The sequence below is a fragment of the Thamnophis elegans genome, chromosome Z (assembly GCF_009769535.1).
Source record: "Thamnophis elegans isolate rThaEle1 chromosome Z, rThaEle1.pri, whole genome shotgun sequence".
In the NCBI taxonomy this organism is placed as follows: domain Eukaryota; kingdom Metazoa; phylum Chordata; class Lepidosauria; order Squamata; family Colubridae; genus Thamnophis; species Thamnophis elegans.
In genome coordinates this window covers 102,724,815-103,013,172 of record NC_045558.1, presented here as the reverse complement: position 1 = coordinate 103,013,172, position 288,358 = coordinate 102,724,815, and the positions used below count along the sequence as shown (strand labels likewise).

Sequence of the window (288,358 nt, the reverse complement as noted above, 5' to 3'; positions counted from 1 at the left end):
TTGTTCCTGACATATCCAAATTTGTCTTCCATATAACAGGTGGACAGAAACACATTCTAATACAAAGCCATTTTTACTTCTTTCAACATATTCTTCATCTCAGCAAATCATATACTACCCACTTTAATAGATGTTCAACCTATAATTTTACTTCGATTTTGTAAAGATGAACTACATATGGGATTATAATTCCTAAAGTACTCTTTTTTATAGTTCTTCCTGTTTTGCAAAAGTTTTCAGGAAAAACAAATGTGCATGTTACAAAATTTTACCGCAAAGATGACAGAGGCATTGGATAAATCCGAGTTAAATGAATCTACCGTATTTTTTGGAGGAGAAGACGCACTGGAGTATAAGACATACTAGAGTATAAGACACACCTTAGTTTTGGGGGAGGAAAATAGGAAAAAGAAATTTTGCCTACCAGGTATTAATCTGGCTTGGGTCCTTAATCTGGTCAGCTTCAGCATATAAATTTACTGGTTTTGAGTGCACTACACATGCTTTTTATCCCCTAGTTGGGGATAAAAAACAGCTTCTAAAACACAGCTGATCTTCGAAGGGAGCAGCAATGAGAAAAGCAGGCAAAGGGAAGATCGCAGGGGGAAGATCGCTTCACTCGTTAGCACCTCATTAGGGCTGAAAAAAAGCTTCAAAAAAGCTACATTCAGAGCATAAGAAGCACCCAAATTTGCAGCCTCTTTTAGAGTGGGAAGTGTGTCTTATACTTTGTAAAATACAGTATATTGATTCATTCCAGGAGTCAGAGTTGCTTTCCTTTATAGCTGACACAATGACAAATATTTTTACCTTTTGCAAGAACCCATGGTTTCATTATATGTAAATGGTGAATTGTTTGGAAACTGGTTTTTTTTCCTGTTTTTTTGTAGATCCAAATATTTATATGCAGTAATAGTTTGTGTGATTCTTGTCACGTATGCCTTCATACTGACAAAAAATGATATCAAAGCCAACATGATGTGGAAATTTCAAGAGGAAGCATCTCTTTTTAAACTTCTTCCAGAAGAAGAATACAAAACCATATTTCTATTTGATGGAATGTGGTAAGTTTTCTAAGTACAATGCTGCTTCTTTAGGAACATGTAAAATTGCAAGGGGGTGTAACAGAGGTAATTTTAACACATTTCTCTTTGAACCTTTCTATTAAAATATTGATTATAGATGCAAGAACAAGCTAGACAATTAAAGAAGACCAGTGTAAAGACATAACTTTGGGATACGAATGTTAATTATGATTGGTGATCCTAAGTATGCCTACTCTCATAAGTGCTTAGAAATATTTTTAAAAAAAAGTTTGAAAGTGGAAATAAAAATATTTTTCAGTAGAAATAAAGCAACGCAATCTAATTAGGAAGTTTGGCCTGGATGCTGGATGCATGTAGATATGTAAGAGCACATATAACAGTTTTCATTCTGCCAATAGTAGTAAAGTCGTGAAAATCTCAGCTACTTGCCAAAGAAGTAAACTATCATATGATAGTTTAACCAAAAGTGTGGCTAGAGAAGACTACACAAGCTTTTCTGGTGTAAGTTTCACTTAGAACAAGGCATAAAAGGCCATTGGACATTCATCCAATTAGTAGGAAATGGCTGAGCATTTTCTTCAAATTTCTTCAGAAGAAGTAGAAATTCTACCATAATTTATCAAGGTCAGGTCTTCTCCTTAGCAATGACTGCTAGCGAACTCCTAGATAGTTATTTCCTTTACTAAAGCTAATTCTGGTTCATCAAAATGAATGAAACTTTGTGGGGAGGGAGCAAGAAAATTTCTCTTTCAGGTGCTGTGCAAATTTTGCTGACCTTTATTATGCCTTACTTAAATAATGATATATTTAAGGAAGTGATATTACTTTATATGACATTTGTTATCATGTGATAAGTAACTGTTTCCTCTTTGCGGATGACATAAAACTATTTAACACCACCAATAATACTTCTGACCTACAAAACGTCCTTAATTATGTATCAGAATGGTTGAACAATTGGCAACTCCAAATCTCAACCAACAAATGCTCTGTTTTATAAATTTTGGGCCTGGACAACCTAGAACTATACCAACTAAAGTCTGACCTAAGTGTAGTACACAAAATTGTCTGCTATAACGTCCTACCTGTCAATGACTACTTCAGCTTTAACCACAATAATACACGGGAAAACAATAGATACAAATTCAAGGTAAATCGCTCCAAACCCAATTGCAGAAAATATGACTTCAGCAACAGAGTGCAATGCCTGGAATGTATTCGTATTCGTATTCGTATTTTATTATTTGTATGCCGCCCTTCTCCGGGAGGACTCAGGGCGGCGAACAATTCAAGGGGAAGAAAAGGGGGAACATAAAAGACAAAATACAAATAATAAAAGTGGACAACAGTCGCACAATCATACATGTCGAGAGGGGAGGGAACTCATCACCTCCAGGCCTGCCAGCAAAGCCAGGTTTTGACGGCTTTTCGGAAGGCCTGGAGAGAGGTGAGGGTCCGAATCCCTGCGGGGAGTTCATTCCAGAGGGCCGGAGCTGCCACAGAGAAGGCCCTCCCCCTGGTAATAGCCAGGTGGCATTGGCTGGTAGATGGCACCCGGAGGAGGCCAACCCTGTGAGATCTAATGGGTCTGTGGGAGGTAATTGGCAGTAGGCGGTCTCTCAAGTACCCAGAATGCACAACCCGACTCTGTTGTTACATCCTCAAACCCCTGTAACTTTAACTTTAAACTGTCTACTGTGGACCTCCTAAGAGGTCTGTAAGGGGGTGTGCATAAGTGCATCAGGCATGCCTACTATCCCTGTCCTACTGTTCCCACTTATTTATACCCATTTCCTGTGTTCATTTCCATGTTTATGCTTATACCTATTATCTTGTACATGTTTGACAAACCAAATAAATAAATAAATAAAATACTTTGTTGATCAACTTTTATTTATTTTCAAAAAAATACAAAGTTCAAAGATAAACAGAAATAAAAAAATTGAAAACAAAAAAAGAAAAAAGAAAATCAGGGAAGAATAAAAATAAAAGTGCAGAGAAGGAAAAAGAAGGAAAAAGTAAGAGAAATAGAAAAATAAATACTTCACACCATCTTTGGTACAGAAATAAACATGAGAACATTCAAACTCCTACTCTAAAGCTAACTTTTTGATAATCCAATACAATTCCAATCATCCAACCCCCAATCAGCTTTTAATTTCTTTCTAGAAAAAAGACCAAGTAGAAGAAGAAAAAAAAGTAGAAATAGGAAAAAAAAAAAAAAAGAGAACCTTTTGAACAGGTTCTCCAGCTGTGCATGTAGAGAGAAATTTGTCTTTGGTGCATATGCTTTCAATGTACATAAAAAGATACATTTGTGAAGAATCATAAGGTACAACACTTAATTATAGTTAAGGGAACTATCCCTTAAGGAACTATCCCTAGGGAACAAATAAGCAATTAGGAAACAATCAATATCAATATAAATCATAAGGATACAAGCGAAAAAAGTTACAGACCTGCAGTCATAAGTGGGAGGAGATGGCTGATAGGAACGATGAGAAGACTAATAGTAAAACAGCCTTAGTGAATAGTTTGACAGTGGGGAGGGAATTATTGGTTTAGCAGAGTGATGGTGTTGGGGCGGGGGTGAACTGTTCTTGTGCCTAGGTGTCTTGGTATGCAGTAATCTATAGTGTTGTTTTGAGGGTAGGAGTTAAAACAATTTATGTCCAGGATGCAAGGGGTCTATAAATATTTTCACAGCCCTCTTTTTGACTCGTGCAGTGTACAGGTCCTCAATGGAAGGCAGGTTGGCAGTAATCATTTTTTCTGCAGTTCTAATTATCCTCTGAAGTCTGTGTCTGTCTTGTTGGGTTGCATAACTAAACCAGACAGTTATAGATAAATTTTGGGAATCAAACATTTATTTGGATGCAAAGAAATTGATTCTGGTTTGTAGCATAATCAGACTGCAGTTCCTTTGTTTTCCTGATGACCTTGAGAAAATACTAGTATTAAGAAAAATTTCTTTATATAGACTGAACTATTTTTCTTCAATATTGACTCCATAGTTCTTTTTACTGTTAACAGAACATAATTGTTAAATGAATTATATACAGATCTGAGTGTTCTTTTCCCTCTTCCTCTAATGAAGTGCAGATCTGTTTACAAGGGTTTTTTTCTTTCTTTTTTTCTCTGCATATTTGTAAGGATTTATAAAGACTCCAGTCTTTATTTACTAAATAATCATAAATGAATTGAATACAATTTTTAAAATATATTGAATGATCCTGAGACAACTGAGTGAATATTTTAAAAAGTTGCTTTCAACTATTGCAATATTTTACAGCCGAACTGTAAATTTTTATTACCTAGATGATAACTTGCCCTGAACTGCTTTTATTGTCCTGAACTGGAATTATCATTCTACCTTCTTTTGTGGATTATAAATAGTCAGAGGCTCCAATTTTTTTACAACATTTTTAAATTTCTAATACTTTTAAATATTTTGTGGATTTTTGTTTTTGTTATATATTTGTACAATCTTTTTTACACAAACAACCTGACATTTCTTTTTTTACTCTCAGTTGAAATACTCCCCCACCTTTTAAGTTGTTTTACTTTGCAAATTTTATTTATCTGTCATTTTCAATACATGTGTTGATTACAAATTATATAAAGAGGGCAACATCAAGATTAGCTATAGGAGGGATTAAAAAGAAAATTTGAACTCCCTGAATAAAGAAGTAAGAGGTAGCCCAGCTGAGGGGTGACACAGTTGAGAGTACAAATAAATGAGGACAGTAGGACAGGGATGGTAGGCACTCTGTGGCACAAACAAATCAGGAAAGGTTAATCGGTGCCTCTATAGCAAACCTACTATGCCAGGCAAACATTCCACTGCCAAATCCCCACCCAAAAAGAAGGAGATCTCTACTCATAAGCCACATGACTCCTGCATATGCTTCATCTGTAAAGAAGCTTTCGAGGAGAACAAGGGTACCATGAAGTGCTCTCTATGTGACATGTATGCTTGCCATAAGTGCTTGGGGTTAACCAAAAGCATAGCCCAGTTCCTACAATCAGCATCACTTAAAACCTCCCAGTTTGTGTTTCCACTTTTCTGCCCATCATGCAGACCCAGAGAAGACAAATTTATTGCCCTACTTGAAAGGGTCGTTTTTTTCCCTTGGGGGAAAAAAAGATATAACATAGAAAAGAGAAGCTCCAACATCCTGAAATCCTATCCTATCCCAATCCAACAACCACTACCACAGGAAACCACCAACCCTGCAAGTAACATCTCCATCCTCATCAAAGACGCGATTGAATGCAAAAAGAAGCGTCCCAATGCTATCTTATCTGGACTTGAGGACACCAATGAATCCGATGACATCAGAAAGTTCATAACATCATCAGCAACTTTCAGGCATCAACCATCTCTCTTGATGAAATCATCGATGTTTCCTGCAGTGGCCCTGAGTCAGGGGTGGGTTTCAACCGGTTCGCGGCGGTCCCCGGAACCGGTTGGTCGGTGAACCCGGAAGTAACTTCCGGGAACGCTGAAGGGCCCACCCGCTTGCCCACGCTCGTTACCGGTCTTTGAAGGCTTCTGCGCTTCCACGCAGGTGCATGGCACATACAGCGCCTGCGGAATTCTCCGTGAGCAGCTGGAGCATCGCGCAGGCGCTACAACGCATGCGTGAACTGCGCGCGTGCACGAGGGTGCTGCCGGCCCCGTTCCAACCGAACCGGTTGGAACGGGATAAGCAACCCACCACTGCCCTGAGTTCAAGAACAGTGACGGCTCGGTGGCCCCATGCTTCTGCAGAATTGTTTGCAAGATTGAGACCAGCAAACGCAAATTCAACTCCACAATAAACTCACTAGAAATTTTAGGTTTGACAACCTGGAACTATGTCGCCTATGGTCTGACCTAAGCATAGTACACAAAACTATCTGCTACCTGTCAACAACTACTTCAGCTTCAACCTCAATAATACAAGGGGAAACAACGGATACAAACTCAAGGTTAACCACTCCAAACTCAATTGCAGAAAATACTTCAGCAACAGAGAGGTCAACATCTGGAATGCTCTACCTCACTCCATTGTTACATCCTCAAACCCCCACAGCTTCAACGTTAAACTGTCTCCCATTCCTAAGAGGTCCGTAAAGGGGGCATGCATAAGTGCACCAGTGTGTTTACCATCCCTGATCTACTGTCCCCATTTAATTGTACTCATTTCCTTTGTTCATGTCCATCTTTATACTTATGCCTGTTATCTTGTACATGTTTGACAAACTAAATAAATAAAAAAGCAAAATTTTCCAAAATCTTTCTTTTATTAAATTTGTCAATTTTTCTATCTCTGTAGGTTCACCATACATTTTTTCACTGTAGGTATTTCTAAATCATTCTATCTTTGAGCATATTTGTTGTATGTAAAGTCAAGGCAAATATGGACTTTTAAAATAATTGTATTAGATGTATTAGATTTATTGGAGTAAGTATAAAGCAAAATTATCCCCTAAAATCTCTATATGTTGTCATCTCAAAAAGACTTTTTTCAAAAAGAAAATATAATTAAACAAAAATTATTAACCTTTTCTGATTTATTGAATTTTTCTCAAGGAAATTTTAACTTAAAAAGCAAGAGAAAACTTTTAGGACTTATATGTCATTGGTTTTCCTATTCTCAGCTAAATGGAACAATTTTTTGGAAAAGAACAATTTTAAATTAAAATGGTTAAATAAATTTGATGTAGAGTTCTGTAGAATTATTGATTTGAAAAGAGTAAAAATAAATTTGATGTACATATTATTGCTAAGATATATAAACCTCTATTGACAAAGTAAATAGAGCATGAACAAATTTAAAATTATATGATAAAATAGACAAAATTTTGATATAATATAAAAATAGGACCAGTGGAGGAACATGTAGAAAAATGGGTTGAAATTTACACTGAATTATATTCTTAAAGAGCACTTTGATAAAATGAGGTATTGCTGATGGATACCACCAATGAAATTCTCAAAATAGTGTAAAACAATTTCAAATATTTGTTGGGAATGTAATGAAACTGGGAGAATATTTTTCATATTTGGTGGATATATAACAAAGCTAGAAAATATGGGATTCAGGCATGTATTTTGATGAAAATTAAATAAGTGAATGAAAGCATAAACTTTTCCTTTGGGCTTAATGGATACACAAATGGAAAAATCATATGAAATTATTTTATATAGAAAGGTAACATTACTAATCTCTGTGATTTTTCAGTTTATTTTAATCCAAAAAGATTTACGGTAATCTTGATTGTTATTCTCCTGGAATTTTCTAAATACATAGATGGGGGTTAATGTAAAGAAGTTTCAGTTTGGTTTTATTGGTTATGACGCAGTTGGTCATGATAGCTCAGCAAACAAAGAAATTGGGTTTATAACATTTTTTAATGTTATAAATTTAATGTTTGCTAAAGGTTTATGAAGCAGTAAATGACTTTTTCTCACTGAATGCTTCTTTTAATCTCAAGGCTGTTTACTGAAGATACATTTCTATATAAGTTTTCCATATATGTTCCATTGAGTATATGGACAAATACTGTTTCCCACACATAGAATCTCTTTTAGTTGCATTGGGTTACAACTAGATATGCATTCATATGTTTCTGAAAACCAGAGACTAAGTAAAGACCTAGATAAGGGCAGTGGTGGGCTTCTGCCTGGTCAGACCGGTTCAATTGAACCAGTAGTTGTGATCAGTCGCCCCTGCACTATCCTTTCCATATATAACTAACTTTCTAGCTCGTCTCCCCCCTCCCTCGCTGACAAACACTGCCCAGCTGAGTTCCATGTAGCGCCTGCTATACTCACTGGAGCTGCCTGAGTAGATTAGCTGCATGTTTGAAACTGCGTTTCAGCCCTAAAGAGGTGCGTGCACGCTCACAACCAGTGAATCGGTTGTTAAGTGAAGCACACCTCTGGATAATAGCATTTGCCAGGAGAAAGTTATCAAAAACTGATGTTGTAATTGAAGTTCTGCTTCCTTTAACTTATATGTCACATAAATATTAGTACAGCTTTGACATATTATATAATGAAGATTATATTATTGTTTTTCAGGGCTGTATTACTGAGAGATGAAACTAATATATAAGTGCATTGAAGTATAAAGATTTCTATATCTAACAACTGTCTAGAGAGGAAAAAAATAAAAAGCCGTATACTAATATCTAGAATACTATATTACATGCAATCCACACAGGTGTGGTTTAGGATGTCCATATGACATCATTATATGGTAGATATATATATTGACCTATAATCCAAATAAACATAATATGAACACTAGTGTAAAAACTTCTGACAGTGGGAAGAAGGAGAAATTAACACAGATTAACTTGTCTGAGTCTAAAAGAAAAAAATGTGGATGAAAAGTGAAAAAAAAGTTTGTCAAAGAAAAGTGTAGATTGAATGAAAAATGATTCACACAAAAAATGGATTTTGAGTCTTGTTCTAATGTAAACAATCCTGTAGAAATATTCATATTCTGATAGGATTAATGGAGACTAATTCTGCACACTGCAAGAAGTTCAATCATTAGAAAGTCATTTTCTTGGTCTTCCACAATTTAACAATAACTCTATCAGCATAACACTATAATCACTATCAACCTTCGTCAGATTACAAATTACATTTAAAACATCTCTATTTAATTTAATCAGTTTAAATAAATAAACAAATAATTAAAATCAGTACTATGTCTCAATAAAAATCACCTTCTGCAACAAAGAGGATTTTCTCTTGTTTCGTAAAGAATAAAAACTAGTCAAACCCAATTTTTTAATTAATGAAGCAACAAACAACAAGAAAAAAATCTCCATAATTTTTTATTGTATTTTGAAAAAACAATCATTAAAATAAACTGAACATAAAGGGGGGAAAATGAAGGCAGGAATCCACATAATATTAATATAATATTAATTCAATTAAATACATCATATGGGAAAGTAATTTCTAGACTATATAGAAAAATAGCTCCATTCACTTATTTGTAGTAGTAAACCACCTAATGGCTTAGAATATAAACATATTTCAAAACTTGATAGCAAAACCCTGAATTATTTGTTCGTAACATAGAAAATGAGTTTACTACTATCTACGTAAATATTATTTTCTTTGCTCAGACCACAAATAAATCCCATGTTTTAATAATATAAGTCAACATAATCTATGTGGATGTTTGCAGGATATAGTTATCTTAATAGAACCCTCTACCTAACCTGTCTGGTAGATAAATTCAAAAAACGATTTGAATCACAAATAACCAACAACCTTTGGACCATTTTTTTACTGACACCTATTCCTTATGGATCTTTGGAGAAGTGTTTTTATGAGTGCAATGTTATTCGGGTTTTTTTATTATTATTATAGGTACTTTAGTATAGGCACTTAATTTATTGATTTATATAATATCATCCAACTTATCCCAGCTTGCTCAACCTGCAGTCTAGATGTTAAACATTAACAGGCATCTTTAAAAGCCCGCTTCTCCATTATCTTGGCACTCTATTCCCTAATCATACTAAGAACATTTGAAATGGAGAGCAATATTACATAATTACACAATAATTCGAACATTCATTATTTTTCTATTCCCTCAATCTCACTTTTAAGTAACTTTATTTTTGCAATTAATATCCTGGAGTATTGAGTTTGATTCTCAGGACTTGCACCTCTATCTCTCTACCGGCCCCAGTCGTGCAAAATGCACTCTGCCCCGAGAAAGCGGAAGCCTCTGCCGAGAGTCGCGCAGTGTTCCTAGTGTTTTCTATGCCCTTCCCACGACTGGCTGCTTTTTGTGATTCCGTGTCCTTTGTGGGCAGCTCAGCGCCAGCCGCAGTCCCCTTCACGTCGGCTCGGAAAGGAAGGGAACGGGAAGGAGTAGCCGCCGTCGGATGCAGGGAGGGAAGAGGTCCGGCTCCCCTGCGCAGCAGGGCGGGCTCCCGATGTTTTGTTTTCTGAAATGGCTCTATGAGTGTTTAAGGTTGCAGACCCCTGATATAGACAAAAAGTTTAGCTTGAAGATTTTATGTAACAGGGGTTTACCCAAGGAAACCATGGAAGCTGGAGAGGAGGGAGAGGTGATAGAAATATTTCAATAATTCAATGTGAACAAAATCACTTTAGATATCATTAGGTAATTTTAGGGAAAGCATTAAATGAATCTTTGGTAAATGTTTTAGACTATTTTTTTCCCTCTATTCCCCAAGGTTAGGTCCAAAGAATCACTGTGAGTGTTCCCAAACTGATAAAATGGAGGTCTTTCAAATGGAAAACTATATAGATAAAGATAAAATTGAATCGGTAAGGCAAAGACGTGAGAAGGAATTCAAACATCATCAGAGCAGGTAACCATAAAGTGTTGTAAATGAGACTCATATAATGGATCAGGCATTCATGGATCAGAATTTTCTTGATGAATTTTCTTCCTAACATACAAAGGGTTTGTACAAGTTAATGATTGGGACGCAGAATATATAGCTATATTTCTGAAGATAGCAAGCCCATTGGATCTGTGTTTTCATCTGAAACAATCTGACCTGTGTAGCCATAACTTTGATTTGCAGTGTTTCCAGAATAACTGTACATATATTGCACTACAAAAAATAGGAAAGTTTTAAATATTTTTTAAAATAAAAAATTATATTTTTTAAAAAATTAATTAAAAAAAAATATTTTTAATGATACTCGAATGTTATCTCAGCATTTGTAATTAAATTTAACAATGCTTTCATACTGAATCTTTAAAAAAGATTCTGGCCTAAATATCTTTGGCATTTTGATTGTCAATTAAATAATACAAGTATGCATGTTGAACTGGTCTGTTGTATGTGCATGCTTTGTATGTTAGGAGGACAGAATCTGGTGTTAGGAAAACCTGATCCACAAATTGTGGAATTTTGGACCAACCACTACCTCTCAGTCTAACCTAGATCAAGACAAAATCCAAAACATCTAAAACATTTAAAACACCTGGCTTTTCATAAAACAATAATAGATACGAGTTCTAGTACAACTTCTTTTCTTTTTATTTACTTTATCTTAGGCATCCATCCAAGAAAAAAGATATCCTTATTGCTCCACCAAATATTCCATTGAGTTATCCCATTCAAGGGGCTGAGGTGATGCCCTTGCACACCATTGTTCTTCCAGGTAGGTCAAGAGCAAGATCTAAAGGAGAAACTTCAACCCTGGTCTAAGTTTACTGCCCAAAGGTTTTCACTGGCTGAAAGGCAAACATTTCTACTTTGCTGGCTGGGCTTACTTTTCCCTCCAGAGATAAAGGACTTTAAAAGATTGGATGATCTGTATTTACCATCTACCATTTGACTTTATAAGAAAGTAGATATGGTGGTGTGTAAAAATGAGACTGAATAATTAACTGAAAACTAGAAAATGTGATCTTCTGTGACTGAAATCTCAAAGGCTGCATTGACCTCCCAATCTCTAGCTTGCAGTTTATATTTCTCAGCAGAAATGCATCCTGTAAAACATGGGCCCTTGGTTGTTTCATAGTTGTTTGATTGTGATCATAAGTTGCGCCAGGATTTGCTTCCCAATGCAGCAATCTTAAAAGTAGGTAGCAATCAGGACAATCTGGAATGCATTATGGTGTAACTTACCAGCTCTTTCCACTGATGGGACTCCCAAAAGTTCCAGTGGTGAAAAGATTCTTATTTCCAACGGTATCAAACTGTACTAAACTTTTAAAAAGCAAAACACATTAGTTGGCTCTCTATTTATCATTCACTGAATAAAAGGGTTTATTTATTTATTTTTCTTTTTTTAAGGGCTAGGTTTCCATGGAACAAGTAGAGAAAATCTAAAGGTAATGTGGCTTTCTCAGGTTTTGGAACATGCAGTATCATTCTAGACTTCCAGAAAAGAGAAGTAGGGAGCGTTTTGCTGGGTGTGTGCATGTGAGTTAGTGTTGCCATGTAGCTAGTGATTGGTTAAGTCCCTGGAGTTTTCTTGGCAAGATTTTAGAAATTTGCCATTTCCTTCTTCCTGGGGCTGAAAGAGAGAGAGACTGCTGAAGATCACCAACTGTCTTTGTGCCTAAGATACTTCCTGTCATATTTGAAAACACATCTAACTTTAAATGCATTTTATCTTCTTCATTTCAATGGTACTTCCTCAGTAGAACATCCCAGATATGTACCAAAGGTTTTGCTGGGCCCTCTGATAGGACTGTTTTTTACTTGATGCAAACTGGTTGTCTAATGGCCCAGAGCAGCTGGTTTGATCGTTCCTCCATGGCAGCTAATGAGTAAGAAATATTTTGAGAATGATAGTATGTTTGTAAAATAAAGAGCTTTGAAAAAGTACATCACTTCTATTCCTCCCAGCTAAGGTTAGTTATAAAAACCACCTTCCAACACCTAAGCATCCAGTAGATAGGGGTGTCAAACTTCCAGTCCTCATGCCAGATGTGTCACACACTGGCCATGCCCACCCCTGGTTTAGCGAAGGGGGAGGAAGTTGCGATTAGTCATGTGACTACTTGTTGTCGTGTGTTTGACACCCCTGCAATAGATGTAGATTTCAATTCTTAGAATTCCCCAGCTAGCACAGCAATTGCTGAGGATTGTTAGAGTTCATCTAAACAGCTGGAGGGCTCAGGGTAGAAAAAGCTGGTGCAAGTGCTCTCCTTTTGTAAAAAAAAAAAAAAAGATTTCCAGGGGCAGGAAAAGACAGCTATGTCTCTGGAAGCATAGATGCACAAGGACCAGGTCCCTTTGTGAGGTTTGTGAAACAATGGCCAATGTCAGGCTCCCCTATTAGGACTGGGCAGTAAATCATAGATATCTGAACCCTTAATGGTTTCACTCAATATCGTGACTAGACTCAGCATAAAACTTGTAAATACTAGCTATAGCTAGTAAAAATAGAAAATAATTTTCATTGCAGACAAGAATGCAGTCACACAAAACAAAGGTCCACTGAGAGGATGCAAATTACTTGTAATACAGATACTGTCATTCTCTGTTAACTTCAGTAATGAGGTCTGGAACATCTATCATTAAGTGATGTGATTGTTACAAATGATACAAATGTGATTATGACACCTGGTGGTAGCAGTTCTGGCAATTCCTGGTTACTATCATTAAGCAAGTACCACATGGGTTTTTAAACAAAGACTTCATGTTAAGCAGAGAACTTCCAACTTCCTGCTGGCTTCCCCATTGACTTTGCTAGTGTCATAAATATCCCTGGAGAGGTCCACTGTAACTTTGAATGGTAACTAATGGACTACCTGAGAGGTATTTCTGAAATTAATTATCACTTGAAAAAAGGGTTTGTGTATAAACACATTCTTATGATGTCCAAGTCTTGACCCACAAAAGAAATATTTCTACAAGCATTTATGTTTAGATGTGAAATGTTTAATAAGTATTCCACCCATCTAATTCACACAAAGCAACATTCTAACCAAATCATTTTCGTAAGCCTTTGCAGACATTGTAGGAGGGAAGCTATGGTGGCAATAAATCAGTGGGAATCTGTAGCTTTTTCCCCAACTTACAAATTTTATTGAAAAGTATAAGCATTTGTGAGTGGCCACTCAGTTTATCTGATGCACTCTATGCATCCGATCAGCTTAAGAAAGCTTATAATAAATTTTGTTAGTCAGAAAAAGCACTGTCAAACTCCTGATTTAAAGTCCTATATATATATCCCACCCTCATAAAAATAATAACTAAAGGAAATTAGCTGTCATGGATAACTTTTCATTTTCTCATGGTCCTGGTTTAAGGCTCACAAATATTGACAAATGCTTTGGTTTGATGTGATGTAACTGGAAAATGAAAATTTCTGATTTTTTTTCTTTAAAAAAATTATTACAGGTAGTTCTACAAGCATCCTTTGGTAATCTGAATACCCTTGCTGATGTTCCTGAAGAAGTGGTCCAAGGACGTGGGACAAAATTACTAACCATTACTACTTCCTATGTGAAGCTTTTGAATCACATCCTCGAACATGTTACATATACTAGTACAAAATATCTACTAGATGCAGTGGATATGAGTAAGTTTGCATGTGTCCTACTAGACAAGCCCTTCATTGGGAGTTCACCTTGACTTGACTTGACTTGCTCTAGACTTGAAGAAGGAACATCATCTTTTAGTTAACAGTGACCTTTTGTCTCTTCAAAATTTGTTCTCCCTTGAAAAAAAAAATTACAAAGCCACATTATTTTGAAATTTTCAAAAAATGATTGTTTGACCTTCCCAATTTGAAGCTTTGAGAGAAAAAACTATTTTAAAAACTGAGAAGGCAAACAGCATTCTTTTTCAGAAAGGACATTTGCAACCGAGGAGTACACCATGAGGCTGTATTGCACTGAAATCAGGACAATGTTGATTGCTTTTGATTAAACCCATGTTCTAATTTGATTATGCCCATGCTTTAATTTCAAAAGGTTCCGGGTTCTGTTCCAGGCATTTCTTAAATGAACTGATATAAGTCTATTTTTAGTCAGAATGGATGTTCCTCTGGTTTTATTTAAAAGTACATACAATTGCAGAGTCACACATCTGTACATATACTCCATTCAGATTTATAGACTTACTCATTGTTTGGCATCTAGGTAAGGGTTGGGCAAGTCCCTACCAAATGCAAATAACTATTTTTCGTTTGAGCAGCCCTTTTTATTCAAAGACATCATTTCCTCTTTTATATGTTTATTCTCATATTTCTGATCCGGTTTTGACTATTTTGAGACCTATGATATAAATGTGTTAACTTAAGGGCAAGATGAATGCCTACAATAAATAAAACGTTTAAGTCACATAAAGGAGATTGAATAATCTACTCTACAATTGAGTGGAAAGCACAAAGAATAAAAGTAGAAAATTGGTCTAAATTGCTTGGGTGAAATATAAAGTACTGCCCTCTATTGCATCTTTAATTGTTTATTGGAGAGCTTTCATCATGTATCCTTCCTCTAATGAAATCTAATTAAAGCAGGAGGTATCACTGATCATTCTCTATATCATCCACAAGGAATTGGACAGTATGGCTTGTGCCATTTCTGTTTTTTAAGCACCAAAGGAAGCCTATTTTGTTTGTTTGTATGTGTGTACGTGCATATGAGTGAGAAAGATTAATGATGCATTTCTTTTATTGGTTATGGTGAAAAAGAATATAAAGTTAGACAGGGAGTTTTGTTGCTTCAGATATTGAATAACTCCTATCAACTCTGATGACGACTGTCAATATTGGAAGTTAAGGGAGTGGTTCTCCTTCTCAGTTTTAACATATGGTGTGCGAGCGAGAGATGACAAATATTGCCAAGCATAGCCATAAAATTGATAACCAGCTACCTTTCTTTTGTTTCCTAGTGAATTTTACAGAAGGAACTTACCTTGTTAAATTTCCTGTTACCATTCGACAACTGCACCTTCCTAAGCTATTTGACCCAGGGCCAGGTGAGTTACATACATGCAACTAGCAAACCTTACGGACCATCTTTCCTCCAGAGTTTCTGCCCGTCCAACTAGATCAAATAAGATGGGCATGCTGCAGATCTCATCAGCCAAAGAATGTCAGCTGACAGGGACTAGAAGACAAGCTTTTTCTGCAGCAGCCCTCTGCTCTCTTCCCTTATGAGATGAGAATGACCCTGACATTCTTATCTTTCCATAAAAGTTTAAAAACCTGGCTATGTTCCCAAGTCTAGGGCACTACATGCACCAAGGGCTCCGCCTCCTGGCTACACGGTTAACAGGCCAAATGTCTTTGTATGTACTCTAATTAGACGTTTTAATGTTTTTAAAATTATTTTAATGGTTTTTACTGTTTTTATTGTTTTATAATGTAATATAAAAAGCTGCCCAGAGACATTTGCTGAGATTGGCAATAAAATAAAATAATAAATCAAATAAATGGATTGATTTAATTAAAGAGCTTGTGGTGGTACAGTGGTTAGAATGCAGAACTGCAGGCTATTTTCGCTGACTGCCTGCAATTTGGCAGTTCGAATCTCACCAGGCTCAAGGTTGATTCAGCCTTCCATCCTTCCGAGGTCGGTAAAATGAGGACCCAGATTTTTTGGGGCAATATGCCGACTCTCTAAACCACTTAGAGAGGGCTGTAAAAGCACTGTGAAGGGGCATAAAAGTCTAAGTTCTATTGCTAAATAAATAACTAGATTCATAATTTGCTTTCTTGTGAAAATCTTAATCAAGCAGATAAAATAAATAAATAATAGATGAACTTTTATCTCCATTTATTGCAGGATATAAAAATAAGGATATATTTTACTCACAAATTATGGCTTTTAATTCCTAACTCTATAACAGATCTCATTTCTTATCCCTTTGTACCTCACAGTTTATTTCTCTACCATATGCCTTATCCTTTATCGCTCTGGTTTTATTCTTGTATACTTTTACATTTTACTCCTTTGCTCTTTTTTTTGCCGCAGAGAGCTTTTGATGTCCATGCTTGCTGGCAATTTATGAACTTTAGTCATCCTTGGTCACTTTTTAGCTGTAGAAAGACCATAGTTCTGGCTGCTGGCCTCATTCCCAAACCCATCTAGCTATTCCTGTTTCTACTGATATGGCTGATGGGACTATGTTTTCCAATCGGGAACTATTGGGTCTCTATTTCTTTCAGCGCCCCCCCCCAAAAAAAAAGTTGAAAGAGGAGAAGTGATGCACTGGTCAAATTAGGTTATCCTTCCATAGTCTTTTTGTGCAAGTTGGGGATTTCTCACTTGATAGCAGCTAACAGTTTAGAAAAATAAAACAAGCTGTATATACTGGTCAATATTAAGCCAAGGTTTTTGGTTCAAAAGAGGAATTCTAGCTTTACAAAAAAAAGTCTTGAATTGTGTCATGAAGCTATCCATAGACTTGGCTAGATGTCTCCTCTTTTACTTTCTCTACTTTGTGTCTCAGATAACAGCCTTAGAAACATGGTAACCATCACAATAAAATCATTTTTACGCTACCACAAGCTGCGGATCCTCCTGAAAAGCATAAAACAATACTATCCGGATATAACAATAATTGTGGCAGATGACAGTGAACACCCAGAGAAGATTGAAGAAGCAAATGTTCAGCATTTCATTATGCCTTTTGGAAAGGTACCACATGTCTATGTGGGGCTTCTTCTTTTAGGACTTCCATAAAGGGTTTTTACATACGATAACAACTGGGTCTTCTTGTAATTAAGTTGCAGAAAGAATCTTGATGGCCCATTGTACAAGCTTAACTTTATTCCCATCGATTATAAATTAAATAAATAGTATTTAGTCAACTAAACAAAGCAAGGCAAAAGTTCAAGAGACGGAAGCAGAAACTGAATTTAATAAATTGGGAAGTTAATCTATTGCTTCCTTATTATTAGGTATCTCCTAATTTTGTTTCATACTTTTAACTTTTTTCTTTTGTTTTCTCTTATATTTTCAACTGACTTTCCATTATCCAGAGCTTCTCAGCATTTGAATTAATTCCTAATCTACACATTCTCACCCTCTTTTTTGGATTTTTAATCAGGGCTGGTTTGCAGGGAGGAACCTTGCAATCTCACAGGTCACAACCAAATATTATCTTTGGTTAGATGACGACTACATCTTCACTGAAAAAACGAAGATTGAGAAACTTGTGGATGTATTGGAGAACAGCAACTTGGATGTGGTAGGACATTTGTCACTTGCTCCTCTTCTCTTATAGTTCAGTCTGTTGGTGTAATACAGGGAGATTTTCATACTTTGTCTATTCCAGAGAATGCTAAGATGCGGTAGACAAGATTAAAGAATTTTTCAATTTCACTGAAATGCCCCCTGCTGAACTTGCAAGGGTCCCTAGAGTTTGCCTAGAAAAGCACTTCTATTCTTTGCATCTTTAAAAATGTATACACCAACAAGCAATGGGAACAAGACTGAATAGTATAAAACATTTTTTTTTGTTTACAGGTTGGAGGCAGTGTAGAAGGAAATGAATATAAATTTAAGATGTTCTATGAGGAAGGAGAAGATAGCAGCTGTTTGCACATCAGAAGTGGCTTCTACCATCGCTTGGAAGGCTTTCCCAACTGTGTAGTGACTAGTTGTGTTGTCAATTTCTTCCTGGCTCATACAGAGGAAAGCAGGCATGTTGGATTTGATCCTAAGCTACAGAAGGTGGCTCATTTAGGTAAGCACCTAAATTCTTCTCCTCCCTTTAATTATGTTTGGGGCTAAAATCCTTTTCAGAAGCAGATAAATCATACTGCATTCTGGGTTTGTTTGCATACCTTGCTCACAGAAAGTTCAAACTACAATATTTCAGGGCTACACACCCTTCAAAACTGATTGAGGAGGAATACTTCAGAGTTCACACAAGCATAAAATCTTTCAGCTGTTCATTAAGGTAGCTTATTTGTTCCAGGCTTCTCCTCCTGAGAAAGAGATGCCGCTGATTTAGAGAATTTCATTAATTTTAATGAATTGACTTTTTATAATGTAATGGCTTTTTAAAATCACAGAAAGGTGATTGGTTCATGTGAGATTCATTCATAGCATTATTTCCAAATAATTTCCTAAGTCTGTACCATCCTCCAAATTTCATTCCTGTATTATTCAAGTCAGGAAGAAAACACTAATTTAGCTTTTATATCTTTTAAATTATAATCTTGTTTTGAAAATACTTGTGAGTAGGCTAATTGATGTTTAAAAATTATTGATAAATATTATCAGAAGAAATGCTAAATTTTTATGATATATGTTACCTAGAATCACTTGTTGAGATGAGTTGCTATTGAAATCAACTAGAGATGGAGGGAGAGGGGGAGGGAGGGAGGGAGAGAGAGAGATGCAAATATTTACTACTTGTGCTCAGGATTTTTCAAATTTTATTCTGAATTTTTGACTTTTTTTTGTTATGAGCAGATTCTGATCCTCCACAATTCTATAAAATGACTTTCTGATGAAAAGTAAAGTTTATGGTATCAATAGTTCATTAATCCTTGTCTTTACTTTTAAAACAACTGTGTGGTCAGGCTGCCACACAGAATTTACACGGAGATCATGGTAGCCCTGCTCTTATACTACTGAGAAGGCATTTCTGTAGCACAATCAATTCTGGAGTAGTGGACAATCTATTCCTTGTAGTGGACAATCCCTGTGCAATTGTGTTGGAAATAAGTATTCATGAAAAAATAGCTTTCCCCTTTCTAGCATTTGAGTTTATCCCATAAGTCTTCTGGGTGGATTCCACTGTCTTCTAAATACCTCCCCTGTGTAAGGAAGATAAGTATAAATACAATTCTTGCATGCCCTTTTTTTCTTAAATGCTTTATATAATTAACATATGGGTGCCCCTCTCTGTTTCTCTTTCCAGAATATTTCGTGGATGGGCTTGGAATCTTGAGGGTTGGCTCCTGCAATGATGTTATCATTGGTCACCAGCCACGCCACAGGCCCACCAACACACAAGAAGCCAATTCTGAAAAGTTGTATGCTAAATTTCGGAATGCCTTTGCTAGTGAAATTAACTTTAAAATGCCCTTACATTACTTTAAAAACAGAATGAAATGCTATACAAAGAAGTGATTGATTTTTCCAAGTCTGAATAGTTTTGGAATGAATTCAGCAACTTTTAATTATTTTGTTTTAGGAATTGTACTTTTTTCTCTTGACAACTCAATGTTTTACAGATTTCATCAAAAAATGATGGTTTTTAATGTACTTTGTGAATCTTCTCTATTATGGAAGTTCTAATAGAAGAGTTCTCCTTCCTTCCAGATCTTTATATATAACAATAAATTCTTGTGACAACCTTATAGCCTGTACCCATTATTTCTGTTCAATCCCATTCTCTTTAAATAATTTTTTTAACTATTTACTTTTTAAATAATTCTTCAAATTATGCCTCCAAATCTGCAGGTGTCCCATTTGTACAGGGAGAATTAAAATGGCCTTTGTCCTTTTAAGATGAACACATCACTATCTAGGAATTTCTTAGGCCTCTACTGTTTACTTGTGAATACTCACTGTATTCACAGTGACTCTAATTGGAGATGTATATTCCATCCTTAAACTTTGTCCAATGTTGCTTGCAATTTCTAGCTAGGAGGCTATTAGAGATGCCTTGTACAATGTATTAAATGTCTTTTTGGAAATGGCAAAGGCTAATTTCTAATCTTCGATGACCAAATAAAAGAGAAAGTTTTTTGTTCCATTTCAAAGTGATTTTACAGTGGATTATGGAGTTGAAACTGTCTTACTCAATCTTAACGGCTAATCTTTTGGGGAGGAAATGGAAGGCCAACCTCTTGCTTGACAAACCAGGCTTCTTACTCCTGATATTAACTATATATATTAACTATTTTATTTCTAATATTTTGGGCATTAAGGATTCAGCAATATTTAACAGTTTACAATGCAGTTTTTAAAAAATGACAAAAATATTACTAATCTGGTGCAGTGATTAAAACATTGAATTAGGATATAAGATGGAATCCAGAGCTGAGTTGAGGGGAGGAGTCAAGAGGTTAGCCATCTTGAGTTGTTGATGAGAAGGAAGTGGCTGAAAGATCTTCCTAAAAACTTTGGTGTAGTTAATTCTTGACTTACATAACTGAAGCTGAGATTTCTATTTCTATTGCTAAGTAAGACAATTGCTGAGTTTTGCCCCATTTTAGGTGTAAGTCAAAGCACTGTAAACTGATATTACCTGGCTATTACTGAAACAACAAACCATGGTTAGAAGTGATCATCTCATGCAAATTCCGTCTTGGAAATTGAGAAGAAAGGGGGACTGAGTTTGTTGCCAGTGTGTGTGTAATATGAAGCTCAGCACTTGATTTAAGTTCCATCTGGTTTGCTGCTCTTGTACCTGTACAATTTTTTTTTAAAGGAAAGTTGATCAAAACAAATAGCCTAAAAGCAACGGGTGAAAACTATTTCCCCTTCCTTCCCTTCATGAGGTCAAGCTTTTTGCCCATAAGAGAACATCAAGTTAAGATATGCTTTCTATTCCTAGGTAGGTTATACAACTAATGAGAATATTTGTTTGCCAACTTTTGCTCTCTGGTTTTTCCTTCATTTGATTTTTCTTTTGTTTAATTTTTGTAAATACTCCTACGATTTATCACATGCATTCTGCAAAAAGTATCATGTTCTTATCCTAAACTAACAAAAGTCTTGTTGGAGCCTAAAAGATATTTACATCGAGTGTGGCAAAAGCCTATCAATGTGCCAAATTCAATAATCTGAATTACTAATGATAACTAGTGATTCCCTTAACTAACTTAACTATGGCAAGAAAGGTTGTAAAACAGGACAAAACTCACTTAACAAAACACTGTCTTGTTTAGCAATGCAAATTTGGAGCTCAATTGTGGGAGGACTACCTGTACTGTTCTCATTGCTATGCGCTATGTTGCTCCACTGTAAACAATACAAATCTACAATCATTATATCTGTATGTTCTTTGTATTCTTTCATGATTTCCGAGACCAATTACACTGGGGAAGAGGTGTGTGTGTGTGTATACGTACTATAATTTTTACACAAATTGTGGAAATTGGGTATGAAACTTGGATTTTGTTTTTGTTGTTAAAGAGAAGGTTCTTACTCAACTATCTACCTCGAAATTATAGGATGGATATGGATCCTGGAAATTTTGCAGCTTTTAAAAAACAAAGAAGACCCAAACAGTGCAAATCAAGAGATCTCTTATCTCAATTTCCTTTTCAATCATCTTCATGGTGTCTTCGACTTTTACTTTCAGTTTCGCTACACCACCCATTCGCAACATGGATTTTAATAACATTTAATTACCTAAATAAAATGTGGAAATAATTACTCATGGAAAACAGACGGCAAATGGATTTTTTCCTCCTTTTTATTTAAAAAAATGAAACAGTGGAGTAAAGCAGTTTGTGGCAGTAAACAAGCTGGAAGAAAAATGGAGCCAGTGTCCATCCATAATCACAACTTTGGATCTGAGCCAACTTAACCTGCCTCATGCAAAAGACAAGGGGTCAAAGAACAGAGATTTTTTTTAAAAAAGAAAAGAAAATTAAGCGGAGAAAGTTTTTTTAAAAAATACAGCGGACCAAAGAGAGGAAAACAATTACTCAAGAGTACAATTTTCAAGGGCTGAATTCATAACAGTTTCAAAGGCTTAGAACATAAGGTCTGACACATTTCACAAAATCAATACATGGAGCGAAATTTCCTTTCCAAATTCACACAAGTTATTTGTTTTTACATAAAAGTGATTTGTCTAATACATTTGTAGCAATTGATTATTCTAACAGAAGTTAAGGTCCAAAAGCATTGTTTCTCAATCTCAGCCACTTTAAGAAGCCACAGGGCTGGGGAATTCTGGGAGTTAAAAGTTCATGCTTCTTAAACTGACTGAACCTGAGAAACATTGACATAGAGTAACAAAATAGTTTTACACCAATGGAGGATGTGAGATTTTTTTTCCTCATTAGCCACAAATATGTTTTAAAATATTACAGAAATTCATGGGAACAACCATCCATCAAGGAAACTCTATTGAACCTCCATCTTCTGAGGCAGTGAATCAGATGATGACAACGAGCAATAAGGATTGGCAAACTACCGAAACAATTTGCTATGAGCTACCAGTTTCTCTTTTCACTTGAAACAAAATGCTAGTTTAGATTAATAGTAGCCTCGGTTGCTCATTCAATAAAACAGCCCTTATGATTCCTTCTACTGTGTTCATTAATTTGATAAACTGCCAATAAAACAACTTAAAAAAAAATGCAACAAGGTTGTCCAGCATTATTGAAGGAGGGTATAAAAGAGTTACAAAAGACCACGCACTTGTGTGTCTAAGGCACAATTTCAATTAAACACTGATAGTTGTGTAAGCTGGTCAGCACTTATGCTAAAAACGTTGAAAGAAAATGGTACACACGAGTTCTGATATGAATTATTAGGAAAAAGAAGGAAGAAATATGTGTGTGTGTGTGTGTATATATTTAAAAAATCATTAAAGGAGGGAAAGAATGACTGAGGTGTTGGGGTTCTTACAAACTAACAAACACTTCAAAAATCAAGGTTGATCATCTGTAATGTCGTAATGCAGCCTCAGTGGAACCCAAGCAATTCTTCCTAGCTTTATGTCACTAGCTTGTAGGCATAAGTTGTTTTTGGCAGTGCTCACAGTAAGCAAACTGCTTTCCAGTATCTGTTTTTGTCTTCAAATCAATACAACAAGGTAAAGAGAGACCCATTTTACAGACTGGAAACGCTAAGGCTTGGGAAAATCAGGATTCCAGATCCAACAAACACAAAATCTATCTGTAGACCGGGTTTCCACATATCAACAATCCACAATACCAGGCATGTACCTAGCAGTCCTGCTTGATTGTAAGAGAACTGTGTTTTGTTGCAAGCTCCACATGCATCAGCCATGCTTGGGCAGCTTTTGACTGCCTCCATTGCTCACTGGATTAGGGCAAATAGCTCCTCCATTGATTCCAGGGCAGTAACCCCAATGCGGATACCTACTGAGCTGACTAAGCTGCTCTGGAGTGTGTTGGCTTTGTTAGGTGTATGGCCAGAACACTATCTCCGTACCAGCAATGCAGAAACCAAACCTCTTGCCCATAATTCCATGGCCCTCTGTATCTTACCTGCTTTAGAGTGCAGAGAGAGCCTTTAGTTCTATTTCTTTTTTTAAAAAAACTTTTTTTTAAGCAGTACGATTATTGGGGGGGGGGGATTTTTTTTCTCCCTAGACTACATAGTATGTTGTATTATCACTACCTAATTATTTATTTAAATCTATAGGTGCTAAGAGGTAGATAAAACAAACATGAATTGGTTATATTCATATCATATCATATGTATGTATATATGGTCATCATGCCCTTAGACTGACATGAAGTGCAGCTCAACAGGCACTTAACAGGGTACCAATGAGAGGTTGGGGAGAACTGACTTATGATTTAGTGGCACCCAACCTGAACTAAACCAGGAGATACTATCTCTGGCTCATGATTAACATGTAATGAATGGAATGGCTGTGATTAATAAAGAGAGTGAAGGACATGGCTTGAATTCCTATTGCTGACAAATATCTGTTAACAGGCAGTGTGTCAAAAAACAGAAGTGAGCTTCTACGTTTGGTAGAACTCTTCTTTAAGCTCACCTTTTCAAGTAAAAATTAGAATCTGAGTTGATTCCAAGCTGGGTCCAAACAGCTTGAGCTGCTATGCATAAAGCAGAAACATTAAATCAGTGGTAGTTACACTGAATCTTAAATCCCATCAATTTCAGTGGACTTACTAAATCTGGATCTAACTCCCTCGTTCATGCTGCAAGGATTAAATTTGTACAGATGTTAGGAGATTTTAATTATACTTCCTTTAGGAAATTAATATCCAAAGCACACAGCTTGCAGCATTAGTCCATTACCCTTGGAAAGCAAATAACAGCTAAAGAAAAACATATTTTTCATTAATAAATGCCTATAGTCTTTTGAGGTTTATGTAGAGACATGTTTTCCCTTCTTCTTAGAAGGAAATCTAATGTTTGCTGATGCTATCAATCAGAAATTTCATTAAATATAGTTAATTAAAAGCTCAAAATAAATTGAGCTGAAAGTTGTTTAATTTCATGGGAAGAATGTCCTTTTCATTTTTCTTTTCCTTTTAAATTGAACAAATCAGAAAAGCCTGCTTCAGTTAGGGAGTCAGGACCGTCTCCATCCAACACACTCCCTTTAGCAACTTCTTGACTGAACAATCACAGCCACTCCATATTATAAATGTCATCACAGAAACAGGGAAAATTGCTAAACGTATAAACTTTTGCAGGAAAGCCAACCCCACTGTCAGAAGGACAAGGTTTTAAAAGTACAAAAACAAAAATACAATGCCTAAAGCGGTTGCCCTGTTGTGCCTGTACACCAACAACCAAGTTGGAGAGGTATTTTATTTTTGAAAAAGTCAAAGTTTAAAAATAAGATCCTGTAATAAAGTACCAGGATTTGAATCGATGTTAAATCAAGTGTGGGAATAGGGTGCTTTTAAAGAGTGGGTTGATTTTTAGAAAGCTGTGCAAAAAGACAGCAATTTATAGCCTGCAAATATAACCACTTCATAAGCCAGGCATTATAAATTACTAGCTTTGTATAACACTTACTTTGGCTGTGTCTGCACATTGCACTAAGACGTGTTACTTTTTTCAATTTGATATATTATGATGTGTGAAACCAGGCATTATAGTTGTAATCTGATTTATGGCTTAGTATTATCTAAGAAATAAAATAGCATAGCTTGTACAACAAGCCAGCATGAAGCATAACATGAATTTCAGATAAACTATTGCTGAGTAAAAATGATAGGTAGCCGTCCCTTGGCTACACACAGCATGACTTCTCCTTCTACTTACCTCACAGCCATGCTAATTCAAAAGTGCAGCAGCCATGAAACAATTCCTGGATTCACCAGCTGTATAGATGGAAATGTTTTGCTTTTATGGATCATCTTGTTTGGAAACTGTCTTAGTAAACTCCAATATGCCTTCACATACAAATCTTTTGGTGTCTACAGAATTTGTGCTTTGTTGGAAAAGATGCACCAGCACTGGTTCCCAGTCTTTTTCAAATGTCATTTTCCTCAAAATGTAAATCTAATGTTTTTGACTGCTCTTGGAGAGCTGCAAATCAGCCGTATTTGCCTGTTATCTCCAGGCTGGGGCAGCAAAACTCTATTGAGGATGTCCCTAAATAAGACCGGCAGGAAGATATAAAAGGTTCAGAATTACTAATGAGACCCCAGCCAGCACAAGCACTACTGAATTAGATCTTTTTGTAGCTCTCATAAATTACAACGAGGCTTTGCAAAGAAATGCATTCCTCTGAAAATAATACTTTGTGTCACATGCAATGGTCACAGAACATGGCAAGAAATTTTGAGAATTTCTTTAGAAAACGTATATATCCATCCATTTGTAAATCCAATTCTCTCTGTTTTACAGTTTTCTGCCCATTTCTATGACTGTTGCATTCAAATAAAACTTTTTATCCTCCTTCTGTTTATTACTATTATGTCAGTCAGCAATTGATCAATTTCATCTGAAATTCTTATTGAAGTATGTTGATATTGGGGGAATGGCTACCTCTGAGCATATAGGCATAAAGAGCTCCGGTTTTCTGGCACTGTTTATTAAGGAAATTGGAGAGAATTTTAAAATTTAAACCTGAGCATTAACTTATCTGTAGACCTTAAAATTTCAGATGATATTTCATTTCAAGGGGAAAAAAACCTAAGCAACATTGGAATCTTGCTAAATAAGAGACAGTGCTTCTGCTAACTGCATATAACAATATGAATATTCTACTAAGTCCAACAAATTGGAGGAAATGTGTAAAATTAATATTTTAAGAAACTGGATACATAGAGTATTACTGTAGTACTGTATTACAGTACAGTAATACAGTACAGTATTACTGTACTGGAATGGGAATGAGAAAGATAGAATCTCTATGGTCAAGTATAAAAAAATGCTTCATTCAATTTAGGCATCTCTAAATAGGGTTGGACAAGAACCTTGTCCAAAACCATGGAGCTACTGTCAACAATTCAAAAGATAGCAAGAGCATCCCTAAAGGCAGAACTAAAATGGCCAGACCATGCAGCAAAGTGAAGCCCTTACCTACTACACAAACTATCATTATATTCTTCCTTGTACATCACTGAAGAACTAAAATTGTAATGGAGTCTTTTACATTTCATTATTATTATTATTATTTTGGAAATACGAGACATACATCTCTTTTTTTAAAAAAAAATCTTATGTCATTTCCTACATCAGTTTAGAGATGTCTTCTTCCAAACGGATTGATCCAGTTCCTTCTTTGTTGCTTTGGATATAGTTCCTAAGATTTTAGTTTTAATTGTAAAGCAACTAATGTGAAGATTTTTGTGCATGTTAATCTCTTTGGAAAGTCTAACTCTGGAAAAACTTGAAAATTTTTCAGAAGGCGTAATTTAACATTCATTCACATACGTTGAATCTTGGATTCCAAAAACACTGCACCTATTTAAATATATTCTGGATTTGGTTCCAAGTCAACTGAAGTGAAGTGCAATCAAAACACGGTTCCAAATAAGATTATTCTTGTTATGTATAACATTCCAAGTTTAGAAATTTTAAAAATTTCTAAGCCTCCTGAGACAGCCTATGTAACACACGTTCTTAAAACATGCATACATCAGCATGGAAGGTCCAATAATATTAGGTCATTTGTGTCACACAGCTCTCTTACCTGCCCTCACAACCCCTTGAAGCTTATCCTCCCGAGACTTTCTGCCTTTCCACTGTCTTGCTCCTCCTTTCTCCTTCAATTATAGTAAGCCTTTTGAGGAAAGAAAATCAATTACGTGAAATCCTGGGGAGAGTGTCCTTATTAGTTCGTTGTAACTCAAAAGTGATTTTTGAAAGGCCTTTTCCACATCGCCATATGCTAACTTCTTAATGGCTAAAGTGATTTAATGCTTCCAGACAGGAGGTTACGATGGAGTAGACCTAGATCAAAACACAAACCATCAACATCATCTATAATGGGACATTAAGTACACAGCAATGCCTTGAAGTAATTTTCTTAATCTGTTACTCCCCAGATGTGTAGAATTCCAATCTCTACAATCCCCAGCCAGCAGACAGGTTGCTTGAGGGATTATGGGCATTAGTCCAACACATCTGGAGAAAACAGAAGGCTGCTACAGATGATCAGAGCAGTTAAGTTCAATCAAACCCAACTCACAATGTTCTCTTTCTAGACTTTTCTGATGAACAAGATGAAACTCATCCAACTATCCAGATTAAGATAACAGAGATAGCTGAGGTATTGTGGAATTAAGATTTGTTTTCTGTTTATAAGGATTCAATTTTATTGGCTTGGCAAATAATCTTTTACAAAAAGATTTTCTCTGAGCCACTTTCAGATTACATTAGAGGAAAAGGCAGTCTTTCAAATCATCAGATTCTTTAACACTAAAATTTTAAAACAAATCCTTGTTTTTTAATATATTCTCTGATAAGTCTTTTTTTTGCTTATCATTGATATAAAGCTGCAAAAGTATGTATGTCCATCTACATACTTCTTGATGAGTATATTCCCACCATCCCTCACCAACATGGACATATACACATTGTAAACTGAAATAAAGTGGTGGAATTTAAGGCCAACATTTGTCTCAGTTACTATATACCTGATCTTTTTTGGACACTAGAAATGTGGAAGCAATGGCAGAAAATAGCAGCAAATTGAGGTGCTGAGGGAGAAGCTATAAGTGCTGATAATAAGAGCCAAACCCTGAGTTCCTAATCTCATCTGAAGCCTTGGGAGCAGAACACGAGAGGACTTCTGCTTCCAGTAGAATTTGATAGTTACATTGGCATTAACACAAGTGTTCAAAGATCCAATTCAAAATGAGAAATTTCTGCAAAACTCATAATTCAATGGCAAAAGAGGCCACTATCATGGTGTGGCAGGATCAAACGTTAATGACTGCACATTTTAAAAAAATAATCATCATAACCCCCTCCAACCTTTGTATCATACTCAACCACTGCATCATCATTTCCACTTAATAGATGAATAAGAACAGATGCACCCTCAGTAGGACAAAGGCCTCCTATTCAAGGCAACTGAAATCCTCTTGAATGTTAATAGGATTCATGTAAAGCCTACAGCTTGAACCCTAAAGCCAGGCTGTTAAAACTGCCTACCCTTTGAATAACGTTATGCTCATTTGGATAATGCAAGATGTCTTCACTCCAAACACTTCATATAGCTGGAATTTTGAAAAAGAAAACACAGCAACATTTAGATGCTAAGAGCACTAGAGGAGAGAGGGGAGAATGTTTTCCCACCCACCCCATTCCTTTCAAAGAATACCAAAAATTGCTTGCTGCTGAGGAAAAAAGCCAACTTATTTGCTATGGCTGATGTCTGAATTATAATAATTTTAAAAATCTTGATCTATGCAAGTCTGTATTAAAAGCAAGAGAAGTCAGAGATCTTCAAGAAAGGAAACCTACATTTTGCCCTACATCTTTTCCTGTGGGGACAAGAGCATTAGAGGTAGCATTCTTTTTATCCCACTCTTCTTAACTTATAATTCATTACAGTATAGTCCATACTGTCTTAAATAGACTGTATTTTGCAACTATCTTTATTTATGAAGGGTGAGAAACGTGTTGATAGGAACATCAATGTTTTCCAACTAGGAAAGCAGGGGGAGAGGCATTGGGGCTTTCAACTCATCCCAAACTCCAATCTCTACAGGAAAATGATAGTGACTTTTTAAGAACAATAGATCTGATCTCTCAAAAACCCAGTTTGCATTTGGCTGGAGAGCTTCCGGGTCAGAATCATTTTAAGACAATCATTTGTGAATCCATTTACAACCACTGCTTTTTAAAATTACACGTAGAGAGGGTTATCTGTTCCAAGTGCAATGGAATATAAAACAAATTCAATGTTTAAACTTGCCCAGCTCCATACTTTTCAAAGCATGGCTATTAGAGTTGCAGTTTCTCCTCAAGAAGAATGTACAAAAAGTCACAAGAAAGTTTGGCTCCCATTTCTTTTTTCTAAAAAAAATAACGGTCTGCTTCTCCTCAGTAAAACTGAGGTAATCTTTGTAGAATATTTCACAGTAATATAGCGGAAAAGACGGTCAAGTAAATGCAAACACAAAAATGTATGTCAACTGAGTAATTCCTAATTGGAATATTTTTGTAACTTTTCATTAAAAAACCTCATCTGTGGCTTTCCAATCCTAAGCACACTTCATTTAGTTTCAACACGCAAAAGATATGCAAAAATCATTCTTATGTTTCTAGTGATCTATCACAAATTTCTTTGTATAAATGTACTGTAGTTCAATATTTGAGATGCTAATATCTCTCTGCATGGAGATCCAATGGACAAACCACTTTCATGAGATTTGTCTCCTTTTTGCTCTCATTATGCCATTTTCTGCACAAACAGCATTTGAGCAACCCCAAATGTTGAAAAATATGTGAAAGAAACCCCAGCTTTAATAAACCAGATAATCAGCCAAAAAAAAATCACAAATCTGAATTCCAACTGCCACAGAATGATATCAACTATGCTAATCAAAGAAACTCACCCTAATTTCCAAATTAAATATATTTAAGTAGAATTAGCCAATTTAAACCCTCAAGATTGCCATATTACTTTGTCTTTTAGACAACTGCTTCTTTTCACACAAATGCTAACAACCTGGACACTGACATTGAAATACACAGGTTTTAATTTTGCCAATTTTTTGAGCGGACAGAATTTATAATTTGAATTTTAGATCTAAGTAAAATTAAGCTGCAAATTTGAGAATGGGAAAAATCTGCCGTCTTTTCCGCTACATCTGAAGTCTCTGCAGTTCTCCATAAAGAGCTTGTAACATTTCCAACCTGCATAATAACTTCTGGCTCATTAGAAATTAGGAAACGTAACTTCTCTTTTCATTAAAAAAATAAAATATTCAAGACTATCAGCTTTTATATAAAATATCAGCAAGCCCAAAAAACAAAACAATTGTTGAGGTAACTTCATACCTTGAGGTAGCTTTTCCCCTCCATTATTCTCTCATTTCTTTTTTCTTCTTCTTTTTCCTCCTTTCCCTTAAAACACAAAGCAATGCCTGACATTTCTGTACATGCCCGTTCTTGCAAGGTTTCAGAAAAAAAGGAAAGCAGCCGCTTCAGTGTAAACAGCAAGATCCATGCAGCCACTTTAGCTTCAATTCAAAGATGTCATTCGGGTAACAGGCATATGGAAATACACTGGACCTGGATTTGCTAGTTGTCACAAACAGCCCAGTCCCAAAAACATTGTTAAACCTGGACAATCGATGAGTCAATATATAACAAAAGTCTTGTCTCTGCTAAGATATAAATATATCAAGACAAAGAGGGATAATTTGCCCCATATTGTTACTTATTTCCTTTTTAAAGAAATTACAAAATTAGAATGCAACATGATTTGCACTCTGTGTTAATACATCTGTAATCAAATGAATTAATGTTTACAATTTCCATGCCTTGAATCGCTGCCAAGTGTCAAGTTATTTCATTAGCATTTTTAAGAAGCCTAACACTCAAGAATCCACGTAAAACACAATGTCCATATTGAAATTAACAGGGCTTTTGCAGCCACTGAATGAAATTCAAACCATTGACTTGATTTTTCCATTAATTTGGCAAAAGTATACAATTTGTTGCTTTCCAGGGTATGTAATGACCACTCTGGGGCAAACAGCTTTCCATGTCCACCAATCAAATTGCCTTGAGGTAGATAAGGATGCAAGAGTTTTTTTTCGCTGGGTGGACCTTTTCAAATCAATTCCGTTACATTCGTGCTGGTTGTAAGGATTCAAGGCTCTTTTGGGGAAAATAACTTATCCTCAGAGGAACAGTTTAATTGATGCCCAAGTCAATGCAGAGACAAAACTTTGTTCTGGGCTCAGGATGCCAGGTGAGCAGTTCCTGCTCTTCATAAATTCTAAAAACCCATTGTAAATATTTTAAACATTTTTTTTTCTTTTTAAAGTTTGCATAAGAGTGACTGGGATTAGTAACCATATTACATTCTTCTGATGTCTATATTTGGTATCGCCTCCTAAAGAAAATCAATAACTTTGTGGCAGAAAAAATATATATAAGCATTTCAAAATTAGGGGGTTGTTTGCTATTATTTTAATCACACCAATTCTTTCATTAAAAATCGCTTTTGGTTTCATTTTTAGGCCCCATTGTTTTTCTTCCTCCAAGCCAAAAAAGAAACAGCAATTTCTCTATGCATACTTGCTATTTCTTTCATTCCTTCTGGAGGTAATTGGTTCCTTTTCTGGGGATTATCTGACACATTGGTTTGTCTTCTACAGAGATAAACTGGCACTAATTTTAATCTGGAGATTAAGTCCTTTACTGTGCAATCCAGTACATACCTGGAATTCAATGCCCAAGGTGTAAGGTTGTGCTGGTAAGTCAACCATTTTAATCTCATAGTTAAGATCAATGAAGTAATCATTTGTTTGAACTCAGATAAGATGTTCTGTGTATCTTCACTCATTCAAGTATGGGGAAGACTGCTCCCTAGAGAAAAATCTCCCAGTAACAACTCCAAGAGTGCCTACATTAAAGGCACTTTTCGTAAATGATCCACAGATTTTAGTGCACCAATTTGTAAGTGTTTTGTTATTCTCTGTATCAAGACAGGAACTAGTACTTCTCCTTTTTGGTATGACTAAGCACTGAGGTTCTTCTAAAGATAGGATAACATATGAAAAGAGATAATTTCTGATGTTATTAAAACTCTGGAGGAAGTATAGCAAGTGATGTCCCCTGTCTTGAACCTTTCCCAGCAGCATAACACTGTCTCATGATAGAAACGTCTGAAGTGGACAGGAGCCCTGACCATTCTTGGGGGGGGAAAAGGACCTAGGTTGCTACATTCTAAGGTCCTTTGATTGTGAAATCTATATGGCAAGTAGCCTTGAGGTATATCTTTCTTTTGCAACCAATGCACTATCCCACACTTCCCCTAAAATGTGTTTAAAAGTCAGGTACATGTAATGTACCCCAAACACTTATGCATATATTGAGTTTTTACTCTCCACTGATTTTGGGAGGAGGAGGAAGCAATAATTACATGGACAGAGGAAGCCATGGAAACTGGCAATCAGGAAGAGAATGAGGCATTTTCAAATGACACCTCAATAGACAACACTTTTGAGGCTGAGATTCTCCAAGATTGGCAGACCTCTTGCTACTTTATCTAAAGTTGCCATTCAACAATTAAAGTAGGATGGCTGCAACCTCTCCAAATATAGTAACTACAGGTCATTTGCTAGCGATCATACAGCAGTAATTGCAATTTCTCTTCAGTAGCAGTCAAGGGCAAGTTGATTTACCATTGGGGAAAGGCTGAACTGAAGGAGATCTAAATGCTATTTATCTTTAGACTGCAGTTCACAATTCATTGCTTCATAATATCGACTTTAAAATTCGTGTAAAGCAGTTTTCTCCAATCTTGCGCCTTCCAAATATGTTTGGCTTCAACCCTCAGAATTTCCCAACCAATAAAATGTTAGGAAGTACTGGAACTGAAATCGAACGCATCAGGAGGAGAACAACAGATTGGGGAAAACTATACATCTTCCAGAATCTATAATAAATCCTAAGTCACACTTATTTTTACAGAGCGTGTAACTTCATCTGAAAACATTCAGTGTACTAACCACAGGAAGAAGCAAAAGTCCTGAAATGTTAAAACGTTAAACACTAGTGAAATAGGAATAGGATATGCATTTGTGTTTGCCTGGAATAGGGATTTTACTGTGGCTTGGACTTATATGTCAAAACGTGTAAATACCAAATTAGAGGAGAGGATACTAGACATTAAGCCACTTTTCACAAAATGAAAAGTAAAGCCATTTTATCCATTGAACTGGAAATAATTTGAATCTGACGACTTAATAGTTCAAGAGAATTAAAACTCTATGGCCACTTGCGACAATTTTTGTCTTCCATTAACCATCTCATTAAGAATATACATCTTAGGTGGAATTAAAGCATATTCTTCACTGATTGATTTTCTAATTATTTCAATACTTTTTCTAGCTTAACAAAAGGAATAGGGGAAGGGGAGAGGAAGAGAGACGGATAGACAGATGTGCTATTTATTTCCTCAATTATGGATCAACCATGGCTCAATTCAGATATCATACAAAACTCCTTTGTAATAAAATCATGTTTTGTTATTTGCCAAGCATACAAAAATCAGAAACCCAGGCTAAAAATCAATTTCAAAGGTCAATTTTGAGGTGGTTTATCATGTAAAGAGAGCCATTTTAAGACCATGCCGTATTATAAAAAATATAGTATTAACAATGGAAAGCAGATAAATAAATAAATAGTTAGGTGTGGACAACACAAAGAGCCACGGTAATTTAAGAAGGATTTACTGAATAATCAAATTTTCTTGTTTGGACAAAGCTCTTAAATCTATTAATCACAATTTGGATAAATTTGCAGAGTACACCAAGTTAGTGTTTTAACTTAGCTTAGCCTGTTGTATGAATCTTGACCATGAATTACCTACATATTAAGAATATCAAATCATGGCGTAGGTTTTAAATTAAAAAACAGCTTGAATTCTAAATTTTGGAGTCCCACAATTCATGATTTGGTATAAATTTCTGAATTGAGCCAGTGCACCATTCCAAGAGAGAGTACCAAAAAGTCAAATTTGTTTATTTTTTCTCCCCATTTTTATAAACTTTTAGGACAACTGAAACACGCAGCCAATTTGAAGAATGTAATCTTTCCTCATATTTTGACAACTTCCAAGGAAGTTGGGGAAAAGATATCGTATTAATATGTAGAATGAACTCTAGACATTCAAAACATTTTTAAAGTGACAAGATGCCTCTCAGGGACATATGGATGTTAAGAGAGAAATTGCATTGGATTCTAAATGTAAAGTTGAATGACCTTCCTGTAAAGCAGAGATGGTCCACTGAGGATATGCAGGTCTAGAGTCAGTCTTTAGGCTCCAGTGTTTTCTCCCAGACACTGGATGGAACATGAAAATCACCCAATCAGATTGTTGAGCTCATTCTCCCATAGTGGCAATGTAGCCAAAGTGTTCAGATGGGGAAGCCTAGATTAGAACAATGGACAGCTCCACTGTATGCCAATAGAATTATTTGGGGGGGGAGGGATTTTTTGACACCTGACTTTCATAATCGTAAGGACATAATACTGTATCTGTCTGTGAAGATTCTCTATTATCCAGGTCATACTTGTCTCAAAAGTGCTTTTTTTCTCTCCAAAATGCAACTGGACTGTTATTTCCTCAAGGAAAAAGAAAGTGTTTCACTTTTCATCCAAGAAGCTTCCTCAGTTCTGATGGTGGGGAGATGGATAGGTACTGTCAATTGAGACTAGATGCTGGGGCAGTGTGAAGTGGAAGAATAGGTTCTGATTGGATGTGAAGGGGAAATGGAAGGATTGTACTTCTTAGCACTCTCTTAGAGGTATTGAGGCCACTACCTTAGGGCACAGATAAACTCCCAAATGGCAATAGCTCTAAGATAAAGCCACTAGATTAGAGCACAGATAGATTGGGGCACTAGATTAGGGCACAGATAAACCCTCAAAAGACCTCAATAGCTCTCAGAGTGCTAATGACCAGATGATTGCAAAGGATTACAAAGTTTCCATCACCACTCCCATCCTATCAGAACCTATCCTTCCATTCCCCTCTCCCCCACCATCCAGTCTCAATTTTCATCCCCCACCATCAACTGATGAAGCTTCCTGGATGAAAAGCGAAACATTTTCTTGTGCCTCTTCAAGGGGAAAAAAAAGGAGTCTAATTGCCTTTTAAAGAAAAAAGCACCTTTGAAATAATACTGTATCACATAGAAGCCAATTATCTGGAAAATATCAGATAAGAAAGCCTATTGAGGAGGCTGGTTCCATCCTCTGCCCTTCTCTTGCCAAGTGCAAATATTAATTGCAATTCGTGTTAGGGACAGGGTTGCCCAAGTAAATCCTGAAACTATTGGGGGTGGGGAAGGAAGTATTAAGTTTTTTTTTTAAAAAAAAATGGCCTTCATCTGGTAAAGCATGAATACTTCCATGTGTAAGCTTCTTGCTTTCCTAGATAAAATCATGATCCTATGTAGTTTGATATTCTGATAGGAGTAATTTGATTAGGAACATTTTGTTTATTGCTAAAACAAGTATACCCCCCCCCCAAAAAAGGAATACCGTGTGAAAATACCTTTGTGTGAGAGGCCACATCTGTACGGAAACAGACATGTATATGCTCATGATAAGAGTAAAACACCCATCTCCAAAAAATTACTAAGACCTGCCTACGGTAAACTGAATCCCAGCCACTCTTAGGGTTCTGAAATAGATCATCATTCTTTTCTGCTTGGCTTTGTTTCATCCATTGTCATTGTTGTTCATCCATTTGTCCATCTCTCTCTCTCTTCTTTCACACACCCGGGTACAAGTCATTTCCTATTTCCTTCGTGCTTGTGTCTGGTTGTTCTGTCCCTTTTGATGCTGTTGTTTCACCTGAGCAAGGATATCACGTATTTTGCGTTGAGCCATCTGGTAAAAAAGAGTGAAGGGAGATTGAGCAGGGAAAGGAAGATAAAGACAGACAAGACAAATAACTCTCTTTCCTAACTCTAGGAATTATGGTAATTACTTTTCAACAATTCTAGAGGAGGATACTAGCTAGGTTTCAAATGGGTGGCTTATTGAATCAACTAAGATTAAAAAAACACCATGATTTGACATTATTATAAATAAAGTAAGAATTCAGGTAATTACAAGTTTCTCTTTGTTTCTTACCATAAATTATAAGCAGTTATAAACACAATGCTTCCCAATTAGTGTTTTTCCAACTTTGCAACTTTGTTGCTGATTTGAAACCCCTTATGCAACCCTTTTTTGCATAAAACAGAAAAAATGAATTTAGGATTTATAGTTTTGATGATTAGAAACAATATATTGTAGAAACAAGATAGTTATGTAGTAACCCTAGTATAAAAGGTAAATTAATGACTGCTTGAAACTGTTGTAAGGTAAGGAGCTATTTCTTTGTAACGTTTTTCTTTTCTATATTTCTTTTAGTTTTTCCTTTCTTGCATTTTTAGTTTTCTTTTAGTTTTTTCCATTTCTTTTCTTTTGCTTACTTTAGTTTAGTTTGTGTTCTTTTTTATCTTTCTTTTTCAAAATTTTAAATATGTATGTGTTTTTGTATGTTTGTGTGCGAGGGAGAAAGAAAGAGAGAGAATATTTACTACTATCATATTTTTGCTTAGAATAAACTGTTACTGGATGTTCCTTCTTTAACCTGAATATAAGAATATGCATAATCTTATGCATAAGGTTGTGAAGAAACTGGGAGTGGGGTTGAGATGGGGGGGTAGGGAGCATGTCATTAGAAAAATATACATAGAAATAGTGCTCTGCCTTGCTACCCATCATTCTATCTTGGATTACTATGTAGGCCTTCTCTCTTAACTTGAGACACTGTTGGTCAATGTCAAATCGGGTTGGAAGAAGGGGAGACTAGCCTCATTTACACCTGTGAGATCCAACCCAGTCTGCGTAACCAGGTATTTGGCACAGCAGCAGCTCAGTTCAGAGAGACAAAAAGGAGAGGGGGACTCATCTATCAGAATTTCATCTCATCCAGGAATCTCAAAACTGATTTTGGGCTGATTTTTGATCACAGACAAAAAACAAGGATTTTACTGATGAATCACCTGCTCTGCTGTTCAATGTTCTCCTTGGCTCAGCTAGTGAAGAAAATCTCTTTAAGGTCATCATAGAGAATCCCAGGAAACATCAATATCCCTGCAGTGGCTATTCACTCAAGTGCATCTCAGCTATTGGATACTCTCAGAACATAATAGGTCCAAAACATAGTACAGAACTGAATCCCAATCCAGTTTGGGGGAGAAACCAGAATGGAAGTGATCCAGTCATTAATGTTTTAAGAATCCACCTTTCTTGTGGATGGGCCTTAAGGCAGGTGGATTCTCTTAAGAAAATCCACCTCTGTCATGTAATTTAACTATCTAAGATTATGAGATTTAATTATCTATGGCCAAGCCCCTTCAAGTCCCCTTGAAAAGGAAGGCAAGGAAGTTCTATTTCTAATTCCTACTAATGTGCCAACTGCAGCTCTATTTGAGTTAAGGTAGCCTAGTTGCAGTGTTCCATGTCTTACTAGTCTCATAACCAGATTACTATATGGCATGCTATGTGAAATTACTTTTAAAGATGGTCCACAACTTGCAAACAATCAAGAGTTAACCAGACTGGTTAAGTGGGACTATGTAATACACATCAAAAAATCTTCACCCAGAAGCCATCAATACTAATATAAAGTGTCTATATTTATTTACAAAACTCGAAATGGTTTGAGGCCGAAAAACGTGCAAGTGTGACCACCCCAATCCCATGTAATTTAAGCACTGAAATTATTCAGTAGTTCCTACTAGGATCACTTGATGAAACAGTAGTTGGGAATTGGATTTTCTCAATAATTATATTGGCAAGTTTTCCTATCCTTTAATCTGTAAATCCTTACAGCTTTAATGCCTCAATTAGTTATTGAACTTTTTCTTATGGGAATACAGCTGCCCCCACAAACTCCTTCTTTTAAATAGTAACCGAAGATCTGCATATTTGTCTGGGCATTTGAAAAAAACCAACACTTTTAATGACTGGAGTTTCTGATATATTGCCTATTTTATTGTTTTTTTCAAAGCTAACTTTGTTTTCATTTGTGTATTTATAGTTTTTAAGAATTGTTGGTTTATTTAACTTTATTTGATATAGATTTTATTGCTCTTTTCTCAACCAAGCTGGGCTCATCCAAATTAATATTAATCCGCAGCTTAGCAAAAAGGCAGCTGGGGGCTCTGCTTTTTAAAACCACTTGGGGGGCACCACAAGTGGTGTTGCAATAACATCACCAAAGACATGGGGTGAGATCTGGGGCCATTTTTGATATTATCTGCCCAGTAAAATTGATACAATAAACCTAGCTGAGGCTTAAGAGACCTAATCACTATTTATCTTTGAAAGGCAATGTAATGTTGAAGGAGCAAGCAATGCTGATCTCCTGCCAAGAAGGAACTGAGAAAATGAATGCCACAACAAGCTGCCTGCTCCTTGTCTAGCATCAACTCTGAACCAAGTCCATATTAGCATAGTACACAGTGATCTGTAGTAGCTGCTACCTGGCTAGCATAGAAATGTCCGATGATTTTGACAATGACTTGCTCATTCTCATCAGGGGTTTGATCCCGGGGAACAACTACCTCAGCTGCTGTCAGGTTCTGAAGTTCGTTGACCTAGAGACAAAACGTAAAATAATTTTACCGCATTTAAAATAGCAATAGCAATAGCACTTAGATTTATATAGTGCTTCACAGCCCTCTCTCAGCAGTTTACAGTCAGCCTACGGCCCCCCAAAAACTGGGTCCTCATTTGACTGATCTTGGAAGGCTGATTCCAACCTTCAGCCTGGTGAGATTCGAACCGCCAAATTGCAGGCAGCCGGCAGTCAGCAGAAGTAGCCTGCAGTACTGCACTCTAACCACTGTGCCACGATGGCTCAAAATGCTAATTACTCTATACTGAAAAGAACCAACAGATTTGTAAATACTCTATTTTGTGGTCATTTCCCACTCTATTAGGACACACAATTCCAGCTTGCTCATAAATCACTATGCAGAAATTTAAAAAGAATTATTCAGCATTTTGAAATTGTGCCATTACCTTCAGTGTTCTTACTTTCATATACATTAAAACTTGGGCCCACACTTTGTTTTGCTTTTAAAGAAGTAAAGCCCAATAAATAAGGCACAATTGGCTAAGCTAGCGCAATGCTTCAAGTTAAAATCAGTGAAATATGTGACGGTTTAATGCCAACCATGAAGTCAGTCTTAAAAGTTTATATTGTAAATTTAGAAGACGGGCCTATACATTTGAACATTAGTTTAGGTATAATCAGGATTTATAATAATCATAATTTCAAACTATGAGTTGTCTTTCCCATGACCATAGAGCAACACCACAAACAGTACAGTGGGACCTCGGGTCCCAAACGGCTCAGAAAACAAACAATTTGGGTGCCGACAGAAAAATCTGCTAAATGCTTCACTCACATCATGAATACATCCTCTGGTGCTGAATAAACACAGTCACGGTGATTTTCCCTGCCACAGCAATTTCCCCTTACATGCCTTTTTTTTTGTGTGCGCATATCTTGCTTTTGATCATGACCAAATTGGGTGCCTACCGAAGTCCTGGAACCTATTACAGTCAGCACCCAAGGTCCCACTACATTTTGCTTGCTAAAAACTACAAACAGTAAGCAAACTAGAACCATATTAGAGCCTGGAATTTCTATCCTAAATCCTGATGGTCATACATTGAGACACCCATGTGACCAGACCCAACTTTACAACTTTTGCAGTGGTGATTAAGCAAATGCTATAGTTATAAAGTGAATGTGGTGGTTGTTAAACAAATCAATGTATATCTATGACTATTTCTTACAAGAAACCAGCCAAAAAAACAAACAAACCCTGGAGACCAGTGAAGTCATAAATTATGGCCACATGACTATGGAATGCTGCAGCTGGTCATAAAGATGAGCTGCTTGCCAAGTGCCTGAAATGTGGCTATGTGACCACAGGGAGTGAGCACAACCAATGAAACTCTGAAACTGAGTCATAAGTATCTTTGGGATAGTCCCATCATAACTTTAAATGGTGGACCGTTGATCTCCCTCCAATCTGATTTCAGATCTTGGTTTCTGACTGCTTTCACATTGCTAATTTAAACAATATAGGTAATCACAATATAGCCTGATGTTAATGTTTAAATCTCCTCAGAACCTTCTGTAGATACCAATTTGAAGCGTGCCTTAAATTTTAACTGTGCTTTAGTTGTCAGGCATTTGGGAGAAAGATCTGCATCATGCTGACCGTCCATTACTTAATACCCCACCTTGGGCCACAGGCGAAGCAACCCATTCTCAAGGCTTCCCCCCACCCCCAAGATGACTCTTTCCACAGCCCAATCCTGCACTCACTGTTTTGCCTCCTTTGCCAATGACTCTTCCTGCTGCTGAGGCAGGGACTCGGATGTGCGTCTCAAGTTTCACTTCTTCTTTGGGCCCAAAAAAGTTCTCCTCTTTCAGCTTTCCATAAATTCGTCCTTGAGCCTGAAAGAAATCAAACCACCAAATAGCAATTAAATAGGTGGTCCATTTCCTCTGAAATTACAACACGTTTTAGCTTTATCTAATATCGGAAGAGCGGTATTAATTATTCCTTGACATAAATACATAACAAAATAGCTCATCCTTATTGTTTGTTCTCTAAACCTAGATTGTAAGCCAATATCTATGGGTGCCTTCAAGTCATTGCTGACTCTTAGCAACTAATCCCTGCGGTTTTCTAGGCAAGAATTTTGGAAGTGATATGCCTTTGCTTCCTTCTTCCTAGGGATTAGAAAGACTGGTCCAAAGTCACCCAGCTGGTATCACGTAGTCCTGTACAGCAAGACCACAGTTAACAATCTAGACTGATACATTAACCACTAAACCAGACTTCATCTCTAGGAATGGTAATAGTGATACTTAAATAATAAACATAATTAAATATGGTAGCAGAACACAAAATTAACAGCTGGGCACAAACTCAATTTACTTAAAACTAGTTTTTTTTGGCTTTCTGTCATGTTAAAGATTAACATCTGGCAGTAACTTCTAAAAGGATTCTGAGGACTGCATAGAGTCCTGGAGTAGCAGGCTATCAGTCTGGTTTCTGTACATGTACTCCTTGTTTAGTGACCACCACTAGCACTAGCAACTTCATCGTTCAGCAAAGTGATTACTAAGCCTTTGTTTGCTTTAGCGAACTGCAAAGGTTATAAATGCAAAGAATGGTCACAAAGTTAACTCTCTCATCACGGTCATAATTGCAAACAGCTACTAAATGAGGCAGTTGCTAAACAAGGACCACCTGCAGAACTTTGGGTATGGCTTTGTTTTTGTTACTATTTCTTTCTATGATGCTTTCATTCTGGGAGCCATGCTAAAGAATTACATTTTAGTAATTTCAGTAATTGTAACTTCCTCTATATATAATTGTAACTTCCTCTATATATAATTCACAGAAAAAAGAAACCTTAAACTGGGCTTCTGGTGGTCCAGTGATTATCACCATTCGCACTTTGGAATCTGGAGTCTCAGGAGGAGCAATCTAGATAAGACAAAAAGAGGCAATGAAATGAAATACTAATCTGTCTAACAACAATGTCCAAGCTGAGCAGGGAAGATTGATCTAGTCGTGAAAATAAGAATTATGATTAATTTTTTTAAAAAAACAATGGTGATGGTGATGTCCTTCCAAAAATATTTCCCAGATTTACTTACAAACAAGTTAAAAATGCATTATTAATTTCACCAATGCAGTCAAGAGACATTATTAGGAAGTTTCTGCCTTGCTTTTAAAAACCAATACAGTTGTAGCTATTGCATAAAAAGTTTAACAGCAATCACTAACTAGCAAAGATTAAAGTATTGAAGCAACAGAAAGTTATGGACACCTTGATTGAGGCACTTGCGAATCTGGAGAGTTGTTTGATGTGCTGACCCTTCTTGCCAATGATTGCGCCTACAGCCTGGGCAGGGATGAAAACATGTACGGTCTCTTGCTCAGGAGGCTGCCAAGAGAGTAGTTTTATGAATACCAATCAATGTCAGAGAAACTGGACATTCTCAATTGACACTCTGAATGGCTAAAAACAAATTTCTACTACTATCCATTATGGGCTGAAGTGCAATGATGCCATTACATGTTTAGTGAACTCAGCATGAAAGGAAGCGATGATGATAAATGCAGATGGGAGAAATGATAGGTGAATTTGGCTAGAGATAAAATAGAATTGAAGTATTTATAATAACAGGAAGCAACAAATTAGGAAGGATAGTTATGAAAGCTCAATCAAACCATCTCTTTACTGTGTTCATGCTCAGAAGCAAATATATAAACCTCATTGAAAAGAATGTATTGTACTGAGGAGCCCTTGTGTCACAATGATTAAAGTGCAGTATTGTAAGCAAACTCTGCATACAGCCTTAGGTTCGGTCCTGAAGAGGCTAAAGGCTGCCTACCATCCTTCTAAGATTGGTAAAATGAGGACCCAGATCTGGGGTCAAAATGCAAATAGTGCCTACACTATAAACTGCCCAGAGAATGCTGAAAAGTGCTATGAGGCAGTATAAATATCTAAATACTATTGCTATTTTACATACTTTTCTGATACACTTCTGACATTACAAGAATCAGTGAAACACTCAGATGGAACACCTGGCCCCCTTTTAAAATCTTGTCCATTTTGCAACTGTCCAATCTTGTATCCAGACATTCTGTGAAATAAAATACAAACCTCAAAAAAAAAAAAGATTCTCAGCATCTAGAAACACTTGATGCATTATATGCATTTTGCTGGATGTAACTAAATTTAGTGGCAATCAAATGTGCAGCTTAGAGAAAGTTGTACAAACATTCCACCGAGATAAATTGCCTCTTTTTTGTTAAGTGACTGACAATTCTATACTATGAGTTGCTTATATAGAAACAGAGCTCAACATTACCAAAAAAGAATTATATGGAGCTGCTCCAGAAACACTACTTGGAGGCGGCGGCACTGCATTGGAAGAGGCAGGAAAGAGACCAACAGCAGCTAGGTTGAGACCAGGTATCAAGTGTGACTGTAGCTAAAATAAAAACAGAGAAAACAAGACGAAGAAAAGGAGAATGGGATGTTATTTTTCATTAAAACAGTTACCTGGGACTCAACTAACAACTCTGAAATGCTTACAGCAAAGATCACTTCATTTTTCTTTAAACAAGCATACTTAATATTATGCATGAAAGCTCTTGCTTTGAAGTGATGTTTCTATTTTTATATGCCATTCTCAAGATGGTCCATAACTCCTTTAGACATTTGAGTCTGCTTTATTATTATTTTAATTAATTTATTAAACTGTTACGGCCACCCAAAAGATGGCTTAACAAAAATGGAATCCCTATAAATAGGCAGCCTAGACTAAAACAAGTAGAATAAACAAAAATTATGACAGCCCACCACCCCCAAAATGCAGAGCAAACACATTCAAGAAAAACCCTAGGCCTGGGAACAGAGTCAGGTCTTAAGGAGGGGAATGCTCTTCTGGAGGGTGACACAGGTACACACCTCCTTGCTCCCACATGATGGCATCATTTAAATAAAGAGATCTGCAGCATTCTTCCTGCTCAAATTTACAGATGGACAGAAAAAACTGAAGGGAGGTGGTTTCTCATATAACCAGGCCTTGAGCCAAGAAAGACTAGGTTGTTATTCTCTGCTAAATATCTTCCCATTACTTTATACAGGCAATCTCAATTTACAACCAATTTGTTTACCAATCTTTCAAAGCTACCACAGCCCTGAAAAACGTTACATACAACCAGTCCTCGTTAATACAACCATTGGAGCATCCCCATGGCCATATGATCCAAATTCAGGAGGTTGGCAATTGGCATATATTTACAATGGCTCAGAGTCCTGTGATCTATTATTTAATAGGGGAAATCAGATTTATTGAAGGACCATATGATTCACTGAGTGATTTACCCAACTGTGGCAAAAAAAGAGATAAAAGTAGGCCCAACTTATTCAACAATCACCTTGCTTAGCAACAGAAATTCGGGTGGTTGTAAGCTGAAGGCTACTCTGTAGCCTCTTTCGCCTGTGAACCTTTCCAGTTGGAAAATGTTCTATATTTGTTCATGATTTATTCTCGGAAATTTAAGATTGGGAAGCCAGGGAGTCTACAGAGCCAGATGGAGCGAATGTACAATGAAAGGGGTAGAATTTGCACACTTTGCCAGTTATGTGCATCTTCCCCCAATAATTTCACCAATAATTTCCTCCTACTCAGATTAGATTCAGTTCCACTACATTCTTTATTCCTGACTTCAATGAAGGAGATCGTCTCAGTGCAAATGATGTTAATGATGGTAGAGTCTTTTGATGCTACATATTTCCCCATTACTTTATACAGTACAGACAGCCTGACTTGTGGCAAATATGGTACAACAAACACTTTCGAATCTTAAAGAATGAACCAAAATAGGTACAAATACACTTACACTCATGGCTGCTACATCATTCTCATATGCCTCCCTCACTTTCTTCATAATTTCTTGCTCTGCTCTGCAGCAATTCTCGATGGAGCCTTTTACAGTGATAGTCCTTTCAGGGTTGTATAATGTCAAATCCTGAAGGCTGAGTGGGAATATCAAAACAAAAAAGTGGTTCTGTCAAAAACCCTTGCCTGACTAATCTTTCAGACTCCATTCCTGCATTCAGTTCAGCCAGTTTATCAAAGAAAGCGACCCAAGAATCTTCTTTGTCATATAATTCTAGCAATATTCATTTAAAAGTAGGTAGCACTATTACATGCTCTGGCATTATTTTTCTTCCCCCCTCCTGCCCAGTTTTTATTTTTTTACAAACATATCAATGCATGAACAGTGTTTCTATCCCTATTCTAACTTTTAATTATGCCACTATTATATTTATAAATATTCCCTTTCTATCCATTGTCTTGCCCTGTTTAAAGCTTTAATTGTTTGTTTATTAGCTTGCCTCTCATATTCCTCTCATTGCCTCTCTTGGATCTTTATCTCTATCTGCTTCCACAGCTTGACCAATCATTTAAACGTTTCTCCCTTCTCTGCCCTATACCATTGTCTAATTTTCAAAATATCTACTCTTGCAACATCTCTCTTCTAAAAGTCTTCCTGAAACTTCAGTTCCTTTCTTAATTCTCTTAAAATACTCTCCCCCTTGGTTTGTTTCATCAGTCATTATTATTTTTATTGTTATCTCCTTCTTGTCATCTTGTTTTATTTGTTGGTTTATCAGTTGTTTTTTCACCTCCTTTTTCAATTGGCTCCTCCTCTTCCTGGAAATCTTGATCACTCCTTGTCCTTTGTATCATGTTTCCTAGCTCTCCATTTATGTTCTGCATTTTATTCATAATCTCCTTGTAGCTTTTTGTCAAAATATCCTTAATACTTTGAGTTATCGACGCTGTTTCTCCCCAAATTCCACTCATTTCTTGCTGGTGGAACATCTTGTTTAGTTTTATTTTGTCCCTCTTTTGTCCAATAGTCCAAAAACCATATATTCAAACCTAAAGTTACTTCTCAAAAAGTTCAATATTCATGAGTCTTTATATCCCACAGCTAATAAACCTGTTCCTTTGGATAGTTCAAAATTTTTCCAGAACCTTTTAAGTCCCTCTATAAATTCTGTCTTGTGTTGTAGCTTTCAGGAGTCACTATAGTAATAATGTCTTTCTTATTCTTACGTTTAAATCTCCAACAGCAAAGTATTTCTAGGACTTTGGGAATGGGTTATGCCTTCCTTTTGTCAGCAGGTGACACTCATAAGTCAAATTTCAATATTAACCAGTTTTATCCCATTTAGGTAAATAGTTCCAGAATTTTGAAATGCCTAGCCAAAACAATGCCTGTCCAATCTAGAAATCCAATTTTCTCTATTTTACAAAGTTTTTTCCTTTTCCCTTTCTTTTTCCTTCAATTTTGAAATTCTTATCATAGCTTTTAAATCGCTGTTTTTTCCTGGATATTCTTTGTAGGTTGAGTTTTAAATAAAAAGGATTCTTCTCACCCAGTTCCAGACACTGTTCACCGACTCCGCTCCAGTACAGTTCTTAGGTGTTTCTCGGCTGTCTCAGCTTCTGGCAGCCATCTTTAGGATGCCTCTTCTCCTTGCCACGGCATAGAGGGAAAAAAGCCTGGGATTCAGCAGGAGAGTTGCAATCTCTCCCGCGACCTCCCTGGGCACCCCTCCTTAGCTTTGCCACTCTACTAGGTGGCTTTGGCTTCTCTTGGGAGCCCACAAACAGGGAAAACTCAGCACAGGGAAAATAGAAATCCGTTCCCTGTATCTGATATCGCTGTGACGTCAGCTGGAAGTCTTCTGGCATTATTTTCTAAGGCAAAGAAAGGCATGGCTCACAGGAACTCCTACGTGTTATGCAATCTTTTTGATCTATAATGGCTACAGGCTGGGAGACAAAATTCCACAATTTGTTCCTCTGAAATGCTTAGATTGTAAAGAAGCTTTCTCTGCTCCCATAATCCTACCCAATTATTTTCCAGCCTTTTGCCTTCTACATCAATCAGTAATGGATTCCGGGGCCAAGGCACCCATTCAGAAGTTTATTTGTACGTTAGACCCTTATTTTTGCAGAAGTAGACGATTACTTGTGAAAAAAACCCTGGCAAATGGGGCTGAGGGATGAATAGGATTGTTATTATATGCACACAAGCACAGTTTGTATATTCTCCATCAGAACAGTAAAGTTCAAAACGTTCATAACTGCATTTAAAAGGAGGACTTACGAGGAGATGGTAATCTTTGTCTCTGTGTCCTGTTCCACTTTCTTTAGGTTGCGGCCCTCCTTTCCAATCAGTCGTCCCACAAAGTTGTTGTGGGCTAGGATTTTCAGAGGTACTTCATCAGCACTGGTATATGAAAAATAAATTAAGTGAATTAAAACTCAAGTGTCAAATTCTTTGCTAGGCATGCAGAAAAGTTCCCCCACTTCAATCACCTGCCTTTCAATAAAGATTGAATAAAGATTATCTAAAACAATAACGATTATCTAAAACAGTGGAGAATCATAGCCAGGCAGTTGGTATCAATAAAAATGGACCAGATGGACCTATATTGTACAGCAACTGTTTGCAGTTATGACAGTGATGAAAAAGCAACCAATGCCTGTATTTATGATCTTCACAAATCTATAAAATAAAATTGAAGTAATATCATAAGCACAGTGATGGATTTATTTAGTGACTGTTTCACATAACAACCAAGTTGCTAGTCCCAACTATTGTTGCTAAGTGAGGACCACCTGTATCTTCTAAGAAACCTGTTTTGGCCTCCAATCTTATTCCTCAGTTTATTGCATTGAGAGCAATATGACGTTCCAGCTATTGTAAGGTCAGAACGCAGTTGGACTCATGTCTTTGGAGCAGTTACTGCTTGATCACAAGAAGAAAGAGTTATACAAGGCAAAAGGAACTTCCATTTCTCAAAGCAGTTCACCAATATACTCTCATTGCTCTATTTACAATTAAGTAATTTTTTGTATCATTCTTAATTTGCATAGTTTCTTCCGAGTTTCAAAGTTAGGGAACAAAAACTGCGAGATGTATGCAGGTATTTATCTTAAAGGAGCCACTATATCTACTGAGTTCCTCCTCATAGACAGTATCCATGAAATCCGACTGACTTGTGAAAGAAAAGAACATGGTAACAAGTAATCAGAAGCAAAACAAAACTGGCTACAGAATCTTCCATTTTCTTGGCCTTTCATTGGAAAAGATCTCATGCAATAATGCTAGGAAAAAAATAATAATTCTGGCTAGCCTTTCCAAAAAGCCCTGCTGATCTTGGCACTGACAATGGCCTATCTTACGTCTTGGTATCTTTTGCCTCTTTCTGCATGATTTCCAAGATCATCTTGCAAGCAGCAGAACAGCCTTCTGGAGTTGAATGGATGCTTATTGCTTTCTCAGCTGCTCCCGCATTTTCCTTCCGATGCACATCAATTCTACAGTGAATTCAAAGAAAAGCAAGAAATCACTCAATTTGAACAGTTGAATATTGGTATATATATCCAAGGAATCATAAACCAATTAAAAGGTCATAAGATGCTTCAAAAGCTTGGATTCCTTATCTTTACAAAACACCTCAAATGCCTCATTTCTCATCTGTTCCCAGTTGCCAATTTTAAGCAATGAAACAGATTAGAAAACCCATTTCAATCCAAATTTCAAACTGATTCTGGACTGATTATGATGAATTATAGATGCCAAGTGTAGATGGAATATAAGCCAAAATGTAATTTTCTGGGTTGGATTTGCTTTGTGCCCTGTATGGAATTTAGCAACACGTGAAAAAGCAGCAGCTAAAATGCTTGCTAACAAAACAATGTCTTACTTGGACTGTGTCTGTTTGGTTATGTTGCGGATGGTGGCACCTTCTTTGCCAATAATGGCTCCCACATACTGGGTAGGAACAAGAAGCCGAAGGGGGATATCTACTGGTTGCTGTTTCACTGGAGCTCCTGAAGCCACAGGAGAACCTTGCCGTGGAGCACCCCGTGTTCCAAAACCACCTCGACGTCCGTTCTCTGCACCCTGTACAATCTGTTCATCAGGTATGTACGAGACCTTCAACGCATGGTTTTCCAGTTGATGTCCATTAAGTTTCATGATAGCTCTGGAGAAGAAAAAGAGAGATAAAATGGATGGAGAACTAATCTGTGAGAGGTTATGCTATGATAGCTAGGAAGGAATTTTAAAGGGATAAGGCACCATCAGCCTGGGTTAGCAATTTTATTATTAAATATCTTAGTTGTATCTTATATATCAGTCCTGAAGCCTTTAGGAATCCAACACTCATGTAGAATAAACAGTCTATCCCAAAATGGTCTCAGCAATCTAGAAGCCATGTCAAAACTTGCAAAAGGAGTCAAAGAATATCCTAAAAGGATTTTTTTCACCATTCTTACTGAATAACACATGAATTCATATATGAAAAACCAGAAGCTTGAAAATTTAGCGATTTGTCTCAATTTGAACAGCTATGGGTGTTTTGCTGCCAACCTTAGATATACATTATGGGGAAAATAATTGTAAAATTACATTAAAATCAATCATACACAAAAAAGGATAAAGAAAAGGAAACAAAGATATTTTAAAATCATAGTATAGTAAGTGAATTAAGCCTTTCCTAAACTGATAAACTGAAAACCATCTCCCCATCTCAATGCTGCTTCATCTTTTCCAATGCAATCTTTTTTTCCTTGTCTGCTCTTTTATTTTGTCAAAGAAAAATGTAACAAATGGAAAATTCTTTTAATTGACTATTAATTCAAAGTAGGGAATTATATTATTATTACCATATTTTTCGGAGTATAAGATGCACCAGAGTATAAGACACACCAAGGTTTTGAAGAGGCAATTTTTTTTAAAAGTAGGTAGGTAGATAGAGGGAGAGAGAGAGAAATCCAATAGGTAGGGAGAGAGAGAGTAGGTAGATAGGTAGAGGGAGGGAGGGAGAGAGAGAGAGAGAGAGAGAGAGAAATACAATAGGTAAGGAGAGAGAGAGAGAGAGAGAAATACAGTAGGTAGGTAGGGAGAGAGAGGAATAGAGAGAGAGAAGTACAGTAGGTAGTAGGGAGAGAGAGAGTAGGGAGGTAGGTAGATAGAGGGATAGAGAAATACAGTAGATAGGTAGGGAGAGAGAGTAGATAGGTAGATAGAGGGATAGAGAGAGAGAGAAATACAGTATGAAGGGAGAGAGTAGGTAGGTAGGTAGATAGATAGAGGGATAGAGAGAGAGAAATACAGTAGATAGGTAGAGAGTGTAGAGTGTAGGCAGGTAGGTAGATGTTTCCAGGTGTATTTATCCATGTGCTGGAGAAGGAAATCGCTGACAACCTGCAACACCTAAGACTTGCCTTAGTCTGAATTCTGAAATCCCACAAGATCTTGACTTTTTCATTCTGTAGAACCTTCTCAACCTGATGTTCCCAGTGGTTTTTGCTGTACTCAAATCCAAATTTCTGGCATAGTTCCCAGCGTCCTAGGTATCAGCCAAGTATCTTCTTAAAATATATGATGTTCCTAGTAGCGCTATTTTCTGCAGTTCCGCGGTTTTATTGCAGGAAGCTATAATTTCTTGATGTGTTTTGTAAAATTCTTGGACATGGTACCAAATGTCCTGATGACAATGGGTATCACATTTGATGATTTCTCGATTTTCTTTGGTTGTCCAGGTTTTGCGCTTTGGTTCCAGTAGCTTTGTAGTTGCATGCCCTGGTTCCCTGACAGTAAAAACTGAGCCCTGTAGCCCCTTTTTCATCAGATGTCCAGGAGCCATAGCATCTGATGTGGTCCTTGTTGACCCGGGCGATGACTGACCCTATGAATTTTGTTGCTGTTGTTATTATTATATTTCATCACACAATCAATCAAATGCTTTGGCTGGATGATGATGATTATATTTCATTACACAATCAATTAAATGCTGTGGCTGGATTGGGCATTTTTATCTCTCCATTGAATCTTCTTCACGGATCTGGGATAGGACATTGTTTGATGGTGATAAAGATATTGTCACAAGATATAAGCTGTTCTAAGTAAAGCTGCCTTTTGCAATTGACTGATAGCGTTTTTGTCAATGCCAATGGTGTTCAAGTGGTGCTTTAGATATTTTGGAGTGCACCCAGGCACCTATCACTACTGGCACTATCTTTGCTTCCTTTTGTCATCATGCTATTCCTAATTGCAGGTCTTGGATATTTTTTTATTTTCTCCAATTCTGCCTTTTCTATTCTGCTGATCCACATATTACATTTTATTTCTACATCATCTATGTCTGGGTGATTAAATGACTTCTATATAACAGCATTTTTAATGTTTCATCACACACTTTTTCTGTTAATTCTACTCTTAATAGGTCACATTCCTTTAAATTTATATGACTAACACATTTTGAAAACTAAAAATTGTGCAGGGGACCAAAGGGGGAAAAATGCCCTTTTCCAGATGGACCTAAACTAGGCAGGCATACTCTGGAAACCTTTTTCTCTGCCTTGTCCACAAATCATTACCTTCATATTGAATCCAGCCATAACTGAGGCAGCCAGACCATCCTTAGCTGTTTTGTAGTATATTCTGCCTTAAGCGAGCAACATAGCCAATCTTACCTTGACTATAACCTTACATGTTTTACCAGTAGTCACAGTCAGGGCACCTTAGAAGTTGGAATAGTCCAAATTATTCACCACTTTATACTGGCACAGACATGCTCCATATTTCCTGTGACTCTAGTCATTTTGATTATGGACAGGGCTAACTTATCACTTTCTGAAATATTGTTTTAAACATCTCTTTGAAATATTCCTTCTGATTTCCTCTGTTAACCTGCTAGGTCTCTATGTGAATCTCCAAACAGAAACGAACCAACAGGACTGATAGGAGAGAGGCTATGTATGAGACATGAGAGAGAAAAGAAAGCTGGCTTATCTTCTGCTACTTCATGGCATATCCATCAATGGGACCCATTTCTTGTTATTCAAATAACACAGACTTTCCAGAAAAGTAAGTACTCAAAAGGAGCCTTATTAATAGTTGACAAACACTGAGTGTGGTTGGCAGGAGGGGAGGGCTTTCTACCCTTCACAAGGAGCACTGAGTAATGACAGATGGCTAAGCTTATGCTGGCTGGGGCATAGGGAAGCATATGTCTAATTCTCTAAACTCCCCTCCCTTTGCAACAGATTGTGTGGAAAGAAGGAAATTATGATGCAATTTTAGAGAGAGGGGCAAAGTATTTATAACTTTATAAGATCAGAAGCTGCCTCTTTTCTATTTCATTATTTTCTCTCTGATCTCTTCACTATTTTTTCCATAATATGCATTATTTTTATCCTACTAAGATTTCTTTAGTTAGAAAGTGTAAATAAATATAAAATAAACTTGTCTTCTTTTGTCTGAACATATCTAGAAGGAATGTGTACAGGGAAGCCTTTCCTTCAGAGAAAATAAGGATAATGATCCACACTCCCCCCGCCCCCCAAGCTGCAAGCTAGAACAGAAGAAATTGGGATTGGGAAGTGGGGCAGCAAAAACGATGCAGGGTTAATTTTCTGGTAGCTCCCAAACAGCAGGGAAAGCCCCTTAAACGGAGATTAGCCCAAAGACATCAAGAATTGTATATGGCTTTGATAATGGGCTGCAATTCATAAAGCTAACGATAGATGGGGTGTTAACATTAACTATAACCTAGCATGAGACAATCTATATGCAACCAAGCATCCCATGTACATTTGCCACTCGGTTAAAATCTGTTATCTGAAACCTAGGTTTAAAATTCTCCTGCCAAGTTCCATGAATTCTACACATTGTCTCCACATAGTGGAGCAGTGAGAAAGGAGAGCAAATAATTCTGTATAGGAAACATTTGCTTTTAGATGGCTAAGTAATAATTAATATGTCACGGAATTTGCCAGAGATCATATCCGAACTGGTTTGCAATATTTAACTAAAGCAGCATTCCTACATGCACTTACAGTTTTCCCTAATTATTTGGAGTACCCTTTTCTGCAAGAACTCCTGGACTGCTCCACAAAGAAGGATGACAGTGGTGATGATGACGATATGTGACAATCTAGGATTTTAAGAACTTCCTTCTCTTCCAGTAGAGAATGGAATAATATATCCAGACAAAAATAAGCAGTACCTAACAATATATCTTGATTGTGAGCATCTATTTATTCTCCTTTAAAAAAATATTCTCCTAGAGGCCCCAGAAAGAGACATGTGTAATTCAGAGAATCTTTCCCCGATCGTGTCCAAGATTTCAGAGAAGCAATGAACATACAAGTGATGGACTATAATTAGATGAGACACAGATTCTTAGATAAATAAATCATAAATATGTTGCAGATCTAACAATCTGTCAGAACCAGCTAATATAAATATATTTCTGCTAGCTTTGATTTCAGTATTCTTTGCAGGATTATATGCACACAAAAATACTGAACCAGAAACACCTATAACCAATAAATCACTTTAAACTTACTGTCTGGTCTGTTCCCTGTTAGAGTAGGTGACATTAACAACTGCTGTCTCGCTGTCTGTGTTCACTTGCAAATAAAAAAGGAAGAAAAATACATGTAGTTTAGTTAAGATTCCCTTTATGGTTAAAATAGCTTAGAATTAGTAGCTAAATCTCCACTTTTCCAAGAATAACAAATACATGTAAAATGATTTGTTTATTTTTGGTTCAGTAGGATGTGTGAACCTCACTTATTATAGCTTGAATATATGAGAAAAATAGGCTATTACATTATTTATCACATCATTATAGGAGCTGTGGTGGCACAGTGGTTAGAAGGCAGTACTGGAGGCTATTTCTGCTGACTGTCGGCTGTCAGCAGCTTGGCAGCTTGAGTCCGGCTCAAGGTTGACTCAGCCTTCGATCCTTCTGTAAAATGAGGACTCAGATTGTTGGGGGAAATATGCTGATTCTGTAAACCACTTAGAAGGTGCTATAAAAGCACTGTGAAACGGTGTAAAAGTCTAAGTGCTATTGCTATTATTTAGAAATCCTTATTTTAGCTTTACAATTTAATCCAGGTATTGATTAAGAATCATTGTTCAAGATTTAAACACAACTAGACTACAACTAATTACAGTTCTCAAGAGTGCTTCCTTCATATGTGGCTGTAAAGAGTTCGACTTCCACATTATTGCTTGAGTTGTTGAGTAGGGGAAAACAATGAACGGTGAGGAAAGCAGGGGTATGGCAATACTCTTAATCCCACATAGAGATACTTCACAATTTAATTATGAGAACTCCAATTCAAGCTGACTGCATTCTTGCCTTCCATGCTAATGTGCAATTTGGAACTAACTTTACCCAATATTTTTTGTATTTTCAGAATGTCCAAGCATTGTTCTTGATTCCAAAACTATATTAAATGCATCTTAAGGTATATCAAATGCATGTAAGGAGTACATTTGCTTAAAGAAAAATAAACACATTAAAAAAAACACTAAAAGCAACTGAAGGAATGAGGTTGGAATACATTGTTAAGCAAACATTCAGGATCAGATGAATCAGAATCTAAAAATAGCACAAAGATATTTCCTCAAAAGTATGTCTTTATGAGTCCAGTGAAACTACCTTGCAGGAAACAAATTTAGGATTAGGCTAGAAATTCCTCCTTTCAATCTGTGTCACTAAGATACAGACAGATATACAGGTTTTCCTCCATTTACAACTGCAACGGAGTTTGCCAATAATGATCGTGAGTCACGACAGGCATAAAGTGGGTCATCACTGTAACTTATCTAATTTTACAACCTTTTTTTGCAGTTGTAATTAAACAAATCCATTGTTTGCAATGAGATGTTTCTGCCAAAAACTAGATGTAAATGCCTGCTTTCAGCAAAAACACAATAAATTGAGACCATGTGAACGAGGTATGCTGCAAACAGCCATAAATGTGGGCTGGGTGCTGAGTGCCCAAAATGTTGTCATGTTTCTGTTAAAAGGGGAGGGGTCCCCGCCATTCAGATTTGGGTCATAAGTAGCTTGGGGCGGGGGTGTTCCATCATAAGTCAAGTACTACCTCTATTTCCCAAATCTTCTCATGAAAACTTACCTTGTTCACAGTTTTCCACAGTACCATATTGAGCTAGCAAACCATCCAAGACCTATTCAGATTTAAAAAAAAACTACTCAGTTAAAAACATACACATATATGACACGCAAACACAGACATAGAAAAGAGGGAAAGATTAAGTCATGCTTAAAATTATAAAAAGCAACACAAAACTGAAAAGGTATTTTCTACCCTTTTCTACCCCAAAAGTCTATAAAATCTAGAACAAAAACTAGAGACAGCCAAGGCTTTCAACTGGCAATTCAAATCCAAATAATATCATTATACATTATTACAAGCCTTTCCGCATTTGCCTTTACTTGAGCCAATGAACAAACCCAAAATGTCTCGTTCTATAACATTTGGACAGGTGAACACACTATAAATGTTGAAACAGATTGATTTATAAATGATAAACATGATGAATACATTGTAGCAACTGATTCCCACTTGAGATTCTATTTCAAGTTTGTTGTAATGAAGAAAAAAGGCAAAGTTCGCACAGAAATTACTGATATGTTTCTGCAATTAGCTATTCTTAGTGGGAGCCTGAAAAGGGAGTCTAGATTGATTCCTATCACAGTAAACAAATTTCAGATTATGAGGTACTAATCATTTCTTGTTGTAGGCAACTGTTTCAAGTCCACTCTGAGATATTCCATGCTCTGCTCCGTCCCTTGGGCTCCCCAAAGTTTCTTCTGTGACGCAGCCTGTCACTATAGTACTGAAGTATTGTGTATTGTGTGTGTTGTACTATCTCTGGAATTGGTACCCATGGGGTACTGCAGGAATTGTAACTTTGAAACTGGTCCATATGTAGCTTTGGAGTGTGCGTTGCACCTTCAAATATTCATAAAAATGACCTGTCATATCTCAAGGACTACCCATATCCTGTCTTAGTTTTTACAAGGCTAAACAAAGATAAATAACTTCGTGATTTCAAATACTGGTCACTATAGGGCAATGATGGCTAGTCTTTTTGACAAGGTGTGCCAAAAGCAGGGGGAGTGGAGGGTGCCACGCATGTGCGTGCCCACAACCATAACGCAATGCCCTCCCCCGGCGCATGCGCACAGAACCACCCCATGCATGTGCACACAAACACACACACCATTTATCCGCACAGACCTCACTGAAGCCTCTGGACTTCCGGGAGGTGCGTTGGGCTGTTTTTTTGCCCTCTGCAGGCTTCAGGAAAGCCTCCTAAAGCCTCCAGAGGGTGAAAAACAGCCCAATACACAAACTGGGAGTTCAGGAATTGACTTCCAGGTTGCCCATTGGGCCATTTTTTGCCCTCCGGAGGCTTCAGGCGGCTTCCCTAAAGCCTCCGGATGGGGAAAAGCAGCCCAATGCGCAAACCGGAATTCCATCCCTATTGGGCAAAAAATGGTTGAAAATCAAACCCAAAAATCAGCTTTCCAGAGCGCACATGCATGCTGGAGCTGACAGGGCAATGCCTTGTGTTGGTTCTGCGTGCCATCTGTGACACATGTGCCATAGGTTCACCAACAGGGCTATAGGGGAACTCAGTTTTTAGGAAACATTTATTTTAACCATTCGGTCATGTCCAACTCTTGTTAACTTTATAGGCAAGTGTTCTCCATGCTAACCTATCAAGTACAACTTCTTTTAGTTGTTGGATGTTCATCAGGTTTGATGTTATCAAGCCAGCATGTTCTTTGCTTGCCTCTTCTTATTTCACTAAGAGCTCCTAGCATTATTAGCTTCTCAAGTGAATTTGCACACATGACGTGGCCAAGGTAAATAAGATGTCATCTTGTTATTTTGGCTTCTGAGGATGTGTTTATTTTTATACGCTTCAGTTCCTCTCTGTTGGATGCTCTGGCTAAGTCCATGGTATACACAATACTTTACATCAGCACCATAGTTCAAAGGTGTTAATTCTTCCTGATCAGACATTCTTAGTGTTCAACTCTCACATCTATACATCATTATAGGGAAGACTATAATATAGGCTAAATAGGCTGTTTTTAATATTTATATCAAGAGCCAAGGTGGCGCAGTGGTTAAATGCAGCACTGCAGGCTACTGCTAGATCAGCAGGTCAGCGGTTCAAATCTCACCGGCTCAGGGTTGACTCAGCCTTCCATCCTTCCGAGGTGGGTAAAATGAGGACCCAGATTGTTGGGGGCAATATGCTGACTCTCTGTAAACCGCTTAGAGAGGCCTGAAAGGCCTATGAAGCGGTATATAAGTCTACTGCTATTGCTATTGCTATCTCTGATATTCCAGATATAATTCATGCTAACTATTACAGGGCAGCCTAAGTTAGTGTTCTCCTATTGTTTCTTGATCAGTGTACAACAATATGATAGGTTGGGACACCAATATCACGCAAGGCCAGTCATAGCTAATTGGGTTCTACTCAGTCAAAAGCTTTTCTGTAATTGATATATATCCTTTTGATATTCACGTGCCTTTTCTAGGATCCATCTAATATTGACAATGTGATCTTGAGTGACACACCCTTTTCTAAAGTCAATTAATACATCAGATAACTCTTGATCAATGACATTCTGTAGCCCTGTTTAATGATCTTGGGATAGGGGACAATATTCGATCCTTATACAATAGAAAAGAAGAAATAGCTATCAACTAGGTATTATTATTAGATTTATATTCCGCCTTTATTTGTATAACTCAACATAACTGGAAAATCTGGTTTAAAATAGTAGTTTTTCTTGTTCTGCTCTAATAGATGTCACAGCAGGAAGACAGATGAGAAACAAAGGAAGGAGATTTTCTTATATTTTGTCAGAAACACAAATCTCAAAAGATACCAAAGCTCTTTGATTTAAAAATAAAAACAATTCCTGGCTGTGTGCTAACCCCACATCTTTTTCATATTGTCAGACTTACCTCCCATCGAAGCTGAGGGGGGATATTTCTTATCTGAATTTTACGGCTCCTAATTGAAAGAAGAAAAGAGGAAGAACATTATTTAAATTAGCAGCATGCTCTACCTTGAAACTATTGTTTATGTGCAATACTATAGTTTCAGTATACTAGATCTTATAAAAGTCCAGATGATCATGAGATTTTATTTATAAGCTTGTTTTGTTTAATAACCATGTGATTCACTTAAAAACTGCAGTGATTCATTTAACATTTGTGGCAAAAAGCTCATAAAATCAGGGGCCACTTGCTTAACAATCACCTTGCTTGACAAAGGAAATTCTGGTCCCAGTTGTGATCATATATCAAGACCTCTAGATGTCAGCAAAGAATACAAAAATTCTAACAATCTGCTGCCTTCTAACAGTTGTCTGGATATTTGCAATCCAACTATGGTAGCTCAGTAAAAGAAATGAACTTACAAGTAACACAAATGTTTCATATTGAAGATAGTTCATAACTTTATATAGAAATGGAGAATACATTGCAACTTCTCACAAGATATTATATCAGAGTTATAACTGTACTGACAAAATGTTTGGGAAAGTAGCTTTCTCTACACTGCAAGTTCTTCTACAGAAAAATCAACAAATCATTTGGTGACCATTTAAAGGGCAAACAGTTTATACTGATATAAAAGAGGAAGAATTTTATGATAGTTTATAATTTGACTTCATTGAATTAAATGAAACATTTAATATTTTGGTAAGAAAAATATTTATTGAGCTCTTTCCTATAAAACTTAGTAAAAGTTCCCTTTTGCCACATCCAACAAACTAAGTCTCACTGTTCTTCTCTGTTGATACAGATGGATTTCACTTAATAGCGAATCGAATCTACTTTTATTTTATTTATTTATTTAGCCAATTTATATATCTTCCCATTTCACAAACATGACTCTGGAAGGCATGCCAGAGCAAAAACAGTTAAAAACAAATTATCTACTATTAAAAAACTATTAATCAAAATTAAACCAACATTGTGGGAAAATGGCCAAACATAAACACAATCCCTAAGTTTTCTTTTTCTACAATACATCTTTCTCCCATGTCCATCAGCAACCCTGATTTGACCATCATATTTTGCTTAAAAATAGGGTTTCTCAAGTAATTGCAGAACCAAGACATAAAATGGTAGAAAGTAATAAAATGAAAAGTTTTGCATCTCTACTTCCTTTCTATTATTTCCTACTTATCATACCCTACTTTCTATCATTTATTTTATTCATCTCCTTGGCAAGATGATAACACCTTTTTATTCGTACCAAGACTGAACACATAAGAAAAGCTGGAATGGAGGGTGAGTTAAGTGGCAAGAAGGATTACTACATTCACAAACTGAAGATAATCTATAAGAGATTGGTCTCCAATTTTCTAAGAAGAACCAGTGTGGTCTAGTGGTTAAAATGCTGGCTAGAAACCAGGAGACTCTGAGGTCTAGTTCTGCCTGAGGTCTGAAAACATGGTTGATTCGGTCTCGGTCTCGGTCTCTCTCTCTCTCAGGCTAAACAACTTTACAAAATTGTTGTTATGGAGGAAATAGGAGGAGGAATGAGTACTGTGTGTATTCACTGCCCCAAGTTATTTGTAAAAATAATGAAGACAGGAAATCAATCCACCAACCAATCAAACAACTTTCCACATCATTTGAAAAAATACTCAAGACAAGTGGTAACTTTGAGAAAGGAAGCAGAAATCCTTCCCATTCTATTTCTGTATCCTAAAAGCTGTCTGATTGTTAAAACAAAGACCTCTCCAGGTTTGATATTTTCAGTGTCTATTTGCATGATAGGATCCAAGTACATGCTATACCTAGTTGAGAGCAAAAATATTATGTCCCTCTATTTTTTAATTCATTATAGATGTTCATAGGTGGTGGGGGAATGACCATTGGCTTATCTGAAGGGTCCTTTTCTGTGCACTGCGGGAGAGTCTAAGCATGGGTTAAATTCTATCCTTCTGCCCAATGGACTGGATTGAAATTTCTGGTCACGCCTCCTTGTCTCCTCTAATATCCAGTTTTCAATGAAGGCATGGTCCCGAAGACAACTATGTAGTAAATCCATTGAGTATAATCCATAGAATCCAACTGACTAGAAGCAACCCAGTTCAATGGAAGTCTCACCCCAGGGCGGGGTTGGACTCTCCCGCAGAGCACATAAAAGGACTCTTCAGTTAAGCCAATGGTCATTTTCCTGTGCGCTGCTTGGAGAGTTCAAGCGGGGAACATACCCAAGTAAACCTATGTCCACAGATGGGAGAAAAAATAACCCAACCCTATCAAGGGGTAGCTACAATCGTCTGCAGAACTCTTCTGCCAAAAGCAGCATCCGCAAAGACAAATTTGTCCAACAAATAATGACAAATAATGAAGGGGACACCCAAGTCTCCGCCTTGCAGATCTCCTCAACCGACGCTTGGGTGGCCCAGGCAGCTGTCGGGGTTGCACTCCGTGTTGAGTGCGCTGTGACCTGTGAGGAACTGGTTTACCCTGTTGCTCGTAGGCAAAAGAAATGCAAACCTTGATCCATCTTCCCACAATGGACGAGGTGACCTTGCGCCCTATGGATGCCGGCTGAAACGAAACAAATAGGGCTTCAGACCGACGAAAAGAGGATGTACACTTGAGGTACTGCTTTAAAGTTCTCTGGGATCCTTTGATCTTGGACAAAAATCGGAAGGACAACTTCCTGGGCATGATGAAAATATGAATTGACCTTCGGCAGAAAGGTGGGATCGAGACAGAGAACGACCCTGTTCAGATGGACGATGCACAGATTACTGTGGATAGACAGGACCGCTAGCTCTGAGATCCTGCGTGCCGACAAGATTGTGACAAGAAAGGCAGTTTTGAGAGTCAGGTGTCGCAAGGAAGCGTTGCAGAGGGGTTCAAAGGTGAAGTGGAGAGTACCCTTAAAACCGTGGCAAGATCCCAGGATGAGTAGCAGTGGACGATTGGAGGACTAAGATTGGAAACCCCGCGCAGGAAGCTATGCACTTCCATTTTTTTTGCTGAGAGGCTGAAGAGTAGGAGATGGAATCAGGGTGGACAAGGTGGCCACCTGGTGTCTCAGGTTATTAGGGGCCAACCCTTTTTCAAGGCCCTCCTGGAGGAAGTCCAGGATCCATGGGATGGAAGCTGTGGTAGGTTGAATTTGCCGACCCGCACACCAGCAAAAGAACCCCAGGTGATGTCATATATTTTGTTAGTAGACGGACATCTGGATGCCTGTATGATTCTGATAACCTTGCTGGTAAACTCGGCCCTTTTCAAAAGGTCTCTCTCAAGTGCCAGACGGTTAAGTTGAGGAACTAAAGTTCTGGGTGAAGAACCACCCCCTGGCTGAGAGAGACTGACTCCTGTGAAATTCTTCAGGGGTGTGCGATGGGAGAGGCAGGTCAGATCGGTGAACCAAGTCTGTCTGCGCCGGTAAGGAGCCACCAGTAGAACTTCCGCTCCCTCTTCTAGAATTTTCCTGATTACTCTGGATCTGGTCCCCCCCCCCCCTTGGTGGTTTTTGTGCGCCTTTGCTGCTATGTTGTCGGTGAGGACGATAATATGATGACCTTGTATGTCTGGTCAAAATCAACGCAGAACGAGCCTCACTGCCCTCAACTCCAACAAATTTATGTTGTGAGAAGGATCATGAGGTGACCACTGACCTTGTGCAACCAGGGTACGAAAATGGATCAGCCAGCCGAAAAGGCTGGCATCCGTCATGATGGTCTGACGGACAGATTTCTTGAAGAAGGTTCCCTTTGTTACGGATGGGAATTGCCACCATCTGAAGGAGTGAAGAACCTTGGGAGGAAGTATCACCTTGGTCAGGGAGTTGTTGCCATTGGCTCTCTGCATCGGGAGCAGAAACCACTGCAGATGTTGTGTGTGGAATCGTGTCCAAGGGACTATCGAGGGGCTAGGAATAAGATGAAATAAAAACACCTGCATTCCTGACCTGGGGGAACCAGTTCGATTGCCCTGATTTCCCTGAGATGACTGATCTCGGCCTCCATGAGACATCTTTTGATAGGACACTTTGGAGTGGGGCAACGAATAAAGTGGCACTAGGATGGGAACAGAAATTCCAATGTCAGGCCTAATAGAAGTGTTTGGAGGACCCATGCATCTGAGGTGATCGCCTCCCAACGGGTGGCAAATAGATGTAGCCACCTCCCTATGGGAGGGTTGGGATGCTGGTCACTTATTTCGTCTGACGTGTTTGTTTCCAGACTGTCCTTGAAATGGCTGTTGGGAGAAGGACTGGTAACTCTTATCCCAAAAGGACTGCCTATCCTGGTTCTGTTGGTACGATCACTGAAAAGAGGAAGTATTGGGCCGCGGATCAGCCTAGCGGGGAACCTGGTGACGAAAATAGGACGAAGACCTGCGGTCCAGTTTGCACGACACGAAAGGCATGACCTTCAGCTTGTCCTTATTCTCAACTAATACTGAGTCCAGGGCTTCCCCAAACAGCTTGCCCCCCTTGAATATAACTGAGGCCATTTTCCATTTTGATCTCTGGCGAAGAGTTGACATTAGAAGTCACGGCATGTGAAGTGATTACTTCGTGTATTTCCGCGAAGAGTGCCACCGGGCAGGTTCCCGCTACGGCGGGCCTGTGAAGTGAACCTCTGTCCAGGGGGGATAATAGGGCTCTCCCCATCCGACTCCAATTCACAATCAAACAGTTCCGCATCTCCCCGAGGGAAGGAGAGGGGAATCTGGATCCTGCAAAAGCCACATATGGGGACAGAGCACTAAAGGCCCCCTCGCTACCTGAAATGCACATAGCAGATTGGGCTGTCTCCTGTCCAACAGGGGAATCTGGCAGGGCTGACTGATGAACCTGGGCAACTACTTGCTTTTGGGCCTTGGCAATCTGTTTTCAATTGCTTTCTGGCACCTAAGGGCATCCTTATCCTGGCCCTTGCCTTTTCGGCATAGGGTTTGCCGGGTCTGGTCCTTCTAATGGTCTCCCTCACAGCCCTGCTCACCTTTCTGCTAAAGCATCTGACCTGGTGGATGGTTGACAGGCCTGTCGCTTCCAGTGCTTCCATGAGGTCATCAGCCATGGTAACGATGGCTCCGCGACCTCTAGACTCTGATGCTGTGGGAGAGATGGTCGCTGGGGAGGTCCTCACTGAAGTCTGGGAAAGCGCGCACCAAAAAAATGGTCATGACACTGCCAGGATGGAAGGTGGTCAACAATTCCAATGGCCAGCAGATAACGGAGCTCCGTGGAGGATGGCTGCAGCCAAAAACCTCCGAAATGCTGCCTCACTGCTTCCAACACATGAGCAAACCTCTGCTGCCACAAGAACCCTGCTGGAAGTGGCAACAATACGAGTATGGGAAAGATTCACACCCAAAATGGCCACCGGAAGATCAAAATCCAAAATGGCCACCCCCAGTGAGGAACATGCTGATCGGCTCCGGCAAGGAAACGCTGCTCCGGACTTCACAATGCTGCAAGTGGCAAGCCGCACAATGAAAACAAGTAGAGTGGCAAGCCACGCGGGTTGCCAACAAATGAAGGTCCGCTTAAATGCAAAAGCCGTTCCTTGCGCCCGGGTGGAAGCCCAGCACGTGCAATATTATTTATTATTATTGTTGTGGATGGGTTTGAAGGGATCACAGGAGCCATGGATAGCCAGTAAGATGGTCTTTATTAAACATATAAGTAAGGTGACAGCGATTCAAATTCTAACAGATCGCGCCCCAGTATTTATAAGACATGTAACAACCCAAATAACCAATCAGGGGCCAGGTACTGCACAGCAACTGCTGCTGCAGTACCTTGGCCAATCAGAGGAGACTAGCTGCTTCTTGGAGGCTAGCAACAGCCTCTAATGCCTCTAAGCCAATTAGGGCTCAGCAGGAAGGTTGCTGGCCCTTTCATGTAACTGAATACACAACACCCCTTTCCCCCAGATTAGTTGCTGGGGGGGGGGGGTGGACCCAAAATTCCCAACTAGCAACTTTGAAAGTCCAAAACCTTGTAAACTGTACATATGCATATTCCCCAGGTTATGTGCATCTTTTATTAACATTTCAAACAGCTCCCCCATGTCATTCACTCATGTGTGTGTGGTTCACATATGAGCCATTCTGCTCTGACATTAGAAGAAACCTGGGAGCATCCTGGGATTTACTTTATTCATGTTACTATTTCTCCTTCCCTCCAATTAATGTATTCGCATTAGCATTTCTCTCCAGTTAATTTATTCACATAGGAGCATCCTGGGATTTGTAGTTCAGAGCAATACCATTTTAATCACTTCTCCTTCCCTCCAGTTAATTTATTCACATTTCTCCTTTTCCCCCCACAATGCATTTTTCACAATACATGTCTCCTTCCCTCCAGTTAATTTAGTAACTTCTCATTTACATTTCTCAATAACTCCTTTTTACAAGACTATCACATTCCTCTTTCCTCCTTTCCCCCCCCCATGCAACTTCACATTTCCATTTTCTCAATTCACATTTCCACTCCTCCATTTTCTCAATTCACATTTCCACTCCTCCCCTTTCCCTCCAGCTAAGTACACTTTATTCTTTGTTAGCTCAATTTTTTCAAGTCTCTCACATTTCACGTTTCTTCCTTTCCCTCCAGTTGCTTTACTCACATTTTTATTTATTTAAAATTCCCCCCTCCTTTACCGCGCATGCCCAACAAACCCCAATGAGTTTTTTTTCAGTCCCGGCTTGCAGATCGGCCCTGGAGGCGGCTCGCGGCTCGCAGATGGCTTGGACAGCAAAGGCACAGCCTTGCACGGAGATGGGGACTGGCAGGCAGCACGGAGGTCTAGGAGGAGCGTTGAGAGAGGCTCCTCGGCTTCCCGCTGGGAAGCAGGCTCGCGGGGAGGCAGGGAGGGGCGGCTTTCCCTCAAGGCAGAGAACGGAGCTAGCAGGCAGGACAGGAGGGAATGACAGCTTCCCCTCAAGGCAGAGAACGGAGCTAGCAGGCAGCAGGACAGGAGGGAATGACAGCTTCCCTCCCAGCATCGGGAGGCTTTTGGCCGGAGGAGAGGCACAGCGGCAAGGCTCGGGGAGGCCGTGGAGGCCGGCGCGGAGGCATTGGGGACCTTCTGGCCCTGGGAGGGCGTGGAGGCCGTGGGAGGCCGTGGAAGCGACGGAAGGCCGAGGAGGCTGGAGTGGAGACCGCGGAGGCATCGGGGCCCTTCTGGGAGGGCGCGGAGGCCGTGGGAGGCCGTGGAGGCGACGGAAGGCCGAGGAGGCTGGAGCGGAGACCGCGGAGACGTCGGGGCCCTTCTGGGAGGACGCGGAGGCCGTGGAGGCGGCGCGCGGAGGCCACGGAGGCTTGAGGCTGGCGCGGAGGCCACGGAGGCTTGGGCCCTTCTGGGAGGCCGTGGAGGCCGTGGAGGCGACGGGAGGCTGACAAGGCAGGCGCGGAGGCCGTGGAGGCGACGGGCCCTCCTGGGACGAACGGTGAGGCGCGGAGGGAGGCATCGGGAGACCGAGGAGGCAAGCTCCTCCTTTCCCTTCAGTGAGGCGCGGAGCAGAGGCCAGGAGGCCGAGGAAGCAAGGCAGGAGACGGATGGCGGGGACACGCTTCTGTCCTCCTCCTTCTTCCTCTCTCTCTCTCCTGGTCAGGCAGGCATCGCGGGGAGGAATTCGTGCCCTGGAGGCATCGGGGAGACTGGGAAAGCGACCTCAATTCGGCGCGTGTCAGCAGTTTGAGGGACATCGATCTATTGGCGCGCCAGGAGTTTGAGAGTCGCAGACAGCGTTTTGCAGGCAGTCTTCGTGCGAAGGCAGGCAGTTCTTTTGAAGGCAACGAGGCTTTAATGGTTGGCTGGCAGGCAGCTTCCGCAGGCAGGCTAAGTTTCTGGATCGCGACGCAGTTTGGGCGATCGGAACAGCTGGCTTGCTCCGTGAGGTGCACGGGCAGCCCAACGACCTCGGGCCCAGACAGTTCCAGCTGGCTTTCGCAGATTGAAGCCTCTCGAGTGCTGGCAACTGCTTCAGCTGGGCGCATGCTGGCCTTGGGTTCCGGCGGGTCCTTCACGAGCCCTTCAAGCTGTAGTTTAATCAGGTAGCCTCTGGTGTTGCGCTGCGACTGGCTATTTCTTCTCGTTGCAGGCCCTGCGGGAATCGCGGATCCCATCCTCGTCGCCAGTGTTGTGGATGGGTTTGAAGGGATCACAGGAGCCATGGATAGCCAGTAAGATGGTCTTTATTAAACATATAAGTAAGGTGACAGCGATTCAAATTCTAACAGATCGCGCCCCAGTATTTATAAGACATGTAACAACCCAAATAACCAATCAGGGGCCAGGTACTGCACAGCAACTGCTGCTGCAGTACCTTGGCCAATCAGAGGAGACTAGCTGCTTCTTGGAGGCTAGCAACAGCCTCTAATGCCTCTAAGCCAATTAGGGCTCAGCAGGAAGGTTGCTGGCCCTTTCATGTAACTGAATACACAACAATTATTATTTATTAGTTTTGTATGCCGCCCACTCTCGGAAGACTCAGGGCGGTACAGCTGTGCTTGCCTCAACTGAAGCCAGCTCACTGACAGAGGAAAGAGATAACTCACTACATTCACTCAAACAAGGAAGAAATCAAACCAAAAACTCTCACACCAAAGTAAAACTAACTAATTTGCAATAAATTAGGAGACACTGTAAGATATGTTCGAATGGGTTGGACTGAATTGAAAACTGGATATTAGAGGAGACAAGGAGGCATGGCCAGAAATTTCAATCCAGTCCATTGGGCAGAAGGATAGAATTTAACCCATGCTTCGACTCCAAGCAGCGCACAGGAAAATCCCTATTCAGCTCGCATTTTGTGGGATAGAAAAACTGCAACAATCCAGGCATCATAGGGATAAACTGCAAATTAAGCATCGTGTACTGCAGAGTATGATTAAGTATGCCTATGTATTCAGCATGTATAAGTTATTCTAAGTCACTATAACTAGAGATAGCCATGTGACCTGGAGAGCTAGACAGTGCTTGGATTTAGCTGTTTTCATTCAGGCCATTTATATTTTGTTTTTGCCTATTCTCAATTGCAATGCGGTGCATTGTGCCAGAAAGCACATGAGTCAGGACAGAAAAGTGCAAGAGAAACAGCAGCAGTAACTGACTGGAAGAGTAGACATATGAACAAGTGAGCAGATGCTTCCCTGATGTTTCAGGAGGAGAAATTCACTTACAAGCAAACAATAAGCATTCAAGGCTTCAAAGCACATGAGTGCTAGCAATCAATCACCAAAGATCATCTTCAATTAATTATCATTTATAGAGCAAGACACACAAAAGTGGTGAAATAATTAGTTGGTATGCTACTACAGTATTTTTATTTGGAAACTCTCAGTTTCATATAAACAAATAAATAATCTGATAAAGATACATTGAAATATGTTCCAAATTGGAAGATGACAGATATTCTATTGCCCAAACCAAATGACAGATATTCTATTGCCCAAACCAGAGCTTTTTATCAGAGATATTTGCTTCTATTATTGATTTTCTGTTTGACTGTGATTTTATTATTCTCCTCAAAATGACCTGAAAAATTTTTAAACAGAGAATAGGCAGATTATTCAATTTTCATAATATGTAAAATAGGACAGCCAAATTTGGGGATGTGAACAATGGCAGTTCTGTCTTTGACCGTCATATTAAGATTCATGATTTCAACATTTGAGGTCTTTTTTAAGTTCCTAGAAATTCTTCATAGATAAAAATGGTTCATAGTTAGTCCAACTGAGAATAATTGTGGCAGGGTCTAAGCCAGACATACATAATAAACTAAGTAAATGGCTCTCTGGGATCCAGGCAACCTGTATCCAGGCAACCTTTATCAATCTATGTTTGTTATATACCATAAAGATAGATAGATAGATGGATGGATGAATACATGGCATATAACAGAGTGTTTTATATCCCTAAATGTTGTTATTACAGACATACATACATACGTAATAACAACAAGTAGGGGTATAAAACACTCTTCATTTTTTAACAATTTCCAACACAAAACTTCACAAAGCTCCCCATTTTAAATACAAAAATGTCATTCAAAACACAAAACTGGCATTTCACGTCATCCTATATGAAATTCCAGCTTTTGAAATCCTCTATTGAACTTATGCCTACAACAGCTTTGATTGGCAAGATATGCTAACAATAATCAACCAACTAGTTCTGGAAACCCAGCAGGGGGAAACTGTAACTTGGTGGGTCTGTGAGTTGCATCTCATATCCTAGATCAGTGATGGCTAACCTTTTCAGCCCTGAGTGCCAAAACTGGAGTGCGCATTTGAATTTTGAATTGAATTGAATTAATTTATAGGCCGCCCAATCCCGAAGGACTCCAGGCGGCTTACAACAATACATTGTAAAAAGTAAAAAAGTTAAAAAACGAGGAAACACAGATTAAAAAAACCACATCATACACCCAGTCTAATCGAGGCTGGACCTCAGTCATGAGGTCAACAGCCCGAGGCCTGCCGGAATAGCCAGGTTTTAATAGCCTTTAGGAAGGCCATGAGAATGGGTAGAGTCCAGATCTCTGGGGGTAGTTCGTTCCATAGGGTCGGAGTGGCTACAGAGAAGGCCCTCCCCCGGGTAGTTGCCAGCCGACATTGTCTGGCTGATGGCACCTGGAGAAGGCTACCCTGTGCGATCTTATCGGTCGTTGGAAGGTATGTGGCAGAAGACAGTCTCGCAGATATCCGAGTCCTAGGCCATATAGGGCTTTAAAGGTAATAACCAGCACCTTGAATCGTGCTCGGAGACCAATAGGGAGCCAGAGCAGCTCGCGGAGGATAGGTGTAATGTGGGTGTATCTTGGTACACCCAATATCGCTCGCGCGGCTGCGTTCTGGACTAGTTGTAGTCTCCAAACACTTTTCAGGGGCAGCCCCATGTAGAGCGCATTACAGTAGTCAAGTCTTGAGGTGACGAGGGCGTGAGTGACCATGTAAAGTGCCTCCCGATCCAAATAGGGCCGCAACTGGTGCACCAGGCGAACCTGGGCAAAGGCCCCCCTGGTCACAGCCGACAGATGATGTTTTAACGTCAGCTGCGGATCCAGGAGGACCCCCAAGTTGTGGACCCTCTCTGAGGGATATAAATTTCCTCCCCCCAGGCTTAGGGATGGACTATCTGGGCTGTCCTTGGGGGGCAACATCCACAGCCACTCGGTCTTGTCAGGATTGAGTGCGAGTTTGTTCACTCCCATCCAGACCCTGACAGCTTCCAGGCACTGGCCCATCACTTCCACCGCCATGCTGAGCTGGGGCGGAGAGATACAATTGGGTATCATCCGCATATTGATGGTATTTAATCCCGTGCTGACGAATGATCTCACCCAGTGGCTTTATGTAGATGTTAAATAGGAGGGGGGATAAGACTGAGCCCTGTGGCACCCCACATTTAAGGGGCCTAGGGGTTGACCTTTGCCCCCCGGCCAACACCGACTGCGACCTGTCAGAGAGGTAAGAGGAGAACCACCATAGAACGGTGCCTCCCACTCCCACCTCTTCCAGCCATCGCAGAAGGATACCATGGTCGATGGTATCGAAGGACGCTGAGAGGTCAAGGAGCACAAGGATAGAGGAATGTCCTCTATCCCTGGCCCGCCAGAGATCATCGGTCAGTGCGACCAAGGCGGTTTCGGTGGAGTATCCAGGCCTGAATCCAGACTGAAAGGGATCTAGATAATCTGCTTCATCCAAGATCCGTCAGAGTTGTAGGGCCACCACCTTCTCAACAACCTTCCCTAAGAAAGGGAGGTTGGAGACCGGATGATAGTTTTTAAGAATAGCTGGGTCCAGAGAAGGCTTCTTAAGGAGGAGTCTTACCACCGCTTCCTTCAAGGGTTGCGGGAAAGATCCCTCCTGCAAAGACGAGTTCGTAATCCTCTGGAGCCAGACTCGTGTTACCTCCCTGCTAGTCGAGACCAGCCAGGAGGGACACGGATCCAGCAAACAGGTGGAGGCACTCATCGCTCCCATGGCCTTGTCCACTTCCTCAGAACCGGAACCGGGAAGATCGCAGCGGCCAGCTACTATTCTGAATTCCATCATGGACATGCGCGTCGGCTAGCTGGTCTTCGCGCAAAGACCTTCTGACCAGTGCACATGCGTGCAATGAAACCCAGAAAAGCAGCTACTGATGGCATGCGTGCCCACAGAGAGGACTCTGTGTGCCACCTCTGGCATGTGTGTCATAGGTTTGCCTTGGTCCTAGACCAAGAAGGCCTACTGGATGCTTTTCAATATTTAATGGAGATCCAAAGACTTGCTTGCAAGAGTACTATCTCTTTGCCTCACATGTATATACAATACAACACAATACCAGAGTTGGAAGGGACTTTGGAGGTCTTATAATCCAACCCCATGCCTAGGTAGGAAATTCTATACCATTTCAGACAAATGGTTATCCAACATCTTCTTAAAGACTTCCAGTGTTGGGGCATTCACAACTTCTGGAAGCAAGCTGATTAATTGTTCTAACTGTCAGGAAATTTCTCCTCAGTTCTAAGTTGCTTCTCTCCTTGATTAGTTTCTACCCCGAGCTTCATGTTCTACCCTCAGGTGCCTTGGAGAATAGTTTGACTCCCTCTTCTTTGTTGCAACCGGAGATATTGGAACACTGCTATCATGTATCCCCTAGTCGTTCTTCTCATTAAACTAGACATGCCCAGTTCCTGCAACCATTCCTCATGTTTTAGTCTCCAGTCCCCTAAATCAGTGTTTCTCAACCTTGGCTACTTGAAGATGTCTGGACTTCAACTCCCAGAATTCCCCAGCCAGCATTTGCTGGCTGGGGAATTCTGGGAGTTGAAGTCCAGACATCTTCAAGTTGCCAAGGTTGAGAAACACTGCCCTAAATCATCTTTGTTGCTCTTCTCTGCACACTTCTGCACACTTTCTAGAGTCTCCACATCTTTTCTACATCGTGGCGACCAAAACTGAATGCCTTACCAAGGCATTATAAAGTGGTATTAACACTTCACGTGATCTTGATTCTATCCCTGTTTATGTAGCCTAGAACTGTGTTGCCTTTTTTGGCAGCTGCTGCACACTGCTGGCTCATATTTAAATGGTTGTCCACTAGGACTCCAAGATCCCTCTCACAGTTACTACTATTGAGCAAGGTACCACCTATACCAGTGATGGGCAACCTTTTTGGCGTGGTGTGTCAAAAATCGGCAAAAAATCGAGCATAACTCGCGTAGTGTGTCACTTCGACAAAAACATAATTTTGCGCAATTTATAGTTTAAACTACAAAAATGTATAATTGCAATATATAATTGTATTTAATAAACCAAAAACAAATTATTTAACATACCTGCTTAGTAACTTCTTTGTTCATCAGTCGATTTCGTATGTTGCCCTTGATATTATTGAACTTGTTTGGGGTGCCGTGAACCAGGGCTGTGGAGTCGGCTGCTTCCAGCTCCACGTCCTCATCAACATGCCGCTCCAGCCCGCCCCTGCTATGAATATTCCTAGTGATGCGAGGGCGAAGAATATGAATATTCATAGCGGGGGCGGGCCGGAGCGGCATGTTGATGAGGACGTGGAGCTGGAAGCAGCAGACTCCACAGCCCTGCCGTGAACTGAGATAAGTGTGGTGCGGTCGTAACCGACAGTCCCAGGAGTAGACTCTCTGTGCCGGCCTGACTGGAGAGAGGCGCGCACTGTTCCCACGCTCCTCTCCTGCGGGTCCTCCCTCGCCGCGCTGATGACGTGTGTGCGCACGGCATGCACGCCTTACCAGCAGCCCCTGCGCTCAGAAAGGGGCGGCAGCGATACAATAAGTGAGTGTGGGCGGGGGAGATCACACAGATTCTTTCATCCTCGGCGGCCATGCAGGAGCCGAGGATGAATCTCATGAAATCCTGTGCGTGTCACCCCAAATGGCTACGCGTGTCAGCACTGACACGCGTGTCATAGGTTCGCCATCACTGACCTATACTGTACCTGTACATTTCGTTTTTCTTGCCTAAATGTAGAACCTTACTCTTTTCACCATTGAATTTCATTTTATTAGATAGTGCCCAATGTTCAAGTTGGTCAAGATCCTTCTGTATCTTAAGCCTGTCTTCTGGAGTGTTGGTTATTCCTGCCAGCTTGGTGTCATCTGCAAATCTGATGAGTTCCCCATTTATTCCCTCATCCAAACCATTGATGAAGATGTTGAAGAATACTGGGCCTAAAACTGAGCCTTGGGGTACTCCATTGCATACTTCCCTTCATGTAGATGCAGTTCCATTGAGAACTACACATTGAGTGCAGTTGGTCAGCCAGTTATGAATCCACCTGGTGGTGATGCTGTCCAACCCACATTCTTCTACTTTATCTAGTAGTAGGTTATGATCTACCTTATCAAATGCCTTACTGAAGTCCAAGTAAACTATATTGACGGCATTCCTCTGGTCCACTAATTCTGTCACTTTGTCAAAGAATGCAATAAGATTAGTCTGGCATGATCTGTTTTTGACAAACCCATGTTGGCTTTTGGCTATTACTTTGTTTACTTCTAGGTGTTCGCTAATTCGTTGCTTGATTATCTTTTCCAGAATCTTTCCTGGTATTGAGGTCAGGCTGATAGGTCTATTGTACCCTGGATCTGTTTGTTTTTTTCCTTTTTTGAAGATGGGAACCACATCAGCTCTTTTCCGGTCCTCTGGCAGTTCCCTGGTGCTCCAGGATCTCTGAAAGATATAGTTTAGTGGTTCTGAGATCTCGTCTGCCAGTTCCTTCAGAACCCTGGGGTGTAATCCGTACAGTCCTGGTGAATTGAACTCGTCTAGGGTAGACAGGTGCTCACTTACCATTTTCTTCCCTGTTTCAATTTGTGTTCCTAATCTGATTTTTGCGGTGCTGTTTTTGATAGGTTGGACTGTTTTATCCCTTTGTGTAAAGACAGTTGCAAAAAATGAGTTAAATAGTTCTGCTTTCTCTCTGTTGCTTGTCACCTTCTTGCCACTTTCTCCCAGCAATGGACCAATTGTTTCCTTAAATTTTTTCTTGTTTTTAACATGTTGGAAGAAGCTTTTTTGTTATTTTTTACTTTTGTGGCAAGCCTTTCTTCATTGTGAGCCTTACTTTTCCTTATTTCATCTTTACAGGCTCGGGCTATTTGCTAATATTCTGCCTTAGTTGTATCCCTCTTTCCATTTTTTATGCTTATCTTTTTTGTCTTCCAATTTGTCAGAGAGTTCTTTATGCAGCCATGCTGGTTTCTTTTGGGAGCTGTTATTTTTCTTCTTCATTGGTATTGTACTAGCCTGAGCCTCATTTTTCAAAATTTTCCAAGCTTCTTGAGTTGTTTTCCCCTTAAGGATTCTCATCCATGGAATTCTTCCCAAGCTCTCTCTAAGTTCATTGAAATTAGCTCTCTTAAAGTCCAAGACTCTAGTTTGACTTTGTTCTACTACTTGTGTTTGCATAATGTTGAATTCCAATATTGCATGGTCACTTGCCCCCAGGGTCCCTGTGGCTTCCACACCTTTTTTCATTTCCTCTCTGTTAGTGAGAATTAAGTCCAATATGGCTGATCCCCATTTTATTCATATACTTGAATTTCTAATTCATCCTGTTTATTCCTCATACTCTATACATTGGTGTATAGACATTTGAGTCCATTTTGTTTGATCCTGTGTTTTCTGTCTACATAACTTGTGTTATGCCTGACTGCCCCTATTTTCTTGCCACTTGTATGATTCATGCACATGGTATGATACTCACTATTAAATGCTTGGTTTTGCTTGACAGCAGGAGTGATAATCTTACCCACACAAACATCTATTTTAAATGTACTGATAACCCTATGAGTTTTAGATTGCTGGGGACAGAAATGTTCTGTATCAATTAATTCTCCATCCCTGCTGTTCAGTTTAAATGTTTATCCAGAAAATCTCTGAATTTAATGCCAAGTAACTCAGTCCCTTTCTTGGATGAGTGCAAACCATCTCTTTTGTACAGTTTTTCATTGGACCAGTGCAGGCATCATAATAAAACCAAAACCTTCCCTTTTACACCACTCCTTTAGTCACACATTAAAGAGTTTAGAGTTTTATTTCATTTGTATGCCGCCCTTTTCCCTAAGGGGACTCAGGGCGGCTCACAACTCAAAAAGGGAAGGGGGGGATACAAACAGTTTAACAAGAACACAAAACTATACATAGTTAAAAAGCACAACAATCATACCATTCGAGATAGGGGCAGCAAATCTTTAGCCCCAGGCCTGTCGGAATAGCCAGGTTTTAAGGGCTATGCGGAAGGCCTGGAGGGTGGTGAGGGTACGAATCTCCACGGGGAGTTCGTTCCAGAGGGTCGGAGCAGCCACAGAGAAGGCTCTCCTCCGGGTAGTCGCCTGTCAACACTGGCCGGCGGATGGAATTCGGAGGAGGCCTAGTCTGTGGGATCTAATTGGTCTAGTGGAGGTAACTAATGGTGGTAATTAAACTCTGCTACACGCTGGCCCTTCCCTTTTTGTTCCTTATATACTGGTAAAACCTCTGAAAAGATAAGCCTACAACCTACACTACTAAGTTCATACCTCAAGATCTGGAAATCATTCTTCACAGAAGGTACATCTTTTTGGGACAGATCATATATGGTATAGTGTTTTTGAGAAATGTCTGTCCATAACTTAACAATGTCAATATGGACATGCAAAGACAGGAAGTTTCAAGAGTTCCAACCCGAGATCAATAGTTCAAAATGCAGACTGGGCACAAAAATTATACTGATGGATGGGGAAAAAAAACAAAAAAACAATCCCCAACCAGGGGTCCTGGTGTTAACACTAACATTCCAAGGATATTACCTGCAAAAAGTCACAGAAACAAGGTAAGGAAAGCATGCAGAGTATAACTCTCGATATTCTTTCCTCTTTACGTTTTAAATCATAAGATAGAAAGGAATAAGATATGGGCATGGAATTGAGCAGAGGTGTCAAACTACAGGCCCGGGTGCTGGATCTACCTTTGGGATGCTTAGATCTAACCCTAACCCTAGAAATAGCGAAGGTGCTTCTGCCAGCAAAAATAGGTTCCAGAGCTCCATTTTCGGCTGTCAGAGACTCCTGCAACCCTCTGCCAGTAAAAATGGACCTCAGTCTTTACTGACAGAAAGATGCAGGAGGCTGTGGTAGCTGAAAACAGAGCTCAGAAGCCCATTTTCGCTGGCAGAACACTTGGGCCACCAGAGGTGACTTTGACACGAGTGATGTTGAGTTGGCCAAACCTACCCTGGCCACACCCACACCCCAAGGTCAAACACAACCCTGATTTGCCCCTCAATGAAAATGCAATTGACACCCCTGGAATAAAAGAATCAACAACAAACCACTGTTCAATTGCCTCTTCCAAAAAGATACACCGGGGATTGCTTTCTGGAGTTTCTGGATTTTCCTCTGGATTTCCCTGCACTCTTCTCAGATTTGGACATTTTCAAATTCCATTTTCAGCCACATCAAATGGAATTGTCCTTTTGACAAACAGAGAATGGTATGCACGTACAGAGCCCTGACTTCCATGAATTTGGAAAGAATTCAAAGAACAATGCAATCGTGGGATAGATATTCATGAAGTGAAGTCCAGAACTGATATATAAATTATATTTCCTTCTTGAAACCATTGGGTAAACAGGATAACTTTGTTTTCAATGCAATCAAAGCCTGCCCAATTCATCCCAAACTTGCCCACCCTTCCCTTTCCACTGTGGAGCAGCAAAAACAGAGAAATTAAGTTGGCAGGGATTTCTTACAAGATGATAAAATGCAACACACCTCTTTTCTGCCTAACACCTTTTCTGCCTAACACTTCCATCTCTGGAAATTTATTTTTCTCCTATTCTGTATCTGCTATATTTATATTGTTTTAATTATAACTTCCCAATAAATACAATTCCTCACCCATCATAAAACCTTTAAAAATAGCATGTTTCTTGCCTGTTTTCATTTTTTTTTCCCATATAACTGATAAGCACAGCATGGGTCCTCAATTTTTAATGTGGCGGTTTTATTGGAGACATTTTAGTTTCAGCATCTTGATATTCTTTAAAAGCAACTAAGTTAGAAGCAGTCACCAGGTAAAAACCACAAGAAATGATCTTTGAATCTGAATAGGATGTTTACCTTATACTGCAATGTGCATTAATCTGATAGTCCCCCTCCCAAATACTGGCCAAATGCCATGTGAAAATGGCATCTAGCAACCATAAACCCACTGGCATAGCTTTCCCTGGTTCTTGTCGTTTACCACATCCTGTAGGAAAATCCAAGACATTAAATTCAGTCTCCTAATGTTTCTTGTCTTTAGGACTAGATTCCTGTCTCCTCTTGACTCTCCAGAGCATTCTGAAAATCCCATCTGTTGGAAGGAGATGTGGCGAACAAAATTACACTTGGAGAGCGTCAGCTTGAATCTCGGGGGGTTAATAAAGAAGAGAAAGAATCTCTATAAAGAGCCTAAGGGTTGTCTATAAACATATTTTAACAGCTAGGCAAGACTGAAGCAAAGATGTAGTATGAAGGGGGTGGGGGAAGAATAATGTCAACAGAGGATTTTAATAAGTCCTCAGATACAAAGGGAATAGCTACTTCTCGTTTCCCGATTTTACTCTTTGTAATGCCTACTTCTCAAAATAGAAACCGGGAGAATTTTCAGTGCCAAAATAATTCATTGCTCTGTAACAGCTGCCATATACAACTACAGGTGGAACATGTCCATTCCATCAGACTTCTAGGAGGTCCCTAAATTCACTAAACAGCTGCGATTTAGAGTGGTGAAATGCAAATACTGTAACAGATCCATGGCCATATGTATCATTATCTACCTGCTGTGACTATATTTCAAGACAAATCTATATTTTATCTATTGGCCCCTGCCAGTTTCTGTAATTTATGCAGCTAACCCACCACCCACTCACAAAATATGGGAAACCAGTTTTATTTGCATGTACAATTTATATGCAATATATAGCAATAATTCACTGTATTATTTCTCATTCTGCCTAATTCTCTTTTGAGTTCTTTGATGGTAGAGATCCTTGACATAAGGCATTATAAAACAAAAAGATAGAACAAGAGTGTTTAAGCAATTTTGGAATTCCACAATGATTGGGTATTTGGTAAATAGCTATAAAATACTGTCAAGCTAGCCATTTTACAGATGACATAAAGATTTCTTGCCACAGCCCTTAAGTATGCTTCCCAAACCTAGATGCATTACCCAAAAGTGCTCCCCCCCTCTTTGAATAATGACACAAGAAACGTATTACCCACCACAACAGAAACATTTAAACTGACATGAAGACTGCCATGTTTACTAAAATATATTTGAAAACCTCCCAAAAGTTCAGCTGTTCAAATCTCACCGGTTCAGGGTTGACTCAGCCTTCCATCCTTCCGAGGTGGGTAAAATGAGGACCCGGATTGTTGTTGGGGGCAATATGCTGACTCTGTAAACCGCTTAGAGAGGGCTGAAAGCCCTATGAAGCGGTATATAAGTCTAACTGCTATTGCTATTGCTAAATATTCCTATTAAGACGAAAACCAATGAATTACCAATGGTAATCTGTTGAAATGACAAGTATTGTTCAATTATATTGTATTTGGAATACTGGCAATCCTTGAATTACAGCCGTTTAGCCATTATTTGAAGTTACACTAGTGCTTAAGGAATGGATATGTGATCCTCAAAGTGTTACTTTGGTAACACTTTCCAATAAGCTATTTTGGGTAATTAGAGAAAATGTTAGGGAAGCAGTGCCTTTAGTATTTCCAAAAGGTTAGATATCAACTTGATGCGACACATCACAATCAAAACTGTGAGATGTTAGCAACCATATGCCATAGTGCTTTTCGTTACACAATTAATAACAATTGATGAAACAAATAATAATAAATGCATCTAAAAAGAGAAACAAGATGGACAAGATTACTCACTAGAGTCTTAAGAGTTGGAAGATTTCAAACCTAAATATTGTCCACTAGATGAAAATCATAGCATTTGTTTATACTTTTAAATGGAATTGGCAATGATGCTACAGTAGCCCATGATAACTGATGAGCTTTGTATGCCAGAATTACAGTCCAATACATTTGGAAAGTGCCAACTGATGAAAGCAGTGGAAAACAACAGCTAGGCTCTAGAGAACTCTATTGTATAACAATAGAATCTGCTTTATTCCAAATCAAACTACCAGCCTATATCTGGCAGTGTCTGTACTGTGGGGAGTATTGCTCCAAAGTCTCAGGGCAGTCTTTCCCAACTCTACATGAAATGCAAGGATGAAATAAATCTGGAATAAGCTATGGTTTCCTCCAATGCATCCAAGAATGCAGCTGGACAATATTTGTAATTAGCAGGGTTTTTCACCCAATTGTGTAAGAAAAGGAAAAATAATAATAAAAAATCTCCGCATTTATGACAGTTATTTCTTTTATTCAATGGAGAACTATCTCAACATAAAACTAGCTGAGAACTTAAATCTACATGTTGCTAAATAAATGATTACAGCCTGTTTCCAACAACAAGCTAAGCCACAATAAGGTATTTTGCTAATCCCCTAAACCAAAAGCAAAATAACCATGTAGTGGCTTGAGTTTTACACATAAATTAGATGCTGGATTTAATAGATGTTTCTACCATCAAATTTGAAAAGAATTACAGTCTTCACTGAACCAATCACAACCTTTTAAATGTTTATCTGCTATCTTGTTGGGATGGTTGACCCTGATGTTAGGCTATAATTTGTTGTGAAAAGTATCATAATGAAGGGCGAAATAAAATATTTAGATAAATAAGGACAAAACTTACACTTGGAAGTCAGAACTCTATCATACCCATGTACAAGGTTCAAGTGCTCCCCAGAACAAGGTTAAAACTCATTACTACTGCAGAAGGCACAAGATGGGTTTTTGGGGGGTGGGGTGGAAATCTGCTGTATTTTTTGTCTTTAATTTTTCTTCAGTGAGATTAAAATAGGGGGTATCAGAAGTTTCACTTGGAAATATTAAAATAAGAAATTAGGAAATAAAAGCTCGTGTTTTAGGGTTTCAGGTGGGCTATTTTTTTTGTTCTTTATGACCCAGAAAACTTGGCAAGAGAAAGTAAGCAAACATTTACCTTGAAATTGGAAGGGCATATTTTGATTATTAATGAAAGTAGTTGATTAACACCCTATATATAGGCAGTTACTTTATGTTATATGTGCAGTTTGAATTTCTCATAAAATATGAGAGAATATCCATTCTCTCTGCCCTCCATCCCCAATTCCCTCCCCCAACACACTCTTTTTCAGTAGATGTCTGGCAGAACTGGCTGGGGTAGGAATTGGTTAGACACATGTTTTCCTCTATCAACTTAAATCCCTCTGACCCTTCCTATAGTACTGCATTCCTTGAATTCCAGACTTCTTAAACAATGGCTCCTCCATTCATTTGGGGACATGGAAGGGCATTCAAGCAAGAGATTTCATTACAATTTCCATCCCCCATCAAAAAAAGGGGGGGCAGAGGGGGAGAAAATGAGGCAGAGCTTTCTTTCCAGCGAAAAATACGTTACTGTTTCCTTTTCATTTCCTATTTTTACTACAAACCGTATCAGAAATATCTAGTATAACTATAATGTATTTATTTTATTTTATTTTTTTAAAAATCTTTGTTTCCAAAGACTTTGATAAATGCAAAAACTAGCAAAGAAAAATTATCAATTCAGGACAATATTTTTAGCCTTTAAAACAAGAAATTCTTTTGGAAATTAACTACCCTTCATTTTGTTGATTAGGTATCAAAGGAATAATTTATTATTTGTAATTATCTTTATTATATCAACTTCCTAAGCAAGAAAATTCATTACTCTTGAAACAATGTTTCATCATCTCATGATTCTGGGGTTATTTTAAAGAAGGAACGTTGGTCCTTACCTAAACGTCTCTTTTCGGCAGGATGGTGGGTGGGGCTACAGCTGGGTTTATCAAAGCTTGATTGGTCCAAAGACTGAGAGAAATTTCTTAAAGTATTCTCCTTTCCCCTTTGGCTCCCAGTTTCCTCGAAGTCGAATGGAACAGCTGCAGACACAACAAGCAAAGAAACACGACCAACCACCCTTCCCTCTCCTGACTACCTATGGATAGCTAACTAGGGAGGGATGTAGCCCCTCCCACCATCCTGCCGAAAAGAGATGTTCAGGTAAGGACCAATGTTCCTTTTCCAGAAGAGATGGTGGGAAGGGCTGTAGCTGGGACATGCCCAAGCTAGGTCCCAGGGAGGGAATTAAGATCCCGGCAAGGTGCAGTTGCCACTTGTGCAGGACCCTGCGTCCAAAGAACGCCTCCGCTGATGCGAAACTATCCAGTCGATAGTGACATATAAAAGAAGTCGGGGAGGACCAGGTAGCCGCCCGACAAATATCTTCGAACGGAGACCTGGTGGCCCAGGCCACTGTAGTGGCAGTCATCTACCAATTGTGGTGGAAGAACCCCTGGCCCCTAGGGAGCCAGACTGGAAGGATATAGAAAGGATATAGAACGGCGGATCGACAACGTGCACCTGAGATAAATGTGCAATGTGCACCGGACGTCTAGCCAGTGCCAAAGGCGTTCTCTCTCATGTGAGGGAGCTGGACAAAAATTAGGGAGAATGATCTCCTGATTATGGAAGGGAGAGACGAAGTCCCAGTGACAGGGGGATTCCCCCTATGGAAGGGGGAATTGACCTATGGGAGGAAGGTCGGGTCCAGACAGAAGACCACCCTATCCTGTTGGAATTGACAGAGGTCATCTTTGGAGGACGAAGCACCCAGTTCGGATATCAACCTTGCAGTTGTCACGGCTACCAGAAATACTTCAGTGACAAAAGTCTCAAATATACCATTCTCAACAGTTCAAAAGTAGCCCTTCAAAGACCTGCGACTAGTCATGGTTGACTGTCGTGTGGCTCAGCCAATCGGCCTGATGGTTGGCCATGCTGGATATGTGCTCCGCTGTGATTGACACCAGGTGTGTCTCCGCCCAAGAGCAGAGTTTCAGAGCCTCCAGCCAGAGGCATTTGGAGTGAGTGCCCCCCTGATGGTTTATGTGGACCTTCGTGGCTACGTTGTCCATCAGAAAGAGCACGTGACTATGTACAATTGAAGTGTAGAAGAGCCAGGCGAGCTGCCTTTAGCTCTAGCCAGTTGATATTGTGGTGCAGGTCTGAGATCGTCCAACAACCCTGCGCCAGCCTGGAGTCCATCAAGTCCCTCCAGCCGTATAAACTTGCATCTGTTGTAATCGTAACACAATCCGGCTTCCAAATCTTCGACCCTCGGCTTAGGGCAGGAGACAACTACCACTGTAGGGAGAGATGAAGTCCCGGTGACGATGGTCCTCAGGGAGTTGCTCATGCGGCGACGTTAAAATGGAATAAGCACCCACTGTAGAGGTCGGGAGTGAAGGCGGGCCCAGGATACTATCCCGATGCATGAGACCATCTTGCCCAAAAGGCGAGCTAATGTCAAGATGGAAGCGGACTGACTTGCGCAAACCTGACATGCCAGAGACTGAAGGTTGGTGAGCTGTTCTGAGGAGAGACGGACCAGTCCCGTAACAAAACCTATTATTGCCCCAGGTGAAGGATCTCTGTCGTGGGCGATAGATGACTTTTTGGGAAGTTGGCAGAGAACCCCAAGGACTGTAGAGTTTGAATGGTCAGGTGTAAGTCGTGGACCGCTTGCGTGCAAGATGGGGCCTAACAAGCACATCATTGAAATAACATTGGAGTCTCACCAGAGTGGCCCGTAGGTGAGCTGCCAATGCTACCAAGACTTTTGTGAACGTGCGTGGGCCTGAGGCTAGGCCGAATGGGAGAGCCCTTTACTGCAAAGTGTTGCCCCATGTATGAGAACCGAAGGTACCTGTAATGGTCTGGCAGAATCAGGATGTGCAGATAGGTCTCCGTCAAGTCTACGGACGCCAGAAAATCCCCCCACCAGATCCCCAGGAGAATGGACATGAGGGAGGACATCTTGAAGCTTCTGTAAACTAGGTAAGAGTTGAGGTGCTTCAGGTCCAGGATTGTCCTCCAGCCCCCCGAGCTCTTCGGAACAATGAACAGGTTGGAGTAGTGACCCAACCTGTGTTCCATTACCAGGACCGGCTCTACTGCCTGAATGTCCAGCAGATGTTGAATGGCTAGGACCATCAGACAGCACCGTTCCAGATCCCGGGATGGTGGAAAGGTTCTGAAGAGCATTGGGGGAGGGGAGAGAAACTCCAGACGAAGACCATTCCTGACGGTGGACCTGACCCAGGCATCTGATGTTATCTGGTTCCATTGATCCGCAAACAATGCTAAGCGGCCACTGATGGGAAGACGCGGGTTGGAGTCATTTCCCTTTGCAGAAGGGACTGCCACCCCCCCCCCCCAGCGAAAGGGCCGTCTAGACTGCCCTTGGTATCTGCCCATCCTGATAAAAGGGATGCTGGCTCTGCCTGTCCGATCTATAGGGAAAATACCTCTGTTGGTGGTAATGTGTGTCAGGTGGTCTATAAGAAGGCCTACGATGAGGAGGCAGACAAGCATCCGGCTTCTTAGTGTTCATGGGTAAGACCTTCTTTTTCTCTTTATTCTAAATGAGAATCGGATCAAGAGATTCTCCAAAGAGATTGGAACTGGTATACGGTGCTGTTGCCAGGTTCCATTTGGACTTGTTGTCCATCCAGGCGCCTGTTATGGCTATGGAGCCAGCTTTCCTTGCTGGTGGGCTGGGTGGAAGTTTCCATAACAGGCGCCTGGATGTCACCAAGGTGGATAAGGCTGGGGACCAAAATTTAATGGAATCCAGGGTGGTGTCCGCGGAAAACTGCGTGGCAGAGATAATTTTGTGAGGTCTTGGTGAAGATGCTCATCCTGGACAGGGATACGATCCTGCAATTGACGAAGCCATATAACCGCTGTGCGATTGAAATAGGAGGCCACCACGGCAGATTTTATTGCCCATGCGAAAGCGTTAAAGCAACATGAGTTCCGTACCATTGTCCTCCGGCTTCAGCTTATCGGCCACATCTCCTGACACTACCGTGGGGGAATTGACTAATGCCGCATCTATGGTTGGTAATTGTAGAGCCTGGGAGAAGGCCTGCTCCATATTATAGAAGCGGCGGTCGTTGCTTCCGGGGTTGGGCAAGGTGGAAGGCCGAGCCCACTGATTTTTGACCACCTCCAGAAATAATGGGGGTGCAGTGACCTCTGCTTTATCCATATTGGTATTAGTAAACATGGCCAGGTTCGGGTCCTGACACCGGAATCATCCCTGTCCCTATTTTGGTGGTCCTTTTCGCCTTATGTAGGAGGGTCTTGAACATAGGTGGCGAAAAAAGGCCAGAAAAGACCAGGGGGTTAGGAGGAACTGCCTCCTTCTCCTCAGAGAACCCCATATCTTGGTGAGTATCCTCCCCCAGAATCGAACCTTCGCTAACCACCGATAGGGAAAGAGCCCTATCTTGGTTATGCCTATGGGAGGTAGAAGGTGACCTATGATGCTGGGAGTCAACTTGGGGTTAGAATCCATTGAAGTCAATATGAAAAGTTCAGCATAACATTTCAATAACCATATGAAGTTATGATGGTACTCAACAAAGAAATTTATAAAGTGACCACAGTAACAGTTGTTGTAGTACCCCTGTGAAAACATGATTGTGATCTTTGCACTTGGCCACCCATATGTAGTTATGAACAGTTGCAAAATGCTCTGCAATCACCATTTACAATATTCCCTGCCAGCTTCCCCAGAAAGTCAGTCGGGAAGCTAGCACAGAAAGTTGCAAGACTCTCCCTAGTCTATGGGGGCTGGCTGAAAAGGTCCATGCCAAAATTGAAGCAGGATTTTCAGCCATGAAGGATTTCAGTCCCAGAATGGAAGGACTTGTATCCTTGCTCTGGGGCTGAAATTCCTGTTTCAATTTCAGCACACAGGATTTTCAACCCCAGAGTACAGAGTTTGGGAGAAAGGGTCTCTTACAGGAATATAAGAATAGAGTCCGCTTGGAGAATGAAGTAGTCTCAATAAGAAGGATGGGTGCACCTCTGAACAACTGGAGAAAAACAGTGAAGTAGAGTGCTTGTGTATGGTGGTGTGCCAGGTGAGTGTTGAGTCTTTCCTGGTCTCAGCAGATTTGCATTGCCAGGGCAATGAGGTTTTCTGAGCCACAGCAGCTTTCCTTGCTGGTGGGCTGGGTGGAAGTTTCCAATGAAATTTCCAAGGAGTAACTGCAGTAGCAACCACAACTCAAGCATAGCTTACACCACACCTCCCCCATCCCTGAGGCATCCCATGGTTATCAGGGACACTGCTTAACCACTCGCCAGGTGCTTAACGAGCATTAGCATGTGAGTTTTGGGAATGTTGGTCAATGAGCAAAATGCTCCTGTGACATTTCTCATAGCAAGTATTTCACTCAATGACTGGGAATCAGGTTCCAATTGTGGTCATAAGACAAATAGTCCCTGTAGTCTAAATCTAACCTATAGGAACATGATGAATTCCAAGCAGAATTGCTTCCATCTATGAAGAAGAGTAGGGGCTGATAAGCAAATGCCCTCATCCACTCCAACCTGGTTGACCCCTATCTCCTCCCATAACAGCAAGAGAACACTTTAGTACAATTTTAAACACCATGGCAGTAAAACAAGCAATAAACGCCTGCTGTAACTTCATTGATCTGAATCAAAACCAAGAACAGATCATTATAGTTGGAGATGAATGAACAAACCATGTCAGTAATTTGGCTTCTATCCAGGTAGATATGTTTATGTAGCCAAAATGGCTCCTATACTCATAGATGGTATCAGCAGGCTTAGTTGAAACCCAAAGTTGGCAAAGGTCAAAATCATGTCTAGGAGATGTCTCCAATGATGAGAATTCCCAAAATTCATTGGCCACAGAACGCCTTGCAAACTGAAGAAAATTTGGAAATGTGCAGAGAAAAGGAAAGCCTTCACTTACTAAGTAGAATACTAGATAGAATCTCTTTGGAATGCTACATTTTGTTGCAGATTTCACTACTAAAGACATATTTAAAAACTGAATAACAGAAATATGTAGAATGGCTGAGTTAAAGAAACAAATTTCATCAGATTTTGAAAGCAAGCAGGAAACAAGCACAAAGGGGAGGCTCTGCACACTGGCATATTGAATAAAGAAAGACCAATGTTCAGCTTCCCCAAATCTCAGCTTTTATTTTTAGAAGTATGCATGATTGCTCAATATGTATTATTTTTAAAGGTTGAAGAATTCATTCTTATGTAGAAACTGAATTGGTTTGGATTATGCAACTCACCTTATATTTATTTCCTTATGTGTTCTGTGCGTTTTCCAGACTGAATTATGTAGCTGGATGCATAGGATTTTGGAATTTATCTCTCATTCCTGTAATACAAAACTGGGAGCCATTGCTCAGATGTTTAAGTACCGTATTTTTTGCACTATAAGATGCACTCCCCCCTCAAAAAAAGTGGGTGGAAATGTCTGTGTGTCTTATTGAGCAAATGTTGCCGAAGCCCTGCCCACTCCCACCCTTTGGCCTCTACACGTCCCGTTTTTGGCCTCTGCATGCCCCATTTAGCCTCCGCATACCCACTTTTGGCCTCTATGCATCCTGGTTTTGGCCTGTTCCAGGTGGTAGGGATTGCCACCACCTATCGTTGCTGCTCATCACCGGCAATAGGTGGCGATCCCTGCTGCCTGGAATGGGCCAAATATGGGATGCGTGGAGGCAGCGACAATCCCTGCAGCCTGGAACAGCTGATCGGTAGCATTCCAGGAGGCCAATCCAACCGCCAATAAGCTGTTCATGCTGAATTAGGCTGCGATAACATGCTGAAGCTCACCAGGATGTTGTTTGCTGCAAGGACATTAGCCAGATGAATACTGATGGATGCTGGGAGGCAGAGTAAAAAAAATTTTTTTTTTTGCTTTCCTCCCCAAAAGCTAGACACGTCTTATAGACCGAAAAACATAGTATATGCTTTGTATAGAAAAAGATCTTTCAGGTAGGTTTTAAGAGATTGCCATTACAAAACAACAACAACAACACTGAACTAGAGAGAAACACAATCTGGTTCAAGCAGGAGGCAGTACAGTCAGTCTTTGACAAACTAACCCTGAACAGAGTTGGGCACAAGTCATTACATGGTTCAGCCACATGATGGTAGAACTTTTGCAGTTGTCATTAAGTGAATGCAGCAGTCAAAAAGTGAATGTTGAGGTTATTAAGCAATGGCTACTAAGCAAATCAATAGCTTGCTATGAATGTAGTTTTGCCGAAAAGTGAAACTAAGAGCAGCCATGTGATCGCAGATACTATAAATGGCCATACCATGCACCAAAATTTGGTCGTATGATTGCAGAGGGGGGGGGGGGCAGGACCAGAACTAAGTCATAAATCCCATTTTTTGGAGGTGAATTGTAACTTCAAATGCTGCTTGCTAAACAACCAGTTATGAGTTTACATGTATCATGTGTTCCTAGGTTTGATCATGTTTAATAAAAAAATATGTAGAACTTTGATGACCTAAATAGCAGCTAGCTGAAGTTCTCTTTTTTCCTCTTGAACAAACATCAGCAGGAATCAGATCCTGATAGGCACTAGGTTTTATCCCCACTGTTCTTTAAAAAAAGATGCCACATCCTTAAGCATGAAGCTGGTGCCCCCCCCCCCAAAATGTCTGAATTTTAACTTTAATAAAAATAAACCTAGTGACCTAATGGCCAGGATCATAAAATATTGGACGCATATATAACAACTTTGGTGGCCAAATATTAGGTTGGCATCAGAAACTTTATGCAGGTGAGTAACCAGGATGGAAGAACAGGAAAGAACCAGATCCCTTCTTCTCTTTGCTCTGTGCCTAGAGAAGATCACTCACCACCAGGCCTAGTTCTAGCCCAGCAGGTTAGATTAGAGATCTGTCTAAAATCAGGGGAGGGCTTCAAGACTGCTGTAATCAAATGATTCATAAACTAAGTATGGGATGAAAGCAGACATAGGGTAACACACCTGGAAGACACCACAATTTGCCACCAGAATTTCCATTGCTAAGCAAGGTTAAATGAGTCACGTCTGATTTTATAACCTTCTTTTGCCATGGTTGTTAAGTGAATCATACAGTCATTAAGCAAACCCATTTTCCCCCATTAACTTTGCTTGCCAGAAGCTGCTGGAAAGGTCAGAAATGGTAATCACATGACTTTGGGATGCTGCCCAGGTTATAAATATATGTCAACTGCCAAACACCCAAATTTTCATCATGTGGGGATGTTGTGACATTTGTAAGCATCAGGACTGTCGGTAAAGCCACTCTTGTCAGAGCCACTGTTAACTTCAAACAGTCGCTAAATGAATGACTGTTAAGTCAAGGTCTACCTTTAGGCTGCAAAAAAACTATGATATGTAGCAAGCAGGCAAACCTCAAGGCGGCTTGCCAGCTACATGTGCCAAACTTGTGATGAACCTTTATCCCTCAGAATATTTTCACATACATTTGCTTGCAAGCTTCTTAAAGACTAGGTTCAAATGAGAAAAACCAATCCTCCCACCTGGTTTGTCAGATGGATGTTTTGGAACACAAAAATGAGTTGTTAAAATATATCACAAAAGGAACATAATGTGCTCCCCCCCCCTCATCATTTATAGAAGAAAAACGGAAAATCTTAAAATGAGAACAATTCACTTAGCTGATGTTGAATGCCTCCAAGAAAAATCACCAGAAACAAGTGTTTAGATTTCTCTGATACAAGGGAAGGGGGTGGAGAGCAAGGAAGAGAGAGAGATTATTTGATTGATTGATTGATTTTACTTAGTATATACAGGAGTTAGATTTCCATCTGTTACATGTAGCCAAATGATATTTGAGAAAGAAATATATTAAACAAATAAAAGCCAACACATACATATTGCATTTGAGGTTAAAGAAATGGGAAAGAATTATGTTGTTTAACAGAAAACTTAACAAAGAAACAGTGTGAAAAATGCAAGATAAAGTTGACTTTACTGTATATCTTAATTGATATGTGATTTCCTCAAAAGGATAGTGTGAATGAAAAAAAGAACAAAAGGAGAGAAAATTGTTCAGGATGAAATTTAATTTTCTGTTACTTCTGGCAAGCCTTTATGGACTTTCTGCTGACACCAGGACTTAAAATATGATATTTTATAATTTGTTTATAGATAAGAGATGGGATATGGGTGAAAATATAAATGTTGTAACCTTAGAGGGGATGAAGAGTCACTAAATACTTGTGATGTAGATTGATGCCATGTCTTCATTTTCCTCTTTATTATATTTTTAGTTTTCTCTTTTTTTGAACTTTTTACTCCTTTCTATTCTCTTTTCTGTCTTTAAGCTATTGTTCAGTAGTTTAGTATTATAATCAAACTTCTTAATAAAAATTATAAATACGAACAGGATGAAAGACAATTTGTGGCAAGAAAAGGAATTAAAAATACACTTTACAGCTTGGAGAGAAAGTTTATAAACATATAAAATCTGAAATTAGCTGTTTGAAGCCTACACACTGATCTTCTGCAGTGCACTAAGTCTTCTTCTATGCCAACTCTTGGCTCCTGATTTCACCATCCTATTCCTATTGAATGGCACAAAATTGGTTTCTTCCTCCTCCCCCCTCTGTTCCAGTGAAACTTATATTTGAATTATGCCAGCTGGACGTAGGATAGGATTACAACTGAATTCCTTATGTTGGCTTCAGTCCAGGTTATGACAGTCTTAGGCTGGTATAACTTTAGAGTATTATGCCAGTGTTTAGGGGGAAGGGATGAAAAAGAATAGGAGCTAGTGTGAGTAGAGCTGAGAAGCAGCCCTTTAGTTGAAATCCTATGTTTTGGGGCGATTTGGTCTTGCTTTCCTCTAAAAATTTGAACAGAATATTCATTGAGTTTACATTGTCCCAATATTTAGGAAGATAGTAAAAATTCATATTTCATCAAGCCTTTATTTGTTAAATAAATATCATATTTTTCAGACTGTTAAATGCACCGGTGTATAAGACGCACCAAGATTTTGAAGAGGTAAATTTAAAAAAAAAGTTTTTGCACTCTACAGGCCTCCCAAACCCTCTGCATGTCTTGTTTTTTGTGAAAAACGGGGCATGCAGAGAGTTTGAGAGGCCTGCAAAGTGCTTCTGGGGACTGCGTGGGGGAGGGGGGGCAAAAATGAGCAAAAAACAGGACATGCATAGGCTTTGGGAGGCTTGTAGAGTGCTCCTGGGGGCAAAAACGAGCAAAAAAACAGCCAGTTTTAAACTCGTTTTTTGTCTCCCCACCCTATGCATGTCCATTTTTGTGAAAGGGGTGGGGTTTGGGGAGGCCACAAATGCTGTATTCTGTGTATAAGACGCACCCAGATTTTCACCCTCTTTTTTGGGGGGGGGGGATGTATCTTATACTTCGAAAAATACAATAAATGGTTAATTTAATTGATAAACACATAGATGACTATTTTTAAAAAATTTTGGTTTACTTGTATTCTGTAATCTACTGTTTTATTATTGTAAAGTCTTAAATAGAAGGGTGAAATATACCATATTATTGGAGTATAAGATGCACTGGAATATAAGACGCACTAAGGTTTTGAAGAGGCAAATTTTTAAAAAAAGTAGGTAGGTAGATGGAGAGATAGAGAGGGAGAGAAAGAAAGAGAAATACAGTAGGTAGGTAGGAAGAGAGAGTGTATAGGTAGGTAGGTAGAGGGATAGAGAGAGAGAAATACAGTAGATAAATAGGGAGAGAGAGAGTAGGTAGGTAGAGGGATAGAGATGAGAAATACAGTAGGTAGGTAGGAAGAGAGAGAGAGTAGGTAGGTAGATGTTTCCAGATGTATTTATCCATGTGCTGGAGAAGGAAATCGCTGACAATCTGCAGCACCTGAAGACTTTGTTTCTGCTGGCACAGCACTTGATCAATGTAATTCTCATCAATCAGTTAAAGAGCTTTTCAGAATGGAAAAAAAGTTTTTTAACTCTGCAAAGCTCCCAAAATCGGCCTGTTTTTTGCGAAAATGAGCGTGGGTTTTTTTAAAATAAAAGGCATGAATAGCCTTCGGGGGTAGGGGGGCTTGCAGAGTGCTTGGGGGGGGAGCAAAGATGAGCAAAAATGTTTTTTGTCAAAAAAAATTACATGCATAGCCTTATAAAGGCTTATAGAGTGTTGCTGGGGGCTGGGAGGGGGCAACAAATGACCCGTTTTGGGCTCATTTCTGCCCTCCCCAGCCCCCAGGGGCTCTCTGAAAGCCCCCATAAGGGTATGCATGGCCATTTTGGTGAAGGGGTGGGTCTTTGGGAGGCAGAAAAATGCTGTATTCGATGTATAAAACGCACCCAGATTTTCAGCCTCTTTTTTGAAGAAAAAAGGTGTCTTATACTCCGAAAATAATAATTAAATGCTGTAGCTTCAATTGTTTGTTTGCTTTTTAAATTCAGGAATCTTTGGGTGACTCTGAGGCCACACATATTGTTTCTGGATATTTAAATGGGAATATGAAATACCTATGGCCATACTTATGTGTATTGAGATTGAAATTTCCTGAGCTTGGGGAAGGAAGGTGGATTGAAATTATACTCAAATTTTACAGGAATACTATTCAATCAAGGTTGCCAAGAGGCAATGGCTGATGAATCATTTTATTTTCTTTCTTCTTTAAGATTCATAGTTCCTTGTACAGTTCGAGAATATCTCACTAAGGACAGAGGATACACTACAACTTTTTTGCCTCTCCTATTTCTATCCTTTGATGGTCATAGCAATATATTAGACAACCGAAGACCCACATGGTCATCCTTTCAAAGATATTTCCTTACCTAAGCAGATAAGCAGAATGACCATGAGCGGGCAAAAAAGCAGTGGGAGCGGGATTGAGTTCTGAATTTTTTCTGGCTTCCCCATTGACTTCATGGGAAGTCAGGGAGGGAGCATCTGAAATCACAAATATGTTACTGTAATTGACTGCAATGATGCTGAGTGCCACAATACTATAAATGCAACTGGTGTGAATATGCTTGAAATTTCAATTAAATGGAAATAATGAGTCCGGGATTTTGTATGCATCCTTTAAGTTACCAGATATGAAATATCCTGATCCAAAAATATTTGTGATGTGGTGAACCGTTTGGGCTAACTGAAAGCTACAAACAGAAAGACAAGCGTGTTTTGCTCATATATAGATAGGCCCAAGGACCCACCGACAAATATGAGGATAGAACTTGTCCTAGATCCCACTACTTTAACCATTTCTGGCAGCAAAGCTTATTTGCCACTTTTTTTCTGTTGATTCTTACTGAAATCATAATGTTTTTATATTTGTCTGGACTAATAAAGAATAGTGAAAACATAGGTTCAATATCTACTAGATCTACACATATATATGCTTCCCAAAGCCATTGTCATATCATAAATGATACTTCCATTTGCACTGAATAAGGGCACCCAACAAGTATATGTAATGTATGCTTTTCATCAAGATTCATGTAAAACAAAATGTTGAAATCTTGAATACAGGTAATTCTTGTTTAACTACCATAATTGGGATCGGCAATTCCATTGCTAAGTACCAGGTCATCAAGCAAGTCATGACATGACTGTGACAGACTTACAGCTTCTCTTCCACTGTGATTGTTAAGCTAACAATCACTGTGGTCAGTAAGTGAGATATCATATGACCATGACGTCTGATTTGCTGCCATCTTTTCCATTCATTCTGTTTACTATAAGGCAGTTGCAAAGCACACAAACAGAGATCAAGCAACCATGAGATGCTGCTATCATATTAAATGCCTGCCAATTGAAAAGCATCTGAATGTCAATTATGTGAGCACAGAGTCACAGCACAAGCCATAAATGTGACTTGGCCATAAAGTTACTTTTTCAGTGCCATTATAACTTTAAGTAGTTGCTAAACAATGAACACGGTAAGCAAGGTCTTTGTAATATGATTGAAAATAAAACATGGTCATATGTGGACCTGCTTAATGACTCAATTAATAGACTCAATTACAGTTGTAAAAACTTTAATAAACACAGCTCTTTGACCTGCATATAACAGCAAAACTTCTGCAACTCCAAGATGTGAGTCTAATATCTTAAGAGCAACCAAACATTGGTTAACTAGAGTTTCTACTTGCTACAGCTAAAGGTATTCAGGAGTTACAACATGTGAAAGACTATGGAGTCTCTACCCATGCTTCAAAGTAATTCATCCAACATATGATCTCCACCAAGGTCCCAGGTAGTCAAACAACATTAACTTAAACAACCTTCTTGCCTGGTGTAAGATTTAGTTTGTTTAATCACATGAAATCCATTATTAATCACAGATACTGGTTCAGAATCTCTATTTCCTATCTCGCCTGGGATTAGACGGGAAGGGAAACTCTCATATTATATTGATAATATCCAAGTTGGAAGAGATTATTTAGGTCACAGAGTCCAATCCCTGCCGAGTGCAGGAAGCCAAAATAAACTACATCCCTCTCTATGGCTATCTAGCCTTTGCCTAACTTATTCAGCAAAAAGAGACAATTGCTTCCAGTATCCTATTGCTTTTACTTTTAGAAAGTGTTTTCTAAAATTCAATCTGCCTTCCCGTAACTTGAGGTCATTATTTTGTTCTTTCACTCTGGAATAGTGGAGAACAAGCTGTGATCTTGTTTCATATGACATCCTTTCATCTGTCTGAAGAGTGATATGCCCTTCTGTTTTTTCAGGACTATTTCCAGTTCCTTCCATCTCTTTTCATAGAATCTATATCCTAGACTCTATGTGATCCTTGTCAGAACCTTTTCCAATTTTTGTAATTTTTTCTTAATGTGTAGGGCTCAGAGCAGGACACAATATCAGAAATAAATCTAGCCAATGCAAAATAAAGTGGAACTATTTCCCCATGACTTGGAAACTTTATTTCTATTATACAGTTGAACATGACTTTTTTTTTTGAAGCCATATCCCATTGTTGACTGATATTTAATTTGCACTCAATTACTATTCCACAAGTGCTAATTACATTCTTTTTGTTTCCTAAATGAACACCTTTGCATTTATCTATTAAGTTTGTTATTTCCAACTCATTTTCTAACTTACCAATATTTTATTGTCTTCTATTTATGAATTACCCCAAATGTGTAACATATGCAAAGTTGATAAACATTATCTCTCCTTCTGTTTCTATTAAAGGATATTAAGTTAATTCTTGACTATGACAATTGGGAACTTGCATTGCTCAGCAAGGCAGTTGTTAAGTAGCATTCACTTAGGATAAGTATCTCTTCAAATCTCTATGCAATCTCCTATAGCAGGTTTCAGTGCATATATATGTATGTGTGAGCATATACACTTGGAATCTATGTGTGTGTTATATGACAATTGGATAAAGTGAAATTGTACAATATCTCAAAGGTGAAGGGCCATTTAATCATCTTTTCTTTTTTCCATTCTTCGTCCTCTTCTCTCAATTTCAACTCTGCAAAAATAACATCTATATTTTTTTTGTCTCAATACACGTATAAACTTTCTGTGACACCATTATTTACAACAGCTATCCCTAATGTCTTATCTTATTCTGCATTAATTTTCTTTTTCAGGAAAATATCATTCAGTTAATAGGAATTTGAAGAGGAAAGCAGCACTGAATGTAGAAAATTTGAATAAAAGCAATAAAAATGCATTTCCTTTTTAGTCCATCTAGTCCAGGATCCCTAATTGTAACATAGCTCAAGTCTAACATAAAAGGGGAATAATTAGTGACTACAAACAGTAGGCGGGCTTAATTCAGAAGCAGTGAGTCAGCTACTATCAGCATTAATAGGAAGGAACTAGAATGCACCAGCTGCCAAGTTCAGTTGACTGGAGACTCTCACACGTGGAAAAGAGCAAAAACTCCAGCAACCTGTTGCTATATTAGCCCTGCCAGGCTTGAAAGCTCCTCCGAGACATCAGGGGCAGCATTAAAAAACCAGGGTAGGAACATATAACCTTGCATGTCATGGTATCAAAGGCTGCAATCTCACCAGAAGCCATGGAGCCGACAGACTTGGCAAAGCTCTGGGAAAAGCCAGCTGCGACTGAAAAATGGGCACGTGCCAGGCTGCAAATCCAATCCAGGCACTGAACATTGTGATCCCTCTCTTTTATTATTCTTATTTCCCAGTAGATAAAGCCAAGTTTCTCAAGCGCAAAGCAAAGACCAGCAGCTGCATGGAGAGCCACTGTGGGGGCTTCCCTGGCACTTTCGGGCTAGGGGAATTTCTGCACAAGCTTTGACAGCCCCTGTGATTTCCATCCTGACTTGACAGACATATTTCATATGCATCAAGCAGTACAGGGTGAAAGACCCCCAGTCAGAACTCCAACAAGACACATACTTTTTTAGAATATTCCATTCTGTCTCCTTCCTCCAAGAGCCAACAGCATCCTGTGAGATAATTCCAGAGGGATGCTCCTTGCTTTTTCCTCCGAAGATTGGTGATCCTATCTACCATATTTTATCCACTCTATCCTATCAACCCTATAATATCACACTGGTGCTACTTAGGAGCTCTTTAGGCAATCAACAGACCCACACTCAGAAAATGAGTTAACTACAGGTAGTCCTCAAATTATGATTGGTCACTTAGCAACCGTTCAAAGATACAGCTATTTGTAGCATCTTGTGGTCACATGCCATGTTTTTGACAAAACAAGTATTTATTTATCATTTCAGGTAAAAACTGCTCCATAACAAACAATGGGTTTGCTTAACAACCACTACATTCACTGTATGACGTTATTCACTTAATGTTCACTGCAAAAAATGTCATAAAATAAGGTCCGGTCACATTACAACCAGCTTTAGGACCATCACAATTAGCACTCAATTATGACTGTAATTCGAGGACTATCTATATTAGCACAACCTAGCAGTAAACTCTCTTCTTGCTTCCTCCATTACTGACAATGCTGGCTGCAGCTGCTTAGAATGGCAGTTTAGCAACGTCTAGAACCCTTGTTTCTCAATCTTAGCAATTTCTGGATATATGGAGTTCAACTCCAGGGACCCCATCCAACAGAGCACCTCTTATGTTCTTATGTAATTTAGAGGCCATCAAATTGAATTAGACATCGATGATTTCCAATATTAAAAGCAATGAACAATCAAATTTAAACAAAAACCTCAAATGTGTATAAATTATAAATTCTATATTGGACAGAATTCTACATGTCCTGGGGGAGCAGTCAAGCTTTCAAAGATTTCTCAATCATCTTCAGGATGGGAGCTATGGAGGGTGGAAGCTGTTCCAGAGGGCAGATGCCACAACAGAGAAGGCTTGTTTGTAGAGCAAAGTGATCTAGAATATATTGAATCCGATTGTACAGAATAGCACTTAGCAATAGCACTTAGACATATACCGCTTTACAGTGCTTTATAGCCCTCTCTAAGTGATTTACAGAGTCAGCATATTGACCCCAACAATTTGGGTCCCCATTTTACCTACCTGAGAAGGATGGAAGACTGAGTCAACCTCAGGCAGAAACTACCAGAAATAGGTAACTTAGCTCATAAAAGAATAGGTAGATGTGTTATCTTATTATGTCAGGAAGTTTGTCAAACTCTGAAGGTGTTTATGCTTCAGCAGTAAGGCAAAGGCAATGCCCACCATTATATATTTCATTTTGCCAACAGCAGTGATAATGGAGCCAGCAGGAGTTCAATAACATGGCAACAATTTTCTTAAGCCTCCAAAATTAACTACACCACTGACTAGGCAGCCAGGAAGAAGGGGAAATGGTAGCTATTTCAGAAAAGGGAGAAAAAAAGGAGTTAAACTCAAAAACAGAAGCTATCTTCATACTCATGGGAGTAAATATGCCTCAGAATTGGACAGACATCTGAGAGTGTTCCTTCCTTAAAAGAAACAGAAGGATTAATAATTACAGTTGATTTCATGCAGAATGTGGTTGAAGCACCTGCAGATTTTGGTACTATATCAGAGGGGTTTTTTGGACGGGGAGGGGGGCAGTACAAAAATGTGTTTGTGTTGTACTGAAAGTTCTCAACTTACGACTAAAATTGAGCCCAAAATTTATCTTCCTATGTTAAGTGAGACATTTGTCAAGTGAGTTTTGTTCCATTTTACAACTTTTCTTGCCACAGTTGTTAAATGAAACACTGCTATTTATTAAGTTAATGACACAGTTAAGTATATCTGGCTTTTGACCGGTACCCATGGAGATTGCAGTCCGAAGCATGTAGAGGAAGGGGAGAAAGTATTGCACAAGCAGAAATAGTAATGGCAACAGAATACCTAACTGGTCTAATAATGTTTAAACATATCTGCTCCAAAAGGTAAAAAGCATAATTGAAAGATTATTGCCTCAATGATATAACTTTTTTGCAGTTCTTGATGATTTGGTAGAAAAAGTCATTAAACGTTTTTCCCAAAAAAATGGGCAGAAACTGACCGGACTGTAGCAACTTTGATTCTGAATTCCAGAGCAACAGTCATGTTAACAGATAGCAGCAAACAAGATTAGTTTCTTAATTTTTCAAAACATTAACTATTCTTTCTCAAATGATTCTAAAGTTCAGTTCAAAGGGCTCAATCACAATATACAAAAGACTGCACTGAGTCTAAGCTTCCTCCAGGAGCCCTGAACAAGAGAGTTTTAGACAAGTAGATTTCCATGAAACTGCAAGTAAAAGTCATCACAGCTCAGTGTCCCTAAAATGCTGGGCAGTTAGTTGACTGTTGTAACAGTTGTACTTTAGTTTATAGTGGGTGATGAGTTTAGATCAGGTGGATTTTTGGAGGGTTGGAAAAGGCAATAAAATCACTGTGGTGAAACTGTAAGAGTGCATTTTCGAAATCTGGTGTGTTGTCCATGAATGGGTGCCCCTTTGGACCCACTAAATTAATTCTAGTCAATGTCTGCACATTTCCTGAGTCCAGAAAAAAGAAAACATATCATCTATGAAGGAGAAAATATTTGATCTTATATTCTATTTGGGATCAAGTCAGACCTGCAGCACCGTTCTCACCAGGAAGAAAATCATTGCCATCAAGAATTTTGGGTGGCCATTAGTACTAGCCCAAAATTCACACTCAATATTACTGAATGAAATGTGACAACAATTATCATAGTCCAAATTATTATGCTACAATTCCTACTATCCCAACACACTGAACCTCATAATGGGAACTGTAGAAAAACCTTCTGGACACAGTAATCTATATAGGCAGCTCACAGCAGCCTCTCCCAACGTAACATGCTATAGTGGTGTTAAGATTACAAAATCATCTCAGGTTTTATGTATTGCTTATGTTTTGTATGAAAGTATCAGTCCAGTGAATGCAATCCATACATGAATATGTTCAAGTTTTCTGTACTGTGTGCTTACACCATATTCATTCATAATAATCTGTATGGAATACGTTTGGATCTATTTGTATCCTTGTGGAGAAGAACTGTTTAAAATATATTCTTTCTTTATATCACCTTTGCAAACAAAAAACATTATTTGTTTCTTGCTCCTACCACCAAATTGGGTTATCCAGGCCTGCTATGCCTACTCTGTTGCAAATATATGTTTGAAACCACTGGGGCAGTCAATTAAATAATTCATTTTATTCCTGATCATGTTGGGTTTTTCGTATGGCACCCATAATAAAATCAATGACCCATCTGATGAAGGAACAAAAGGAGTCTTGGGGAAACCTCCTCCCCATTCACACTTATAAGAAAAACAAACACTGGATTTTCATTGAACTTGTCCTACCCTATGAAGTAAAAGAATCTATGAATTCAAAATAAATGGAACTTGCACAAAATTCTGCAGCCAGACTCCAGTTACTCCATTCCATTCCCAACCACTGTGGTTTTCTGTTCTTCCCCACCTCCCAAGAGTCAGTACTGTATGACTCTGGAGCATGCTCAGTCCCTATGGAAAGGGAACCTCCTCCCCATGAGATGTTGTGTTCTAAAAAGTGCTACAGTTAGGCAATATTTGTGGTTGCCCCAAGCCTGTTGATACTTTTCTGTTATGCAGAAATGCCGTTTTTCTTCTGGCTATTTGAGCTAGAGTGAGCATAAAGATTGTAGATAGAACAGGGTTTATATTGGCAGTTCTCTGGGTGAGCTGCAAAATGTTGCAAAAGGATTTTAATTTCTCATATTATTTAACAATAGCAAAAGATAAAAGACTAACATGGAGTGCTAAAATAAACACGCTAGGTTATAACTAGACTTTTGTATGAAAGGATTCAGTTGAAATGATTGATTGCAAGTCAGCCAGTTCCATAGGGACTTATTATAAATTGCCTATAATTTATGTAGTGGAATGATCAAACAATGAAGTGCTATCATGAACTAATGGATACTTACTGACCAATCTAAAATATTGAGGTAATTATATGACCAGTCTAAAATTTCTCCTGACAAAATCTATTTCTTTTAATATGTCAAAAAATAAAGAGGTGTTTTATTTAGATGAAACTTTTAAATCATGTTTTGAAAGACCATTCCACAATACCTAAAATATGATAGTAACCTATTTTCGGCTCATCATTCGGATAAGCCCAGAGCTGAAATAAAATCTTCTAGGCCCAAGTCCAAGATCTCATCCGGGAGGCTGGACTGTAGAACAGCAACTGTCAAACTATTTACTAGCCTAAATCTCTTAATTGCAATAATATGAAGAAGAAAATCCACATCTGACTGATCAACTACGTTTGGGATCAGAAAATAATCCCCCCTTCTGTTTTATGGAAAACAGTTAAGATTGGCTTATGACCAACTGAGACTTCTTTATCCAGAGCTACTTCTGTTACTACACATTTGTATGTCACACCTGCTCTCATACTAGAGTACAATATAGAGACTATAAGTAGAGGAGGTGAGGGTTAGCAGTTGAAAGATTGTGACCTTTAGAACAGGTGCAAGTAGTTGGTCCATGTCAGGTTTCTTCCACATCTGAACTTTTGATTTTTGAAGACAACATCCACATGGAGATTTCTGCTTTGTACAGAAAGGTTGTAAATGGGAAATGACCCATTTGGTTATACAAAAAAGATATCCAGTTCCCTCTACAGGTAGTCTTTGACTTACAAGAGTTTGTTTAGCAACCATTTGAAGTTACAATGACATTGAAAAAAGTGACTTATGATCATTTTCACATTTATTGCAGCATTCCCATGGTCATGTGATCAAAATTATGACGTTTGGCTTCTGACTCATATTTATGATGGTTGCAGTGTCCTGGGATCATGTGATCACTATTTGTGACCTCCTGTCAGGAGGGAAAGTCAGATTCACTTAACAACTGTGTTAACTTAACAATTGTGGGAAGAAAGGTCATAAAATAGGGAAAGCTCACTTAACAAATGTTTCACTTAAAAACAGAAATGTGGGGCTCAATTGTGGTCATAAGTTGGGGACTACCTATATATGAATGACTCTATGTTACTCCCTTCTACCAGATTTGTTAATAGCGCCTCTGCCAAAGGTTCTAATTATGATCTACTATAAAATAAATAGTGGCCAAGTTCTAAAGGGTTGGAATTTCTTAGTACTTTGTAAAAAAAAAAAGAGGGAGAATTATCTTCTTTAAGGACCTGTGTTTAAATCTAATAACATGGAGAAAAAACCTTGGTCAAAATCATTTAATTGCAACAATAAGGAATTTTATTACACATTACAGAATTGTAATTTACCATTTTTGGAGTATAAGACGCACTGGAATATAAGATGCACCTAGGTTTTGAAGAGGCAAATTTTTTTAAAAAGTTTTTGCACTCTGCAGAACTCCCCCAAACAACCCTTTTTTCACAAACACGGGCCCATTTTTTTTTTAAAAGGACATGAATAGCCTTTAGGTTTGCAGATTGCTCCTAGGAGGTGAAAGGGCCAAAAACAAGCAAAAAATGGCCCATTTTTCACAAAAACAAGTCAATTTTTGTCAAAAAAAAAAAGGGGGGCATGCAGAGCCGAGGTGGCGCAGTGGTTAGGGTGCAGTACTGCAGGCCACTTCAGCTGACTGTTATCTGCAGTTCAGTGGTTCTAATCTCACCGCTCAAGGTTGACTCAGCCTTCCATCCTTCCGAGGTGGGTGAAATGAGGACCCAGACTGTGGGGGCAATATGCTGACTCTGTAAACCGATTAGAGAGGGCTGAAAGCCCTATGAAGCAGTATATAAGTCTAACTGCTATTGCTATAGTCTTTAGGAGGCTTAGAGTGTTCCTGCTAGCTGGGGGGTGGGAGGGCAAAAGTTGAGCAAAAAACGGCCCATTTCCCACTCATTTCTCCCCTCCCCAGCCCCTAGGAACACTCTGCAAGGTTCCTAAAGGCTAAGCACAGCCATTTTGGTGAAGGGGGCGGGGTTTCGAGAGACAGAAAATGCTGTATTCAGTGTATAAGACGCACCCAGATTTTCAGCCTCCTTTTTGAGGGAAAAAGATGAGTCTTATACTCCAAAAAAATACAGTAATTTTTCTATGGGGATGAGGATCACTGGTAAGATTTTAACAAGTGTTAGGAAAGCAGAAAGAGTGGATTTTATATAACAATTAAAAGTCCCAGGCTGGGAACCAGGAGACAATGAGTTCTAGTCCTACTAGTGGCCTTGGCCAATCACTCTCTTTCAGTCCTACAAAGAATCCAATGTCAAACCATTTCTGAAATTTTCCCAAGAAAACTGCAAGGACTGGTCCAGGCAGTCAACAGGAATCAAGACTGACTTGAAGGCGTCAAAAAATAAGATAAAAATAGAAGCATCAGTAGTAGAACATTTTACTCTGTCAGCCATCATTTTTGGAACAGAAAGTCCCTGGCAACTTCTCTGCTATGCTACTTTGTGGAGATCCCTTGAGTGGTACTTTTATCTTCCAAATAAACCTGATCAGACAATATAATGGCACAATCACAGTTTACTTGATCCTATAAATCTGCTGGATCTTGTGCACTGAAAGGGCATAACAGTGATAGAACATCATCAGCCCAACTTATCGAAACTCTGTGGTTCAGATCTCAGTAACCCCAGATAGCCAAAATCTGTTTGGAAATCTTGGACAGCTGTTGCCACTCAAAGTTAGCTATACTATCCTAAATGCATCAATGGTCTTACTCGGTTTAGGCAACTACTCCTATGTACTTAATCTGTCCCTGAGGCATTGCTGCAGGATCTCTTAAGACTGTCAATGCAGTACTGACTCCATAGCCATGTCCCTTTGCCAGCTGTGTCCCTTTTAGCAGACAGATATGGGATTTTTTCCTCCACTTTTGTTCTTGTCTGTTTTCTTTTGAAAGCTTTTGTCTTGCTTTCCTTTTTCTGGATTATTCTTCCTCTGTTTTGCTTCTCTAGCTAATTCTATTTCCTATCTAGCTAATTTTATTTTCTCCTCTATTTTTGTGTGTTAATAAAATAGTCTGCTTAGGAACATCCATGGAATCTTGTATATGGATAAAATAATTCAATCCTTGTTCAGCATATTCTATCTCTAGATTCAATGTCTCTAAAAGTTAAGCTAAATCTTGGGTGAAAGGAAAAATAAAACAAAAAGTATAGCAGACAATACTTGAAATAGTAAAGCTTTTATATGAAAAAAAACCCTATAAACCTGAAAAAATCACATGAGCACAAATACACAAATCCTTCTTTCTTCTTCTTTTCTTTACTTTAACATAACATTATGTAAAACATTCATATAATGAAAAAAATCACATGAGCACCCATCCTTCTTTCTTCTTTCTATACCTTAACATAATTTTTTAATTCATGCAATTCAGGCATCATAGTTTTAATATGACAGTCAATTTTATGCAAATTCTTATTTTGTTCATGTAATTAATGAGAACTTGTCTTCAACTTCCATTGCTAACACATGTAATATCCCACTGGAAATTGTAGAAACTCATATTAAATCAATTAAGTTTTTCAACTGATTGCACAGGAGAAAAATAGGACACCTAAATTTAATTCAAATTTGCAGTGTTTTATCCATGTAACACAAAGTTGTAATTTAGAAATATGTTGTGTTATTATACACACACAGACACAGACACACTTCAAGGATATATGCTTTGATATTAAAAACTTTCAAAGAGGTTCCAAGGTGTGCTACAAGAAGAACAAGGAATCTATTTTAAGTTGCTACAAAATTATTCACTATTACTATTTGAAACATGACGTTATAGCGTACCAGGCTTTGTAGATATCAGATATTTTAAGCACCTGGGTACCAATACTAAGTGTCTGCACCTTTTTATGCTGTATGCATGCATTGACTGGAAGCTATATGTTGCTGCCATCATTGTAATTAGATCAGAGTGGTAATCACTTAAAATAAATTATTCTAGTGACAAAAGCTGTGGCCTTGAATATTAGCATTTAAAAAAAATGTAAAGCAGACTACATGCTGGAAAACACATGCTGAAATCTTCCTATTTACTATGTATAAAATTTTGAAATGTGTAGTTATTTTACACGTTTAGGAAATTGATTAGTTACTATCCTATTGAAAATCATTAGGGTTTAATCCATTATTAACCCAAGTAATTCCCTTCAGTAAGTCCTACACATTTCGGTGGGGCTTATTGTAGGTTAATTGGGTATATATACTCAGTACTTTATGTTCTATATTTAGTTATAGTTGTTACAAAATTTTGTAAGCTAAAACAATATATAGTCTGATATTATAGTGAGAAAGTGGTTTGTCTAAGTCTAACATGACACTAGCAGGATTTGAGGTGAGGAATTCTTTATCAGTAGCTCATATCACATTATGCACGCCAATTCTTACTTTAGATCTTTTCTGAAGTTCAAGCTCTCATAACTCACCTCTGAGGATGAATACTATTATTATTTTGGTAATGGGGAACTGCAAATTTGAAACATATTGCAAGAATGCAATTTCACAGGATTCCAACTTGCAATTTTTCAAGGCAATTTGTATCTCAGGAATTATTTTCTTTCATTTAATTTTCCAGTCTAGGCTTGGTAATGCTTTAAATTGGTAAATGGATTTCAGCACAAGGTGGAATATAAAAAATATGCTTTATTTCTACTAGTCTTTAATACTTGAACAAGCAATTGATCACATACATATTAATATATCTGATTAGCTTAAAACAAGAACCACTGTCCCTTAGATGAAGTTACTTATTTTGTTAAATTTATATCCCACACTCCTTCAGGAATTCAGGCAGTGCATATACCATTTTTTCATTTTTTTCTCCATTAACCTTGTGATTGGACTGAGACAGAGTAAATGGCCCAAAATCATGTAACCATTACTTTTTCTCACATTGCAATCCTTTTATCAAATCTAGTACTAGCCGTAACTGGAAATTTCTTCAACTGAAAGCCATTTACACAAGATTTCCTAAAACTGGCATGTTACATATTTTCTCTTATGCCTAGATTTTCAAAACTGAATGTAGTTTTCATTATTCTGTAAACTAAGTACTGATTGCAACAACAGAAATCCAACTTCTGGGGTAAAAATTTAACTCAATTCGTTTTTTTCTTTGCAAACCTAGAGTTTTTTTACTAGTGAAAAAAATCTGTTTTAACTAGATGAAACAGGTTGCAACTTCCTACTTCCTTCCCTTGACACTTTAAAATGATAAAAACTCAGCAAATTGCAATTTAACATGCAGTTTATCTTTTGAGTAAACATCAACAAGATTACACTTCAAATGTCTATACAATATAACTCAACTTTCTGAGTTATATATAATTGTTAAAAGTAGCGTGTGTAGTATCTGAGGGCTCAGGAACTACAACACTCTAGGTGAAGTCAACTAATGATCCTGTGAAATCACCAGATAGGACACAATTGTTTCTGAACTTCTTTTGGTTTTAGGGAAACTTTAAAGTACATATGAGAGCAGATCTCTCAAAGGCAAACTTGTCTTGATTCTCTATCAACCTCTCCAAAAATTAAGCTATTTGGCCAATGAATTCCTCCAGAAGAATTTTGATAGGTGCAAGTGACCTGTAGGATGTCTATTCTTAACCTAGAGGAATAAGAAAGCAAATTTTCCCCCAAAAAAATCTGTGAAGTTTCTTTTATGAGGATTTATTATGTGTAAAGCATGGGAACATCAATATATATCTAGTAATAGCATAATATATGAAACATGCATTATCCCAAACAGAATCATGAGATTACATTTCTACACCAGGAACTTGTGTTTTTGAGGTGTCTTTCATCATATGCTCTCATACCTACATTTCCATGTTGGTTGCATAACACAGTGGGATTATTTCGAGAGTTCATCTTAATTTTATTATTGAACAGCAATGGTAAATCAGTAATCAGTTGTCCCGCAAATTCTTGGATTTGAAACCAATTCATAATACATAGATGCAAAATCAATATGTAATTTTTATCTTGCTTACTTCCTTTTATTTAAAGTTTATTACTACATGCAAACCCAGTTTATAAACTGAGATTATTTCTTATTTATACCAAAAGAAACCAATAAATCCTCCAAAGGTTTCTATGGAAAGAAAAACAAAAAATTATAGAATAATATATTTTAACTTTTTAAAATTTCTTTTAGCATCAGGAAGCAATTTCATCTTTTACTATTATAGTTGATGCAAACAAATATAATTTTAATATTTTTACTGGAAAACAATGAATATAAATTAAAATTAAGAAAATAATGTAAATTGTTCCTTTAAACTTTACATTGTAAATCTGCAGCATTTACCATGGAATTTTGATGGCATAATCTGAACAGATTAATAAAGGATATCTTTATTTTTTGTACAGAGAACCATAAATACTACCAACTTCAATTGAAGCCATACAGGATTACACAAATATCCATCAAAATATTTCATCCCCCATTTTACAGAACCTTGAATATTTATATTTATCATTAAAATGCTGAATGGTACTGGCCAGCATTGCTGGCAAGGCATAACAGTCCAGATAGGACATAGATTTTTTTTTTAAAAAAAACACACACAACATAAATGAGCAGATAACTAAGAGAACATCTTTTAATATATAAATGTAGGACAATGTAGACAAAATTGTCTTTTTAGCGCTATCATGATGGGGCGCAGACTCTCTTAAAAGAATGGAAGCCACAGTGCAACTTCATTATTCACTAACTTATATAACATTTAATCAACAGGAAATATCAGTATACATACAAACACACACATCCTGATTTTAAAAATCCTTTTGTAGGCAACAAGATTTAAAACTATACCTTTTTCTAACTTGCTAAAAATATGCTTCTGAAACATTTTTTTTATAACTTCAGTTCTGAAAGGTTTATTCTTTTTAGAATAAATCCTCTTATTTGGAATGTTTGCTTGATGGATTCACTTGATTTCCCCTCCTCTTGTTTTTTTTTACCCATTCTTATTTGTTCTTTCCCCCCCAAACCTCTCTCTAATTCTATCCACTTCAATCTTTTCAGAGGGAGACAACCCCGCCCCTAACCTCCAAACATTTCTTAACATTCTTGAGTTCTTAAAACATCTCTGAGGTTGTTTTAATTAACTCTTTCCTTCGCTAACAGAATTTTGCTGCTTTTTAGAGGCAAAATTGCAAATTTTCTCCAACTTATTTTTCTTTCAATAAATGTTCAACTGAAAACACTCCTAACACAAATAATCTTTTTTCCCTAAATCTATACATATTTAAGTGGCAAATTAAAGCACACTTTCTTGAAAGAAGTTCTTTTCAATCAATGCAACTTTTACAATTTGTAAGATTTATTACAATTATCATTACGCAAAAGTGATTTCTAAAGCAAAATATTTACCTCAAAAAGCATTTGTTAATTATGCTGGATGTATGATCTCAAACTTGTTTTTTTTTTGTATGGATGGCATACAAATTTTAAAAATAAGTAAAATCAAATTGTATTTTTCAAGTGCCAATTCAGTAAAATTAAGAAAGGTTTTTGAAACAACTTTCAATACTGGTGAAGATAAATTTTAAGATATGTATTAAATGCTTTTTTTTACACATTTTGCATTCTGATTTAATAAATATGTAAGCTAACCAAAACTATCCTCCTTAGACAACCTGAATTTCTCATTGTCTAATTCAGTCTTCTCCAACCTGCACTTTCTAGTCATAGTGAACGAAAACTCTCTGTCTGCATGAATCATACCAGAAGGGGATTCTGGGAACTACAATTCAATGCATCTGGAAACAGTTTGAACAAGGCTGAAGAATGTGGATCAGTTTCTTTTTTTTTTTTAATGAAAGAAGCAGAGTGTGATTTATTTTATTTTGATAACTTGAAACATATAGAGAGCTATAGGTATTTCTTTCTAAAGTACTGGCAATATTTATAAGTTTCGTTAAGTGGTGGAAAACATCTCACTAGCTACATTATTATTAAGACTATTCTGAATTAACTAGTTCCTCTTCTGATTATCATTCCAAACAGGAAAATCAAGTCCCAAGACAAGTTGAAAAGACACACATATTTGAAACTTAACCCAGCAATACAGAAGAATCAACTATCTATTTTTATAATAATTAAATATAAATTTTCTTGGAAAAAAATCATTACATTAACTTCATTACGATATTTGAATACAAGGTTCAAAATATATCAGGGAAATCTATCAATAAAATATTAGCATATGCTAAATGATATGATCTAAAATTTTGGGAAGATTTTAAAATCTTGAACCCAGCCAATGAGAAGAATGTGGTAAATATTAATCTGGGAAATTATTTGATTTTTTTAAAAATTATCTTTTATATCTATAAGCATTGAAGGCAATTCACTAAGTAGATAATTTTGCAATTGATTTAATTTGCATACATTGGCTGATTTCAGCATTATGTAAGAATCAATCACCTTTCAGAATCGTCTATAATCTATACAAATGATTTTTTTAAAAATCATTGAAGAATAAAAGTTCCTTTTCTTCCCACTCCTCCAGCTACCAATCCCCCCATAATATTTCTTAAGTTTTTTTCACTGTGTAATTGGCTTCCTGAATACATTTCTCTTAGGCACCCTGTAACACCATACATACTATATATTAACCTACAAAGACTGTTTACAAACATTACTGTTCATCCATTATACAAAATCCATACTATTGGTCCAATAAATTAATCAAACAGATTTTGGGACTCTTGCAATGTTTCAGAAAATCTGATATTTATTTATAGTCTTTCAGCAATACATTCTACATAAGGTTTGGAAGTCCAAGAAGTATGAGAATCAGTGTGAATACAAGAGCAGGAAATTGTGATGTCAATCATGCACAAAAATAATCTTTTGAATTATATGAACAGGCAGCTAAACTACCCTTCTCTCCCATTAGATTCTTCTAAAAAAAAGAATCACAATTTCTAATACAAATACACTTTGGACATTTTATGTTCACTTTCTGGGATTTATATGACTAAGGATTGATTGCAACTTTTTTCTGGAGGAAAAAGCTGTTTGCTATAAGATATTTAGTGAAAGCTTCCACTAATAAACCTAGATAAACCTAGATAAGCAATATAATGAACAAAAGATCAAAAATGAATAAAATGAAATAACAAAAAAACATACACAAAAATACAAAATATTTACAAAAATAAGTAGAAAGCAAGTATTTTTACATCCAGAAATTGGGCCAAAATTTTTCTAATTTCTTCAATTTTAACAAGAATTTAAAACTAAACAGCTTCATTAAAAAAACATACCATAAGGAAGTCATGTCATGCTGAAATTGATATAAATATTGCAATTTAAGCCAAAATACCATACTTTTAGTGTTGATGAAGAGTAATAATATCTATCTAAATTTAATTGTTTCTTTAATGCATCCAAAGTAATTTGGGGTGAAAAGAAATAAACAAGCAGTTTAAGAAAGGCTTTTAAAAATGTTTTTCAAGTAATTTTGTTTTGGAGTGGAAAACAAAAATGTAAATATTTTCTTGCAACGTAGCTTTGTTTATGCCATCTTAGCATTTTAAGCACATTTTATCTTCTCTGTCACATTTCAACATAGATAAATTCAAAGAAAACAAACAACTGGATTACCTTTGTTTTTTAGGGACTGAGTGTTCAATCTCGAGTTGTTTCCCATGCAACTCCACTTTGCCTAAAAACACAAGTTTGCTTTTTAAAAAAAAATGTACACTGAAAAAAAGTAAAAGGTGGATATCAATGGGTCACATATAACTCAACTTCTACTCCTCCTACTTTTCATGTTTTAATTCAACTAAGGGGGAGATTCAGGTGCATTTTACTATAAAAACTCCTGCTTGATATTCTTATCTTTCTACTCTTAATTTAAAAAAATTAAATGGATTTCAAATGGAGAATATATGATAAAAAAACCAAACACATTTTATTCCAAGGGTAACAATTTAACTCATTTTCATATACACATTACAAGATCTGCTTTACCAGAGAATGGAGAGGAAAAAACAGGAATTGTAAGGCCTATTCCAATGTCCAACTTGCTTGGCTATCAAGATAATTCATATCATCTTTTCATTTTTTTAAAAGAAGATAAATTAAAACATTCAGTTGAGAAGAAAGTGACATTAAAAAGGGCCAGAACTCTGATGTGGTATTTTAAATAGGGAACAAAACATCTGGTCTCAGCAAAAGTCAACATTAGATTTGCTCTGCTAGTTCCGTCTGCTTCTCTTGTCTCAAATCTCTAAACAGCATGGCGACCTTCAGGCTAATACACCCATCACATGCCCCAGGAAACCCCTGTTTAAATCAAAATGGCCAAAGTCCAACACCTCCCCTCTTTTTCCACACTTCCCACCCTGAAGTACCACACACGCTTAACATGCAAAAATACAACACTGGATTGCTTGATAAATCCCAAATGGCATTGAAAGAACGTGGAGTGGGGCAGCATTGATCCCAGAGAAGATATAAAAGTGATGGAGAGTTTTGTTTATTTAAGAGATGACTAATTTGTAGGGGAGAAATGGGGGGGGGGGCTTTCTGAAGAGGGAAAAAAATCACCCATTCCCCTACACAGATACATGGAATATTAATTCATGGTTTGCCAAACGAAATTTTGTTTATAGGAAAGGCCTGATTTATGTAATATCCTAGTAGTAGAAGAAGAATAAGGGTACTTTATTATGTGAGGAGGACATTTTGGCTGGATAATAAAAACAAGAGCCCTCTAGAAAGCCTATGGAAGTTGATAGGAGATTCTAGGCCCAACAAGTTAAAATACTCGCCACCTAGTTCGATACTCAAGGAGAAAAGTGGGAGGGGGGAAACGAAGGGGTGCCCCCCTCCCGTGGATGAGAGAAAAATACGAAACGAAAGTAACTTTCATTGATGACTACAGAGAGCCAAAGAAAGAAAGGGCGGAAGCGCGAGTACGAGCAAAGTGTGGCTGCCTGGTCGCATCCTTTGTACACCACGTTTTACGAGTCTTCGCACACACAAAAAGAACCGGCCCGGTAGTATTTGCGGTTCTGAGTGGCAGTATCCGTTTTATAAAATTACGCGGGTTTTCTCCTTTTTTTGAAAAACAATTGTTCATTCCAAAATCGAAAAAGGTTTCCAAAGGAAAGGGAGAAAAGAGATGAAAAAGACAGAACGAGCGAGCGATAAATCCATTGGCTTACCAGAAAAAGTTTCGATGGCTTTCATAGCCCATTGCTCATCTGGGCAGTCGACAAAGGCGTAGCCAGACTTCACCAAGAACTGGCCAGAGAAGGATATTTTGTGGTCGTTGAAGACTTTCTCCAGATCCGCCGGAGTCACGTTCTCGTTGAGGTTTCCAATATACAGCTTGTTCATGGCTGATGCCTTTTGCACAAAATGTTGGGTAGGTCCAAAACGGGAGTGAGTCACGGGAGGTGGGAGGGAAAAGAAGAAAATAACTCACATACACCGGGTGGAGAGAGAGGGGAGACGACTAGGCTTTTCGAAACTTTTAACAATTGCTTTATATTTTAAAAGTTTCTTATTCTATGTTGGGGGGCTAGCAAAGTAAGAAAAACCGGCTATTTTGGTTGTGGGAAGGAAAGGGGAAGGGGGATAATCTAAGAGGAAAGAAGGGGGAATGTTCCCTGTTTTGCAGAATCAATGGGGCCGGTTGACTTGGATGCAAGTTCGTACGGCGGGCTTGGGAAAATGGCTTTTTTTTCCAGTGGCCCCCCAACTCCTTTTGAGTCGCAACTCATGTGTGTCGCACACGCGCGCGCACACACACATACACGCACACCGAGAGAAAGGCAAAGGACGTCTCCGACTGCGAGGCAGGACTTAGCGCCGCCCCTAAATAAAATAGACCTGGAAAAATGAGTGAAAATGTTTGCAAGAGGAAGCCACGTGGTGGAGCCAAAAAGGGGCGGGGCACCCTTTTTACACACAGAATGACTCCTGTTCCGAAGCATGTTATCTTTTCTCAACATTACTGAGTTTTTTTATTTACAGTTTCCGTCGGTTTTCCTGCGAAGAGAAATTTTTCCGCTTTTTCCAATCGAGCGCAATGCTTCAGCCAAGCGCAGCTATAGGACGCCAATTCCTGATTTCCTCTCCCTGCCAGGAGGGCCATAGCCCAGCCTCCATCGCAGACCCCCTCCTCCTGTTTTCCTGGCCTGCTCTCCCACCCTCCCCCCAAGCTTCTTTGAATGAGATTTTCTGGGTGTAAACTTAATCGGAGTTCTGCTTCCCTAGAAAGGAAAGACAGCGAAGGGGGTGGAAGGTGACGCTCAGTGTGTGGGCGCACCAGACCTGGACTTTCAGATGCTGTTTTTCAGGCTTTGGATCACGTTAGTGAGATGGAATTTTAAAAAGTCGGGATTAGCCAAATACTATCGTGGGAATGGGTGACGCGGGACAAAGGGGTATGTGAGTTCGAACACAATATGAACATTCTTTATCGATGTAAATTAAATCTTCAAGAACTAAAACCAATATACTTGGAACTTGCGGTACCGGAGAAAAGAGCTTGAGTGCCCGAAAACGCATTTGCTTCCAAGTTGATCTTTATTTACGCGTGCCACCACTTTAGTGTTGATCACAAGGAAAGGTAGAAAAGCGTTTCCACTTTTGGATAGTTGCAAATGCCTATACAGTTTCTGTGCGAAAGCAAGAACAGAATGTGTCTGGAAGTTATTTCTGTACCGGCACGCCACGGTGTTCCTTTGCAACGACCAGGCGATTTCTTAAAACCGGTTCCCCCTTTATAATCAAGGGCTCGTGGGTTCCCTTTTAGACTCAAATACCGAAGCTTAAAATGGGAGAAGAGATGGATTAAAAAAAAAAACTACTCTCACCGGAATGAATGGGAAAAAAACACCTCACTAGACTCGCCCTATACCTTGTTCCTTATAAGTGTCTTGCTTTTCCGCACCTTAAATTTGTAGGGCGAGATGGCTGATTGGTTGGTTTCTTACTTCATCAACTCTTCATCCTCGACCTAACAATACAAATGCTTTAAAAGGAAGTGGAGGAATGACAAGAAAGGGGCACGGGCTTCTGAGATAGGCGCGCGAACATTCGCTTGATTTCCCCGAATGGACATTTGTAAAAAAAAAAAAAAAATCTTTAAAATAATTATATATTTCTCCACCAACCAAAAGGGCGGCGAGGGAAGCCGCTTCCGCTTAACCCTTGTGTCGCGCGAGGCAACATGTGCACCTTATCTCCCCCACCCCATGCCCTTCAAGCGGCCATCCCTATGCCTTCTTTGGGGGGGGGGGGGAGGCGAGTCCAATTATTGAAAAAGGCGCTTTGGTTGGCACAGAAAGGGGAGGGAGAGCCGTCTTATTGATCCGCGAGACGGAGAGAAGAAAATATCTCGCGCGCCTAAAACATTTTTGAATTCAGCTTTGGATCTATCCTCCAGTCGGAGCGCACGCCTGTCCCAATTTTGTGCAATGGTCCAAGAGCTTTTAAAAGACCGCTGTTTAGCATTGCGGCACAACAACTTACGAAGAAAGTCCCGTGAATTCATTAGGGCTTTCTTATCCTTACGCAGGTAGAAAAATCGCGCGGCTTTCTTCGCATCCTACTTTGGCGAGCTGAAGGAAGCCTACAAGATCCAGGCAGAACAAGGACGCTTTTCTGAATAGGGAGCCGGGGACAAAGGGGAAGATGGTGGATGCAACCCTCCTAGCCACTACCCCACCCCACCCCCCAGCCTCACTTTTAATGCTCTTCCATCTTCCCAAGGAGGAGGGGATGGAATGAAAGGATTTAGTCACGGCAATAGCTAAGTTGCCTCTGAAGAGACGCCAACTGTCCCTCAGCAACGTGGGTGCCTGCCATTATCAAGCAGAGATGGAAATCTTTAAAGCATGCCAGTCACAACCCACCAATCTAGAGACTGGCAGGGGGAGGGGCGGGAAAGGGAAATGGCAAGGGGGGGATGGGGAGCTTGCATCGTCGGAATGTGCTGGCCCTTTAAATGGCTGCTGTGCGAGCGTCAGCGTGCATGCTCTCTTCCATAAACCGGCTAGAGTAAAACTTTCATTTGGATTTTTGATTTGCACAGGGCTTATGAATGGAAGACTTGAGTCCTTGTAGTGAACTCGCAATGAGGTTGCCAAAGGTTGTTTTGTTTTGTTTAAAAGCAAAACATGACTTGAACCAAAAACCCCATTACAACTATTGAGGGTGAAAGGTGGGCAGGAGAGATCGATTTTCTAATTGAACTAGAAATTTGATCTACAGAGAACAGCAGTCTTGAAATTCCGTTCTGCTTTTAGAAATGCGAAATAAGGCTCCTAAAATGGTAGCGATCTGGGGCTTTGATCTTTTTAAGTCTTCCGGAGAGATTGGATGAATAAAATTCATAGTAATAGGGATCTAGACAGAGATAATCCTTAAACGTTTTTTTTTACGTTAAAGGTCTACAAATTAATTCGAACTTCTTTGTAAATGAGAATGCAACTTAATAATAACTTGGTTACTTAAAAAAGATCCTACAATTATTAAACTATTTTTATAGAATTCCCCCTAAAATTATATCCTAAATTTCACTTCAGAAATATCAAATCATGCAAAAACTAACAAATGTTTACATAAATATTTAAAACCTAGCAACTTCTTTAAAAAGTAGTGTGGAGATAGTTTAAAATTATTTTCATTTGTACACATATATTTGAATATCATCTTTGAATCGATTTCCCAAACCAATTTATCCTCTCAGTAAAGATATTAAAATAATTTCCCTGACACATTGTTTCTTTCCTTGAGGTATAGTTGCTTGCAATTAAAGAGAACTTTTATCTGAATGCTTTTTGGTCTTTCAGATTGAATAATCAAGGTGTCTTGAATAACTTTTGTGAACTTGAGATCTTTTAAAACACCAGATTTTAAACATATGCCTGCAAAAATAGCACATCTAACTTTTGCAATTTCAATGACTTATTTATAGATGATAATACTGAATTTAATTTTTTCCTAATATAATTGTTTTGACTTTAAAATATGTATCTACATTGTGTTTTATAAACATGACAATACTTTTATTATGAAGTTAGTAAACAGTTTTAAAGTTATTAATTTTGTTTTGTTTTCCTGTGTAGTCCTCTGTAACTAATTCCATCTCTCTCTCTCAGTCTCCCTCCTTCTCTCCCTGCCTCACCCTCTCTCTCCCTTTGTGTGAGAGAGGGGGGAGAGAGGGGGAGAAAGAGAGAAGGAGAGCAACTGGAAATGTTACCTAGGTCCCAACACATTTATTAGTCTTTAAAATGCCAAGAGGCTTTGCTCCTTTTCTGACTGAAAATGTTAGTCTTGAGTGAAAAGGATTCAGTAGATGCATACTGATATAGTATTCAGTAGATACAGCTAAATAATTAAACTACAAGAACTTGCAAAATCATTTTTAAGAATGGGGAAATCTGCCTCTACTCAGTTGTTGCAAAAAGAACTAATAATAATTTAACATTTGATGATTACATTTTATTAAGAGTTTTTTCTTTTCCCTTCTTAAAATTAGAATATTGCCTCTAACTTCAGAATATTGCAGAATTAACTTCTCTATTGTCTTCATTTCATTTTTTCTTTTTTTCTATTATATTTCCTTTAACTTATATTATTACATTCAAAGCCCCTTGGGATAATTGATACTTCATTTGAATAAGAAAGTTAAATTGAAAACATAAAATGTTTTTTCAATTGAAATTCTCATTTATCTGATTTTCCTCTAATTATTAACAGCCCAATGTAACTTATTTTTCTGGAAATTTATTATTTGTTTTATTAATAAAGCAAATCATTTTCATTTCCTTTAATCTGTATTATTAGGCTTTCTCATAAGTGATATAAATTTGATAAAAAATAATCTTTTAAAACCTTTTTAATTTTTCTTTATAATCTCAATAAGCCATTAGTTGTGTTTGGCAGATTTGCATCAAATATGTACAAAAATCAGTTATTTTTTGTATATATCAGACACATTTAATGTATTTTATTGTATATTAAAATTCATTGTATAGCATTGAAATTGACAATTATTTTTTATCAAACTTATATTTCAGTTAGTTCTTTTTTAAGCTGAAAACTCAATACCTGCTAAACTAATTAATATTTTCATAAACAGCTGAATTTAAATATAAGAGTGCAGTCCTAGGAATGTATCTGTAAATAGATTGCCCAGGAAGATATAATGTATCAAAATTATCCTGTGGTAAGATGAGCACTCAATAAAATTAATAATAAATTTTTTTAAAAAATTAAAAATATTTCCAGATAACTAAACATATGCTGAAAAATTAGGAAGAAAATGTACATTATATTGAAACATCTATAGTTTAAAACTAGTTAAGATAAGTTCTAATATTTAAAGTTTATTTGATAATGAACTGTGCATCAGAACTTCAGATATAAAACAAATAGGAATTTTAATTAGAAATTAAAAAAATCACCCTAAAGAATTGTGTATTGATTATGGAATAAAAGGAGTTAAAGTCTGGGAATTCATGAATTATCTTACTCTGTTTAGATATGAGTTTCTTATATATTTGATTCCAAAATAATTATTTCAAAATTTATTTCACTACATAAGAATGCCTGAAATTTAATGCAATCTCTTTATGATTTTTTTATTTTTGCCCCTCCCCATGGAAATTAATAAAATTTAAATCTATATTTTTCTGAAAATAGAGTATATAATTAGTAAGATCTAGAAAGGATAAAAACAGTTGTCTTTTTAAAAACTAACTTTTAAGTTGCTTCTGATTTTTAATTAATCCAAATATGTTTCCCATTTGAAGTTAACCAATAACAAGGTAAGTTTCAATAATGGACAAAGATATAAAGAGAAATCTTCCTCCCCCAGCCTTAGTCTCACCTTGTCACCTTTGATATTTACATCACTTTCCAATCTCTATTTATTGCCACTAATGACAAGTTTTTTTTCATTGAATCAGATGTTGAACATATTTTTTAGAATAACTAGTTTCTTTGCTTAAAAATATTTAAAGGGAGATTAATCAAGATGTGTCATTCCGTTAGAAAGTTGCGTATTAACTTTAGACAACATGATTTTGGACAGCAGTTTCTCCTTTTAAAACTAAGCCTTAGAAATGCTTTCTACAATCTTGATTTTCTCCAGATGTGTTAGATTGCAAATCACATCAATACTAGCCAGCAGTCTGCATATCTGCAGGTAGTAGGTTGCATTAGCAAATTAACCCATGCATTACATGTGCTTATCTACTATCAGCATTTTGTTTTTGTTGCAATGAAACTTTGGTTAAGAATGGTTTATTTAATAAGCCATAACTGGTAGGTTACATAACATGCTCAGCCAGAAACCTTAATTAAGAGATTACAGTAACTAAATTTGCAAACATGCAAGCCAAAATTAACCCAACCTCATCATATTATAATTTGGCATTCTTTTATTGTACTGTCTATATCCTACTTCAATCTGTTGAGTATTGTGAGTCAAAATAGAAAGACAATGAAGAACAGAAGTTGTACCACTGTGTAAAAAGACAACCTTCAAACAAAGATACTTATACTGAAACAGAGATACTCTAGTTCAAATACTACTAGAGGCAATTTCATTAAGTAGAGTATAGCTTTTCATTTTTCTGTCTGGTAATGTGGTATTGCTGGAAACAACTTCATTTATAATGATGTAGATCTTTAGAGGGATTACATTTCATCTAATCATTCTGGAGATAAAGTTTGACATACCTAAGAAACAATTTAAAAGGACAGTCATGCTGCATATTAGAACTGAATAATTGGGTAAAGATAATTACACAGAATTTTCTTCTTTTATTTTAGAAATGAAACTTATAATTCTATCAAGCTTTTGATCTTTATGATTGATGCCTTAAGAGAAAGAAGTTATCAATCTATATATCATTAATTTTCCAAATCCATGGTCATATATTCATCTTCCATATGTGCACAAAAAACATGGTAGCACCATCTTCCTGCTTTTATCCTACCCAATGACATCAGTATAGTTGGTCAGTGCAGGGTATTAGAGCCTCTGGTGTACCTTTCATCCTGAAAAGCAGATTACCAACATCAGTAAGCCTATGTAACTCCATAGTGTTGTTATCCAGCACAGTACAACCTATATAAAAGGGGCTCAATTTGAGGAAGCTCTGGAGTTGAAAATGAAAAGAGATTTGGGCAGGAAGGGGACTGTTTATTATCCTTAGAATCAAAAACACACACAAACAGTTTCTATTCCTTTGGGTGTTTTGGAACCTTGTCACAAGCAAAATGTAATGCAAGAATATGCTGGAGTGGGGAAAAAATCCCCTTTTCTACATTGGGGGCCTTATATCTTTTCCCTTAGAACTACTGATCTGCCTCTACTGCAGCAAAGGAGGTTACCAACTTGTTCCAACTGTTTATTGGTAGCCTGCATTTCCCATTCTATATATTGCTTGGTAAGTTTATACTCATGTTTTACAAGCGTCTTTCATTTGAGGGAAGAGGAGAGAGACCTAGCCTGACAGCTCCCCCAAAGTGTCGTCCTCTTAAACCCAGAAGCTGCTTTTTCTTTTCCTCACCCAGCACAATCAGGAATCGGTGAAAAGTCACATGGATACAATAGCAAACTAAAGTTATAAATGCTTGTGGGTTCAACAGCCCCCTTCTCCTTTTGTACTTGTCCTCATAAATGTCACTGCTCCATAGCTCCATGTCAGAGGAAGAATGGTCACAAGGCAATTTTTCTGTAGAGGCAATTATTATTTTGTATCTGCTGATTACCAAAACACAGTGCTATGTTTACAATATTTTTATTTTAAAGTTATGTTAAAACACTGAATTCTACAATTGAATGGAAAAATACCTACACAGTGAAAGTTCTATAGGAACATATAAGGGGATATAAAGACTCGCAACCTATAAATGTCGTCTGCTATCTGTAAATACATGTACAAACCTGCAAATGCATATAAAAGCATGGTGAATATATTTAAAGTGCAAGTACTTGTCAGTACATATTTGAATTATTACTTTCATCCCAATTATGTATCTTTATATGTTATGTTTTTATATAATGTACATTCTTGGGGAATGTGAAAAAAGCACAGTCTGTATACACATTAATAAATGTCACATGTATGTTTCTACAATACATAGCCTTTGCAATTTTCCATAGATATTGCCTCTCCAAAATTGCTATTTGCAGTTCAAAGAAATCTTTCCTCAGTAAAACTAAGAAGCATTACCAAAAACATTTTCAGTGACACAGGCATAGAGAAGAAGAGTTAAATCTGTGTGTTTTCAAACTTGGTGACTTAAAGATGGATGGACTTCAATTCTCAGAATTCCCCAGCCAGAATTTTAGGAGTTGAAGTCTATTCATCTTATAATTGCCAAGTTTGAAAAACTGTGAGTTAAATGATCTGCTCTCTTCATTACATTTAGCATTTTGCAAAGCTTTACACCATTAAGATAAAGGTAAAGGTTCCCCTCGCACATATGTGCTAGTCATTTCAAACATCATCTCCGTTTCAAAATGCCAAAGGCACAGGGAACGCTGTTACCTTCCCACCAAAGGTGGTTCCTATTTTTCTACTTGCATTTTTACATGCTTTCAAACTGCTAGGTTGGCAGAAGCTGGGGCAAGTAATGGGAGCTCACTCCTTTATGTGCCGCTAGGGATTCAAAACACTGAACTGCCAATCTTTCTGATCGATAAGCTCAGTGTCTTAGCCACTGAGCCACGGCATGCCTTTTACACTATTACCCACCACCAAAATTATCATCTATTAAAGTAAAATATCCCATATACTTCAGTCAGTCTTCCCAACCTGGAGCCCAAATATATTGGGACTGAAATTTTCAGGATTTTCAGCCCATTTCTTATTTGAAAGAGATTAGGGAAGAACATTTTAAGTTTTCTTCATTTAGCAGATGTTTCAAACACTTGCTATTTCTAACTATACATTTTCTGATCCTTCCCCAATACCACAAATAGAACACAACAGAGTAACAGAGTTGGAAGGAAAATCTTCTAGTCTAATTCCCTGCTGAAACAGCAGACTGGCTTATATCATTTCAGACAAATGGTTATCCAACCTCTTCTTAAAAACCTCCAGTGATGGAGCACCTATAACTTATGAAGACAAGCAGTTCCACTGGTTAATTGTTCTCACTGTTAGGAAATTTCTCCTTTGTTTCCTGTCTTGCTTTCTGGTGCTTTGGAAAATAGATTGACTCCCTTTTCTTTACCCCTTAGATACTACAACATGACTATTATGTCACCCCTAGTCCTTCTTTTCATTAAACTTTAGATATAACCAATTCCTGCAACCGTTTTTCATATGTTTTAGCATCCATTTCCCTAATCATCTTTGTTGTTTTTTTCTACACTCTTTCTAGAATCTCCACATCTTTTTTATATTATATTTAGTTGTTCAAAACAATCAGAATGTGTGTAAAAATTTAAATGTAGATGCACCAGAGACTGATGTAAAAACATTATACAACAGTACCATTCTTTACAGCAGTGTTTTTCAACTTTCGTGGCTTTAAGATATGTGGACTTCAACTCTTAAAATGCCCCAGAGAGCATTGCTGGCTGAGAAATTCTGGGAGTTGAAGTCCACACATCTTAAAGCCACAAAGATTGCTTTATAATTTCTTTCAAAACATTTTCCACAACACCCTTGAATTTATGCTTTCATTGAGTAATCCACACCACCACATTTCTTGCTCTCCAGATTTTTTTAAATTTTAGTTTTAGTTTAGGGGTACATGCATACATAAGTGCAGGTTCATATGCACACATACATATATAAAATCAGCTGAAATCTGATGGGATGGCAGATATATGTTTTCAACTGGCTAGGGATGAAAGAAAGTAACTAGTACAAAGACTCCCAACTGCCTGTTTTTATATATATACTTATACATATACATATACATACATACATACACATTTATACCCACCCATACTTGCTGAAATTTTTCTGAGACAGTACAAGACACTTGAAGATTTGAATGAGGAAAAAAAAACCTAATGAGCAAACCACTGAAAAGATGTCCAATGAAGACTGAAAATATGCAGTCAATTTTAATTAAAAGGCAAAGAAAAAAACAAGGGGGTAGGGTGGGATGAAGCAACTGCAATCTTGAAAACCAGCACCCAAAGCTACAAAAATATGTTACAGGTTCAATTTCTTTATATTAAATCTCATTTGCCATGTTATTGTCCATACTGATGTTCTTAAGCAGCCTGAGTAAATTATTCTAAGAATTTGAATCATGAAGTTGGTTACCCCTCCTTGCCCTAGCATATACCACTCCAGTGCCTATTCCAAAGTAAAGCAAAATTCTACTAATCCTTTCTGCCTGTTATTTAATCATTTTCTAATCCTAAAATCCCTCAATTTAAAGATTGTGTAGTGGTTAAGGCAGTAGGTTAGAAATTGGGAGACCATGAGCTCTAGACCTGTCTTAGGCACAAAACACAAAGCCAGCTGAATAAGGTTACCCAGGGTGGGCCAGTCACTCTCAGCCCTGGGAAAGAGGCAGTGACAAACCATTAATGAAATCTTATCAAGAAAATTGCAGGGAAAATTTGTCCAGGGAATCTCCAGAAGTCTAAAACTGACTTGAAGGGACCAAACCAAACAAACAAGCCTTTAAAGCAGACACTAACAACTCTTTCCAAGCAAATGATTTTTTGTAATAAAAAAACACCTTTGAAAATCCAGTACATTATTATTTGTTTATGGGCTTTTAAAATTATTATTATGTACACAACAATGTGAAATCACAACTGCCAGTTCTTTACTGGTGTTGACTGGCAAAAAAAGCATTTGTATCAAGTTCTTCCCAGAATCTAGAATATGGTAATGTATCAATTTAGTATATGTGCAGATTCAAGCAGTGTAGCCTTTTGTAATTGACAGATGGAAATTTTGTCAATACCTAAGATTCTATTATTATTTCATCCAGCCTTTTTTTATATAATTCAATGTAACAAACAAACAAACACACACAAACACACACACACACACACATAATCAAAGACCAAGTCAAGCCAACATATATTATCTGTATCAGTCACTCAAAACTGATGTCGTTCAGAGGTGGTGCCTAAATAATTAACATAAATGATGGACAATGTAGTCCAAGCCACATGGTGAACATTCCTAATTTATATCAGATAATTCTACAAGATTAAATACACATAATTTTATTTATACAAGTACACTTGTATATTTTTATCTGTTACTGATTGGTCTGCTAATATTTTGTAAATTGTATGGATTGCTGCCACCATTCTCAATTTCTTTTATAGAGATTTAAATTTTTATCATCAAAAGATCAGGGGGATCGATGTTAAAATTAAGTAGGTGAATATTTCAGAGGTTTTACTGTTCTAAATTCTTTGTCATTTTCATTATTTGGGAGAACTTTCAGATGAATTGTTACACTGTGATATTAATAAGTCATTCAGTTTAACTTATTCATTACAATACATTTATATGACTGCCCATTCAAATATGACTCTGGGTGGCTAACAATATTATATATATATATATATATATATATATATATATATATATATATATATATATATATATATATATATATATATATATATATATATATATATATATATATATATATATACTGTATATACTCGAGTATAAGCCTAGTTTTTCAGCCCACTTTTTGGGCTGAAAAAAGCCGCCTCGGCTTATACTCGAGTCAGTGAAAAATTTGCCCGAAATGGAGGAGAAAAAGGGGCGGGGCCATGCCGCTGGGTGACACTCGTGAATGGCCCGGCGCCCCTGTGAGTTTCCCCTCCCTCTGTGTCAGTTTGCCGCGCAGCGCGCACCGCACCATCCCCCCTCCTCACGTTCTAATGTAATGCAGGGCTGTCTTGCGATTCCCCTTCCTCCCCCTCCTGCCGCTCTGCAACGATGTCCCACCTCCTCCTTGTTATGGCAAGCAGCCACATAGCAATGTCCCACCTCCTCTGGTACAGTGATCCAATGATAGGAATCACTGTGCCGTGTGTCATAGGAGGCGGGACATTGCTCCCGCGGCTGCACGGGACATCATCATCACAGCGGGACATCAGCATCATGAGGTGAGTGAAGTATTTAATTGAATACACCGCTAGTTTACTGTTTTTCTTTGAAATAAATATTCAAAAACATTATTGGTATCTATTTTTATTTTTGAAATTTACCGGTAGCTGCTGCATTTCCCACCCTAGGCTTATACTCGAGTCAATAACTTTTCCAGTTTTTTTGTGGTAAAATTAGGTGCCTCGGCTTATATTCGGGTCGGCCTATACTCGAGTATATACGATATATATATATATATATATATATATATATATATATATATATATATATATATATATATATACACACACACACACACACATACATATACATATATTACATGCATATATATACCATACATACATACATACATACATATCCACATATGCATACACCAACAAGTACAAGAAATAAGGATAAATCACTAAAACATAGTTAATGCCATAGGTTCCCCAAGTTTTTCTCTCCTTTTTTTCCTCTACAAATCATTAATTCTCTCTCTGAAATCCTTCTGTCCTTCTTCATATTAATGGGTTTAAACTAAGGTTTGCTAGTTATACCCGCTACTTTGGGTATACATCACAGGATATCTTTTATGGGAATCTGCCAGTGGAAACATTCTAGAGACTAGCAAAAGCCAAGACCTCTAATAACAATTGTAAGGATGATTTAATATTATTTCATAATTATCCCTAGTTCCAAGGTTCAGAGTACCTTTTCTAAAATAGCCAAAAAGACATCCTCAACAGACAAGAAAGGGATGTCAGCTATCTCTGTGAAGGACTGAATCTAGATATATGCTTTTTAAAAGGAGGTTCAATAAACTGCTTTTGATTTTTAATGGATCTACTGTCCATTAATACATCTGGAAAAACCCACATTTTTGAGGGGAAGAAGCAAGAAAAAGTAGTCCAATGAGGAAAAATTAAGTTCGGTGACCACAGAATGCTGACACAGTTCAAAACAAAAAGCAAAAATGAATACCTGGTTGGATAAGCTGAGCTAAGGAACATACTACAATATTGTGTTTCAGCACATTATTACTTTTGTTAACAATAAATTATTTTTATGGTAATTGTTTTAAAATGTTTTAAGTAAACATTTAAGTTAGTTACACTTTGATGTGGATGAGGATGTGTGTCGTAAAAATCAGGTTTTAAGCTCAGATATTTTTTAAAAATTCCATTTTCTATTATTCTTTTATGAAGTGAAGCTTTATATTTTGCATTTCTTCTTTCTGTCATACATAATTTACCCCACTGGAATTGTTAAGGAGTAATTCCTCCTCCTAACATGCTTTTTTTCCTAAATGCTGCTTTTGAGAGGAGAATAATGCAGCTGGTTGAAAGCAAAAACAAATTTCTCATTTTTTTTCCTGTAGTTTTTCTGTCTCTAAAGTATATAAACGAATAAATACATTATTTTCTGATACAAAAGAGCTGAGCAGACCATTCATCACACTCCTAAGTCCTGGACTAAAATATAATGTAATGGCTACTTTAGGTTAAAAACAACCAAACAGCTCTCAATATGTGTGAGTGAGCAAAAAACAAAAGAAACTGATTTATACTTACGCCACTTAACATGTTGTGTTTATAATAATAAAATTTCTTACTCCCACTAGACAGTACTACAACCAATAACCCTATATGCTTGGATGTCTGTCCATCTTCGACTTCAGAAAGATATTGTTTCTCACATTGGAACAGAAAGAAGAATCCTGCAAGATGTGCAAAGCATTAGAACAAATACAATGAGGGGATTCTAAGTGTCTTTTTCTACTGTACAATAAAGTGTATCATGTCATATTCTTCAAAATACAAGGCAAGTTTATGGTGTTTTCCTTGCGGTAGTTCATTGTGCAGAGTGTGATCTTTCTACTTCAGCATGCTGTCTCTTTGGTACTTCTAGTTATACAAAAGGTGAAGAATGGAGTCAGGAACTTGAGGAGAATGGCTGAGAGCAGAAAATACTCCATAGGCTTAATGAACCCAGAGAAGCAGAAACACTACCTGCCCATCTCACTCAGAAATAGGAATATTAGATTGAAAATGGCCAACTGGCCCCCTCTGGTGGCATTGGAAGGTTAACAGTCTGCCCATTGCAATTTTAGGAGAAAAGGAAGGGGGGAGGGAGAAAGGGGGGAGGGAGGGAGAGGGGAAAGAGAGAGAGAGGGAGGGGGGAGAACAATCCCACTATTTGGCAGATGAAAACTTAATACTGAATCTGATTGCCTATTGTCTGCGAGAAGAATAATCAATTAAATGAACCAGAGAAAGATTTAATATCAGAGGGGAATAGTACTCAACAGGTATTTTAGGAAAAAGGATCTCGAGTTGCAATAGCAATAGCAGTTAGATTTATATACCGCTTCATAGGGCTTTCAGCCCTCTCTAAGCGGTTTACAGAGTCAGCATATTGCCCCCAACAAAAATCCGGGTCCTCATTTTACCCACTTCAGAAGGACGGAAGGCTGAGTCAACCCTGAGCCGTTGAGATTTGAACAGCCGAACTGCAGAACTGCAGTCAGCTGCAGTGCTGCATTTAACCACTGCGCCACCTCGGCAATGTTGAACACATTTTAATGTGCAAATATTAATTTTGTGAAACAGGCCATTTGTTATCCATGATGTAGCTACATGTCCCCCTTCAGCAATTACCTGATTACTAGATTATAAATTGAATTAATGTAAGAGTAGCCATAATTTGTTTCTACTTTGTATAACAACCCATGCAGTCATACAATTTCATTCTATATTTTTAATCAAAAATGGGATGGAGCAAGATTTTGCACATTCTATTTCAACATTTAAGTGGGGGGAAAAACATGCAGCCTGACAACTAAAATGAGGCTTTTTTTATCTTGATGTGTTGGTTTTCTATTTGCAAAGTCAGCTTTCTAACCTTAGCTTTTATTTACAATTATTCTAGCTTTAATGGAAAAACTAGTTCAAAAAGTATTGTATTTGTGGAAATATATGAACAGATCTCTAAGAATGTATCCATATGTATATATTGTCCCATGATATTGTCACTGATTGTGGAATCAACCCAAAGTATTGCCATGAAAGTCTGCAATAGCAGGGTTCAAACTATCCTTGACTCAGTAAAAGCAGGGATAGTTCTCACTTAATGACCATGACCGGAACTGGCAACTTTGTTATTAAGCAAAGTAGTCATTAAAAGAAACATCACCACACTGCATCATACTTATGACATCAATTTCACTGCACTCATTAAGTGAATCACCTGTCATTAAGCATGACATAACCACTGTTCCCTCTAAGGTGCACGGCTGCGCAGCCACGGACCTTGCAAGAGAACCCCGCGCAGCAGTTTCTATCTGCCACGCAGAGATTTCTATAAAGGAAACGTGTGGAAGTCCTTTGCAGGCGGCTACAACTGGATCCGGCAGTGCTGTTGCCTGTTGAAGGAGGAGGAGGAGAACCAGCCTGCCACCACCGGCCACTGCCAGCCCCGCCACTCTTCCCGCCCCCTTCCCAACCCCACAGTCCAGCGGTCGCAGCAGAAACAGCCCCGGGTCTCCGCTGCCGCTCTCCGCATTTTCTGGATGGGGATCCCTTGGAGAGGGGATTCCTTCCTGCGAGACCCCGTCCAGAAAATGCGGGGAGTGGCAGCGGAGACCCGGGGCTGTTTCTGCTGCGACCGCTGGACTGTGGGGCTGAGAAGGGGGCGGGAAGAGCGGCGGGGCTGGCGGTAGCCCACGGTGGCAGGCTGGTTCGCCTCCTCCTGCTCCAACAGCACTGCCGGATTTCCGCCCAACGCTGCGGGGGCACCAGCAGGAGCTTTGGCGGCTTCACCTCAGCTGCAGCGCTGGGCAGCAAATGTGTTGGTGCTGTTGGAGGAGGAGGAGGAGGCGGAGGAGGAGGCAGCAATAGCACCTGAGGACAGGACAAGAAGCAATGGAAACTTGTCAGGAGACTCAAGCTGGAAATAAGGAGAAATCTGACAGTAAGAACTATTAAAATCAATGGAATCTTAATTCATTTGCTACAGGTTTTCAAAAGACTGGACGGCCATTTGTCTCAGATGATATAAAGACTCCTGCCTTGGACAAGGGGCTGGACTAGAAGACCTCAAGTATCCCTTCTGATTCTATGATTTTAAAAACCACAAGCTTTTTACAGCTCGCTTGCAACTTTACCAAATTTAATTCAGCCATTTCCTTTTGTTATTAAATGGGTATTGCTAGTTCAATGCACATGCACTCCACTTTTAAGATGCTGAAAAAATCCCCATGACCTGCAACAAAATTCATTCTTCCACTCTTATCTTGCCCTAACTTCTGATAGGTTCCTGAAAAAGAGATCTATAAAATTTAGTGAAAATATTTCTATCTATTTTAATACAGACTCGTAAAACAGATTGGGACAAATGACATTAGTGCTCTGGGATAATAGCAGGTTTACTCTATTTGGATTTTCAGATAAAAGGTATCTTTTGGGCTAAGTTCTAACAATGTAGTTCTCTAATGTAACTATGAAACAGTCCAAATATATATTTCCCCTCAGGGAGGAATTCTGGCAGTTGAAGTCCACAAGTCTTAAAGCTGTCACGTTTGAAGACCCCTGGGGTTTTTTTTTCCTAAAGGGTTAGGGGTGCAAGGGTCTTGTAACAACAGCTTTAAGACTTGCGTGCTTCAAATGCCAGACTTTCTGAGCCAACATTTTGGTTGCTAAGCAAGAGCGTTGTTAAGTGATACTGATATTATATAACATTTTTAATTAAGCGGGTACCTTGAATAAACATAACTTTGAGTTTCAAATAATACTGATTTTGTTGTTGTCTTAACTGACATCTGTGAAAAAAATTCAGGTGCTCAGGCATGAAAATATGCCGCTCAAACACTATACTTTTCTGCTCACACTGAAAAAAAATTAGAGGGAACATTGGACATAACATGACCATAACTTACAACTTATTGCCAGTTTTCCTAAGACTTTGTTCTTATTTGTATGAAGGTCACAAATTTGTACAAAGGTCACTATCTGACCTTAGGACACCGAAACCATCATAAATGTATGGTTCCAAGTGCCTGAATTGTGATGAAATGATTATACTGGGATGACTGAGAACCAGACCTAAATGTACTCTTTTGTAAGTTTGAACCATTGTTGAATGACGCACTTGGAAAGTAAAGATTATGGGTATAGCTTTTTCCCCTGTTCCCCCCAAAATAAAGCATTTTTAGAGTAATCAACTTGTTCAACATTTTGCTCCACCAGAGGCCCAATTAGAAGGAAACAGCAATGGCTATAAAATGATGCGAAAACCAAACATTTCACAGTTGCCAGCCTGGTGGTTCTTCTTCCAAGTACTATATATAAAATATGTGATATGATGTTTTCATAGTAGTGTTGCCTTTTCCAAAGTAAATTCCTCCTGCTGTTCTAACAGGCTGATAGGAAGTAAGGGGAAGCAATTGCTTCTAACAGCAGGCCTGTGATATTACAAGATATTTATTTCATGCTATTTACTCTCCATTTCATAGAAGCACTTAATGAAGGAGAAACAAATGTGCAAGTAGTACTTTGTGGAAACGTGATATGATATCTAGTTTGCCTTGGAGCACAAGGCCTGGAACGTGCAGGCTATAAAACCATTCAGCTAAATAGTTCTCACTAATTGATTACCAATTCTGCTTATAATGTTTAGATTGGCTATTTGGACTGTTTTATATGTGGCATCATTCCAGTATTATTCCAGATTCACACTTTTTGCTGCACTAGGTGACAATCTATCTTTTACAGCTTTCTGTAGAGAGTAACAAGGACCATTACAGAGAATGGCTCTCTTTTTAAAATCATCATTTAAAGTTTCAGGGAGGGTAACCTTTTTTTGTCAGATGCTACTGTCAGACATCTCTTGGTAAATGTCCCAGAATCCTAAAGCTACACTAAAGCCATTACAAAATATTTTCAGCAATTGCCATGTATTAAATGCAAGCCCTATTTATACTAAAATCTAGATTCACAAGAAATCTTCAGTTTCTTGTGCTGTCCTTCTGCTGTCTCTGTGGTGGAAGATAGAAACCAATCTTTTTTGTGAGGTTTCCATTTATGTGACAAAGATTTGGATACTACAGAGCAAACAGTCAGACAAGAAATAGCAGAGCACATAATTAGACAGTGGATGGAACAAGAGGCCAAAAAAGCCACTCCCCAATTTCTCAAGCTACAAAAGAGACAGATGAAAATTGTATTTTGATACTATATTTGCAAAATTGATGTTGGCCTCGTGGGATACACCAGATAGGAATCACAACTGGGTGAGCTAATTCTACCTTATTGTAAAGCTACATTGACAGAAACGTGCAAACATGAAAGTATAATACCTTCCCTTTTGAAATAGCATCCCTCTGCCTCTGCTTCTTCTTCTCTTTCTTCCATCTCTTTACTATGTCCATTTACATGAGGAAGCAAGGAATGTAAATGTAAAGGGAAATTTAAAAATAAGAGGGAGGGAGTCATTTGATTGATAGAAAATTAATATAAAATATACGCTTATTATTTTCTATGAAACTACTATATTTTTTCTGGATTGCACCAGTAGAGGCTAAACCAATGCCATTGTATATTGATGTACAATTGCACTAGTAGTGGACATCGTCATCGTCGTCATCATCATCATCATCATCATCATAATCATCATCATCATTCTTATTATTATTATTATTATTATTATTATTATTATTATTATATGTGGTTATCTCTTTGGTGAGATTCACAGCCTTTGGGGCTGGTTGGTAGCTCAACAGCTCGAGTCCTAACCAAGGACCTAGGAACTGTTAAGGTAACGTTGAAAGATATAAGCTGTTCCAAGTAGGCTGGTTTTTTATAGAATCAGAATGTTCAACTCTGATAAATTTAAAATTTCCAAATTGCGAGGTAGCCCTTTAGGTATTGCTCCAAGGGCTCCAATTACAATCGGGACAACACACGATTTCTTTTTCCACAGTCGCTCAACTTCAAATCCCGGTACTTTGTGATTTTTTCTTGCTGTTTATTTTCAATTCAGGTATTGCAATATCAATGAACCATACTTTTTTCTTTTCAACTATTGTTATGTCAGGTGTGTAGTGGGCCAAGTGTCTGTAAGTCTGGATTTTGAAGTCTCACAAGATTTTGACTTTCTCATTCTCTAAAACCTTCTCAACCTGATGGTCCCAGTGGTTTTTGCTGTACTCAAATCCCAATTTTTGGCACAATTTCCAGTGAATGATCTTAGGTCAATTATTATTATTATACAATTGTATCACAGCGGCCAGTTGTTTCGCGGATTTGGCATTGGTTACTAGTCGGGCCCCACCCAGGGGCCTAGGACGTCGTAACATATTTTTGTAATATGCTTGCAGATCCAAGCCGTGCGGTTTTTTGCATTTGACTGATGGTGATTATGTCAATTTTTAACTGTTTTAAATGTAATTCCAGTGCTTTTGGAATAGAACCAGTGTGCCGATTACCACTGGAATTACCACTGCTGGTTTGTGCCATAGTCGTTGAATTTCGATTTTTAAGTCCTGGTATCTTGCGATTTTTTCATGTTCCTTCTCAGCGCCCCTGCTATCACCTGGTATTGCGATGTCTATGATTGTGACCTTATTTTTCTCAACCAGTGTGATGTCTGGTGTATTATGCGCCAGTATTTTGTCGGTTTGTATACGGAAATCCCACAAGATCTTGACCATCTGATTTTTGGTGACTTTTTCAGGCTGATGTTCCCACCAGTTTGTTGCTGTTTTAATATTATAATTTTTGCACAAATTCCAATGGATCATTTGTGCTACTGAATTGTGCCGCAATTTATAATCAGTCTGCACGATTTTTTTATAGCAGCTGAGTATGTGATCAACAGTTTCATCAGCTTCTTTGCAAAGTCTGCATTTGGCATGATGATGATGATGATGATGATGATGATGATGATGATGATTATATTTTCTATAAAATAAAATGGGAAGAATTATCACAATCAGTTTTTCAATTTTATATGCATCCATAACAAATATTAAAAACATAATTCCAACAGACTACTAGATACTTTACTTGTATTCCCTGCTGCTGGGTCAATGGCTGAACTATCCGTCATTTTGTCAGCTGGAAAGATAGCCGACTAAAATCAAGGAAGAAAAGCAACCCAAATGCAGGATTGTCTCAGCCAGGACAAAGTATACTAGCATGGTCCCTTAGGTTCTGTTAATTAACCGAAGAGTGGTTCTGGGGAAATCTGGATGCTTAATGGCTTTAATTATAGAAAATGCACCGGATCTTCATTTTAGCAACACAGCACAAGTTTAATTGCCAGGAATACAAACATAATTTAAAAGGGCATTTTCATGCTCCAAAGGTCAGTGAACCTAAAAGTAGCTGGCCTAAATTGCTTTTAATCTAGTTTGATTAGGTGCAGAGCTTCCTGTGTTGTTCCTAAGGAAATGGTTTGCCTTGTCATGCCCTTGGGTATATAAGGAATCCTTTTTGCTGGATGCCAAATCCTCTCATGAAAAGCAGTTTGACCAGGTAGGTTCTCAGATTTCATTCAGCTGTCAGAGGAGCAGATTCTACTACAATAAGAAATAATGCTGTTGCTCAATGACCCTTTGGAAAATGGAAGAAAGCAATTTGAAATAGAGAAATGGCAATGATGATGAGGGTGATGGAAATGGTTTACTTAATTATTATCTAGATGGATATTGCTCCTCTTCAAATCTTCCTTCCCTTAGATGGTTTCTCCATGACATACAGTTAAAAAAAAAACTAAAGCAAATTTTCTTTCCTTAAATTGAATTAACATTTGACTAAACAAAAACTGTGAGCAGAATTTCTCAGCCTGGCAAGAGTTAAACAATCTTTCCACAGACTAAGTATATCCTAGGTAATGATGCCCTTATAAAGGAATTTGGCTTAGTGGTCCTTAGTCTCATTCATAGAATGAGCAGATGGGTTCTCAAAGCCAGAGGGCTGGCTTACTCTCATTTAAAGCAAACAAAATAATCATCCCTAATGGAATGAGAAAAGCAGCCCACAGCCATTTCATAACTAATGTACATGGAACGGCACTATATCCCACCATTTCACTACCTTTTCCTTTATTGGAAAGTATTTTCCTCCCAAATGTTTGAGAGAATGGTTTACAAAAGTGTTGAAGTTTTTGATACAATACTGATGTGAGCAGTTTTTATTTCTACAGGATTCAGTTTGAGATTCCTTCTCCCCAAACCAAATCCATACATGTATGGAGCTAAAGAGCACCACATAAGCGCTATATGATGTTGTGTTTAGGAATGTGCAGTAGCTTGCCATGTAGAAAGATGATAAACTGCTGATAAATATGATTGGCTGGAAGTACTGATGAGGACAATTCTAAGGCAACAGTCAATCTACTTCCCCATTCCACACACAGAAGACAATACTATTTGTACTAGAATCTAATTTTGAATGTGGGCAAGGGAGTAAAGTTTTATTTTATCTGAAATTCATCACTGGATGGGGTGGACTTCAGCTGCCAAATTCTCAGTTGGCTGAGATTTATAGGCATTAAAATTAGCACAGCTAGAAGGCACTAGATTACAGAAGGCTGGTTAGGAGTACAGTTAGGAATTTAGGAAAAATGGATCCTAGCATCTGTGACACCTGCCTCATTCTGTTGAATTTAGAATGTACATTCTTCCCATAAGGTTGCATTATAATTTTGTACACAACTTCTGAAAATTATATTTTGGAAAATTCATAGTAGAAGTAATTCATTTAAAACTCTGGTTCACAAGAATTTCTTTTTCTGTTTCCTATGCTTTTAAATTGCAGAGCTCCAGTTGTGAACATGGCAGCCTTCAAAATTGTCTCTCTCCTTCTGATCTCTCTCAGTTTTGTGCTGATGGAAGAAAATGGCACCAGGTAAATACACAAATAGGGATGCTTTGATATTCATTTTTTTGCCAGTTGCATTAATAAGTTACTTCTGCATCAATATTGAGCAATTAAACTGGATTTTACTTTTCTGTTACTCAAATACATTTCTATATTACATGTATGAAATATATTTTAAAATGGCTATGTTCATCCAACATATTTAACCAGGGCATTTAAAGATATAGTAGCTCCATCTTTATCTCTATATTACTAAAACTCTCAGTCTGTAATCTTCAACTGGGCAAAATGGTGCATTATAGGGCAACAATTTTTCAGCCAAAGGCGACTAATGCATAGAATGCATCCAAAATTTGTACTCATTTATCCCTGCGGGATAGAAATTTGGCAAAATGGTGGCCACTTCAGTGCTGTCACTCTACCATAGTGCTGCCTGCAGCTTCACTAGACTATCCTAGCTGTCCAGAGGCTGGGTACATTGCTCCCTTCATCGGCTGTCTGGAAGTTGGAAATTGCTCTTATACTATTTCAGACAAATGCCTCTCTAATCTCTTCTTAAAACCTTCAGTGAAGAAGCATTTTCGAAGACAAGCTCTTCCACTGATTAATTGTCATGAAATTTCTCGTTGGTTCCAGGTTGGTTCTCTCCTTGATTAATTTCCATCTGTTATTTCTTGTCCTGTCTTCAGGTGCCTTGGAACAGCGTCCCCAACCTTTTTGTTATCGGGGACCAGTTTTGTGGAAGAGAATTTTTCCACTGACCAGGGAAGATTGTCTTACATGTGACCTAGATCCCGCACATGCACAGATTAAACTTCACTAACTTGCATGGCCTTGTTCCTATCAGGCCATAAATCAGTACTGGGGGGCAGACAGGGACCCCAGCTTTGGAAAATAGGTTGACCCTCTCTTTTTTTCTGATAGCCTCTTATATATTGGAAGCCTGCTATCGGTTCACCCCAGTCCTTCTTTTCATTAGATAAAGTCAGTTCCTGAAACTATTCTTCATGTTTTAGCCTCAAATCCCCTAATCAGAGGTAGGTTACTCCTGGTTCTGCCAGGATCGGGTGAACCAGCGGCGACAGGAAGTGTTGCATGCGCACAAGCACGCATAGGAGCACACCCAAACTAGTACGTAGTAAACAAATTGGCAACCACCACTGCCCTTAATTATTATAATCTACATTCTTTCCAGTTTCTCTGCCTTTTGGAATACACAGTTTTGTTTGAGACTATTGCAAATCTGCAGATTATTTCTTGTCACATTGAAATATTGACTTAAAGTATACTTAAATTAAAAAGAAATCATCATTGTAATTATTGTTATTATTAATTAAAGTTGTATGCCAACTCTCAACATCTCTGGGCGAAGACCAAGTATAGGTCTCAGATCTTAAACCTAAATTCAAATAGTTTTCCAAATGATCATTTTAAGTTTTTCAAACGGTTTTCTCTTTTGATACTTCCCCTGCATGCATTTCTAATATGACAAACCATGTTGAATCAATACATTGTTAGAAGACTTAGCTTTCTAAATGGAAAAGAGAAACTGATTTCTCACACACATACAAATACATATTTGATTAGGGTCAGTCACTGTGCTCAGCATACAGGGTTAGCTTATCGTGGAGGGCAACCCCAATCAAATAACATTTATTCAAGAAATCATAGTTATGCAGATTATATCTTGATGCAGTATGTAAACTTGGCCCATGTTTTTTCCTCTATATTCTTATGGAAAATCTAAGAAACTCCACATTTCTGCAAAGGCGGTATTCTGAAGGAACCTTAGCAAGTGATTATAGTCGAACTTTGGACAACATGCTGAAGAAGAACTTTGTGGAGTGGCTCTTGAACCATAGGGAGAACAAGAATGAGTAAGTCAATATCACAGATTGTTGTGATTTATCCAGGAGAAGGAATATATTAGTCAATCCGTAGCTTGAAAGATTGAGTGCATGTATAAGGAAAATCATGTAAGAAGCTCATTGTTGTTTTTCTACTTCATAGCAATGTTAAAAATGAACTAGTTGAATATACTGTAAAATATTCCCAATACATTGGAGAAATGAATTTAAGGATGAAAAGATAACTTCAGCTAAAATCAGAAGGGGGTTGCTACCGGTTCGCACCAGTTCAAGCGAACTGATTGTGGAATGTTGGCCTGGATCACAGAACCGGCAGTGCCAGCAGAACTAGTTCGCTGGTCACCGCAGCATGTTTTTTTTTTTGGCATTTTTTAATGTTCTGCGCATGTGCAGACCTATTTACAGGCAACTGCAAACGCAGACAGGGTACATGTGCAAACATGCACGCACTGAACTGGCAATAACACTGACAGCAACCCACCCCTGGCTAAAATGTATGTTTAGTACCAATATTCTACAACTTTGTGCGGCAACTCATGTAATTTTCTATCCATTTTGATAATTGATGCCTTCATATGTCTAGATGGATGTTGGCGAATCTTTTGGGCACTGAGTGCCCAAACCGGAATGTTCGTGCATGCACCCCAGCCAGCTAGTCTTCATGGGTGCTGGACCACCAGAAAATGATCCAAAAAATGGCCTGTTTTTTGGCCATTTTTTGAGCCATTTATCAGGTCAAAAACAGCCTGAAAATGGTCTGGAAAACAGCCTGGTTTTTGGCCATTTTTGGGGCCATTTTCTGGCACTCTGGCACCTACAAAGACCAGCTGGTTGGTGCACATGTGCACACTAGAAACCAGAAGAGCATCTGGCAATGCAGTGTGTGCCTATAGAGAGGGCTCTGAATGCAATCTCTGGTACACATGCCATAGGTTCGCCATCACGTGTCTAGATGTTGGTATGAAATATTTTTTTAAAAAATATCTGCGATTTGTAAGCCAAAAATTAACAAAAACCTATGGTGTATTTCATGCGTACAATATGCTTTTCTTTTGTAAAAAATGTTCACTATGATTCAGCAAGGCAGAATAGGCGTGGTCATATAGGCTATATGCAATTTCTCTGGATGGTGGCTATGATACAACAAAATCAAATATCATTTCCAATTAAAATTATAAATGACTAAAGTCTTGTGCAATTTTATAAAAGAATATGTGACATCCTAGGGCTCAAATTCTAAACATTTTAGAAACTTTGACCATCTCTTTAGATTTAGATTTTTTTTTTCATTTTGTCATGAATTATGGTATCCATTGCTTTAGCCTGGAGATAAAATCACTCATGTAGCAAAGCTGTTTTAAACTCTAATTAATATAATGATTTAGACTTAATGATATTATAGTGGAGTCTCAAAAGTTACATGCCTTGCAATTATCTCTTGATAAATTCCTCAACTTTTTACCCAAGATTCTTATCAAAACAACACTACTGTCCAAGATCTATATTGTATGTGCTCATTTACATGAATTCATTTTATGAGTACACCAAAAAATAATTATTATTATGAACTGTTCCAAATTACCTCCTGATGCAATTAATTGCTAGAAATAATTCATTTATATAAAAGAAAATGAAATGAATATGTGAGAATTAACCTTGGCATTAGCTCAGATTTTCTGGAATGCTAAACTGATTTTCAGTGCTTAGGAAAATTCTTCAAGGTAAACCAACTTCTAATTATGATTAAGTGCTGTAATTTTACAAAATATCCCCACCCAATACTACACTGGACATATTTCAAAGGAAGAGAATTCACATATTTTTAGTGTGGCTTCATGGATGGAATGCCGTATTAATGGACAAAAGTATCTGCTGAGGTCATTATGACTGTTAAATGGAATAACCTCTTTAGATGCTATATGAGCTTTTCAGAAATAAAAGGGAATTTAATATGATAAAATCAGATGGATAGCTATAAAGACAGATAGGTTTTTCAGAACTGAAGTGATATAACAAGGATGGATAAAATATAACCCATGGACCAGATGTAGTCCAAAGTTTAAATGGTTCCAATCTGCTGAGCAGTATTGCTACGTTATTGATTTTAACTAAAAATAAAATAAAATAGGTATCCTAATCCACATGTATCCTTAACCCTTTCCTTAACCTTTAAAGACACTCTTGAACCTCCACAAATGATATAAAAAAATCCACTATATCCATCCTTGAAGGGATATAATATCATCACCATTCCTACTTCATCACATTCCTATTTTGTTATTTTAACCAACCCCCAAAATCTTAAACAACTATTGGCCCAGAGGGGGGGGAAAGAATCATCTATGTCTATTCTAGACTGAAAGCAAATGGTGAAAATTATAATAGAGGAGTGGATAAAATGCAGAAAAATGCAGGGCGGCATGCAGAAATTTAAAATATTCTTGTAGCCCTATTGTGGAAATAACATTAGATCGGAAAAATATAAATTCTTCATTTAACTTGTAGGTAAAATTGAATATAAATTAGAAGCTATAAATTGGAATGGCACTCCTCAGATTTCCCAAGTTAAACCTCTGGTAACTCTCTGCACCCTAGAAACAAACTTGAACCATCCAAGAGACAAGCTGATATCACAATGCCAGATGAAAGAAATCAAGGCAACGAAGCTGGAGAGACTCAGGAAGCAAAGGACTATGTTGGATGGCTTTTGCAAATCATAGGAAAGCAGAGGTGAGTAAAGATAACCACTGAAGATTTTATTTTATTTTTATCACAAGAGAAGTGTTTGCATTCCAGATTAAAAGCAAAACCAGTCTTAACCAACGATGTAACCTCCAATTATTTTGGATTACAATTGTAAACCCCAATCAAACATTAGGAAAGATAAACATTGATTGTGGGAAATCTATGGCTGCAATAATGCATTTTACCCACTTCACTACAATGTCTTTGAAAACCATGGTCTACAAACTACAATGGCTGTGATCACAAAGAAACTCCTTTAAAAAAGTACCTCTCAAGCTTTTGTTGTTTCACTCAGCTTTTGTAGAATATTTCATATTTTTAAGTTAGTTTTACTTTTTCTTCTATTTTCTAACTTTTCAGGGAATTCCAAATTTATTTGAGACCAATGGGAGATATTAATTTCAGATTAAAATTTCTCTGGCTTCTCCCATTCCACCATGAGATTTCAAACAGCTAATGTACAGAGAGAGAAAGAATGTGCCTTTAATGCCTTTGGGGACATTCAAATGGCATTTATTTCTCCAGAAGACACTCTTCTGGAGTATCTTCCTCCTCTATGGCAAGCAAAGCTGCTACAAATTCCGCAGCATCTGATGGAATAAGGTGCAGCTCGTAAAAACATGTCTTGATAAAATGCATTATCACAGTATTCAGAGAAGATGCTATAAGATTCCTCTTGATTTTTTAAGAAAATTCAGAACAGCCTCCATGAAGAATGAGCTTGGTTCCAGTTTGATATCTTTCCAATATACTTTCATTTTTTGAACAACAGTTTAGTCAAGCAAAATAAAAAAGGCAGGAAAGACTAAAAACAAAATGTCATAAAAGTGAAGAATACAACTCACATTTTGTATATTTACAGGGACAATTTAACTAGGCATAAACTCCACCTTTGATACATACAAAGGGAGTATAACAGTTTTTAATTTAGGCTCTTGAATTGGTTTTTGTTCTGTAGTACACATTAAATTAGATGATTGTAACTAATTACAAGTTGATATCAACCTCTTCTAAATGCTGTGGATAAAAATAGCTGTCAAATAAAAAAATTATTATGAAATGCCCTAATGGGCTCTGCATACTGAAAGATGCTCCACAATCCTAGATACTGACCTAATATTTTTGTTGCCTAAGCAAGTATAAATTTGGGGAAGGGGTGTCTTCTCAGCTTTATCCAGAAAATTAATAACTCTTTCTTTTGTTTGCTTGTCTTGGTCTTGATCTGAGATTCCATAGTCTTTTTCTTGTAGACCTTCCTTTCTAATGGATTCAGATGAATGGAAGAACATCCAGAGGCAAGAATTTCTGGTGTGGCTGATTTTTGCTGACCTCTGTAAGCTAGTGTGAGTAAATCACTCTTTTATTCACATCTTCCTTGTTCTGAAGACCAGGAACGTATCAACTGTACATAAAAACACATGGTCTTTCATGGGTCTTTCATTGAAACACAAAAACAGTATCCTGTCTAGTGAGAGGTCCACAGTCAAAATGTATGTGAGAGAACTTCTCTCAGATATTATTCACTGTTGCTAGTTGGTAATCATACAATTATTGCTTCAAAAGGGGGGAGATATACAGTTTACTGTAATTATTTGCAACAACTTCATTTAACCAATATATTGAAATTATTCAGTGAAAAATTTGTTTGGGGTTTGTAAGATATGGATAAAAATGTTTGTACTGATCATACACTGCCTTTTTTTCGCAAATCGTCAGGCTATTACCAAACTAGATTTTTCACCATCTTCATTTATAATTTTTCAGAATTCCATAGATTCCTAGAGGAAGAAGCTGGATCTACTTTTCCTTTTTCAATTTGAACTACTTTGTACCCTTTATTAATGAGTTTGTCAATGCTGACACTGACAATAAATGATTTATTCTCAAGCCAATAAATGATTTAGCTTGTTATTCAATAAGAATAGAAATGGGGATATGAGACTTCTGTTAAAGACCACAATACTGGCCATCAATAATTGTCATTGTTCCCAATCAGAATGCTCGTGGAGCTTGTAGTCTAACAAAAGAAAAGAGCATCTGGTTGGAAAAGGTTGTTATTTGTTAATTGGTGAGCTATTAAAGGCTGTGGATAAAACCCCGAAAAAGGTTCACATTCTATTTCTAAGTAATTCAATGATCTGAGGCTTTTAACTTTCATCTCAAACATAGCTTTAGATTTGGACAAGTGATCTGAGGTTATATACAATTAAGAGTCAGATTCTTCAATTATCCCAATAAATAAAAACAATTTGGGAGAGAAATACCGTATCTTCAAAACTAAGAATTGCAGAGAAATGTGAAAATAAGCAACAAAAATCTCTAATTCTCTGAATGCTGCAATGAGGAAAAGTTGAGCTTCTGCAACTCCAAATAAATGGAATGCATTTCAGGATATGTATTGTGTGAAACCAGATTAGTACAACCTCTTCTTCTTCAACTAAAGTTGCAGAGCTCAGCTTTTGTTTCCTGTTCTCCTTGTCTCCTTGGAAGCTTGAAGAGAATCTGGTGTCAAGGATAGGATGAGGAATATAAAAGGAACACAAAAGGCATACAGAGGGCAAATGGGGGCTGGCCTGTCACTAGAAGAAATGAAGCATGCTCCCAACAGTCTGGAGCATTCAAAGCACACTTTGAAAGTACATTCTCAATAGGACAGTGATAGTGAATCACCTTATATATAAGGAGAGACAACGTATCACAGATAGTCTTTGATTTTCAACCACAATAGAGCCTAACATTTCCATTGGCAAGCAAAGCAGTTAAGTAAGTTGTACCCCATTTTACAAATTTTTTTGCTCCAGTTGTTAAGTAAATCATGCAATTGTAAAACAAATCTGGCTTCCCCCATTCTCTCTACTTGTCAGAAGCCAGCTGAGAAAATTAAAATGGTGATCAAATGGCTCCAGGGCAGTGCAAATGTTATATATATATGCCAGTTGCCAAGCACTCAAAATTTGATCTTATGACTATGGGATATTGCAACGGTTGTGTGTGAATACTAGTCATAAGTCGCTTTTTTTAGTGCCATTGTAATTTTGAACAGTCACCAAATGGTTCTAAATCAAGAACTACTTGTACAGATTATGTATGTATGTATGTATGTATGTATGTATGTATGTATGTATGTATGTATGTTTATTGAAGATGTGGGATAGTTTACACAAGGGAAAAAATAGAATTTATTGGACATAGCTAAAAAGAGAATCAAGGCAGGAAAGTGCTGTTGTCAAGGAATAATTAAGTACAAGGGGATTATACAGTCTTATAAACTTTGTTGTAAGGTATGTTCAACAGTATCCTTCCCCAGATTGGCACTCTTCAAATGTGTTGGTTCATGACTCCCAAAATTCCCAACGCTGAGAGGTTTGGATTGCAAGATCCTAAAAACATCTGGAGAACTCTACAGCTCTAGTTCAACTCTAGTTCAAGAAGCCTCATCAGTGTCACCATAGTTGTGTCTTCCACAATGTGCTAAACTATTAGCTGGACCATATTTTATTAAATTATTCCAACTGCTGGAGTTCACAAAATACAGAATCATAAACCAGCCACATTAGGTGGATTCACATTGGGAGGGGGGGGTGAAATTCAGCAGGTTCTGACAGGTTCTGGAAAACCAGCAGCGGAAAATTTGAGTAGTTCAGAGAATCAATAAATACTACATCTGGCTGACCCCAGAGTGCGGTGGGAATGGGGATTTTGCAGTATCCTTCCCATGCCACGCCCACCAAGCCACGCCCACATAACTGATAATAAAAAAATGGAATTTCACCACTGATTCACATAATACAGTGAATTAACCAATCATATTTTAATCTCTCACGTTAGCAAAACACTTTCACAAAATTCTCAAAGGCTACCGCTGCAACCCATTTCTTGTTGAAGTTGCTTACTTTTTGAATATAAAGCCCCCAGGAACTTAGAAAAATGACTGAACTTGGGAGAGAAAAATCTCTTTCCTTCGCCAGCAAGGTGTGTAAATTTGACACCTGAGCATTCATTACACTATTATCGTGGCTACTTTCGGGTTTTCAACTGATTGATCCGAAATCGTGCCTTTTATTATCGTTCTGAACGCTCTTCTTCGGCTGACGTTCACCGGGGCTGCGATACGGAAGGTTGTGCATCATGGGAGCTGCAGTCCAATGCCTCTAGCAGGGGTCTCCAACCTTGGCAACTGTAAAACTTGTGGACTTCAACTCCCAGAGTTCCTCAGCCAGCTTTGCTACCTGAGGAACTCTGGGAGTTGAAGTCCATAAGTCTTACAGTTGCCAAGGTTGGAGACCCCTGCTCGAGGCAGCAAAAGGTTGGGAGGAAGTCGGTTAAAGATGTAGCAAGGGCTGTGCGAAGATTTCTCTCTTTTAGCCTCCGTTCCCCTTTTTAGGATTTCAGTATCAGACCAATAAAGTGGACCCCCCCCCCACCCTCGAGTCAAACGGCTCCCTTCTTTGTCAGAGCGATAGAAGGAAATTAACAACCCAGGCGCACTTCCTACTTGTCGCATGCTGATGACGCAGTGGAGACGAACGGGGTTAGTTATACGGCCAGTCGCCTTGCCTTCCTCTGCAAGCAGCTCGGATCCGAAGGCTGTTTTCCTCCTTCTCCCTTCCCCACCCCCGGGCAAGAGATGCACCGCCGGGGCGTGGGGGCCGGCGCCATCGCCAAAAAGAAATTGGCAGAGGTGAGGTCCTTCCCTTCCGAGGAGTGAAGTCCCTCTTTCCTCTCTTAGCCTTTCCAGAAGAAAAGGATTTCCTCTTCCTAGCCAAAAGTGCTGGGAGTTTTCTGCTTGGGCCTTTCCGCCTCTCGGATGTCGCGTATCCAAGTGGCGAGGAGGCCTGGGTCGGGGTTGCAAAGGGATTAGACTGATGGTGGGGAATATACTTTGCACACGCCCAGAGGTATTAGTCCTCTTCAGTAATGATTGTGCTAGAAATTAACTCGTGGAATTTCTTATTTTTTTCCCCTTATTCATTTCTTGTACTAAATCAGCTCCTGAAAGTTAGTCCACTCTGCATTCTTTATAAACTTTATCTCTGAAAATGTTTACATCCTAATTTCTTCTATTAATTCTCCATACTTTTAGGAAGGACTGATATCGAATTTATTTATCAATGTATATACTGTTCACAGGGGATGCGGTGGCTCAGTGGCTGAGCTTGTTGATCAAAAAGGTCGGCAGTTCTAATCCCTAGTGCCATGTTACTTGCCCCAGCTTCTGCCAACCTAGCAGTTTGAAAGCATGTAAAAATGCAAGTAGAAAAATAGGGACCACCTATGATGGGAAGGTAACAGCCTTCTGTGCATAGTCATGCCGGCCATATGACCACGGAGACTCTTTGCTTTAGAGTCAGGAACAACTAGCACATATGTGTGAGAGGAACCTTTATCTTTATGCTGCTCACCTCATGGTTTGAGGTGACTGAGTGTCTATCAACATTAAAAATATGGATGTAGAAACTATTACAGGTATAAAAACATTAAAATTACAAATAATTAAAACAAAACTAGAGAACCACGGGTTAAGAGCAGAAGGTGATGATGACTTTTCTGTTATTACAGTAGCTATCTCCAGGGACAGACCTCATCTCCTGCAGGAAGATGTTTCAAAGAGCCAGGAGTTGTGTCAGAAAAGGCTCTTTAGCTGTATCCCACCAGCCACAAGTCCTTGGTTGATGGGGTCCACAGTAGGCCTTTTCTGCCAGCACGAGGGGGCAGGCAATTCCATACTTAGCTTTGCCTTGCAGAAAGGAAAGAGGCGCTGAAGTGACAACTTGTTCTAACCATTCATCTGTTTTCTAACCATTATCGATATTTTGTGGTACATCCTAAAACAATGTATTATTTGGCTATATTTGCCAGAATAAAGACTATCTTGAGTAGAGGTCAATTCCTGATGCCTTAATTTTCTTCCAGGATGTTTGCAACTCTTCAAGGTAACCTATAGCTTTGACATTTCCTTGAGGTTTCCCATCTATGTTCTAACCAAGTCTATTCTTATTTAGGTTTTTGAGATCAGCCAAGGTTGGCTAGATGCTACAATTGAATCTCATACATTGGCTGGAGCCAATGGCCCTGGTGAAGGTGGATTATACATTTTATATAGGGCTATTTTTGAAAACCACTTGGAAACTGCTGTTGGGGCAAAATGCAGTGACCTGGTTGTGAGTTAAAGCTACTGTAGATGTTTTACAACTGTTTTATGGACCCTGCATTAGTTTCCAATATTCCCAGTGCAATTCATGTTGTTTTTAATGTGACTTTTAAGAGTTTGATATGGCTTGGCTCCCAGTTACCCTCAAGATCACTTCTTTCGTAAGGAATTGGCCTGTCCAGTATGGTTATTAAAGGAACAATTATTAATTTGTTCTTCAAATGAATGTGATGAGACGAGAAATTATAGTACTGATCTTATAGACTCTAGTTGCCTCTTGTGAATAATTCCTTCTCCAGACATCAGAATGAGGTTTGCTTGTCCTAGCTTAGCATATCACATGAACATAGCTGCTCTGTTTCTTAACCATGGTTATGGTTTAGTATGTTGTGCAAACATAGTTAACAAAGCCTTATATAAAATGTTTATGGAAAAGAATATTCTCATCTGATAACAAAAAATTAAGCCTTCAGTATCAAAATATTTCATGGAGAAAATTAAGTGGTCACTAAGAATCTATATGAATAGCACAATCATAATATGATTAATTTTATCAATAATAATAAAAATTGATGATTTCTTTTCTTAGGCCAAATATAAGGAACGTGGGACAGTTTTGGCTGAAGATCAATTAGCCCAGGTGAGATAAGAACATGCCTATATTTGTTTTTGAAATTGGAAGGATATATGTAGCTCTGATCCCAGGCTGTAACTCTAAACTTCTATACAAAATGTGCTTATAATTCATGGAACACAATTACATAGGTATTGAAATGATCAAGAATATCAGCAGCTTAGAGAAAAGGCTAGAAAAGTTCTATGTAAAAATGTGTGATAATAATATTTAAACACTTGCAAACTTCCTATAAATTTTGGTCATTCTCAGTAGATTGTTGCTTGGGTTAGATGAATTAAACCAATGTTTTGAACATTGACATTTGAATTGGAGAATTCACAATATTGTGCAATATATTATGTGTGGAAAGTTATTTAAAAGAATGTTGTAGTATTTCAAACCAGCTAATTTTGTTGCTCTATTGTCTTTTTCAAATACATTTACAGATGTCTAAGCAGCTGGAGACTTTTAAAAGTAACCTAGAAGAGTTTGCTAGTAAACACAAACAAGAAATCCGTAAAAATCCTGAGTTCAGAGTCCAGTTCCAAAACATGTGTGCAACAATTGGTGTTGATCCACTAGCCTGTAAGCAATGGGGAAGGAGTGGAAAACTTTAATGGGGGAATCATAGCTCTTCAGTTGAGGTTAACTATGCCTAGCATTTCTCAGTTAGCTGCAGGTATTGAGCATTAAGCAATATCTGGTCTTCTTTGTACTTTAGATATAAAAATGGTCTGTGCTGAGTGTTATTTATAGCCAACAAAAATTAGAATAAAGAGATAGTTGTAAAGCTTTTTTTAGCAAATGGGAAATCTCTAGAATAGCCTAGTAAATCAGTCCACAAGTATCACTAGTCTTCAGAGTTTTTCTCCCTAAATTGTCATGGTAAGGTTTCAAGTCCTTAAAGGAGTGGAAATGCAGGATGATATAGTAAAATAACTTCCTACCAAGGAGACTGACAAAGTATGGATGCAGCTAAACAAGATGGATGGCAGAATGAATAACCTATTGTTTATTTAAATGTTTATCAACCTCAGTAACGTTGAAATCTGTGGACTTCAACTCTGGGATGGGGAATTCTGGAAGCTGAAGTCCAATCATCTAAAGTTGGTGAAGTTGAGAAATACTGTTTTATTCCATCCTTCATCACCTTCTATTCATGTACATAGAATTCCGTGTCGTCATTGGCAGAAAGTAAACTGTTCTGGCTTGTTTCAGTAGGAAATGAAAATAAAAGAAGAAATTGATGAGATGGATAAGAGGGGAAATGGATCAGCATTAGATAGCAAAAAGTTTCTAAAGCATAAAGAGAGGCAGTCATAATTTCCCTTTAAGGGAAATTGTGAGGAGAGGAATGTCCCTCTGCGAAAATGCATAGTTCTTTTTTCCCCCGCTAAAATAACATGCATCTTTCTTTCCTTTTTTTTCTTTTGCAGCTGGTAAAGGATTTTGGTCAGAGATGTTGGGTGTCGGAGATTTCTACTATGAGCTGGGTGTCCAGATTATTGAGGTCTGCTTGGCTCTCAAGCACAGAAATGGAGGTAACTATATTCAGTAATTCAATGCAGGCCCTAAATTTCTGCTGATGAATTTCACTAGTAAAGTGTTCTACATGTAGGAGGCCTTTTGCTTCCATTCCTACCCATTAATGTTTAGGCCTTTTTTGTTTTTCTGCAATGTTAAGTGAGTGGTAGATCCACATATTCTCATTCTCTCCCCCCTTAAAATTCAAATGAAAGTTCATTTTTCCCCACCCGGTGTGGTGATGTTACTTCTGTTCCAATAATTTCACATTCAAGCCTTGGAAACTTGAGTTTCTAAATTACAATTCCTAAACCCACTTTCATTGCCCATTTCTGTAATAGATGGAGTCTTCAATTTATAACAGTTAATTTAGTGACTGTTCAAAGTCACAACAGCTTTGGAAAAAGTTATTTAGGACTTTTTCACACTTACAACCATTGCAGCTTCCCCATGGTCACATGATCAACATTCAGATGCTTGGCAACTGGTTCATATTTATGATGGTTGCAATGCCCCAGGGTTATGTGATCATCTTTTACAATCTGAGCAAAGTCAACAGGGAAGCCAGATTCATTTAACAACCATGTTACTAATTTAACAAACTAAACTATTTAACAACTGTGGCAAGAAAAGTTTTAAAATGAGGACAAACTCATTTAGCTCATTTAGCAACATAAATTTTGGACACAATTGTGGTTGTAACTTTAGGACTACCTGTAATATACTTTTGTGATTATCATATCCTTCAAACTTTCTGGATATACAAATGCTATCTTCCAGAAATATTTACAATTCAGTGTTATATATTGTAGCTAAGAAGTTAATTCCAGTAATTTAAGTATGTACAACCAAGTATAAAACCAAGTAATTAATTTTTGCTTTAGAGACACTTAATTTGAGAAAATATCCTTAAACATTTTACACATATCTGTAGCCTGTTTCACACTTTCTGCTAAATCAAGATGAGTACACTGTGCAGTCCAGCAGCTCTTTTAAAGATCCACAGAGTGGATAGGTCTTTGTTTGCAGGATTAAGAGATAAGCTCTCATTTTTCTCCCTAAAATGTTGAGAATTTTAACTGTACCAGCTTCAGTAGCATCATGACATAACATTATGATTCTAAAGCTCTTTTTTTTAAAAAATTGCATTGCAATCTTATATACATTTATTTAGAAACAAATACAACTATGTTCAGTAGAACTTATATCTTGGTAAGTGTCTATGGGATAACATACACATGCCTGTTAAGAAATGAGTCTCATTTTAGTTAATGGAATTAATCAGAGATACTGTCCACATGACCATGGAGATGTCTTCAGACACCGCTGGCTCTTTGGCTTTGAAACGGAGATGAGCAACACCCTCTAGAGTTGGAAACAACTAGCACATATGTGCGAATAGACCTGGGAAAAATTGGTTTATACAATTACAGTCTTAATTTACAAAATTTTTGGTAGGATTCAACTGTTCTTACAAACTGCCTCTTGTTTCCTTTTTCCCTCTAGGATTAATAATATTGGATGAACTCCATCAACAAGTGCTCAAAGGAAGAGGAAAATTTGCTCAAGATGTTAGCCAGTAAGTGATACATTCATAATTTATGTGGGGGAGTATAATTTTAACAATTAATGAAAAAAACATGCAGGTTATGGTAATAGTTGATAACCATAATGATTATGGTTATGGTTAACATTATTAGTCGTGACCACAGTATTTTCATTGGTGACTAAGTTTTCATGTTGAGCTATAGTTCCAACATATTGTATAAAAATGAATACTTTGTTGTACCAGATATGCCTACAGTTGCTTTTCAAACTTGGCAACTTTAAGACTGTATTTGTATCTTTAAGCTTTATTGACATAGGGAGTAAACTATATACAAGATACCTTCCAAATAGACTGACTGGGCAGATACTAGGGCTAGGCAGATTATAACAGAAGAACAGGCAGGTTTCAGAAAGGACTTATAGTACTATAGATGGTTATAACACCTGATTCACAAATCAATAAATGGGCCCTCAAAATATTTATATGCAACATTTATTGATTTACCATCTAATACAATAAATAAAGGGAAAGATTATATAATATATACATCATGTGAAGACACTTACATGCAAGTATGGGTAAATCACAATGGCTCCCTAATAAATCAGATTAAAACTACAAAGGGTATCTGCCGGGCTTTATATTGGACCTCTTCATCTTTAATTTTTAAATAAACAATATTGTAGAAGAGTTTAACAATCTTTCCTTTCATGCCCTATCAATTGAAACCAGAAAGGCCCCTATATTACTATATGCAGTGAACATTCATATCAACATCATTAATTGGAATTAAAAGAATCGTGACAAAGTTTGGCACTTACTGACAGAAAACTATTCTAAAACCAAAGTAGTCATTTTTGTCAAAATGAGATATGGTCACCAAGAGATATGGATTTACCCTAGATGGTAAGAAGATGTGAGGTCATTTAAATATTAATTATATGATTTACTGAATCTGTATAATGAAAACACAAATAGCATCAACAAGAATGACAGCTATGAGATCCATGAGAATCATTTGGTCCTTCTCCAAAAAGGAGGACAACCAGTATAGTTATGCTCAAGATCTTTCCCAGGAAAGCAATACAACAGTTAATATATGGGGAGTAAAGTCTGAAGGAATTCTCAGAAAGATATGTTGAAGTGTCCCCCTTCTCTTTTCTAGCCTATCTCTAACATTAAGAAGTTATACAAATTCAAATTTCCCTGTATCTCACTGCAAATATTATTTTGCCATGCTTGAATTTTTGAGGGTCCACGTTGGATTCCTAACATCTTTATAATTATAAAGGCTAGAAATTTGTCTTTTTGTGCTTATGCTTTGACACAAATACTGTGGTTGTTGGGGATTCCATTCTGCATTTCCCAGTGCAATTTTCTGTGTATTTTGAGTAGGTGATTTTGAGGAATTGAAACATATTGCTCTGGTATGCCTTATTTTTTCTCTCCTGATTTTCACAGAGATGACCTTATCCGAGCAATTAAGAAGCTGAAAGTTTTAGGAAATGGCTTCGGTATTCTTCCTGTTGGTGGGACATACTTGATCCAGTCTGTGCCAGCTGAACTAAATATGGATCACACTGTTGTAATACAGCTTGCTGAGGTGCCTATATTAGAAAAGAATAAATGAATGGAATCATGACTGTGGAGTTTTATTTTTATTTAGCCAGTTATGGAAACTTTTTTAAATTTAACATTTTAAGTGCTTCTGCATGTTGAATTTGAGATTTGAATAAGAACTACAACAAGGGAGATAAATTCAGGGATTGTATAATCTAGTTTTGGGAGAGAAGAATTAATCCTACCTTTTTGTATACTACAGTGTCAGTCTGTATTGGGTCTTATGTTTATTAAAAATAAAAAATTAAGTAGTTGGGAAACATTTAGAGCAACAAAAGATGAATTAATAATTATTCGTAGATTGCAATTCCTTTCATCTAACATATATTATGCTTGTTTCACAGAACTATGCACATGAGCTATGTACATCACATTGAAGCCACAGTCAATAAGCCAAATACTAAACTATCATTTCAAACTGTTTTTTTTTACCCTAAACAAACCATAGATTATTCAGATCTCTATTCAATGTCATGCTAAGCAAAAAACGAACATACTGTAGGTTTCCTATTAGACAACTTATCAACCGAGCAGTTCTTTTTCCCAACGTGGACAGTTCAGTCTTAGCTGTTCTTTCTCCAGACAGATTTTAGAATTCTGTTAATAATTTTGAGTAAGTGCCATTTTGTATTAAACTATTTCCTCATAGTTTCATTAGGAAAAAACTGGTAAGGAAATCTTTTCTGAAATTAATTTTAAATCATAGATATTAGGATATTATTTGATGTTTGGGCATGCAAAGTACATGTTCTGCTTTTGGTATATCTCCTCCCAAACAGCAGTCACTAAATGTATTTTATTCTCTTTTTTTAATGCATTCTTTTTCTGCCTGGGTAAATTTACTGAAATCTTATTTTTTCTATTCTTAATTTCAGAAAAAAGGGTATGTGACTATAAGTGAAATCAAGTCCAGTTTAAAGTGGGAAATGGAACGAGCCAAGCAAGTGCTGGTATGTCAGCAATTTCGATATATAACAACCTGAATTTAGGTTTAAAATTGAGATTTTTAAAAAGTTAGAAATACTATTTTCTCCAGAGGCTGATAATATTTACAGAATCCTCATATGTCATCTTGTTTAATTCATTAATGGGGCCAGCGTCATAGTAAATTTTGTAATATTTCAGTTTTTGTTCTTCAAATATTTCTTGTTTCTAGGCAACCATCAAAGCCATGAGATTTTGGGCAAGATCACTGATATATAGGGGAATAGGCTTTTTCAACTTTAAAATAATAATAATAATATGTAGTCTTGCTTGAAATGACTCAGTGGCATAAAAAGGTTGCTGAGCTTTGCATTGTGTCAAGATGTTTATAATTATATAATTATGAAATTCTCCCTATTCAGCATTTCAGTCAGTCTGTTCCCACCTTCTCTCCCAAATATGAACCAGTGTTTCATGATCACTAAACATGCTCAGTACCTATGACAGTTTGTACCATCATCCACTTACTTTCGGTTACTATTTTTCTGTTCTTTTTTCTTCCTCAACAGGATCATTTGCTGAAGGAAGGGATGGCCTGGCTTGATACACAAGCTCCAGGAGAGCCACAGTACTGGCTACCTGCCCTCTTTACCGAACTGTACTCTCAGGAAATCACACCCGAAGAAGCAAAGGAAGCTTTACCTTGACAGTATCAAAGACGTGTATTAACTGAACATGGAATTAGGTTGATTGCTGGTTGTTAATATGATAACATTGAACAGTAGTCATTATCTTGGATCTTAAAATATAAGAAAATTTCTGCTTTGCTAATAACTAATTTCAGCATGTGTTTGATACTAAATGTGGATTTCTGCCAAATGAAGGTTTTTATTTCACAAGCAAGTTTCTGGTTCTTGTAATGGGGATGAGACAGCAGGAGTCTGTCCAAAATTGTAGCCTTTTCTTTCAGTTATTGTAAATGTTTAGAATGAGGACTGATGTCAGATGCTAAAACTGTTTGATTTCTTTTCATTTGCTTATCCCAAGATTGTTGAGTAGTATATTGACTGAGCTATATACATACTGAATCCCTTCACTTGTAAAGGGTTCTGTGTAAGTCTGTTTCTGTATAATGAAACAGCAGGACTTCTTTATTACTATTTGGATTTGGGGTAAAGGACCAAACTATTATTATTGTTATTTCCAACTTATGGATCATTGGAGGTTTCCACTATTTCATTTTCTTTAAGCATTTGGAAAGACAGTTTAGAAAGTCATGGGTAATGCTTAGTCCAATTTCAGCCATTCAGGCAGTCAGGATTCCTCTGACCTGAGATACTGTGTGAAAATATACCTTCACAACCGTAACCATGTTGTGCCTTAGCATGTTGAAATCTGTAAACAGTAAATATACCCTTCCATATTTGTGCAGTGCACATACAAATTTGAAATTCATAAAGCTATGTCTTAAATTTCATGTTGTGAATATAAAACTTTATTGACATTTGAAAAACCATTGATTGCATTGAAGTCTTACTGATTTCCATAAAATAACAAGCTTATGTTCTGGATATAATTCATGGATACAAAAAAACGACAGGATAAAACTTATTTGAAGACTTACTACTCATGACCAAAGTTACACAGCCTGGTAAAAGAGTTTTCTGTAGCTATATTCACAGATCATGCCATGTGGAAGAAGAAACTGCTTCCTTTAACATCCTAAGAATCTTACGACTTCATATAAAATACAAGGGGAAATTTATTGGGAATAATTTATGTGCAGAGTTGGCCTGCTGTAGATTGATGCCCTATCCAATGATGTTGAGGTTACGAATAGATCAAGAGACAGCTGTTTATCTAGAAGATGCAAGCAATAGGCTAATGACTTCCCACAAAAATTACTGGACAGTCATCCTGTAGTGCAGGAACTCAATCTAAGCTACATTTTACTTCAGCCTATTAGTAAAAAAAATTCCCCCTCAGAATTCCCTATCAAGAGGTGAAACAATACTGATAGAACATTGGCAATAAAATGAATAGTAAACTATTTTGAATGTGAAATTAATATTTCCAATAAAATCTGAATTTCACATTAATTTGGAAGATTAACTTATTAACCAAGCAGATCAGTGCTTTGGGAATTTTTCTCGTTATCCAAAAATGTACAAAAAGCCATTTTCTTTTCATGCATTTTTGAAATAGTCAGAACTTTTATTTTTCAGGTTGAAATGTATGGTTTCCAGATGCCTTATGATTTTTCAGGATTCAGATTAGCCAATATTTGCTTGCAGTCAGTGCACTGTATATCTGGTTGCTTATCTTGAAGACTAAAAAAACCAAACTTGATAAAAGACTGATGCTTCAATTTCTTAATTGTGATTGAGCTTGTATCATATAAAGAACCAACACCCAACAGTACTGGATTCACCCTCTTCCCCCCCCCCCCATTCCTTGAAATTATATCAGTTTGTAACCAATGATTGGTATCTGAAACACTATTTATTAGGCTTATTTTTTTAAAAAAACAACACACATATCTACTTGAGCATTGACGGCATGGATTTCTTTCATTGTGATTGCCTGAAGCTACTGAAGCACCACCTTCTATTGCCTTTGCAAACACAGTTCTCCAAGTTTGCTCTGGAGAAAGTTGCATTCCAGAGCAATTTCAGGTATACTACACACTGCAGCCAACAGTATAATCCTATATTTCTTTACCACTGGTAATTCCTGTAGAGCTCAACAGGACTGTTTAGCAGGCATGTACATAGGAAACCCACTTAAATATTAAACATACATTCACATACCCATATGCAAATGCTGTCTGTAGTGTTGAAGTGGAAGGAAGGGAATCGCTACAATCATTCATTCAGAATCAGAGTTTGGCCTTTTTTGGAATTTGGGGTAAGATAGGGAATCAAATTTATGTGTTCACAAATAGAATGGGAAAGGCAGCCATCACTTCTTGTTCAGTGCTTGCAAATCCTAGTGACCAGTACTGTCAAAATGAGTGAATGGCAGGTGGTTAGTGGGTTTTTTCCCTTTCTCTTGTGCAACTCATTCAAGTTCTTCCAGAACCTAGCATGGGAAATCTATTTAACCAGTCAAAACCAAACTTGCATTATGGCTTTGAATAATATGTGAAACAATTTTGCAATTTGCCTAGGAAAGCATTGTGGCTCAATGTACTTCTGAATTGGAAGCATGAAAGGCGCTTCCATTTCATATATTCTTAAGTTCACATGATTATTATTCAGGTCTGTATTTTCCTTTGTTGGCCACACGATTTTTGGAAGCCTTTTGAGAATGGATGCACCAAGGGATTTAGTTTATATGCTGCCTGGAGAACATCAGTTACACACATCTAATATACATATTTTTATGTCATCTGAATTTTGCAATTGGAGATCTCTAGAATGCTGATTAGGATTATTCTCTTATCTCCATTGCTTTTGGAAGAACAGAGTTTAGAACACTTTCAAGATCATAGGCTGGAGCTGAACAATCTAGCCTCCAGTAGGAAATTCCATCATTGCAGATCTGGTAATGATGCTGGAGAAAGCATATGTTAAGTATATTTATATAGTTGTTCTTCCAGTCTCTAACATACATTACGGATAGGTAGCAGCTTTACATTTCAGATATGACACAGTTGAACTCCAGATCCTGCCAAAACAAACTTTATTGCACCAAAAAAAAAAAACCCTTATGTACAACTGTATATAAACAAGGTTTCTTTATTTGAAGATCCTTGTGCATGTTTCTTTTTTTTTCTTAAGCTTGCTAGGTCTAAAATTATGTCACTAACATTTGTCTAGATCAGTCATCTAGGATTGTCACTTCTTAAAATGGAAACGTTCAGAAGACAGATAATTATGGGCAGCTACAAAATCAGATTCCTTTTTTTCTTACACCCACATGCGAGCCACATGAAAAAAAAATCACATAAGGCATTTTTCATGTTTTGTTTTAAAGAAATGTATGCAATACTTCCAATAGCCAACATGCACCTGGAGTTAAGATGCCTTGAAATCACAGTGCTATAATTCAGAAGCACTTCTAGCCCTAGTGAATAGCCAAATTTATTCAGTTGGCACAGAGTGCATAAGGCCTAAGTCTCACTGATACCAGGAGGACTTAAAAATTACATCCCTTTGATTTTGAGGGAAGTGAGAAGAGAATAAGTAAATCTGTCTTTTGTTGGATTATATCTAGAGATTAAAATGAACATGATAAAATTTGCCTCTTGAAGCCTTCCCTTTCACAAGGCATCAACATGTAAACTTGTATTGCAATGTTTTTTTCCAGATACCACCAGCTATTCATATCCCTTGGACAGACTCTTGGGGGAGAGGAAAGACAGAGAAACAATTCTACTTTGTTTTTAGATATAATTAATTTTTCCAATACCCAAAACTGCAGGGTATTTTGAGCAGCAGAATGCCCTCTCTTATATCCCAAAGGAAGTACAAGAACAGCTGGAAGGATGCTGCCTATGAACATACAGGATGTTTAAAGGGAGAGGTGAGATGGATGGCAGGTACAAGAATTGAACCCTGTACGTTACTAGGCTGATGGCTAAATACAGTCTTTCCCATAGAATGGCTCCTGCTTCAGATCACATGTGCATCAATAATTAACATAAATTCCTCCAATTTTCTAAAAGCTTAGAGACAGTTCTAAAAGTGCTAAGTCGTCTGGATTTTCTCTAGAAAGACTTTAAATTCCTACATTTAAAAAAATCTTCAGAAATCTGGAATCTTTTCTGTATCATAGATGCAATCTGTAAGAATGGAGTTATGATAGATTTTATAGAAAAACTCATCCACTACCGTGCAATTCCATATTCCAGGTTCAATAAATTCTTATTAAAATAAGATCTGATCCTTTGACTGGATAGTAACAACAATTTATTCCCCAGGCGTAACAGTCTAAGAGACATTGAGCATATTTCTTCTTTCTCTGTCATGAAACTCCTAGGTAGGTTCCCCCTGCCTCCCAAAAATAAAGCATGGAAGCTAAAGCTACTTCAGATAAACATGCTAATTTGTTGGTTCTGCTGCACTTATTTGTACTTCAGTTCTGCAATCATTATTTCTCCCTCACTATATATAACCCATCCCCCAAATTATATCCATCTTACTAAAGGAGATATTTTTTTTTCTCCTTTAGAACCATTGACTTGCACAGTAGGCTTGAAATCTGAATTTTAATTCTTTTCCTGGACTGCGTTTTACTCCTTTCTGCCTGGACTTCCTGAAAGTCACGAAAACAAGAAGTTAATAAAGCTGTGGAAACGTCAAAACAAAGCAAAACAAAACATGAAGCCCAGTTCCAGCAAAAATTCTTCTTTGGTCTGTCTTTAAGACAGACAACATCAAACCAATTGGGAAGCTACAGTGCACCAGATCTGAAGAAATAGGATGTGATGTACAAATAGTCAAAAAGTGCTTTAACAGACTCAATTACTGGGAGCCCATCAAGGTGTCAAAACAAGCTGGGAGGGAAGTGCCAGGAATATGCAGTACATTTATGAAACAAGGACAATGGAACAAGGAGCCATGCTTTATCTCATGCTCTTTTGAGAATTGGCGGAAAGGGAGACATAAACCTGCCTACAGGTTTTTCCAAAATGCTTTTTTTTTTTTGCGTGTCATTCACTCAGAGGTCTCCAGCAGAGGGAAGGGTCATTTCTAAAATGCAGCCTCTCACAAGCCCAGTTCGGTTTTAGCTCTTTTAACAGGATGTACCAGGTAACAAAAGGCTGTTTTTTTTCCACTTGTGTGCTCACTCTGGAACCTAAAACAGTTCTTAGGTCTCTCTGGGGTCCTCCACAGCACCTGGAGTTGGAAGATCCCACCCTCACGTTTTGGATTCCCAAGTGATCAGGTGGGAGGCATCTAAATCTTAACGCTCCCCTGAGTGTCTGTTTCTGTTTCGGAAGAGCTGCTTTCTGAGTCTATATCTGGATTCTCCTGCTGGTGCTTCTCCTGAACCTTCAGGCGAATTCCTTGCAAACGTACTAAAAGTGACTGGTAGTCAAAGTGTCCTCGCTTCTCTCCAAAGGGATCCTGGAAGTGGGAAAAAAGATTTCAGTTGTCATTGGAAGATCAGTAGATTGAACGGAATTTAAGCATCCATCAAGTTAATTATTCTAGCAATAAAATAACACTTCCCTATTCACTATAAATTACATTAACAAATGAAGAGAGCTTGAAAAAGTTGGAAAGAGATATGTAAATCCTGTGTGAAATGCTAATTGGTGGGTTCAGAATTTCTGAATTAGGCTGTAATTTAGGTGCCAGTTCTGATTCCCCAGCTGCTTTGGCATTCTTGATGACATCCTTGCTCCTGCAGTAGAATGCTATCTCCTCTTTTATTCAAGCAGTGTTTTCTTCTGCATGGATAATTACAATTTGTTCTGGACAAAATTGAGGGCTTGCTGCCGTGCATCAAGCATCTTCAATCATTTTTTTGCCTTTACCCCAAAAGGAAAGTTTTAAAACTCAAATCCCTGCAGATTGGGCTCTTTCTAAACTGAGTTGCTTCAAAGAAGGAGAGAGGTAAGGAAGAGGTCTGACAGCAGAACTTTTGGAAGAGAAAAAAGCTAATATAACTATGATTTATTTGAACTAACTTGCATTGAACCACACAATAACCACAATGACTTAGTTCAAACAACGTATTGAGCTACCAATTAGCCAAAACAAGGTAGCTTAATATGATGTGTATTCCCAGCCAGTCTGCCCACACTTGATTGAATCCTCAATGGCTTTAATCCTGTAAATCCAAATGTAGCTCTTTTACAATGGAAATTTTGAGTAAAAATCTAGCATGCATTTTAAGATGCTGCTATGGTCTAGAAACAGAATTCACCAAAAATGTCTTGCACAATAAATTTCAGTGGAGCATGCATAAGAGAACAGTAAGCTGAACAACAGCCAATGGCTAAAACTACTAAAGATCTTGTCAGTATCAAAAATATTTACAAATATCAGTATCAAAACAATAGTCTACATTTAGGATGTTGCATTGAGAAAATATGATCAGTACAAAAATAACGTAAAGCTTGTGATAGCTGTTTTGTGAAGAAAATGGCATCCCTAAACAAATTTCTTATTAACACCAGAAAATGCAATAGCAATAGCATATCGCCCCCACAGTCTGGGTCCTCATTTCACCCACCTCGGAAGGATGGAAGGCTGAGTCAACTCTTGAGCCGGTGAGATTAGAACCGCTGAACTGCAGATAACAGTCAGCTGAAGTGGCCTGCAGTACTGCACCCTAACCACTGCGCCACCTTTTATATTGGGGTCAAGCAATGGTGAGCACAGATTCATATTTTATATACAGTGGAAAGAGCAAAAGCAATGGTCCAAAATAGGCACAGTCATGTCACATATATGTGGCCACGATCCTTAGGGTTTTTTCCTGATCTTTTTGTAGGGAGCAGAGTTGTTACTTTTTTGGAAAAAGAGGTAAAGCAATTTTCAGGCAAATGCTACACCTCTGAGTTTATTCTTCAAAACTGCTGGAAAGGAACCACTAATTTTCAACAATCATACCACTATCATTTAGCAGCTCAGCCCTAGGACCCACAAGAAGGAATTTGGTCTCCCACATAAAATTCTCTTGTAATTTCTGTTTGTAGAACAGGTAACTTTTGTAAATTCTGCCTACTATCTTAACATTCCATGTGTTTAGGGAAGCATTCAAACTAAAGCAGCATAATCCAGAAATATGATAATCAAGCAAGTTTGCTGATTGAGAGAGACCAGAAATACCTCAGCGAGATAGACAGAAAAACCATGGGCTCTGAAGAGCCTCACGTAAATTCTGGCTGACAAACCGATGCTGAGGCTCTTTGGACCAGAACTTTCCTGAAGGAAAAGTGAAGGAGGAGCTGCATCTCATAAGATCCAGAGGAACATAACAGGTTCCTTGTAGGTCAGAGATTAGCTCTCTGAATCGGGGTCGGGGGAGGCGGCATTGTAAAATGGCTGCTACAAAGAATCTTGTGAGTAGAAAATAACATTAACAGACAGATTGGGACTTTGGCAGAACGAAAAAAAAAGGAAAATAATTGTGGTTTAAACCATTAAGCCCAAAGATAACTGCTTGCTTTAAACAACTTGGAGACAGAAATAAGAATTGACTAACCCATTGAAGTACAAACTTTGAATATGGATCTGAAAAGATTGTGTCTTTAAAAGAGATTGACAATTGGGAAATTCACGGGAGAAGGAGGTGGGAACAGAAGCTAAAAATACCAACACCAAGGAGACTTGCTTTGTTCGAGCTTGTTCTAATTTACATATTCTAAACAAGCCTAATCAATGAGAGGTGGAAGATAAGAAGAAAAATCAAGAAAAAGCATTATTTTTTTTGTTCATAATTTTGTCTTTCCTCGATTTAAAAATATCAAGTTGTATTGCTGAAAATCATCGAGTTGAAAGAATACGGAGCATTTACCGGAAGGAAGAACAAAGAAAGTGAAGCGTTTAAGGAGGGTTCGAATTTTGGCTGCAGAGGAAAAGAAGAATGTCCCCCCTTCTCTTTCTCTCCACTTCAGCTGAACTGGAATATTGGAGCTGGATCAGAATTGGGAAATAAGAAGAAACTGTGGAACTTAAATTATAATTAACTGTAATTTTTGAACTGGACATTATGAAAAGTTGGGAATTTGAAGAAATATATGTCATTATTAAAAATATGCATGAGTCATTAAAATTAAAATTAAATAGAACTTTCAAGTTAGAAATTAAGACGAAACAAGAAGCAAAGGACAAAGAATGAAAAGAAAGACTAGGGGAGACATGATAGCAGTGTTCCAATATCTCAGGGGTTGCCACAAAGAAGAGGAAGTCAAACTATTTTCCAAGGCACCTGAGGGTACAACAAGAAGCAATGGGTGGAAAGTAATCAAGGAGAGAAGCAACTTAGAACTAAGGAGAAATTGCCTGACAGTTAGAACAATTAATCAGTACAACAGCTTGTCTCCAGAAGTTGTGAATGCCCCAACACTGGAAGTCTTTAAGAAGATGCTGGATAACCATTTGTCTGGAATGATATAGGGTTTCCTGCCTAGGCAGGGGGTTGGACTAGAAGACTTCCAAGATCCCTTCCAACTCTGCTATTGTATTGTATTGTAAGAAGGGGAAGGTAGTGAAATTACAGAAGCAATAGAAAATAAAAAGCAGACGAAAGATTTCACTGAGTTTGACAGTGGCGCAGGGAAAATTGAAGCGGGGGGGGGATATGTCTCAACAAAGAAAAGGGAAGGAATTACAGAAGAAAGGAAAGGAAATGGCCAGACAGGAATAGAGAAGAAAGAAAGGACTGATAAGAGAAAATAGGAAGAGAAGACAGGGAGCTAGAGGGTACATCGAAAGATGCTGCAGTGGGTGATGGAAAAGTTTGAGAAGGAAGAATATATACCCAGTAGAAAGAAAAAGCAGCTTAGAGTTTGGGATAAAAGGCTCACTATGAAGAAATGGAAAGGATAAGGGGAAAAAAAGAAGATTGGCAAGAGAGAGGAAGAAGGGAAGCACATATATATACAGAAGCACATATATTAATATGAATGACTAGCTAATTGGATATTTAGAAATTACTATATGGAGAATATAAAGTAGAGTTATGTGATTTACTCTTTTACATGATAGTTAAACTGAGTTGCTAATTGATTATGATAATGAAAAGATAATCAAATATAAGCTAAAATATATGAAATATAGTTACATATAGAACTTTTAAGAAGAGAATATAGGTAAGGTGCATATTGCTTGTTATTTTATATAGTAGATCAATGGAATTGTAATAAGCTTTGAACAGCAAGGATTGTAATTAAAAAATAATTAAATATAAGCTAAGTAAAGATATGGAAAAATGGAGGAGGAACTTGAAATATACTTATAATGGAAAATTATTGAGATTATAGAGAGAGAACTAAAAATTTGGAATATGTAATGATGTATAACTATACAATATTATGATGGAAATAGCTAGAAATTATAACCAGGTCCACACTTCGGCCAAAAAATAGGTTGGGGGTGGGTTTAAAAATATAATTGCTATACATTATACTTTTTTTTAAAAGGAGGATATATGTTAAAATTATTAATATGAAATATGATTATTAAAATGAAATTACTAACACCATCAATATTAAATGGAGCTGGCTCAGATGCTGAAATACACCATGCAAATGAGATGAAGAGTGTGGAAGAGAGGAAAGAGGCAAGGGGAAGAAGAGAGAATTAGGAGAGGGGGGGAGGAGGAGAGAAAGAAGGAGTGCAAAGAGGAGAGAGGAGAAGGAGAGAGGAAAGGGAGAAGAGGAAGATGACAGGGGGAAGAAAGGAGATAGGGAGGAGGAGAGGGAGAAGGAAGTGATGGATAGGTTATAAATATGATGTATGGAGAGCAGAAGAGCCAATGGTAGTTTTTGGGGTCTGATGGTAAGACGAATTGACATAATATTGAATAATACAAAATAGTGTTGGTTATGTAACGGTATACATGTGATTATTTGTATGAAAATGAAAAAATAAAAAACTTTTTAAAAAAAGTTTGCTGATTGCAAATCTCAGCTTTTATATCCTAAATTTGTGGCAGATGTTAAAAGTTTTGATAAAGCAAACACTTATTTAGTCCCTTTTACTTTTCCACCTGCAGGCAGTACACAAACACAATTGCACTGCAGATTTTGTAGAGTAATTACAAATTTGTGAAGTTATGATAATTGTTTTGAGCTATGGTGGTGCAGTGGTTAGAGTGCAGTACTGCAGGCTGCTTATGCTGACTGCCTTCTTCTGCTGCTTCTTATGCCATATCCGTCATTGGATGTTGGCGATCATATTGGCGATCCTATTTTTATCAACAGGGTTGACTCAGCCTTCCATCCTTCCGAGGTGGGTAAAATGAGGACCCAGATTGTTGGGGGCAATATGCTGACTCTCTGTAAACCGCTTAGAGAGGCCTGAAAGGCCTATGAAGCGGTATATAAGTCTACTGCTATTGCTATTGCTATCAACAACCACATGAAAAATTGCTGATGAGTTTTGTTCAAACCAGATCCTTAGATTTTGAAGCCATGATGTTCTTCTGCCCGGACCTCGTTTGCCTTCAATCTTTCCTTGGAGGATTAAGTGAAGTATGCTGTATTTTTCTTGGTGTCGCATCACATGGCCAATATATTCTAACTTTCACTTTTTTATGGTTTTAATTATTTTCCTTGGCTTTCCCACATGGCTTATCACCTCCTGATTTCTGATTTTGTCAACCCAGTCGCCCGTAAATCCACATTGCTGACTGCCCATTGACTGCAATTTGGCAGTTCAAATCTCACCACGCTCAAGGTTGACTCAGCCTTCCACCCTTCCGAGGTGGGTAAAAGGAGGTCACAGATTGTTGGGGGAAATAAGCTGACTCTGTAAACCACTTTAGAGAGGGCTGTAAAGCACTGTGAAGCTCTATACAAATCTAAGCCTTCACAGTATTGGGATAAAATTTGAGACAAATATATTGTGTTCTTGGAGGCTGCTCTTGCTTCTCATACACTGTGCTAATCTAGACCAGCAAAGGCATTTTTATTCAGACAATGAAAGTTATGAAGTTACATTTGGTAAATATTTTTATTTGTTACTTATGCATGGGAGGAAACTAAGTTATAGAGATTTATTTTCTGTTAATGCAGGTGGCCACAACTGAGCCCCAATTTGCAACTTTTCTTGCAACAGTTGTTAAATGAATTGTTGCAAAGTTAGTAACATGCTTGTTAAATCAATATGGCTTCCCCACTGACATTGCTGGTGAGAAAATCATAAAAGGTTATCACATAATCCTGGGATATTGCAACTCTCATAAACACATGCCAGTTGCCAAGCATCTGAGTTTTGGTTACTGCTGCAATAGTCATAAGTCACTTTTTTCCATCACTGTTGTCAACGCTGAACTGAACCTGACACTGTTGTAATTTTAAATGGCCACTAAATGACTTGTTATAAGTCAAAGACTACCTGCATTTTATTTTTATCCTTTAATACATTTGGTGGGTAAAATGGTAGGATTTATTTTTCATGAGTATATGAAAAAAAAAGAATGAAGATTCCCCTTGTCCAACAAGCCAAGACTGATTCAAATTGCCTCCCATTATTCATAATCATTTCCTGCTTCCTTATAATATATTAACACCCGCTGCTCTAAAATCTTTGAATAATATGAGGATTCCAATTCAGATTTTCATATTCCTATTCAGAAAAAGGTCCTGCTGAATGACAAAGTTATTTTCTCAGATCAGAAGATGAGAAGTCAATCCCTGATTATTGTTAATGTTTTTACAAATCTTCCTTGCCAGTCAACATGTACACATCATCTCATCCTTACCTGTATGGACTGTCCTTGGAGGTGAAGCCTCTCTTTGCATACCCCCTCATAAAAATCATAATATTCCATGAAGGATTTCTCCATAACTCCACTAGTAGAAAAGAAACAATAAAGTATGAGACCCACCAGCAATAAAGCCATTTTATTCCCATCAAAGAGTTAATGCCCAGTTTTAAAACTCTTTTTTTTTAAACCCAGACAGAAAACAACAGCTTGTTCACAAAGGGTGTTCCCATTATGCATAATATTCCTAAATCTTGAGGTGCAAGAGCAGACTAGCTTTTCATTTATGTTTATTACATGTGGCTAAATATCTATATGTAGCACACTATTTTCTTCTTGAGTAAAAACAATAAGATCATTTCTTTCCAAAAAAAAAATCACCTCAGTATTTATAGCTGTGTTTGTATAAATAAAAAGGCAAAATTCTGAGAATCTCATTTTATCATCCAAAGCAAGTGTGCAACTACATGCTAGTCAGAGGAGCACTTTGCTTTTTCCCATTAATTGAATTAGTTGCATCAATTAACTCACTTTCAGGTGAGTTTCAGAAAATTTGCACCAACATTTCTGGAACCAGTGAGCTCCAGATAGATTGCAACACTCAGAATTGAGCATGGCTATTGTAAATACATCTGGAGAACACTAGTTGGAAAACACTGATATATTGGCAATGCTTTCATCAAAGAAAAGATCACAAATGTATTTCATATATAAATTCCTTAATATATAAATAATTCAAACATTTTATAAATTGTTCTAAATTTTTTGGGATGGAAACACAATGAAGATGATAAAGTGCAGCCATTAAGAAACCAAAATTGAATTTGATGATATTAGTACATTTCTATTAAATGATTGGGGTGTGGAAGAGGGAGTGAACAGCTTTAATAAAGGCCTAAGATTGTGAAGAAGAAATCTGAACATGGACCTTCTGAACTTTTAAACTCATGAAAAAGGGGGGAAACACCAGTCAGATGTTATGTGATGGGATTTCTTTGGTCCCTGCCAAATTATTTTGCCTACATCTAATGCTTTTTCCTATCTTGACCAAAAAAAGAAAAGAACTACCATATCTAAACACTGCAATCTCATTATTTACCTAAACCAAGTTTCCTCAATCTGATATACACTAAATATATTGAACTACAACAGCCATCAGCCAACATTCAACATAAGTGGAAGGTACAAACCTTGAGAAGCCATATTATAAAACTGCAAAGTTTTTCTAGAGTAGCATGCAGAATCTGCCAGGATATTAACTATGTGGCTATAAAAGCAGTGGAGACTGAATACTCAAATGGTGAAGATTATATTGCCAATTTTCCCAGAAATGGGCAAAGCCTCATTCAGAAATATATTTTCTGATGTTTTCAATGGAGTATAGAAAGTGAACCTGCTAGTTAAATCATGATGTCTCTCCAAACATACCGTAAAGGTTCTGGACAAGGGCATTTCCCTTCCAGCATGTCACATACAGCGATGCGGATAGTTTCATGTCGAATGCACTCATTGTAATTTTTACTGTCTCCTGGATGCCTTTCCTACAAAACATCAACAACTGAGAATCTCTCCACTTATGACATACAAACGGAATAAGAATTATTACAATATACCCCACCACCAATATAGAAACGTACTCTTTTCACCATTGAATTTTATTTTATTAGATAGTGCCCAATGTTCAAGTTTGTCAAGATCCTTCTGTATCTTAAGCCTGTCTCTGGAGTGTTGGCTATTCCTGCCAGCTTGGTGTCATCTGCAAATTTGATGAGTTCCCAATTTATTCCTTTCTTCGTTGTAAGCCTTAACTTTCTTCACTTCATCTTTGTAGACTCGGGCTATTTGCTGATATTCTGCCTTAGTTATGTCTCCCCCTTTCCACTTTTTATACTTATCTTTTTTGTCTTTCAATTTGTCAGAGAGTTCTTTATGCAGCCATGCTGGTTTCTTTTGGGAGCTGTTATTTTTCTTCTTCATTGGTATTGTGCTAGACCTATGGCAATGTCATTCCCCCCCACAACCTTTAATATTGACCCAAATGCATTCAAGATAGTTCTCATCATTGTTGTGCTCTATTTCTGTAGAGATATAGTTATTTCTTATATATAGTGCAACTCCACCTCCTCTTTTATTTGGTCTATTTCTTTTAAATAATTTAAATACTTCTAGCTGTATGTTCCATTTGTGGGTTTCATCCCACCAAGTTTCCATAATGGCAACAATATCGTATCTGACCTCATTTACCTGAATTTCTAATTCACCCTGTTTATTCCTCATACTCTGTGCATTGGTGTATAGACATTTGAATCCATTTTGATTGATCTTGTATTTACTGTCTACATAACCTGTGTTATGCCTGACTGCCCCTATTTTCTTGTCACTTGTATGATTCGTGCATATGGTATTGCACTATTAAATGCTTGGTTTTGCTTGATAGCAAGAGTGATAATCTTACCTGCACAAACATCTATGTTACATGCACTGATAACCCTAGGAGTTTTAGATTGCTGGGGACAGAAATGTTCTGTATCAATTAATTCTCTGTCCCCGCTGTTCAGTTTAAATGTTTATCCAGAAAATCTGTGAATTTAATATCAAGTAACTTGGTCCCTTTCTTGGATGGGTGCAAACCATCTCTTTTGTACAGAGATGGTTTGCACCTATCCAAGAAAGGGACTGTGTTACTTGGCATTAAATTCACAGATTTTCTGGATAAACACTTAATTTAATATATATATATTAATATATTTACAATCATTATAAAGTAGTATATAATCTTTTATTTGTTATTAGTCACTAAGTCGTGTCTGACTCTTTGCAGCCCCATGGGCCATAGCACGCCAGGCCTACCTGCCCTCCACTGTCTCCCAGAGTTTGCCCAAATTCACGTTTATTGCATTGATGACCCTACTTAACTATCTCATCCTCTGCTGTCCCCTTTTCCTTTTGCCTTCAGCCTTTACCGACATCAGGGTCTTTTCCAATGAGTCTTCTTTTCTCATTAGGTGGCCGAAGGATTTGAGAAGTTTAATACTATTATAGGAAATTATATTTCAGGTAGTTCCCAAGTTGTGAATGTAATGGAACCTGCGCATTCTATTCGTAACCCGAGGATTCGTAGGAGTGAATTGCATAACTTGAATGCGATCACTCCCCCCTTTCGCCCATCCATTCTCTAACCGAATGTATGGCTCGTTAAGTGCACATTAGAAATTTCAGGGTGGGGTACTGATGGAACAGGTCACCTGCTTCAGACCACCCAAGCACTCGAACCCACTGAGATAACTCATTATCCCTCCCCTGGGGTTCCCGCAATTGCTCCCCACTCCCACCTCCTTCACTTACCTTGTGAAGATCTGTTTCCTCTCCAGCCCATTTCTTTGCCTGTGAGCGGCAAGAGCAGAGGGAGAGCAGGACAAGCACCCTGATTGGCTTTTCTGATTCACCAAGGCCGCCTGCCACTTCTGGAGCGGCGGGCAGTCCCAGTGACTCTCCTCCAAAGCTTTAAAGCCTCCCGCTGACATACAAAAACTTTTCGTGCACTGAAATCTTGAGAGATTTCAGGCACCTATTCTCTGAAAAAGTGCATGTGTGCCTGAAGTTGCAAGAGATCATGGACCCCAGAAGCTTTCAGTCTCTGGCCAAAAAGTGTTTATGCCCCAGTAGGGCTTGAGAGGCCTTTGCCGAAGACAAGGGAGCCCCCGGAGGGAGCATACATCGCTCCAGTTTTATTTTCTCCAGGAAAACCCTTTCCTCAAGGCCTCTGCCTAACAGAACGGAGCTCTGGAGCAACATGTGCTCCCTCCAGGAGTTTCGTTCTCTTCAGCAGAGGGCTTGAGGAAAGGCCTTCCCTGGCAAAAACAGAGCTCTGGAGTGACACACATGTCCCTCCTGGCCTCCATTCTTGGCAACAAAGGCTTTTTGCAAAGATGGCAAAAGACTTTGTGTTTCAGGCCTTCCCTCCATTTGCAAAGCCTTTTGCTGCAGATTTCATCCAAAACCTCTATTTGCAGAGAACAGAGGCCTAAAGTACCGTGAGAGCACAAGAGATCAGTAGCATGAGATCTCGTACCACTGATCTTGCGTGATCTTGCAGACTTTAAGCCTCTATGCTCTGCATACTTACTGAAGGCCTGAAGCACCGAAACAGGCCAAGAAAGCGAAGGCTCTCTAGATCTTCACGGGTAGAATCCAGTGCCTGTGAAAACCTGGAACTGGGGATGGGGTGTGGGGGGGAAATAGCAGGGTGAATGTTGCATAGTCTGTCTGGTCATTTGTACGGGTAAACAACCGCTGTGGTGCTGCAACATAGTTTCAAGACTTGTTCATAAATACTAGTGGGAGTTTAATGCATTACTGTGAATGTTCACTAAGGGAACAGTCTTAATTTGGGGCTTACCTCTATATGAAAGATTTTGAAGCTGAAAAAAAGGTCACTCATTGCTAACTCCAATCTAAATGAGGGAATCGAGAAACCATGCTCTGCATGCTTTCTCTAGTCTAGCCTCTTTAAATTCATATGTTACACCAATCTTTTCAAGTATCAAATGAAAAAATGTCCCATTAGCCATATAATCCCAAATCCGGGTTCCTTACCTGTTCAAAGCCAGGTTCATTGTGATAGGGATTCTCAGTCATTAAAGACTGTATAGATATAAGTACTGAAGAAATGCTCTGTGCAGGACTCCAAGCTGGACCAGTCCATGTGCTGTGAGATAGCAAAAAAAAAAAAAAAAAAGCTTATTTCCACAGATGCAAACACAAAATAATTTCTTAAGGACGCATAGGTATTTTGATGTAGCTTATCACATTTATGAACCCAGCTAAATAAAAAAGACATGTTGTAGGGGGAAATAGCTCCCAGGATTCAGAAGCAAAAAAATACTTCAAAGCTTTCAGGGGCACATAGGTAATATCTGTCCACAAGTCTTTAAGCAGTTGTGCTTAAATTTTTATTGGGATCATGTGGCCACTGCAAAAGATACCTAATATATGCAAGGAAAAGATGTCACTTCACTATAAAGAACTCTAGATGAATGCCATGTGAATGCTACAAAAGGCTCAAGTCCCCTTTTCTGCTTGAATTGAAAGCACTGTATCTAGGTCCACAAAATGGTAAGTCAAACTGAAGATTGTCAACACTTTGAAACAAAGAAGAAAATATTATATTCCTGAAATGTCTAGTAGTATGAATAAGAAAAACACCAATAAAGATCAATATATGTTGTCCAGCAATAATGCCTAGCCTTACATCTGTTGACAACTTACTTATAGGCAATAATCAATGTAGTAACATGAGGTACTGTATTTTTCAGAGTATAAGACACACCGGAATATAAGACGCACCAAGGTTTTGAAGAGGCAAATTAAAAAAAAAGTTTTTTGCACTCTGCAAACTTCCCCAAAATGGCCCGTTTTTCGTGAAAATGGGCCCATTTTTTTAAGGGCATGAATAGCCCTTTGGAGGTTTGCAGAATGTTCATGGGGGCCAAAAACGAGAAAAAAATGAGCCCGTTTTTTTGTCAAAAAAGGGCATTAGGAAGCTTATAGAGTCCTCCTGGGGACTGGAGGGGGCAAAATAGAGCAAAAAACAGCCCATATTTTGCTCATTTCTGCCCTCCCCAACCCCCCAGGAGCTCCCTGAAAGCCCCCTACAAGTATGCACACCCTTTTGATGAAAGGGCAGGTTTCAGGAGGCAAAACAATGCTGTATTCAGTGTATGAGACGCACCCAGATTTTCAGCCTCTTTTTTGAGGGAAAATTATACTCCGAAAAATATGGTAATACAGTCGTAATCAGAAAATACTTTCTGTAGTTTGCAAGTTTGCAAGTTTAATAACATTTATATGCCGCCCAATCCCGTAGGACTCCGGGCGGCTTACAGTACAGACATAAATAAAAAAATAAAAAAATAGAGAGAAAGAAAAGATAGATAGGGAAGATTATTGGCTATAAGTAAGTTGTCCAAAGTCAGCAACAGGTAAGATTAGACCTTAATGTGTTGTGTGACTCTTCTTCTCTGACTTTTCTGAGCTGTTTGGAAAGGATACATTATCACAGATCTGAACTAATTGCTAAAGTCTTCTGTAATTAGGCTTAAGGCCATATTCATAGTGTCTTAGGGCTGGAAGGACCTGAGATGGTCCTAAGGGACCTACTCAAGGCAGGACTCTTATACCAGCCCAGTCAAATGGTTAACCAGTCTATTCTTGAAAACCTCCAGTCATGGAGCACTAACACCACCAGGGGGCAAGCTATTCCACTGATTAATTGCTCTCTGTGTCAGAAAATTTCTCCTTCTAGGTTGGCACTCTCTTTAAGAGTTCTACCCATGATTTATTGTTTTGTCTCTGGTGCCCTAGAGAATAAACCAACCCCCTTTTCTTGAAGTTGAGGGAGCTATTATACCTCGCTCCCTCAAACTTTTGTCATATGATTTAGCTTCGAGATGCTTTATTGTTGTTGCTCTTCTGTGCAAACTTTCCAGGGTCTCAACATCTTTTTTGTAATGTACGGACAAGTACTAGATGCACATTCCAAGTGTGGTCTACAGGATCCAATCTGGGTCGGTCCAAAACCAGAGGTTTAGTCTTCTGAGCTTTTGCATTTATGCTGTAGCCCATCCACAGGGAACATGAACACATTCCGACAGAGACAAGTTCCCTGTGGATGGGCTCCAGCAGGGGCCTGGAAGTTTGGAATACTCAGATCAGATCCTGCAACATTATCCTGGGACATGTATATTTGCCTTCATTCACAAGTGTAGTCTTACAAGCTCAGTGAAAAGTGGTGTTATCACTTTTCATTATCTTGGTGCTGTTGATGCAGCCTAGGACTCCACTGACTTTTCAGCAGCTGAAACACATTGCTGACTCCTACTTAAATATTGATCTACTAGGACACCTCCTTCCCTCCCTCTCAAGCCAGGCCCTTACTTTTGTCATCACAGAATTGCATCTTCTTGGAATAGATCCAATGTTCAAGTCAGTAAAGATCCGATCAAATCAGTAAATATCTTGAGCTTATCTTTCAAAATATTGGCTATTGCCCCCAGCTTGGTGTTGCCTTAAATAGGTTCCTCCTCCATCCCCTCATCTAGATCATTTATGAAGATGTTTAAGAGTCCTGGACCCTGAAACTTGAAGCACCTCACTGCATGCTTTCCTCCATGTAAATGTGGTTCCATGAAGATTACTGTTATTTTTCGGAGTATAAGATGCACCAAGGTTTTGAAGAGACATTTTTTTTAAAAAAGTTTTTTTGTGAAAACTGGCCTGTTTTTTCCCCACAAAAAGGCATGAATAGCCTTTAGGAGGCTTGCGGAGTGCTCCTGGGGGGATGGGGGCCCAAAAATGAGCAACAAATGGTCCGTTTTTTTGTAAAGAAAAAAAGGGAGGGCATGGATAGCTTTTAGGAAGCTTATAGAGTGCTCCTGGGGGCTGGGGGGGGGGCAAAATTGAGCAAACAATGGGCTGTTTTTTGCTCATTTCTGCCTTCCCCAGCCCCCAGGAGCTCTCAAAAGCTTCCTAGAGCACAGCCATTTTGGTGAAGGGTTTCGGGAGGCAAAAAATGCTGTATTCTGTGTATAAGATGCACCCAGATTTTCAACTTCTTTTTTGAGGGAAAAATATGGGTCTTGTACTCCAAAAAATACGGTACCTACTGAGTGTGGTTAACCAACCAATTGCAAATCCAACTGATGGTGATACTGTCTATCCCCTATTTGTGGTCTAGTTTGTTAAATGCTTTCCTGAAGTCCAAGTGTGCTATGCACATTGCTGATTCACTAATTTAGTTACTGCATGCTGGTTTTGACTAATCACGTTGTTTGTTTCTAGGTGTTTATAAATGCTCTGCCTGATTATCTTTTGCAGGATTTTTCCAGGTATTGATGTCAAGCTGATTGGCCTATAATTTCCTGGATCCAAAAAAATTGGAAATGTATCTGCCATTTTCTCATATTTCCCCTATTCTACATAAACTTTGAAAGATTATACTGTATTCTTCAGCTCCAAAGTTACATCTACCAGCTCCTTCAAAATCCTAGGATGTGAACCTATCAAATCTAGGATTGCTGGTTATCAATTCACTGTAGAGATTAGCCTGGATATGCAATCTCACAAAAGGTAGCATAATATATGCTAATGTTCTGAGCAGACATAGAATTCAATATTTTAATAATTGTTAGGCTAGAATGGTTTTGTTTTTATATACAATAGTACAAAAGCTGGCTAGGGCATTATAGAAAATACCCAATGGTCAGCATATAAGTAAACAAGGATTACTTATTTAGGGTTATGAATCATTATACCATCTATAAGCATAGTCTATTAGAGACCCTATCTTCCCTTTAATTATCCTTGGCAGAATTTCCACTATCTAAAGTTATGATCAAGTCTCTGATAAGATGTGCCACCAAGCCATTGTTATTATTTATCTCATTTGTCTCTTAAGTATAAAAAAGGTACTGAAAGTCCCTAAACAGGGTGGGATATGAAGAGCCCCTAGTTCTTGCTGGGAATTATTTTTGGCAATAACCTGCTGTCCAAAACCATTAGATGAAGAGTAACAGTATATAGGATTTATTAAAGGGGAACATGGAGGATCAGGTAACAGTCCCAGACAGGCCGCAGGTAACCAATGCAACCGTACTTCTAGGACAGCAATACACAATCCCATGTGGGGTAGGTGTGCTCTGTATCTTGATCCACCTGGATACTACAGTAATTGAAACCTTGAAGCCCAATTGGAATGCTGAACTTGACCAAAATTCAAATAAAGACTAAATTCACCATGAATTGGCTATGCCCCAAATATCTGTGTTTTGTAGGATGTGTAGAGCTCCTTCTTGACAGAGACATCAATTTTTGACATTCCTTTGGCTCAATTTACAGGTCTTAGCAATGCTGCTTTCCACACTAGATGTTTTATGGCACAAGGACTGATCTGGGCTCCAACTGGATTTGGACTCCTAAGATATGTGAAGTTTTGCACAAAACAAAACAGTTAACAAAATAAAAAGTTTAGAAATGTACCTATGCTTGTGAGTTAATAAACATTCTATAGAAAGTGATTACAAGTAGTCCTCATTTAGCAACTGGTCAGAGTTACAATGGTGATAAATGAGGAGACTTATGACCAGATGTGGCTGTCATGCAATCATGATTCTGGAGCTTGGCAACCAGCTAACAATTATGATATCATAGTATCCTACAGTGACATGATTGCCATCTGTAACCTTTACTGTCAGCTTTTCACAAGTAAAGGCAATGAAAGCCAGCAGGAGGTCATAAATGGGGATCATGTGACATCATGCTTAACGATCATGTGGGATTTGCCTGAAACGGCAAATGGAACGGCTCTTGGGAGTGTGGTCATGTGATATCATACTTTACAACCATATCGCTTAGCAAGGGAGTTTCCAGTCCTAATTACAGTGGTTAACCGAGTACTGCCAGTAGTTAGCTTTGGAACATTCAAAAAACTTCTCCAGATATACCTTGTTTCTTTGAAATGGATACAGACATGGTATTGATAGAAGGAGTCACAAACTTAATAGTTATAACAGCAATCACTTTTGATTCCTTTATCTCTACTTAACTAGTTTATCTTTTTTTTCTTTAAAAAAGAAAAGAAATATCATTGAAGCATCCAATGGATCCACACAAAGTCAAGTAACTGAAACAAACAGATGGAATACAGGAGTATGGAGCAAGATTTTGAAGTAATTTCTCTGTGGTTTCAAACAGTACACATGTATTTTTTTGTATGTGTGCACTTTCTTCCTTTCTTTCTATACATCTATACCAAACTTCTACATACATTCCAACAAACATACAGAAGTTTTACAGTATTTTTTTTTCTGGATTGAAAAAAACACCAGATGCCTAGAAAGTTAAAAGGAGCACCACACGTGCCGAGTACTACTGTGTTTGGCACAGTACTACTGTGCACAAACTGATCAAAAGTTGTAGAAAAAAAGTATGCAAATTTAATTGCCCCAAGTTTGCCTCTTTATTAAAAGATGAGAAATAACAGTTTGTGACCAGGAATGGCTTGCAGTTATGTGGTTGATTTGGCCCCACTGTGCTGTAATTCTCATGCTTTTCCTCTGCCCTATTCTTTTGAAAAACACACATTCGCATGTGGTCCTTGAGGAAAAATAACTGCATATAAGCCTTCCAAAGCACCACCCTGGGTTTCCCCTGGAAAAGAGCTTGAGCTGAATGGGTCCTTACCCTAGAATACTGAGGCAGACCTTCCCATTTCGGTAGAAGTTAGGGTTAAACCTCACTGTATTATTCCCAGTTGTCATCAGTTTGACCCGCGGCGGATGGATAGGATAATCTGGAGGACAGCGAAACAGGAACAAGAAGAAACCCCCTTCGTAAGGCGTGTCAAAGGGGCCTGTGATCAACGCATGAATCTGCAAGAGAAAAGCCCAGGCTTGCGCAAATACTTCTGATGGAAGCATCAGTGGCAGCACTTGCCCAGTGCCAGCAGCTGTTGACACAAGTCAGAGGAGGCAGAGAAGGTTTTCTGCAAGCAGTCAGAAGAAAAAAACTCAAATACTTCTTTAAATGGTACAAGTCTCAGATTTCATTACTACTTATTTAGTTGAAATGGTGAAAAACGGTATATGCAATGCATATTTTTTTGCAATGCACAGGAGAATTCCATAGCAGCTTCTCCAGCTTTTTCTATTTTCCTTAGAGGCAATCCTTGAGTTACAAACATTCGTTTACCAACTGTTCGAAGTTACAGCAGCATTTTAAAAAGTGACTTACGACCCACGCCAGAAGTTATGGCGGTAGCAGCACCTTCATAGTCATGATTAAAATTGGGGTGCTTTGCAGCCCACATGTGCTGATGACTGCAAGAGCACTGCAACTTCCCCTCTTGCCCAGCTCCCAGTCTATATAGTTTTGCCCCTCTGCCGCCAAGCACTTCGTCACCCCAGCTGACCTTCACCTTCTTCTTGCTCTCATTTTTGAGACATGGCTACCCTGGCTGCTGGACCAGACTAGAGGTGACTTCATGCTGCAAAAAATAAGGCAAAGGCCCCTTTCCTTTTTTGCAGCTCAGCCCAGCCCAGCCAGCAGTAGGAACAAGAAGATGGGTGTGGCAAAGTGTAGGGGGGCAGGGCTCTCAGAATTCAGGATGACAAGGGCAATTGAGAATGGGCTGCGGGTGGCTGCGGCTTTCCAAGGCATGGCAAGCAGCTCCAAAGCCATGCAGTCCTGGGGTTGATTGCCACCATGAAAAACAGGGTGCAGAGAGGCCAAAAGGGCAGAAATGGGGGGGGGATAGGTGGGTATAGTGAGTAGAGACATTCCTTTCCTTACTCAGAAGTGGGAGGAACCGAGCCTGAAATGGATTTGAGTGGATCATTTGTTAACAATGGTAAAACTTGCTTAATGATGGCGAAAGGAATTACTAGGATTACAGTTGCCAAGTCACATGACATTTCACTTTATGATTGTATTGTTCAGTGACCAGAATTCCCAATCGCGGTCCTAAGTCCAGGACTACCTATAATTAAATTAAACCAATAATTTTGATCTTTAAAGCCTTGTGGATTGGGAACACGTGAAGGACTCCCCTCTTCAATCTAACTTTTAAGATCAGTCAAGTGACTCTTGTAGGTTCCTAGAAGTTGGCGAACACAAGACATGCTTGTCAATTCTGCACCTACCTCACACCTGCAGAATTCCTACTAAAATTAGGCAAATTTTATTCCAGCTTTATTTTTTAAGTGGAGTTTTAAAACATTTTTACTTCACCTGTTTTATTTACTACATATCTTTTAATGTGGTTCCACTCTATCTTCACAAGTTATATAATTTTCTTTTCTCTCAAACACCCATGCAACTGTCCCAGGTGCTCTAAATTTTGCTTGGAAATAATGTCATCAAATAAGATGGTCATTGCAAAGCCTTGGTTTCTGGCTGCACTAGGGCCATTCTGAGGAACACTGCCTCACTGGTTGCCTACCCTTAACTCCACTGAGGCCTGATTTTAAAATGTGTAAAGGCCATTTCCATCCCTACTAGTTAACCCAACAAGACTTTATCATGAAAGAGAAATGTTTTAGTTTTTAACAATCATGCTGGAAATCTTTCTGAATAAAAAATGGGACAATATATTTTTAAAGAAAATAAACACTTACTCAAATTCCAAATTTGCTTCAGAAAATCCAAATGCTTAATAAAATATCACAAATTCATATGGGTATGTTTCAATGAGAATTTCAATTTCCAAGAGACCCTTAGGGGTATAATCTATTTCCCCAAAATAAGACCTATCCTAAAAATAAGCCTTAGCATGTTTTTACACATGCATCTAATATAATCCCTACCCCCCAAAATAAGTCCTATTTAAGTGCCTGTGCAGCCGGCTGGCCAGCCATTCCATCTTGTTGCTCATGGTGCGGCCGACAGAAGGTGAGGCAAAGGGGATGGAGCTGTCCCACGTGCCCCATACCGGTTTTCTTCAGGCCCCCGCAACCATCCCATCTGCACCCCAACTCCCTTGTGGTTATGGCACCAGTGCATTGCTCGGCCTCCTGCTCTGTTGTGGCTGTGAGCAAGCAGAAGAAGTGGGCTGGCGGCCATGCGGCGTCCTGTTGGATAGGGCTGCTGGAGCCGCCACTGCAAGGCAAGTGTCGGGGGGGGGGGTCAATGGCCTAGCTGTAGGGGCCCTGAGATAAGCCAGTGCGAGGCCCATGGAGCAGTTCCAGTCGGTGTCTCATGGCGGCAGCACTGGCACACCACATGGCCTCCTCCCCCACCATGAGCAAGCAGAAGAAGTGAGCCTCCCATACATAAGACATAAAAAATAAGACATTCCCCCAAAATAACCCCTGGTGCTTATTTCAGTACCCCCCCAAAAAATAAAACTGGGTATATCAACCTTGGATTGACATACTATTCAATTATAAGATCAATTATTATAACTGACTGGTGAATTGATCATTATTTTACTCTATATACACTAAAATTATGTGAATGATAACTAAAAAAATAATACTGTCAGCAAATGTTAGATTGAGGCTTGCTGTCTGCCTTGGTCTTACAGCATTTGTGGGGGAAACCCAGAGATGGAGCACTTTTTAAAAAGTAGTCATCTGTTATAACTGCAAGCATGTCAAAACAAGAATACTGTCACTAGTACTCAGTGTCCAGTACTTAAAACAATAGACTGTAACAACTTTTCCACTCTAATTCATAATCTTGTTAGGAAATATAGGGTCATTAAACATTGTTAGTCAAATTTTCCTCCTAGGGCATTTCTGAAGGGAAAAATGGGAGGGAGGCTAAGTACATCAAGGCAGGCTAAGAACTTTGGAGTAAAAGACAGAACATAATAGCAATAAACAAGTGGTTCTTACTTACATTTACCACTACCTATTTTATGTATTTATTATTCTAAATTAATCCAATTCACAGGTTATGTTCATGGCAGTTCTAATGGCAGTGCTTAGAGTATTTGATGAAATTTGATCTGTCACATGGCTTAGAGCCAAGGTGGCGCAGTGGTTAAATGCAGCACTGCAGGCTACTGCTAGATCAGCAGGTCAGCGGTTCAAATCTCACCGGCTCAGGGTTGACTCAGCCTTCCATCCTTCCGAGGTGGGTAAAATGAGGACTCAGATTGTTGGGGGCAATATGCTGACTCTCTGTAAACCGCTTAGAGAGGCCTGAAAGGCCTATGAAGCGGTATATAAGTCTACTGCTATTGCTATTGCTATTACTATTAATCTGACAGAACAGGCAATAGCACTTCGACTTATATACCACTTCACAGTGCTTTACAGCCCTCTCTAAGCATCTTACAGAGTCAGAGTATTGCTGCCAACAATCTGGTCCTCATTTTACCAATCTCAGAAGGATGTAAGGTTAGGTCAACTTTGTGCTAGTCAGGATTGAACTGCCGAACTACTGGCAATCAGCAGTCAGCAGAATTAGCCTGTGGTACTGCATTCTAACCATAATGTGCTGCAGAGCAGTGCATAGCATAGCAGAATAGACTAGAACAGAACTGAATTCTTTACTAGCCAAGTGTGATTGGACACACAAGGATTGTCTCCAATGGATAAGCTGACAGTGTACATATAAACAGCCAATAATAGGGCAAATATTATAAATTATAACTGTTAATCATAAATTGCGAACAACAATTGGTAAGAAGAATAAGAAAACCAAAAGGAGAAGACAATAGGAAAGATGAGAAGAAAAGATAGGAAATGAGGCAGTATTGTGGGTATTAAGTGTTCAGCAGTGATGGCATGGGAGGGTGGGGGACTGTCTCTGTGTCTAGTTGCAATGCTCTATAGCGGCATCCTGAGGGGAGAAGTTGAAATAGATTATGTCCAGGATAGGGGGGCGGTCGTCTTTTTGGTTCATGCCGTATACAGATCCTCAAGGGAAGGCAGGCTGGTTGTGATTATTTTTTCTGAATCCTAACTATCAGTTGAACTCTGTACTTGTCCTGTTGACAGTTATTGAGGTACACATACTCAATAATTCATCTGTAGAACTGCACTGGCAGATCCTTGGACATATATGAATAACATACAACTTAAGTGACGTAGAATTTTTTTTCCTTTTCTGTAAGGAACTCAAATCAAGGGAAGTTTCTGTAGTGTTTAAAACATTCACGGTTTTAAAAAAAATGTTATCTCCATGCCTCAGCCTTTTTCTTTCATAAACATACTATATTTTGTGCCTGAAAAAAAATCAACGTTACAAGACTAAACATGTCTTCCTAAAGATCAATACCAACAGAAAAATTGGCCCAGTTCTATTTTTATATAGACACCTTTTAGCAATTTCATCTCCTCCTTACCACCAATTTTCTAATCCACTTCTTCTTTTTGACTGCAAATCTGAAAGCAGAATCTGTGCTTTATATTTTTCATAGCAATGCAGAGAACATAAAAATATTAGGAATGGCAATCTAAATATATATACTGCTTTTTTAATATCACCCTCCCTTTGTTTTGTCTCATTTCAATTAACTTCTCAATATAAACACAATATGAGCATTACTGAAAGCTTCCTAAGGTGATATTGCAATCAATTAATCTCATTTTGCTATTTATAGCAGTTTTTCCAATAATTAGAGGCACCCAAGCCAAGTCATTATATTATGAAGTACTTCTTCATTGTTAGAAAAACCTTTTAGTTGGACTACAGACCATTTGAATACCACTCACCTTGGTCATATCATGTGGGTCAGGTACGACAAACATTCCAGGAGGTGGTTCCTTATAAATTGACATGATATCCCTAGGAAAGAAATACAAATATATTTCTGTATTTTGCAACCCATTAAGTTTCCTTTTAAATTACTGACAAATACTGTTACTTAAAAATGCAAAAAAAAAAGTCTTCCCTAAACAGTGCCCAAAATAAATACATTTGACCTAAATTTAAGAATCATAATTTAGATAATAATTTTCTTAAAGATTTGTTCTGGTCATACAGTAAACTGTTTCTGCTTATTTGTAATTCACATCTCTTCTTATATCACATAAGTCCAAAAAGAATGAGAGAAAAAGAGATCTCCTACAAAAGGGGAGAGAACATAACAAGAAAGGACTTATCACAGCCCACGCCTGTTCATAAGGATCTATTGCCTCATCCCTCAATCTGTCAGCATACATTTATCAACAAAAGTGTCTATGTTGATAAGCTGTTTTGAAAGTGGCTGCTCATCAACTTACTTGTTACTTGTTTCTTCTCACTAAAGTATAAAATAAACTGAAAGGTTGAGCATAGTAGCCTTGCAGTCACCAAATGTATAAAATATATATCAATAGTGCTTTACAACAATAGTTTTGCTTGAAAATAACAGCCAAAAATCCCTGGAGGCATTCAGTCAGACTTCTGTGAAATACTTCTGCAAATTGATTTTCACTTTGATGCTCTATATCCCGACAATATAACTTTTGTTACTGTGGTTACATAAAACTGTTGTTAACTATTTCTGAAGTATTTATATGACTAATTATTGGAATAACCTCAAACTGCCCTTTATAGTTGGTCCTCACTTTTTGCCTAGTAAACTTTGCTTAGCAGCTGTTGGGAAATGAAGCATCTGCAAGAAAACAATCAACCTCAGAGAGCACCAAGGACACCCCCACCCACCGCGCTACAGTTCTCGTTTTTTCAGAATCTCCATTGCAAGTCTCACCTAATTGTCCAGGAAAAAATTAACTTGTGGCCTTGTTTGTGCTAAGGAATATGTTAACTAGTACTTAGGCAAATAATGGAAGGGACTTCCCTTCTATTGCACTTTTGACATGATTTAATAAGATTAATTAAAAGAAGAGACTGTTTAGGCTCATAAAATCTTTCTTCACCTCCACCATTTAGTTACACCTGGATACATATGTGTTGGGTATCTTTTGAACCAGTGGTTCCCAACATGGGGTCCATGCCCCACAGGGGGCAATTTGATTTTTAATGGGGGCAATTTAAACCTTGTTTAAACCAAGTTAATGGCCTTTTAGGCTTCCTTTGAGTTCACTTTTAGAGTAAAATAAGAATTATATATTGGGAAGGGCATCAGAATTTTAAAGATGCAGGTGGGGCATGGCCAAAAAAAGATTGAGAACCACTGTAATTTAAACAGATAAATGTTTTCTATTTGAGTAAGAACTCAACAGATAATATGTACAATAAGCATGTACAATAAATTACCAGTACACAAAAGGAGCAAACTGGAAGCATGAATGCAGATCTATTTCTTCTATCAATTCAACATACGTCCTTGGCCAATAACCTACACAACAAAATAATGCTGATTGCCTGCCTTTAAAAGCTGTTGATGCAAGACGAAATGCATACAGAAAAGACTACAAAACGATATGCAATCAAATAAAGATATAGCACTGCTTAGAATTCTCCTTCCTTGGACAGCTATAAATACACAGAACATATTCTTTAAGTATACTCATTAGTAGAAATTTAACTGAAGTTGTAAAGTGTTAAATACCAATTGCTTTCTGATGCAAAATAAGGAAGTCAGTTTTACAATGAAAGCAATTTTCGTTCAGTGCCATTAAGGTTCAAATGACATTGGACTTTTGTGTTCATGGAATCTGGGAATTGCCGGGTGACTGGAAAGCATAAAGCTTTTGTAATCAGAAGCTTATTCTATTTGCATTTAATACGTTTAGAGACCTGTATTTTTACAAGAAAATGCAGGGAAGAAACAGGTGAAGCTGTCCCAAATGCCTCAATCTATCACCAGCAGGAATATAAAATAACATTTCAAACGGGACTGAACTGTGGAAGCATGAACCCGAAATACAAGGCGCAAAGCGGAAGGCTTGGGTGGGGAACGAAACTAAGCACTCTGCCCATGCTCAGAAACTCTGCCCTTTCCTAACAATTCACGTTTTGCCAGATGTTGGCTAAATTCTCTAAGGGAAAGATAGGACGACTAACATCCTTCTTTCGTTTCTTCCGGAGTTCCTTACCGTTTAATGCGGAGCAGGCAGGCAGCGCTCGGTCTCTCCCCGTCCCAATCCCCACTGGTCGTGGGGTCCCAGAAGGCCGAATGTGAAAGGAGCACTCCGGCAGCGGCGGCGGCGGCGGCGGCAGCAGGGGGAATCCCAGGCACCGGAGCTCCTGCAGAACCGACTCCCGCTCCCGCTCCTCCTCCCGAACCCAACCCCGCTACCGCCCAAAGCTCGGCTGGTAGGAAGACGCCCGTGCCTCCGCCACCGGCTCCGGCTCCAGGCCCTCCGCCTGCCGGGGCTGACAGTACCGCGGCCGAAGCTACCTCCTCAGCAGCCGGACTCTCCGCCATCATCGCCAACAGTCCCGGCTGCGCTTCCGGGACTTCCTACACCATCGACAGAGGTGGGCAGAGCGGATCACGATGCTCCGCCCACTATCGACAGCGGGGGCCTATCAACCATTGAGGTACAGAGTTCCAGAGCGCCCCCATGTCGTTAATTCCTTCAATCGCGGCTAATGGAACATTGATTGTATAGAAATTCTAGAGCATTGTTCTCATTTCCGGTCCCGAATAGTTTAGTTCTATCAAGCGTGGGTGAAAAAGTTCTCAGGAAGACCATTGGGAAGGGAAAGGCTCCCGATACACGCGGTTGGCGTTATTGGAAAAAAAACCAAAAAAACAAGCTTCTGCTGTTTGCTTCCGGGATGTCTTTCTGACAGCTGTGGGTTTTCCTCGTGGCCATCTGTCCCAAGAATTAAGCAGATCTGACCCTGCTTAACTTTATTCAAAGAACTTCGAGTAGGAAAACTGGGATGATTCCCCCCCCCCCTCTGTGTTGGCACATCGACAAATCTTTAATGCCTCTAAAAGCAACATAATAACTAGTTTTATCGTTTCCCAGGCAACGGTCGTTTTGATTTTATGATGCTTATTTTCGTAGAACTACCACCCGGAGTTTTCAATTGTATTTTTAAAAAAATGAGATGCCAGGTAGAGATTAAATGGGTAAAGCATTTCACTGCTGAATTATTCATTTGATTGGCAAAACAGCGTGAGATATGTATGTATGTGTATATATGTGTATATATGTATATATATGTATATATATGTATGTCTGTATGTCTGTCTGTCTGTCTATCATCTCACGCCATTTAAAAAAGATTCTGAGGGGAAACCCAAAGATGCTTTTTCAGGAGACAACTGCATTTTTTTTTCTTTCAAGACGTTTCGCTTCTCATCCAAGAAAGCTATCTTCAGGGAATATAAATCCTTCCGTTCCACACTGTCCTGTCAGAGCTGAAGAAGCTTCTTGGATGAGAAGCGAAACGTCTTCAAACAAAAATCAGAAACTCCTAAAAGCACCTTTAGGACAACCATGACTGAGAATCTCTACAGACCATTATGAGGGGAAATAAAATTCCTTTTGCATGACTCTGAACATACAGCACGTGGCAAAGTGGAATCTCCCGCATGATCATCCTTATTACTTATTCGGCGTCAGCTTCAATTTCCAACTTGATCTGCACATGGAGGATTCTTACATCGGGAACCAAATTTCAAGGGGGGAAAAACAACCCTGCAGCTCTGCATTTTTCCCCCTTTTCTACAGCCATGCTAGAATATCGCCCCGGAACCTCCTAAATAGCTACAAGATTATATCTTTTTTTCTTTGAACGGGGCACTAAAAACCTAAGAGAATATATTTTGAAGGAAACTCTGTCGATAGTTAATCCTACGAAACTCAAGGCAACGAATTCCCACCTGCCTTAAGTAATTCTTTCAAAAAATTCCTTTTACGGTCGTAGACACCACCCTTCCGCTTCTTACATAGAGTTTGCTCAGACGCGAGCAAGCATAAGCTCCGCCCTCGAGCCTTCCTGGAGGTAGATTATGTTCCCTAGGCTACCTGTAGGAGCTGTGCGGTAGTCTCCGTGCCAGCTAAGGTGTATCTTTATAGCAGTATCGCTTTTATGCTCTTAATTCTGGACTCCGCAAAAACATCGTCCGTTTTACCCAGTTAATTCGTCTCCATTCCTCATAGAAAAGTCGAGGTCAGAGTCCAGTTCTTTGTCGAACTGAGAATAATCCTAAAAAAATAAACCTTTCTCCAATATATGTGTGTGTGTTGTGTGTGTGTGTGTGTGTATATATATATATATATGTATGTTGTATTTGTGCTAATATACACACACACACACACACAGACACACATATATGAAGAAACTCTGCAGTATTCGGAATGTTCTGCTACCTTTTGCACTTGTTTTGGTGGGAGCTTAAGCTTTTCCCTCAGAAGAACCAAAAAGCAAAACATCAGATGGAAAATAAACAAATTCAGTATGGCTTTAACTTTCATAAACTTTATTTAAATATCGGTTGCAAGAAACAACTCCTCTAGGAGAGAAGTGAATCAAAAATGGGTATCAGATGATGGAGTCTGTGAATGCTGATTGGCAATTTCTCGATTTAAGGTAAAACTATATGTCAACAAGTTGCAAATCTCATTACATACTTTTGAATACCAGTATTAAATAGACTCTTTTTTATTATGTGTTTTGTGGACTAAAATCCATTTTGTTAGATGATTGAAATATCCCGAGGTTTCATAAATTGGCAGAACAGTAAACAATGAAGTAAAGAAAAAAATAGGATGAAAGTACAGTACATTATTTTAGTGGGAAGTATTTTCTATTTTAATTCGAGCATAGTAGAAACTTGGAACCAACTTCCAGTGGAGATAGTGGGTCAATCATCAATAACTGAGTTTAAACATACTTGGGATAAACACATGTCCATCATCTGACAAAAAATTAAAAATAAAATTACAAACATCAGAAGGGCAGGCTCAATGAACCATTCGGTCATTTTCTGTTGTCAGTTTTCTGTTTTCCTGTTTCTATGTGAAGCATACAGAATAATGAATGACAAAAACAAAAACCTTGAATTATATTTATTTAAAGTTTGTTTATATCTCTAACAGAAGGTTTAAACTGAGAGGACAGCAGAGCCTTTTTACATGGCAAACAGAATCAGGAACGCCACCATCAAACAGAAGAGCCCCATGGCTTCCGAAAGGGCAAAACCAAGGATAGCATAAGAAAACAATTGCTGCTTGAGGGATGGGTTCCTGTAGATAGAAAAAAGAAAGAAAAGCCTGTGACATAAATTCTTATTAAATTCTCCAGAATAAAATATTACGTAATGTTTTCCAAACCATTATGGATCCTGATAATTGTTAAACAGCATAGATGATAGGTACTTGACTATAATTTAAAATCTTAGGAAAGTTTGCATAGTTCTGCTCCTATGTAAATAAAGGCTATATATATCCATAGAAACTGCTTCTGTTTTGTCAGCAGTGGATGATATATTTTACCTTTTCTTCTGGGTTCTTTGTCCCTAGAATGAATGGAAGGAGAGATTCCAGAAGCTAGAATGAAGCTGGAATTATTTTTCTCAAAACAAGGATAATTTAAACCAAAAGAGCTGAATATGATCTCAGTATTCTCGCCAGTTTAAAATTCAGTAAAAGATGTTCCTAAATGCAAAACACTTTACAGGTAATCTTCAATTTACAACCATTCATTTAGTACCTAATAAAAAATTACATTGGTACTGGGGGGGAAAAGACTTATGACGAATTTTCACATAACTGTTGCAGCCTCTCTGTGGTCATGTGATGAAAATTTGGATGCTTGGCAATTGGCATGTATTTGTGAACACTGCAGTGTCCCAGGGTCATGTGATCACCTTTTGTGACCTCCTCACAAGCAAAGTCAATGGAAGATCTAGATGCACTTAACAACCTTCTTGTTAACTTAACAACTGCACTGATTCACTGAACTGTGGCAAGAAATGTCATAAAATGGGGCAACATTAATTTAACAATCATTGCTTAGCAATGGAAAATTCAAGGTCAATTTTGGTCAAGTACTACTTGCATCATTTTTCTTTAAAAAAAAAAAGACATGATTTGATTCAAAGTTTTATGAACACATGAATCTATATACCATGCAGAGGGGAAGAAAATGACAATAAAACAGAAATATAATTGTTTTGTGAAAAGGGAGATAATGCCCCAGATGGTAAAAACATGCATTTAAGACAAGTATGCTTTGCGTGCTTTGGAACTGTTTATGATTCTCTTAATCAATGGATTAAGCCCCAGACCACAGACCACTACCGGGCCATGGCCTATTCAGAACTGGGCCAGGGGGAGGCATACATGCACATGCAATTCATGGCCTGGTTCCCCTCTCTTCCCCAAAGCCAGACCACTAAACTACAAAGATTGGGCACTGCTGGGATGCATTCATAGCATTAGCTGCATCTCTCCTGAAAGTTGATGGTTTGAGTCCGAAAAGTCTACTCTTTTGCAATGCCTTCTTTTGGGAATTACTGGAAGGTATACAAAAAGATACCATCACCATTATATCCATATGAGTCAGGATAAGTGGAATCCATTAAGCATGCCACTTTTTACAGATTGAGAGTGTTTTAACAAACTGCATCACTGTTTGGTTTGGTGGCTGCCGTGCCTGAGATAGAAACTCCATAAAGAGAGTGGTAAAGACACCCGAGAAGATTATAGGAAGCTCGCTTCCTGTCATTCAGGATACTGCTTATAACTACTATGTGCTTAGAGCTCAAAGCATTGTTAGAGAGCCTACACACCCGCTCTACAGTCTGTTTTTGTTGCTCTCCTCTGGGAGGAGGTTTTGAAGTATTTCTAGCAGGACTACCAGATTCTGTAACAGCTTTGTTCCCTATAACATTTGTCTGTTAAACTCACAAGATTCTATCGCCATATACATGTATACATCTGAACTAGACTTATGTTGTTTCTCCTTGTCATATAGAATTTTGTATTTATGTATTTATTTTGTCATGTTTTTTATTAGAGTTGAAGACAATTTAAGAGCTATATGCAATCTAATTTCATTTTAATGTATGCCAAAGTGACAATAAAATTATTCTAAGTCTACAGTCTTCCCTAACTAAAGTTTCAGTATTTCTCAACTATCAGCAAAATTTATTTCTTAGAAGATGGATCTATTTGTGGACAAAGGTTATAAAATAGTTTCTAACTATATAGAAATAATTCTTGCATATTAGTTTACCTGGCATAACCAATGATTAAGCTGCCAAACACTGTTCCAATCCCAGCTCCTGAACCAGCTACTCCCACCGTAGCAGCACCAGCACCAATGAATTTAGCAGCTGTATCAATATCACGGGAGACAGAGCTGGTTTGGATTTCCCGATGAGCCAGCTGATGAGTGGAAAAGCCAAACGGCTGTGAAATGAGCAAATAATTAGTACAGTTAGAGCCAAACATCTGAAAGTTCCATTGTTTTCTTACACAAAAATATGTAATTCAGCATTTAGCTGGTAATGTATTAGGATACATCAAACACAGATATATGATGAGAGTAAAGAAACAACAGCAAGGTTAATGGCTTGCCAACTTTTAGCCAAAGGTAGAAGAAGTATAATTTTCATAATAGTGTTGACCTCTATCTCCCATCAGCCCCAGCTAGCATAACTGATAGTGATAGAGACTAGTATTCAACAGCATCTGGAGGACTAAAGGCTTTTTATAGTTTCTAAGTACTGGAGGTCCATAATAATAAAATATAGAAAGGGAGTTTTTGTAGAACAAAAACAAAAGTTAAATTTCCATAAGTCAAACTCCCTATAAGAAATTTTAGAAAATCCAAACCTCATCTGTGCCTTTTTAAAGATGACAGCTACCACTAAACTGAAAACCTCAGTACTGGACAGATTCACTTGAAATGTTTGTCCATATATGAGATCCTAATTGTGTGATCTTTTATGATTAAGAGGAAATTCCAGAAAACAACTGAACAAGAATAATAGAAATATAGGCAGTTGGAATCAGGTAGCATTAACATTGAATGAATGAACGAATGAACGAACGAACGTACGTACGTACTTACGTATGTATCTATGTATTTATGTATCTATGTTTATTTAAATGGTCCTTGGAAGTTGAAATTCATGAACCATCTAATTTGAAGTAATTTTTACACGAATGTGAGAGGTAAAGAAACATCAGTTGGAAAGATGGCAATTAGACTAGGGGGAAAATAATAATATCAGGATGCACACTGTCTTCTTTCCCATATTTGTGTTCACCTATGCTTGTGGTTTATGAACATTACAAAAGAATTCTTTCTGGTCTTATTTAAGTAACATTAAACCTTCATGATCATATGGAAATAATTCCTATAGTGACATTGCCTCCCTCCCTTTTGGGGAGACCAACACTGATGTGCAAAAGACTATATAAAATTCTTCTAATGTTCCCAGTTTGTAAAATATTGTAACAGGAGGCCAGTAATGTCCTAGAGTTCCAAGGGTTAAATAGCGCCATTTCTGTACTTTTAGAATATAATGTGTAATAATAACTATTTATACTTACCTGCACAGTTTGTGTCTCAGGCCTACTCAGTAAAGATAGGGAAGCTGGCCTAGTTAGAATTCGAGAACAGCAGCGGAGCTAGAGAGAGAAACATTTCAGTTTATATCCAACTACATACAAATCTATGCAGTGGTCTAAACTAGCTATTCAAACCTTAACTAATCCAAATCAATTTAAAATTCCTTACATTTACACTGAAATTTTTTACAGTGACCTTCAATATGTTCTCAAGGAAATACCAAAAAATAATATTTTTTATATTATTCACACGGACAGCACCAAATGGACAAATCTGATAGATTATTCTATATAAAGTACTTTATTATGAGTAAAGTACTTTAAATAGTACTTTCCTATTTTAATTGTGAGAAAATGGCAAATATTGTAAATATATAGTGTACAATTTAATTTGTACTTCAAAACATAAAACATCAGATTTTTTAATATTCAGGATATTATATATTATGTTGTCAGACATAGCAGAGCCGAGGTGGCGCAGTGGTTACAGTGCAGTATTGAAGGCCACTACAGCTGATTGTTATCTGCAGTTTAGCGGTTCTAATCTCACCGGCTCAAGGTTGACTCAGCCTTCCATCCTTCCGAGGTGGGTAAAATGAGGACCCAGACTGTGGGGGCGATATGCTGACTCTGTAAACCGCTTAGAGAGGGCTGAAAGCCCTATGAAGCGGTATATAAGTCTAACTCCTATTGCTATTGCTATTAACAGTCTATTGCCATTTTCTCTTAGTCACATTATTACAAGGCTGTCAAGTAAAGGCACTTTTTTCTTTCTATTGTAAATTTTTGGATAAATTAACAGTCATGGGAAATGTGGAAAATTGTCCATGTTGAAATAATCTGGCTCCAGAACAAATTGTTTTTTTCCTTATATCTCTAATCCAAGAATTCCAGGGATAATTTGTGCATTTGTGGAAATGCGCTGTTCAAGAAGAGAAAGAAAATTTCAGTATTTCAAATATAGGCTGCTTCTAAACTTGTCTGGAACCAGAAACCATTACTATGCTAACCACTTTGTAAATGCATAAACTATCCTTGAAACACACCAATTGGCTTTTTTTTTTAAGGAAAACAGATTCCAGAGTAGAGAATTAACAATATGGTCCATGACCTGATTATTCCAGGAAGTCCACTTTGCCCAAATGCATCAGTTATTAATAAATGACAGAGACCTTGCCTAGCAGATGAGCAAATACAATGGGAGACATTTTGTTTGCACTTTTTACAGAATTATTTGACCATTTTAATAATTTTTTTAGAAACTAATTTCACAAGGATCAGCAAATAATCTGCCAAAATTCATTGTGCGGCTTAGAAAAAGTCACTTAGCTTTCTCTGTAAAATAGAAATTATATAGATCTGTAAGATCAAATAATTTAAGAAAAATGTATTTATTATTTTCCATTAAGCCAGGTATAAGGCAAACATTCCATACCAGAGCTGGTGAAGCTAGAAGAGTTACTGGAGTCTGCATTCTGATTGTCCTGAATGAAGAAAAGAGCTACAATGAGATACACATAGCTTTAAAAAATAATTGAGTTAAAAAAGACACACACAACACCTCCACCACTGTATGGCAAAATATTGCCATTATTAAAAACTTTTTTTTCTTTTACCTGTTGGCTTCCCATTACTAGTATATTTTTAACGAAGTATAAATACAAAATTAAATGGTAGATTTAGCAACCACAATTGAGACTGGCAACTCAGTTGTTAAGCAAAGTGTTGCTAAATGAAATCATGGCTGTGCATAATGATCATACTTTGGCTTTCCTTTGTTTTACAAACCTTCAAGGATGACAAATGCCACTATGGTCACTAAATATGGAGTATTAAATCTGTAAGTTAACATGACTACTATGGAGTGAAGGAGGAAGGAAAAGAAGGAAAGAAAGGAAGGGATGTGAAAAGTATTAATTCTGTTACACTACTCCAACTGACATAATTAGTATAAGATAATGAAAAATTATCAGAAAAGTACATGTTAATATGGCTATGATATTCAACAGAAAATTACTTTTTTCATTCTTTTACAGGCTATAGATTCTATTAGTGATATTGAAAAATATTAAGCTGCGATGGAAAGAAAATGCTCACAGGATGACACATATCGGACTCTAGTTAAGGGCCGAGGTGGCGCAGTGGTTAAATGCAGCACTGCAGGCTACTGCTAGATCAGCAGTTCAGCGGTTCAAATCTCACCGGCTCAGGGTTGACTCAGCCTTCCATCCTTCCGAGGTGGGTAAAATGAGGACCCGGATTGTTGGGGGCAATATGCTGACTCTCTGTAAAACCGCTTAGAGAGGGCTGAAAGCCCTATGAAGCGGTATATAAGTCTATTGCTATATAGTTACAAATATCTAATATTTGTACAGCTATCTCTACAAAATCTCTTTTCTCAGTTTTCCTGCTTCAAACAAGAGCTTTCTAACCAAATCAGATACTAAAATATATCACTAACAGTATCCCAGTACTTTTTCTTTAATATACCCATCCTAGGCATGTAAAAATTTTAGATGCACCATTCATTTCTCTTTTCCCATTTAAGCTCTCATTTTTCATCCGTTTTGCCAGTTTCTCAAAATGATACAGCACAACATAAACACCTTTTGAGGATTAGAGTAGAGCCACACATTCGTTTGTTCTCCCTAACATCAGTCAAATATATAATTATCCAGAAGCCAATTTCACTGTGTTCAATGGAGTTATTCCTTGTTGGCATCAGGATTACACCTTGAAAAGACGGGTTGTAGTCTAACTCAATAATAGTACCGTCGATCAATCACAGGTTGGGAGTTCTCCGAAATTTGTCAGAGAAGAGGCTGTGCAACTTCTAGAAGCCCTAAGAGATTTTAAGCCATGTTATTTTGGTTAGTCAGAAAAAAGAAGCTGTTATGTGGGGGAAATGAAAATACCACCGGGGGGGGGGGGAGACCTTCGTCCTATCTGACTTCCTCATTGCATCTCTGTACATCATTAATCATTATTTTCTAGCGGTCTGTACCCTCAAGTAACCCGTCTTCCCTTGCACAGCTCCCCGCCTCCTTCGGGTGCAGCACCTACTGCTGCTTACAGTCCCTCCGAAGCTGCTCACCTTCTAGTCTAGAGCAAAAGAAGATTCTACTGAACCCTCAAAATCGCGGCTCTTCCAACCAGCGAAAACCAAGCTCCGCCCGCCCTCGCTCACCTTGCCAAAGTATCACTGCGTCCTCCGCTCCTATTGGTTGACGCGACGCCCAGGGGCTGACGGGATACAACTTTCTTCACTATTCGCGTTTTGGGCGGGGACTCCGCGCGCTCCTCTTTCTCTCTCTCTCCCTCTCTCTCTCAAAGAGGATTGGTAATTCCAAAAGACTCCTTGCTCGCCCATTGGCCAGCTCCCTTACATTGTCGGAGATGGTTCATAAGATAATGCTAACTAGTGGAAGACAGAAGGATCACACGTTCTGGTTATTTCGTGATGTGGAACGTGGAGAGCCTATTTGTGCAGGAAATGGACCAGCCACGTTTTGTAATGCATGGGAAATTCCGAATACGAAATTGCATTCTGTGTCATTTTCGTTGATGTGGCATTTTTGTTGCCATCATAAATTTTGGTTTTCATCAAACGTATTTCTAAGGCTCTTGCCTTAGATTTGATTTACCTGCTGCTTTTCTATCAAGGGCCTGTCTTCCCTAATCTGGTACTTTGCGGATTCTTCCTATATGGGATCTCCATAGATTGTAGCCTGCAAAATATGGAGATCTGAGGGATAGTTGAATGTGAACAACTGTTAGGATTAAAAAAAAAATCAATGTGAATTTGTAACTTGCAGTTTTGTTTTTACCCCACTTTTATTTTGTATACCTAATACAAATCTTTCATACTGAATCAGAATAGAGCTGGAAGGGACCTTGGAGGTCTTCTAATCCAGCCCCCTGCTCAAGCAGGAGATCCCATACCAGTGGTGGCGAACCTTTTTGGCATGCATGAGTGTGCACGCCGGAGCACCAGAAACCCAAAGACCAGCTGCTGTTTGGGTTTTCAGCATATGCATGCACCACAGCCAGCTGGTCTTTGTGCATGCTAGAAACCCAAAGACCAGCTAGACGACGTACATGTTCATTGGCCATCTGGTCTTTGGGTTTCTGGCACACAGGAAGACTAGCTGTCCAGTGTACATGTACCTGCTGGAAACCAGCAGAGCAGCTGGTGATGGTATGCATGTCCACAAAGAGGGCTCTGCGTGTCACATGGCGTGCCATCACAGTCCTATACGGTGTCAGACAAGTGATTTAAAACCTCCAGTGATGAAGCAATGATGACGTCTGAAGGCAAGCTGTACTATTGTTAATTGTCTTCACTGTTAGGTAGTTTTTAATCAATTCCAGGTTGCTTTTCTCCTTGATTAGTTTCCATCCATTGTTTTTTGTCCTGTCTTCTCTGCTTTGGAAAGTAAATTGACCCCATCCTCTTTGTGGCAGCCTCTCAAATACTGGAATACTGCTATCATGTCCCCGCTAGTCCTTCTTTTCTCTAGATTAGCCAAACCCAAATCCTCCAAGTGTTCTTCATATGTTTTAGTCTCCAGGCCTTTAATCATCTTAGTTGTTCTTTTTTGCACTTTCTCAACATCTTTTTGTCATGTGACCAAAACTGGACACAGTATTCCAGGTGTGGTCTTACTAAGATTCTATAAAGTGGTAGTAATATTTCATGTGATTTCTATTTCTATGCCTCTATTTTTATACAACCAAAGATTGTATTAGCTTTTTTGGCGGTGGCTGCACACTGCTGACTTACGTTTAAGTAATCTTCCGCTAAGATTCCAAGGTCCCTTTTACAGTTTTGGAGCCAAGTTTCACCAAAGCTGTACTTGTACCTTTGGTTTTTCCTGCTCAAGTGTAAAACCTTGCTTTTTTCCACATTAAATTTCATTTTATTCAATAAAATAAATGCCCAGTGTTCAAGTCTGTCAAGATCTTTTTGGATCTTGAGCTTGTCTTCTGGGATGTTGACTATTCCTGCCAGTTTAGTGTCATCTGCAAACTTGATGAGTTCTTCTGTTATCTAAATCATTTATGAAGATATTGAAGAGTACTGGGAGTAAGACAGAACTTTGTGGTACTCCATTGCTTACTTCCCTCTATCTAGATGTAGTATCCTTAAGAACTACTTGTTGAGTATGGTTTGTCAGCCAGTTACAAATCCATCTATTGATATGCTATCTATTCCACATTTTTCTAGCTTACTAAATAGGTTGTGCTTACTTTGTCAAATGCCTTGCTGAAATCTAAATATACTATGTCCATAGCATTTTGCTGATCTGCTAATTTAGTCCCTTTGTCAAATAATTAAATAAGATTGGTTTGGCATGTTCTGTTTTTAACTAACCTGTATTGGCTACTAGTTTTAACTTTATTTGTTTCTAGATGTTCGCTGATCTATTTTTTGAATAATATCATTCCAGGTATTGATGGTAGGCTGATTGGTCTGTAGCTTCCGGGGTCTGCTTTTTCATTCCTTTTTTGAAGATGGGAACTACATCAGCTCTTTTCCAATCCTCTGGTAACAACCCAGTGCTCCAAGATTTTTTTAAAGATATGATACTGTGGGAAGTTATCATCCAGCCCTCTCCCAGAAAAATGAAATATCCTAGGAAATATTGAAAAGGCAGAATATTTCTCTGGATATGAAAAGAAAGAAACATGTTTTAAAAGGCAGAATAGTTGCCTGTAGCTTCCTGCCCATCCCCACTGTTAATGGGCCATTGAGAAGGGCAGGCTAGTCCCTTTTACATAATAAAGACTTCTCCACTGCAGCCCCAGGGGGTGGGTGGGAGTAAAGGCATGATAATATTGACACTTTACTCAACTGACCACATGGCATCTGAGAACTCATCCATACCTAGATTCAAAACACAGCCTAGAGAGTAGCCCCTGCATGGCCCCATGGGAGTCTGACAACCAATCAGAATACATTTCTTACACAGGAACAGGAAACAGAGCGGTGGGACTGAACAGGTTATAAAAAGCCTAGCAAGCCCCTCCCTCAGCCCTTCTCTTCTTCTTCACCAACATTGAAGCATGTGATCACCTTTTCTGTTCAGGGCTCAAGCCATGTGGCCCTGTCCAACAATAAACCATCTTTCCAAGCAGCCTCCATGTCTCCAGTGTCTTTATCCCCACTTGGAGCTGAACCCAGAAGGACATTTCTTTCATCAATACAATGGTTCTGAGATAACATCTGCTGACCCTTTCAGAACTCTGGGATGTAATCCATCAGGTCCCAGTGATTTATATTCATCAAAGTCAGATAGGTGTTTTCTTACCATTTTCTTGTTTATTTAAATTTTTATTTCTACTCTGACTTTTACAGTTATGTTTTTGGTATGTTGGCCTATAGTTTCATTTTCTGTGAAGAATGATGCAAAGAATGAGTTAAGCAGCTCTACTTTCTCTTTGTTCCCTGTTACTTTCATGATATCTTCTCTCTTTAATGGGAGGTTTAATGAGTAGAAATGAAGAGCATACTTCCATTGTTGTTGTTGTTATTTGGAACTTTAAAAAGTAGTGGATTCTAAATGATTGCTTAGCTAAGGATAAATTGTATCTGTCCTCAAAGGTAAATGAACAGTATAGCAAAGATAGGGAGACCATAGTCTGTTGTAATTTTCTATGGAATAAGAAATTCAATATTCACAGGAGATGGCAGGATTACTTTTAAAAGATTGACAAAATAATTGTGGACAATGTGTAAAATAGATTTGGTGGCAAGTTTTTTAAAAATCCTGCTCTTCTATAAATTTTGCTTAAGGAAATTTCTTCAGTTTATCAGAATGGATAGCAATAGCAAGAGTACTTAGACATTTATACTTCATAGTGCTTTTACAGCCCTCTCTAAGTGGTTTGCAGAGTCAACATATTTCCCCCAACAATCTGGGGCCTCATTTTACTCACCTCAGAAGGATGAAAGGCTGAGCCAACCTTGAGACAGTGAAATTTGAACTGCCGAACTGCAGCTAGCAATCAGCTGAAGTAGCCTGCAATACTGCGCCACCTCGGATGAAAGTGAAATCCAGACTTTTCTCATTTTTTAATAAATCCTGTTCCTAGTTTTTTTCCTCAGAATTCTTAATTATGAAATCATGAATTTTAATCTTATTCTGGATTTAATCCTGTCATAAATCTTAATACTAGCCTGGATTAAATCCTGCCATCTGTTTTTTTTCTGTGTCCACAATGGCATTGTCATTTTTTTCTCCATCTCAAAGCTCAGGCAGCCTTAAGTAATTTTTAGCTGATCCATTATTAAAGTGTTGAAGCCAAAAGCCAATTCCAAGATGAGTAAAATATGAGACACTGTATTCTGATGACAGTAAGAGGTGGAGTCTATTTAGTACCTAATGAGCATTTTAGACTGGAATAAACATGTCCCTTCTGCAAATTACCAAATTACCTGCAAATTAACTCTATGCATGGGGCTATGAATATCATTTGTTTATTAGCTAGGGTCTGCCCATTAAATCAAACTCTCCCTCTGCCTATGACTTCCTGCAGTCTGCAGATCGTCTGATTGGTGGGTTTTAGGAAGTGATGGGTATCAAAAGAACTACATAGTTTTGCTGTATCACACTATCAGAATCTGCCAATGAAGTGATCAATAGACTACAAGAAGTTCAAGCTTGATATTCTTACCTAGCTGATTCCCATCCTGCTGATTAATATAGTTGGGGATTACCCAGTAAAGTAGGAGAGTTCAACTCTTTCAAGACTTGGATTCTTTGTGAACTTGCCTAATTGTTCTGCCATTAACTGATCATGTGATCAACACTGATCATCACTCCACAAGAAAAATGTACATTTATTTGTATAGTACACTATGCTCTGTCCAGCAATCTTTTTACATCAAGCTCATCTGTCAATTCTCTCAGATACCACCAGGAGGAGATATTCACCAGTCTTCTATTTTAGAAACAGGTAAGTCACTACCTGTACATGAGATCCACCAAAGCATTCTTTTCTAAGGTTACTCAGATAGCAACTCAGTACATGCAATTTGGATAGTATTCTTTGCTGACTTGTAATGACAAGATTTTAGACCAAGAACCAATTTTCATTTCATTCTTTCTTGCTTTCTGTTTTTGTTACCATTATTCCAAGAACTGAAACTTTCCCATAGTAATGAAAGAAAATGTACATTAAAATGTTTGCAAGATGCTTTAAGAAAAACAGTTGAGCATTTTTTCCACAAGGAAAAAAAGTAAGGAAATAGTCACTTTTACAATTTGTATTACAAATGAACTAGTGATTTGACAAGCTTCAGTTTGGAGGGTTGATCTGAAATCACAAAAAATAAAGGATCTGCTAAAAGTGATCCTTGATTCTTCCTCGTCCTGAACCCCAATTGTTATTAACTTAGAAGATTATAGGTGCGCTGCATTTGCACACATCTGGAAAGAAGGTCTGCGAAGAATGCCTGGAAGAAAGCTTTTTTAAAATTGCATTACAGAACTACACCTCCCAGCATTCTTTGCAACGCTTTAGGTTGTAGCATCCCACAATGGGCGTGGGTTTTTCTTCATAAACCGGGCAGGCGTCTCTTACTGCGAGTCTAGTTGCGGGCGTCTTTCGAATCGAGCAGTCTTGCAGTTCTCGTGGGAGATCATCGCTTCTACTAACCACCGGCAAAGAAGTGAGTAGGAAGTTAAGGAAAGTTTGGTTCTGGCAACAAAGTAACTATTTCGTTCGCAGGTCCGAGGAAGAAAAGTGCTTTTAAAAGGCGGGGTGAAAAGTCCAGAAGGGATGTTTTAAAAATTGCCACACTCTAGCTGTGTATTTTGCTTCTCTGGTTCGCTGCTATGTTGACTTATTTCTGGGATGACTGTTCACCTAATTCTGTAATGCATAAGTCCTCCAACTTTCATTTCATTTCATTTCGACTCTTCAGGACATACATTTAGGGGATATTGTACGTTTTCTGTGGTTTTTTCTGATTTCTACAGCAATTGGGAAATGTGATTAAATGATTACTGGGTCTCAGAAAACAAAGTGCATTACCTGTTACTTTCTGCTGTAATGTATAATGGTCAGGAATTCATTGGCGGCGGCGGGGGCGGGGGGACGGACGGACGGACGGACAATGCATCAAAGCTCCTGCTCCGCTTTTGCTTTGATTTCTCCCTAGGAATTCTGCACACATGCAAGCACAATCCTTGAAGGCAGCTCCGAAAAATGAACTTTATTTATTTGCAAAATTCAGATCATGCATGTTAGAAGTCTTGTAATGCATATTAGCATTAAGATATGACTTTTTCACTTGATTGCTTATATTTTAACTAGGCTATGTTTTCCATAAGAGTACCAAGGACGGAGAGGAACTTTGAGACAAAAGTTGTATAATATTATACAAAGCATTAAACAAAAGTTATATACACCGTTTGTTTTGCACTTGTTAGAACTCTATTTATTCTTCTGACTTTTCCAGGATTTGTTTCAATCAGTAGAAAACTATTAACAAAGTAGATGAGTCTTAATTGTTTGAATGTATATAGAAGATAGCATCCTCAAAGGAATGGTGTTTGAAATAGTACCTTACTAAATCCAGCAGAAAGTTTCATAATTGCATAGCTTTATTTTTTGATTCTCCTTAATCATGACTAAGCATTACAAAATGTTGTAGGGAGAATCTCAGATTAGATTTAGTGGCTTCTATTTTTGTAGGTTATTGGATTAATTCTATACCTTGCTCATTTTCTAACAAGTTCTTGCCAAATAGTTCAGAGTTTTTCCTGCAATAATACTAACAGCTGTGTAAGTCTAACTTGGTTCTGGTCAAATTTTCAGTTTCATCATGCATGAACAGATCCTGTTGCTGACGGTCCTATTGTACATATTTGTGTATAATCACAGTTTCCAACTTTGTTTTGTCCTGGTCTTTATTCATCTACTCAGGTAGAATTTACTTTCCCAACACTTTCCCCATATTCAGAAAGAAATGTCATATTCTATATTTACATATCAGACCACTGTGCTGTTTTATAGCCCGGGGGGGGGGAAGAGCAGGGGCGAGGGTTATACATTGGATAGAGTCCATTATATAGCAAACAAACTGGGTTTCCAGAGAGTTTAGTGTTTTTTAAAATTTTTGTTTATTTTATTTGTATTTCCCATTTCTAAACCACCCATCTCCATCAGTCTTTTTAACAATTATGATTGTTTCAGAGATTCTGCTGACGTGTAAGATGTTTTGCCTTCTTAATGTGCCTACCTATAGGTTTCTCATTTGAAAGTGTACTCATTAGAATAAAATAACACTTCTATTTTCTATTTGTATTTACTTTAAACTTCTTTGTAATGTATCTTCTGTATCAGAACTCTAAAAAACTTGTTCCATTTGCGATCTAGAGTAATAAAAGAGAAGTCTGGTGCCCCGTGGGGTAGGTGCTGCATCAAAGAAGGCATGCCTCCTGGGTCGCACTAGATGGCATTTTTTTTCAAGGAAGGAGTTGGAGCTTGTCCAGTAAAGTAAAGATTATTTTGACACAAATGCGCAAGTACCCAGCCATAAAGAGTTTCTGAGAAAATTCTAAAACAAAAACCATGCTCAACCAACTTTCAGTAATATATTCAAGGTTGGCCTTTTCATTTACAATTAAATCACAAATGAGAGGAACATTATTGCATTCAATAGTAATGCCCCCAAAGTGGGACCACTGGGGCTCTGATCACTAGGCATCACAGGTGATTGCATCACAGGTGAAACTCACCATCGCCCTACCTCAGTTCTCCGTGGTGTTTCTTTCATGAGCTTCTGTTTCCCTGCAAACAATGCTCATGAAAGAAAAATATCTCACCTCTGCAAAGTTGCCAGTGTTGGGCTGCCCCGCCTCCCTCTGGCCAGCTGATCTTCGGGTCTCTGCTGTGCATGCGCCTTGCAGTTTGGGCATGCGCATGCACAGTTTGGACATTCGGTACCTAAAAGGTTTGCCATCACTGGCCTATACATATCTTAATATTGGCAACTCATTAATCAAAACACCACATTGGATCTCTATATATGAAATGGCAGGGATAGATTGGCAAGCTAAAATGGTATTGTCAAATATTAGACAATACCATGCTAACTTGTCAATCTAGGGAGGTGGGAAATCTTCCTAAAAATTTTGTTTTTAAGCTTCTGTTTCCCTTCATGCCCCCAAATCTTGTATTTTTTCCCTCTGAATATTGATATCTCTGGCACTTCAGAGACTTTGCAGGACTGTGTTTACTCAATAAAACAGACTGAAATGCACTGTATAAATTGTTAGGCAGTGAACTTTCTTTGGAAGAATTGAAGAAACAACAAATAAGGAGTGATAATGAGCCAGGAGAAATTCTTGATGCACTTGATATAAATGTCAATTGCTTTTTTAATTTATTATTCAGCTTCTTATAAATTTGAAAATTAAACCCATAAAAAACAAGGGTGGAAATAACAATTTTAAAATGTTTGTAGCTACAGCTGTTGGAGATCACATGCCACAGTATAGTTCATGCAGATTTAGCCCTTTATGTATAGATGCAGAAATTTAGATTTCTTGAAGTTAATATTGAATTTTCTTTGCATCCAGGGACATCGAGCTCGGTTCCTGCCTGTCACAGAGCTGTTGAGACAAGCACAGGTTCAGAATTCTGTTTCTGCTCTTTGGTAAGTACCAGTAGAACTTATTTGATGGTCTCATGACACAATTAGTAGATCCCATTGTTTCAAAGAGAGTGTGGGTTTCATTAGCATGTGAAAAGTGGAAGTAGAATACAGTACTGGCTTTGGTTCTTTAATTTTTTTTAAAAAAAAATTACAGTATTTTTGGACTAAAAGACGCACCAGTTGTTCACCAAGATTTCGAAGAGGTAAGAGGTAAGTAAGAAAAAAAAGTTTTTGTTATCCCCAGCCCCCAGGAGCACTCTGCAGGCTTTTTCTGAAAAATGGGTTGAAAGAGGGACTTTTTCACAAAAACAGGGGCATTTCTTGCCTTCCCCCAGCCCTGCTGAAGCCTGCAGAGTGCTCCTGGGGGCTGAGAGAAGGCAAAAATGGCTGTATTTGGGGTATAAGATGCACCAACATTTCCACACTCTTTTGGGGGGGGGGTGCATCTTATACTCCGAAAAATACGGTAAAATGCTTTTTCACTGAGCAGTTGGCTCTTATTTAATTATTTTACTAAGATCTAGCAATATGGGGGGGGCACTTCAGCCAAGGTGGTGGTAGGACTGCCTGAAGAAGTCTAGCCAACATGGATTGAATTCAGAGAAGGTAGAGCTCATGCTGGTAAGACCCCTGCCTCACTTCCTGAGATTACAACAAGGTCAAGAGAATTTGTACCGTGTTTCCCAAAAAATAAGACATGGTTTTATTTTCTTTTGACCCCTGAAATAAGCGTTTGGCCTTATTTTCAGGGAGGTCTTATTATTTTTGAGGTGCAGGAGGAGGCGAGTGTGGTCACCTCATGGCTGCTGCTGTGTTGCAATATTTTTGGGGGGGGAGGCTTATTTTGGGGGGAGGACTAAAGCGCATGGGCTCAAAAGCCCAATTGGGCTTATTATCCAGGGAGGTCTTATTTTCGGGGAAACAGGGTAGTTACTTTGCAAGTCATTGCCCTGATATCTTTCTTGCTTCTGCCAACATGGAATGTAACTCAGCATGAATACAAGTGATCTAGGCTGTAAAATAGTTCGCAACCATATCTGAATAGCCTTAAGGAAGGTTGTTCTGCCCTCCTTTCTCAATAAGATAAGGGCCAAAAGGCAAGCATGCTTTGTCTTTAGTGTTAAAGGTAGCATGACCATGTTTGGAGGATAGATAGTTTCTGTGCAAAGTTCTTATCATTAATTTGGCTCTCTGTCTGCAAAGGGAATCAGAAGGAGGGGAAGGGAGAAGGGCCTGAAGGGCGGGAGTGTGGGGCAGGAAGTAACTTCAAAACTGATGGAAGAGATTTACAAACACTAAACACAATTAAGATTTGGAGGTCAAGGGGAGCAGTGTTATTTTTGCTTATTCCTCATGTGAATAAATACCTCAAAATTGTATTTCATAGTTGTTTTTTCACAGTTTGCTACAGCTTCTACTAATACATGTGTTATATTCGGAGACCCAAAGCCAGGGTTTGAGAATTTTAATAAAAGGAATAATGAACAAGCAGTAGAATACATTGGTAGTTAACTACTTTGATCTGACACTTGCTTTGCTACTATTAACAATGACCAATATATCTTTTCAGGCTGTCTTGGAGTTTTCTTATTCTTATTTTCATTCTGAGCTGGGATAATTTAAAAAAAGCAGACAGTTGTATGAAATTAAATTAAGTCAAGAATAATGCAAGCAAGTTGTTTGGTGGGCAGAGGCAAGCATCCAGCCAGCCAGGTTATAGACATTACAGTCTTATAGACATTACAATCTGTCCCCCTATCCAGTCATCCAGTTCCCTCCTCAAATGGTTCCATATCAAGGACCTTCTTTCTTACGTCTAAGTTGTCCTTGGGGGTGTATACCTTATCTCACTTTCCTGGGCAAGCTGTCTCCAATGCCTCTGAGCAATGAAGAATAAGAAAGTCAACAAATCTTAAAACAAGATACGGCTTCTCAATCTAACTAAAAGTGTAAATGCTTAAATAAAATGTTCTAATACTAAATACTATAAAATATTCTAACAACCATTTAAGAATTTATTCTCGTTGTAGGACCACTTCTCTCCTTCTCTGCTAATGACTATTAGGTCTTTATTCCAAATTCCAGATACAAAAAAAAAAAGAGAGGAGTAGTATAATTCAGAAACTTGAAACCTAGTTGAATTGATTGGGAACTTTTCTTCTTTTCCAGTTTGGTGACATACATTCTTTCAAACATGTCCCTTTACCATTTTTTAAATTTCTCCTATAAAAATTATCAATCAGCTACTTGTTGCTTGAGAAATTAGAATTTATTTCTGGCAAGCTTCATGGACTTAATTTGATATCCATGTTGCTTAGAGCTATTGTGTGTTGAGAGATATTGGTATTCCCATCCAGACTCATCCTCATCTCTGACATCAGCACCATCCCCATTGCTACATCCCAACTCCATCCAATCCTGTGCATGTCTACATTCATTTGGTTTAGCTTACAGAAAATTGTCAGGGGATTTTGTGGTAATCTTAAAGAGTAACTACTGGGTTGCATTGTGCTATGATTTGAATTAGATTGTTTGCATCCCAAAGTATCTCTTCACAATCACCTGGCTACAGTTCATTAATCAGTCACATATTTTTCTAGCATCACTCAGCTGTGTCAGAGGTTTCCACCACAGCTGTACAAATCTGGAAATAGAGGTAGGAATTGCTGCCTGGGTTCCTGAGTTTCCAAAGTTCCTGTTTCCAGTTAAATTCAAACCATTGAAAACCCTACTAATAAATGCATTGTTGTATCACTTTATTGTGTCTCCCAAGAATCTATTGCTCAAGAGGACTTATATGCGTGTCTGTCTAGGTAATTTTAAGGCATGTTTTTCCTCATCTTTCATAGAAATGTAAAAGCAATATGTACATAAATTTGTCATCAACAATTGTGCAGCTTCCCATTTTTTTGTTTTATTATTTGCATCTCACTTTTATTAGTTTTACAAATAATTCAGGGGTAGCAAACATATACCTTCCTCCTCCATTTTCCCCACAGCAACAGCCCTATGAGGTGTGTTGGGCTGAGAGAAAATGGCTGGCACTAAGTCACTTAGCTGGCTTTCATGGCTAAGACAGAACTTGAACACAAGAGTAGTCTCTGCATCAAACATGGTAAACTCTGTATATCACATGGTAAATGAGAAATTCTGTTCTTGCCTCCCCATTTTTAAGTGTTCTTTCCAAGGAAGCTATGCTAATACCAGTATTGTTTTTGTTTCAATTGTTGGCTCAATCCAATACTGGGTTCAGGTTATCCAGCACTGTAGGCCAATGAATTCATGAAGAATAAGGTGTAATGCAAACTCTTTATTTCTGTTACAGAAGTAAAGAGATACACTTGGGACCCAAGTTCAAATGAAGCATACTTATTGAAATTCAACAAGCTCTTATTATGCCATAAAAAACCACATGTACACAAAATCACATGTCTTTTTTTTAACCTACTAATGATAACCTTTCTTTTAGTTCTGGACCTTTGCCGACATGTTGTTAAACTCAGCTAAATGCCATGTTACTTTCCTTGGTTCCATTAACAGGCCCATTGGCAGAATTCCTTCCCAAGGATACAAAGCCGCATTCTGTCAGCTAGTCTATGTATGTGATTAACCTATGAAGTGTTTATTGTCTTCCCCTCTAGCTCCTACTAGCATGTTCTAAAGAAGACATCAGTTAACTGCTAGTAACTATGTCTAGTAAAGGCACAGAGAAATTAATAAAAATGGAGCAGCCAATTCATGATTTACAAAAGCTCCTGATGATTTGTTTGCAAACCAATGTGCCAAGTAGTTCACAAGCTACTAAATGAAATCATTTCCTGTTTATTTTCATTTCCTATTAATTTAGATATGTTTTGCATTTGATTGTGCAAACTTATAAAGTTTAAATTCCTTTTTTCTTAAAAACAACATTTTTAAATGATAGATTTATGATTTTTATTCTTTTCCTAAAGAAGAAGGGCTAATTTCTCTAATCATGTTCTTTAAAGGCTACAAGGTGAAGAGTTTGCATTATAGAATCTAGTTTTATTTTTCATCCTTATTATACTTTTACACTATCCTAATAATTTGCAAGCAAGACCATAGTGAGTCCTATCACATATGCTGGAGATAAGGGAAGCAGGAAAAGGCATCTCCCTCAAAAATAGTTGTAGGCTACACTAATTACCAGTCAGCTACATAAAGGCAAGAAAGTGGGTAGGGGAGTATAAACATGGTGTTTCTGGGAAAGGAGGTTTGAGAAATTCAATGTTTTACTTTATGGTCATTAAATGTATGTTGCAGTGCCAAGCTCTAAATAAGTGTACTTGTTCCATTCAGCCATGTTTTCTTCCCTGATAATATTTTCTGTGATAAGCAGTACAGAATTACTACATCTATCCTTTGCCATTGGTTGTGCTGGATAGGGCTGTTGGGAGTTGATCCAAAACATTGGAGGCATTCAATTTGATTTCATTACTCCCCCCTTGTGTTTCCTGTTCCAACCTCAGAGAACTCATTCTGTATCTGTTGACAATCTCTATTTCTGAGAATTGCTGTTATTTCTCTCTTGTCCATCTGGCTGGCATCTGTTGGGCAGTGTCCAGCCAGGCAGGGCAGAAGAACCAGTTGGGGATTTAGCCTTGAATAATTGCCTAGTTGCAAGAGCTTTAGCACTGACACCCATGGAACCTTATCTATCTGTTTTCAAGGAGCCTGGAGTCTTGCGGATGTTGATCTACTGTTTGGGTTTGACAATATCATTTTGATTGCAGAAGGAGTATTGTTTTTAAAAATGAGTTTGCTATTAGTTTTAGAACAATTAGGGCATAGTTTACTGGGCTGTTCTCCTATGCAAGTCTATTTCATTATATTATGTCTTATGAATCAAATCTGCTGCCTCTACTTTGATGTTGTCCTTGAATAGAAATTGCTATGACATTATCATATTACATAGGAAAGTCATTTATGTGCCCATTATTTTGAGATACTTCTAATGGTCAAAAATCTTGGGAGCCCATTTTAGATAATGCCACTAATTTCTTAACACTTTAAAATGTTAGTAAAAACATCATTTAGCCCAGGTTGCTAAAACTTTAAAGTTTGGATTCATCTTAATATGGAGTACAGTGTCATGCTCTTTTGAATAATAATTACCCATAACAGAAATTTAAGAAGTTCAAATAACCCAAGAAAGAGTTATACAACTTTGCATCATGGGGTCAAGATTGATGAGAACATTTTAATCATCTTGCCTTTGTGTTCTCTCTCTCCCCCCCCCCCCCTTTTCTCTCTCTTTTTATATTCAGTTCTTTTCTTTACAGGACTTCAATATGGAGGATATGTTTTGTGCATGCAACAGTCTGGAGGAACCACCTACTTCTGCTGTCATGTTAGAAACCCATTTCTCTCAGGTGGTCTTTGCAAACGTAGAGAAATTCTATGTTCCTGGAACAGACATAACTTGCTTTTATAACATTTCCCAGTTCTTCATGCCTCACAAGAAGGATTGGGTGGGCATATTCAGAGTAAGTTTGATTTGCAAAAACCACTGATATTTGAATAGTAAAACACAGCAATTGGAACTGATGTAGGATAGTTGATCTCTTTTGATAAAGACATCTGGAGAAAAAAATTCAGGTTTTTAGGAAAATTGAGATTTGGTAGTTTTTAGGTTTATCTGAGATCCATATGTTGAGGTCAGGAAGAAATAATACAGGATGGAAGCTATTTTTTCCATTCAACTTTCAGTTTTTGTTAATAAATTATATGTCTTTTTAGCATGTAAGTAGTGCTTGTGCCATTTTCAGCTGTTTACTCTGCCAATTGGTACCAAGCCAACATTTATATCTTACGGTTCTTCCCCCCACCAAAAAAAAAACCCCTCAGTTGAGTTTTACTTTTCCTTGAATATTACTTTCCCCAAAATTGTGAATGGTTACTATTAATAACAACTTTAAGAGAGAGTTCCTAAAGTAATCCAGAGATAAAAATAAAAGAGTTAAAGTTCTCTGAAGTCCTTAATGGAAAATGATATTTCAGTAGAATGATAAGTTATGCCACTACAGGTTCCTTAAAATGCAGAATAAACATTTTGCCATGTCCAATGTTTCCCATTGTTGCTCCATAGAGATGTGTTAAGATGAAGTTTTCTCTCTGAAAGCCTTACAATTTTCCTATCTGTCTTCAAAACTCTTGGGATTTGATTCTAGCCCTATTGCTAGTGTGGGTAATGCCTTCCTATTCATTGTAATTTGAATGTTGAAGGCTTTCCCTCTCCTTCTTTCCTTGGATGAAGCAAAGCAATAGGGCCAACATGGATCATTATTCCTTCCTTCTTCCAACATAAATTTCACATTAATATTGCTCTGTCTGAATGCAGTTTATAATTCCTTCACTCGGTAACTATTTATTAGTTGGCGCCAAGAGGATGCAAAACAAATAACCACAGCCTCTCCAAAACATTTGAACAGTCTTCAGCCTGAAACCTTGAAGATGTGCTTGGACTGCAGTTCCCCAGATCCATAGTTAATATAGACTTTTAGCAGTTCCAGGCTGGGTGATGACTAGTTGGAGCAGGAATCGGAAGCCTTCACATGCACTTTGTGGTTGCCTTACAGGTGGGATGGAAGACAACTCGTGAATACATCACATTCATGTGGGCCCCTGAGTTCGGTGATTCCAAGAACAGATATGCTGAACAACAGCAGGTGACTTTTAAAGGTCAGTGATGAGAAGAGAATTGGTGGTGTTTTTTGCAACAGGAAACCTCCTACAGTAATCATCACACTCTTACCTGCCTTGCATATGGTGCCACAGTGGCATCCAAAATGGGTTGATTGAAATCTAGGCTTTATTCACTAGCAGTCCCTTAAAAAGAACCTGTGAAACCAATTAATGTGTTTATTAAATTTATGAATTATTTTTATTATTTGGCCAGAGTGAGAGTTAGTTGCTGATAGTATTATTTGAAGTGATTATAGAAAATAATGTTGGGGGGCGTGGGGAGAGAAATGACATTGAAGGGCTTTGTGGAGGTCAATAAAATAAGAAGAAGGAAACAAAAGATAGTTATATAAACATTTTTTTAAAATTTCTTATACATTGCTATATGGCTGTTACTTCCTGGCTTGGTAACTTTTACCACTGGAAAGAAAAAATAAAGCTGTTTGTTAGGAAGTGATTGTAGTTCAGCAGTAAATTCTATCCTGGGAAACCTGGTGATATCATTTGTTCCCCACCAGCTATGGCTATGGTGAGCCTGAGATATGAGAGAGCTATTGATAGTAAGAATATACAATATGAGACTGCAGTCATAAAAAGGGAAGAAAAGAAGGGTGAGTGCACTAGGCTTAATTTCATTTTACGTGCTTAGACTTAATCTGGGTATGATTTCAAAATCCTTGTGCAAAAGACCCAGACAGATATCTACCTAGAACTGTCAGCTTTGCTACTTGGGGAAGAGACAAATTTTAAAAGCTGTCAGCCTTCCTTCTGTTTGGCATCCAGCAGATTATCTCTGAAAGGTAAGTCTTAACTAAGTGTTAGATAGCTAACTTTTGTATTTCTTCTGAGTGACTGAGACTCTAAACAAGGAATGTGGCTTTTTGTTTTTACAGCCTACTATCTGCCAAAGGATGATGAGTATTATCAGTTTTGCTATGTTGATCAAGATGGGCAAATCCATGGGGCCAGTGTTCCCTTTCAATTCCGTACTGAGACTAAGGATGACATGCTGGTAGTTACTAAAGAGGTTAGTTCCCTTTCTTAAGTCCTAAACCGAATAAAGGCTTGTGCAGAATGGATTAGGGTGTTATGGTCTTCAAAATGCGTGGCTCTAAGCATAAAACAGCTGTTTGAGTATTTTGGAAGTGTTTCATTGGAAATTGAAACATTCCCAATCCACTTTAAATCTTTTCACATTAGAAACAGTTGTTCCAAGCCTTAAGGGATGCATTTTGAAGTCAAAGCAGTTTGAAAACATTTCGCATTCTTATAATGGTTTGCCTGAGATAAGGTAATCTACACGATCAATTGAATGCCTTTTTGAATTTATTCTATGTTTTTAAAAAAATTATAACATCCTTTTGTGAAAAAGAAAATCCTTCCAATCTGGCTTCTATTGTAGCATTTAAAAGTAGTAGAATGAATCATCAGCATCTTTTATGATCACAACAGTAGGAGTTCAGATACTGATGGAATATTTTTAACAGTTTTTTTTAAAATGTTGTGTTACCAGATTGATCTCAGTAGTGGCTACTTACTATAGAGAATGGACACAAAAAAAGAGTTTGCTGAGATGTCTTAGTAGTTTCCATTGTTTGCATATGTTGGCTGACTTACCTAAATTAAGTAGTCCAGCCCATTCATAAAAATAAAATCTATTGAATGATTTTATCTAAAAATGTCCCATAATTAAAACAGCTAGTGCTTCATCTGTGACAGATGATAAAGTATGAAAATAATGCTTACTAAGATAGTGCAGCATAGGCAAGCATGGTGGCTAATTAAATTTTTCTATTTTTCAATTCTTTAATATTTCAAAAACAGAATCCAAAGTGGTTTGACCCAACTAGAGAAATCAAAAACATCCTTAATGCATTGTTTCTGCTGATGCAATTAGCACTGCATGTAATCGAAGACTAATAAATTCAGAACTCATTACCAATAATATATAATAAATATTTAGATCAAAAGATCTATTTGCCTCCTGAATAGTGTCTAGCTCTCCAGAACATATTAATACCATGCATTTTTCTTTTGATTTTTGTGTGCAGGGAGAAATGGAGAAAATACAGCAGCAAAATGAAACATTGCTTCAAGAAAACAAGAACCTGAAGAAGAACCTAGCAAGTCTCCAGGATCAGAATATGCATCTACAAGAAGAACTTGTGGCGGCTAAGGTAGGAACCATCTCCAAAACAAGGCAATACACAACAACAAAAAAGGAAAGTGAACACATTTCAGAGGTGGGTTGCTGCCAGTTTGGTCCAGATCGGGCAAACCAGTAGTGGTGGCAGTGGGAGGTTCTGCTCACCCTCCCAGATGCTTCTGCGCATGCGGGAAAATGTCCAAATCAATAGTAAAAAAAAATTGGCAACGCACCACTGATACACTTAACTAGTGTTTTCTTCCTAGAATGATGTAGAGTTTACAGTCTCCACAGAAATTGCCTTAGAGGAAGGCAGGAATAGCTATGTGCTATTCAAAGTGCTAGTCTTAGTGAACTGCAATACTAAGAAAACATTCCACCTGGATTAGGGAGAATGAGGAAAGACTACTCTCAGTTACTATAGACAATGTGTATTGGTGTAATATCCAGGTTATTAAAAAAGGAAGCATGTAACACTACACAGTTCCTTTTAAAAATGCCAGTCTAAAAAGTAGGAAGTAGGACAAATTATGCACAGGTTAGAAAAAGTTGATTGAATCCTAGTCACTAAGATAATATTGATGTTAGGACACTCTGGATGGGAAGGAGGTTTTTTTTTTTCCAAACAAAAATAAAGGTGGTTCAGAACAGAGGATATTTTGATGGCTGCTTCAGAATTGTCTGAATTTAGAATTAGATTTCCTTAGTAATAATGGAAGCTATAGAAAAACTGCAAAACAAAATTACCCCAAAACAAAGAGAAAAGGGAATCTACTGATTCTTCACTGTAGAATGGCTAATAGATTGGCCCAAAATATAATAGGGTAACAAAGTTTAAAACATAACTATATGTTAAAATAAGCAAAACAGACATGTCAATTACTATTTTCTTATCTGTGACATTATAATAAATGGAAATCCTGATGATTTATTTTTCTGCCCTGCAACTTCAGGCTCTTCAAGATAAAGTGAACACTTTAGAGGACAAATGTGAGGAACTTGAATCCCAAAAGAAAGATCTAGAAAAGGAGAAATGTGCCATGAAGGAAGACCTGATGCAGTAAGTATTTATTTTTCCTCCTAGAGATAGCTAGTCCAGTCACAACACTAAGTAAACCTTTAGTGATTGAAATGTAGGAAAGCCTTAGATTCATGAAATCCATGTTCTTTTTTCAATGCAGCCGTAAAAAATCCCTTGGTTCTGTTTTTATTATTTTATGTTATTGTGTGTGGAAACAAATACATATTTTTATGAAACTGGGTTTTTTTTTAGTAGATATAGTTTAGCTATGGTTAACATTTGAATAAGAATAATAACACTGAAAGTATATTGCGGTTAAAAACATTGTTCTCTGGGTTGCATTGGAATTACTAAGATAGACATTCCCAACCTTTTCTACACCCCACACTCCGAGAACTCTTTCGATATATTTTCGCACCTCTTACAAAAGTAAATAATTATATGCATATAATTATGCCTATACATTATAATTTTGAAACTTCTAAACCCAAATTTTCGCACTCCTGGGAATATCATCTTGCATTCCCCAGGGGGTGAAGCATCCCTGGTTGGGAACCCCTACTCTAAGGGGAGTAAAAAGACATTCTAGCTTGGAATCAGTTCAGGGAAGGAAACGCCTAAAGCTAAACCTGTAGAGAAGGCAGATGGTCTGGTGAGATGTTTGTAATATGCGTGATCGGCAATAAAGTATCTACTTGGGCCTATTCATGGAATGGTTCCTGTTACTTCCGCCTGACATTAATCTTGCCAGACTCAGCGCTTCTGGGAAGGAGAAAGCAACGGATATGGCAACAGAATCGCAGGCAGCTGCTATGTCTTCACAAGAGATGGCGAACACCGTACTCCTACATCAACAGGAAGTGGAAGCAGAAATGAGGAAGTTACAAGCAACGATACTTAAGTTGGTCCAGCCACCGGGGGCCCCACTAGCTCTGGTAGAGCAACCAGTCTCCTCCCATAGTGGTTTGCCAGAGAAGTTTGGAGGAGAAGCAGACAAAATGAAAAACTTCATTGGACAGTGTGAATTGTTTATGGGAACCCGAACTGCAGAATTTCCAACAGATCATTCAAAAGTATCTTTTATATTGAGTTTGTTAAAGGAATCTGCGGCCAAGTGGGCAAAACCAATCATAGAAGGCAACGACCCGATAATGGGCAACTATCAAAACTTCATGGAAAGATTCAGAGCATATTTTGGGAATCTGATCCAAACAGTTTCAGCCAGTCAAAAGATTCAGCAGCTTAAGCAGGGCTACAGAAGAGTGCAGTTGTACATTGCTGATTTTAAATTATTGGCAGCAGATGCTAACTGGAGTGAGCCAGCCTTGATGGACCAGTTCAAGTATGGCTTGCACAGTGACATTCAGAGTGAGCTGGTGAAGCGAGGAGTTCCACAGAATCTAGAGGAGTTATTCCAAAGTTGCTTGCTCATAGACACCCATTTGCAAGAATTGAAATGGAAACAGGAGAAATCGTGCAGGCCTAAGGTTAAATCAAATTTCATGAGGCCTCCTCCCTCAACCAATCTGGAGATGGTACACCCGGTGTTGTTTGGAATAGGCAGAAGAATGGCAGTTGTTAGGGAAAGACAAAGACGGCGGGAATCAGCAGCTTGCTTTTACTGTGGCAAATCAGGGCATATCAACAGGGCTTGCCCAACAAAGGGGCCATCTAGAGAAAGCGGGATGCCTGATCAGGATGCAGAAAAGCCTCATTCCTCTCATCAGTCACCAATTTAAGGAAACAGCAATGGCCCCTCTCTCAAGAGCTCGCAGAGGGGACCATTCATCTTGTAAAGAGAGCTCAAGTTGGACCATAGTATACTCTTGTTTTTGCTAGATTATCTTTTGACTCTGGGCATGAGGAACAGCAAGAAACCTTGCATGATTCTGGGGACACCACAAATTTCATAGACTTACAATCAGTAGAAGAATTAAAGATACCTACAGTATGCCTGCCGGATCCCCTGAAGATAGATATGATAGCAGGCAGCCTTTAAGAATACCATTGTTGTTAACAATTGGAGAACATATCAAGCACCGATAATCTTAGGGACAGCATGGCTAAAACTGCATAACTCAACAGTTGATGGGGAAAGGAGGCACCATCATTCCCTTCTCCAGCCTAAAAACTCAATCTGCAGTTTTCCACAGGCCTGCTGGATACCCTGAGCCAGAGTGAATAGAATAGCCAGTCATGTATGCCACCTTTGCAGACATTTGGTGGGGGGAGATGAGGCTTCAATCCTCCCCCCTGCATAGGGATTATGACTGTAATGTTGATTTGAAACCTGGAGCTTAAGTTCCAGAGATAATATCCAATATTAATGGAATACCTTTTAATCAAGCATTTTTATTCAAATTTTTGAGGGTCATTAGAGGAAAAAAAAATCTTCTAAATCACTATCTTCAGTACCTACTTTTTTTGTTCCAAAGAAGCAAGAGGCAGGTATTCCGAACTTGAAAGGAGACCTTCCGATGCTCACAGTCCACTATTACAAGGATCTCAACAAGGTTACAACAAGGGACCATTTCCTGCTATCAGATTTGATGGGCAGATTACAGAGAGCTCCCATATTTCCCAAGCACTTGGGATGCGTATAATCTTGTTAATAATCAAAGAAGACTATTTGATAGTCTTTGATACCAAGTTAGGGTAGAAGTTTGAATATAGATAGTCCTCGACTTACAACCATTCATTTAGTGACTGTTCAAAGTTACAACAGGACTAAAAAAAGTGACTTATAACTGTTTTTCACATTTATGATCACTACAGCACCCCCATGCTCACATGATCAAAATTCGGTCACTTGGCAACTGGCATGTATTTATGACAGTTGCATTGTCTTGTGGTCATGGGACATTTTTACATGTGGTAAAATGTGGGCATTTTTTTACTTTCTCAACTGGTTTCCCACAAGCAAAATCAGTGTGGGAAGGCAGGTTCACTTAGTGACCAGATGATTCATATTACAATGCAGAGATTTGCTTAATCACTGTGGCAAAAAAGGTCAAAAATGGGGCAAAGCTTAACAACTGCCTTGTTTATCAACTGAAGTTTGGGGCTTTGTAATTCGAGGATTACCCACATACAGTTTATACCTTTGGGATTGGCTAATTGTGGAGTAGTATTCTCTAGATTCATGAACCAATTTTTCCTCGGAAATGACAAATATGTGATAATTTATTCAGATGACATCTTTATTGTCTCTGAGAATGCAGAGGCTTGTGTGCAGCATGTTAGGGAGATGTGAAATCTACAGGAGAATAAGCTTGACAAATGCACCTTTGCCCTCCACCAATTGGACTACTTAGGTTATAGGATTTGGGGGCAGGACAACAGGTTTAGGATTTGTTTACCAGAATCAAGACAAAGCAGCAGCAAGACCCATATGTTCGGGTCTGGATGGACGACATCTAGGAAACTCATCAAAGTACATTATCTGTTTTCGGTCACAGATGGAAAATCTGCAGCATAAAGACAGATCTTCATGCATGTACCTTTAAGGGAGGAAGTACTGCAACTTTGAAATGGTACTGAGATGGCTGAACATGGGGCAGTCTTCAAGACACTGCACAGAACATTAAGAGACTTTGGTGGCCTAGGATGGCACCAGACATTAAAGACTATGACAAGTGTGCCAAAGAGTCAGGACCCTTACCCCCCCCCCCAACCTTGGCATACAGTATTATTTGACTTTAGAACAGATTTTCCACCAGTGGTGGTGGATCTCTTTACTAACAATCAGATGTTGCAATAATATTTGAGGTGTTATTGTACATACAGCCAACACAATTATCCATCATTTAGTCCATTAGCCAATTTTGTATATAATAATTGTATCCACGCATCAATTTGCAACGACCCAATTCCAGACCTTATGGGAAACAGGGGTTTTATCTGCAACCTCACACTAGGGTTGCATCCCCGGGGCCTGGATTTTTCAGAGGAGCAATGCACTGCTCAGGCACTGTTAAAAGAGCAGCTGGACTAAACCAAATGGTCTTACTAGAGACACACACAGCAACAACATAAAAGAGCTTGGCAATTGCAGAGCGGGATAGTGTATGGCTTCCTACTACATTTTTATCTTATACCAGACCCTCAAAAAAGCTACATGCAAAATTTGGGGGCCCTTTTAAGGTCCTATGATAGGCCAGTGCTATGGACCTTTGTTTGCATTTGCCACCATCTATCAAAGTGCACCCATTTTTATTCGATGTCGATGTTGAAGGAGGCACTTCGCAGTCATTGGCAGCCTCCACACACCACCTACATCCATGAACATTGAAGGCCAAGGGACTTCGAAGAGAGGGAAGTATTGGACTTGAGGCAGGAGAAAAGAATACAGTGTTTGATTCACTAGAAGGGCTACCCAGAAACAGAGCACTTGTGAGGAAATGTAAGGTACAGTACATGGATGCTTCAGAATTAATAAACTTTTCATAAGTGCTTCTCAAGAAAACTAAGATCTTCCATGCTCCCCAGTACCAGCTTCAGTCCTGAACCTGAGGAAAACCAGTGAGTGAAGGGGTTAACTATTCAAGGGTGCCCTTTGTGGAGAGGCACGAGACTGGCAGTGGTTCAGTTTCAGGGGGAATTTGGGTGGGGGGGGGAGGACCCTTCTAAAATGCTTTAGATGTTTTGCAGGGAGAACCACCTGACTGGGAGGATTCCTCAGACCTGTAAGAGGACAGCTCTTCTTACATGTTATGCCATTGCTAACCCTATTGTCCAACTGGAAGAAAGAGGGGGGGTTGTTTAGAGAGGAGCGCATGATATGATAGCCCCCTCCTCCAGGGGAGTAAAAAATCATTCTAGCTTAGAGTCAATTCGAAGGAGGAAAGTCTGAGTAAACCCTTAGGTCTATTCCTGCCATTTCCTAAGAGAAGGCAGACAGTCTGACAAGATTCTTGTAATGTGGGTGATCAGCAATAAACTTGGGGCTATTCATGGAATGTTTCTGGTTACTTGTACCTGACAGGGTTCCCCTGAAGCAATAAATACTGAATTTATACTGAATTTATACTGAATTATAGTATAATTTTTATGCTCTGAATTATCCAGAGAACTATTCTTGGTAGTATATAAATGCAATAAAGAAGTAATAATAATCTATTATGCCTGTTTCCATATAGGATCAAAAAAGAGAAAGAATCTGCATTATATGAGAAAGAAAAGATTGGAAACCAACTGAAAACCATTTGGCATCAAAAAGAAGAATGTCAAGTGAGTTAGCAGCTCTGGGGTCTTTCTTAAGGGTTTAAAAGAATTGCTCCTGAGCACATCCTCTCCAGATATGTTAGCCAACTTGACCAGCAGTGCAGATTCTGCAGGTTCTTACAATCTCCACACATGCAAAGGATATCATATTAGACAAAGTTCAATCTTGGAAGGAGGAAGCTTTTCAAATGCCAATTTTAGAGAATAGCATTTGTGCTTGAATGGAAAGGACCAAATATATCCAATTGCTTCACATTCCTTTCTTGCAAACCAGTATCTAACACAAATGAATTCTGATACTTACAGTATTTTCATCCTTATCTCAATTTAGGAACAACTTCTTTCAATAGATAATTTATGCTGCATCTATATGCGTTACATTTAACATCATAGAATTTTAAAACCTTATTTGAGTTGTTCCATAAACAGATAGTCCTCGAATTATGACCATTCATACAGTGACCATTCAAAGTTATTACTGCCTGGAATTAAGGGACTTATGACTGACTCAAATTTCTGGCCATTGCAATACCCCACATGAACAAAATTCCTGACACTCTGGCAGCTGTGAATTGCAACCATCGGGTTTCTCTCCACAGGTAAACAATTTGGTCATCTAAGAGTCATCTGGAATTGTTCCTAGTTGCTCCCATTTTTATCTCCCATTCTTCTAGTTGCTCCAATTCCTATCCCATTCTTATCTAGGGAGCAAGTGCCTCCAAAGAGCTGGCTTTAGCAGTGAAATCAGCCATTCAGCAACGGGGGTGGGGGTGGGGGGGGACTCCCAACTGCTCAGAGGATAGAGAGTAGAGGATTTCTAAATAATATGTACATACAGAACATTTTTGTTTGTTTTCTAGTCACCTCAGCTATTGAAATAACTCAATCGTAACATCTGCCAAAATGGTTAAGGTTTTTTTAGCTTCCATATCTCTCAAGAATTTTATAATTTCACAATTATCAAATCTGCAAATTTTACAGAACTGTCCTAAAACTAACTTTGAGCCGATTGCCTAATGATTTTTGCCTAATCCCTCCTCTTTGTTAGATACAATTGCACATTCAACAGAAGGAGATGGAGAACCTGCAGGAGGGAATTAAAGAAAAAGCAATGCACCTGGAAGAATTGAAGGGAGAGAATTATCAATTAAATGCTGCCTTGTTTAGACAGGTAACTTTCCTACATTTTTTCTTCTTTTGATATATAGTTTTTAAACCTTAAATAACTTTAAATTTGTATTCTTCCCTAGGAAAAGCATAGTTTATTAATCTAATGAAGCAGTTCCCACTCCAGATAATCTAGCTGCTGCAGATTGATGCATACTTTTCCAACTCTGCAAAAAATTTATTATCCCTTCTTCCTGGGAAGCTGCCACTTCATTGTATCACACCACCTCTCCCTTCATAGAAAAAAATCAATCACAGAGAGAAATTTCCTTGAACGGCATATAAGAATGTAAACAACTCTTTGCTCTAAATCCTTTCTCTGTCACACTGACCCTCTCCCAGCATTTTTGTTGTTGTTATAGCTTTCAGGCACCACTGTCAGATTACAAGCAGAAGGTGTTTTGTCTACGAGGGATTCACCACACAATAATTATTTTCCGAAATGCACAATACGACAGCAATGACCTTCCATAAACTAACCTTGCAAATTTCAGTGGCTGACTATGTTTATGAAGTGAGAGATGGTGTGATAGACTGTTGACGCACTTTATGTTTGAGGGAGGAAAGAGGGCAGTGGCAAGGGCAAAGGCTCACAGTTCTACCATAAGGATTTTTCTATTGGGCCAAGAATGGGAAGAAGAATTAGCAAGCAAAGCCTTTTGGCTAAGAAAAATATATAATAAATATGTATAAACAAGAAAAAAAAGAAGGAAGGAAAGAAAGAAGGAAGGAAAGAAAGAAAAAAAGAGAAAAGGAAAAGGAAAAAGAAAGAAAGAAAGAAAAAGTATTTGTTTGCTTAACAATTGGAACAAAAATATAAGCAGGATTGGACAGTGGGGTGAATGTCTTAGGTTATATCACCCTAGGTATGATTTTCAGTTAGTCCTCATTCGATATCTGAACATTTTAGTTTGAGGCTCCCGATCTGTTCATTATCATTGTTTTCCTTCAGTGCCTAATCAAGCAGAAAAAAATGGGAATGCACTAAGGCAAATTTTGAGCTACATTTGGAGAATAATCCATATGTTCTGACTTTCTCTGTATATGCTGTCCTTTTATTCTTTCTCTTCTCCCCATTAAAACTTTTAATTGACTTCTTGCTTTGGTTTTGGGCAAAAATATCCCTCCATAGCCATGCCATTCTATTATTTGCCCTATGCTGAAGCTTGTCCTAAACACCATGTGGTCCATTTCTCTTGAATCAGTTAAATATATCCTACTATTACAGAATTTTGATGTATATTTTAAACTGGGCCAATTCTAATGTCTTTCCTGTTGCCCACTTCACCCATTTTATATGTGCCTAAAACAAAAAAATTACCTATCACTGCTTTAGATTATATTATATAGAGATTATTTGACTAGGGCACCTAGTGTGAATGCTATCATCTTTCTGGAAGTGCTGGCTTGTCTAGTAATTAGAGATGGTACCTGACTAATTTAAATTCCCAGTCCTGACACTTAGTAGAAGATCTTGCACTCCCTGTTACCTTTCAGTCTAATCATACGGTACTCCACAGGGCTGCTCTAAGAATTAAATAGATCTTAACCCTGAGTACTACTGGTAGTGGAAAGTATGAAATAAGGGGAGAGATGTTTACCATTTGCCTTTGGCTTCTAATTATGATCCACCTTTTTTTCTTTTCTCAGCAAATGTTGAACAACATCCAGGAAGAACAAACACTTGCACTTCAAATCCTGAAGAAGCAAAAGGATGAACTAGAGCTGGAAAATCAGGTGCAAACTTTGTCATGTGTGGAGTGACGAGAGTTGCTACTGTTGGATTATTGTGCAGAGGGCAGTATTGTACAACTAGGGACAGTCTGAAGTTGCTTGGGGTAACTTTTTGTAATCTTGTGGCTCCTTGTAGCTGAGTATGAAAGAAAGCTTGTAAATAACTGCAATATTTCAATACTAGGAAACTTAAAACCTAAAAGAGTGTGGATTAATCATCAAATTTCTCTTTAAAAATGTTGAATAGTTAACTCATATCCATTGTGATTCCAGAAAACACAGTAATAATTCACAAAGTATAGTGTTTCCCTGCCATCATTTTAATATTTATTTCTGCCGCTACTAATCAGAGTAATCTGGTATTAAAAACATAGGTTTCAAATATTTTTTATGCTCAGTGAATAGTCTGCAGGTGTGCTTCTTGCATTCTTAATAATTCAGTCTTGAGCACCAAGCCAAATCTGCTGCCATTACAGTATTGCACATACAGTATATTACTGTGCAGATGTTTATAAGGTGATTTGATTCTTTATCTTTACCTGTACTGGGGACTTCTTGGAAATACTATTTATGGCTGCACGTAATTCTTCTCCCAGAGTGCTGCAGAGCATAGGATCATTGATTAAGGTAACATTAATGAGTAATCTCATCCAAGTTTGCATAGTTTCACTAATGGCCAGGTAGAGCCATTGAAGACTGTTAGTAAGACATTGTTTAATTCTAGCATTTTTGTAGACAAGACACTTTACTCACTAGTTATAACCCTGGTTGCATGTTGCTTCAATGGCAAGTGCATATTAAATTTTACTTGTAAACAAACTCTAGGAAGAAGACAATGATGCTATAGGATGGAAGAGCAATGTGAGTTTTGATGGCAGGAGGTGGGATAAGCAAAAGTTTCAAATATGGAAGAAGAACCTGCTTACAAGCTTTGCAATATTTCAAAGGGTTGTGCCCAATTTTGCTCAGGTTTCAAATCACTACAGAACAAAAGCAAACTTTTCCAGTTCCCTAGATCAGTGTTTTTCAACCTTTTTTGTGCAAAGGCACACTTTTTTCATGAAAAAAATCACGAGGCACACCACCATTAGAAAATGTTAAAAAATTTTAACTCTGTGCCTATATTGACTATATATAAAGTAATTTTCCCACGGCACACCTTACACTATGTCACGGCACACTAGTGTGCCGTGGCACAGTGGTTGAAAAACACTGCCCTAGATCAACCAACTGAACAAAGTCAGAAAAATCTACAGCTGTTTCTGAACTGTTGCGTGGATGTTCCCACTGTGAAACTATGTTATGGGACTGGTGAGAAACAACTTTCATGTGTAAGCAGGGAAATTTGTTCCTATATTTCAGATGCAAACAAGTGTTTCTGGGCCCAACTATCCATATATCATAACTTCCAATTACTGGTTATACATTTTAGCTTTTTTTTTTTTTGCAGAAATTATGGCAAGAAAATGAGGTGTTGAAGGCACGCCTCCCTGAAACACGCAGTTCATCTGCTGGAGTCCTATCCCAGTCACTGCCTAACTCTGCGATTCTGTTTGGAAATCCAAATTCTGGTGAGTGCCCTTCAACTTCCAGCTGGGAGGTTCAACCTAGCAGCAAAAGTATGCTAATTGAGAACTCAGTGCTGTGCTGTTTAAAAACACGTAATTGCTTAGGTGGTTCTCAACTTATGACTGTAATGGACCCTGCTCATTATTGACATAAGTCGTGATGATAAATAAGGTGGGTCATCAGGTGGCTGACCCAATTTTATGTCCCTTTTTTGCAGCAGTTGTTAAGTGAATCCATGGTTCACTAAGGGATGTTTTTGCCAAAAATCAGAAGCAAACAATGGGTTTTGGCAAAAACTTTGTAAATTGTGGATACTTGACCATGAGACGCTGCAAATGGCTGTAAATGCAAGCCATGGCCAAGCACCCAAAATGTGGTCACATGACTGTAGGCAGGGGCAGTCATTGAAATTTTGAAACCAACCAGGTTATAACTACAGTTTTTTGGGTGGGTCCATGCTACCTTTGAACAGTCACTAAGCATAAATGAAGGACGGCTGTACCAAATTTTGCAGTTATGAGAAGGACTACTTCTTTTGGATTTGTTATCTTTTGCTGAGAAATAATAAAAATGCCCTGAGACAGACATTGGCATTTCTATGAGTTGTACATCCAAATAAGATGAAATAGATTATGTATTGGCAGATCTTACTAATGCACAGACTTCCTGATTGATTCCTGACATTACTGTTCTTTACCATCACAAGTATTTTGAAGTGTCACTGAAGCTATATATTAACATTAAAGGTAAGGTAAAGGTTTCTCTCGCACATATGTGCTAGTCATTTCCGACTCTAGGGGGAGGTGCTCATCTCTGTTTCAAAGCCGAAGATCCAGTGCTGTTTGAAGACGTCTCCGTGGTCATGTGGCCAGCATGACTAAACACTGAAGGTGCACGGAATGCTGTTACCTTTCCACAAAAGGTGGTCTCTATTTTTCTACTTGCATTTCTACATATTTTTGAACTGCTAGGTTGGCAGAAGCTGGGACAAGTAACGGGAGCTCACTCCTATGGCGCTAGGAACTGCCAACCTTTCTGATCGACAAGCTCAATGTCTTAGCCATTGAGCCGCTGTGTCCCTTTATTAACATTAAATAACTCATGTAATTTAATGTCAAAATGTTTTATTTTTCTCATTATGGTTTGTCTTACAGCATCACCAGCAATTGCTCAAGTGGACCCGGTGAGTTTTCACTTTTAATGTCTTTATTATTGAGCACAATGTAAAAAAAAACCTGAAACCATACAGTAAAGACAGTGCCACAGTGAAAAGAAGTCAGAAAAAACAGGGAAAGGATACATGATTGTTGAAGCCACAATTGTTGGCTACAATCATTGTCCTTAATAGTCCTTTGGTGCTTTAAACCAGCCTTGTTTAGAACTGAAGGAAAGGCAGATTAGTGGTGTTAGTCCTTAATCACTTAATGTTTTGCATAATGTTTTGAGGTATCCATCTCTTTTTTCTCTGCTACAGTTCCACTCCATCACTTGCCACAATACCACAGAACAAAGCTTTCCCATTCCTGTAACAGAAATTTACTGTCATGCACTTTCAAAGCAGTTTGAAGAAAAAAACATTTCCATTGTCTTCTTTCAGGTCTCTCTGAAAAAGTGTCCCATATGCCAGGAAGTCTTCCCTAATGACATTGAAGAACAACAATATTTGGATCATGTGCAAAATCATATTCTCGATTGTCCATACTGCAATAAAACCTTTGACAGCGCTGAGAAGCAAGTGTATGATGATCATGTCTTTTGCCATAACTTAGACTAGGCTTAAGCCTGCTGGCATCACCAAAAATATTACACTAATGCTTTTTTTCTTTCCTTTTCCCATTTCTCTCCTTTGTATGTTCTGGCAGGGATAGATACTAAAATGCTAAAATTGACATACCAGGCTAAAGTCTGTTGTTGGGCCTTAGGTACTGATTACTTTAATTTTCTTGTGATACATGTGTTAAATTAAATAATACATTATGCTTTTGCTTTGGAAGCAGATTATCACATATTTAAATCTTAGATTTAAAAATAACATGCTAGTAGAGTATCTCTACCATATGGGCTCCAACACAAGTCTGAAAGTTTAGAAGGCAAAACCTCTGGTCCCTCTGGATGACCCAGATTGGATCCTACAATATTATCCTGAGACACATATATGCACCTTTATTTGTAATTTCTAGCTCTGCCAATAGTAAATAATAAAATTTGCACTTTTGCTTGTGTTGTTTCTGGTTTATGGCTGTTTAGGCAAAGCAACAATTATTCTTCCCAGTTTTAAAAAAATGTTTCCTATCTGTTGTCAGGGAGCTCACAATCATATCAGAAGTAACTGAAGACTGAACCCATTTTTTTTTAAATAAAGATTTTTTTTGGGACTGTCCAGCAGCAAAAGTATTGACTGCGATCTTGGGGCTCCAAGATCACACGTCGTGTTGTTGCAACGTCAGCTCCTCCTTCCCCTGAACCCAATTTTTTTTTAATGTTACTGATTGATAAAGGTACTAACAGATTTTCACCAGTCTTGTCACTGTATTGAAAAGGTTAAACAAAAAGGGTCTTTTTTGGAGTTGCAACATATAACCAGAATCTCTTTATGATAATGTAGAAATGTGCTGCTTTTTAAAAAAAATTTCTCTCTCTCTCTCTCTGACTACATTGTCAAAAGGCCACGCCTATTATATAATTAAGAATACTGTATTAGAACAGAACACATGAGTGGACTTCTTTTTCTTGAAAAAGCACAATATTATTTTTTAGTTTAGTTTGACAGTGCACTTTCTACTCTTTAAGACTGAATAAGCTGCTTACATAGAGATTATATACTATGTATTGATTAACTAAATAATATTACATATAGCAAAATCTTTTTAGTAGCACTTTACTCTTTTAAGTTGTATTGCTTTTTTTAAAAAGTACTATTATTGTTTATCATTGTTTTCTTTATTCTCTCTTTTGCATTATTATGATTATTTTGCTTTGATTGTACACTGAATGATTCTGTACCTGAGACAAATGCTTGTTTAATTACATTTGGCCAAATAAAGCATTCAGTTTAGATAATTAAATAAGTGTTGGTTTTTCTTTTTCAAGTACCTATCGATTGCTTATTGAAAATATACCAAATTCAGAATGGAGATATGCACCTATACGGATTCACTGGATATGATTCTGAATTCACTACATATGATTCACTACATCTGATACATGTGCGTACATGTATCAGATGTAGTGAATCATATGTAGTGAATTCAGAATATCTACCCTCTACTAGTAAATTTATTTTTTGGTTCTAAACTGAGACAATTTTAATACTTAATATGTTAACTCAGATAATTAAACATACCAGAAAAAAAACAGGATTAGGGCAATTTCCAAAAAATGCTCTGCTTGCATTTGGGAATCAATTAAAGATCCTGCCTTATCAGTTGTAGAAGTATTTTCTTCCTTTATATTTTCTGTTTATACTATGTGCCATCTGTTTCTTTTGACAAAGTTCTGTAGTTCCTTGCAAGTTTACTTTGGCTCTCTTCTCACTTGGCTGCTTTTACCAAAATAAAATTATTATCTGCATACTTTCTAATTGTTGGTCTTCCTTGGTGAGATTTCTACCACAGGAGCTGCACAAAGATTGTAACAGATGTTCTGTATAAAGATGCCTTACGATATTTTGCTGCCAGAAATAATGGCCAAGATTTTATTTCCCTAGCGAAAAGGAATGGATTTGCAGTAGAATTTTTCCTCATGCACAGATATAAAGTCATTTACACAAATGAAATGGCAGCAGACCAGTTCCTGACATATCCAGCTCTGATTGTTTAGCAATAGCTACTGGTTAGTAGTCCCAGGGTCTGCCTAATGATAGAGCCAATACTGCAGCATCCTGTTAAAAAAAATCACACACCATACACACACACAAACACACAATCAGCACAGTGACAGGATTGGAAAAGGTCTGATTTATCTATCCTTCTCACATCACATTTGGGCAATTTCCAATCTACAATAATATGGAATATGGAAATATACATAATTAGCTTATTGGGGAACACCAAATATAAATAGTTTCTTCCAGAGAAAAGCAGATCCTGCTATCATTATGCAAGTAGTTGAATAACTAATCCTAAACTCTGAGCGGAGGGGGTGTGTGGTCTTCAAGATTGTAGACTCCTCAAGGAGTCTACAATATGCATCAAACATGGAGAATAAAACAAGCCACGTGGGTCTTCTGCTGACACAGATACTTTACTGGGTTGAAGTATAGGGAAGAAGATAAATACTAAACTGTTTTAGGAATTAGATTCGCAGCTGATTTAGGCCAGTTCCCTTCTTCCTGCTGGTTAAGAGTAATTTTTCCAGCCTAGTTGTAATCCTGAACTGCACATGGCTGAGGTTTTTTTTGTCATTACTAGCAACACAACTATCACCACTGCTCTCTATATCCCCTTGTTCTGTATTCCCTGCCCCAAGAGCTCCTGTTACTCTATCAAGGTTCTCATGCATCCCATCTGTTACAACCCCAATTTCTGTTTTCTTCTTCCATAAGTAAGACACTCTGCCCACCTTACCGCTTAGGTTATACCAGGCATGAAATCTTATTTTCACTACCGGTTTGGAACCAAGAGTGTGCGAGTGTGCGAGTGTGCTTGCTTTGCTTGCGTGCATGCTTCTGCACATGTACAGAGTGTCCGTGATGACGGCTTGGTGGTTGGGAGGAGCCTATCACCACCACCACTTTGCCTGAACCGGGGCCAACCGGCAGAATACCACCTCTAGGATATACCACTGACTTCCTTTTAAGTCTTGCCTGAGCACCAACCTCACCAATATGCACCTTCCACCCAAAGTTATTAACTTTTGTATAGTGAGGAAACTTCCACTGCCTATGCAATGACTGTGTGCTTTAATTGTGTTTAGTAAAAAATAAATTGAATTCAAATTAAAATTGAATTCATGCTAAGTTTTTATTATTGTTTTATTTTAGTCAACAGATACTGAAAGTCCTGCTAGTGTCATATGGGATTCCACAAAAGTTTAGACATTAAAAGGGGTTCTTCGTGCAATTTGGGGGGACCAGTGAGCTAGAATATGGAGCTGAAGAAGTAATTAGAATTATATTGAATTTTCTTGTCCCTATCTAGCCACAGAAAATGGTGGTGAAGGTGTTGGACTAGGAACAGACACCGAGTTCTGGTCCACCCTTCCCAACAGGTGCTCCATGGTGGTCTGATATTCTCAATCTAATTTTCTATAGGGATTTTCTGGAGAAAAATTGGAGCACTACGTATTTCACTTTGAACTCCTGAGTGAAAGGAGGATATAAATCAAAAATGGATTTCTGTGATACAAAAAAGCATTTAGCAATGGTTCTATAGTCAAGGTGATAAAGCACAAGTTGTGATCTTCCAAATTGACTAAACTACATCCAGCATACATGAAGTTGTGCTGCCTGCTGTACTGGCAGATGTCCTTCGTAATATATGGAGAGCTACCCAATGAGGTATCCCATCATTGAACTCATACAGCTTGCTAAGCCATCTTTTGCAAACACCTGCAGTAACCCAAAGTTAATCAGAAAGACACCCAAAGGTACCATATCAGGCATAATATTGCCACAAGATCCCTACGCTCCTCCCATGATTTAAAATACAACTTTAAAAATGCATGAAAACTTATAAATTGTCAAATTTTGCATTAGACACATAACACACATATCCCATAATTGTTGCTTTATAAATATCTCAAGGTGGTTTACTTAAATAAGTCACATCTCTCCTCCTATTTTCCTCGTAACAACAATCCTGTGAAGTAGATTGGTCTAAGAAAGAATGACTGGCCCAATGTTACCCAGATGACTTTCATGTCTAAGGCATAAAAGGACTAGAACTCACAAGTTCCTGATTTCTAGGCCAGCATCTTCCCCACTACACCAAACTGGTGTTTATATACTTATTTCCACCTGAAAACTCTGAAGTATAAAAGAACATTCATAATTTGATAGTTTGATATTGCTGAAATATGAGATAATTTGAAATTATTACTTTTATAATCTACCCCCACCCAAAAATCATATAGCAGTAGCAATAGCAGTTAGACTTATATACCACTTCATAGGGCTTTCAGCCCTCTCTAAACGGTTTACAGAGTCAGCATATCGCCCCCACAGTCTGGGTCCTCATTTCACCCACCTCGGAAAGATGGAAGGCTGAGTCAACCTTGAGCCGGTGAAATTAGAACCACTGAACTGCAGATAACAATCAGCTGAAGTGGCCTGCAGTACTGCACCCTAACCACTGCGCCACCTGGGCTCTTATAGCACCAGAAGCTGTGGATCTTAGCATACCGAAGGAGACCGAAGGATACTATTCTGCAGGGTTGTCATATATCATTCTACCTACCAAAAAGAATATAGGTAGTCTTTGTGTTACAACTATAATGGAGCTATCCATTACCATTATAAGCCAAGAGGACATTAAGTGAATCACATTAAGTAAATGAGACAGGGTAAAATGCTATCGGTTTGGACCGGTTCACCTGAACAGGTAGTAAAATGCTACCCGTTCCCCCGACCGGTAGTAAAAAAATTGCTACCAGTTTGGGTGAACAGGTTTTTCTGACGATCAGCATGATTTATATTTGCTGCTTTCTAACTAATCTAAATTGTCTGGCCCAGCACATCTCCCTCCCCCTCTGTTCACTTACCTTTGCATGCGCACTCTGTGCCTGCATGGAACGCGTGCTCACATTGCTATCAAACCGGTAGCAAAGATAAGTGGATTTCATCCCTGAAATGAGCCCTCATTGCTGTTCCCATAAATACGTGTGGGTCTTTAAGAGTGCATGGGATACCTGAGGAGTGGGGATTACCATGGGAGCCTAGTACAGGAACAAGTCCACCTGCTCCTGGCACCCAAGTCCTCTCCCTACCCACTGAGATATCCCATGCTCCACTTCTCACAACTTGGGGTCCCCACAACTGCTTGGGTTTTCTCCACACCAAACCCGTCACTGATCGTTTACTTACCTTTTGAAGATCTCCAGAGTTCAAAAGGTCGGAGTAGGAAAGGAGAACAGGTCGGGAATTCCCAAACACTTTTGCAAAGAGAAGAGAAACCTATAGGAAAGAGAAATTTGCTGTTGGCTGCATGCCTTTCTTCTCCCACTATTAATTCATAGTGTCTATGCCATTACCTGATTTTTGTAATAGATACATTCAATGATGGGTTGTATCCTTGTCCATTGCTAGAGTAACTTCCAAAGGTTAGAAACTCAGAAAATACCTTAAGTAAAAGAGAAATTTGCTGTTGGCTGCATGCCTTTCTTCTCCCACTATTAATTCATAGTGTTAATTAGAAATACTAACCTCCAGTTGATGCTTACATTTAATATACTGGTATTTAATTACAGTTATACATAATAATGGGGTTTTTGAATTATTTTAATGAGGCAACAATTACATTTAACTATGGAATAGATTGTTTTAGGATACTCTTTTTTTCAAAGGGAATGGTTGAATTGACACCACATCTTTGATTTGGTTGCCAAAACCATAATAATACAGTGAATTATAAATTAATTAAACAGTCTTGGTTCACACAATATACTAAATCACACTAACTATTCATGTGCAAGAAATATGCTAAGTGTATGTGCGAATTCAAACAGTATGTGTATCGATCATTACAAGCAGGGTTCATTTACTAGTTGCAAAAACAAAACAAATAACTTTTTGTTCTAAGCCTGCAGAAATGAAACTTTTTCGCCCCCTTCTGGATGTTAAGTATGTGAAGCAAGAAAAATGCACAACCATGGAGAAGTTCTGTTAATCTGTTATGCCAAAAATCATTGAATATTCTTGGGATAACTTTTATTTGATGATATAAGCCAAACATCCTGGAATCATTAAATAAAAAGTGGTGGCTCAAAAATGAACAGCTACCATCTTTGTCTTTCATGGATCTTTAAGCTAAAAAATCTGAAGAATCAATCTGCTCTGTTTGATGGCAAAACAGTGAAACTACATTCCCAAATGCGAGTACTCTTCCAAAAATGGTATGTTACTTGCTAACACTGAACTCAAACAAATTCATTTAAGCTCCATTGATAAGTTACTGATCTTATAAAATCTTGCACATTCATTAATTTAGAAAGCTTGGATAATAGTTGACATTACAGGCTCCAATCTCTATCCATGCTTCAAACAAGCCAGGAAATTGTATAGGTTTTTCAAGAGAGACGAGTGATGAAACATGCAGCATGGTCCCCTTAAATGCTTTTATTAAATATCAGGATGTTTGCATCAAACCAAGATGCATATCTATCATCATTTTGAAGCAAACTAACTGCAGTTCCCTATAATATAGCTCGTTTAGCATCTATGTAAACAGCAAAAAACTGATCCGGTCACTGTTCTATGATGGTGTTACTAATCACACTTTAAAATGATTGGAACTTTAGAGCCAGGAGCCCAGGCAGATGTTCAACAAATGTAAATTCTCCCCATCACTTGATACGGGAATGAATCCCAGGTGCCTCTCAACATGAGATAGTGCTTCCTCCAAATTCCATATAGGGAAGAAATTCATCAGACATAAAACTAGCTGCTTTAATAATACGTAGCAACTTCCTACACATCTAGATTTCTTTCTGATGCTCTGTGACTTTTAGAACTGGAGTAGTATGAACTACAATGAAAGTATAAAAAAGTAACTAACTTTATAATTTGATCACTAATGCTTTGCACCAGAAACTTTTCTCCGCAATTTATTAAACTTCATAATTATTGAATTGTCAGGTGTGAAAGATCAGATCCTCATGAAGTCCAATTAAACTAAGTTAATCATAGTTAGGCAGCAGAACTAACCTGATAGAGCCAATGATTAAAGAGGTTTGTGCGGTTTGTACTCATTTTGCTAGTGGCTACCTAGAATTCTAGGCTGATCCTTCTTTTAACTTCGCTTCCAGGTTCTGCCCTTCTCTTACTATTTCAACCCTCTGGTGTGTGAAATAGTTCTATTATAGCCAGTGTTCATCAGCCACCATCAGTCTTTTTAATATATATTGTTTATTAGGTCTATGCACGCTTCAAAAAATATTTCAGGGAAAACCTTTGAACCTTGCACAAATGCAGCACCTCACTTCTAATTAACTTTTCAGGTTTCCATATGGTCTTGAAAAAAATGATGATCTTTTAAAGAACCCATGAAAGCTAATTCAATTCTTAAAGTAATGATAGTTTTAGGCTCACATAGAACCGTAAAAGTGGTTTGTGTGCTTTAAAAAATAACTGGGACGTCTTCAAAGCTAAAAGATTTATGAACTTTTATCAGGGAAACAATGCAGCTCTCCCCTTCAAAATAATCAGCATCTTCCAAAAGCATATGAACTAAGAGCAGTAAAATGAGACTAAAGGAATACATAATGAGTGGTAAGTTTCCCTCCCACAAAGACAAACTTTAGCACTGTGCTTGGAATACTTCAGTGTTTAAGAAAAGTGGAGAATGAATAGTACACTTTACCCAATCACCAAAGAAGAAATACCAGTTTTAACATGCAATGTATTTATTGTTATAGGTTTTTATATGATATGAAGCAAGGCATCAACTTTCTTAATAGAACTAGAATTATCACAATGAAGCAGCAGAATTAACATGTTAGTAATTCAAAATAAACTTGTCCTCTTCTTTAAACAAAACTCCAATGTTGATACTAAAGTCTCATTTATTCAAGTCCTGGCATTCTCAACTTGGTTCAGTAGGAGGATGAAAATGGCAAACTACATTTCTTAGAAGTCCAATTGTTACTTAGTCCAGAAGAGTTTTATAGTGTACTCTATATTCAAAGAGCAGTCCCAATGTCATACGGCCCATGGAGAGAATCAGGAGTAAATGGGATTCAAGAGGCTTTTTGCAAGTGTCTGCTGCAAGTAGAAAAAAGTTAAAGCCTTATCTTCTTCATATTTTGAAGTCACATGGACCTCTTAGCTTTGCGATATACCTTGACCATCTCGGATAGTTTTTCCATAGCCTCAGGGATCCCCACACCACTTAGAGCAGAGCAACCCTGAATACGCCATTTGCGTCCAGATATTTTCCTCACTCCCATCCTTTCTGCCACTTCCATGGAAGGTCGTGCGTCAGCCAAATCTTGTTTGTTGGCTAGCAGCATCAAAGGCACCCCTCGCAAATCATCAGCCTCCAGTAATGACTCCAACTCCAGCCTGGCTTCTTCAAAACGATAATAGTCCATACTATCCACCATGAAAATCACCCCATCTGTATTGGTATGGTAGTGCTTCCATAGAGCCCGGATGCGCTTTTGTCCACCAACATCCCACATGGTGAAAGTGACGTTGTTGAAGGACTGAACTGTCTCCACATTGAAGCCCACAGTGGGGATGGTGAAAGTTGCTTCCTTCAGCTTCAGCTTGTACAGAAGAGTTGTTTTTCCAGCTGCATCCAGACCCAGAAGGAGAATACGAGCCTCCATTCCATAGAAAGAATCGTAAATTCGGCTGAGTAAAATCCCCATGGCTAGTTTAAGCGTAAGCAAGGTATGAAACAGAGGGGAAATGTTTGCAGTTTTATATCCAACCAGCCTTGATTTCATTGGCTGACGCTAGAGGGAGTGGTGTGGAAATCCCTATTACAATACTATCTTGTTGGCAACTGACATGCTGGAAGTTTTGACACAACTATAGTTAGTTAAGGCCTAGCCATGTTTTAATGATGCTATGAATGGCTGCTTAAGACTTTATGCTTCATTGTGATTATTAACACATATTCAGGGAATATTTAGGCAATTTGATACTTTTCATAACTTTCAATTAGAGCATATGTATCCATAGATACCCAGAGACATTTTATGGCAAATTATTACTATCTCAGGGGTGGGAGTTCCATTTGATGAAGTTTCTTTTATCTTCCTAAAGATTTTTATACTCTTACAAACTTAAGTTTTTACAAAGTTTGTAATCTAAAGATCAGTATCATAGTGATCTACTGCATGGGAATGGGCCAATTTTGGAAAAATTGGGAAAGCATTAGGAAACTGATACAATATTGTATCTAATACAGATACAAAAATGATATACAAACATAGATAAATGTTTAGAATACATTTGAATTGTGATATATCTTAAATTATGGGTTTTATCCACAGTAAAATATTCCTGTTTAGAATTAATTTGAATTTCAATTATTTACTTCCAAATAATTTTATGAAGTAAAAGCTTTTTTAAAAGCTTAAAAAAAACTATATATATATTTAAAATATGTGCTTCATTTTGAAGAGACTTTTAAAAATACATAGAAATGTCTGTGATGTTGATTCAATGATGCATTACAATTTGATTTTAACTATGATAGTGTCCAGATTTTATTTTTTTATTTTTTTAATAGATTTTTTTATTATTCAAATTTAATTTTTTTAAACAAATGCCAAAATAAGTAGAGAACAAGAATAAACAGGAACATTTATTCAAGGCATTTATAACACAATGCTGATTCTTGACATCTCCCAATCATGTGTTTTTTAGAAATTGGTCTCATGTTAAGAACTATTCAATTGCTCATTTTTCATGCATAATAAAAGTAATTCCTGCTGGATGTATCATGGACAATTGAGACAATTGAGAGAAAAGAAAAATACACGTGCATTGCACCTGGGTTTAAATATGTCAGCATTTGGTTTGTTAGACTGTTTAGCAAAAGTAACACTATTTAAGGAAAGGAGCAGAAACGCCATAATCAACTACCAAAGAATCTTTAGGCCATGATAAATCCTATAAAATTACTATAGACCAATCTATGGCAACAGCAGATCATAATTAATTCTTGTCTCCCGAGGAGGGAGGAAGGTTAAGAATTTACAAATATTTAAATTAGCCAATTCTCCGGTAGCCATGATTTGTTACATTTCCAACTGTGATTAGATAAAGGGAAAGGAAAAAGCAACTGCTCGTCTCGCGCTAATTTCCTGCACCGATAGGATAGACCGGAGAAAATACGTGGGAACATTCGGTTGGAACCACACGTACGCATGTACAGAATTGGAATCAGGGGTTTGAATCATTAGGGGAACGATGGGAAAGAGGAAAAAACGAGAAATAGAATGCGCGCGCAGCCGCCGCGTTTGCTCTCGGGATTTGTATTCCCGACAGCTGTTCGAATCTTCTCCATGACAACCATCCTCTGCTCCAGCCTTTCTCTTCACGTCCGCATTTCCTCTTTGATGTCACCTAATTAAAACAAAGAAAGAAAGGCATCCCGGGATTTCATCTGGACCAATGAGAAAGCGGGATGTTTTGTTCCTTTCCAATGAATTTAAGCAGAAGGAGTTTTTCGGGTCTCGGATTCAGTTAATCTTCCGATTGACTTGCAGCAGACGACAAGTAATAAGTTCCATTGCTGACGGCTGGGATCGGTACAAATTGGGTTGAGTTGCGGGAAAGGCGAAAGGATGGTGGAAAGAGGGGCGCATAAAAATGGGGCGATACAAAAGTGGATCTGGAGGCCACGCCCCTTTACAGAGCCAGACCCTTTGCATTCCGTCGCCCCCCTCCCCAAAACCCAACCCGATTTTGGCATCTTTTAATTGGCGGGGGGGGGGAGCGTGCAGTTATGGATGTTGGCTGCTTTATTTGCTTTCAGACCCTGGCTTAGGTTGTAATGAATTCAAATATGCATTCACGAAGTGCTAAGTAGGAAATCCGTAGTATGCACAGGTACTCAGCAGTGAGTTCATTCGTTTCTCACACTCTCCAAACAGTAGTAAACAATCCCCCCCCCGCCTTCCCCCCGCTAGTCTTGGGTAACACAAATGTTCACTCTTTTCAGACAATGCGATTTTTGACTAAGCTAGTTGCAAGTGATGAAAGATGGGTTCTCTCCCATCCCAGAGCTAAGGAGAATGGAGGCAATGCAGGTCTAAGCCTTCGCCTCTTTCCCTTCTCCATTTCCACTCTCTTTGATCCTGAAAGCAAAGGTACTTACTGCCTACCAAGAGAGTTTGGTTTTTGCTTATATTTATTTGGCATCTTTTTAAAACAAGGCACATTCTCTTCATACAGTTTTCCACATACAGCAAATATGCCACCTTTTTTGTCTCTAATTCACATATTTCTTTTTACTTAGGTTGGAATTGTATCCTTTCCAAACAGTCTCTTTAGCAGGCTCAAACTGACTTTGCAAAACACATTTTAGCCTAGCCTACACACAGCCTTCTCACATGGCTGGTTTATGATTTAAGACATTATGCAAATGCTAGGAATTAGATTAATTCAACAAACTGTATTTCAGTTAATCAAAGCTTATTGTGTAAACACTGCTCTTCAAAGCTCCTTAGCAACCTGGATTAAATCTCCCTTTATATTATTTATTCTGTTCATATTACCAACTCATGTTCATTCTTTTTTCCAAATATAGTTTCATAACTTTTAAAAATATTCTTTTTAATTTCCTAAATCTATTCGCATTCAGCATCGATTTTGTTAAACTCAGTTAATTACAGTGACTTTCTTTTTTTTGAAAAGAAGGACATAAGGAAAACTCATTAGCCACAGTAACAGAAAAAAAGAGGTGGCTGATACTATATCCAGAAGCAACATTGTTACCACTGTTGCTGTCCTGAAATCATTTACCTAATTGTACGGGTAACTATAGTTAACTATAGTTTTAAAATAATTACTTTAGGTTCTGGTGATGTATGGGAAAATTTATAAATATAAAGTAGCTGGGGAAACTATTCTCCGTTTTGGGGTTTTTTGACAATTGCACATGGATGATACCTCATGAAAGATAAACCCTTTTATTATTTCCCGAATCTATGTGACATAATTATTATTTTTTTCATTAAACTAATGAAATTAAATATAAGATTTTGTACAATAGGCATACTTCACTTTAAAACTTGTGCATGAACAACATTGGCTTATTTTGTTAAAGGAATAGAATGTATTTATTATATATTTACTAGGGCCATATACTTTTTGTTGTCTGGCCGCATGCCTTTGTGAATATATATATATATTTAAAAATATTACATTAAAACCAGCATAACACAAACACGCACATACACAAACATAGGCACACACACACACACACACACACGCACACACACAGAACATTCATACATACCCAGAACATCAGTTACATTGTACAAATATTCAAAAGTTCAAAAAACCAAAGGTCTTTTGGAACGCCTAAAAAAATAGGGAGGACCATTCAAATTTCTTGGAGAATATTGTTTGTACAGAAGAGGGCAGGAAACTGTTGATGACATTCTATTATGGAATGTGCACCACTAGATTGGTGTTAGCCCAGAGACTAGACTCTGAGATCTAACTGAGTCCAGTTTTGCTTACACCTGCTAGAATCTTGCCCCATTTTAGCTACAACTTTCTAAAATATTAGATATTTCCTGATAGATTCTAGGATGTAGTTACACTGAACCATTTCCCTCTTCCCTCATCCAGCTCGGGACAGCAGTTTTTTCTGAAAAAGCTCTGAAGGGACCAAATCCTCCCCCTCTTGATGCAGGCACACGTTTGATCATACATTCTGAAAAAACAGATACCAAAATAATCTACAGTAGCAGATCTAATGGTGTCAATGGCTGCAAAGTGGGCAAGCAATACTAGCCAAGTCACATTTCTTCTATCCTGATCTTGTTAGAAGTCATCCACAAATAAAATTAATTGCTTTAGATCAGGTAATCCATGTATTGTAGGGCTCTCTAACTGAAATTCTACAGCCTTCTCAAAAACCTAAATTTGTCTTGTAGATGAGAGCTTCTTAGATGCACCCCATCATACCTGAGCTCTGCTAGTGTGCCATGTTATCCCTTTAATATGGGTATATCAATGTACATTTGGTTACAACAATTATCCAAAATCATTTTTATTTGCCAGTGTGTAATCAGCTTAAAGAAACTACAAGGAAATGGCACAATGTGAAAGTTTAATAATCAAAATCCCATTGTGCTTTTTGTAAGTTGCTGTTGCCATATGTATGTATGTATGTATGTATGTGTATATATATATATATATTTTACAACCCCCGGTATACCCAAATTTGGGAGGAAGGTTATTACTTCCATTCTCTGTCCATCGGCTCGTCACAAGAGACCATCCAGACAGAAACCCAATATTTTTACTGTTGCCTTTTACATATGTGTTGTATTTGTGCTGATAAGCTATTTAGCTCTCATCAGCTAGCCATACCAGTAAGGGTATATATATATATATATATATATATATATATATATATATATATATATATATATATATATATATATATATATATATATATATATGATTTTTACAACCCCTGGTAAGCCCCAATTATGGGAAGAAGCTAACTGCTTCCATCATCTGTCAATCGGCTCGTCACAAGAGTCCATCACAACAGAAACCCAATGTTTTTTACTGTTGCCTTTGTTATATTTGTGTTTTTTTTACTTGTGCTGATAAATAAATAAAGGGAGACTAGTATAGATTTATTTCAAGCTATTTTAGCTCTCATCAGCTAGCCATACCCTTACTGGGATTTGAACCTGGGCTATATTACATACTAGGCAGACTTCTTAGCCATTAGGCCACAGGCTCTTATCCGTTATCAGCAGATATTACCAGGGGTTGTAAAAATCTAATAGATACCTTTCACCCTGGCTTTGCTGATAACGGATAAGAGCCTGTGGCCTAATGGCTAAAAAGTCTGCCTACTATGTAATATAGCCCAGGTTCAAATCCCAGTAAGGGTATGGCTAGCTCATGAGAGCTAAAATAGCTTGAAATAGATCTATACTAGTCTATTTACCAGCACAAATAAAAACACACACACACAAACACACACACACACACACACATATATATATATGAAAATGAGAATCAAAGCCACTCTTCTTAAAAAGAAAATAAGTACAATGCCATGTTTTGAATTGTATTGTTTTGAGTTGTATTGTATTAATGAATGTTGAATATGTAGAATTTTTTATTGTTATTTTAACTTTCATGCATTTATTTTTCTAATATAACAGCAGTTGTAGAAACCCTACTACAAAAAATAATGAATACACTTAATTTTTAAATTAAAAACATAATTCTTCTAAAGAATAATATACTTCGAGAGTCGTGGTTTAAAAAAACTCTCCACACTTTTATCATTTGCAATTGTGTACATATACATAGAAAGACATGCCCAGACAACTGTGAATGAAACAAACAAACCATTCCCTAGTGACAGAAGAACTGATTCATTGCCATAACAGACCACTCTGAAGTAACTTTTGATTTATTCAAGACTCTGCTGGGGTTATAATCTGCAGTTAAACACACCAAGTACTTAAAGTATAGTTACCCTCTTATCAGATTGCACTGCACTGCACTGCACTGCACTGCACTGTGTTTGATTTTTTATTCTGCTTAGAAACATCAAGATGACAACCGCAACATACTCCTTCAATTATGAACAGATCTGGGACGAGACTAAAAATCATTCTAAGGATTGGATCCAGAGAATCAGGTTAGTTTAATAAATATAACAATTTAATATACTAAAGAAAGCCCCAGAACTAAATACAAAGTATTTTTCTCTTTTTAAAAATAAATAGAATAATACATTCTTAAGTGTTAAAAATGTTAAGGTTTTGGAAATCCAAATTAGTGTACCACTTATTCTTTAACAATATCCTCACTATATGCAATAAGATATACATGCAGATATACATATATTTTTTTGCTGACTTTTCTAAATGCCTTCTCAAAGTTATCCTGATTTCACTGGCATTTGCTTTCAGTTAAGCAAATGTTTCTGTTGCCTTGGATTCCATTCTGCATATGACTATTTAGAAATAATTTTAGCTGAGCCAAGGAGGGAGTGGAAATATAAAAGAGTGCACTGTGATTTTGTCATTCTAATACCTAAGAATATTGTCTGGAATGTTTACCGATATGGGAAAACCTATAAAGAGGTAGAGGAAATACCCAACAATAGTCTAATCTGGAAGCTTTCCTGCAAGAGACGGGGTGGGGGGGTTAAATAAGTATTGGATTCTCATCTAAAGCAAATCCCATTGCTCCTACATAAAGGTCATTTGAGATATCTCTGTATGCATATTAATATAGTTTCTTAATAGATAAGGTGATATTGTACGTGTATATATATTTATTATATATTTTTCTGATTTTTTTCCATCAATTTTATTATTCAAATATTTATTAGAAAGTTAGTGTTAGTGAAAGTTAGTGTTAGTATTAACTACCATATATACTCGAGTATAAGCCGAGTTTTTCAGCCCACTTTTTGGGCTGAAAAAAGCCGCCTCGGCTTATACTCGAGTCTACAACTGGATCCGGCAGTGCTGTTGCCTGTTGGAGGAGGAGGAGGCGAACCAGCCTGCCATCGCCAGCCACCGCTAGCCCTGCCGCTCTTCCCACCCCCTTCCAAGCCCCACAGTCCAGCGGATGGAGCAGCGAAGCCCCGGGGCTTCGCTACTGCTCCCCGCATTTTCTGCACGGGGATCCCTTGGAGAGGGGATTCCAGCCTGCCATCGCCAGCCACCGCTAGCCCTGCCGCTCTTCCCACCCCCTTCCAAGCCCCACAGTCCAGCGGATGGAGCAGCGAAGCCCCGGGGCTTCGCTACTGCTCCCCGCATTTTCTGCACGGGGATCCCTTGGAGAGGGGATTCCAGCCTGCCATCGCCAGCCACCGCTAGCCCTGCCGCTCTTCCCACCCCCGAAGGGCAGGGCTAGCGGTGGCTGGCGATGGCAGGCTGGAATCCCCTCTCCAAGGGATCCCCGTGCAGAAAATGCGGGGAGCAGTAGCGAAGCCCCGGGGCTTCGCTGCTCCATCCGCTGGACTGTGGGGCTTGGAAGGGGGTGGGAAGAGCGGCAGGGCTAGCGGTGGCTGGCGATGGCAGGCTGGAATCCCCTCTCCAAGGGATCCCCGTGCAGAAAATGCGGGGAGCAGTAGCGAAGCCCCGGGGCTTCGCTGCTCCATCCGCTGGACTGTGGGGCTTGGAAGGGGGTGGGAAGAGCGGCGGGGCTGGCAGTGGCCGGCGATGGCAGGCTGGTTCGCCTCCTCCTCCTCCAACAGCACTGCCGGATATCCGCCCAACGCTGCGGGGGCACCAGCGGGAGCTTTGGCGGCTTCACCTCAGCCGCAGCGCTGGGCAGCAAATGTGCTGGTGCTGTTGGAGGAGGAGGAGGCGGCGGCAGCAATAGCACCTGAGGACAGGACAAGAAGCAATGGAAACTTGTCAGAAGGAGACTCAAGCTGGAAATAACGAGAAATCTGACAGTAAGAACAATTAAAATCCTAGGAAAATGTCCTTTCATGAAAAATTACTTTTTCAGTTAACTCTGCCTGACATTAGTTGGGTGAAAGAAATATTAGTTGGCCAATTCTAAAAGGGAGCACCAGAAAGAACTTAAAATATTTTTTAAGAGAGCTGGGTTTTTCATTTATATTATATGTATGAACAGAATTAACACAAATTGCAGATACCAATCAAACATAAAGAAAAAAAGGATGAAATAATGCTCATTTTAAAAAACTCAGTGAAAATAAAAACAATATACCAAGAAGGTGGCATACTGGTTGTGATTTGATCTCTTCGGGGGATCCCGGGGATCCCCTATACAAGTATTTTAATATTGCAGACTTGCAGTATTATAAGTCATACTGATATTATAGAACACTTTAATTAAGCGGGTCCCTTGAATAAACATAACTTTGAGTTTCAAATAACACTGATTTTTTATTTTTGAAATTTACCGTAACTGCTGCTTTTCCCACCCTAGGCTTATACTCGAGTCAATAACTTTTCCAGCTTTTTGGGGTAAAATTAGGTGCCTCGGCTTATATTCGGGTCGGCTTATACTCGAGTATATACGGTACCTTGCATCCTATTTTTAATTCAAAGGGTCTAACTTTAGGTAGTATGACGTAATATATTTGATGGGCTTTAATAGATGTTAACCCTTTTGTGGAAATATGACTCCTCATATAAATATTTCTTGTATCATAACTTTCCCTTGAATTCTGCATACTTGAGCCTTTTAGATTCTAGTTTCAAATAACGTTCTCTTATTCTGCTTATCGGATATCAGCAGTGAGATTGTATTCAATAAGGGAACATGTTCATTTGAGGTATATCATTGTATTCCAAAATTTAAGAAGGGATAAGTTGCAAAAGAAACTATTCTTAAAACTGGATACTTAAAAGTTTGGATGTACACAATGGGTTGAATTCATAATAACCAGAGGTTCGTTAATAAAGAGATTGAAAATTTAAAAAGTTTTTTTCCTTTAGCAGTGATGGTAGCCCTTGTAACAAAAATATACTTGGAGAAATTGATCCAATTAATAACTGTAGCAAAGAGAGAGTGCAGGTTATTTCCTTTTCTAAGTTATTTAGTAAATAAATGTTCAGACTCACAAATTGGTGTATATTAATATTCACAAATGATAGATGAAATTTGCTTTCTTTTTCTGACAGAATGAGGATAGCAGATGAGAAACAAAAATATGTATTTCACAAAGAGAAACAAGAGTTGGGTGAGAAGGCTGTGTCTGAACTTGACTTCTTTCCAGGTGGACTGGAAATGGAGGAAAGTGTACTGGATGCCACTGACCAGGAAACGATGATGTGTGAAGAGAACAGCAAAAAAGATTCCTGTTCCATTGCTATTGTCAAGAAAAAGAAGAAGAAAAGGAGGTTAGAAATAACCACTGAAAGTTTACAAAGTCTGGTTTTATTTACTAAAGGAGGATAAAGATAGTGAACAAGTATTGAGAGAGAGAATTGTTGAACTAAATAACTTGCATGTTGCTCTGTGAGTAAGGTGGGTGGTTACTAAATCTGATATATAAATAAATAATTTCTAACTTTCCTTTCACACTCTAATGTTCTCTCAGTGTTTTTAATTGACATATATCTCATTATATCCTAAATTCCCCCCCTCCCCTTATTTTTCATGTTTACTCTAAAATAAAAAGTGTGAAAGATAGCTGCTTGGTCATATGTTAACAGAATGTGTGTCCTCTTTGGTTTTGGCTTAGCATAACCAATTCTCCTTCACTGGACAAACCTCCATGGAACATGTATGACTGATACCATGTGTGAATTGAATTACTAACTTTATAGGACTTCCCTCTGAGATTCTTGGCAATTGAACTTAACCTAAGTAGAGCTGGGCAGGTTCAGACACCGTCTGCCTCCTCCTAAGTTGCAAACCGAATATGAATACTATAGCCTTCTCCTGACATTTTGTTCTAGCACCTTCTTTTGATTCTTGAGCCTTCGGTATAGCATAATAGCAATTTAGCTGTTTTCATCATTTTTATAAATATAAAACAAATACAGGCTATTCTGTATTTAAGACAGCATTTCTGTTCTGCTGGGGATTGACAATTGGCAATCCTGCTGCATACCTTTTCAGGCCAAGCAAGTTTTTATTACTCTCTCTGTCCAATGAAGCATACTGTTTGTAGTCTGACCAAAGCTATGAGACTTTGACACTCATTTTTCCTCTTGCTGATTCACAAGCACACAGGTTTGAAAGTTAAACATTATAGATGGTAAGGGAACCAATTGATGTTCTAAGAATGCAGACTGTGGGGCAAAAGACTGAATCTTTTTTTAAGAGCAAGAGCAATGTTCTCAGTCCTGAAAACATTTAATTAATTACTTTGGTTTTAAACATCCTGAAGATGTTACACTTACTAAAATATAGATTTGTGAGGCCTTTCCTGGAGTACCATACAACATAAAGTGAAAATAAAATCTCTATATTTGCATAAAGTATGGCAAGATCCATATCCAAATGCTCATTTAGTGATTGATTTGTGTTGGTTAAAATGAAATTTTGGTTATTTTTTCCAAATTCTATTATGATGTATTTAGATTCAGGTTAAAATGATATATTTCTGCTAAAAAATCAGAATAAATTCAGTTTATGGTTCATTGTAACTCTCCCTGTTGGTTCCCTCTTACAAATATTCTACCTCATCTTTATATTCCTGAATATGGGATTGGGAAGGTATATTAGCCCTTTTCTAAGTACAATTTTAAAAAGCTTAATTATTCATATATTAGGTGATAATTAAAACTGATTTGGTAATCAGTTTGTTAAGATTGCATTATAAGCTTAAATCCACTCCTTCTGTAAATCCTTAATCAAAGGGGGATTTCACTGAGCTTAGTTTTCTTAGTTCACTTGGTTTCCCACAATAATACTTGATCCCAGTGTCTATTGATCATCCTTACCATTCAGTCAGTACTGAAGAAGCTTCTTGGATGAGACGTGAAATGTTTTCAAGGAAAAAATCCAAGAACGTCCAGTTACTTTTTGAAAAGCACCTTTGGAACTGGAGATACAGGAACCAGAAGGTTTTTAAATACTTTGCAGTAGTTGTGCATTGGTTTTGCCTGTCTGCCTCTGTCTTTCTTCTTCTTTTTATGTTTTCCAGATGACCAGTGATAAATCTGACCAACTGTAAATATGAGAGTGGTAAGTATAATCTATAGTGATGAGGCTGAATATATTTCTCAGTTGGGTTCAGTGAGGAAAAGCCTACAATTATTATTAAAAAGCACTTGCACATAAATGAAATTTTGAGCTTTTTTCCAGCTTTTGTTTGAAAAATTAAAAAAGATGTTTGCCCTTAACAATTGAAAGTATTGTTTGGAATCTAACATTCATCTTCAGTATTCACACATTCACCTCATTTTTTCTTTCTTATAATTCCTAAATTCATATTGTCCAATGTTAGATTTGCAATTTAAAAATAAGTGTGTGGAGGAATTCTAACAAGTTCATCAACTGGAGTTTGGAACAAGTTCATGTTAAACCAACAATAATCTGGTATATTTTTCTTTGAAATTAAAATACATAGTTTAGTTATTGTAATTAAGTTATGATGTACCCTCCAAATGGAACTTGTTCTTTCATTTCTTCTCCCTAATATTTTGATATGAAACTGATGTGATTCTGTCTCTCTTTCTATCACACAGTACGTCGGGCTGCCAAAATGTGTGGGCTTCGGGAAGCAATCGAGATGGAAGATTGGACCTTGTATTGGACAGATTATTCTGTCTCTCTGGAGCGGGTAATGGAGATGAAAAGTTATCAGGTATTACTGATAATAAAGATTATTAAAGTAAAGACCTAAAGATTCTATGTTTTTATTTGTGAAAAAAGATGTGAAGGTTTGAGTTGTACTGAATATTTATCTTTGATCCCATTTTTAGAAAATAAATCATTTCCCTGGAATGACAGAAATCTGTAGGAAGGACCTTCTAGCCAGGAATATGGGCAGACTGTTAAAGATTTTCCCCAAGGAATTCAACTTCTTTCCCAAGACTTGGTGTCTTCCTGCTGAGTGAGTCTTTATAAAACTCATCTCCCACATTTTTTATTCTTATTTAGTTTCTCTTTTTCATCATAAAAGTTTAGAAGATGAACATGGGCAAATAAATTTGGCCTAAATAGGCCTAAGTATAGAAGTCGCTTTTAAAATTCAAACCACTCTACTAGGAGCCCTAATTATTACTGAAAATTCTGTTTCCCCTCCCCATGGGTGGGACTTGAGAGGCAGCATTCCCAACTGAATATTATCCCATATTGGATTTATGTTCCCATAATTTCCTATCAAGATATTTTAACAGTTTTAGGGCTAGCAGTTTGGAGTGTTTTGGGACTGCTGTATATCCAACCAGTCATGGCTGGAATATGTTTATTTGGAATTGACCGGAATTTCCCTATTGCTGTATATTTTTTAAATAACATGTTTTTTTTCTTTTCTTTTCATTGGTCTCAGCTATGGTGAATTGCAGGCCTTTGGGAGATCAAAAAAACATAGAACTTACATCTGTAAGCCAGACTCTGGTTGTCAAGGCAAAGGCATTTTCATCACAAAAACTGTAAGAGATATCAAACCTGGGGAGGATATGATCTGCCAGCTCTATATCTCAAAGGTGATCTTCTTGTATAGAAACAGGCTCCCTGTATTGCTGTGAGTCTTTCTAGCCATTTTAACTAAAACTGGCGGATATTCAAAAGCAGTCTACTACTGAGAAGTAAAATCAGTGTGTCAAAAACCATTGATGATCAGTAAATCTTCTCCTTAAAAAAGAGAATGACATGGATTAAAAGGTGAGAGCTCCTAAAGAAGCATCAAGAAATGAGAAGATCTGTTTGTGGGAAAGCATCCAGAAATCACAGGAAGGTGGATATAGAGATAGGAAAACTTACTGGGATTGGAGACACAAGACTAAAAATAGCTAAAGTGAACCAGTTGAGAGAGGTAGAATCCTGGAGAAAGTCAGCCATGACATTGATTACAAAGTTCCAATCTAAATCATTGAAATACTCTGCTTTACAAAGTAAATTTAGAGATTGTTAGAAAGTTGATTTTAAATTGAATTCATAATCAAGTATAAGTAGTTTATACAGTAGTAGATTACAAACTAGAATAACCATTGCTGAATTCGTATTATTTGATATTTTTGGTGCAAGTCAGTCATGGTTGGAATATGTGTATTTGGAATTGTTTGGAAATTCCCTGTTGCTTCCCACAACTTTGATCAAAGAATGAAGAAAAAGCAAGTGAAACTTCACCGGATCCTCATGAGCTGCCTATTTTTTTGACCTGCCAGGGTGCTAGCACTTTGTTACTCTGATGGCACTTGGAACTTGAGGAAGATTTATGAAGTAAAGGCAGAATGGGGCAAGGAATTATTGGGAATGATTTGAGCACGGTATAGACACAGTATGGCAATGAATATTTGACCTGTAGGAGTGAACACTTGGAGAGGTCATAAAGGTGCAATTCAAATATCTGTTGCTGTTAGCATAGAGCAGATTTTAATTTAATGGTCTTCAAATACAGGAGATGGACTTTAATGAAACAATACTGTTAAGAAATTTCATTCTAACAAAGGCAGATCAACCATGGCAACTTCACTGGAGTAAGGGTGGACAACTTCTGTTTTAACTAAATGTTAAAACAATCTCTGGGGCATCTAGTAGTCAGTTGAAATAAGTGGGTGGAACCCAAGCTAACAGCTGAAGGCTCATTTCTGTTTCTGGCATGCTATTTTTTTCCATCTGATGCCATTTCCTGTTTCTCCAAGGCAGTAGGCTACTGGGAAAGATATCATATGATATTAGAAGTTGAATGAAATCTTGCAAATGTTTCTGAAATTAATGGCTACATGTAATATTATAGCTGTGGATCATCTTCCCCTCAGAAGAACGTAGGGCCACTCTTACTCAAGTTCTGGTTTAGATAGCCCTCTGTTGGGCTTGCAGTTAAAGCTGATTGTGTGTGTGTGGCATCATTGACTAGATGATTATTCAAGGCCTATCTGGATCTATGAATCAATGACAACCCTCCCCAATTTATTTTGCTATACCTCTAGAAAAAAATAAAAAGAGCTTTAACCATTATCAACAGATGGAGTTTGTTTAGTTTAGGAACTCATTGAGAATGGCCTTACATTGACCTTTTAATTACATACTTATATGAGTCCAATTACATGAATGAGATTGGGTACAATATATTCTTAGTAATTTCACATAGTAAAGAGCTTTTTGGCTTCCATTTATCAAAAAGTATGTCTGAATTGATTTTTATTAAACTATAAGCATAAGTTAGCAACAACTCAGAAATATGTATATTGCCTAGTATGTGGTTTTTCTGGATAAAACTCTGTAGATATTTACTTGAAAATTAATTTTCTTTTCTCAAGCCATTTATTATTGATGGTTTCAAGTTTGATCTTCGGATTTATGTGTTGGTGACATCATGTGATCCACTACGAGTGTTTGTTTATGAGGAGGGACTGGCACGTTTTGCAACATCTATGTATTCAGACCCATCACAAAGTAATTTGGTGAGTCAAAAGGCTGAATTCTGTTGACATTAGTAGTCATACTTATCCATCAGTGGATTTCAATTTGAGCCCCACCACTTTTGGGGGGAATATGTCTCAATATTTTCTCAAAATTAATATTTAAATGTCACTAGAACAGAGGAACCTTTACTACTGAATTATACTGATATATTTTTCACACTGGTGGATTGACAAGTGTTGACACTGGTCCCTTTAAATATGACTGAGATATTCCTCTAATTTGAATGAAGATTAAATCGGCTGATTTCACACACAAAAACACACTGCAAACTATCATCCCCACCCCCCACTGCTATGTAAAGGAGTATCCAAACATGGGAGTGTCATCTTTTGTTAAATTGTCAGGTGCAATAGGATCATTGAAACTGCCCCTTTCATATGTGTGAGTGCATGTGATGGAAGTTAAACAGGAACAGGGTGTATGCTCATCGTTTTGTATGCTATTGCTTTGCAAAGGCTTCTGATTCTATGGTCTTCCATGTGCTACCCTCTACCTGGAATAGCAAGCACTTTCTTTATTGTCCAGTGGAGATGCATTGAAAACATCTACTACTTGGTGGTTCCCTCCAAACTTGCTTTTACCTGGAAATATTTCTTTTTGTGGTCAAGATTATTATGATTATGTTAACTAGCCAATGTTTAAGAGCACAGCAAAGCTGCCCTCCAAAACAGCAAAAAATAGTGGGAAAATTACTGTCAAGATAGTTCATGAGGATATACGAGCCAACAAGAGGAACAAGTTAGAAATTCCCTTTGCTGGGGAGTGCATTTTTGTCTTTCTTTTCAACAGCAACTGAATAGCTAGAAGTCTGCAAAGTCATGGTCATGTGCCATGGTGGTGCCAGTATTGAATTAGCACAGCCATTGTGTATGTAAACCCTATAATTTACTTTACATTTTCTGCTTTTGAGCCGAGATAACTATCTCTGCCTCAGAATTGATTTTTGTAAAAGTCAAACATTTGGTAGATTGAATTTTGAAAAGAGAAGCCATGCAAGGGGAAATGCACTTAACCCTTTCTTGCTTGCACTTCTCCACTTCAAATCACTGCTTCCAAACAATTTTAACCCTGCAAGATTCCAAATGCTGTTTTTTTAATAGATGTTTTTATGAGATACAGACTAACAGGCTTGCAGAATGCATAATTCAAATGTTCCTGTACTACTTCTCCCAAAGTCCTTTATTATTGACCAGGTTGCTAAAGCTGTGGTTCACCAATATTTGGAGAATCATGCAGAATTAATAAAGTATTTTATCTTTTTTTATTCATTTTAGTGCAGACCATGGAATAGTTATCAATCTTTAAACCAGTATATTTTCCTTTTATATATATTTCTTATTTGTTTTAGATGTTCTCTTAGTTTCTCACAAAAGTGTATAGGTATACAGTATATGGGTTTCTTTCAGATCTATGGTTATACAAATCTCATGTTGCTTTCTTAAATAATTTATTTTTATCAAAAAATATAGAACACAAAAGTTTCAGCTTACTGTTTCATCCTACAAACATTTTGAAAAAATCATTTTTATGTTATTAAAATTCCATTACCAAATAAATTAAGGAAAACTACGGTAAGTAAGATAAATACTATTGAGCATCTGAAAGAAGATGTAAGGCCAGACAGTTTAAGCTTCCCACAAAATATGGATGTTTCACATACCATTCCCTGCCCTTCCAATCCTGAGACTAGAACAGCCTAATAGCCTAATAACCTGCTTGTTGTTTAATTATTTACAGGACAATGTCTGCATGCACCTGACTAATTATTCAATTAACAAGCACAGCGCTAATTTTGTACGAGATGAAGATTCTGGTAGTAAGAGGTACAGAATATTTTCCAACATAATCATAGCTGGGGGATGCTGCAGGCTTGCTCTCATGAATCTTTACAGCCATTTCAGACTTGTTTAAGAAACAATTCTCCAAATTCAGCTGGCACATGGGTTATTCTCTGTCATTAGGTGATGTACATCATTTAAAAAGCACAAATGAGAAACAGCGGGAGTCTGGAGGAGGCGAGAGGAGCATAGATTTATCCGCCCTAAAGGAAGCACAAATGAATTTATTGAAATGGAACTGCTGGGTTGTTGTCCCTTGTTTTATTATTTTTCCCCTTTAAATCTTATACAGAATGGTCAGTTTGATCTCATTAGTGCCACCTTCATTTTTCTCTCTCCTCCATCTAGGTCACTAGCAGTGGATTTTCAGTTTGCTGGCTGCTATTTTTCTGCAGTGTTCTACCCACTGCAGCAAAAACTTGGCTTCTTTTGCATAGTTTTCCATAGCATCCTCATGATTTTCCAGTAAATGGGTCAAGTTCGAGCAGTGCAGTGCTTCCATCTGCAGTGCAGTGCTGCTGTCCAAAACTAGAATGTGCAGATCAATAAACAAGGAATCAATAAACAAGGAAGAACAGCTATTCCAGTAACTCTAATGCCAATATATTCAAGAAGTTATTTGATTCTCACTCAGATTAATAATCTGAGGCCAGAAAGTAGAAGGGTGATCCTGACTTAGGAAAAAGGAAATGTTAACAGCGAAGTATAAAAGTTTTTAGATCAGAGTTATGCAATGTGTTTTTAAAACAATGCCTACTGTATTAGCCTTCATCATGCAATAGTGGAGCAGCGTATTAGTGGATCAACTATGCTGGATTTCATATAGTAAGAATATGTTTCCTGCAATTGTATAAATTGTGAAAGAGAGTAACTGTATGATCCTAGAGTTCACTATATTGTTCTACATTTCAAAAAAACTGACATCAATAAGTTAAGGGAAAATTAGGAAGAATTCTACAGATAAAAACCCTAAAAGGAAAAACAGTAAGCTTGGGAAAGGCCAAAACAATAATCTTAAACAAATGAAAACGAGAATTGAGACTGCTGTGATTATTTGAAGAACTTTCCTGATAAACTAAAGAAAAAAGAACACATTTCTAATATGAAATATCAAAAGCAAAATATTAGAAATCAGCACAAATTTATAAGAATGGAATGAGGAAGATCAAAATTCAGAATTTTCAGTGAATTTCAAAAATAACAGGATTATTTGGATATATGAAGAATTAAAGAAAACCCCAAGAAACGGCCCAGTTTTTTGGAGAAAGTCACAAATGGGGCCAAGAGGAACTATTAATTGATATTCTACACCTGTCTTCATAAAACAAAAATCCATAAGTGGCAGAAGAGAAATGCAGGCAGTGATAAGAAAACACCTAGATTATTTGATGAATTCAGGTTGCAGGATCAGGTGGAATACATCACAGCATACTAAGGGAATTGATAGATGGGAATTGATAGATTACAATCTTTTTAAATAATAATTTATTAAAATTAACTACAATAGTAAAATATAGCAATAGCAATAAGACTTATATACTGCTTCATAGGGCTTTCAGCCCTCTCTAAGCAGTTTACAGAGTCAGCATATTGCCCCCAACAATCCGGGTCCTCATTTTACCCACCTCGGAAGGATGGAAGGCTGAGTCAACCCTGAGCCGGTGAGATTTGAACAGCCGAACTGCTGAACTGCAGTCAGCTGAAGTAGCCTGCAGTGCTGCATTTAACCACTGCGCCACCTCGGCTCTTCAAAATATCTGCCTCTACCTAGGATTGAACTCACAGTCTCCTGAGTGTGAGGCGAGAGCACCACCTCTAGGCCACCGCACCACTCAGCGGTGTATTTGTTTATAATACAAACTAAAAAGAAAAATAGAGAAAATAAAAGATGCAAGAAAGCTAAATAAGAGGAAAAAAGAAAAAAACTTCACCTTTATTGTATATAACCAGTTTCACTATCTCTTCACCACCTCTTAATTAACAGTTATAGAACTCTTCATCCCATAGCTTAATTATTAACTATAGACAAGTCCAATAAGCAATATCTTTTGCAATCTAGGTGTCAGCAAAAGTCCAAACAGATAGAGCCTTAAAATAATATTAGAATATTATTAGTTATTGTTAGTTATTAATATTAGTTTCCAGTCTGGAAACAGACTGTTCATAATTACACAGCTGACATTATTGATTCAAGATGACAGTGCCATTCCTCAAAAATAGCTCTGAACATCATTATAAGTCACTTATCTTAATATGTCTCTAATATCAAAACAGTCTTTGTTTTCCATGAAAATGCATTTGTCATTTAAGATTAATTTCAAAATCTTAATATTACAAATAAAATATTCCAACATTTTTGGAGCCCTTTAATCCATTTAAAATTTTCTGTAACCAATACCTTTCTTTTTTCTATTTATTTTGAATTCTTAAACTTATAGAGGTACAATTTCATTTTCTTATGTTAAGAATTGAAGGCACCATTATTTCCAGTTTTGTCATTTTGAAGTTCTTTCAAAGTTCTTTAAAACAGTTAATAGATAATTTCCAAAAGTGATTAGTAAAGAAAGTGTGAATTGAGTGTCCTATAAAGGCTCCAACTGTGGCTTGAGAAAGAATAGCAAATTTCCTCATATCTCAGTTCTTCAGCTTCTGGAGATTGTTGCTTTGCAGCTTCTTAATAAGGAGCAGCCATATGGAGCTCAGTGTGGGCAATTTGACATCCTCTCTCCAGAGAGGGTCTAAGGAACAAATCTACTTCATCAGCTTTCTTGTTGACTCCGCTTTTTGGAAAGCCATCTCTTCACTATAATCTTTTAGAATTCTTGGAGCATAAGGGAAGTGTCATAAGAGTAAAGAACTAATATCACTCCAATATTTTTTTTAAAGGGGAGAAAAATGGACCCAGGTAACAAACCAATCAGCTTGACATCAATACATGGAAAAATCATAGAAAAGATAACCAAGCAGTGAGTTTGCAAGTACTTAGGAAAGAAAAAGATGATTACTGGAAGCCAGAATGGGTTTATTATAAAATAGGATTCATTATAAAACAGCAATCTTATTGCTTTTGTAAAGAGATTAGACTGTTGTGGGACTGCTCTGGATGTAGTGTACTGAGGCTTCAAAATAGCATCTGATAAATTTAATCATAGCCTCCTTCTTGAGTTATTATTTTTTTATTTGTGTCAGAAGCATCATTTTAAGGTTTTACGCATAGGTATAAATACAAACATAAAAACATAATATTTAAAATATATACAGTCACTGTGCCTCAGATAGGCGTGTGTGAGTCCCTTTTTGTGAAATGGCGTCTTGGAGTTCAGGTGGGCCTTTTTGTTACATACCTGTCTCCCTGCTACATCTCATCGGCCCTGCCAGAGCTGCTCATATATTACTGGATTGGCGGTTGATTTCCCCAGGCTTATGATCCTGGGGGATTTCAATCTGCCTTCCATTGGCGAGACATCCAAGTCAGCACAGGAGTTCATGGCTTCCCTGACGGCTGTGGTCCTAACTCAATTAATTCAAGACCCCACCCATAATAGGGGACACACGCTCGACCTGATTTTTGTCTCTGGGCAGTGGATGAATGATCTAGATTTAGGGGATATTTCTATCCAACCCTTGTCATGGTTGGATCATTTCCTCATCAGGCTTAACTTCCATACTGCTACCCCTTGCCGCAGGGAGGCGGATCCGACTAGATGGTTCTGCCCCAGGCGCCTGATGGACCCTGAAAGATTCCTGATGGAACTTAGGACTTTTCCTGAATCCCATGCTCACAACTCGACCGAAGCCCTAGTGGAAGCCTGGGATAGGGCGGCCACTGGGGCCTTGGATCGTGTTATGCCTTTGCGGCCTCTGACCTGGTGTCGATCCTGGGTATCTCCCTGGTTTACCGAGGAGCTCTGGGAGATGAAACTCCAGAAAAGACGCCTAGAGAGTGGTTGGAGGGCCAGCTGGTCCGAATCTGATCGAACACTAGTAAGAATTCATATTAAATCCTACTTAGTGGCGATAAAAATGGCAAAAAGGCAACATTTTTCTGCTCTTATCACGTCCGCAGATAACTGCCCAGCTGCCCTGTTTAGGGTGACCCGCTCCTTACTTAACCAAGGAACTGGGAAAGACCCCTTGCAGGGTAGGGCTGAAGAATTTGTTCAGTATCTGCAGGATAAAATTGCTCAGATCCGGACAGGCTTGATTCGGGTGAGTCGACGGGGATGACTTGTGGAGACTATCTGGGATGAGTTTGACCCTGTGACCCCCGAGGGCATGGACAGGATTATGGGGAGACTCAGTGCTGCCACTTGTGTGCTGGACCTGTGTCCCTCTTGGTTAGTTTCGGCTTCCCAGGAGGTGACATGAGGCTGGCTCCAGGTGATTACCAATGCTTCGTTGAGAGAGGGGTTCTTTCCCACCGCCTTGAAGGAGGCGGTGGTGAGGCCCCTCCTTAAGAACCTTCCCTGGACCCATTAGCCAACTATCATCCGGTCTCCAACCTTCGCTTTGTAGCGAAGGTTGTCGAGAGTGTGGTAGCATGTCAGCTTCCCCAGTACCTGGATGAAGCTGTCTACCTGGATCCGTTTCAGTTGGGTTTCAGGCCCAGCACGGATACAGCACGGAGACGGCATTGGTCACATTGGTCGATGATCTCTGGCAGGTCCGGGATTGTTCCTCTGTCCTGGGCCTATTAGACCTCTCGGCGGTTTTCGATACCATCGACCATGGTATCCTACTGTGATGATTCAGGGGGTTGGGAGTGGGGGGCACCGTTTTACGGTGGTTCTCCTCCTACCTGTTGGATCGGTCACAGTTTGTGTTGACTGGAGGGCAGGGATCGGCCCGAGGCAAGTGACTTGTGGGATGCCCCAGGGGTCAGTTCTCTCACCCCTCCTGTTCAACATATATATGAAACCGCTGGGTGAGATCATCCGTGGTTTTGGGGTATAGTATCATCAATATGCTGATGATACCCAACTTTTCATCTCTACCCCAAACAACCCAAACGATGCCCTCGACGTGATGTCCCGATGCCTGGAGGCTGTGTGGATCTGGATGGGGAGGAAGAGGCTAAAGCTCAATCCCTCCAAGACTGAGTGACTGTGGTTTCCATCACCCTGATTTGTGCATCTTGCTCCATCTTTGATGATAGGGGGAGAAATTTTAGCCCCCTCAGAGCGGGCCCGCAATCTGGGAGTCCTCCTGGATATGCGGCTTAGTTTAGAAGAACACCTGACAGCCGTGACCAGGGGGGCCTTTTACCAGGTTCGCCTGGTACATCAGTTGCACCCCTTCCTGGACCGGGATGCTCTGTGCACAGTCACTCATGTCCTCGTCCTTTCTCACCTGGACTACTGCAATGCTCTCTACATGGGGCTGCCCTTGAAGAGCACCTGGAGGCTTCAGCTGGTCCAGAATGCGACCACGTGGGTTATCATGGGGGTACCTAGGTGCTCCCATGTTACGCCCCTTTTAGGTAGCCTGCACTAGTTGCCGGTTGTTTTCCGGGTGCGATTCAAGGTACTACTTATGACCTTTAAAGCGCTCCATGGCTTAGGCCCAGGGTACCTGCAAGATCACCTACTGCCACCAGTAGCTTCCCACCATCCAGTGCAATCCCACAGAGTTGGCCTCCTCAGGGTGCCGTCGGCCAGACAGTGTCGGCTAGCAACCCCTAGGGGGAGAGCCTTCTCTGTGGGAGCACCTTCCCTCTGGAATGAGCTGCCCCCGGAGCTTCGCATAATCCCTGACCTACGGTTTTTCCGACATGCCCTAAAAAGTTGGCTTTCCCAGCAAGCCGGCCTGGCCTGAACAAAATAAAATAAATGATTGATTAAATTGTTAATTTTAATCTAATTTTTAAAAAGTTTTGTTAATATTAATTGGATTTGTTTTTGGATACTCTATCTAATTTCCTTTTTAACTTTTGTAATATGTGTTTTTTTTTAATGTTGTATGCTACCCTGAGTCCTTTGGGAGAAGGGCGGCATATAAATCCAACAAACAAACAAACAAACAAACAATCCTAATTTTTGTGCTTGCCCAGAAGCATGCAACATCAATTGCATTCTGTTGCATGGTCATAATGTTCTCAGGAGTACATTGGACTGTGCCCAGGGGAAGTTTACATGTGTGTGATACTGTAGGTCTCTCTATTCACAGTGGGCAAAAGCCACCAAGTGTACCTGTAACAATCTATTTAGCAGTTCCCAAATTTGCCAATTTGAAAGATGATAACATCTTACAATACTGTCACATCATCCTATCACAGAGAAAAGGATTTGGATTTATTCTCTGTAGTACTTGAGAGTTGGGCAAGAATTGATGGGTAAGAAGCTTTACAGAGAGAAATTCAAACTCAAAGAGAACTTTCCAAAGAAACTACAAGAGTTATTAAGAAATGGAGCAGCCTGCCTCATAGAGAAGTTGCATTGCTAAACATTTTCAAAACAGATTTTATAGGTACTGTATTTGTTTGAGATGGTTTAAGGATTCCTGCCCTGAGTAGTGGATTGGCTTAGAAAGCCTCCAAAGTCTCTTCTGACTCTATGATTGTATGCTTTGTGTCATCCATCTAGTTGGTAATTTCAGCTATTTATTATTTATGGAATTATTATATATCAGACTAGTCCTGAAGTTACATGTTGCTCTGAGGTAATGGGATTCAGCAAATTGTGAGTTATTCAGGAATCCATGGATAACACAATATGTTAATCAAATAATTTCTAAGTGTTAATTTATATTAGTTATTGTAAAAGCTACACTACGGATTTCTTATTGTTCCAAACTAGATTCATGTATTTGAAATAAAAAGGTTTGCATATGTATTAAGAAAATAGATTTAATTTGAAGCTAATTAAAAAGTGGAAGAGAAAAGTGAATTGCCCAAATATATTGTCTTGTGTTCTTATTCTACCCTCTTACTTTTTTTAAAGGAAGCTGTCTACCTTTAATAAGTACATGCAGCAAAATGGTTATAATACAGGGCAAATATGGAAGGATATTGAAGATGTTGTTATTAAAACATTGATATCAGCTCATCCTGTCCTCAAGCATAATTATCTTACTTGCTTTCCCAACCATACCATGTGGAGTGCTTGTTTTGAGATCCTGGGATTTGATATTTTGCTGGATCGAAAACTCAAACCATGGTTGCTTGAGGTATGTGCCTTATTTTGAAATAAATAGATGTCTGGCTGCTTCCACAGAAAGCTTTTATTAGATAATTTCCTTCCTAATTTGTGGATTTTTTTTTGCAACTCACTATTTCCCCAACAACTTCTACTTAATATTCTTATTGTGAACTCTACTGTATTTTCTAATTTGTAGCTCCAAGAATTATCTACTGGAAAGATTCTTGGATTCAGAATGTCTACCCCTCTTTCTTTCATTTAGAGTTAAGACAACTTCTACTCCTATGTTTTTCTGAAGCTCTATTTTAAATTCTTCCTTTTCTATCTCTCTGCTTCAACAATGGGTGCCTTGTGGCAATACTTCCAATCACATGGACTGCCAGCAGAGGGCATTAGACAATTGAAAATGTTGCTTTTAAATTAAACAACAATCTTGTTTTTGGAAATTACTAATTGGGAAGACTCAATCGATTGTACAAAAAAAACCTGCTAGAAGAATTAGAGCAATAATTTATCTAGCTAACTCCCCCCCCCCCATATTGTAGCCAGTCACATTCTATGCCAGGCTTGATGATGATAGTTAATAATTATTTTTAATACTCTATACCTGATTATTTGGGAAGAAAATTATTACTTAAAATATAAGTTATTGTCTTGGTTGTTTGGAACAGTCTGAAAGTTCAGCAGTGAGATTTTCTGAAACTGGTTAAACTTTGTGCACTGAAATATTTATCTTTAGTTTGAACTTATTGCTTATCAATTTCAATAATGTAATAGATATTTCTTGTGCTTTATATATATATAGCTTTCAAACCTTTCACAGTAGGAATTGGTATGATATCAGTATTAGAAAGAAATAAAGGCAAGAAAATAATACTATCTATTACACATGAAAATTTATATAATTGTATTGTTAATATTTATAGTAAATAACACGCTGCCAAGACTGGGATCAATACCAAATATTTTTCATCATGAATTCAAATGTAAATTACTATTATCTAATAGTCTTTCCAAATATATAAATATTTTATTTAGGTTATGCTTACAGGTTTTTATATTAAAATTGTGTTATCCTATACCAATGAAAAAAATTAATTATAAAAAGGATCTACTGATTCATGAAAGTCGCAGCAATGACTGTTACATTTCCAATTTAAAATTCTTGAGTGTTGACTTAATTTTCCACATAAAGAGCATGGGCCACAAAGAAAGATCCTACAACTCGCCTTAAGTTTTTTGGAACACAGATGAGCATGTAATAAGTAAATTCAACACTTGGGGAAATTATTTATTAATATTTGAATCTGTGCAAGCCCAGATATGCAATTTGATTATCATAGATTATAATTGCAAATACTTGAAAGGTATCACAACCTACTTGCTGTCATCAACACTAGAAGCTTTTCTTTCTTCTCTGTTTTCCCCAAAACACTTGCTATTTTGAATTGCAAAAATGCAGTAACTACAAATATATTCAATTTCTGTGGTTGTAGGTGAATCATTCTCCAAGCTTCAGTACGGATTCATGGCTGGATAAAGAAGTAAAAGACCAACTATTATATGACACTCTGGTATTGATCAACCTAGGAGCATGTGATAAGCGCAAGATCTTGGAAGTAGAGAAACGGCGAGGAAAAGAAAGGCTTCTCAAGCAGTGTCGTAATCGTGAAGCCAGGTTTCAAATTTTTAATCCACTTTCTGGGACAGTGGGAATGAACATTTATAATTCATTTGCAAAGCATCTCTAAATAGTATAAATTTCCATCACAGTGGCCTTCAGAATTTGAAATTGCTGTATTTACGTGCAGTTTTGGTAGCCCCTATAAAACAGATGGTATATGTGTTTTAAAATACAAAAATAAAATTCCGTTGTTTAGATACTGTTACGTATAAGGTGACACTGGTCAGCATGAATTAGCAAGATGATTGTTGTAGCATTAAATAAGATGAAAGGGAATTTAAAGCAAGTAAATTTAGTTTTTTAAAGGATAAATATAAGAAGAAATTTATTCATGTATGTTTTAGGGAGAGTATATTGGTCACACCCTTAACAGGACATCCAGGACATCGTTGTTGCTGTCCTTCAATTTTAGATGAGGTTATAAAATGTACAAGTGTGATTAAAAATAAATGACTCATTGCAATTGAAAATATTAGTAATTAAAATTCAAGCAAAATTCCACTGCATTGGAATAGGATAGGTAGGCAGAAATGCATCCTTTATTTAGCCATTCAGACATAAACTTTTTCAAACATTGCCCTTTTTGTGCCTATCAGGTTTTTTTTAGGGTTTTTTTTTTTTTTTAGGAATTTAAGGGACTTTTGCATTACCTATAAAAGTAGAAGTGCAGTCTCTATAGCTGCAGCTTCAGTGTGTCCCTTTGATCTCCTGGAAAACATCCTGCCTAACTGAGCTTTTAATGTGGCAGAAGAACATGATTAAGTATGCAGAAAATAATTATGTTAATCGTACTGAATCAAATTAAAATTAAATTGTATTTAGTTTTATTCTAGTCCCACCTTTCTTTAGGCATACTTCCCCTTAGTTCATTTCTCTATGCTAAGGTGCACCTGAGAAGTGGAATGCTCCACCTTATACGTAACAGTGGAGCAAAACCGGAGGAAACTCAGCATTTCTCTAAGCTTTGCAGAATTCTGCAGGGTTCAAAGCTGACTACAAAACTAGTTTGTATAGAACTGTGCATACTGGAACTCCTTTTATTTATGTATTGTTTTAATATATGAAAGAAAGAAGGAAAGAAAAAGAGGAAACAGAGAGAAAAAGAAAAAAAACAGAAAACAAGCAGATAAAAAAATAGAACAAATATATACATATGATGTAATTTTTAAATAATAATTCAACCTTGGTCAAACAAAATGATTTTAGTTTTTTCATTATAACAATAAAGAGGCAGTTCATAAAGAACAAATAGATATAGGTAGCCCAGGTTATAGCATTGAAAATAATAACTTTTGAAAAGTAATATTTTTTGCTATCTTTGTTCCACAATTCTTCATGTAATCATAAACTACAACTTTTTGGATCTAATTCAGGTGTATTTATCTAGTTTTATTGTAATAATAAATGAGCAAAGCTACAGATAATTTTTAAAAAAACAGTAGTAGTGTATCCTCACTCATTTTGGGCTTCTAAAATAATATAGATGTTTAAATGTTGTAAGTCATTCAGTAAATGTGAAAAAAGTTTATTGAATTAACCTTATTTTAAGATTTTAATAAATATATTTACTATATTTTAATATTTTAGCTAGAGTTCTTAATATGGGATACTTAATTCTTTGTTTCAAACCTCTTAGAGGTAGTAATATTCACCTTTATGATGCTCCTTAATTATTTAAACTATACACTTAAAAAAACCATCCAAAGTACATTCCCAAATTATTATCAAATTTGGAATTTAAAAAATTATTGTGGTGATATATTTCAGATGCTATCAATGCATCTGGGGCAAATTATGATATTAGTAAACATTTTAACAGAAATTGACCTGCAGGTAAATGTTTACTGATAAAGCTAAAAATCTAAGAAATTGCATAACAATCCCCATTACAGGATAGCTATAATCCCAGTAAAAAAAATTTAGGCAGTTTACTTTCCATTAATTCTTAATATATAATTTCTTATCAATCATGTATATATTTTTTAAAAAAACTACACAATTAAATATGCATTTGCAATCATATTTTTAGCAGTGTGATAAACTTATATATTTATCTGGAATGCACATGCAATATATTTGAGTCCTGTTGGGGCTTCTGTTCTACTAAAAAAGAAAATATAAAAAATGTTAATTTTTTAAAAGGTCTCCTTTAAGCTTAAAAAGAAAAATGGAAACAGTTGTGTAAATTTCTGCCACAGACCCGTCAGCATTTAATTTTCCTTTCATCCATCCTACCTTTTGTGTCTTGTGGAGGAACTTGTTAAGTTATGCCTTTCCTGGCCTTGCTTTCCCCTGGGAGGGAAAAGGTGGCAAGGTTGAGGCTAACTATGCACCTCTGCAACCAAGAAATTTCTGTCTAGTAAGCAAAAGCAAAAAGATCAGGAGAAGATATTTTGCATATTTACATGCTTAAAAGCTAAGTGAAATTTTTTTAGTCCAGTATGAATAGAGCTAACTGAATATGGCTTGGACAGCAGAAAATTGAAATGGAAAAAACTCCCACTCTGAAGTTTTAACAGGGATTTTGGGGATGTTTTTTTCAGAGCCGAGGAATTCAAGAACTGCCAGGCTGTGTGGCTTCAGCAAGCAGAGATCTATGAAGAAAACAACACAGGAGGTTATCGCCGAATATATCCTGATTCTGATTCTGACAAATATAATAAGTTTTTCCAACAGAATTGTTCACTTTTCCAGGAAACAGCAGCTTCCAGAGCTCGTGAAGAGTTTGCAAGGTAAGAAAGAACATTTCTTTTTTATGTCATTTACAATTACAATTACAAAAATAGAAACTAATGCAAACTAACAAAAAAAATAAACACAGAAAGTTCAGAAAAGAAAAAAAAATAGGAAGAAAATTTGAAATAAAAATAAGATATTGTAAAGAAATAAATATATAATGAAATGACTTCCTCCTTCATCACAACAAACACAAACAATTTAATAACTTATCACTTTCTCTTAAAATACAACAAATTATTCTGCCAGTACCCCATCTCTTATCTATAAATTAGCCTTTAAAACCTTGTTGTTGAATTCTGATACACCAAACTCTGGTAAGTATTAGAGATAATAACAGACCTATTTTAACTTTGATCATATAAATCAACTTTATATTCTTTTCTTTTACATTGGATAATTTTAATCTTTAGTCCCTTCAAATAGTGACTTTGAACTTGATTTGTTTTAAATTTTTCTTTCTTTTTCCTTCTAACAAAATTCTTCAAATTTTAACAACTCTCATTTGTAAATTCAATATAGGAAAGTATCTAAATCACTGTTTTGGTGTGTATTTTGTATATTCCTTATAGTGTTTAGCTAGTTTCATTTGAATGCCCCATCTCATGTTTTTCCATATCATTTTTGTAGCCTGTCATTTTTAATTTTAAAAATCATTTAAATTTTAATATCTATTTTAGGTTAGTCTTAGTCTTGTATGATAAAACCTGTTCCTTTTTCATGACATATCTTAAATACAGTGTCTGTGAAGAGGCAGACACACTTAAAATTAAACTCTGGATCCATTGTTCATAAATATCCCTTAATGTACCAATGTTAAAATATCTTGTTCCATTACTAATACAGAATCTTGTTCCATTCTGTATTAGTAAATCAAATTTAAGTATTCTCCTGTAATGTTATTATTTAGCTCCTTCTGATTCCCTCTAGTACAGTGTTCAAAGTCCCATTCTGTCAAGGTTTTTTTTAAAGAGAATTCAAAACACAAGGATTATTATAGTTAATTCCACAATTAATTTCAAATCCCTCTGGACCCTTAGTTTGCAACTTTCCAAAATCAAAAGTTCTAGTCACCCTTTCCCTATTTAGTCTGAAAAAAGAAAAAAAAATGTAAGTCCCTAAACTTTTTTAAAAAACTCCTTTTGCTAAAGATTGAAGGAAACACTTTTAGTGCTATAAAATATATTGTTCTGAAGATTCCTAATGGCCAAAGAGCAGTTAACAAACAATTTCCAAAATTGTTAGAATTGTTCATTATAAGAGGAAGTATGCAAACCCAGTGTCTTTGAAGGTGCCAACTGCAGTTTTAAAGAGATGTCTATTCTTTCATCTCCCAAATCTCTAAACCCACCAGAAATCCCTATCTTGCGATCTCCTTGTAAGAAGCAGCTGTCCTCTCCTTATCCATAAAGGGCTGGACTATTCAGCACCTCTTCATTTTACTGAGGGGCATCAACTTTGCCATTTCCCTACTGGAAGTCAAGAAAAAGGATTACTTGATCTATTTTGTCTGAAATAAAATTACAGGGACTAATTTTTAACATAAAAATGTTTAAATTTAATGCTTCATTTTTGTGTTTTAACAATGCTAAGTAAACTGGCAAGAGTCTTCTTGACCATAGAAGGTATCAGCAAGTATATATGTATGACAACAGGGTTCGCCGCCCTCCCGCCCCCTGTTTTTAAAATGATTTTTTAGATGTCCTGTGAGATCAGAATGCTGAAATTAACTTTGTAACAAAATGTTATTTATTTTTTAAAAAACCATCCAATCTTCCCAATGCCATGCAAGGAAATTCATGGCAATTTAAAGCCAATGATAAATGGAAACCAGTAAAAGGAAAAAGAAAACTAGGCAGAAAAAGAAATAAAATTAAAGCTGGCAAGGACAGCAGATAATTTATTCAAACAATGTCTGTAATTTTTTTGCAATGTGTATTTCTAAACAGAAAAAAACTTAAAACAGCAAAAGACTATGGAAGTCAATTTGATGCTGTGAGGCAGGGATTAACATAGTTTAGGATCAGTCTTCAAGAAGGTTCATATTGTTTAAACAATATCTTTGTTTGCTCCCATGAGTCACCATTTTCCACAAGCTGTATTGGATACCAGTTGACTTCCGTGTGCTGTTCAACCTGCTTCTTTCTGGGGCGAGATTATTTGAAAGATCATTGATCACTGAGGGTTTCTTCCCCCCATGCAATAAGATATGAGTTCTATTAGTTAAACAATGTCATCTCGTGGGACCATAGAAGCACACTTTCAGAGTCTTCTCTCTGAAACAATGTCCTCCAAGAGATTCACACAATTCCCACTTTATACATTCTTTATACGTCTTTAAAAATGTGGCTTGTCTCCCAGGCCTTGGATTGGGTTGTTTGTTGAGACTCTGGTGGATTGGGGATATTTTTTTTTAATATAAGGTGTGGTTTTGTATAGGTGCAGATGTTTTTTGAAATTGTTTCTCTTTTAACCATGTGTAAGCTGCCCTGAATCATTCAGGATTCAGCCTACTAAATCTATATAAAGAAATTAAACACTTCATCTGCATCAGATACCTAGAATATACAGTAGTTCTGAAAAAATATTTACACCTATATCTGCAATTATTTTGAATGGGAGAATGGGGAAAGTTTGCAAGAAACCAAATTGATAGTATTCATTTATCAAGTAGGCTTGACAGACATTTGCATTAAAAAGCTGGTCTCTGTTTAATCTGCAAGAAATTTGAAAATCTTCTAATGAATAATAAATTGAGTAACTACTGAAGTCAGAGACAGCAGGAAACATTCTAAACTTTAGCACAAATCAAACTTCCAGAATAGTTTAATCCTCAAATCCCACATTTCCAGCTCCTTCCCCATCCCCCACCACCAGGTCCCTTTCATGGAAATCTTGTTGCAGTTTGTTACTGGAAAAATTGTTAGAGCTTTTTTATAATTGTATTAACCCATTATTGAGATTTTAAGAAGAATAGATTCTAAACCATGTTGTCTAGTATCTTGTAAAAAACAGTATTAGAGCTATTTTTGGTCTTCCTGGGTTCTATCTTCTACACAACTTTGTCAAGTAGGGGAAAAACAAACAACTTTGCAAAGAATTGTTAGCAATACAATACAATAGCAGAATTGGAAGGGACCTTGGAGGGCTTCTAGTCCAACCCCCTGCCTAGGCAGGAAATCCTATACCATTTCAGACAAATGGCTATCCAACATCTTCTTAAAGACTTCCAGTGTTGGGGCATTCACAACTTCTGGAGATAAGCTGTTCCACTAATTGTTCTAATATCAGGAAATTTCTCCTCAGTTCTAAGTTGCTTCTCTTCTTGATCAGTTTCCATCCATTGCTTCTTGTTCTACCTTCAGGTGCCTTGGAGAATAGTTTGACTCCCTCTTCTTTGTGGCAAACCCTGAGATATTGGAACACTGCTATCATGTCTCTCCTAATCCTTCTTTTCATTAAATTAAACATACCCAATTCCTACAATCATTCTTCATATGTTTTAGCCTCCAATCTCCTAATCATCTTTATTGCTCTTCTCTGCACTCTTTCTAGAGTCTCCACATCTTTTCTACATCGTGGCAACCAGTCCACTAATTTTGTCACTTTTGTCAATTTTGCCACTAATTTTGCAATAAGTCTGGCATGATCTGTTTTTGACAAACCCATGTTAGCTTTTGGCTGTTACTTTGTTTACTTCTAGATGTTCGCTAATTCGTTACTTGATTATCTTTTCCAGAATCTTTCCTGGCATTGAGGTCAGGCTGATAGGTCTATAGTTTCCTGGATCTATTTCTTTTTCTTTTTTGAAGATGGGAACCAAATCAGCTCTTTTCCAGTCCTCTGGCAGTTCCCTGGTGCTCTGAAAGATATAGTTCAGTGGTTCTGAGATCTTGTCTGCCAGTTCCTTCAAACCCTGGGGTGTAATCCATCTGGTCCTAGTGATTTAAACTCGTCTAGGTTAGACAGGTGCTCACATACCATTTTCTTCCCTTTTTCAACTTGTGTTCATAATCTGATTTTTGTGGTGCTGTTTTTGATAGGTTGGACTGTTTTATCCCTTTGTGTAAGGACAGATGCAAAAAATGAGTTAAATAGTTCTGCTTTCTCCTTGTTGCTTGTCACCTTCTTGCCACTTTCTCCCAGCAATGGACCAATTGTTTCCTTAACCTTTTTCTTGTTTTTAACATGTTGGAAGAAGCTTTTTTTTTTGTTATTTTTTACTTTTGTGGCAAGCCTTTTTTCATTGTGAGCCTTAGCTTTCCTCACTTCATCTTTACAGGCTCGGGCTATTTCTGATATTCTGCCTTAGTTATGTCTCCCTCTTTCCACTTTGTATACTTATCTTTTTTGTCTTTCAATTTGTCGGAGAGTTGTTTATGCAGTCATGCTGGTTTCTTTTGAGAGCTATTATTTTTCTTTTTCTTTGGTATTGTGCTAGACTGGGCTTTTGTAATCTCAGTTTTCAAAATTTCCCAAGCTTCTTGAGTTGTTTTCCCCTTGAAGATTCTCATCCATGGAATTCTTCCCAAGCTCTCTCCAAGTTTATTGAAAATAGCTCTCTTAAAGTCCAAGACTCTAGTTTGACTTTGTTTTACTACTTGTGTTTGCATAATGTTGAATTCCAATATTGCATGGTCACCTGCCCCTAGCGTTCCTGTGGCTTCAACACCTTCTATCATTTCCTCCCTGTTAGTGAGAATTAAGTCCAATATGGCTGATCCCCTTGTTCCCTTCTCTACGTTTTGGGAAACAAAGTTGTCTGCTAGGTTTGTTAGGAACCTGTTGGATCTTCCACTTGGTGCAGAATTTGTTTCCCAGTTGATGTCAGGGCAGTTAAAATCCTCCATTACTATTGTGTTGTGCTTTCTACATACCTTAGTTAGCTGACTAGCAAAAAGTTCATCTTCCTCTACTTGGTTGGGTGGCCTGTAGTATAGACCTATGGCAATGTCATTTTCCCCACAACCTTTAATATTGACCCAAATGCATTCAAGATAGTTCTCATCATTGTGGGCTCTATTTCTGTGGAGATGTAGTTATTTCTTATATATAGTGCAACTCCACCTCTTCTTTTATTTGGTCTATTTCTTTTAAATAATTTTAATCCTCCTAGCTGTATGTTCCATTTGTGGGTTTCATCCCCCAAGTTTCTATAATGGCAACAATATCGTATCTGTCCTCATTTACTTGAATTTCTAATTCACCCTGTTTATTCCTCATACTCTGTGCATTGGTGTATAGACATTTGAGTCCATTTTGATTGACCCTGTGTTTACTGTCTACATAACCTGTGTTATGCCTGACTGCCCCTATTTTCTTGCCACTTGTATGATTCGGGCACATGGTATGGCACTCACTATTAAATGCTTGGTTTTGCTTGACAGCAGGAATGATAATCTTACCCGCACAAACATCTATGTTACATGCACTGATAACCCTAGGAGTTTTAGATTGCTGGGGACAGAAATGTTCTGTATCAATTAATTCTCTGTCCCTGCTGTTCAGTTTAAATGTTTATCCAGAAAAACTGTGAATTTAATGTAACTAAGTCCCTTGCATGAGTACTTCTTGAAATAATTTTGTGTATGTTGTTTTCTGTGTGTGTGTGCGCATGCGATATGTCTTTCTGATAGTTTGTTGTCTAGGCACATCAGGTTAGCTTTTGAAGTCGCTTCTAATGACACAACTCTGCAAGGATGTACATTCAGAAAATCTGTTTTCTCTGTGCTTATTATTTCTTCATCTCTTGGCAATCAGCCTATGAAGAAATAGAGCATCCTCTATTACACACACTCTCCTCTTAACCTCCTCTTAACACACACTCTCCTGCTGGGTAGTGTTACAGAGGAGAGGAAATGGGCTAATGAATGGAGAAATCTGCTCAGATTCTAAGAACACCTCTAAGCTTCAAACTAGCATTGCTTTTACTTGATTGCATTACAGTTGACTGCTCTCATTAAATTCTTCCCTTTAAATACTTCAATAAAATTATTTGTATCCAGCTTTTCAGGATAACTATCATAAACTGTCTTACAGAAAGCCAGTTTGGTGTAATGGTTAAGGCATCAGGCTAGAAACTGGGAGAGTGTGAGTTCTGGTCTTAACTTAGACATGCACCAAGGCTTAGATGATCTTGGGCCATTCCTTTTCTCTCAGCCCTAAAAATGAGGCAATAAAAAACCTTATCAAGATAACTGGAGGCACTTGTCCATACAGTCTCCAAGAAATGACACGATGGGGAAAATGTCTTACAAGCAATTTAAACAAATGTAAATGAAATTTCACAGCAGGTGCTGAAATATTGACAGGACTATTTGTAGCTATGGACCAGATAGGAGGGAAGGGAGAATCCAACTGAGCTGACCATCTCGCCCCTGTTTTCAGGGATGCCCATTGGGCAGTTGACAGTAATGAACTGAAAAAAGGAAAAGGACATTTTTAATTAATATAATCACATTTGCTTATCTTCCTCCTTCTCTTATTTTGTATACTAGACCAGAATAAAATTTATGTACAAAGTCAACAATCATATAATGATATCTATCATCTAAATCATATATTAATTTATTATTATTATTGATATTGAGGGAGTGCAATGGCTCAACGGTTAAAGATACTGAGCTTGTCAGCTGGAAACTTGACAGTCCAGATTCAAGGCCCAAGTGTTGCCTGATGGGGTGAGCTCCTGTTCTTGCTCCAGCTCCTGCCAATCTAGTAGTTTGAAAGCATGCAAGTGCAGGTAGATAAATTGATACCACTTTGGTGGGAAGGTAACAGCATTCCATTTAGCAAAGTATATGCTCATGCTGGCCACATGACCACAGAAGCATCTTCAGATATCATTGGCTCACTCAGTTAAGAAACAGAGATAAGAACCAGCACCTAGGGTTGGCTATGACTGGCAGGGGAAACCTTTAACTTTACCTATTATTGAAATAGGTTCCTCCCCTCTTTGTTTATAGCTATACAGGTAGTCCTCGAGTTATGACCACAATTGAGCCCAAAATTTATGTTGTTAAGTGAAACATTTGTTAAGTGAGTTTGCCCTATTTTACAACTTTTCTTGTCACAGTTGCTAAGTGAATTGTTGCATTTGTTAGTAACATGGTTATTAAGTGAATCTGGATTCCCTATTGACTTTGCTTTTCAAACGTTTGCAAAAAGGTGATCACATGAATCCAGGATACTGCGACTGTCATAAATATGAGTAAGTTGCAGAACATCTAAATTTGATCATGTGTTCATGGGAATGCTGCAGTGGCCGTAAGTGTGAAAAATTATCATGTTACTTTTTTCAGTGCTGCTGTAACTTTGAGTACTCACTAAATGAACTGTTGTAAGTTTAGGACTATCTGTATAATTTAAGGTGGCTACGATACCTAGTATTCCTGCCTCCTGTTATCCCACAACAACAACCCTGTGAGATGGGATGAGAAAGAGTGACTGGTCCAAAGTCAACCCAGCTGGTTTTCATGCTTAAGGTGGGATTAGAATTCACAGTCTTCTGCATTCTAGGCCAGGACCTTCATCACTATATCAAACTGGTCTCTTAGTGCCTCTAAGATACACTATATTGCCAAAAGTATTCGCTCACCCAGCCAAATAATCAGAATCAGGTGTTCCAATACAGGTGTATAAAATCAAGTATCTAGACATGCAGACTGTTTTAACAAACATTTGTGAAAGAATGGGTTGCTCTCAGGAGCTCAGTGAATTCCAGCGTGGAACTGTGATAGGATGCCACCTGTGCAACAAATCCAGTTGTGAAATTCCCTCCCTCCTAAATATTCCACAGTCAACTGTCAGTTGTATTATAAGAACATGGAAGTGTTTGGGAATGACAGCAACTCAGCCACGAACTGGTAGGCCACGTAAACTTGTCCAACATCTGTGTGTGACCTCACAAATGCGCTTCTGAGTGAATGGTCAAAAATTCCCACAAACACATTCCTAAACCTTGTGGACAGCCTTCCCAAAAGAGTTGAAGCTGTTATAGCTGCAAAGGGTGGACCGACGTCATATTGAACCCTATGGATTAGGAATGGGATGTCACTTACAGAACATTCATATGTGAGTGAGGTGAGCAAATACTTTTGGTAATATATTGTATATCATGCACTACAAAACAAAAATCACAACTGCAAACTGATTCTGTTTCCATTGCCTTCCAGTTTTTATCTTTTTGTCTTCCAGACCAAGGCATATAGTACTACTCTGCAAATGTTTTCTCTTGGTGCATAAAGTCTGATTATAAAGGACAGCATATTCTACATATACTTTATTCAATATATCCTGACATGTTAAACATCAGTCTAAGTGAGGTTGAGAGCTGCTTCCAGTTAAAGTCATAGATCCATTTGCCTTCTTGTCGATCATTCCAACTGCTGGAATTTCTAACTTTGCCTGCTTATTTTACAAACCATTTATAATACATTACCTGATTTCTTGCAAAGTATTTGCAAATATTTACCCAACATTGCATTAATAAAGGAAATCTGCTGATCTCTGATAATAGGCTTATCCTGATTCTGAGCACCATGGCCTGCTTTGGATGTTTGAAAAGCCACCAGTAGACAGATGAATTATCATAAATTGACAGTCAACAGTGTTTGGCATTGAGTCTTCCTAGAGTAATTGTTATATAACATTTTGATTAATTGATATAAATAGGCATCAGCTGCAGGAACTGCGTCTCAAACAAGAACAAAAACTTACATTGAAAGAAAAGAAGGCTGAATTCCCAGGAGAGTCCAGTGGAGAAAAAACAAAGATTCCTAGGCCAAAGACGGTAAATAGATCAACTATACTACCAGATTCTGTCCAGGTATGAATAGTAGAGAAACATTTTAGCTGATTTTTTTTTTGCACATGAATCTCTGGTAAATGAGAAAGCAAAAAGGCTTTAATTTTGTGATTTAATTTTTAATAAACAAATTTTGTTCTTCAATGGGCATGCCAACATTTATGGGGACGGCTGTGGTAATGGCAGCAGTGGCATGTAGACCAACACTATAGCTTACACTCTGCATAGTGACATTTGTTATTTCCAATCCTTAGTATTCTATCTTTTCTTTTGAAATAGAGGGCTTACTTCAACCTGTATTAGGCTTAAGGCGGTGTTGGTGAACCTATGTCACGCAGAGCCATATTTGCCAGCATGGCAGCCCTCAGTTCCCAAACTTTTGTTTGGGCTGTTGGGCCATTTTTCGCTCTCTCCAGGCTTCAGGAAAGCCTCTGGAGCCTAGAGAGGGTGAAAAACAGGCCCAACTGGTCAATTGGAAGTTCAGGAACAAACTTCAGGTTGGCTCATTGGGCCTGTTTATCGCCCTCCCCAGGATCCAGAGGCTTTCCTAAAGCCTTTTTTGGCCTCCAAAAATCTCTTTCCCCCCCCCCCCAGTGCAAGGGTCGCTCATGCATGTGCAGATGGGGGGTCACTTGGGCATGCGCAGGTGGGTGAGCAAGTGTGCATGATAGCGTGCGTGCACACAGTTTTGGCACACCTTTAGAAAAAGGTCTAAGGCCTCTTCATAACTTCCATTACTTTGCTCTTCATTTTCACCATCAATCACCTGTCCTTCATTTTCATCATAAGAGATAATTACTTCATTTGAAAGTATTGAAATATCTGAAATACTTCTCTGGTTACTTTCAACGAGCCTTTCTCTCTCATCATCTTGCCGCTTTTTCCTTTTGATTAGTGATTTCTGCTTGGGCATATCTGGAAAACCAATCTGGTGCAATCCTAAAGAACCAGCCTTGTCTCTTTTAACAAAAAGCAAGTTCCTTCCTTTTAACAGAAGCAATAGTATCTTCAATAGTATCTTCGTCCTTTTAGGGCAACCAGCAGGACAGCCAAATTCAACACACAGAACAATTTGATACTTGCAAGTGAGGGTATCAAACAATTTGTCAAGTTTCACATTGAAAGTCTCTTTGATATCTAGCTTTTCTCTACCCAGAGATATGTTCTGGCTTGATACTAGCTCTCTTGTTCAAGATTGTCATTTTTGAATTTACAACAGGGTTGACAAAAGAACTGTTTTCTCATTCCCACTTTTGAACCACTTTTGGATATATGCCTCTTGCAAAATGGGCTGTTGGGTAATTTCTAGCATCATCATTATTTTGTTCTCTTAATAGTAGCCCATATTTGAGAATGTCTTGCAGTGTTGGAAGTTCAGGTGGCAACAAGTCTCTGCCAGCCCCAATTAGGTTGCTCATATGAGTTCCCAGTCTTCTTCTCTTTTAAAAAGCCATTACAGATTAGTTATCACACTCCCAGGAAAAGAAGACAGCAGTATTAACATTCTCAGAGGTTTGCAGAGTGCAAAAACTTTTTCCCCTTTCTGAAAGCTCTTTAACTGATTGATGAGAATTAGATTGATCAAGTGCTGTGCCAGCAGAAACAAAGTCTTAGGTGCTGCAGATTGTTAGCAATTTCCTTCTCTAGCACATGGATAAATACACCTGGAAACATCTCCCTACCTGCCTACTCTTTCTCTCTCTCCCTACCTACCTACTGTATTTTTCTCTCTCTCTAGCCCTCTACCTATCTACCTACCTACCTACCTACCTCTGTCTCTCCCTACCTATCTACTGCATTTCTCTCTCTCTCCCCATCTACATACCTACCTACTCTCTCTATCTCACTACCTATCTACTGTATTTCTCTGTCTCTCTCTGTCTCTCTCCCTCTCTCTCTTTCTCTCTCTATCACTCTACCTACCTACCTATCTACACACTCACTCCCTCACTCCCTATCTACTGTATTTCTCTATCTCTCTATTTCCCTCTCTCTCTTTCCCTCTCTCTCTCTCTCTCCCCCTTTATCTACCTAACTACCTAATTTCTCTCTCTCTCTCCCTACCACCTACTGTATTTCTCTCTCTTTCTCTCCCCCTCTATCCCTCTATCCACATACTTACTTTTTTAAAAATTTGCCCCTTCAAAACCTTGGTGCGTCTTATACTCCGGTGCATCTTATACTCTAAAAATGCGGTACATTTTATATAGTACACAGATATTTGTGTCTGTTTCATCATTTATTTTTGCAACATACCATAAGGATTTGTACATCTTAAAAATTCTCCATCTATTTGTCTGTCTTTCCCAAACATTCTACCAAAATATACAGATTCATCTACTTGGTCTATTTTTTCTACGTTTATTTATTACTTGAAATAATTCACTTTTCTCTGGAAACGTAACTATCTTGATATTTGTTAACAGTAATTTTCAAATTAATGCTTGTCATGTTGGTTCTCAATCCACAATTGTACATTAAAGATTTAAAAATACGTATTTTTCAGAGTATAACACGCACCGGAGTATAAGACGTACCAAGATTTTGAAGAGGCAAATTTTTTAAAAAAGTTTTTGCACTCTGCAGACCTCCCAAAAACAGCCCATTTTTCACAAAAATGGGCCCACTTTTTGTCAAAAGAGGGCATGCATGGCCCTTAGGAGGCTTATAAAGTGCTCCTGGGGGCTAGAGGAGGGCAAAAACTAGCATAAAACGGGCCCATTTTTTGTCAAAAAAAGAGCATGCATAGCCTTTAGGAGGCTTATAGAGTGCTCCTGGGAGGGGGGCAAAAACAAGCAAAAATGGCCCATTTTTTGCTCATTTCCCCCCCCCCAGCCCCCAGGAGTACTTTGCAGACCTCTTAAAGGCTATGCACAGCCATTTTGGTGAAGGAGGCGGGGCTTCAGGAGGCCAAAAATGCTGTATTCAGTGTATAAGATGCACCCAGATTTTCACTCTTTTTTTGATTGAAAAAGGTGCGTTTTATACTCTGAAAAATACAGTAGATTTTTATCTCTATAAACATTGTAAAATATATTTTCTCATCTTCCTTTTTTTGAAACAATCTTTTAAATATTGTTATTTTTCTCTCATCCAAGATCTTTTTCAGTTGATAATTATACCATCTGTTTTTCCCTTCTTCCAATTAGCATTTCTCCACACAGCTTTTATGGTTCTGCATAAAATAATTATTAAGGTAAATACTGATCTTTAAACTACATGCTGTATTTGAAGTACAGCAGATACTCGTAAAACATCTCTATTCTCCTTCATTCTGGAGTCCCTGAATGGCCCAGTCACATTTTGTACATATTATAGAAATCACATTTAAGCTCCACCAATTTCAGCTGAAGAGAAGCATAACTTGGGTTTTTTTGCTAGGATCATTTTTCTTCTTTACTTCCTCTTTTACTACTTTGGATGTTGAGGGAGATACAAAGTTCTGGTTCTGGCTCTTTTGGCGGCCTCAACTATTGTAATTTGATGCTATTATAATGTCTTTGATGTTGCCCCTCTATATTCTTTTGGGTCTGCCTCGTGTTCTTTGACCTCCCCTTTTTTGAATATACCTGGAATCCCAGGACATCCACTCCAGATGAACAGACCACTTTACTTGCTGTTTTTGTTGTACTTTTAAGATTGGCTCTATGCCAATTCTTTCTCTTACGATCTCATTTCTGATTTTATCTCTTTTAGTTGCTTTAGCAACTTTCTTAAAACATCTTATTTCCATGACGACTGTCATTCATTTTTGTTTTATTGTAAATACTAATATTTGGCACTGGTAACATAGGAGATGAATATGTTTGTATGAGATGCTTCTTTGTATTGATCTGTATTGCCTTAGGTTGTAGGAGTGGAGCTAGCTATCCCAGTATTTGGTTTGCCTTACTGCAGTATATGTTAATCTTACAAAGATCCATTTTACCATCTTCACTAAACGTTCCTAGATATTTGAACTTTGATACTTGTTTTATGCTTGTTCCCTCTATTATATAGTTTAAGGTATGTTTACACGGCACAGAACCAGATTATTTGAGGGACTACCTCTTTTCAGTCCTACCTACCCATCCCATTGGATTTGGTACGAGGGGCAGGCTCCAGATCCCATCACTCAGAGCTGTTGATTGGTAGTACCAGGGAAGAGACTTTTCTGCTTTGACATCCACTATCAGGCCCCTGTTGGAACACTGCCATTTTGAAAGCGGGAGTGGGAGGCTCAGTGGAGGAATGTTTTGCATGCTTTCACTTTTTATTTACTTGAGAAGGTAGCTGAGGCAGGTCCTTACATTAGGCAGAGTCTACAAACTAGTCAACCCGGAAAGGCACCTGCCCTACCATGGGGACCATGCAAACAATGGTCAACATAAGGCACCGATCAAGAAGAAGCTGAATGCTGGGGTGAAGCTTCAGCCAAACTTCAGCCAGGCACGAACTCTGCTGGATGGGTGGAGGAAGCTGCTAGCCTAGGAGATCCCGCTTAATGTAAGGATCTGCTGTCATGGTTCCAGTAATAGAAAGCAGAACTCCAAGGCAAGCAGATACATCAAAGAAAAGTTTTATTGGAAACATCATATTGGCACAAACTGGTGAAAACTGATTCTGAAAGTTCCTGTGGTTTCCACCTGATTAAAAAGTATAAGTTCCCCCTTCTCCCAAACAATCAGTCACATTGTCCAATCAAGTTGCCTGGTTACTTCACGCCTCCTTTCTCCAGTCACCTGTTGGAATGCCCTTGGTTCCGAGAGGAAACTATTTTGTTTTGGCTACAAAACCCCATCTAACTGTGTTCCCCCTCCCTATCCCTGCTTCACATTGTGGCAACCCTGAAGCTTCGAAAATGGCCCCAGACAGATTTGCTTCAGAGTTGACACCTGCCTCAAGAAACTCTTGAAGCAGTTTGCTTTTCAGTACTGAGAGGTAGTGATTGCAGAAAAGTCAGGTGGAGTCTGAATTCATGCACAAAGCAGTAGGCTAACTATTCCCTTCAACCCCCGTGTCCATCTAAAGCCAATGAAATGTTACAAAAGTGTTTTGAAAAACTCCAAGAAGTGATGGTCAGAAGAGGTTGTCTTCGGGGTTTTGCGACCTTGAACACCAGGTTGGAATCAGCTGAGAAAGTGCAGATGGGTTGATGTTCCTCCCCCACAAGCTCCAAAGCAGTTGCAGCAAAAGTGAAACATCCACCCTGTGAAACATCGTCTCCCCAGGGATCAGATTGGCCTGACCCTGTTAGCCTTACAAAAGACCCTGAAAACATGGCGTAACTAATAGGTATGGATATTCATGAATGTGGTAGAGCCCTGCATAGTGGTTTTATTGGTAGATGTGATTACTTCAGCTGTGAACTATATGCATTTTATAATGTTTTTGTATTATTTTATATTTTTATATTGTCTGATTATTCTACACTATCTTAATTACCATATTTTGGAGTATAAGACGCACCTTTTTTCCTCAAAAAGGCCTGAAAATCTGGGTGCGTTTTATACTTCGAATACAGCATTTTTGCCTCCCAAAGCCACGCCCCTTCACCAAAATGGCTGTGCATATCCTTATGGAGGCTTTCAGAGAGCTCCCGGGGGCTGGGGAGAGCACCTCCAGCAGCACTCTATAAGCCTCCAAAGGCTATGCATGCATTTTTTTGACAAAAAATGCACCCGTTTTTGCAAAAAAACAGGCTGTTTTTTTGCTCGTTTTTGCCCCCTACCCCCCCAGAGCATTTTGCAAGCCCCCCCCCCCCAAGGCTATTCATGGCTTTTTTTGAAAAAGAAATGGGCCGTTTTCGTGAAAAACGGGCTGTTTTGGGGAGGTTTGCAGAGTGCAAAAACTTTTTTTTCCCTTTTGGAAAGTTCGTTAACTGATTGATGAGGATTACATTGATCAAGTGCTGTGCCAGCAGAAACACCTACCTATTTACTGTATTTCTCTCTATCTCTATTTCTCTCTCTCTATCCCTCTACCTACCTACCTATCTACCTATCTACCTACACACATACTCTCTCCCTACCTACCTACTGTATTTCTCTATCTCTCTCTATTTCTTTCTCTATCCTTTTATCTAACTACCTACCTAACTACTCTCTCTCTCCCTACCTATCAACTATATTTCTCTATCTCTATTTTTCTCTCTCTCTATCCCTTTCTCTACCTACCTAACTACTCTCTCTCCCCACCTACTATCTACCTACCTACTATCTACTGTATTTCTACCTACCTACCTACCTTCCTACCTACCTACCTAACTAACTAACTAACTAACTAACTAACTAACTAACTAACTACTCTCTCTCCCTATCTACTATCTACTGTATTTCTCTCTCTCTTTATCCCTCTACCTACCTATCTACACACACGCTGTCTCTCCCTACCTACCTACTGTATTTCTCTCTTTCTCTTTATCTACCTACCTACCTATTCTCTCTCCCTATCTATTTACTGTATTTCTCTCTCTATTTCTCTCTCTCTATCCCTCTACCTACCAACCTACCTAACTCTCTCTCTCTTTCTTCCTACCTACCTATGTATTTCTCTCTATCTCTTTCTATTTCTCTCTCTCTATCCCTCTACCTACCTACCCTCACACACTCTCTCTCTATCTCTCTCTATTTTTCTCTCTCTATCCCTTTATCTACCTACCTACCTAACTACTCTCTCTTTCCCTACCTACCTATTGTATTTCTCTCTCTTTCTTTCCCTCTCTATCCCTCTATCTACCTACTTACTTTTTTTAAAAAAAAATGCCTCTTCAAAACCTTGGTGCATCTTATACTCTGTAAAATATGGTATTTGTAAGCCATCCAGATTCAACATGAGATATGCATCTATATAAATTGAAATAGTAAGTAAATTACATACATACATACATACATACATACATACATACATACAATTTATATATAAAGTTTTTTATTTTTTCATTTTCATAACAAATAACCACATGTATACTATTACATAACCAACATTTAATAATATAATATGATGTTGGTTATGTAATAGTATACATGTGGTTATTTATTATGAAAATAAAAAAATAAAAAGCATACATAATATTTTTGAGGGATTTTCAATGCCCTCAATTCCCACTCATCTAATCATATCATATAAGGAATAACGTTTCCCACATATTGCATTTATTCAGAGTATTGCATAGCTCAAAACTCATGCTGGTTCTTTCATTCACTGCAGTAGCATGCAGTTCTCATTACTATATGAATTCCTATTTTCATGTGCACCCACAGGACTCTAAATGATATTAGCTAATACCTTACTGACATATATGTTATCCTTTTCATTGATGATTAGCCTTTTGTTTTCTCGTCTATGTATGTATACATTAATTTCACTCTAAAATATCAGACCTAATTCATTGTCATCTTTAATGCAACTTTCCCCTTTCTTTTAATTTTGCAAAATGTAATATATTTGTTTCATATTTCATTTCTGTTCTTTACATTACATTATATTACACTTCCCCAAAGTTACAATTAGCCATACATCCTAACTTATCACCAGTATTGTCTAAAAATATTGACCTCTGATATCAGGCATAACTTTGGTCTGTTATGGTTTTTATCTGGTACTGTGTACTGTGCAAGATGGAGAAAAAGTCATGGCAATCAATATATAGCATTTCTATATGTAAGGACGTTTACCAGATATTATTTTGAACATTTTGCCACTGGGTTTGTATCAGAGGTAGGTTGCTCCCGAGTCAGCCAGGTTCAACTGAACCAGTAGTGGTAAAAGAAAGCAAAAATACATTGCAATTTTTCCATATAAACCCTTTCTTCCTGTAGCAGCATTTACCAGGTAGAGAGACATGTTATAATCATGAGCTACAAAGTGGTTCTTCAGCAACTGTTAGAACGCATATCATCATTGTTTTGAAACAGCCCATTATATTTTATTTTAAGTTTGGAATGCTAAAAATAGCTGTTTTATGTTAGAATATCAAGGTATATGATTAGTGGTATCAGCCTTTGTTCCGCTTAGGAGATAACCCAATCTCACAGGAAATAAACAAAATAAACAGGTTTAATGATTAATAACTCAATTGGAAAATCAGAACAAATCATCTTTTAAATTTACCCATTAAAATGCAAGTAATGAGCACTGGAAAATATAAATTACTGATTTATTGTAATTTTTTATCTTTTTATTCCAAAAAATAGCTGGGTAGGAGAACCTTAATCTCTTTATCATACACTGATGCTAAGGGAATGATTCCAGATGCGATAGCACTTAAAAGATAAATGATATCAGTAAGAATATTAAGCTATATTCCAGGGGCAAGAGGTGAGGCCACAGTATGAGGACCCAAAATACCACCCTATAGGCTTGCCAAAGAGTTTCATAAATGGCTTTGAATATAAATTATACAATCTGTAATCAAAAATTATATGATCTCCATAGCTTCCACACCTTCTTGCACTTTTATATTAGTGCCTTCTAGACATAAAATAAATAAAATATAATAGCATTAATAAAATTAATAAAATAATAGTAGCATTAAAATTAGATGTGGTAAATGTTCTATTTGCGGTATATTAGGTTTTAGGGTATGCTTATTTATTTTAACCTGTTCTCTACTTGATCTCTTTTGTTTGAATGCAATCTAGCCAATTCATAACAGGGATGAAGTTCATTATATGTTGAAAAGATTAAGATAATCGGGGAAACAATGTGATTCTCTGACATATTTTAACAAGAAGGGAAAGCTGTGTGTAGGAAAGCTGCTTGGGAAGTAGGTTAAGATATTGGAAAGGAGATTGAGAACAAGAGCAAGAGAGAGAAAAGCAGTTCGTAATGAAAGGCTAAGCATGTAAAGCTTTTCCTTCAGTCAGTGAAATCTTCTGAACAACTATTGGTTTTTTCCCCTGCAAGAATGAGCAAAAGTGGGCCTTCGGATCAGTGGTGGGTTCCGGATCCCATCCCAACCGGTACAGTTGGAATGGGCCTGGCCGCATCCACATGGACATGCGCAGCACACACATGCGTCTTAGCGCTTCTGCAAGCCTCTGTGACGCTACAGCTGCTCAGCGGAGCATCACACAGGCACTGTATGTGCCATGCGCATGCGCAGAAGCGCCAAAGACTTAAAAGACCGTTAAAGAGCTTGGGTGGGCGGGCCCTCCAGAGCACTGTACTGGAACGGTATCCAGTGCTCCAGGCAGGCTCCATTACGCCCGTACCAGGGCGTACTGCCTGCAACCCACCACTGCTCTGGATGTGCCTGAATCTTTATCATTGTATCATGTCCATCAATCTGTACCATTGACCAGATTATCTAGAGTGAAACTTCAACAAATAAAATTAGGGTTTTCACTACTTTTGATTTTTGTACTGACCTGGTGAGTGTATGGAATTGAACTTGGAATTCAAGATAGATTTTTAAGCAATGAAGAAATAGCTTAAATGCATGTGACAAACATATAAAAAAAGATTTTTCAGCCTCTAAATCTAATTAAAGTTATATACCAAGCTTTTTTTTAAAAATGTTCAAGCTTTTATTTTTTTACAGTAATGATTACAGAGTGTAAGCAAACAATTGCATCTTTGCAATTTACTCAGCACTTAAGTCATAATATTTTTGAAAAGTTATAATTTTATGAGTTTTTGATGTTTTTTTAATGTATACAGTGTGCTTATTGTCAAAGTCAATGAAATTCAACCTAACCTAAGCCGGATTGATCTATATACATATGTTGCTCTGAATTTACTGACCATCGTTATCATAATTTAATATTGTTTGGGGCTGATTTTTCCCTTTTTACACAGACTCAGCTTTGTTCAGAATCGGAACCTGGGACTGACCTCCTGCTGGAACATTTTCTGGATAAACAAGAGCCCAAGAAAGAAGTGATCTGTGAATTTTCAAGTATTTCCCCACATAACAGCCCTGAAACAGATAACCCAGAGCCTTCTGCAAAGCATCCAGTGAGGCCTTACAGCTCTGTATCTGATTTGACCTGGCAGAATTCATCCAGCACTGCAGAACAATTTAATTCCAGACCAGAACTGCGGAATACCACTAATATTCGCCATTCTGCAACCAGGATGAACATTGGAACAAAAGTAAGTAACAAAGCCACAGGCTTTGCAGCATTATTGCAGCACTGTTTCTGAGCTCACAATACCACACCAGGCAACACAAACAGAGCAAGCTTTTAAACCAAAAATTGTTCAGGATATTTTTCTTGTCTTGGCTTCATGTTTTAAAAGCAATAAAGGTTGGAAATCAAATATAAGGGGACTATACTTTACTTTGGTTCTAGGCTGTCTGTTTTTTTGTTAACTCTATCTACAGGAATGAATGAATATTAAATATTTAGTAGAATTGGTAAGGTTACCTTAATTTAATTACTGAGGTAAAAGCTTAGTCTAGTCACATATGTTTAAGATAAACATGGACAACTTATGGACTACATACAATTTTTAAAAAAAGGATGGCATGCTGTTGCTTTGCATCTCTTCACCCATGATTGTACCATCAAGATTGATTGCCTTAAGGTTAGATTTAAATAATAATAATAAAATAATGTATCAAGACTTCATTCCATTTGACATGCTTATTTTATTTAAATACAACATGCATCCCAAGGGAAGGGGGAAGTGCCAAAAATGTGGGGCTGATTCTGTGATGTTGTATCTTTTCTTTACTGTGATGTTATGTCCAAATATTTTGGAGAACCCACCTCCCAAAAAGTGTGCCTATATTTATTTAGCACATTCTCTGGGTCTCTTAACAGCTAGGTTATCAATGAGGTTATGAAGCAAATGTATCCCTGAGCATCCTTCTCTTTCTTACCAGCATCAACCACCAAGTGAATTTACAAAAGCACGCAGTAAACAAAACCCGTGTCATCCTGACAAACATTTTCCAGCAACAAACCAATATCATGTGAGGAGCAAAACTGCAAAAGACAAGGGTGTCTGTGAAACTCCAGCTGTTAAAAATTTCCACCCATTTGACGAATTGTCTTTCCAGTATGTTGGAGAAAAAGCAGTTCCATCACAGTCAGCAATCAAGGCAATGAGAAAGAACTTTTCTGAGAATGGCAAGGGAAAATCTTTCTTTATTTCAGAATTTTTCAGCAAAAGTTTCATAACATCTGAGAAGCAATTAAAACATCTCTGTCAACTCCGGTCTCAACACCCCATCAATCGAGCAAGTGAGAGCCATTTTCTTGGCTATTGTATTAATCAACTTTGGATCTGTAAAAAAAAGGGGGGGGGTTGATTTTATCATTTGTATGCTGATCCTAAAACAGAAGCTTTTTCTTGGTCTTTGAGAATAATACCGATTAAATTGTAACTATTGTTATCAAATATGTTAAGTTCTTCAGCAATATCACCTAGTCCACAAGAAGGGATTTGACATAAGACAAATTCATACTGTGGGTTTTTTTGTTTGCAGAAGTCTTCTAAGAGAACAAACTTTACTTTCCCTGGTTTCAAGGCCCTAGAAATAGTTATCACTTGAGCATTGTGTTTTTGTCTCTTCTTATGGCCATCAATTAATTCCTTATTAGGGATTGCTCAGATAAAATATAAAGCATATTGAGGCTTAGATTTGCAGGCTTCCTGTCCTTTGTCAGAAAAATAAATGTTACATTATTTTAAAAACCCAAGTACAGTTTTTCCAGTTGCTTGCACACTATTTTAGTGAATTGCCTAAATGAACTAAAAAATCAAAAGACAATTAAGATTTTTGAAGTTTAAAGATGCATTCAATTTCTGAAAGTCTAATATGGAATGTCCACGGGAGGACAAGATTTCCTGAGATTTGGGGACGAGAAAACTGAAATTATGCAAATTCTGACAATGTCTTTGAGATTCAGCCATTTGTAATTTATTGTATTATTGGGGATCTCATCATCATCACACAAAATCACAAGATGATGTGTGCTATCTGAAAAGATTATTGATAACTGCTTTTAAAACATGGTTCCATAATTGGGCAATTCATATGTTCTACAATGGATAACAGCTTCCATCACTTTTCAATTTTAATGGCTCTGAGAGATGGATGGACAGACAAGACTCTCACTGACAGGCAGCATATAAATTAAATAAATAAATAGATGATAAAAGCCATAGCATGGCATCTGGTAGGTTTCGGAAAGTTGCTCCAAATCTTTCTTATCACAGTGGTATTTGCAGGCAGAAGGAGGAGCTTGGCTCATAGGCTTGTGAGGTTTTTATTTATTTATTGTTTGCAGTGATATATATTCTCTTTTTCTTTGAAACAGTGCTGAGATTAAGGAGGCAAATCCAGTGCCAATCTTACAGCTGACACTAGGGAGGAAAGGGAAGGAGATAGATTAGTAATAATAACACTGTATGATATATTGATTCTTTCCCCTAGCAGTTGAATGATGAAGCATGCAGAACAGAGAGCTCACATGCTTTTACAGGGCTTGCAATAGTAGCCCCACTTATCTCTTTGTCAGTTCATACTTCTTGACACTTGCTTGAATTCAAGAAAAGTGGGGTTGGCATCCTGCTGGAGATGATCTATCACAACATTTGCTTTTTTACCCCTTTCTTATAACGTTACACAGAAAGTGCTGCCCTTCCCAGAGAAATCGTAGGGGCCAGAAGTGGCAAATGTGTTTCTGGCAGGAAGCCAGCAAAATACTATAATATTCACTTCAGCCTGCAAAAGCCAACGATTCAGCAACAGAGCTTGCAAGATTTACTGGTGATCTCACAGATGAACAGCCAGACCACAAGACCTAATGACCAGAGAGTGAGAAGTAGTCCTTATTCTTAAGGTAAAGGAAGAGCAGGTAACAAGGATGGCTTCCTGGGAATCTGTGATGGAAATTTAACATTCCACATATTGGGAGGGACTGGAGGTTTAAGGAAAGAGGACCTCACTACATCAATCTTTAAGCTTTGTCCCTGTTGCATTGATTTTAAAAAGTATGCATTAAGGCATACTTTTTGGAGTTAACATACCTTCACCTACTTAACAATGTTTATTTGTTTCTTCTATCCCTCATGCAGAAGAGGAAAGGCTCTTCCAGGGGTTATTAAACTACATCTTCCAGCATTTAATTATTAAGGCAGCAGTAAATTCTAGTCCAGACAGGGTCACAGGTCCCTGTCCTAGACAATAAACATTTTGTCCAGCTCTGACTTCATTGTCACTAATTTCAACAACTCTATACCATATATTTTAACATTTTCAGGTACTAAAGAACTGAAACTTGTGATTTTTTGACTACAGATAATCCTTGACTTACAACGAACTAAGTTTCTCAAACTTACTTGAGAAAGGAGACTTACAATGTGGATCCAAAGTTCTGACAGGCAGGCTCCCACCAACCCCAGTGATGTGAGCACACTTTGGCCACTTGGCAAAATGGCCACATTTATTGCCATTTACATCATATTGCAGTCCTGTGTTTTACAAAAGTTTTGCTAAAAACCAACACCCATAACAAACCATTGGGTTGCTTAACAACTGCCACAAAAAAAGTTGTAAAATCAGGTGTCAGTCATGTGACTAACTCATTTTACAATCATTATGACTTATGATGACCATAATGATTAGGCTCTATTACGGTCATGGATTGTCTGTATTAAATTGAGGTCATTAGGATGATGAAGTATCTATGCCTTGGATTGTACTTTGGAAGAATTCTTTTATAATACTAGAATTGAGGCTATTCTCAGGTTTTAACAATTAGGGCAAGTAGATCTAAAATCAGATTAGATCTACATAATCAAATCCAAACAGCCACTGCATATTCAGAAAGTTTCCCAAGAGTACTAGTGCAAATAACCATAGTTATCACAAAGGTTAAGCTTAATTTTGTGAGTTTGTCAAACTTCAGGATGATGATGTTATCCATTCAGCCATGTTCAACTCTTGACAGGCCTCTCCACATATTCCTGCTTGGACTACTACTTTGAGTTTTTCTATGCTCTGGATGGTGTCAACTTTGATGGTGCAAATTTCAAAACATATACAGTAAATTTAATTAATAAATAGGATATTTTAAAATACTTAAATATATAATTTCTTTTTCTTTCAGGGTCTAAATGAATTCTTTGCAATCACTGGATAGCATTGGAGCCTAGAAGAAATGACTTTCTATTAAAGAGAACCCAGAACTATTTGAACTATTCAACTATACATTTTCCAAGCATAATCCTATTGAAAGAAGATTCCATGCAGCTAATGAAATTTGAGCTATGAACGCATTTTTTTTAGACTAAGTGGATCTTGAAATAGCAGAGTGTCCTGATTTTTCTGTTTCTTGAAGAAATATGTAGTTATCTATAATTTTCTAAATGAAAAAGTCCTCTTCTGTACATTTTTAAGAAAATGAATGCTGCATTGAGTTTCAAATATAGAGATGTGATCTTTTGTATTACTACCAGTCATGTATTTCTGTACCTCTGTCTTACTCTGTGGACTCAGACTGACTCTTAAGGACTGGACTTGATCCAACATATAGTGAGAGGTTATCCCTGATTTTATTTTTAAATAAAAAATAAGCCTTGGAGGTTTCGGTAGAAAACTGAACTATTTAACTATTTAACTATTCCCTTCCAGTTACCTACTCATTCAAATATTTCCCCATTCTATTATTGAGGAAAACATACAGGACTCTCCTATTCTGCCTTCTGTTTTCTATTGCAGCTCCCAAAGCTGCTTTTCATTTTAAAAAAAATCAGGGGAAAGAACTATGTGACAATTCATAGATCTAGAGTTTTTAAAATGGCAAAGATTCATATGCTAAAGGGATTTTGTGTTTCTCAGTGAAATAAACCTTGAATCTGTATGATTTTGCATCATTTGCTATGGTGCATGTGCTTTTTCTTTTTCTTTTCAAATAAATTTATTTACTTTTAAAACAATGTTGTTAAAGATTACAAATAAAAGGAATAAAAACTACATAAACTGAAAAAATTTAAGAATTAGAAAAGAAAAAAGTGTGAAAATAAAACAAAAAAGTACGTACCCCTTTAACTCAAGTACAGTTTAAATAGTGTAATTTATTGCTATCTTTTAAATTATACTCTGTTCACCCCAAATCTTATCTTTTAACTAAAAACAAAATACAAAATCCTCATCATTTGTTTCTTATCAACAAAAGCCCAATAAAGGATATCAGCTATGATATCTATCTTAACCTTGATCAAATAAGCCAACCCTATATTCCTGCCTATACCTTTAACTATCTTAATTCTTAATTCCTTCAAATAAAGACCCAGAGCTAATTTTTTTGTCATCTTTTTTGTTCTTTAAAAAAAAATTTCTAGAACTTTAATTGGCTGTGAAGTTCCCAAGAGATGACCTAATTAATTTACGAGCCTCGAGACAGAGTTCAAACAAAACCCCTTCACTTATTAGGATCAACATCTTAGCATTACTTCTGTGGAGCCTAAACTGACTTTCACTTAATTGCGTTTGAACTTTACCCTCCAAACTCCCCTCTTCTGTCCTGTGTCATAAATCATATTCTCCAACTAGATTGTAGAAATATGAGACCGAAGGTATGCATGGAATACTCCTCCCTTCTAAAGTTGATAATAGTCATGAAACTGCTTTAGACGTTGACATCGGCATCCTATGAATACCCAGGTGACAAAGTTTATCCTATAAAATTATCCATATTCTTTCTGGTGTAGTAGTTAGATATCCTCTTTAGACAATGAAACATCCTATTTAATTTACAAGTCCAGTACATCCTTTTTTGTATCGTTATCTTTCTTGCCACATTTATATTCATATTAAGATTGATTTCAAACTTCTCCTGAGTATAGTGTGTTAATTATTCCATAATAGTCCAACTACCCATCATTTCTAAAAGTTTCAAAGACCCCTTTTCATAAATTTTCCCCAGAGAACTCACTGTTACAATATTTCATTTATTTAATTGTACTACTTGTTATCCTCTAGCTTCCTCTAGTGTTCAACTTTCAAAATCCCATTTTCTTATTTTGATTGAAGAAAATCCAATCCCAGGGGAGGACACTATTTTGGAATTCCAAGTCCATCTAAATCCTTAAACCATAGTTAACTTTTCAAAATCAGTATTCCAAGCATGCTTTAACTGTTCAATTGAAAAGGTAATATTTTTCAAAAAAAAAAATCATGATTAATTTTTTTTCTCTTATGAAGGCAATTCACATGAAGAATGCACTATAATACTGCTTTCTTCAAAGCAACAATAACATGATTCAAATGATTGAATGTCCTTTAAAAAAGGCTGGTTTTATGACAGTGAGCAAAGATGGTTCCTCCCAAAACTTGCAGCTGCTCAACTCATAAGCTGATCACAAAAAAATTGATTCTCTGGTCCACTCATTAGAAGTAGATATACAGAGTTCACATGGCAATCTCAAAGATCTCCTTAATTTGAAGATAATTTTAGCAGGCTGGATTCTACATCCAGTTGCCAACTCCACTATAATGCTGTCCCACTGCAAGGAGAGATGTTTAGTTCACCATGGCTTTCAACCAGTGGTGGGTTTCAAAACTCTTTAAACCTCTTCTATAGGTGTGGCCTGCTTTGTGGGAGTGGCTTGCCAGCCATGTGACTGGGTGGGAGTGGCTTGCCGGCCTTGTGACCGTGTGGGAGTGGTTTGCCAGCATGTGACTGATTGGGCGTGGCCAACTTGTAAAATGTGGTAAAACTCCTTAACAACGCTCATGCTTAGCAACCAAAATGTTGGCTCAGAAACTCTGGCATTTGAAGCACGCAAGTCTTAAAGCTGTCAGGTTTCAAGACCCTTGCACCCCTAACCCTTTAGAAAAAAACTCAGGGGTGTTCAAACTTGACAGTTTTAAGACTTGTGGACTTTAACTCCCAGAATTCCTCCTCTAGTCATGTTGGCTCAGGAACTCTGGCATTGAAGTGTGCAAGTTACAAGACCTTTGTACCTCTAACCCTTTAGAAAAAAAAAACCCAGGGATGTTCAAACTTGACAGCTTTTAAGACTTGTGGAATTCAACTCCCAGAATTCCTCCTCTAGCTCTTCATCTTGATGATGTGCGGACAGGCGAGGGTAGGGAGCTGGAAACGGTTCTAAACGGCATTGTAGATATGTGGAACCTCTTCTATAGAAGAGGTTCGAACTGGTAGGAACCCACCCCTGCTCTCAATCAGAAATCTGATCCTTTTGCTTTTTCCACTGAGAGAGATCTTGGAGTTCTCATAGACAATCGCTTAAATATGAGCCATAGGTGGCTGTGTATGGCAGCAGCCAAAACAGCCAATGGAAACAGCCAAGGCTGCATTAATAGGGATAGAATCAAGATCATCTGAAGTACTACTACCGATGTATAAAATCTTAGTATGACCACACTTGGAATACTGAATCTAGTTTTGGTCACCATATTATAAAAAGACATTCAGACTCTGGAGAGAGAACAGAAAAGAGCAAGATGATTAGAGGGCTGAAGAATGGTTGCAGGAATTGGGCATGTCTGGTCTTGTGAAAAGTAGGACTAGGGGTGATATGATAGCAGTATTCCAATATTTGAGAGACTGCCAGAAAGAAAAGGGGGTCAACCTATTTTCCAAAGCAGCAGAAAGTAAGACAAGAAACAATGAATGGAAACTAATCAAGGAGAGAAGCAACCTAGAATTAAATTCCCCAACAGTGAGAACAATTAACTAGTGGAACAGCTTGCCTTCCAAAGCTGTGGGTGCTCCATCATTGAAAGCTTTTAAAAATATACTGGAAAGCCACTTGTCTGGAATGGTATAAGTCTCCTGCTTTAGGGGAAGTTGGACTAGAAGACCTTCAAGGTCCCTTCCAACTCTTTTATTCTGTTAAACCAAAAATGAATTTTGTCCCAAAACAAAAGCAAGTTTGGCTTGATTGAAAGAAAATATATTCCGGTTGCAGACCTAAGTATTCAGATTACAAAAATTGCCTTCTACCCCTAAGCAATCTAGAATTATTTGCCAATGTATTTTCAATTCAATTGAAAATATAGGATAGTTTTTTTGTTACAAACATTTTACATTCAAGCCCAACCAGCCCCTTGGGCCACCCCCTCCATACCCAGTTCAAAACCTAGTCTTTCACTGAGTAGCGGGCAACCTTGCCGGAAGAAACTGGGCCCGTCTCAAGACAGTCAGTAAATACAACCAGAGTCTCAGGGGTTGGATCAGCAACCAGTTCAGATAGAGGGCACCAGCTGAGGGCATCAGCATGCCACAAGGTGGCGCCCGGCTGATGAACAAGGCGGTAGCTGTAGGCCACGAGGAAAATTGTCCAAGGAGTCATTTGCGGTGACAGCAATGCCAGAGTAGCTGGTCCCCAGCCAGGAACCCCAAAAGTGGTTTATGGTCCATGATAATTTCAAAGTCACGACCATACAAGTACTTGTGGAACCTTTTCACGTCAGCTACCGCAGCCAGAGCCTCACAGTTCAGTTAGCTGTAGTTCTGCTTGGCAGCTGACAGGGTCCTCGAGTAGTAGGCCATGGAGCCTTGGTTCCATTGTGCATGCATTGGCTGAGTACCTCCCCAACGCCAAACGGAGAGGTGTCACAAGTTAGTACAAGTGGCAGAGTCTGGTTGTACTGGACCAGGAACATGTCCGCTGATAGCTGTCATTTCACTGTGGCAAATGCAGCAGATTCAGCTCTGCCCCTGGTCCACCTCCTCTGTAAATTAATGTCCTGAATACCAGAAATAATTCTGTCCAGCAACAGTTCATCTAAGTACCTAAATTTGCAGTAGGCCGCAGCCTTCTGAAGTGCAGCAACATACTGGTTGATCTTTTCTACCTCTTTCTGCTTATGGAGGTAGAATTTGTGCCTCCCCACATATTTAGATGGTTTGGGAGCATAATGTGTCCTCAGTGTCTGTTGTAGCATCAACTGAGTGACTGACTGTACCGACGTTGGCTCGGATAGGTCCTTGGCAGTGTTGAATACCTCTGGCCCACAGTAGTTCAGGAACATGGCTTTCTTTCGGCCTTTGGACAGGCCAAGGAGGTCATTGGCTTTGAGGAAGCATTCGAACCTCATCATATACAAGTCCCAGTGCTCGGTGGCTGGGTCATATGGAACTGGTGGGGCATGTGTAGTCATCTTGTTCAGTCAAGGCAGATTTGAATTTCCCGCTTAAAGATGGCCACTTGATGCTGCGCTTAGCTCTGGCTGGATTGATTTGCTGGATTGTATTTGCTCTTTTGATGTCTAGTTGCCTTCCAATCCCACTTTGTCGCCAGTGTTAAGTAGAGTGAATGGAAGAGACAAGAATCAGGCTTCAGCAACAACAGCTCTTTATTAAGTGAAAACTATATACAATCCAGCAAAGATTCTGTCTGGCAGCAGCGCTTTTATAGGGAGCTGTCAGACTTCTCGACCAATCACATTTAAGTATTGTTTCCACCAGATCAGAGGACCTTGGTGGAAACTACCATAGTGGCTGTCAGTGTGTAACAGTGTGCATTTTAAATCTTGAGATATTATAGAACTAGAAACTTGTAGATCTCTACCATTGATACTATGTTGTCTTGTATTGTAAGAGGTGGTAGAATAGGAGGTTTCCTTCCAAAATCTACTATCAGCTCAGAAAGCTCAGACTGCCCAAGGATCTGCTGATATAGTTCTACAAAGAAATTATTGAGTCTGTCATTTCCACCTCTATAACTGTCTGGTTTGGCACTGCAACCAAAAAAGACAGACACAGACTTCAACAGCAGAAAAAACAATTGCAACAGCCTGCCTTCCATTGAGAACTTGTATACTGCATGAGCCAGAAAATGGTTGTAAAAATATCTACACACCCCTCACTTGCTGGACATAAACTGTTTCAAATTCTTTCCTCAAGACGATGCTACAGAGCATTGCATATCAAAACAATTAGACACAAGGACAGTTTCCCCCTCAATGCCAAGGGTGTCAAACTCAAGGCCCGAGGGCCAAATCTGGCTCATGGGGGTGCTTAGATCTGGCCTGCAGGCTGTACTGGAAACAACTAAGGACCAGGCCACAGTACTCTGCTAGCAGAGCATTGCAGGAGGCTATCGCAGCCCAAAATGGAGCTCGAGCCTGTATTCACTCACAGAGTGCTCAGGCCACTACAGGAATGACCTTGAGCTAGCCATGCCCACCATAGCATTGTCCATCCCAGCCCTCTGACGTCAAACACAACCCTGATGTGATCCTCAATAAAATTGAGTTTGACACACTTGCCCTATGCCAGCCCTCTGCTAAACAACTCATTCCCACAACACTGTCAAACTACCAAATAGGGCTGTATTACTATTATCCTTCTTTCTTATTACCTATTTCCTTATCTTCCTATGGCTATAACCTTATTGCTTGTATCTTATGATTTATTTATTGTTTTTATTTAGTATTCTAGTATGATTTATGTTGATTGCTTATTTAGTATCCTATGATTGTCACTGAAGGTTTATCATAAAAGGTATCTTATGATTTATGATAATTGTATTTTATTATTATGATTGGGATTCCTCACGTTGCTTGTATGTATAGTGAGAGCTTCTGCACTAGAGACAAATTCTTTGTGAGTCCAATCACACTTGGCAAATAAAGAATTCTATTCTATTCTAAAATAATTGATCCTTTTTCCTAATGCTCAACACTGAATAATGACACAAAACATCAAATGGGACTTATGATCTAAATAAGATTCATCAACTCTTAAATCAATACAGTAAGGGGAGGTGGAAATACACTAAGGAAGAAATGAAGAAATGAAATATTCAAGAAATGAAGGCTGCTGTTTCATTTTTAGAGGATAGAAAATTACAATCTTCCCCTGGCGCCACATTGCCACAAAATGGAGGAACCATCAAATGCTAAAGTTGCTCAATTTTCCATGTTTTTAAGTAAGGGGGAAAATCTGACATTACTGTCTTGGATCTTTTCTAAGACTTCATGCTGTGATAAACAAAACAAGTGTCATCCATTTGTCTTTGATCTGTGAATTTTAAAAGTTTTCTGTCTTAAAGGCTTTCAACATTTACTTTTATATGACCAATGGCTCTGCTTGCTTGTCAACAAGTCTTTATTCCTATTATGTAGTTGTTTCTAATAACTCCTATTGGATTGTTCTGAGCTAAAGGAGGAAATGGAGTGTATATGTGATGTTTATGTTCTGCAAGAATAGTCCGTCTTATGAGGCAGGTAAGGACAAGCTTGGAATAAACATGTGGATGTTCTCACAAAATGGCTTGCAAGGATGGGTGTAAGTGCACATTTACCAGAAAGCAAACTGGTATAGTTGTTCCCCATACTTAGGTATTTTTGAGCATATGACATATTTTTAAATGAAATGCTGCAGTTATGATTCTTGTCTTTTCTAAAAAATGCAATTCCAGGTACATTTTTGTAAATAGGATATCTGAAGATCTGGTGCTTCACAGCTTTACAGCTACACACGCACACACACACACACATTCACTCACAAAGAAAAAAAACTAGTTGAAGCAATGCAGGGTGAGTTATTAAACAGTTTAAAACTGCTTTCATAACAATTCTTTGGCTCTGTTCCTATAATAAAAAAGGTGTTTGGGTCATAAATATATTCCAATAAACTTTTGAACAGCAGTTCTACTTGGAAACATCTTTGAACTTGCATTCAGAAATAGACATGTTGAGACTTTGGAAGACAATATGAAAAATCTTCTTTGGCATTGAATGCAGAAGTTCTGCACTTTTTTTGCTGACTAGTTCTGTAAGCTTCAGAGGTTCATAAACTGTAGAAATCCAAAACATTCCATGGAGTTGATGCTCTGAAGTATAAGCCTAAATCCATAAAATCTATGTTTATATTTATTATTTAAACTTTATTTGTGTTGCAATTTTTATTGTATTTTAAGACCTACAATACTGCATAGTAGTTCATGATTTAATTTAGCTCACTTTCTGCTAATAGTATGTTAAGAATTTGGAATAAGAAAGCACACTATTTATATAACATCACTGTCCTATAAATTGTGGTCTATGTTTGAGCAAAACTGCTTTGTCCGATCTAAGTAAAATTTGTTTTCTGAAATGTTTCTAGTGACAATTTCCTTATATACAATGCAATACAATAACCATCAGGATGCATATCTACTTATTTCCATGTAAATGAGAACTGATAAATAGGCTAATTTCCAAATTAGTGTGATTTCAGCTGACCATGGAAAGCATAATATAATCTATAAATTGTAATAACTAAATCTTTATTATGCCTACCCAACATTTATAAAATAGTACACAAATTTTGAGTGCAACTGACCAAGATTGTTTGATCAAGTGCAGTGACCATAATGCGAGTGTTTGATCAAATAGAGGTGGCGCAGTGGTTAAATGCAGCACTGCAGGCTACTGCTAGATCAGCAGGTCAGCGGTTCAAATCTCACCGGCTCAGGGTTGACTCAGCCTTCCATCCTTCCGAGGTGGGTAAAATGAGGACCCAGATTGTTGGGGGCAATATGCTGACTCTCTGTAAACCGCTTAGAGAGGCCTGAAGGCCTATGAAGCGGTATATAAGTCTACTGCTAAAAAAAAAAAAAAAATGTGGGTGGTGTTCAAATTATATCAACATTAGAGCCAAATTTCCTTATGTATTTAGCTGTGGTAACTTTCTTCTTTGATAACAGAAATTTCCCTCTTTGATTTCACAACATTCAGTCCCATGAATCAGGCAGACTTATGTCGTCCATAACTTTAGGGGTAATGCTCTAATTTTCCTCTTATTTCTACATCAACTATGGCAGTCTTGAGGTATGTTAAGATTTGTTATGCCTTTTTACCCCCATGTTGGGTGAACAAAGTCAGGAATTTTACTGGTTGGGAAATATCAGAAAGATATCTGTTGGTATTTCACACTCCCCTTTTGGTTCTCCAGTCTGCCCTAAACAAAAGACAAAAAAAAATTAACCAAAAACATGAGGCAAAATGACAAATTGGAACTGATGAATAAAACAGGCTTTGAAAAAAGGTAAAATATTTATGGGTTACTCTGACAAATATAAATTGTGTGTTTTATCAAAATAACTATGTCACAATATAAATGATATTTTTTAAAAAAATCAAGAAGGGATCAGCTACAACTGTGTTTGATGGGGAGAATAGCTGTTATAAAAAGGAAGATATTACCAAGAATGTTGTTTCTATTTCAAACAATACTAGTTTGGACCATCGGTGTACCCTGCATATGGACATACCCAAATTTATCTGGAAGGAGAAAATCAAAGAGTTAAACATAAGAACTTGTGTGATCCAAAAAAATGGGAAGGTCTGCCAGATCTGAAATAGTATTTTGCAGATTCTTGCCTTGTTTGGTTAAGGAATGGGTAATGTTAAGGGACACAAGGTTGTTTTGTCTAGAAGGTCATGACATGAGACTTGGAATGGAATGCATACTTATAGTGCAATAAAGTAGAAAACCTGGTATTAGAAGGTTTCAATTGTCAATTTTTTCATATCTACAACTCACAGAAAGATTGAAAGCTGATAAGAAACTGCACAGTTCTGAACATAATAAAACTACATTCGAAACACAACCATGTACAACCGATGAACACATTGCTAAAATGCATAAAATTGTTAGAATTGGAAATAGAAGAGAAGCTAGTCAAAAATTATATAATAGCCGAGGCAAAAAATAATTCAATATAACATATCAATTTGTGAAAGGGGAAAAAATGTGGATAAAGGGACTAAAATTGATTTTAAATTTTAATCTCAAAGGAAATTTCTGTAAAATGATGTCCAGATGGTATTTATCCCCAGATAAATTTACTATAAAGGTATAAAGTATCCTGAAATAGTTGATAGAAATTTAAGATTGAAATAGAATTGCAAAAGTTAAACAATACTGAATCTAAATTAGTAATGTAATTCAAAACATGTTAAAAATTAATGTTCAATTTAGACCAGAAACTTTAGGGTTAGGGTTAATGGATAAAACTGGAAAAATCACATGGTGTTTTATTGTTATATATTATAACAGCAGCACAGTCAACACAGAGGTCTATATGCTCAGCTTTGGAAAGACCTTACAATGGCCACAAAGGAAGGATGGTTAATAAAGATGGTAAAACTGGCAACAATCTCCAAGGATTGCAGTCCTTATGAGAGAAAAATAGCTAAAGAAATTCATCTACAATTGGAAGCCCTTTGCAGGCTTTTTGCAGGAGATTGAGAAAAATCAAAATTTGACATATGGATTTGATGATTTCAAAATTTAAAAAGCGGGAAGGATTTTTTTCCCCTTTCCTTTTTGGGATAAAATGGACATTTTATATAGCCTCAAACTAAGAGTCGAAACTAAGCATTCTTTATATCCTTCAAAGAAGTCTAAAATCATTTAAAGTATATATTTGTATTTTTCCTTTCTTTTTCTTTATAATTTTTCACACTTCTATCCCTACTTTCCTTTTTATCATTGATCTTATTTGTTTATATTTTTATGTGTATGCTTTATAAAATGTAATAAGATTATTTGAAACACTCTGCCATTCTACTTCTGTTTGATATTTACTCTCTAAGGAGCTGCGTGCAAGAGCCAACAAAATGTAGAGCAGCAAAAAACCACCTACTTGACACATAATGGTAGCAGGGCCTGAAACAGGGAAATAAGGAAATACTGGTATCATGCTTTCTGCACATGATACAGAAGAAGCCATGAGTGATTTTTATAGAAAAAAGAAAGGTAGGGATATACTCCAAAGACGTTTCCTGCACAACTGCTGCTAGTAGTAACTCAGTTATCTTCAAAATTCATACATGTTTTTTATTTAACATTATTACAGAATGCTATGTAGGAGAAAGAGCATCATCGAGGAAATACTGTTTGGTAGTTATTTGGAACAAACACAATAAGTCCAAACTAGGTAGCTGTATGGGAGGCAGCAAATTTCATATCACTATGTTTTCTGAGCCAAGTATGGGTAGAATGTACTTTCAACTCAGCAGTAGGAGAAAGTCCTTGATTGCAGCTGTATGGCTCATCCTCATTCCCCTAACCAGAACATCACCACATCCAGTTCGTCATTTTTATATTCCTTCCTTCTCCTTGTGACAGCATTCACCCTATCCTCAACCCACAATTAAGACAACTTAAAAACATCTTTAGATAGTCCCATTTTTTGTCTCTTACTGATGCTCATTTTGTCTTGGGCATAGCACAATTCATTAATGTTTGGGAGAGCATTAGCTCCAATTGCTAGAAATGGATCAATTGGAAATGAGATCTGGTTACAGTACAGCTACTGTACCAATGATTGCATTACATTTACATTTTCGTCACTGCTTCTGCCACAAGATGTTTTGTGCTGTTTCTTTCCTTATTGTGTTATTATTTTATTTATTGGAAGTGGTGGAATATCACCATTTTTGCCTATGTGATGGATTACTTCCAGGTGCTATCAGCAATGGCCATTTCTGATTAGCATCCGCT

General features: G+C 38.0%; 9 protein-coding genes across 15 annotated transcripts; 5 read left to right on the top strand and 4 right to left on the bottom strand.

Annotated features, from left to right (window-relative positions):
- Positions 1 to 1,014: 1,014 nt before the first annotated feature.
- B4GALNT2 (beta-1,4-N-acetyl-galactosaminyltransferase 2) lies at positions 1,015 to 19,603 on the top strand. Its single transcript, XM_032235939.1, has 10 exons — positions 1,015 to 1,064; positions 10,269 to 10,406; positions 11,105 to 11,211; positions 11,850 to 11,887; positions 13,908 to 14,088; positions 15,405 to 15,491; positions 16,968 to 17,155; positions 17,568 to 17,708; positions 17,987 to 18,206; positions 19,392 to 19,603. Exons 1-10 carry the CDS (start codon positions 1,060 to 1,062, stop codon positions 19,601 to 19,603), a joined length of 1,317 nt encoding a protein of 438 aa, XP_032091830.1. The 5' UTR covers positions 1,015 to 1,059.
- A 16,329-nt stretch (positions 19,604 to 35,932) lies between these two features.
- Positions 35,933 to 109,673, bottom strand: IGF2BP1 (insulin like growth factor 2 mRNA binding protein 1). Of its 3 annotated transcripts, XM_032237434.1 has the most exons (17): positions 109,499 to 109,673; positions 107,931 to 107,991; positions 57,843 to 57,891; positions 54,963 to 55,014; positions 53,375 to 53,438; positions 48,722 to 49,003; positions 48,198 to 48,332; positions 47,116 to 47,238; positions 44,830 to 44,965; positions 43,290 to 43,412; positions 43,196 to 43,237; positions 42,709 to 42,717; positions 42,239 to 42,355; positions 41,818 to 41,892; positions 40,719 to 40,850; positions 38,857 to 38,970; positions 35,933 to 36,205 (listed from the first exon to the last, which is right to left on the bottom strand). In XM_032237434.1, the coding sequence occupies exons 1-17, from the start codon at positions 109,671 to 109,673 to the stop codon at positions 36,113 to 36,115; spliced, it is 1,782 nt and encodes a 593-aa protein (XP_032093325.1). In that variant the 3' UTR covers positions 35,933 to 36,112. The 3 variants fall into 3 exon arrangements, with proteins under 3 accessions (XP_032093325.1, XP_032093326.1, XP_032093327.1); XM_032237435.1 differs by lacking the exons at positions 42,709 to 42,717; positions 43,196 to 43,237; XM_032237436.1 differs by lacking the exons at positions 42,709 to 42,717; positions 43,196 to 43,237; positions 48,198 to 48,332; positions 48,722 to 49,003.
- A 21,557-nt stretch (positions 109,674 to 131,230) lies between these two features.
- Positions 131,231 to 137,237, top strand: GIP (gastric inhibitory polypeptide). The gene is made up of 4 exons (XM_032235938.1): positions 131,231 to 131,304; positions 133,014 to 133,154; positions 135,741 to 135,875; positions 137,141 to 137,237. Exons 1-4 carry the CDS (start codon positions 131,231 to 131,233, stop codon positions 137,235 to 137,237), a joined length of 447 nt encoding a protein of 148 aa, XP_032091829.1.
- A 3,166-nt stretch (positions 137,238 to 140,403) lies between these two features.
- On the top strand, positions 140,404 to 149,790 carry SNF8 (SNF8 subunit of ESCRT-II). The gene is made up of 8 exons (XM_032235053.1): positions 140,404 to 140,571; positions 142,631 to 142,681; positions 143,104 to 143,242; positions 144,094 to 144,198; positions 145,688 to 145,760; positions 147,192 to 147,333; positions 148,226 to 148,300; positions 148,844 to 149,790. The coding sequence occupies exons 1-8, from the start codon at positions 140,518 to 140,520 to the stop codon at positions 148,979 to 148,981; spliced, it is 777 nt and encodes a 258-aa protein (XP_032090944.1). The 5' UTR covers positions 140,404 to 140,517; the 3' UTR covers positions 148,982 to 149,790.
- UBE2Z (ubiquitin conjugating enzyme E2 Z) lies at positions 149,754 to 178,528 on the bottom strand. The gene is made up of 7 exons (XM_032235052.1): positions 178,154 to 178,528; positions 175,883 to 175,955; positions 170,904 to 171,091; positions 165,261 to 165,372; positions 162,093 to 162,205; positions 160,662 to 160,752; positions 149,754 to 154,348 (listed from the first exon to the last, which is right to left on the bottom strand). Exons 1-7 carry the CDS (start codon positions 178,486 to 178,488, stop codon positions 154,178 to 154,180), a joined length of 1,083 nt encoding a protein of 360 aa, XP_032090943.1. The 5' UTR covers positions 178,489 to 178,528; the 3' UTR covers positions 149,754 to 154,177.
- A 2,544-nt stretch (positions 178,529 to 181,072) lies between these two features.
- Positions 181,073 to 187,801, bottom strand: ATP5MC1 (ATP synthase membrane subunit c locus 1). Its single transcript, XM_032238171.1, has 5 exons — positions 187,695 to 187,801; positions 186,036 to 186,084; positions 184,583 to 184,660; positions 183,258 to 183,433; positions 181,073 to 181,264 (listed from the first exon to the last, which is right to left on the bottom strand). The coding sequence occupies exons 2-5, from the start codon at positions 186,072 to 186,074 to the stop codon at positions 181,150 to 181,152; spliced, it is 408 nt and encodes a 135-aa protein (XP_032094062.1). The 5' UTR covers positions 186,075 to 186,084; positions 187,695 to 187,801; the 3' UTR covers positions 181,073 to 181,149.
- A 5,365-nt stretch (positions 187,802 to 193,166) lies between these two features.
- Positions 193,167 to 218,515, top strand: CALCOCO2 (calcium binding and coiled-coil domain 2). Of its 2 annotated transcripts, none has more exons than XM_032237032.1 (13): positions 193,167 to 193,274; positions 196,192 to 196,268; positions 201,572 to 201,775; positions 202,868 to 202,970; positions 203,867 to 204,000; positions 205,025 to 205,150; positions 206,073 to 206,179; positions 211,279 to 211,369; positions 212,412 to 212,534; positions 214,181 to 214,267; positions 215,715 to 215,835; positions 216,988 to 217,016; positions 217,431 to 218,515. In XM_032237032.1, exons 3-13 carry the CDS (start codon positions 201,581 to 201,583, stop codon positions 217,605 to 217,607), a joined length of 1,293 nt encoding a protein of 430 aa, XP_032092923.1. In that variant the 5' UTR covers positions 193,167 to 193,274; positions 196,192 to 196,268; positions 201,572 to 201,580; the 3' UTR covers positions 217,608 to 218,515. The 2 variants fall into 2 exon arrangements, with proteins under 2 accessions (XP_032092923.1, XP_032092922.1); XM_032237031.1 differs by having other exon boundaries at positions 193,168 to 193,274; positions 201,557 to 201,775.
- A 7,119-nt stretch (positions 218,516 to 225,634) lies between these two features.
- Positions 225,635 to 226,366, bottom strand: LOC116522556 (ADP-ribosylation factor-like). The gene has a single exon (XM_032237518.1). The coding sequence runs from the start codon at positions 226,358 to 226,360 to the stop codon at positions 225,797 to 225,799; it is 564 nt and encodes a 187-aa protein (XP_032093409.1). The 5' UTR covers positions 226,361 to 226,366; the 3' UTR covers positions 225,635 to 225,796.
- Positions 226,367 to 228,005: 1,639 nt separating this feature from the next.
- Positions 228,006 to 277,339, top strand: TTLL6 (tubulin tyrosine ligase like 6). 4 transcript variants are annotated; one of them, XM_032238081.1, is made up of 17 exons: positions 228,006 to 228,221; positions 232,255 to 232,350; positions 235,328 to 235,546; positions 237,301 to 237,341; positions 237,845 to 237,963; positions 238,082 to 238,212; positions 238,651 to 238,807; positions 240,584 to 240,727; positions 242,487 to 242,572; positions 249,526 to 249,751; positions 251,220 to 251,401; positions 253,951 to 254,139; positions 262,817 to 262,970; positions 272,730 to 273,026; positions 273,763 to 274,123; positions 275,516 to 275,728; positions 276,998 to 277,339. In XM_032238081.1, the coding sequence occupies exons 5-16, from the start codon at positions 237,862 to 237,864 to the stop codon at positions 275,725 to 275,727; spliced, it is 2,241 nt and encodes a 746-aa protein (XP_032093972.1). In that variant the 5' UTR covers positions 228,006 to 228,221; positions 232,255 to 232,350; positions 235,328 to 235,546; positions 237,301 to 237,341; positions 237,845 to 237,861; the 3' UTR covers position 275,728; positions 276,998 to 277,339. The 4 variants fall into 4 exon arrangements, with proteins under 4 accessions (XP_032093972.1, XP_032093971.1, XP_032093970.1 ...); XM_032238080.1 differs by having other exon boundaries at positions 235,423 to 237,341; XM_032238079.1 differs by having other exon boundaries at positions 235,328 to 237,341.
- Positions 277,340 to 288,358: the final 11,019 nt, after the last annotated feature.

Bases quoted from the DNA above. Each gene is read 5' to 3' on its own strand.
- B4GALNT2 (XM_032235939.1), top strand. The intron at 11,888-13,907 runs GTAATGTGGCTT...AAATTATTACAG, and splicing joins CAAGTAGAGAAAATCTAAAG to GTAGTTCTACAAGCATCCTT. The intron at 17,709-17,986 runs GTAGGACATTTG...TTTTGTTTACAG, and splicing joins AGAACAGCAACTTGGATGTG to GTTGGAGGCAGTGTAGAAGG.
- IGF2BP1 (XM_032237434.1), bottom strand. From the start codon at position 109,673: ATGAACAAGCTGTATATTGGAAACCTCAACGAGAACGTGACTCCGGCG. The intron at 48,333-48,721 runs GTAAGACATTGT...AATTCACTGTAG, and splicing joins ACCAAACAGACACAGTCCAA to AATTGATGTGCATCGGAAGG. The intron at 41,893-42,238 runs GTGTCCATAACT...TGTCTTATCTAG, and splicing joins TCGCAAGTGCCTCAATCAAG to ATTGCTCCTCCTGAGACTCC.
- GIP (XM_032235938.1), top strand. From the start codon at position 131,231: ATGGCAGCCTTCAAAATTGTCTCTCTCCTTCTGATCTCTCTCAGTTTT. The intron at 133,155-135,740 runs GTAAGTCAATAT...TCTGCACCCTAG, and splicing joins CATAGGGAGAACAAGAATGA to AAACAAACTTGAACCATCCA. The intron at 135,876-137,140 runs GTGAGTAAAGAT...TTTTTCTTGTAG, and splicing joins CAAATCATAGGAAAGCAGAG to ACCTTCCTTTCTAATGGATT.
- SNF8 (XM_032235053.1), top strand. From the start codon at position 140,518: ATGCACCGCCGGGGCGTGGGGGCCGGCGCCATCGCCAAAAAGAAATTG. The intron at 143,243-144,093 runs GTAAGCAATGGG...TTTCTTTTGCAG, and splicing joins TGGTGTTGATCCACTAGCCT to CTGGTAAAGGATTTTGGTCA. The intron at 148,301-148,843 runs GTATGTCAGCAA...CTTCCTCAACAG, and splicing joins AACGAGCCAAGCAAGTGCTG to GATCATTTGCTGAAGGAAGG.
- UBE2Z (XM_032235052.1), bottom strand. From the start codon at position 178,488: ATGATGGCGGAGAGTCCGGCTGCTGAGGAGGTAGCTTCGGCCGCGGTA. The intron at 171,092-175,882 runs GTGAGTGGTATT...TTTCTCTTGCAG, and splicing joins ACCCACATGATATGACCAAG to ATTCATGCGTTGATCACAGG. The intron at 162,206-165,260 runs GTAAGGAACCCG...GATGTTTTGTAG, and splicing joins ATGAACCTGGCTTTGAACAG to GAAAGGCATCCAGGAGACAG.
- ATP5MC1 (XM_032238171.1), bottom strand. From the start codon at position 186,074: ATGCAGACTCCAGTAACTCTTCTAGCTTCACCAGCTCTG. The intron at 184,661-186,035 runs GTATGGAATGTT...TTCTCTCTCTAG, and splicing joins TTCTAGCTTCACCAGCTCTG to CTCCGCTGCTGTTCTCGAAT. The intron at 181,265-183,257 runs GTAAACTAATAT...TTCTATCTACAG, and splicing joins TTAATCATTGGTTATGCCAG to GAACCCATCCCTCAAGCAGC.
- CALCOCO2 (XM_032237032.1), top strand. From the start codon at position 201,581: ATGGAGGATATGTTTTGTGCATGCAACAGTCTGGAGGAACCACCTACT. The intron at 211,370-212,411 runs GTGAGTTAGCAG...CCTCTTTGTTAG, and splicing joins ATCAAAAAGAAGAATGTCAA to ATACAATTGCACATTCAACA. The intron at 214,268-215,714 runs GTGCAAACTTTG...TTTTTTTTGCAG, and splicing joins AACTAGAGCTGGAAAATCAG to AAATTATGGCAAGAAAATGA.
- LOC116522556 (XM_032237518.1), bottom strand. From the start codon at position 226,360: ATGGGGATTTTACTCAGCCGAATTTACGATTCTTTCTATGGAATGGAG.
- TTLL6 (XM_032238080.1), top strand. From the start codon at position 237,862: ATGTGTGGGCTTCGGGAAGCAATCGAGATGGAAGATTGGACCTTGTAT. The intron at 238,808-240,583 runs GTGATCTTCTTG...TCTTTTCTCAAG, and splicing joins GCCAGCTCTATATCTCAAAG to CCATTTATTATTGATGGTTT. The intron at 249,752-251,219 runs GTATGTGCCTTA...CTGTGGTTGTAG, and splicing joins TCAAACCATGGTTGCTTGAG to GTGAATCATTCTCCAAGCTT.